The sequence below is a fragment of the Stegostoma tigrinum genome, chromosome 31 (genome assembly GCF_030684315.1).
Source record: "Stegostoma tigrinum isolate sSteTig4 chromosome 31, sSteTig4.hap1, whole genome shotgun sequence".
Taxonomy (NCBI): domain Eukaryota; kingdom Metazoa; phylum Chordata; class Chondrichthyes; order Orectolobiformes; family Stegostomatidae; genus Stegostoma; species Stegostoma tigrinum.
Genome location: NC_081384.1, coordinates 124958 through 409470, shown reverse-complemented (window position 1 = coordinate 409470; position 284513 = coordinate 124958). Strand labels below are relative to the sequence as shown.

The 284513-nt window shown below is 44.0% G+C and overlaps 4 protein-coding genes across 5 annotated transcripts; 3 read left to right on the top strand and 1 right to left on the bottom strand.

Annotated features, from left to right (window-relative positions):
- The first annotated feature begins 44957 nt into the window (after positions 1–44957).
- Positions 44958–46022, top strand: LOC125466139 (C-C chemokine receptor type 7-like). The gene has a single exon (XM_048560322.1). It carries the CDS (start codon positions 44958–44960, stop codon positions 46020–46022), a length of 1065 nt encoding a protein of 354 aa, XP_048416279.1.
- Positions 46023–61473: 15451 nt separating this feature from the next.
- Positions 61474–114122, top strand: plekhh3 (pleckstrin homology, MyTH4 and FERM domain containing H3). 2 transcript variants are annotated; one of them, XM_048560643.1, is made up of 13 exons: positions 61474–61650; positions 64887–64939; positions 71430–71524; positions 81545–81739; positions 85336–85493; positions 85804–85927; positions 87989–88286; positions 90848–91055; positions 92961–93097; positions 95010–95130; positions 103853–104308; positions 110249–110440; positions 112678–114122. In XM_048560643.1, exons 1-13 carry the CDS (start codon positions 61531–61533, stop codon positions 112831–112833), a joined length of 2313 nt encoding a protein of 770 aa, XP_048416600.1. In that variant the 5' UTR covers positions 61474–61530; the 3' UTR covers positions 112834–114122. The 2 variants fall into 2 exon arrangements, with proteins under 2 accessions (XP_048416600.1, XP_048416599.1); XM_048560642.1 differs by having other exon boundaries at positions 71418–71524.
- A 3148-nt stretch (positions 114123–117270) lies between these two features.
- tubg1 (tubulin, gamma 1) lies at positions 117271–206711 on the bottom strand. Its single transcript, XM_048560374.2, has 11 exons — positions 206113–206711; positions 194553–194665; positions 173349–173516; positions 161807–161875; positions 144450–144529; positions 141520–141646; positions 141287–141373; positions 132224–132373; positions 126317–126469; positions 118490–118651; positions 117271–117956 (listed from the first exon to the last, which is right to left on the bottom strand). Exons 1-11 carry the CDS (start codon positions 206186–206188, stop codon positions 117759–117761), a joined length of 1383 nt encoding a protein of 460 aa, XP_048416331.1. The 5' UTR covers positions 206189–206711; the 3' UTR covers positions 117271–117758.
- retreg3 (reticulophagy regulator family member 3) lies at positions 206197–264524 on the top strand. The gene is made up of 10 exons (XM_048560372.2): positions 206197–206322; positions 206473–206703; positions 210085–210191; positions 225283–225313; positions 236027–236153; positions 237565–237649; positions 240086–240223; positions 243543–243622; positions 257962–258094; positions 261142–264524. The coding sequence occupies exons 2-10, from the start codon at positions 206489–206491 to the stop codon at positions 261663–261665; spliced, it is 1440 nt and encodes a 479-aa protein (XP_048416329.2). The 5' UTR covers positions 206197–206322; positions 206473–206488; the 3' UTR covers positions 261666–264524.
- Positions 264525–284513: the final 19989 nt, after the last annotated feature.

Below are 284513 nucleotides of genomic sequence, written 5' to 3'. Positions count from 1 at the left end.
CCCCCTCCCTCCCTCCTCACTCTCCCCCTCCCTCCCTCCCTCCTCACTCCCACCCTCCTCACTCTCCCCCTCCCACCCTCCTCACTCTCACCCTCCCCCCCCACTCCCACCCTCCCCCCCTCCCCCCCCTCCCTCACCCCCTCCCCCCCTCCCTCACCCCCCCTCCCACACCCCCCCCTCCCTCCCTCCCTCCACCCCCTCCCTCCACACCCCCCCTCCCTCCACACCCCCCACCCCTCCCTCCCCCCCCACCCCCCTCCCTCCCTCCCCCCCACTCCCCCCTCCCTCCCTCCCCCCCCACTCCCCCCTCCCTCCCTCCCCTCACACCCCCCCTCCCTCCCCCCCTCACACCCCCCCACCCCACCCTCCCCCCCACCCACCCCCCCCTCCCCCCCCTCCCCCCCTCCCCTCCCTCCCCTCACCACCCTCCCCCCCTCCCACCCCCACCCCCCCCTCCCCACCTCCCACCCCCCCTCCCACCCCTCACTCTCCCTCCTCACTCCCCCCACCCACCCCCCCACCCACCCACCCCCCCACCCACCCCCCCTCCCTCCCCCCACCCTCCCCCCCACCCCCCCCCCCACCCACCCCCCCACCCCCCCCCCCACCCCCCCACCCCCCCCCACCCACCCCACCCACCCCCCCCCACCCACCCACACCCCCCACCCACCCCCCCCCCCCACCCTCACCCACCCCCCCACCCACCCACACCCCCACCCACCCACACCCCCCCCCACCCACCCCCCCCCCACCCACACCCCCCCACCCACCCACCCCCCCCCCACCCCCCCCCACCCACCCCCCCCCCACCCCCCCACCCACCCCCCCCCACCCCTCCCCACCCCCCCACCCACCCCCCCACCCACCCTCCCCACCCACCCCTCCCACCCCACCCACCCCACCCACCCCACCCTCCCCACCCCACCCCTCCCACCACCCCTCCCCACCCACCACCCCTCCCCCTCCCACCACCCCTCCCCCCCCACCCACCTCCCCCCACCCCCCCTCCCCCCCTCCCACCCCCCCCCCCCCACCCACCCACCCCACCCCCCCACCCACCCACCCCCCACCCCCCCTCCCCCCACCCACACCCTCCACCTCCCCTCCACCCACCCTCACCCTCCTCCCACCCTCCTCACCCCCCCCTCCCTCCCCACTCCCCCCTCCCACCCTCCTCACACCCCCCCTCCCTCCCTCCTCACTCCCCCCCTCCCTCCCTCCACACACCCCCCCTCCCTCCCTCCTCACTCCCCCCCCCTCCCACCTCCACCCCCCTCCCACCTCACTCCCCCCCCTCCCTCCTCACACCCCCCCTCCCTCCTCACACTCCCCCCCTCCCTCCCTCCTCCCTCCCCCCTCCCTCCCTCCTCCCTCCCCCCTCCCTCCCTCCTCCCTCCCCCCTCCCTCTCTCCTCCCTCCCCCCTCCCTCTCTCCTCCCTCCCCCCTCCCTCGTCCCTCCCCCCTCCCTCTCTCCTCCCTCCCCCCTCCCTCCCCCCTCCCTCCCTCCTCCCTCCCTCCTCCCTCTCCCCTCCCTCCCTCCTCCCTCTCCCCTCCCTCCCCCCTCCCTCCCTCCTCCCTCTCCCCCTCCCTCCGTCCTCCCCTCCCTCCCTCCTCACTCTCCCCCTCCCTCCCTCCTCACTCTCCCCCTCCCTCCCTCCTCACTCTCCCCCCTCAGTCCCCCCTCCCTCCGCCCCCCCACTCCCCCCCACTTCCCCCGTCCCTCCTCACTCCCGCCCACTCCACCCTCCCTCCTCACTGCCCCCCCACTCCCCCCTCCCTCCTCACTCCCCCCCCACTCCCCCCTCCCCCCCCCCACTCCCCCCTCCCCCCCCCACTCCCCCCTCCCTCCTCACTCCCCCCCACTCACCCCCCCTCCTCACTCCCCCCCCACTTCCCCCCCTCCTCATTCCCCCCACTCCCCTCTCCCTCCTCACTCCCCCCTACTTCCCCCCCTCCCCCCACCCTCACTCCCCCCTCCCTCCCCCCCTCCCCCCACCCTCACTCCCCCCTCCCTCACTCCCCCCTCCCTCCTCACTCCCCCTCCCTCCTCACTCCCCCCCTCCTCACTCCCCCCCTCCACACTCCCCCCTCCCTCCCTCCTCACTCCTCCCGCCTCACTCCCCCTTCCTCCCTCCCCCCTCCACTCCCCTCCTCCCTCCCTCCTCACTCCCCCCCACTCCCCCCCTCCCTCCTCACTCCCCCCCACTCCCCCCTCCCTCCTCACTCCCCCCTCCCTCCTCACTCCCCCCTCCCTCCTCAGTCCCCCCCACTCACCCCCCACTTCCCCCCCTCCTCATTCCCCCCACTCCCCCCCCTCCCTCCTCACTCCCCCCTACTTCCCCCACTCCCCCCACGCTCACTCCCCCCTCCCTCCTCACTCCCCCCTCCCTCCTCACTCCCCCCTCCCTCCTCACTCCCCCCCCTCCCTCCTCACTCCCCCCCTCCCTCCCTCCGCACTTCTCCCGCCTCACTCCCCCTTCCTCCTCCCCCCTGCACTCCCCTCCTCCCTCCCTCCTCCCTCCCTCCTCACTCCCTCCTCACTCTCCCTCTCCCACCCACCACCCACACCCCCACCCTCCCTCCTCACACACCCCCACCCTCCCTCCACCCACACCCCACCCACCCTCCACACTCACCCCCACCCACCCACCTCACTCCCCAACCCACCCTCCTCACACCCCCACCCCCACACCCCCCCCCCCCTCCCCCCCCCCCCCCTCACCCCCCCACCCCCCCCCCACACCCCACCCACCCCCCCCCCTCACACACCCCCCACCACCCCCCCCCCTCCCACCCCCCCTCCCACTACACTCCCCCCCCCCCACCCACCACCCACCCCCCCCCCACCTCACACCCTCCTCACACCCCCCCTCCCTCCACACTCCCCCCCCACCACCTCACTCCCACCTCACTCCCCCCCCCACCCTCCACCCCACCCCCCCACCCACCCACCCCCACCCCCACCCACACTCCCCCCACCACCCCCCCCACCCCCCCCTCCCACCACACCCCCCCCCCCCCCCCCACCCACCCCACCCACCCCCCCACACCCCCCCACCCCCCCTCCCCCCCCCCCCCACACCCCCACTCCCCCCTCCCCCCCCTCCCCCCTCCCCCCCTCCCACCCCTCCCCCCTCCCCCCCCCCACCCCCCCCACCCTCCCCCCCTCCCTCCCCCCCACCCCCCCCTCACTCCCCCCCCACCCTCCCCCCTCACTCCTCCCCCCTCACTCCTCCCCCCTCACTCCTCCCCCCCTCACTCCTCCCCCCTCACTCTCCTCCCCCCTCACTCTCCTCCCCCCTCACTCTCCCCCCTCCTCCCCCTCACTCTCCCCCCTCCTCACTCCCCCCTCCCTACCTCCTCACTCCCCCCTCCCTACCTCCACACTCTCCCTCCTCACTCCCTCCCTCCCTCCCTCACTCCCCCCCTCCCTCCCTCCTCACTCCCCCCTCACTCCCCCCCCTCCATCCCTCCCTCCCTCCCTCACTCCCCCCCTCCCTCCTCACTCCCCCCCTCAGTCTCCTCACTCTCCCCCTCAGTCTTCTCCCTCCTCACTCTCCCCCCCTCCCTCCCCCTCACTCTCCCCCCCTCCCTCCCCCTCACTCTCCCCCCCCTCCCTCCCCCCCTCCCTCCCCCTCACTCTCCCCCCCTCACTCTCCCCCCTCCCTCCCCCTCACTCTCCTCCCTCCCTCCTCCCTCCCCCTCCCTCTCCTCCCTCCCTCCTCCCTCCTCCCACCCTCCTCACTCCCCCTCCCTCCTCACTCCCCCTCCCTCCTCACTCCCCCCCCTCCCCTCCTCACTCCCCCCTCCCTCCCCTCCTCACTCTCCTCCCTCCCTCACTCCCTCCCTCCCTCACTCTCCCCCTACCTCCCTCCTCACTCCCCCCTCCCTCCCCTCCTCACTCCCCCTCACTCCCCCTCCCTCTCCCCCCTCCCTCCCCCCTCCCTCTCCCCTCCCTCCCCCTCCCCCCCTCACTCCCCCTCCCCTCCCCCCCCTCCCCCCTCCCCCTCCCCCTCCCCCTCCCCCTCCCTCCCCCCTCCCTCCCTCCTCACTCCCCCCTCAGTCCCCCCTCCCTCCGCCCCCCCACTTCCCCCCACTTCCCCCCTCCCTCCTCACTCCCCCCCACTCCCCCCTCCCTCCTCACTCCCCCCCTCCCTCCCCCCCACTCCCCCCCTCCCTCCCCCCCACTCCCCCCTCCCTCCCCCCCACTCACCCCCACTTCCCCCCCCTCCTCACTCCCCCCCACTCCCCCCTCCCTCCTCACTCCCCCCTACTTCCCCCCTCCCCCCTCCCTCCCTCCTCACTCCCCCCTCCCCCCTCCCTCCCTCCTCACTCCCCCCTCCCTCCCTCCTCACTCCTCCCGCCTCACTCCCCCTTCCTCCCTCCCTCCCTCCCTCCTCACTCCCCTCCTCCCTCCCTCCTCCCTCCCTCCTCCCTCCCTCCTCACTCCCTCCTCACTCCCTCCTCACTCCCTCCTCACTCCCTCCTCACTCCCTCCTCACTCCCCCCTCCCTCCTCACTCCCCCCTCTCTCCCTCCTCACTCCCCCCCTCCCTCCCTCCTCACTCCCCCCTCCCTCCCTCCTCACTCCCCCCCCTCCCTCCCTCCTCACTCCCCTCCTCCCTCCCTCCTCACTCCCCCCCTCCCTTCCTCCTCACTCCCCCCCTCCCTCCCTCCTCACTCCCCCCCCTCCCTCCCTCCTCACTCCCCCCCTCCCTCCCTCCTCACTCCCCCCTCCCTCCTCACTCCCCCCCTCCCTCCCTCCTCACTCCCCCCTCCCTCCCTCCTCACTCCCCCCTCCCTCCCTCCTCACTCCCCCCTCCCTCCCTCCTCACTCCCCCCTCCCTCCCTCCTCACCTCCCTCCCTCCCTCCTCACCTCCCTCCCTCCCTCCTCACTCTCCCCCTCCCCCCCTCCTCCCCTCCCTCCCTCCTCACTCTCCCCCTCCCCCCTCCTCCCCTCCCTCCCTCCTCACTCTCCCTCCCTCCTCACTCTCCCCCTCCCTCCCTCCTCACTCCCCCCCTCCCTCCGCCCCCCCACTCCCCCCCCCACTCCCCCCTCCCTCCTCACTCCTCCCCCACTCCCCCCTCCCTCCTCACTCCTCCCCCACTTCCCCCTCTCCTCACTCCCCCCTCCCTCCTCACTCCCCCCTACTTCCCCCCTCCCCCCACCCTCACTCCCCCCTACTTCCCCCCCTCCCCCCACCCTCACTCCCCCCTCCCTCACTCCCCCCTCCCTCCACCCTCACTCCCCCCTCCCTCCACCCTCACTCCCCCCTCCCTCCTCACTCCCCCCCTCCCTCCTCACTCCCCCCCTCCCTCCTCACTCCCCCCCCTCCCTCCTCACTCCCCCCCTCCCTCCTCACTCCCCCCCTCCCTCCTCACTCCCCCCCCTCCCTCCTCACTCCCCCCCCTCCCTCCTCACTCCCCCCTACTTCCCCCCTCCCCCCACCCTCACTCCCCCCTACTTCCCCCCTCCCCCCACCCTCACTCCCCCCTCCCTCCACCCTCCCTCCCCCCTCCCCTCCTCCCTCCCCCTCCCCTCCTCCCTCCTCCTCCCCTCCTCCCTCCTCACTCCTCCCTCCCCTCCTCCCTCCCCCCTCCCTCCTCCCTCCTCACTCCCCCCTTCCTCCCCCCTCCCTCCTCCCTCCCTCCTCCCTCCCCCTCCCTCCCCCTCCCTCCCCCCTCCCTCCACATTTCCCCCCCTCCCTCCACATTTCCCCCCCTCCCCCTCACTCCCCCCCTCCCCTCCCCCTCACTCCCCCCTCCCCTCCCCCTCACTCCCTCCTTTCCCTCAGTCCCTCTCTCTCCCCCCTTCCCTCCCCTCCCTGCCTTCCTTTCTCCGTGCCCCTTCCCTACCTCCCCATTCCTCTCATTCTTCCCCTTTGCCTCTCCCTCTCCCCCCCTCCTCTCCCTTACTTTGCCCCTCTACATTCCTCTCATCTTCCCTGCCAGCAGACTGCAGTTTCCTGTCTTCCTTCAGACACGCTCTGGATTCTCCCAGAACCATCAATAACAGGTTGTAATCGTGACCAGTATTCAGTAACTTGTAAAAGTGATCTGACATTTGTAAGTATGCTCAAACATCTTTGACAGTGATCAAGAATCTCTATTTGTGATGTTCTAGAACATAGAACAGTACAGCACGGTACAGGCCTTTCAGCCCACAATGTTGTGCCGCCCTATTATCCTACTAAGATCAACATACCCTGCATACCCCACATTTTACTATCCTACATGTGCCTTTCCAAGAGTCGTTTAAAAGTCTCTAAAGTATCTGAGTCTGCTACCACTTCCAGCTGCGCATTCCACACACCTACCATTCTCTGCGTGAAGAGCCTACCTCTGACATCTCCCCAATGCCTTTCTCCAATCACATTAAAATTATGCCCCTTCGTAATAGTCATTTCCGCCCTGGGAAAAAGTCTCTGGCCATCCACTCTTTCAAGTCACCTTTCATCCTTCTTCACTCCAATGTAAAAGTCCTATCTCCCTCAACCTTTCCTCATAAGACCTGCCCTCCAGTTCAGACAGCATCCTGGTAAATCTCCTCTGCACCCTCTTTAAAGCTTCCACATCCTTCCTGTAATGAGGTGAACTGAACTCAATATTCCAAATGTGGTCTAACAAGGGTTTTATAGAGCTGCAGCATAAACTTGCAGCTCTTAAACTCATTTCCCCTTCCAAAGAAAGCCAATACAATGTACGCCTTCTTTAATACCTTATCAACTTGGGCAGCAATTTTGAGGGATCTATGGATGTGGGCCCCAAGATCTCTCTGTTCCTCCACACTGCCAAGAATCCTGCCATTAACCCTGTATTCTGGATTCAAATTCAACCTTTCAAAATGAATCAAAATGTTATCTGTAACGGTCACCAGCAAATTTTACTGGTGATCAGATCAGTAATCTGCAAAGTGAATAGCAATCTGTAATAGGGATCAGAAATCAATAGGGTGATAACAATGACTTGTGGTGTGTAATTCCCAAGGATCTGTAATTGTGTGCAGGCACTGTAATGGTGATCTGTAATTTGTAAGTAATCAGTAATCTCTAGAATTTGGCAAATTGCAATAATGATATTTAGATTAATCAGCATGGGGTTGTTGAGGGAAAATCCTACTGGATAAACTTTATTGTATATTTTGAGGAAGCAGTAAGAAGGATTTATAGAGTGGTGTAATGTATGTGGGCTTCAGCAAGTCTTATGACAAGATCCCATATGATGGACTGGCTACAAAAGCCCATGGGATCCAGCAAAGTGGCAACCTGAACTTTGCTTTCCACCTGGAAGGCTATTTAGAGAGGTGTTCCCTAGGACTTGCTCTTACCACCACACTCCCATTTTGTGTGGTAAATATTAACAATTTGGACATAATGTAAAGGGGCTTGATCAAGAAAGTTTCAGATGACACAAAAACTGGGCAGATGGTTGATAGGAGTGAGGCTATAGACTGCAGGAAGCTGACAATGAACTGGTTAAATGACAGACAGTCACAAATGGAATTCAACTCTGAGAAGTTTGAGATGAGGCATGTGGGGAGAGAAACTCGGCAAAGGAATCTACAATAAATATGCAAACACTGAGATGTAATGATTTCCACATCCCTGAGGGAGCAGACAGGTCGCTAAGGTGGTTAAGGAGGCAAATGAAAGCCTGTCCTTTATTTACCAAAATATAGGAAGTCAGCGTGGAGAGGTTATGTTGAAATTTTATAAATAATTAGCAAGGCCGCAACTTGAGCACAGTGTGCAGTATTGGTTATCTCATTACAGGAAGGACATAATGTTGCCAAGGCTGGAGCAATCCAGCTATGCTGGAAAATTCAATTGGCAGGAGCTGTTAGGGGACATTTGATTGAGTTGTACAACATTGTGAGGAGATCAAACCTGTAACTACTTCCATCCAGAAGGACAAGATATAAATATGGGAATACTGTGCCCAGCAAGTTCCCCTCCATGCCACTCTCCATCCTGGCTTAGAAATATATTGGCATTCCTTCACTGTTGCTGGGTTAAAATCCTGGAATTCCCTCTCTGAGGGCACTGTGGGTCCATGTGGACATGGACTGCATCAGTTCAAGCAAGCAGCTTTTTAAAGGCAAATAGGGATAGGCAATAAATGCTCCAGCTAGTGACCACATCCTGTGACTGAATAAAAGAAACTCATAATCATCTGTCACGAAAGGTGCCTTTTCCAATATAGATTGTTTCCTTTGATATAGGACCATTTTCTTAGAAAAGTTCTCAGTGGTTTCCTGGTTCTAGATTCATCATCTTGTGATAAGATCATATTCTCTAGCACCAAAAATGACAAGAATGGCTGATACCAGATCATTTGTTAGAATTGACAATCTCTCAATCTAATTACCTTTCTCTTTATACACAATAAGTCTGGTGGGTAACTCGGTTAAACTAAATTATTTCCATTAATATTTTTTGGGATGTGGGATGGATAGCAGATTGCCCTATGTAGGTTGAGCAATGGTAGATTTTTGTTTAAAATCACTTTGAACAGAGATATTGTGACACATCTAGAGCAGATAGGCTTTTAACCTGGGTTCAAAATCCTAACTCTATCACAAGACCATTACCGTCAAGCTACAAGAGTCTCTTGCTTGAGTAATTATCTGTTTTCTATTTTATATATCTGGAAGTGTTATCTCACACAACTGACCACCTTTTTACCCACTACTAAATCACCCAAATCAGTGATTTTCTAGCGTGGACAGAAAGTCACTTCCACCTGAGTTTATTTTTTGAGTTTAAACAATAAGCGGTTCCCCTGCATCCACATAACACGACTAAGGCCCTACACCCAAGTGTATCTCTGCTGATTTCCTCAATTTCCTAAGTAACCATGTCAGTTCCTCCCATTAGCCTTCCTCTGCATACAGGAATACAATGTTTAACTCTCTCAGCATTTCACTATTGGCTAATCAGACTTGAGGATGTTTGTTTTGTGAACTGCCTACTTCCTTTTACCTCACTGTTACTGTCTTTGTCACCCTTCATTACATAGAACATTACAGCACAGTACAGGCCCTTCGGCCCTCGATGTTGTGCCGACCTGTCATACCGATCTCAAGCCCATCTAACCTACACTATTCCAGGTTCGTCCATATGCTTATCCAATGATGACTTAACTGTACCTAAAGTTGGCGAATCTACTACCGTTGTAGGCAAAGCGTTCCATTCCCTTACTACTCTCTGAGTAAAGAAACCACCTCTGACATCTGTCCTATATCTTTCACCCCTCAATTTAAAGCTGTGCCCCCTCGTGCTCGCCGTCACCATCTGAGGAAAAAGGCTCTCCCTATCCACCCTATCTAACCCTCTGATTATTTTAAATGTCTCAATTAAGTCACCTCTCAACCTTCTTCTCTCGAATGAAAACAGCCTCAAGTCCCTCAGCCTTTCCTCGTAAGACCTTCCCTCCATACCAGGCAACATCCTAGTAAATCTCCTCTGCACCCTTTCCAAAACTTCCACATCCTTCTTATAATGCGGTGACCAGAACCGTATGCAATACTCCAAGTGCAGCCACACCAGAGTTTTGTACAACTTCAGCATAACCTCTTGGTTCTGGAACTCGATCCCTCTATTAATAAAAGCTAAAACACTGTATGCCTTCTTCACAGCCCTGTCATGTTCATATCAGCACCTGATATGTTCATATCTTCTTTATGATTAATTTACATCTAAGGTTTTGGAGTAGATTTGGAGCTCGGGTTGTGGGTGTTGATGTGAGTGAGGCAATCCATTGGACTCCAGAGTTTAAAACAGGAACTAAAACAAAGTTGCTGGAAAAGCTCATCGGGTCTGGCATCATCTGTGAAGGAGAAAACAGAGTTAACGTTTCGGGTCCAGTGACCCTTCCTCAAAAGGGATCGGAAACATTAACTCTGTTTTCTCTTTCACAGATCTGCTGAGCTTTTCCAGCAACTTTGTTTTTGTTCCTGATTTACAGCATCGCAGTTCTTTTGGCTTTTATTCCAGAGTTTAAAAACCAGGCGGGATGACTCACCAACGCTTCATCAGAGGCTGCACTGGGGATGTTATCCAGCATGGTAACAAAACGTCTGCAGAACAAACCAGCTCGGCAAGCAAACCAACCTCAGCAGACTAAATGACACATTTATGTAACATAATTAATTCTTCTTCCTGCAGGATCTATCTGATAAGTCACTTTATTAACCCTCTTAATTAAACAGGTAGAGGTAGAACAAGTAGGAACTGCTGATGCTGGAGAATCTGAGATAATCACGGTGTGAAGCTGGATGAACACAACAGGCCAAGCAGCATCAGAGTATCACTTAACTATTCAACCCTGATGTTGCTTGGCCTGCTGTGTTCATCCAGCTTCGCACAATGTTATCTCAAATTCTCCAGTATTGGCAGTTCCTAACATCACTGTGACAATTTTAACCCCACTACGAAACCTCTTCTACGGATGCCTTCCTTAAAGAAGCTACCCTCCTCCTTCCGAAATCTCTGATGCTGCTTGTTCCGGGTACAGTGGATGCAGTATACCACATTGGCAGATGTGCAGGTGAACCCACTTCCTACAGACTAAGGGGGTGGCCATGGGCACCCGCATGGGCCCCAGCTATGCCTGCCTCTTTGTAGGTTACGTGGAACAGTCCCTCTTCCGCACCTACACAGTCCCCAAACCCCACCCCTTCCTCCGGTACATTGATGACTGTATCGGCGCCGCCTCTTGCTCCCCAGAGGAGCTTGAACAGTTCATCCACTTCACCAACACCTTCCACCCCAACCTTCAGTTCACCTGGGCCATCTCCAGCACATCCCTCACCTTCCTGGACCTCTCAGTCTCCATCTCAGGCAACCAGCTTGTAACTGATGTCTATTTCAGGCCCACCGACTCCCACAGCTACCTAGAATACACCTCCTCCCACCCACCCTCCTGCAAAAATTCCATCCCCTATTCCCAATTCCTCCTCCTCCGCCTCCGCCGCATCTGCTCCCACGATAAGACATTCCACTCCCGCACATCCCAGATGTCCAAGTTCTTCAAGGACCGCAACTTTCCCCCCACAGTGATCGAGAACGCCTTTGACCGCGTCTCCCGTATTTCCCGCAACACATCCCTCACACCCCACCCCCGCCACAACCGCCCAAAGAGGATCCCCCTCATTCTCACACACCACCCCACCAACCTCCGGATACAACGCATCATCCTCCAACACTTCCGCCATTTACAATCCGACCCCACCACCCAAGACATTTTTCCATCCCCACCCCTGTCTGCTTTCCGGATAGACCACTCTCTCCGTGACTCCCTTGTTCGCTCCACACTGCCCTCCAACCCCACCACACCCGGCACCTTCTCCTGCAACCCCAGGAAATGCTACACTTGCTCCCACACCTCCTCTGTCACCCCTATCCCAGGACCCAAGATGACATTCCACATTAAGCAGAGGTTCACCTGCACATCTGTCAATGTGATATACTGCATCCACTGTACCCGGTGTGGCTTCCTCTACATTGGGGAAACCAAGCGGAGGCTTGGAGACCGCTTTGCAGAACACCTCCGCTCAGTTCGCAACAAACAACTGCACCTCCCATTCGCAAACCATTTCCACTCCCCTTCCCATCCTCTAGATGACATGTCCATCATGGGCCTCCTGCAGTGCCACAATGATGCCACCCGAAGGTTGCAGGAACAGCAGCTCATATTCCGCCTGGGAACCCTACAGCCTCATGGTATCAATGTGGACTTCATCAGTTTCAAAATCTCCCCTTCCCCTACAGCATCCCTAAACCAGCCCAGTTCGTCCCCTCCCCCCACTGCACCACACAACCAGCCCAGCTCTTCCCCCCCCATCCACTGCATCCCAAAACCAGTCCAACCTGTCTCTGCCTCCCTAACCGGTTCTTCCTCTCACCCATCCCTTCCTCCCACCTCAAGCCGCACCCCCATCTACCTACTAACCTCATCCCACCTCCTTGACCTGTCCGTCTTCCCTGTACTGACCTATCCCCTCCCTACCTATACTCTCTCCACCTATCTTCTTTTCTCTCCATCTTCGGTCCGCCTCCCCCTCTCTCCCTATTTATTCCAGTTCCCTCTCCCCATCCCCCTCTCTGATGAAGGGTCTAGGCCCGAAACATCAGCTTTTGTGCTCCTGAGATGCTGCTTGGCCTGCTGTGTTCATCCAGCCTCACATTTTATTATTTACTCAGCTGATACCTGGATTGGGGCTATTATCTTATGAAACCCTGGTTAAACTGAGCTCTGTCTGTTGGAGTTCAGAAGAAAGAGAGGTGATCTTATTGAGACATGTAGGGCCATGAGGGACTTGACACGGTTGACTGAGAAGATGTTTCCTGTGGTGGGAGAGGCTAGAACTGGGAGACACAGTTTAAGAACAACGGGTGCTCGTAAAGATTGAGATGAGAAATTTTTTTTTCTCATAACGTCACATGTCTGTGGAACTCTCTTCCCTAGATAGCAGTAGAAGTGGGGTCATTGAACATTTTTAAGGCAGAGAAATATAGATTCTTGACTAACAAGGAGTCAGAGTTATTGGAAGGAAATGGGAAAGTGGAGTTGAGGCCATATTGAATGCCAGTTCAGGCATGGGTCATGACCTTGAACTCAGGGTCATGAGTTCAAAGTGAGAGGAGGAAAGTTTAAGGGAGATATGCGTGGAAAGTTCTTTACACAGAGGGTGGTGGGCGCCTGGAATGCGTTGCCAGCGGAGGTGGTAGACGCAGACACGTTAGCGTCTTTTAAGATATATTTGGACAGGTACATGGATGGGCAGGGAGCAAATGGACATAGACCGTTAGAAAATAGATGACAGGTTAGACAGAGGATCTTGATTGGCGCAGGCTTGGAGGGCCGAAGGGCCTGTTCCTGTGCTGTAGGTTTCTTTGTTTGTTTGCTTGAGGGGCTGAATGGTCTACTTCTGGCCCTAATTCATAAGTCATTATGTTTCTGTTGAATGATTAATAGCTTTGATAAAGTGATGTAACAAAAGAGGATATTTCTGTTAAATTGGTGATCTCTGTGTGGAGTCAGGCCTTTTCACCCAGCAGAGGGTGCATTGCCAGACAATCAATGACTTTAAAATCCAAATTACACCATAGGTAATCATAGAAACATAGAGAATAGGTGCAGGAGTAGACCATTCGGCCCTTTGAGCCTGTACCACTACTCAATATGATCATGGCTGATCATGCAATCTCAGTATCCCATTCCCATCATCTCTCCATACCCATGAATCCCTTTAGCCACAAGGGCCATGCCCAGCCCCTTCCTGAATGTATCTAACGAAGTCGCCCCAACAGCTTTCTGTGGGAGAGAATTCCACAAGTTCACAATTCTGAGTGAAGAAATTCTTCCTCATCTCAGTCCAGAATGGCTTACCCCTTATTCTTAGACTGTGACCCTTAGATTTGAAATTCCCCAACATCAGGAATATTCTTCCCACATCTTTGCCTGTACAGTCCAAGCAGGATTTTATATGTTTCCATGAGATCCCTTCTTCGTCTTCTAAATTCCAGCGAGTACAAGCCCATTTAATCTAATCTTTCCTTGTATGTCAATCCTGCCTTCATGGGATCAATCTGGTGAACCTTCACTGGACTCCCTCAATAGCAAGAATGTCCTTCCTCAGACTAGGAGACCAAAACTGCCCACAATACTCAAGGTGTGGCCTCACCAAGACGCTCTGTAACTGCAGCAAGACATCCTTACTCATAAACTCAAATCCTCTTGTTATGAAGGCCAGCATGCCATTAGCCTTTCTTACTGCCTTCTGCACCTGCATGCCAACCTTCAGTGCATTACAGAGGAGGAGGTGCTGGACATCTTAAAATGCATAACGGTTGATAAATCCCCAGGATCTGATAAGGTATACCCTAGAACTTTATGGGAAGCTGGGGAAGTGATTGCTGGGCCCCCTGCTGAGATATTTGTATTATCGATAGCAACAGGTGACATGCTGAAAGACTGAAGGTTGGCTAATGTGGTGCCATTATTTAAGAAAGCTGGTAAGGAAAAGCCAGAGAATTATAGACTGGAGAGCCTGACATCAGTGGTGTGTAAATTGTTGGAGGGAATCCTGAGGGATAGGATTTACATGTATTTTGAAAGACAAGGACTGATTAGGGATAGTCAGCATGGCTTTCTGTGTGGGAAATTGGCTTTCGCCAACTTGATTGAATTTTTTGAAAAAGATAAGGAAGAGGAGCGATGAGAGCAGAGCAGTCGACATGATGTATATGGCATTCAGTAAGGCATTCGACAAGATTTGTCATGGTAGACTGGCTGGCAAGGTGAGATCACATGAATAACAGGGAGGACTAGCCATTAGGATACAGAACTGGCTCAAAGGTAGAAGACAGAGCGTGGTGATGGAGGGTTGCTTTTCAGACTGGAGGCCTGTGACCAGCAAGCATTGGTGCTGAGTCCACTTGTTTTTGTCATTTATATATATGATTTGGATGTGAACGTGGGAGGTATGGTTAGTAAGTTTGCAGAGGACACCAAAATTGGAGGTGTAGGGGACAGCGAAGAAGGTTACAATGGGATCTTGAATAGTTGGTACAATGAGCTGAGGCATGGCAGATGGAGTTTAATTTGGATAAATGCGAGGCGCTGCATTTTGAAAAGGCAAATCAAGGCAGGACCTATACACTTAATGGTAATATCCTAGGGAGTGTTGCTGAACAAAGAGATTTTGGAGTTCAGGCTCATTGTTCCTTGAGAGTGAAGTCCAGGGTAGACAGGGCAGTGAAGAAAGTGTTTGGTACACTTGCCTTTATTGGTTAATGCATTGACTTTAGGAGTTAGGAGGGTCGTGTTGCAGCTGTACAGGGCATGGATTAGGCCACTTTTGGAATACTGTATACAGCCCTGGTCTCCTTGCTATAAGAAGGATGTTGTGAAACTAGAAAGTGTTCAGGAAAGAGATCCAAGGGTGTTGCCAGGGTTGGAGGGTTTGAGCTGTAAGGAGAGGTTGAATAGACTGGGGCTATTGTTGGAGGCTGGGGTGTGTGACCTCACAGAGGTTTATAAAATCATGAGGACTATGGATAGGATAAATAGTCAGGGTCTTTTCCCCAGGGTCGGGTGTCCAGAACTAAAGGGCATAGGTTTAAGGTGAGGGAGAAAGATTTAAAAGGGACCTAAGGGGCAACTTTTGCACACAGAGGGTGGTGCATGAATAGAATGAGATGCCAGAGGAAGTGGTGGAGGCTGGTACAGTTACAATATTTAAAAGGCATCTGGATGAGGATATGAATAGGAAGGATTTAGAGGGATATGGGTCAAAACCTGGTAAATGGGACTCAGTTAATTTAGGAATATCTGGTTGGTATGGACAAGTTGGACCGAAGGGTCTGTTTCTGTGCTAGACATCTCTATGACTTTTCCACATTCACAACCAGGTCTTGTTGCACTTTGCTTTTTCCTAAACAGCTACCTTTCAGATAATAATTTGCCTTCCTGTTTTTGCAACCAAAGTAAATAACCTCACATTTAACCACATTATATTGGATTTGCCAAGTATTTACCCACTCAGCCAGTGTGCCCGATTCTCCTTGCAGCCTCTTAGCATCCTCCTCACAGCACACACTGCCGCTCAGCTTTGTATCGTCTGCAAATTTTACATGGATTTCGACCTGATCTTTAATGGCCCGCAGTTAACTGTAAATGTGGTAAGGCAGTAATTGGTTCAATCTTTGCAAGCTTATGGTATTTGTTAGTGTTTGGTACTTTAAAAATGTCTTTTTTCATAAGATATGATTGTCATCAGCACATGTTGCCCATCTTCTATTTCTGTGGAGAATGTGGTTGTGTGGCACTTTCGTCAATAGCTATAGGTGTTGTGATGTAGGGACATGACAGAGGGATTAACAAAACATCAAAAAAAAATTGAAATGAGGCAAGGTGTGGAGCTGGATGAATGCAGCTGGCCAGACAGCATCAGAGGAGCAGGAAAACTGACATTTTGGGTCTGGACCCTTCTTCAGTTCCTTTTATCTCTGATTGAAATGAGGCAAAGCTGTCATCTTATACATTTTATGAGTTCCAATACAACCAGAAGGTCCATTTTAAAAAATTAATTAATGGGACATAGGCATTGTTCGCTAGGCCAGCATTTATTGCCCATCCCTAGTTGCCCTTGCAAAGGGGGTGGGCAAGCTGCTTTCTTGAACTGACACAGTTCATATGCTTTGGGTTGATCCACAAAACCCTTAAGGAGGGAATTCCAGGATTTTGACCCAGTGACATTGGAGGAACAGCGATACATTTCCAAGTCAGACGGTGAGTGAAAGGAACTTCCAGGGGGTAGTGTTCCCATGTATCTGCTGTCCCTTGTACTTCTCAATGGAAGTTCATTGAAACATAAACGGCCCATTGATGGAGTAAGTAAAGAGTTAATGATGAAGTTTGCCGATGCCTTGGACAGCAGGTCAGTGGCAGGAGAACTGTGTAAGTGACTGACAGCATGAAGACAAGCTGCAAGCAAGACTACGACCATTTGGAGACTAGACAAAACAAACCGCAGGTGTCCGAAGCCCTGTGCACGTGACAGCAGGTGTATGTAAGTCTCGAAACTGTTTGTAGCGGTCGAGAAGTTAGGTGAGGCCCCTTTGAGGTCCCTGTTTCTCCTAAAAGCTTTTGTTAAATCAAACTGTGCTTGACTCACTACTAAATTTTATTTGGTATTATTTTTACCAACAACAAATTGGCGTAGTTGGCAGGATCCAGGCAGCGTGGCCACGGCCCGGACACCGGGACAGGATACCGAACACAAAGTTCAGTGAGTCAAACTACAGTTTACAATAATCTGAATGTGGACTGGCTGCCATTTGATTTGAGCAAATCGGGTGGGAAATTCTCATCTCTAACACGCTTCCTGAACCGGTTCAGGACCTTTCCAAGTGTGTGGGGACTCGGGAAGACATACCTGGAGTGTCATGCTCAAATGGGAGAAGAGGATGTGATGTGTGGAACCACCACGGGCCAGCGAAATAAGTGGGATATGGGACTTGATCACTCCCACAGTAGGTATCACCGGACTCAAGTAGAATCGATCCTGAATGCAACGCTACTGGCACAAGATAAATAGGTGACCAGACGAGTAAGAGCAGTACCGATAGATCGATACACCCCGGGTGTGGCGCAGCCAGTAGGTTACGCGGTCTTTCAAGAGAGCGGAGGAAGATCGTGAGGATAAATCGATTATTTATTATGGTAGGAAAAGAAGGCCAGAGGGGTCCCCCTCGGTCTCTCATCGATCAATATATAACAGATAGACATTCACTGATTAAGCAGATGAGAAAAGGGGGATGGGATCCATCCCAGGCCCTGAAACACAGCGAAATTGGCTCTTAGGGCCGAAGAAAGATAGGACTAAGAAAACTGCAGTTCTTTTAATACATCAATTGGCCGGCCTTATAACAGAAACATTAGAGTCCACCAAAAGGTGGACAGAGGAAAAGAGGATCCTAGAATCACGAATCAGAGAGAGCTAGAGAAAAGGAGGGTCTAGGCCCGAAACGTCAGCTTTTGTGCTCCTAAGGTGCTGCTTGGCCTGCTGTGTTCATCCAGCCTCACATTTTGTTATCTTAGCTAGAGAAAAGAAGCCAGGTTTTAGCAGAAGGCCTGTGGAGGGCCTCTGCCCCCATACTATCCCAGAGAATGGCCTAATGCTCCAGAAAGGAGTCTAAGTGAGGAAGCAAACCTCACCCCAATAATCCGGGGCGGGACCCTGGCAAAACCTACCGGGAGATATCACCCCTTACACCCAGAGAAAGGCACCAGATATTGGCATCCCTGGGAAGATTACAACCCAGAAGTGGAAATGCTAATTTCTGGGTGGAATTAAACACCATCGGTTTGGGAGGCCGACTACACTTACAAGACACACATCAGCTTGTTCGGGCGGCATGTCCACAAGGTAAGTGGCGATTGGTCAGGCTAACGCTGAAGACCGGGCCAGGCATGATTACTGAGGCGGACAGTGGACCAATGCCATACAGGTAACAGCAGAGAGAGAGAGAGAGATAGAGAGACAGCAGGAACCCTTCAATTGCTTCAAAGCTGAAGTCCAAAGTTCTTGGGGAATGCCCCTACTAATTGGTCTAAGATCACAAACACAAAACAACAGAAGGGAGAAGGAGTTTCTGAGCACGGAGAATGATTGTTTAAGGTATACCCAGAATGTTCGGGGTGCCAGAGACAAGTCGTACTGATAGGGTTTTTATACAGGTTTTCAAAGATGGGTTATCACCCGCCCACCAGGCAATTCTGAAAATGGGTGTCATTGCCACAAGAGATTATGATGAATTGGTAGAATGGGCATCTGGGATCACGGAGGGGATGGGAGGAAAACCCCACTGTCCGTATCAGACAGGAAAATGTGGGTGCTGCAACAAAGATAAAACCACAAGTCACTTGCCATTACTGTGGTCAGAAAGGGCACTATGCTAGAGAATGTAGAACCCCCAGGCAGAACAAAGGGAGACCTGGGGGCATCTGCCAATGTTGTGGCAAACAGGGCCACTTCGAGAGCAGCTTTTGGGAAAAACATGGCAAGCCAACAACTACCATTTCTATCAAGGAAATGGGCTGGTATCCAGCAGTCCCTATGGGCACAGGTAATAGGGAAGGGAGGATTGACTTGTCTGCACTAGTAGGGGGCAGACAATGTGAGAAGCTGGTGGACACGGGAGCCTCCATACCCATCACTGACCTGCCCCTGCCCACAGCCAACAAAATGATTGATGTGAAAGGCAAAAGACCCCTGCGCACTTGAGCGAAACCACTTTGGTAGAAATTAATAACTTGTACATAACGACACGATTTTACGTGTACAAGAGTAATGAAGGAACTATCATGGGAAATGATTTGATGAAAGAGTACAAAATACTAATCGATTGCGGGAAAGGCAAATTAACTTGGCCCCATCCTGTTGGGAGGAAGGAGAAAATGGGAGCCTATGCAAGCCATTTGGAAATTGTCCAAGTCACATCTGCCACTGGATGTGATTGGCAATTGGAGGGCAATGGGTTTGGCCCCACCGTCAGTATCCCATCAAACCGGAGGCTAAGCAGGCAGTTGTGGAAATCGTTGAAGGGCTAGTGGAAAGTGGAATTCTCTGACAAACTACAAGTACCACCAACTCCCCTACCTGGCCAGTGAGCAAACCAGATGGTAGTTATCGGCTCGCAATTGACTACACAGCCCTAAATAAAGTCACACCGAAATTGCACCCCATTGTGGCCAACCCGTCCACAATTTTGAGTAGGATCTCCCCGACCCACAAAACCTTTATTGTACTGGACATTGCCAATGGATTCTGGTCCATCCCACTCCATCGTGACTCCCAGGCTAAATTGGCATTTACTGTCGGGGACAAACCGTACACGTCTTCCCCAAGGATTCCATAACAGCCGGCTATCTTCCATCGGGTAATGAGCAATAATATACTCAGGGAAATGGAACTGCGCCACGGCAGCACGATACTCCAATATATTGATGACATCTTATTGGCCTCAGAATCCAAACCTGGCCACCAAGAGGCACTATACTTAGTTCCGAAACAATGGCCTTAAAGCGAGTCCAAAAAAGGCCCAAGTAGGGAAAACTAAGGTCCAGTACCTGGGACATTTGATCTCCTAAGGCACAAAAGAAATGCCTGTGGGTAGGAAAACCGCGAGAACAAACGCCATGACCCATGACAGTCCGTATGTGAGGAAAATTTTAGGCTTGTTTAATTATTGCAGGAATTTTATCCCTGAGTTTGCCAAATTGGTAGAACCAATACAACAACTGGTAAAAAGGGGGGGGGGGGGGGGGGGGTGAACCAGCCACGGACCCTGTGGACTGGGGGCCTGAACAAGCTGAAGCTTACACAAAACTAAAAGCAAAATTAATACCAGCCCCAGGACGGGGGCTACCTGACACTGGTAAAGACTTCCACATTTATGGTAATAATGAGGGAGGATTTTACTCAGAAGTGGTGACCCACACCCATGGAGATAAACAGCGGCCAATAGGCTACTATTCTACTGCAGAAGGCCCGGCGGTGAACTGTTTACCCCGATGTATAGCAGCAATAGACCGTGCTGCGTGGGCTGTCAGGGTCAGTGAACCCACAGTATTGACAGGAAATATTGTTTTACATACCAAACATACACTGGTGGAGATGTTAAACACGGGAAAACTACACTCCATCTCCGACATGAGAAGAGCAAAGTGGGAAGCTGTCCTCTTGCCACCTACCAAATCTATAACCATTTTGTGGGACACCCGTAATTACCCCGCAGAAGGTATGTTAGGGGAGGGTGAGCCACACAACTGTGGGAAGTCGACACTGAGGTAGATGTAGGTAGAATAAAAGATGTGCCCCTAGAGGCACCAGACAAGATCCTGTTTGTGGATGGTTCCCGGAAATATGTCCATGGGTCACCAGAAACAGGATGGACAGTAGTTAACTCTGACTTACGAGTAATCCAGGCAGCGAGGATTGAAGGACGTTTATCGGCCCAGGTGGCAGAGCTAGTTACCCTGACCCAGGCCTTCATGGAGGCAAAAGGGAAAAAGGTCAATATTTACACTGACAGTAGATAAGTGTTTAGAATTGTGCATGATTATCTGACTGTTTGGGGAAGACAGGGTTTTGTTACCACAGGAGGCACCTCAATCAAACATGGACAAATAATAGAAACATTACTGGAAGCCAGCGAGCTCCTGTCAGAAGCTGCAGTGCTGAAGGTCAAGGCCCACCAACAGGAACCTGACAACCAAAATCCCGAGTGGCACATTTTTAAAGGGAACCAGGCTGCTGATGATAAAGCAGCCCATTTAGCCTTGGAAATGGAGGATTTCCAGCCCTTATCAGCCATATTTGCCGAGGACAGCCCTACCATTGGTGTTACCCAACTACACACAGATACCCCTGAAGAAGAATGCGCTGTATGGAAGTCACTGGGGGCCATGCCCGATGAGAAGGGCATTGAGAAGGAGATTGAATGGCAAGGTTTTGGGCCTGGAATGCATCCAGCGTACCCTCATGCAGTTGCACCACAGCATATCCCATGTGGAACAAGACACCATGATGACCAGTATTAGAAAAGAATGGTGGTGGAAAGGGCAGGGGTATAGCTCGATACTGTCACCGTTGTGTTCTGTGTGCCCAGCACAACCTGGGCAGGCCTGTCGAGATCAGGATGGGACAGCAGCTGCGCCCAAAGGGGCCCTGGGAACATATACAGATAGATTTTACTGGCCCACTTCCCCAATCCCACGGAAAAATGTTTTGCCTGGTAATCATTGACCAGTTTCCCAGATGGGTAGAGGCGTATCTGACCTGCTATTGTTCAGCTGACACAGTCGCTCGAATTTTGGCTGAAGAAGTAATCCCCAGATGGGGAGTACCGCTGCAAATTGACTCTGATCAGGGAACCCATTTCACTGGAAGGGTGATAAAAACCATATGCCAACTGATGGGCATTAAACAGAAATTCCACATGCCCTACCACCCCCAAAATTCGGGCATAGTAGAACGCATGAATAGAACCCTTAAAACTTGCCTGGCGAAAGCTTTGCAAGACTCTGGTAAAAGATGGACAGAAGCCCTGCCTGTGATACTAATGAAACTCAGGGCTACTACAAGTGGACTAACCCTATACGAATTGATGACTGGCAGAACAATGCAACTGCCCATGTCTATCATAACTGGGGGTTCCGATGTCGGCCCATTCCGGGATAGAATACGACGCCATGTGCTGGAGCTGAGTGCCCAGTTGAAATCCTTGTGCCAAGCCGTGTGGGGCAGACAGGAAATCTACTTGATGAACAAAGGGACTTGGAGGTTTGTCCCGAGGTCCCACCAGCAGGTCGCAAGGTTATGGTAAAGACCTTACCCAGTATTTGGTGCTGGCTCGATGGGCCAAATGGCCTACTCCTGCACCTATTGTCTAAACCTGAGTTTGCCCCTAAATGGAGTAGCTCCCTATGAAGTTATCATCAATAGAGACACTTGTGCCTGCATAGGTATGCGGGGAAGCGTTTTTGGAAACATTAGTCCCAACTTTAAAAATGTGTGAACGTCATTTAAGATCTTACATAATATATTTGCTTCTCAGAGTGACCCTTTAGTAGACCTTCAAGCAAATCAATTGGGACTGCAGAATCTGCATGCAGGTGGTATAACTTTTGGAACCTTGTTAATTTATTAAGAGTTATAAGACTTTGTGTCGTTTGACAATGATTAATCTGCCATCCTCTGTCACGCACTTTGCCACAGTGCCGTGTCTCATTGCGTTTACACCAGTTTTGGGTCTGGAGGGTAAATGTTTTTACAAGACCCACATTTGACTACACGGTAATCGGACTGTGTCCTACCCACTTGCCCAGGCAGTTGCGGCATTGCTCGTAGCCTCCCCTGGGTGGACACCCTTTAACCTTTATACAGCAGACACCTGAGATGCACCCTGTGTGGGCCAAACCGGCTCATACTGAGGGGTTATACGAGGGAGATGTGTTGAAATGATAAACTTAAATAGGGTACACTCCCCCCAATTGTACAGGAACTCGGAGAAAGAACGGCACAACATGCTCAAACCCACTCAGTTACCGGCTTTGCTTCCCAGGACATGGTAGGTGTGCACCCTACAACTCTAATCCCTAAGGACACCTCCTGGATACAGACGCAGTGCTCCCGCCAGCATTGCCAGTGAACAATGGCCTGTTTACGTGCACTTGTGATGAGCGAAAATGTTTAAATATAACTGCAGGTAGACAGTCTATTTGTGGACAGTGAAATGGGACACATGTTAGTTCAGCCACCAGCACATATCCATTTGACACCTACCAGCTGGTGGGGTCAGGCAAAAACTCTAGCCAGCCAAAGAGCTGGCGGTACGAACAGTTCAGGCAGAAAAATAATCAGGAGGTCAAATGCTATCGAGCCAAGAGTGGCTTAGTATTCCTCCTGAATGGGACCTTCACAACCTCCACACCAATGCTCCCAGCCCTCTTTGCAGTAGGGACTATAGGACCACTTACCGTTCCGTGCCCCCAGAGAGGACACCCCTATAGGAAGATAGTGACCTGAGCCATTAGCGAAGAATTCTGTGAGACTGGATGGACCCGGTAACACTGGGGTCCTTGCTTGGCTATGGGTTCCTCGGGGCCCTGTCTGTGGAGGGGGGGGGGAGCAGCTGGGTCATTACTGCCAAAAATAGGAACTATCTTGTGGATTGACCATCCTGGTAAACAGCTTGGCAAAACAGTTAGATGCTATAAATCAGGAGCTTGCCCAGTTAAGACTCTACGCACAGCAGACCCGGTATGCCATCGATTACCAGTTAGCCCAGTAGGGCAGAGTATGCACAATTGTGGGTGACAAATGCATCACGCACATCACGGTTGAATCCTATAACATCTCCCAAGTCATTAGCGATATACGAAAGCAGCTTGATAACTTTAGGCAAGGCCCCAAGAATGGGGACGGTTAGCTCAGCTGGTTCCTGGGTGGCTCGTGGCAGTCATGCTTGCTTCATGCTTTCATTATGCTTATTGTAATTGTAATTTTGTGTTGTGTTGTTATGGCCATTTTTAATTCATGCTGTAAATTTTTGAGAGAATTATGTCAAGTGCAAGTGTGCACACGGACAAGACAGCTGAGCGCCCCTTGATGGGTGACACAAAGTCACTAAAAGTACGGCTTTAAGTGGTCTACAGACCATGAGTCCTCATGACTCTGACCACAAGGCGGGACTGAAGGAGTAAGTAAAGAGTTAACAATGAAGTTTGCTGATGCCTCGGACAACTCGGACGGCAGCTTGGCGGCAGGAGAACTGCTTATTTTTCTGACAGCATGAAGACAAGCGGTGAGCAAGACCACAACCGCTTGGACTAGACAGAACAAACCGCAGCGGACATGACAGCAGGTGTATGTAAGTCTTGAAAGTGTTTGTAGCGCTCAAGAAGTTAGGTAAGGTCCCTTTGAGGTCCCTGTTTCTCCTAAAAGCTTTTGTTAAACAAAACTGTGTTTGACTCACTACTAAATTTTATTTGGTATTATTTTTATCTACAACACCGTCAAGTATGCACTGATAAAATCAACTTTAAATCACCAGTCCAATTTCCCCCACTGGCCCTATAGCTTAGAATGCTATGACACTTCAAGTGCTCATCCAAGTATTTTTAAAGTTTTCCATCTCAACTCCCTTCCCAGGCAGTGCATTCCAGAATCCCACTGCCCTCTGGATGAAAAGTCTTTTCCTCAAATCCCCTCAAAACTTCCTGCCGTTCACTTTGAAATTCTGTCCCCTTGTACTGACCCATCAACTAAGGGGAACAGCTACTTTCTAACTACACTTTCCATGCCCTTCATAATCTTACGCACCTCTATCAGGTCCCCTTCTCAACCTCATTTACTCTGAAGAAAACAGCCCAAGCGTATCCAACCTCTCTTCATGGCTAAAGTACTCCATTCGAGGAACATCCTGGTGAACGTCCCCCAATGCAATCTCCAGTTACACAAACAGCCTTCTACCACCACTCTCTGTCTCCTATCACTAAGTTAATTTGGGATTCAACTTGCCAATTTACTCTGGATCCTGTTTGCTTTTACCTTCTTTATCAATCTCCCACATGGGACATTGTCAAAGGCTTTGCTGAAATTCATTTAAATTACATGCACTGCGCTGACTTCACATTAATCTACATAACCAAGCAAATTTATTAGGCATGACCACCTTCTGACAAAGCCATGCTGACAATCCCTGATCAAACCTTACCTCTCTAAATGGAGATTAGGCCACTCCTTCAGAATTCTCTCAAGTAGCTCCCTGACCACTCATAGGTATGATGATACAATGGCTTTGAGAGGTATATTTGTCCTTAAATGATGAAGAGAGGTTTTGAATCGTAGGTGCAGAGGACTCTGTCCAAACCAATAAAGTAAACAGCTTGTGAAGCCTTGGTTTTTTTTTAAACATTGGAAAAATAGAAGCGGCATGAATGGGTGGAGTCAGACTCCCTCAGAACCAGAGTTTTAGTTTAGCTTTTAGTTGTTACTGGGTTTTTGAAGCTGTTTATTGAAGCTGCTACATCTTTCTCCTGTTACAGATAAAAACTTGGGTTGTCTCCTTGCTGCCAGAATTGCATGTGAAACAGTATGCTTTACTGAATTTGCCTTTGCCAAAGGTGTGTTTATGGGATGTTACTATATTACAACAGTTGCTGCTTAGTAATTACATAATCTATTATTCTGTTAAGTTTTCCAGTAGAGTTGAATTTAGACCAACTTTTCTTTCTTTTGTTCATATCTTACATGTAGAGGTAAGATTAAGTGTGTTTTGTTTAAAGTCAATTCGTGTGACCAATCAAACTTTATCTGGAACATAGCACCTTACACTTGCCTTAAAATAAGATATAAATTAGGGTCTAGGCTATTTCCTTAATATACTTGTAGAGGGTTTGGTCTAGTCCATAATATGGGAGACACATTGGTCTATAATTCCCTGGTATATCTCTACCATGGAATCATATTAACTGATCTCCAGTCCTCTGTCACCTCCCCTGTGCCAGAGATAAATAAAACATCTGAGTCAGATTCTCTGTGATTTCATCTATCTCGTAGCAACCTGGAATACAACTCTTCGAGACCTGGGGAGTTGCTCCTTTTTAAGCCCTCACTTTCTAGAAGGCAGTTGGCAGAGTTTTTCCAGATAATGGAAAGATTTGATAGAATTAACAAAGAAAACTGTTCCCTCCGGTGAACGGATCAAAAACCACAGATTCCAAATCTAAAATTAACAGCAAAAGATCCGGAGGGGAGATGAGAAATGTTTTTACTCTGAGAGTTGTCGGAAAAAAAGACACTCGTCCTGAAATATGGTGATAATTTGGATGAATTTGGACAGAAATGTGAATGTGAGGAATTTTCAGGTTATGGTCAAAAATGTGGAGCTAAGCACAACTTCTCTTTCAAAGGACCAGTACTTGTATGATGGGCAATGTGGCCTCCTTTCTGTGCTATAAATACCTATGATTTATGCCAGACTTCTTATATCTTTGGTTCTGTTGTTCGTGCAGTGTGTCTCACTGTGCAGACAATTCCATTCCATGGCATTTTACTGCAAAATGATTGGGCTTGGTGCACTGGCTCTGAGCATCCTAAATGATTTCACAGGAGCATTATAAAGCAAAGTGTTACATCAAGCCATTTGGTCAGAGCTTGATCAGAGAAATAGGTTTAAGGATTGCCTTAAAGGAGGAAAGTAAGGTATTGCAACTGAGCGGTGAAAAAGGGAATTCCCTTGAGGGAAAAGCTTGGAGTCTGGCACTGGTTTCCAATTGTAACCAGCTACTTACCATGCTGGAGCAATCAATACAGGGAATTCATCACAGGGACACCAAAACTGGGAAAGGCAGGCTTCCTGGAGGGTCTGAAGGGATTATGGACATCCGGAACTATTAACCCAGGGAATAATTTGTGAACAAGGATGAGAATTTTAAAGTGAAACATGGCTTGACTAGGTGCCAATGTAAGTTAGTGAACAGAGGGTGATGAAGAACAGGACTTGCATAAGTTAAGACCTGGGTGTCAGAGTTTTCTATGTCCTCAAGTTTATAAGGGCTAGAATATAAGAGACCAGCTAGGTGTGTGTAGGAATAGTTGAGTCTTGAGTTGACAAAGGCATATATCACGGTTTTGACAGCAGATGAGCTGAAACCAGGGTAAACTTGGAAGATTTATAATGAATTGTTCCTGCAGTTTGAGCACTTAAATATTTTGGGGGATTTTTGGCATTGACTTGAAATTTGCTTCATTCATGCAGTGTGGCCTCCTTAGCATTTTGTACTTTAATCGATGCTGACCTTGAATAGCATCATCATGTTTGCAGATGTGTGACAAATGTCATCATTCTACATCAGGCTCACACTCCAATTTTTCCCACACCTTCAAGTTGACAATCACAGAATTGTTACAATGCAGAAGAAGGACTTCCGGCCCATCGTGTCGACAATCTCAAACAGCAGTCAATGGCAGTTATGAAGTGCAATTGTATTCTTCAGCAAATGCTCTCAGAGTTTGTCAATTTCACCAGGTCTTTCTTGCGTTGAACTTGCATCTCAGAGAGTGCATTCTAATCTGGTTGGTGGTCCTAGGGCCATCTTGTCTCTCTACCTCCACCATTATCCTCAGCTGCCCATATGGAATACACTTTGCATCTTAGTGCCCCAAGCACTGTATCAACAGTTGTTCCTTCTTCTAATCATTCTCCATTTCAAGGGATATGTTTTCCAACCATGCTCAGAACTTTTCTTCTTTGTAACACATGTTTTAAATATCGAGAACTAGATGATAAGATCAAGCAAACCTTGTTTCCACTGTACCAGACACTTCAATGTGAACTGACGTTTTTAGAGTGTGCCAATCATATGCCAACAAAAAGTGAATTGTTTTCCTGGCTTTACTAGACTGCCAGGTGTAGATACATCTTTAGACAATAGTCATGTCTTGAGCACATTGTCAGTGATTGCTGTACTGGGTGAGGAAATTGGATCTCAATTCCAGACTGCATTGGAATCAGGCTGTAAACAGTTATCAAGAGAATGAGTAATGAATGGCCGGATTGCATGTCTGCCCTTCCAAAAGGGCTTCAGGGTCGGTGACGGTGGCCAGTGCAGTCTCTGCTGAAGGTCAATCCTGCAACAGAGAGTGTAATTCTCTCTAAGATATTGTAGGTGCTTCAGATGAAGTTTGTAATTGCAGTAAAGACTTCTCTCTGTGACTGATCTTTATCAATGTTGTTTGTGCAGCTCAGTAAAGGTTATCATCTCCATCTGTTAATGATTGGGTCTCGATGTATAGGCTGGGTGTTCACTTTTGTTAAACTACCTGTTCTCCAGGCAGACAGAGATTCAGCTTCTGATTAAACAAACCACACACACTGGTGACAGAAATCAGCAACAGCAGTTTGGACTGATAAAGAACAGCAAATTAAACAGGTTAAAGTTTCCTAGGTTTCAGGAACAGGTAGTTGTTCAAAAAAATGATTGCAAGTGTTCTTGATTCATTTGCTGAATGTTGATATCACAGGAAAAAAACAGGATTTATTGGCAAACACAAAGATTTCTCTAGTTGTCAATCTCCAGTGTGTTTTCATTTATTTTTCTATATGACAATAATTACTTAAATTTCACAAAATGGTGGCTGATTACAGTCAAAATGCAGTTTCGCTCATAAACTAAGGAGAAAAGGTTGGTTGTTGTCTGAGTGAAGAGGTTCTGCTTTGCCCCCAGTTGTCAATCAAATGTAAATTTGGATCGGCATTGTGCTAATTTTCAGTGTATTTTTGCTTGGGTTTCTGCTCAAGTTCATCTGAAAATTAAAGTGTCATACAGTACTAAAGAGGCCTTTCAGCCCATCAAGTCTGTCAAAGCAATTCCACATCTACAATGGCTCCACTTCCAACACTTGGCCCATAGGCATTAATGCTGTAACATTTTAAATATCCATCCAAGTACTCTTTAAAGGATTTCCTGCCCCATCTACCTTCCCAGGCACTTCACTACGGATACCCACCACCCCTGGGTGAAAAACCTTTACCTCAAATTCCCTCTAAATACCCTGCCTTTCACCTTAAAATAATGACCCCTTGTTATTGACCTCTTGAGTAAGGGAAACAGTTGCTTTCTGTTCAGCCTATTCATGGCCCTCAATCTTATACACCTTTACCAGGTCACCCCCTCAATCTTCTCTGCTCTTAAGACAATAACCTGAGTTTATCCAGCTTCTCTTCATTGCTAAACTGCTCCGTGAGGCAACATCTTGGTGATTCTCCTCTGCAGCCTCTTCAGTGCAATCCCATCCTTTGTATTGTGTGGTGACCAGACCTGTACACAGTACTCCAGCTGTGGCCTCATCAAAGTCCTGTACCACTCCAACAGAACCTTTTGTGTCCCATTTGTCTTCTTAACTGTCCTATTAATCTGTCCAGCCAACTTCAGGGATTTGTGGACAAGCACCCCAAGATCCCCCATTCCTCTGAGCTTCCTAGTATCCTAATTCTATTAACTGAGTACTCTCCTGTCTGGTTAATTCTTCCAAAGTGCATCACCTCACAGCCACCTGCCACTGATCTGACCAATTCACTAATATTCTCATATGACTTGAGATTATTCCTCACTTTCAACCAACTCAGCCAATCTTGGTGTCACCCGCAAATTTGCTCATCATTCCCCCAACGTGTTCCTCTATATCATTTGTATGTATCCCTAACAATAAGGGACTTGGCACTGATCTCAATGGTACCCCACTGCACACAGGTCTCCAGTCATACAAATAGCCTTCTGCCACTACCCTCAGTCTCCTACCATCTAAGCCAATTTTGGATCCAATTTGACAAGTTGCCTAGGATCCCATGTTATTTACCTTCTTTATTAGTCTCCCATATGGGACCTTGTCGAAGGCTTTGCTGAAATCTATACAGGTGACATCAACGACACTACCCTCATCTACACACCTAGTCACTTGCTTCATAAGTTCAAAATTTTTAGGCATGACCTCACTTGGACAAAGCCAGGCTGATTATACCGATCAAACCTTGCTTCAAGTGGAAATTAATTCTCTCCTTCAGCATTTTCTCCAGCAATATCCCAAACATGATGTTAGACTCACTTGTTTGTACTGGTCTATCTCTTACCACCCTTCTCTTCCCGCCCTCTGGCACCTCCACTATGTGGAGTTATACAGTAGGCCTCCCAATAGCCAGCAGGAGATAGAGGAACAAACGTGTAAGCAGATCATGGAAAATGGAAGAACAGTAGGGTTGTTTTAAGTGGATGATTTTACATTTTTAAAGTGGGAGGAGAGGGATTTAAAAAAGACATGGGGGCAATTTTTTTACACAGAGAGTGGTTCATGTACAGAATGGACTTCCTGAGGAAGCGGTGGATGTGGGTACAACTACAAATGTTTAAAAAGGCATTTGGATGGATATATGAATAAGAAAGGTTTGGAGGGATATGGGCCAGGAGCAGTCAGGTGGGACTATGTTCAGCATGGACTGGTTGGACCGAAAGGTCTGTTTCCGTGCTGTATGTCTCTGTGACTCTGTACTGACTGGAACTCCCTTAATGCTAGGGGCTTAGATGGGGCAGAATTTGTTAGGTACATCCAGGAAGGTCTTTTGAAATGATATATAGATAGTCCAGCAAGGGAAGGGGCCACATTAGAGCTTGGATGGGATTAGTTTTAGAATGGCATCATAGTTGGCACAGACATGATGGGCTGAAGGGCCTGTCCTGTGCTGTATTGTTCTATGTTCAAATAACATCTCCACTTTTACACTCTCCTCTGTCCCAGCTGAAGATCCTATACCTCAGAATATTGAGTTGTGAACTCAAAATGTTGGATTGCATGCCCCGCTACTCCCTCATCCAAATCTTTGTGAAGGTAACAACATTGCAACTCCAAATATCAAACGACGCCTTTAACTCATCTGCCTCACCTCTAGTATTCCTGGCATTAAAGTAGATGCCATCCAGCCTCACTTTACTCCCTTGAGCCTCAAAATACCTGAACTCCCTCTGTCTTGTTTCCATTCTAAGTTACGTTGTGTCACTATTGAACTAATACACTGTGTCCTCTGCTCCTGCTGAACTAAGGTAAACAGCCTGAGCAAGCCCTCTCACAACAATGCTAGTCTCATTCTGGTTCAGGTGCAGGCCATCCTACCCGCCGCAAAAATGCTCCTAGTGATCCAGGAATCGAAAACCCTCCCCCCTATACAAACTCTGTCCTATTTTCCTACTTGTCTATTGAAGGATGTGTTGATTTGGGAGTAATCCAGAGATTACAGTCTTCAAGGTCCTGCTCTTTAGTTCACTGACCAGCTTCTGAACTGTGAATGCAAGACCTCATCCCTTGTTCTACAGTGATACCAATATCGTGTCACTCTCGTTCTTCATGATGCCCTGTAGCTACTCAGTCATATCCCTGCCCTAGCACCAAGGAGAGAACACACCATCCTGGAGTCACATCTACTCAGTCATATCCCTGCCCTAGCACCAAGGAGAGAACACACCATCCTGGAGTCACATCTACTCAGTCATATCCCTGCCCTAGCACCAAGGAGAGAACACACCATCCTGGAGTCACATCTGCTCAGTCATATCCCTGCCCTAGCACCAAGGAGAGAACACACCATCCTGGAGTCACATCTACTCAGTCATATCCCTGCCCTAGCACCAAGGAGAGAACACACCATCCTGGAGTCACATCTACTCAGTCATATCCCTGCCCTAGCACCAAGGAGAGAACACACCATCCTGGAGTCACATCTACTCAGTCATATCCCTGCCCTAGCACCAAGGAGAGAACACACCATCCTGGAGTCACATCTACTCAGTCATATCCCTGCCCTAGCACCAAGGAGAGAACACACCATCCTGGAGTCACATCTACTCAGTCATATCCCTGCCCTAGCACCAAGGAGAGAACACACCATCCTGGAGTCACATCTACTCAGTCATATCCCTGCCCTAGCACCAAGGAGAGAACACACCATCCTGGAGTCACATCTACTCAGTCATATCCCTGCCCTAGCACCAAGGAGAGAACACACCATCCTGGAGTCACATCTACTCAGTCATATCCCTGCCCTAGCACCAAGGAGAGAACACACCATCCTGGAGTCACATCTACTCAGTCATATCCCTGCCCTAGCACCAAGGAGAGAACACACCATCCTGGAGTCACATCTGCAGCTGTAGATACACCTGTCTGTTCCTCTAACTAGTGAATTCCCTACCATTATTACTTCTGTTTTCTTTTTCCTCTCCTCTGGCACAGGCAGGCTGCTTGTGATGCCAGATTCTTAGCTCTGTGTGCACTCACCTGAGAAACCAGGGCCCTCATCAGTTTCCAAGATGGAAAACTGATTGTGAGGAACCTCAGAGAATCCTAACTGCCTGGTTGTCTTTGACTGCCTGGTGGTTGCACATTCCCTTCCTTCATCCAGAGCTGTGGTACGACCACCTGTCCACGTGTTGTCCATGTAACTCTAAGGCTGATGTCTCCAGCTGCTGCTTGATCTCTGAAACCCTGAGCTAAGGCTGTTGCAGGTGGGAACACATCCTGTACACATGGTCATTCTGGACATGAGTAGGATCCATGACTCCTCACGTAAGACAGTTTACACAAACTACTGGGCTGCCCTCTCCTGCCATGATTTTAAATTTGTAATTAATTAGCCCTACTAGCTAACTTTTTCAATTACATAATCTAAAAAAAACTCCCATTTTCTTATATTGTGACTGTTACTTTTCCCTGATGTGTTTCTATTAATTTTCAATAGACATTCAAATTGGCAGCTATTGCTAACAAAGAACATATACTCCTCCTGTGATGTCACTTTATTTAGTGCTGGGCCCTCCATCCTGGGCCTCAGTTTATCCTCTTGAAAATATCTTACAAACAATGAACCAAACCAGAAAAGAATGTTCTCATTTGCACCAAATTTCTACACGACTCCAAAATCCCAGAGACTCAGGCTGTGCTTCACACCAGATGCATACTCTCCGAGAATGACTGATTGAATCAACACAAGCAATCAGTGTATTTATTCACCTTTCTCTCTCAAAAAAAAATCTGTGATTTATTTCAGGGTGGTGATCAGGTTTAACAAAAATAGCCTTTATTTACAAAACACCTTTAACATAATCAAATGTCGAAGGAGCTGCACTGGAGTGTTATAAAACAGTATGTGACATTAAGCTGTACAGGTAGACATTAGGTCAGATAATCAGATATTCAAAGAGGTGGGTTTAATGAAATGTCTTAAAGAAGGGAAGTAGGCACTGTACTTTGGGAGATAAAATGTTAAGGAAAAGTACTCAGTTAATGGCAGGACCCTGAACAGCATTGGTGTACAGCAGGATCTTGGGGTTCAAATCCATAGCTCCTTGAAAGTAACTGGCCAAGTCGATAGGGTGGTAAAGAAGGCATATGGAGTGCTTGCATTTATTGGTGGGTGAATTGATGTCATGTTGCAGCTTTATAAGACTTTGTTGAGGTTGGTTGGCTCATCGAGCTGGTTTCTTGTATTGGAGACGTTTTGTTACTGTGCTGGGTAACATCCTCAGTGCAGCCTCCAATGACGCTTCTGTGTGTATTCTCGCCTGGTTTTTAAACTCTGGGGTCCACTGCGATGGATTGCCTCACTTCCAGGTTTCCTCCATAGTGGAATGTGCTTGAGGTCGAGCTCAATGTGTTTATTAATAGCCTGCTTCATGGAGTGCCAGCCTTCTAGGAATTCTCATGCCAGTCTCTGCCGAGCCTGACCCAGGATCTTGGTGTTGTCCCAGTTGATGTCATGGTTTTCCTTGTCTGTGTAGATTGAGATGAGTGAGTACTGGACGTGTCTTTTTGTAGCCAGTTGGTGTTCATGTCCTCTTGTTGTTAGTTTCCTTCCTGTGTGTCCGATGTAGTGTTTCTCATAGTCTCTGCAGGGGATCCTGTAGATGACATTGGTCCTGTCCATGGCGGGGAGCGGGTCTTTAGTTCGGGTGAGCAGTTGTCATAGGGTTGATGTTGGTTTGCATGCCACTCTGATGCCCAGCAGTCGTAGGAGTCTTGTGGTTAGTTCCCATGTGTTCCTGATCCAGGGTAGTGTGATAGGTGTGTCAGAGCATGTAGTATTTTTTTGAGATAATGAAATGTGAGGCTGGATGAACACAACAGGCCCAGCAGCATCTCAGGAGCACAAAAGCTGACGTTTCGGGCCTAGACCTAGACCGTCAGCTTTTGTGCTCCTGAGATGCTGCTGGGCCTGCTGTGTTCATCCAGCCTCACATTTCATTATCTTGGATTCTCCAGCATCTGCAGTTCCCATTATCACTAGTATTTTTCTGATGTGGTGCGTGTAGGCATCTTCTGACCCAGTTTTTTGGATATCCATTATCCCTGAAAACCAGGAAGAGGTATTCGTCCTCCTCTTGGTGTAGTTCCGTGTTGCTGCAGTGTGTTGTCACTCTCTTAAATAGTGTTTGCACGCAGCTTCGTTTGTGTGTGCTGGGATGATTACTGTTGACACTAAATAAAAAGGACTACTGTGTGTGGCTTTCTGCATACTTTCGTTTGCAGTTCCCCACTTATCTTGCGCTCTACTATGATGTCCAGGAATGGGAGCTGTTTGTTCTTCACCTCCTCTCTGGTGAATTTTATTCCAGTGAGGGTGTTGTTTATGAGTTTATGTCTCCCCTCTAAGTTGGTCTGTTTAATCTTGACAAAGGTATTGTTCACGTAGCATATCCATAGTTTTGGTTGGATTAATGGAAGGGCAGTCCTTTCTAGTCTTTGCATTACTGCCTCTGCTATGAGTCCGGAGATAGGTGATCCTATGGGTGTCCTGTTGATTTGCTTGTATGTTTGGCCATTAAGAGTGAAGTAGGTGGTCAGGCATAGATCCAGTAGTTTGAGCATTTGTCCTTGGAGGTAGTTTCACTGGGGCCGTGTTTTTGTTCCAGTAGGGTTGTCATTGTTTCCCTTGCTAGTGGTATGTCTATTGATGTAATAGGGCGGTGATATCAAACGATATCATGGTCTCTTCATCGTCCATCCTTACGTCTTTGATGGAGCTGAGGAATTCTTGGGCTGAGTGGATGGAGTGGGGTGATTTGTTGGCTAGGTGCCTGAGTCTCCTTTGTAGTTCCTTCACTAATCTGTGTGACGGAGTGCCTGGTAGGGAGACTATGGGTCTGAGGGGTACTTCTGGCTTGTGCACATTAGGGACACCGTAGAATCGGAGTGTGTCGGTTCCTTTGGGCTTCATTCTTAAGAAGTCTGCTTTGTTAATCTGTCCAGTCTGTTTAAGTCTTTTCAGCACGTGGAGGATTTTGTTGCCTAGTTGTGGTGTACTGGTTGATATGGGTTCTCATCGGCGAGCAGTGCTTGTGCCTTGGAGATGTAGTCCTTTTTATTTAGTGTCACTGTCATGCACCCTTTGTCTGCGGGTGGTATTGTGATGCTGTTGTCTTTCTTTAATCCATCCAGCACCTGTGTTTCCCATGTGTTGAGAGTGTTGAGTTTGCCCCTTCTGGGTAGTATAGGAATTACTGTCTGTCTTATCGTTTGTTGTGTTTCTTCATTGGTGTTGTTGGTCTTCAGCGTGGCTTCCAGTGTGGCCAGGAATTCTGTTTTGCTGGCGTCCCTGCAGTTGTAATTCAGTCCGCAGGTGAGAACGGCTTTTTCTGTGTCTGTCAGTTTCCTGTTCGAGAGATTTCTTATCCATGTGTCAGTTCTGTTGTTGTTGTTTTTGTGGGTAGGTGTGGCTACCTTGTCTTGCAGGGCCTGTCTTTTCCTGGCTCTTGTGGTCTGTTCGCTGATGTTGCTGGCTAGTTCCATGTCAATTGTCCAGTCTTGATTGGTAGCTTCCGGGAATAATGTTTTTTGGCGCATAATTTCTGTTGTATTTGTGGAGCTGGTTGTGTGCCTCATTTATCACGACCCTTACCATCTTGCGGCCAATTTGTTCTGCTGTTTTTCAGGCTGGTGAGTTGTTGCTGGGAGGTTTGTACTTCACATTGCATGGTAATGCCTGGTTCGTGACGCATCCATGTAGGAATTAGAGTTGTTTGTGGGTTTTTATAAGGCTTTGTTTAGACCACACTTAGAGTATTGTGTTCAATTCTGGTCACCGCATTACAGGAAGGATGTGAAGGCTTTGGACAGAGTGCAGAAGAGGTTTACCAGGATGATGCCTGGATTAGAGGGTATGAGCTATTAGGAGAGGCTAGAAAAGCTCAGGTTGTTTTCTCTGGAGCAGCAGAGGCTGAGGGGAGACTTAAAACAAGTTATAAAATTCTAAGATGCATAGATAGGATTGACAGTCAGAATTTTGTTCCCCAGAGTTGAAATGTCTAATACTAGGGGTCATGTATTTATGATGAGAGGGGGAAGTTCAAAGGAGATGTGAGGGATAAGTTATTCACAGAGAGTGTTAGGAGTATGGAACACACTGTGAGGGGTAGTGGTGGAGGCAGATACGAAAGGGGCAATTAATGGGCTTTTAGATAAACAAATGAATATACAAGGAATGGGGGAATATGGACCAAGGGCAGACAGAAGGGATTAGTTTAATTTGACATCATATTCAGCACAACATCATGGGCCAAAGGGCCTGTTCCTGTGCTGTACTGATCTAGGTTCTGTGTTCTAGGTGGAGAGTTGGACAGGGGTGTGGAGGAATTGGGGCCCATGTAGTTGAAGGCATAGCCACCAATGGTAGAAAAAGTGAAATCAGGGATGTTAAAGAGGTCAAAAATAGGAAAGCAAAGAGATCTTGGAGGGGTCACCTCCAGAACACTGATAAGTGGATAGTTGAAAATAGGTAAAAATGTAAAAATGATCCCAAGCTTCCAGTTGCCTGCCACTGCAATGCACCACCCATGTTCGCTGGCCAATATCTTTGTCTCAGACTTACTGTAATGCTCCAGTGAAGCTCAATACAAGCTGGAGGAACACCAACTCATCTTCTGCCTAAATACCTTACAGCCTTCCCTGTTGAGCTTAACAATTTCAGAATGTGAACAACTTCCTCCATGGTTATTACCTTTACTCTCACCACCAGGCCCTACCTGTGTCAGTTGTTCCCAGCACAGCCAACCCATTTTCAACTTGTATCAGAGATAACAGGAACTGCGGATGCTGGAGAATCCAAGACAACAAAGTGTGGAGCTGGATGAACACAGCAGGCCAAGCAACATCTCAGGAGCAGGAAAGCTGACGTTTCGGGCCTAGACCCTTCATCAGAAATGGGGTAGGGAGAGAGTGTTCTGAAATAAATAGGGAGAGAGGGGGAGGCAGATTGAAGATAGATGGAGGAGAAGATAGGTGGAGAGGAGACAGAGAAGTTAAAGAGGTGGGGATGGAGCCAGTAGAGGTGAGTGTAGGTGGGGAGGTAGGGAGGGTATAGGTCAGTCCGGGGAGGACGGACAGGGCAAGGGGGTGGGATGAGGTTAGTAGGTAGGAAATGGGGGTACGGCTTGAGGTGGGAGGAGGGGATAGGTGGGAGGAACGACAGGTTAGGGAGGCGGGGACAAGCTGGGCTGGTTTTGGGATGCAGTGGGGGGTGGGGAGATTTTGAAACTTGTGAAGTCCACATTGATACCATTGGGCTGCAGGGTTCCCAAGCGGAATATGAGTTGCTGTTCCTGTAACCTTCAGGTGGCATCATTGTGGCACTGGAGGAGGCCCGTGATGGACATGTCGTCTAAGGAATGGGAGGGGGAGTTAAAATGGTTCACGACTGGGAGGTGCAGTTGTTTATTGCGAACCGAGCGGAGGTGTTCTGCAAAGCGGTCCCCAAGCCTCTGCTTGGTTTCCTCAATGTAGAGGAAGCCACACCAGGTACAGCGGATGCAGTATATAACATTGGCAGATGTGCAGGTGAACATCTGCTTAATGTGGAAAATATTCTTGGGGCCTGGGATGGGTGTGAGGGATGAGGTGTGGGGGCAAGTGTAGCACTTCCTGCGGTTGCAGGGGAAGGTGCCAGGTGTGGTGGGGTTGGAGGGGAGTGTGGAGTGGGCTGTCCACTTTTCTTGGTTATCATCCATTCAGCACTTATATCTTCCCAGCTTATCATCAGCAAACACTTTGTCTGCTTCTCCTTTTCTAGTCTCCCTTTATTTGACTCAGTTCTGGACCATGTAGGAGCTAGGTACTAACAGGGTGTGCCCTCATGCACTGCTTTAATGGCAACTGCTTGGGCACTTTTTCCATGGCTTGCCACATTATGGCCATATGAAAACTACCAGCCATGGGGCCTGCTTTCCCCATCTCCATTAGGCTGAAGCAATTGACATCCCTGGAATTAATAACAGAGTTTTGCCGGTCACTGTAGTAAATGATGAACCCAAGAAAGTTGCTCCAGATCCACCTTGACATTACTGGGTCTCACAGAGGGGAGATGACCTCTGTCCAAAACAATGGCAGTGGGAGGCCAATAGTCTGCACTGGAGGTGGTCACTAAGTAACATCTATTGATTGTGACTCTTCCACCACCATTGTTCCTGTTCCCCATCCAGGCCTGACACACAACAAGCCTCAGAGTAATATGAACCAACCAGTCGATGATCCACAGGTATCCTGCAATTCTCAAGCCCATGAACAGCCAGAGACTGCACTCCTTGTATTGGCACTGTCACTGCGAGACATGGCAGTTACCTGCATTGCAACCACCAGAGTCCCAGAAGCTCTAAAGGGGCGAAGGTCGATGATGACAGGATGGTGATGGTTGGGTAGGGTTCACAGGAAAGGGTTTTTAGTTGCAGCCCCTCCAACTTTGATTCTCTGCTTGGGAAAACTCTCCCTGATAATGAGGAACATTCCCTGGGAAGCTGCTGGCAAAACCATCAGAAGCAGTTTTACAAAGGCCTAGGAAAGCCCAGGCCGTCAATTAATCCCTGAGCCAGCGCTAACTAAAGCGGCCTCGGGGATATTGGGTTTCAACTGGTCATTTATGAGAATAGTTGATATCCTGCTGCTTCCACTGGAGGAGGTTTGACTTATATTAGGAGACAGATATAGAGGCTCTCTGTGATTATCTGAGTGTCCTTCCCAATGGGTTCCATGTAATCCAGCCCATGGTGTGAATCCTGGTGATGGTGCTTCGCTCACAATGTCCTGTACAAAAAAAATGTTCAGTGTTCAAACAGAATAAGTGACTTCTGGAGACTCCTGAAATTCAATTGTATAAAACAAAACCAAGCGGAATATGAGTTGCTGTTCCTGTAACCTTCAGGTGGCATCATTGTGGCACTGGAGGAGGCCCATGATGGACATGTCATCTAAGGAATGGGAGGGGGAGTGGAAATGGTTCACGACTGGGAGGTGCAGTTGCCCCCACACCTCATCCCTCACTCCCATCCCAGGCCCCAAGAATATTTTCCACATTAAGCAGATGTTCACCTGCACATCTGCCAATGTTATATACTGCATCCGCTGTACCTGGTGTGGCTTCCTCTACATTGAGGAAACCAAGCAGAGGCTTGGGGACCACTTTGCAGAACACCTCCGCTCGGTTCGCAATAAACAATAAAATAAAACAGTTGGAAATTCAGCCTTTGAGAAATAGCCATTTAAGGAGTGCTTTTGGGTAAAATTTTCACTCTTCTGTCATTATTGCTGATTAAAGATAAACAGGAAATAGTCTGATAATTGTGATTGAATCATATTTTGGGGGTTTACCTGCAGTATTCAAGATAAAGCAGCTATCAGATTGAAACAAGACATTTTCTTACAGAAAACATTGAAGTTAGATCCTATCTCTGCTTTCAGTATTTCTGATTCCACTCCAGTTTTAACAAACTCTGCTTTCTTAGCAGAAATGGTCACAACCTGCAGAATGTTCAGCTTAGCAACCCACTTTCGCTCAGGAATACAAATATATTCCAGAGGCCAGAGCTTTGGACCATTCACATGGTTACCTTGCATGGTAGTGTTATGTATAACTGGTTACCGTAACTATTCATTAGCTGATGCCTCTGAACTGGCACTGATTCACTGGTATTGATATCTCAGCTTGAGTGACATACCCAAATCTCAGCTACCCCTAGAATTCCTTTACCAGTTCTGACCGTTCCACACATTACTACAATCCCAATTCTGATGTAAAAACATTAATGTAAATGTCTAATGTAAATGTGGATATAGGAAATCAGAAATAAAAACAGAAATTGCTGGAAAAACTTAGCAGGTATAGCAGCATCTGTGGAGAGAAAGCAGAGTTTAAAAACCAGGCGGGAAAACAACCGATGCTTCTCCAGAGGCTGCACTGAGGATGTTGCCCAGAACGGTAACAAATGCCAACCAACCTCAGCATCCACAACCTGAGCTACTGATCTACTCCAAAACCTGACAGAGTCAATGTTTTGGATGATTTGAAGAAGGGTCACTGGACCATAAACATTAATTCTGCTTTCTCCCCTCAGATGCTGCAAGACCTGCTGAGTTTCTCCAGTTTTCCCTAACTGTTTAAACTGGATAAAACATTAAGTTGAAGCCACTTTCTTACGAAAGGCAAAAAAATCCCATGACATGATTTTAAAAAGAACTAGGGAGATTTCCCTGGTATGGTGGGCAGCATTGCGGTTTCAATTAGCTCCATGAAAGTCAATGATTTAGTCATCATCTCATTACTGTTTGCCATATCATTCCTAGGGGCCAGTAGGTTGTTACATTATTAACAAGTTAATAGTGACTTCACTTCAAAAGAAGTACTTCACTAGCTGTGAAGAGTTTTTGGACACTCTGAGATAGTGTGAAGAATTATAAAAATGCAGATTATCCCTTCCCAAATGCATGCCCATCATTCCTCAAATGCTGGGTTTGAATACTTCCGATCAGAATTTAAACCCCTGGCACAATATGTAACAGTCTCTTATTCAAATTATGAAGCAGATCCTCTACCATTACCACAACAAATAGAGATAATCAGTCATCATCCCTCCTGTCCTAACCTCCAAATTCTTGATAGCACATTCTCTTACAACACCTCTCCACCATTCTGCAACTGAGGTTTCTTTTTTTTATTAATTCATGCAATGTGGGCATCTCTGGCTGGGCCAACATTTATTGCCCATCCCTAGTTGCCCCCTTGAGAAAATGGTGGTGGGCTGCCGTCTTGAACCACTGCAGCCTGTGCGCTCTATATAGATCCACAATGCAATTATGGAGGGAATTCCAGGATTTTGACTCAGTGACACTGAAGGAAGAGTGATATATTTCCAAGACAGGAGAGGTCACAGGTTTGGAAAGTGCTGTCAAAGGAGCCTTGGTGAGTTGCTGTTACTGTGCACGGGTGATGAAGGGAGTGAATGTGGATGGATTGCTTTGTCCTGGATGGTGTCAAACTTGAGTGTTGTTGGGGCTGCGCCCAGCCTGGCAAGTGGGGAGTATTCCACCACACTCTGACTTGTGCCTTGCCAATGGAGAACAGGCTTTGGGGAGTCAGGAGATGAGTTATGCTTTGCAGGATTCCTAGTGTCTGGCCTACTCTTGTAGCCAAAATGTTTATGTGGCGAGCCCAGTTGAGTTTCCGGTTAATGGTAACCCTAAGGATGCTGATTGTGGGGATTCAGCAATGGTATTGCCATTGAATGTCATGGGGGAATGGTTAGATTCCATCATGTTCGAGTTTATCATTTCTTGGCGCTTGTTGCATTTGAACATGAATTGCTTCAGTCTCTGAGGAGTCACAAATGGTGCTGAACATTGTGTAATCATCAGCAAACATCCCCACTTCTGACCTTACGATGGAGAGAAGGACATTGATGAAGCAGCTGAAGATATTTGGGCCTAGGACACTATGCTGAGGAACTCCTGCAGAAATGTCCTGGAGCTGAGATGACCAACCTCGCAACTCCAACCATTTTCTTTTGTGCCAGATATGACCCCAACCAGCAGGAAATTTTCCCCAACACCCACTGGGACTCTTTGATGCCACACTCAGTCAAATGTGGAGTGATGCTAAGGGCTGTCACTCTCACCTCACCTCTGGAATTCAGCTCTTTTGTCCATGTTTGAACCAAGGCTGTAATGAGGTCGGGAGCTGAGTGGCCCTGGTGGAACCCAAACTGGGTGTCACTGAGCAGGTGATTTCAGAGCAGGTGCTGCTTGATAGCGCTGTTACTGACACCTCTAACACTTTTTTTTGATCAAGATTGAACTGCTGGGGCAATAACTGGATGATTTGGATTTGCCCTGCTTTGTGTGCATAGGACATACCCGGGTAATTTTCTACTTTTTTGGATAGATGCCTGTACTGAAACTGTAACTGTACTGGAACAGATTAACTAGGCAAGTGACAAGTTCTGGAGCACAAGTCTTCAGTACTAATGTTGGAATGTTGTCAGGCCCCATAGCCTTTGCAGTATCCAGTGTCTCCAACTATTCCTGGATATCACATGGAATTGGCTACAGACTGGTACCTGTAACGCTGGGGACCACTGGAGGAGGCCGAGATGGATCATCCACTAGGCACTTCTGACAGAAAATTGCTGTTAAAGCTTCAGCCTTGTCTTTTCCGCTGATGTGCTGGGCCCTAAAGGACATTGCTTCTAGACTGAGGTGATGAGGGAACCAACAAGAGGGAAAAAAGTACGTGACTTCATCTTTACCAATCTACCAGCTGTAGATGCATCTGTTCATGGTTGTATTGGTAAAAGTGACCATCACACAGTCCTTGTGGAGACAAAGTCCTACTTTTACATTGAGAACAATCTCCATTGTGTTATGTAGCACTATCACCATGCTAAATAGGACAGACTTTGAACAGATCTAGCAACTCAAGGCTGGTCCCCAGGAGGCAACTCAAGGCTGATATCCAGGGCCATCAACAGCAGCAGAATCATACTCCAGCACAACCTGTAACCTCATGGCATGGCATATCCCCCACACAACTATTACCATCAAGCCAGGGGATCAACCTGGTTCAATGGAGAGAGCAGGAGGGCATACCACGAGCAGCGCCAGGCATACCTAAAAGTGAAGTATCAACCTGATGAAGCTATCAGATAGGACCATGTACACATCAAACAACAAAAGCTGCAAGCAATGGAGCTAAGTGATCCCACAAACAATGGATCAGATCTAAGCTCTGCAGTCTTGCCACATCCAGTTGTGAATGGTGGTGGACAATTAAACAACTCATTGGAGGAGGAGCCCCCACAAATATCCCCATCCTCAATCCCTTATTGTCATTAGTGCTGCTGCTGAGCCATTCTCGGAGGTGGACATTAAAAACTCCCATCCAGAGTACACTTTGGGCCTTGACGCTGCTCCCACTTGGTTCTTAATAGAATTCTAGAATCAAAGAAGGAGGTTATTTGCTGTTTTGGTTTATGTCGGTTTCCCAAGAACAGTTCAACCTTCCTCCCACCTCTTCCCTCCTCCCACCATACCCTACAATTGTTTATTTCACTCCACAGCCATCTCGGGCAGTGCTTCCAGATCCTAAACCACTCATCATATGAGGAAGTTTCTTACTGTATCTTCTGTGTTCTTCTCCCAATCAACTTAAGTCTATATTGTCTATGCTAGTCCCTTCCACTAATGGGAATAGCTTCTCCTTATCACCAATGACTTGATCCCTCATGGTTTTGAACATTTCAATTCAATCACCCTTTGACCTACTTGTGGAGAAGGAAATGGTCAAATCTCCTCCAGTGCCTGATTCCCCTCATCGCTGAAACCATTCACGCAAATGTTTTCTGTACTCCCTCTCCGGTTGTGATCAAACAGTTAAGTCAAACAGGTTTTCTTGTGCTCTATGTCCCTGTACACAATGCTCATGATCATGTAATCTTTCTGTACCTAATCAGCCAACTTTAACAGTTTGTGCATACGCTCCTCCAAGTCCTTCAGTTCCTGTAGATTCTAAAGAATATTCTACATCTCAGTTATTGCAACTCCATCACCGACATTTCTCAGTATTAAATTTCAATTTCAAGGTGAGTGAGAGGGTGGGTGAGTGTGAGTGAGTGTGTGAGAGAGTATGTGGATAGGAGTAAGGGTGAGTGTGTGAGGGTGAATTTGAGTGAGTGTGTGAGAGTGTGTGGATAGGAGTAAGGGTGAGTGTGTGAGGGTGAATTTGAGTGAATGTGTGAGAGAGTATGTGGATAGGAGTAAGGGTGAGTGTGTGAGGCTGAATTTGAGTGTGTGAGAGAGTATGTGGATAGGAGTAAGGGTGAGTGTGTGAGGCTGAATTTGAGTGTGTGAGAGAGTATGTGGATAGGAGTAAGGGTGAGTGTGTGAGGGTGAATTTGAGTGAGTGTGTGAGAGAGTGTGTGGATAGGAGTAAGGGTGAGTGTGTGAGGGTGAGTGTGAGTGAGTGTGTGAGAGTAAGTGGATAGGAGTAAGGGTGAGTGTGTGAGGGTGAGTGTGAGTGAGTGTGTGGATAGGAGTAAGGGTGAGTATGTGAGGGTGAGTGTGAGTGAGTGTGTGCGAGTGTGGATAGGAGTTAGGGTGAGTGTGTGAGGGTGAGTGTATGAGGGGGATTGTGTAAGGGTGAGTGTGTGTGGATGGTTGTTTGAGGATGTGTGGGTATGTGTGTGTGAATGTGAGTGTGCAGAAGAGTATGTGTTTCATTCTGACTTGAGATCTGCCCATTTCTTTGTGGGTGTGTTTGTGAAGACCCAGCTTCAGTGACGGCTGGGACAGGAGGAGACGGCTGTTTACTTTGAGCATTTGGGTTTGTGGACTGAGAGCTTCAAAGCATTTGGGTACTTGGCCACCTGCCACGCTGTGGGAGCTGCTCTGCGTCTGGGCATTGTTTAAAGGTAGGGAATTACACACAGCAGGAACTGGGAGGGAAACAGCATTGGGTAGAATGTCACAGGAGGCTTTCACTGTAGGTTTACGAGGAGAAAGCTGAGGAATCACACAAAGTGAATTGCTGCTTTGGAGAGTTAAGGAGACCGTGGTCTGAATGTAACAATTTTAATTCTGTGATTGAATGGTGGACCACCGTGGTTTTTATTTGGATGTCTATAGGGCGTGTGTACTCCAAGGCAACAGAATACAGACTCAGAGGCTGCGGAGTTGCGGGGGTGGGGGGTATGGTCAGTCTGGCGGCGGGGGGGTATAGTTAGTTGGTGGGTGTGGAGGCAGGTAAGGACAAGGAGAAACATTAATTGGTTTGGATGGTGGTGGTTGAGACCCAACAGTTGTAGGTGGGTGTCTTGGCAAAAACAAAGGAATAATACAAGCTAATGTGGCTCATACAGAGGGTCAGTTTCAAAGTACTCAGTGATCTACTGGTCAGTATGGTCAGTGCTAGTCTGTACTGGTCAGTGTGGAGTTTTCTGTGAGAGTTTAGAGTGTCTGCTTAATTGGTCACTCAATTTATTTTGATTGCTTCCTCATCTATAATTTTTTTTAGACTTCTGGGACAATGGCAGATTCAGACTCTGGAGCCACCAACTATCCTGACACTGTTTTCACCGGAACCTTTGATTATTCAGACTTCCCTTCTCTGTGTGATAAGAGCGAAGTGCAGAGTATTGTCAGCACTTTGCAGCCGTGCATCTACTCCCTGGTGTTTATTGTGGGCCTGGTGGGGAATAGCCTGGTGCTTGGGACCTACATCTATCACAACAGAATGAGGGCAATGACTGATATGTACTTATTGAATCTAGCCATTGCTGATCTCCTGTTTCTCTTCACTTTGCCTTTTCTGGCTGCCAGTTCCCAAATTGGCTGGATCTTTGGAACATTCATGTGTGCGTTTGTGCAGATCTTATACAAAATGAACGTGTACAGTGGCTTTCTCTTCCTGATGTGTGTCAGTGTTGACCGTTACTTTGTCATTGTCCGAGCCACTGTTGCTCACAGATTCCGGTACAGGCGACTGCGATACAATCGCGTCATCAGTTTCAGTGTTTGGCTCCTTTCCTTGTTCCTCAGTCTTCAGCAGATGATTTATGTCAAAGTGGAACTAGGTCCTGAAGTTGGCTGCTCAGTCAGTTACTCTGAGAACATGAACACTTGGATCAGAGTGGCTACACCAATCCTGCAGAGTGTGCTGGGATTCTTTCTCCCATTGTTTGTCATGATTTTTTGTTATTCTGTTATAATTAAGACCTTACTGCAGGCTCGAAACTTTGAAAAGCACAGAGCAATCAAGGTGATTCTTCTGGTGGTGCTGATATTTATTGTTTTCCAAGCACCATACAACATCCTCAGTATTATCAACATTATGGACACACTGAGGGAAAACGGTCTTCCTTGTGCTGAGAGTAAACAGAGGGATGTTGCCGAGCAGGTGACCAGCTGCCTGGCCTATACCCGCTGCTGTCTCAACCCGATCCTGTATGTGTTTGTTGGAGCGAAATTCAGGAGTAATGTGTTGAAGCTGCTGAGACACCTGGGGTGTATGGAGCAGAGGCACAACGCCTCTTCAACCAACAGATCAACATCAGGCGTGAACATAGACAGCAGCAGCACCTTCACTTGGTAACCTGCCGTGGGGCCCCCACAGCACCTGACGCCTTTGGTACAACCTACAAGTGGAATCAAAGCCGGAATAAAGTTCCTTCTGGACAGTGAAAACATTCTGGTTGTAGACGAGGGATGAGGGGCAGTGGTTTGGGAAGTGGGGATGCTGTGGAGGTGTCCTAGGATATTGGGAGATGGGGCTGAAGGTGTCTAGGTGGGAACACAAATTGAGAACATGGTTGGGGTCAGAGGAAGGGTTTGTATGTTGGAAGTCAAAGTTACATTAAACTCACAAAGAGAGAAAAAGAAGGTTCTCAGGTAGACTGAGAAAAAAAAGGCATTTTGGTGAAAGAGAAAGAGAGAGAGATATCTAGGGAGGGAGGGAGGGAAGGAAATGGCACAGGAAATGAAACAGAGAGAGAGAGAAAGAGAGAGGTGGCATGGTCGTTCAGTGATTAGCACTACAGCCTCACAGTGCCAGGGATCTGGGTTCAGCTCCACCCTCGGGCATCTGTCTGTGTGGAGTTTGCACATTCTCCCCGCGTCTGTGTGGATTTCCTCCGGGTGCTCCGGTTTCCTCCCACAGTCCAAAGATGTGCAGGCTAGGTGGATTGGACATGCTAAGTTGCGTTCGGGAATTAACCTATAGGATTACAGGGATGGGGTAGGGGTGTGAATCTGGGTGGGATGGTCTTCACAGGGTCAGTGTAGACTTGTTGGGCTGAGTGGCCTTGTTTTCACAATGTGGTGATTCTAGGAGATACCAGGGATAAGTGAAATAGGCAAGAGGAGAGAGATGGACAGTAAGGGAAAGAGAAGTCAACAGGGAAGAGAGATACATAGGAAAGGGGGGGGGTGTATACAAAGATAAGGAGATAGAGGAGTATGGGTTGGGAGGGATGGCACACAGTGGGAAAGAGTGAGAAAGGCGTATGTGAGGGGCTGGGAGAATGGGGAAAGAGTAAGTAACATTTGCACCATACAAATGCCAGGTACTGGCCATTTCCAATCAAAGACAATCTAACCCTTTGACATTCAATGGTGTTACCATCACTGAATCCCCCACCATCAATATCCCAGGGGATTACCATTGATCAGGAACTGAACTGAACTTGCCCTGTAAATACAATGGCTACAACAGCAGGTCAGAAGAATAAATACAAGTAGGAGTCAGCCATCTGGTCTGCCAAGACTGCTCCTTCATTCAATAAGATCATGGCTGATCTTTTCATGGACTCAGCTCCACTTACCTATCCTACCCCTTAATTCTTTCACTGTTCAAAAATCTTTCTTTGATTTACTTTGATTGAAAAGAAAACATTCAATGAGGTAGCTTCAACTGCTTCACTGGGCAGGGAATTCCACAGATTCATCATACTTTGGGTGAGAAGTTCCTCCACAACTGAATCCTAACTCTATTCCCTCTTATTTTAAGGCTGTGTCCCCTAGTTCTAGTGCTGTAGTGAGTAACTCACCTTCTGACTCCTGAAACCCTGTTCATTATCGACAAGGCACAAGGCATGAGCACAATAGAATACTCCCCACTTGCCTGAATTGGGACAGCCCCCTCAAGAAGCTGGACAACATCCAGGACAAAGCAGCCCCCTCCCTCTCGATTGGTATTACATCCACAAAGATCCACTCCCTCCATCACCTACGCACAGTCGCAGCAGTGTGTACTATCTACAAGATGCGCTGTAGAAATTCACCAAAGATCCTCAAACAGCACCTTCCAAACCCACAACCGACTTCCATCTAGAATGACAAGGGCAGCAGATACATGGGAACACCACCCCCTGCAAGTTCCCCTCTGAGCCACTCACTATCCTGATTTGGAAATGTATCACCGTTCCTTCACTGTCGCTGGATCAATCCTGGACTTCCCACCCCAGTGACATTGTGGGTAAACACACAGCAGGAGGACTGCAGCAGGTCATGTCGGCAGCTCAGCCCCACCTTCCCAAGAGGGCAATAAGGTACAGGCAGCCAGCCAGTGACACCCACATCCAACAACAGAATAAAAAAGGGGGAGAGAGATGTACAATGGGAGAGAGCAAGAGAGAGACAGAGGTGTATAGGCAAGAGAGAGAGATGTACAAGGGGTATAGAGAGAGAGAGGGTTGTACCAGGGGAGAAGGATGGAAAAGGGGCTTGTTCTCAGAAAGGTGATCTGTTGGTGGTTCAGCTGTCAAGCTAGCTGGCCTCAGTGCAGGCTGAGAGGTTGTTGTTTGTAGCTGGGTCCGCAGGCCTGGCTGTGTTGAGGAGTCTGCCTCATTCTCTGTTAGATTGCCTCAATCACATTTTCTGTGAATGTAGCCAACTCAGACTTGATGAGTGATTCAACAGCAACACTTGGGGTGGCACAGTGGCTCAGTGGTTAGCACTGCAGCCTCACAGCACCAGGGACCCGGGTTCGATTCCAGCCTCAGGCGACTGTCTGTGTGGAATTTGGACATTCTCCCCGTGCCTGTGGTTTCCTCCAGGTGCTCCGGTTTCCTCCCACAGTCCAAAGATGTTAGGTGGATTGGCCATACTAAGTTGCCCGTCGTGTTTGGGGGGGATGGATCTGGGTGGGATGCTCCAAGGGGCGGTGTGGACTTGTTGGGCTGAAGAGCCTGTTTCCACACTGTAGGGAATCTAAGCTAACTTCAGTGTCAAACAAGACAAGAGTCCATTTGTTACAAAAACATTGCTGTAAATGACTGAAGTAAGAGTAAAAATATTAATAACTAAATATAAAGATGAAATATAGAAACGATAAAACTTTAAAGCTGAAATTCATTCAGTTCATCCAAAATGCAAACAGGAAATGCTGGAAGTCCAATATGACTGCTTCAGAATAGCCTGCAGCTGGCAGTGAACCATTGGTCTGAAGTGAAGGGCTGAAATTGAAAATCATGTTTTGTAGTTGAATACTTGAAGTTTGCCTTAGTAAGTGACTCAAAAGTAAAGCAGGGAAATGGTCCTGTTTCTTGTTCCACAGTAAACTACCTGGATTCCACTTCAGATGGGGCAGATAAATAAAAACAACCTATTGCAGATTTTGGAAATCTGCACAAGCACATGGAATGTTAGAGGAGCTCAGCAGATTTGCATGCATCTGCAGAGAAAGAAACAGAATTAATGTTTTGAGCCCGAAATGACACCTCTATAAAACTGAGAGGCGTTTGAAATTTTTTTCAAAATACTACTGACAGAGGCAGAAGAGAAAGAAGGGGCCAGATACTATAGGTGGGGACAGGGTTGTTCAGGGCAGTGGAAAGTTGTATATAATATTACGTGTATACATAATGTTTCAATCGTGTAAAAGTCTGGTCTGAAGTAATGAGTTCTGGGTAGGATGTGCTGCTGTTGGGCTGGGTGGAGAGCAGATTCATTACGATGATACCATGTTCAAAACAGTTAAATTATGAAGATGTCTCCTGAGACTAAGGGAGTATCTGATTGAGGGGTTTAGGAGTTATTGATTAAAAGAATTGAAGGGGTTAAGGGGGAAATAGTTTCCTTGGTGGTTGTGGGGTGGGGAGGGCGGGGTCAGGGGTGGGTGGGGAACACGTCTGAACAAAAAGGCAGAAACTGAAATATGAAGCCCGGCTGTTCAGGAAACACAGCCTCACATGAACGGGGTGAAATCTGGAACTCTCCTCTAAACACTGCTGTGATTGGGAGTTATGGAAATGTCAAATCTGAGAGTGCTTCACTCAAGTTTCTAAAACTGAGGTGATCGTAAATGTGGTTACAAAACAAAACAGTCACAATTTAATTGAATAGCAGAGCGAATCTTAGACTGTAGGGAAATAGAACAGAATGAAATAAGTCCCTCATTTGGACCAGTGAATGCTGTGGTTCACAGTGTAATCCTTTTTATTCATAACAATAGTTGCTAAAGTGAGTTGACAGATTCTCAAGATCAAAGTTGTCACAACATAGAGTTTGCTCTTGTGATCGTGACACTCCTGAATATGAATTATGAAATCTAAGAATTGCAGAGGCTCAGTCACCCTAAACCTAGCTCTAAATATCCAACATAAAATATTCTTTAACTTTAGAAATAGAGCATAGAACATAGAACAGTACAGACTGTACCCATTACATAAAAATAAAACTGCAAATTATCTGGAAAAATGCTTAAGCTTGTAAGAAATTGAATCATTAATAAATGATATTAATCATCTCTACAATACTGAGGTTGGTTGACTAGCGAGCTGGTTTGTTGTTCTGTAGACGTTTCGTTACCATGCTGGGTAACATCCTCAGTGCAGCCTCCAATGAAGGGGGTGTGTTTTCCTGCCTGGTTTTTAAACCCTGGGGTCTGTTCAGATGGATTGCCTCACTTCCTGGTTTCCTCCGTAGTGGAATGTATATGTGGTCGAGTTCAATATATTGATTGATAGCACGCTTCGTGGAGTGCAAGGCTTCTAGGAATTCCCATGCCTGTCTCTGCTTAGCTTGTCCCAGGCTCTTGGTGTTGTCCCAGTCAATTTGCTGGTCCTCCTTATCCATGTGGATTGAGATGAGTGAGTACTGGACGTGTCTTTTTGTAGCCAGTTGGTGTTCATGTCCTCTTGTTGTTAGTTTCCTTCCTGTGTGTCCGATGTAGTGTTTCTCACAGTCTCTGCAGGGGGTCTTGTAGATGACATTGGTCCTGTCCATGGCGGGGAGCAGGTCTTTAGTTCAGGTTGTCAGTTGTTGTAGGGTTGATGTGGGTTTGTGTGCCACTCTGATGCCCAGTGGTCGTAGAAATCTTGCGGTGAGTTCCGATGTGTTCCTGATCTAGGATAGTGTGATGAATATGTTGGGGCATGTAGTATCTTCTTGATGTTGTTCATGTAGGCATCAATTAGGCATCAGGATGGCTACACGGACAACATCAGGAAGATAATACAAAAGACGCGACCAATACTCACTCATCTCAATCCACATGGATAAGGAGAACCACCAATTCGACTGGGACAACACCAAGATCCTGGGAAACAGAAACAGAAATTACTTGACAAAACTCATCACAGTTCTTACAAAAATACAGCCATGTTCACCAGGAGCTGCTCTTCACTTCGTCTTTTTGAGCACAAAAGCTATTTCTTCTTTCTCTATTTCTCTCTGTACTCAGATGACTCTCTATCAGGTAGTTGGTCCAATTCACGATTTGGTGACCGGAGTCTAACATTCACTCGTCACCTCAGATTCGACTGACCTTCCCTCAGCGCTGACCCTCCCGACAGTGCGGCGCTCCCTCAGCACTGACCCTCCGACAGTGCCGACTCCCTCAGCACTGACCCTCCGACAGTGCCCCACTCCCTCAGCACTGACCCTCCGACAGTGCCGACTCCCTCAGCACTGACCCTCCAACAGTGCCCACTCCCTCAGCACTGACACTCCGACAGTGCCCACTCCCTCAGCACTGACCCTCCGACAGTGCCGACTCCCTCAGCACTGACCCTCCGACAGTGCTCACTCCCTCAGCACTGACACTCCGACAGTGCCCACTCCCTCAGCACTGACCCTCCGACAGTGCCGACTCCCTCAGCACTGACCCTCCGACAGTGCCCCACTCCCTCAGCACTGACTCTCGACAGTGCCCACTCCCTCAGCGCTGACCCTCCGACAGTGCCATCTCCCTCAGCACTGACTCTCGACAGTGCCCACTCCCTCAGCGCTGACCCTCCAACAGTGCCCACTCCCTCAGCACTGACCCTCCGACAGTGCCCACTCCCTCAGTACTGACCCTCCGACAGTGTGGCGCTCCCTCAGCACTGACCCTCCAACAGTGCCCACTCCCTCAGCCTGACCCTCTGACAGTGCCCACTCCCTCAGCGCTGACCCTCCAACAGTGCCCACTCCCTCAGCACTGACCCTCCAACAGTGCCCACTCCCTCAGTACTGACCCTCCGACAGTGTGGTGCTCCCTCAGCACTGACCCTCCGACAGCGCCCACTCCCTCAGCGCTGACCCTCAGACAGTGCCCACTCCCTCAGCCTGACCCTCTGACAGTGTGGCGCTCCCTCAGCACTGACCGTCCGACAGTGCCCACTCCCTCAGCACTGACCCTCAGTGCCCCACTCCCTCAGCACTGACCCTCCGACAGTGCCCACTCCCTCAGCACTGACCCTCAGTGCCCCACTCCCTCAGCACTGACCCTCCGACAGTGCCCACTCCCTCAGCACTGACCCTCAGTGCCCCACTCCCTCAGCACTGACCCTCCGACAGTGCCCCACTCCCTCAGCACTGACCCTCCGACAGTGCCCCACTCCCTCAGCACTGACCCTCAGTGCCCCACTCCCTCAGCACTGACCCTCCGACAGTGCCCACTCCCTCAGCACTGACCCTCAGTGCCCCACTCCCTCAGCACTGACCCTCCGACAGTGCCCCACTCCCTCAGCACTGACCCTCCGACAGTGCCCCACTCCCTCAGCACTGACCCTCCGACAGTGCCCACTCCCTCAGCACTGACCCTCCGACAGTGCCCACTCCCTCAGCACTGACCCTCAGTGCCCCACTCCCTCAGCACTGACCCTCAGACAGTGCCCGCTCCCTCAGCCTGACCCTCTGACAGTGTGGCGCTCCCTCAGCCTGACCCTCCGACAGTGTGGCACTCCCTCAGCACTGACCCTCTGACAGTGCCCACTCCCTCAGCGCTGACCCTCCGACAATTGGAGAATCCCCTGGAATCCCACAAAGGGCATTATGGGTCCATCTATAGCACATGGACTGCAGCGGTTCAGAAGACAGCTCACCACCACCTTCTCAAGGGGCAGGTAGAGATACGCAATAAATGCTGGCCCAGCCAGGAATGGCCATTCCTTGGGTGAATAAAAAAAGTACATGGAAGCATTTAAATTTATAAAGAACTGCAGGCCATTCAGCCTCTGTTTCTGTGTTCTCCCATAATCCTTGATTCCTTCAGCCGTAAATATGTCTCACTCCTTCCTGAAAACATCGCACGCTTTGGCCTCAACCACTTCTGTGGCATATAATTCCACAGTCTCACCACTCTCTGGGTGAAGACATTTCTCCTCATCTCAGTCATATGCATATGACCCCATATCCTTAGACTGTGACCCTTAATTGTAAAGTCCCCAAGTGTCAGGAACATCCTTCTTGTGTTTGCCTTGTCTAGACCTGTTAACATTGTGTAGGCCTCTATGAGCTTCCTCCCTACTTTCCTAACTGGTCCAATCTCTCTTCATATGTCACTCCTGCTTTGCCAAGAATCAACCTTTGGAAACCTTTGTAGCTCCCTCCATCGTCAAAATATCTTTACTCAGATAAGGAGACCAAAGCTGCACGAAGAACTCCACGTGTGGTCTCGCAAAGGCCCTGTACAATTGCAGCACAACTTTCCTACTCCTGTACTCAAATCCTCTCACTATGAATGCCAACGTACCATTTGCTTTCTTCATTGCCATCTGCATATGATGTCTGTGACTATGACTTTAGGATTACTAGTATGTTATTTTTGGAAGGAAATAAGAAATCAGCACGTTTTGGCAGAGGACAGTGATCAGAAGCAGAAACACTAGCCACAACATCCACAGCACTTGTCGAGGGCACTGGTGCACAATCTTGGAGTCAGGCCCTATGCAGTGCAGCACTCAGCCACTCGATGGCGATTTCTGCCTTGGATCTGAATCAGAGTCGGTTTTTGTGGCTAATAAACCAAAAGATTGGTGAGTAACTGATTTGTCACATAGTGACATAATAATTACAGACATACTCCAATGCAGGTACTCAAACCCACACAGCCTGTGTATAGAGATAGGAACAAACATGCATAACACATCCACCCAGTCTCTAGCCACACCTTTCAGACAAACTGGAAAAGGAGGGGGAGAAAGAGGGAAGTGAATCAGAGATAGGGAGGACCAGCAGTGGTTGGTCAGGAAGGCGGTATCCATGATTGTGAGAGATTGCTGTGAACTGACAGCAGAGTCCCTGTGGCATGTACATAGCCTCATGGTCCCAGCTTGACACATGGTGTGTGTTTCTGCTGAATAATTTTAAACAATATTCAATTATTCGTGAACCATCCGTGAGGACATGACACAGTGCAAGTTCCTGCAATGGGTGTGCCAAATGAGTCACTTGATTCTAATGGACCCCGCTGCATTTCAGACTGAGACAGCGTTCAGGGAACCATCCAAATTAATTCAGTTAATTATGCCCAGAACAGGGCCAACTCTAAGTTTCTGCCACTACCCACTCAACCTTGGAGCACCTGATCAGAAAAGGATCAGAACCTTTGATCCAACCAGTTCATGCTGGCCATAATCCCAAAATAAACTCATCTAACCTTCGTGCCTTGGCCTATATCCTGCAAAATATTTCTTATTCATGTACTTCTTTAATGCCTTTTCAATGTTGTAACTGAACCCACTTCCACCATTTCCACGCACGAACAGTTGCTGTGTGAAAAAAAAGCCTTTGTGTCTTTTTAAAATCTTTCTCTTCTCACCTTAAAAATATGTTCCCTTGTCTTGAAAAGCTCCACCCTTGGGAAAAGACACCTTATCTATATCCATCATGGGTCTGAGGAAGGGTCACTGGACCTGAGATGTTAACTCTGTATTTTTCATTCACAGATGCTGCCAGACAGGCTGAGATTTTCCAGCAACTTCGTTTTTGTTATCTATACCCCTCATGGTTTTAGCTTAGAGCAAGTTGTTCAAAATGTTATGTAGAAATCTGAATTATTAATCATGTTCATACTATTTTATAAAATTCATATAATTGTTGAATTAACCCCACATGGCTATGTATAATGATGTGCATCTGTTTGGGTTTTCCTTTCTCTGTGAAATGGAGGATGTTGTGTTCTGTCTCAATGCAGATACACAATATACCATTAAAGGGCATGCACGGAATGTCACCGTATATCATATGTGACGTAAAGATATAAAGCTCAAAGTCTCTGAATCTTAGTAAGTCGTAGTGGCGTCTTACTGAGTTTTATGCTCTTGCAACATTTCACTGAGAGAACCTTGCCACAACACATTTGAATTGGTTCACTTGTGAACAGAGACACATGTGCTTGAAACAGGTCTAACCTATTCAACTATTCTTCATAAGATCAGCAGCCTTTTATCCTAGTCAGCTCACTATTGCCCTCAAGAGGGTAATAAATAATTTCTACATAAAAAAAATCCCAGCTGATGTTATTCCTGGACAAATCAGATCCCAGTCAGACAGGTGAAGTTAAGGATGTATAGAAATTGAAACTGGAGAATTAATGATTTAAAATAAGGAAATGGTAGACAAATGAACAGGTATTTGTATCAGTCTTCACTGTGGAGGATACACACGTCCCAGAAGCAGTGATAAATCAGGAAATTGAATGGAGGGAGGAGCTCAGGAAAAATACTCAATCACTAGAAAAATGGCACTGAATAAACTGTTGGAGATCTAGCTAACAAGTGCCCAGGTCCTAATGGACTTCGTCCTAGACCCTTTAAAAAAGTGGCTATTGAGAAAGTTGATACATTTAATTTTCTAAAACTCCCTTGATTTGCGGACAGTCCCATTTAATTGGAAGCTAGCATATCATTAAGGACATCATCGGAGGGCACTTAGATACATTCAACGTAATCAGGCAAGGCAACATGATTTGCTGAAAGGGAAATCATGGTTAACCAATCTACTTGTATGCTTTGAAGAGATAACGTACTGTCGTTAAAAGCGAACCAGTAGATATACTGTGATCAGAGGTAATGGGAACTGCAGATGCTGGAGAATCCGAGCTAACAAAGTGTGGAGCTGGATGAACACAGCAGGCCAAGCAGCATCTTAGGAGCACAAAAGCTAACGTTTCCGGCCAAGACCCTTCATCAGAAAAAGCCACTTTTTCTCAATAGCCAAAGGGCCTAGGAAGAAGTCCGTTAGGGCCTGGGCACTTGTTAGCTGGACAACAGTTTATTCAGTGCCATTTTTCTGATGAAGGGTCTAGGCCCGAAACGTCAGCTTTTGTGCTCCTGAGATGCTGCTTGGCCTGCTGTGTTCATCCAGCTCCACACTTTGTTACCAGTAGAAAAACTGTACTTAGTTTTCAGAAAGTATTTGATAAAGTGCCCCTCCCAAAATTATTGTGAAAAATAAAAAAAGCATGGTGTAGGGGTAACATATTGACATGGATAGAAGATTGGTTGGCTAAGAGGAAGCAGGCATAAATGGGCATTTTTCAGGTTTATAAGATGTAATGATTGGTGTGCTACAGAGATCTGTGCTGGCATAGCAACTGTTTATAATTTATATAAATGGTTTGGACGAAGGGATGGAAGGAGTGGTTTCTAAATTTCCTGATGACATAAAAGTATGTAGGAGTAAGTTGTGAAGAGGATATAAGGAAGCAACTAAATAATGTAGATAGATTAAATGATTGGGCAAAGATGTGGCAAATGGAGTACAATGTGGAAAAATGTAAAACTGTTCATTTTGGCAGAAACTATATAAAAGCATATCATCAAAACGGTGGTAGGTTACAGAACTCTGAGGTGCAGAGAGATCTGGGAGTCCTCGTGCATAAGTCACAGAAGCAGAGTACACAGGTACAGCAGGTAATCAGGAAAGCTAATAGAATGTTATAATGTATGTGAGGGGAACTGAATAGAAAAATAGGGAGTTTTACATGGTGCTGATGAAACAGCATCTGAAGAACAGTGTACAATATTGGCCACATTGTTTAAGGGAAGACAGTGGCCAAGGGGCATTACTGCTGTACTGTTAATCCACAGAGATCCAGGTAATATTCTGGGGACCCAGGTTCGAATCCCACTACAGCATATGATGGAATTTGAATTCAATACTAAAATCTGGAATTAAGAGTTTAATGGTGACCATAAATCCATTGCCGATTGTTGGAAAAAGTCATCTGGTTCACCAATGTCCGTTAGGGAAGGAAACTGCCATCCTTACCTGATCTGGCCTACATGTGACTCCAGACCATACTAATGTAGGTGACTGTTAACTGGCATCTGGGCATCTGTGCAATAAATTCTGGCTGGCAACACACAAATACCATGAGTGAATAGAAAAAAAAAATGCAAATACATTGGATGCAGTTGAGAGAACATATACAAGACTAATCTTTGGGATGAGTGGGTTATTTTATGAGGAAAGGTTTGACAGACTGAGCTTGTATACATTGGGGTTCAGGAGAGTCTGTGGTGACTTAATTGAAACATAACATCCTGAGAGGTCTTTACAGGGTAGATGTGGAGAGAATATTTCCCTTGTGGGAGAATCCAGAACTGGGAGGTCAGTATTTAAAAATTAGGTGTTCCCTATTCAAAACAGAGATTGGACAATTTTTTCTCTCACATGGTCAAGGGTTTTTGGGACTCTCTTCATCAAAAGATGGCAAAAGCTGAGTCTTTGAATATTTTTAAGGCAGAGCTAGTGAGCTCATAGTCAGAATCCTGTTCAGCAGGAGATAGGTGGTTATCAGGAGATAGGTGCGAATGTGAATTGAAGGTTACAATCAATTCACATCAGATCTTAATAAATGGAACAGGCTTGAGGAGTTAAATAGTTTACTAATGTTCCATAATGTGTTTAGAGTTGGGCCCCTCCATTCCTCATAGCAGTAGCCAATGAAGGATTAAAACATGAAATTGCATCCTAGCCGTGCAGTTCGTTCTGTGCGTATTGCAATGGCTCCTTTCAATAACTGGTATGAGGCCTTGTGCCTGTAGTGATGATAATCTGGTTGTTAAGCTTTGTGGGCATGCTGCTAACAGCAATTGGAGGGACAAAAACAACTGTATTTCTCAACCAAATGCGACTGAATATTCAAAACACCCAACGTAACACTTTATCATGGCTTAAAGAGGGACAAGATACCAGATCCTGAATCATTCCTGTTCCTGATGTCTGATCCTAAAGTAAATGAGGAAATCCAGAACCCCAATGCAAAGCTATGAAGGCCAAAGGAGAAACTGAAGAATGTGTTAGCTCTTACTGTGTCCAGAGTTTACCTCAGCATAGAATTACTGCAATGAGTGAGAGGGATGGGAGCTCTTGTGGTACAGTGGTACTGTCCCTACCTCACAACCAGGAGGCCAGTCTTGGATGTTATAACAGTATGAAATAACATCTCAGAGCAGGTTGATTCGAAAATACCTAGAATTACCTCATTACAGAGCAATGTTGTAACATCAAAGTTTGAAGACTGAATGTAACAAAGTGTGGAGCTGGATGAACACAGCAGGCCAAGCAGCATCTTAGGAGCACAAAAGCTGATGTTTCAGGCCTAGACCCTTCATCAAAAAAGGGGGAGGGGAAGAGAGTTCTGAAATAAACAGGGAATGCGGGGAAGGTGGATCGAAGATGGATAGAGGAGAAGATGGGTGGAGAAGAGACAGACAAGTTAAAGAGGCGGGGATGGAGCCAGTAAAGGTGAGTGTAGGTGGGGAGGCAGGGAGGAGATAGGTCAGTCCAGGGAGGACGGACAGGTCAAGGAGGTGGGATGAGGTTAGTAGGTAGGAAATGGAGGTAATAAACAGGTGCACCTCCCAGTTGGGAACCATTTCAATTCCCCCTCCCATTCCTCAGATGTCATGTCTATCATGGGACTCCTGCAGTGCCATAATGATGACACCTGAAGGTTGCAGGAACAGCAACTCATATTTCGCTTGGGAACCCTGCAGCCCAATGGAAGCAATGTGGACTTCACAAGCTTCAAAATCCCCCCTCACCCTACCGGATCCCAAAACCAGTCCAGCTCGTGCCCACCTCCCTAACCTGTCCTTCCTCCCACCTATCCCCTCCTCTCACCTCAAGTCCCACACCCATCTCCTAACCACTAGCCTCATCCTGCCCCCTTCACCTGTCCGTCCTCCCTGGACTAACCTATCCCCTCCCTACCTCGCCACCTACACTCATCTTTACTGGCTCTACCCCCACCTCTTTGACCTGTCTGTCTCCTCTCCACCTATCTTCTCCTCTATCCATCTTCTATCCACCTCCCCCTCTCTCCCTATTTATTTCAGAACCTCCTTCCCCTCCCCCATTTCTGATGAAGGGTCTAGGCCCAAAATGTCAGCTTTCCTGCTCCTAAGATGCTGCTTGGCCTGCTGTGTTCATCCAGCTCTACACCTTGTTATTTCAGTTTCTCCAGCATCTGCAGTTCCTACTATCTCTTTTTCTATGGGCTGTCTGCAGTACCCATTGCTCCTAGTGGTGCTGATGGATGTCTGGTAGCTCTTGGGTTGAGGAACCAGAAACCTTTTACAGAGTTTGGTTAATTCCACAAGTTAATTATGGCTGATTCCCAGTTGGGTCCAAATGGGGTCCAATGAAACCATAGCCTCCGTGTAATATTGCTGTTATCAAGCCAGGAGGTTTTATCGAGGGACTGGGGTTGTTCTTCTGAGAGCAGAGATGGGTCAGGAGAAAGGGACAGAAGGGTCATGACCAGAGTGTCGGATTTAAAGGAAAAGAGCTAGAGACAGCATAAGTAAAGGTTTATTTAATGCAATGGGCACTTAGTGTTTGGTTTGAGTGCCTGACAAGGCAGTGGACACAGATTCCATTAATGTGGAAGAGGAAAATAGTCAGGGCTGTGGGGAAGGAGCAGAGGAGTGATAGTTAACAAGGTTAGAGCTGGATGAACACAGCAGGCCAAGCAGCATCAGGGGAGCAGAAAAGTTGACGTTTCAGATCTGGATCCTTCTTGAACATGTAGACCCAAATCATCAGTCTTCCTGTTCCTCTGATGGTGCCTGGCCTAGTGTGTTCATCCAGATCTGCACCTTGTTATCTCAGACTCCAGCATCGGCAGTTCCTACTATCTTGGAGGAGTAAGAGTAACTGGAAGGGCACTTGATTATTGCTATTCTTTTCCCAATTTACTCAGTCCAGTCAGGTCATGATTGAAAAAAACCCTTACCAAATCTCCTCTCAGCCTTTTCCCTCCGAGGAATATAAGACCAACTTCCTCAATCGATCATGAGAGCTGAAGTTTCCTCATCTGTGAAACCATTCTTGTAAATTACTTCTGCACTCCCTCCAAATCATTCACATCTTTCTTACAATATGGTGCTCACAACTATACACAATACTCCATCTAAGGTCCAACTAGTGCCTTGTGCAAGCCATGTTAAAGGCAAGGTACAGTGATTGGGCAGGATGTTCAGTGTAGACTTGATGGGCAGATTGGCCTCTATAACTCTTAAGTCCTCCTTGCTTTTTCATTACATGCCCCCAATTATAAAGCCAAGGTCACTGTGCGCTATTAAGCACTCCCTCTGTCTGCCTGCCTTGACTGATCTGTGCCCATATAACTCCTCAGTTCTTCCAGCCCCTTTAGAATTGTACCAGCGATTTTATATTGTCTTTCAATATTCTTCCCACTGAGCATTAACCTCACCTGCCACCTATCTGCCCACTCACCAACTTGTCAATGTCCTTATAGAGTTCCACACTTCTCACGGTTTATAATTCTTCCAAGTTCTGTGTCAAGTGAAAACTTTGAAATTGTCCCTTTCACCCAAGATGTTGGTCATTAATTTATAATCAGGAAAAGCAAGGGTTCCTATAGTGATGCCTGGGAACTCCTCTACAAGGGAATCCCTTCCCATTTGGAGCACCCTCCCCGTCTCCCCCACCCCCAGCACAATCTCGGAAACCCCCGGATCGCCACACCGCCGTGCCTTAGCGCCCCGGGAGAGGAGCTCCGCTCCCGCCTAGTCCGTGGTTCACCCTCCAGCCCCCGGCCCCGCCCCCAGACCGTCCCCTCGCTCTCTGCCCCCACAGCCACGCCCCGTTGCTCCACCTTCGATCCCGCCCCTCCCCGGCCCCGCCCCCTGAACCGTCCCCTCACTCACCTTCCCACAGCCCCGCCCCGTTGCTCCACCTTCGATCCCGCCCCCGCCCCGCCCCCTGAACCGTCCCTTCACTCACCTTCCCACAGCCCCGCCCCGTTGCTCCACCTTCGATCCCGCCCCCGCCCCGCCCCCTGAACCGTTCCCTCACTCACCTTCCCACAGCCCCGCCCCGTTGCTCCACCTTCGATCCCGCCCCCCCGGCCCCGCCCTCTTCCCACCCTCTCCCCTGCCCCACACCCGGCCCCGCCCCCTGAACAGTCCCCTCACTCACCTTCCCACAGCCCCGCCCCGTTGCTCCACCTTCGATCCCGCCCCCCCGGCCCCGCCCTCTTCCCACCCTCTCCCCTGCCCCAGACCCGGCCCCGCCCCCTGAACAGTCCCCTCACTCACCTTCCCACAGCCCCGCCCCGTTGCTCCACCTTCGATCCCGCCCCCCCCGGCCCCGCCCTCTTCCCACCCTCTCCCCTGCCCCGGCCCCGCGCCCTGAATCGTCCCCTAACTCACCTTCCCACAGCCCCGCCCCGTTGCTCCACCTTCGATCCCGCCCCCGCCGCGCCCCTGAACCGTCCCCTCACTCACCTTCCGACAGCCCCGCCCCGTTGCTCCACCTTCGATCCCTCCCTCCCGGCCCCGCCCTCTTCCCTGCCCCTGCCCCTCCCCCGCGTACCGGGCTACTCTCGCTCCGAGTCCCGAGTCTGACAGGCCTCGAGGCCGATGCCGCTGCGGGCTCTGTGTTTGTGGCCGTGCTGCCGGAGAGGCTTCACTTTGTTATCCCGCCGCGAATATGGAGAAACCGAAAAAGCAGAGGAGCTCCAGGAGCTGCAGAAGGAGCGGGTGAGTGGGCCCCGGGGATCGGCACTGCATCACGGGCAAGCCCTAGGCTCAGGCCTGGATCTGGGGAAGGAGCGGGATTGAGCAGCTTGGAGGGGGGTGGTCTGGTTATGGTGGAGTCTGAGGGGGAGACGGTGCCGGGGGAGTGCGGTCTGGGGGGCGCGGCGGAATGGGAGAATGGGTGGTCGGTCAGATGGGGGGAGGGTGCCAGGGCAGTGGGTCTGGGGGAGGGTTGGTGCTGGGGGAGTGGGGCCTGGGGGTGGGGAGATGGGAGAATGGGTGGTCGGTCAGATGGGGGGAGGGTGCCAGGGCAGTGGGTCTGAGGGAGGGTTAGTCGTGGGGGAGTGGGGTCTGAGGGGGGGGGGTTGGTGCTGGGGGAGTAGGGTCTGAAGGGGGCTTGATCTGAGGGGTGGGGAGTGGAATTGTAGGGGGTTCAGGGGACAGTGGAGCAAAGTTGGGGTTTGGGGTGGAGCACTGCGGGAGTGTGGGTATGGGGAAGTGTGATTAGGAACTTAGGAAGAATTGTGTCTTGGGATCTCTGGGGATAATTGGTCGATAGGGTTGACTGGGGAATATTAAATTTTGTCTTTTCGAGATCTGAATGTTGATGTGTTGAAGTTGCTGGGGTATGGGGCTTGATTGGATATGGATAATCCCAGATAGCTCCTGAGTCCATTTTCCATTTGTTCTTTCTCAATTGTGTCAATGTATTTTAGTTGAAGAATAAATGTTGGAGTTACTGCTGTTAGCCTCAGTATCTGTGGCCAGTCCACATTGTATTGATGTATTTACTGCCACCCAGTTTTCTCAATGAATGAAATTCATTTTAAAAATAAAGCATCAAAGACTGAGTGGAATTTGACTCTAATGTTTCAGTCTCCTGTGCTGTCTGATCCCAGAATCATAGATGTTTGCAGCACACAAGACACTCATTTGGTTCATCCTGTTTGGGCCAGAAAAGCGTAATCCAACTTTGTACCTCTCGATTTGTAATCCTGGAGGTTAAAACAGTTTAAATACATATCCTTTTTTTTAAATTAAAAACTGTGATGATGGTTTCTGCTTCTTGAAAAAAAACCCTTTTGGGCAGTGGGTCTGGAAAAGAATCAGCAGGCATTTGAGGAGGTTTGAGCAATTAGGGCAAGGGAGGTACTTGACTAATCATTGAATTTTTTGAAACAAAAAGGGTTGATGAAGAGGATGCAGTGCATGTTGCAAATATAGTTTTCAAGAAGCTGTCTGGTGAAGTACTACATAAAAGGCTGGTGAACAAAATTAGAATATAGAAAGGTATGGACTACTAGAACATGGAGGTTATATAAACTCATACAAAATGATTTGGCCTCATCCCATTATAGAAGCTTTGCTTTAGGAGTAAACACAGAATGCGAGAGAAAGTCAATAAGTCTGGCAACATCTGGAGAGAGAAAAACAGAGTTAATCTTTTGAGTCTGTCATGACTTTCTTCACACTTTAGGAAGGATGTGATGGCCTTAGAGAGCATTTTTGTATAAATAACATAACTGAACAATATTCCACATTGTTGGATAGATGCCAGTGTTTTAACTACTAGAACAGTTTGGCTGTGCTGCTGCATGGTCTGGAGCTCAAGGTCTTCAGTAGAGACAGTGCAGTAAAGATGAATAAAAATGGTTCCAAGTTTAAGGGACTTTAGTGGGTAGATGGATGGAGGGGTTGGGATTGTTCACTTGATGAAGAAGCTTAAAAAGATTCAAATCCTAAATAACACTCTTTGCTCACCAACTCTTAGAGATGCACCATTGAAGGCATTCTATCAGCATCATGGCTTGGTACGGTAGCTGCTTTATCCAAGTCTCTAAGTACAGAAAATTGCAGAAATTATAGCCCAGACCATCACACAAGCCAACCTTCCATTTATTTACTCCATCTACACTGCTTTTTCCACAGAAAGGCAGCTATCATTGTCAAAGACCTCTCCCACCCCAGTTGTAATCTCTTCCATAAGGCAAAAGATGCAAAAGCTTAAAACACGCGTCCCCACAGTTTCAAGAGCAGCTTCTTCCCCACTGTTGTTAGACTTCTGAATGGACCTGTCAAATTTCAAATTTAATGTTGATCTTGCTTTTTGTGTGCCTTCTTTACAGTCATAACGTTGTTTCTCGCTGTACCACCCTATGATCTTTGTATGGTATGATCTGCTTGAACTGCATGCAAAGCAATGCTTTTCACTGTACTTAGGTGCATGTGACAATGATAAATCAACTCACATTTTCCACCAATTTTGGTGTTGTCCTCAAAATTACTAACCACACCCTCTATATTCTCATTTGAATAACTCATATAAATGACAAACAAAAGTGGACCCTGTGGAATACCACAGGTAACAGGCCTTCGATTTGAAAAACAACCTGCTACTATCATTCTGTCTCCAGCTATTATGCCAATTTTGTATCCAATTGGCTAGCTTGCTCTGAATCCCATGTGTTCTACCTTTACAAATTAGTTAGCATGCAAACCTTGTCAAAAGTTTTACTAAGGTCCAAGGAAACAATGTCTACCACTATGCCCTCATCAATCTTTTGGTTGCTTACTCAAAAAACTGAAACAGATTTGTGAGACATGATTACCCTTGTACAAAACATTGATTAACCCTAATAATTCCTTTCCTCTCCAAATGCACATAAAGCATATCTTTCAGAATTACCTCCACCAAAATACCCATGAAGTCAGTCTCACAGGTTATAGTCCCCAAGCTTCTCCTTACAACATTTCTTAACCAAAGGTGCAACAATAGCCACTGTCCAGTCATCCTTGCTGCTTGTTGTGAAATGGAGTATAGTCAAGTTTATCAAGATGGAATTTAGAAGAAGGGTTATTTTGGACTAGAAGCAGTAATTCTGTTTCTCTCTCCACAGATCCTGCCAGACCAGCTGAGTTTCTCCAGCATAACAAGGTGTCGAGCTGGCTGAACACAGTAGGCCAAGCAGCATCTTAGGAGCAGGAAAGCTGATGTTTTGGGCCTAGACTTAAACATCAGCTTTCCTGCTCCTAAGATGCCGCTTGGCCTGCTGAGTTCATCCAGCTCCACACCTTAATATCTCTGATTCTCCAGCATCTGCAGTTCCTATTATCTCTGCGTTTCTCCAGCACACCGTTTTCATTTCAGATTTTTCACATCTGCGATATTTTGTTAATATTACAATTAAATGTTGCTGTGTCTCTTTTATGATGCTAAATATTTTCTGTTTCTAATTCAGGCATCTTCAGATCTGAACCTAACTGAGTCATTGGCTGTTGATACCGCAGACAGGTAACAAATTTCTGAATCATGGTATACCCCATATTGTGAACTAAAGTCACTGCATTTTGTGTTGTTGGAGTCATTTTCACTTGAGGCTGAGGCTCTCAGTTCTTCACCCTCTGATATAGTAACAGTTTAACTTGTCAGTATTCTAGTGGAAGTTAAATTGAATGTAGTGTTAGTTTAGATTTGCAGCTACTCTTATCAGATGTTTACGAAGCAATGTGTTTGTCTTTTTCCTCTTGATGACTGCACCACAAAAGAGTCCAGATTTCAGAAAAGCAAAAGCTCTGGGACCTTAAAATATTCTATAAGATGTGGGAACGTAAGGCTGTTCGGCCCATTGAATCTACTCTGCCATTCAATGAGATCATGACTGATCTGATAATCCTGAGTTCCATTTTCCTGTTTTTCATAATAACCCTGGATTCCCTTTCTGATTTAAAAAAAACTGTCTGTCTGTCTCAGCTAGGTATACTTAATGTTCCAGCCTTAACTCTCTGTGGCAAAGAATTCCACAGATTAACTACCTCCAAGAGAAGAAAGTCCTCCTCGTCTCTGTCCAAACTGGGAAATTTCTTATCAAGATACGATATGATACCATCCGGCCCTAGACTCTTCCCCCAAGTTAAACAACCTCTCTGAATCAACCAAGTGAAACATTGTTTCTTTGAACCTTAGTAAAGCCTTAAAAATCTCATGCTTTAATGAGGTCTTTTCTCATACTTATAAACTCTAACAAAATCAAGTGCAATCTGCTCAAACTTTCCTGGTTAAGAAAATCTTTGCATACCTGGAATCAAAGCAGTGAACTTTCTTTGGACTGCCGCCAGTGGGACTATCTTTCGTTAGATAAAGGGACCAAAATTGTTTATTCTAGATGTGGTCTAACTACTTCCTTGCATATTTTTGCATGATATCCCTATTTTTGTATGCTATTCTCTTTGAAACAAATGACAACATTCCATTTACCTTCTGTATTACCTGTTGAACTTTTTGTGCTTCTCAGATCTTTCTGTGCTGCAGCATTTTGCAGTCTTTCCCTACTTAAATAATTTTCAGCTCTTTTGTATTTCCCACCAGGGAGTTGGAAGTATTCCTACATTATCTTTCATCTGCCAAGATTTTGTCCACTCACTATATCCCTCTGTAAACTCTGCCATCCTCACTCCTTGCCTTCCTACCTTTTAAGCATGGCTAAAGTATGTTCACTTTCATCGTTAATGTCATGAATATATTTTTTAAATAATTGTGATCCTAACATTGATCTCTGTGCTACTCCATTCATTACAGGTTGCTATGCTGAAAATGCCATCTGGCTCCAATACACTCCTGTTCTAGTTAGCTAATCCTCTATCCATGCTAATGTGCTATCTCCAACACCTGTGACTTTTATGAAGTACCCTTTTGTATGGTACCATATTGTGTGCATTGAAATATATTACATCTACTGGTTCCCCTTTATCTAGCCTGCTTCTTATTTCATCAAAGAATTCTAATAAATTTGTCAGGAATGTTTTTCCCTCATGAAGCCAGGTTAGACCATAAGACATAGGAGTGGAAGTAAGGCCATTTGGCCCATCAAGTCCACTCCGCCATTTAAATCATGGCTGATGGGCATTTCAACTCCACTTCCCTGCACTCTCCCCGTAGCCCTTGATTCCTTTTGAGATCAAGAATTTGTCGATCTCTGCCTGGAAGGCATCCAACGTCCTGGCCTCCACTGCAATCTGTGGCAATGAATTCACAAGCCCACCACTCTCTGGCTGAAGACATGTCGTCTCATTTTAGTTTTAAATTTATCCCCTCTAATTTTAAGGCTGTGCCCATGGGTCCTATTCTCCCTGCCCAACCGAAACTAAGCAGGGTCAACCTGTTGTTATGTTATGTACTTCTAAATGCTCTGCCATTACATCCTTTCAAATAGACTTATTTTCGCAATGATAGCCATTTAGCTAACTGGCCTATAGTTAGCTGATTTTTGTCTTACTCCATTTTTGAACAAGGGTGTTACGTAGGTGATTTTTCAATCCTGTGGGACACTTCCAGAATCTGAGGATTCTACGAGATTACTATCAGTGCATCCGCCATCTTTTAACTACTTCCTGGAATATATTAGGATGCATCCCATCAGGTATAGGGTTATCTGTCTTTAACCCTATTACATTACCTAGTTCTTTTCTCTGGTTGTTATTGTATTTATCTTCCTTCCCTCTTGGCTATTTAGTAGTTTTAGAATGCTGTTGATGTATTCTACTAAGAAGACTGGTGCAAAGCATTCATTCAACTTCTCTCAACTCATTCATTCAACTCATTCAACCAGTTCAACCTGTCTCTGCCTCCCTAACCGGTTCTTCCTCTCACCCATCCCTTCCTCCCACCCCAAGCCGCACCCCCATCTACCTACTAACCTCATCCCACCTCCTTGACCTGTCCGTCTTCCCTGGACTGACCTATCCCCTCCCTACCTCCCCACCTATACTCTCTCCACCTATCTTCTTTACTCTCCATCTTCGGTCCGCCTCCCCCTCTCTCCCTATTTATTCCAGAACCCTCACCCCATCCCCCTCTCTGATGAAGGGTCTAGGCCCGAAACGTCAGCTTTTGTGCTCCTGAGATGCTGCTGGGCCTGCTGTGTTCATCCAGCCTCACATTTTATTATCTTGGAATTCTCCAGCATCTGCAGTTCCCGTTATCTCTCATTCAACTTCTCTGCCCTTTCCTAGTTCCCCATTATTCTTTCCCTAGCTCCATTCTCTCAGGGGTCTATGTTCACTTTCAATTCTGTCGTCTTATGTACATTTTCAAAGAAGTTCACTGCTCGTTTTTATATTACTCGCTAGTATACCTTCAACCTATACTTACGCCCTCTTTTTATTTGGTCACCTTCCGTTCTTTTTTAAATTTTCCATATTCTCTTGTGTACCACTAATCTTTGCTACCTTGTGTATCCCTTCTTTAAATTCCATACCACCCTTAACGTCCTTGGTTAACTATGGTCAGCTTATCCACTCTAGAATTCTCCTTTTCCAGTGGAATATATCTTTATGTAAGCTTTTTTCTTAAATGCCTCCCATTTTTCTTGATCTAAACTCCTTTTCTGTTCACTCCAGCCAGCTCTGCGCTCATCGCTTGTAAATACTCTTATTTAAATTTTGCACAGTTGTGTCAAACCTGAGTTTCTCACACTCAATCTGAATATTATATTGCACCATTCTGTGTTTCCTAGAGAATCTTTTACTCTGAGATCATTTACTGAACTTGTCTCATTCCACATTACCAGACACAAATAGCCAAAATGGCTGTTAGTAAAAAAGCAGTATGTTATTTAAATAGAGAGAAATTGCGCAATTCTGCAGCATAGAGGGATGTGTCTGTCCTTGTAGTATGCAGATGCAGCAAGTGGTAAGGAAGGCAAATGGAATGTTGTAATTTATTGGAAGGGCATTGCTATTTTCATATTCCAATGTCCTGCTGTGCTTGATTAAAGAATTGGTGAGACCACGTCCAGAGTACCATGTATGACTTGTCTCCTTACATAAAGGAAATAAATGCTTTGGAGTTTTTTAAAGAAATGTCACTCATGTGGTACTTCAAATGGGAATGGTTATCCTTTGTGGAAAGATTGGACAGATTGAGCTATTGGCATTTTAGACTGTACCTATTGGAGCTTAAAAGAATGAGGTGATCTTATAGACACATACAATATCCTGCAAGCACTTAGGGTAAATCCAGACAATTCCAGTTTGGCTAATGTGACAAGAAAGATGGGAGGCAGAAGACAGGAAACTATAGGCCAGTTAGCTTGACGTCAGTCGTTGGTAGGAATTTTAAGTCTGATATTAAAGATGAGATTGCTAAGTATTTGGAAATGCTTGGTAAAATAAGGCAGTGTCAACATGGCTTTGTCAAAGGGATTTCATGCCTCTCAAATATATAAGAATTCCAGAAGGTTTTTGACAAGATGCTGCCTAGGAAACTGCTAAATAAGATGAGCCCATGGTGTTAAGGACGATATACTGGCACGGAGAGAGGATTGGCTGACTGGCAGGAGGCAGAGAGTAGAGATAGAGGGTCTTTATCCGGATGGCATTTGGTGATTAGTGGAGTTCTGCAGGGCTCAGTTTTGGGACCACAGCATACATTAAAGAAGGAACTGAAGGCTTTGTTGTTAAGTTTGCAGATGGCACAAAGATAGGTGGAGGGACAGCTAGTGTCGAGAAACTGGTGTGGCCACTGACACATTAGCAGAGTGGGAAAGAAGTGGCAAATGGAATACAATGTGAGAAAGTGTAACGTTCTGCACTTTGGTAGGAAGAATAGAGATATGGACTATTTTCAAAATGGGAAAAGGGACTTGGGCGTTCTAGTTCAGGATTCTCTTAAGGCTAACATTCAGGTTCAGTTGGCAGTAGGGAGGCAAATGCAATATTGACATTCATTTCAAGATGGCTAGAATATATGAACCGAAATGGTCTGCTGAAGCTGTATAAGGCTGTGGTCAAATTGCATTTAGAATAGTGAGAGCAGTTTTGGGCCATGTCTCTAAAGGAAAGATGTACTGGCTTTGGAGAAAGTCCAGAGGAAGGGCTTATCTTAAGAGGAGCAGTTGAGAACTTGGTCTGTGCTCACTGGCGTTTAGAATGATGAGGGGGCGATTATGATTGAAATGTACAGAATATTGAGAGACCTGGACAGAGTGAATGTGGAGCTGATGTTTCCACTAGTAGGTGAAACAAGGATCTGAGGAGACAGCATCAAAGTGAAGAGGTGACCCTTTAAAACTGAGATAGAATCCCTACAGTGTGGAAACAGGCCCTTTGGCCCAACATGTCCACACCGAACCTCAGAGCATCCCACCCAGACCCATCCCCCTGTAGTCCACCTAATCTACACCTCCCTGAACTCTATGGACAATTTAGCATGGCCAATCCACCTAACCTGCACAACTTTGGACTGTGATAGTAAACCAGAGCACCCGGAGAAAACCCACACAGATACAAGGAGAATGTGCAAACTCCACACAGACAGTCGCCCGAGCCAGGAATCGAACCCGGGTCCCTGGTGCTGAGGCAGCAGTGCTAACCACTGAGCCACCATGCCACCCAATAAGGAAGAATTGGGAAGGAGATAAGGAAGAATTTAATCAGCCAGAGGCTGGTTAATTTGTGGAATTCATTGTCACAGAGGGCTGTGGAGGCCAAGTCATTGAGTGTATTTAAGACAGAGATTGGTTCTTGATTAATAAGGGGATCAAAGATTATGGGGTGAAGGCAGGAGAATGGGGTCAAAAACATATCAGCCATGATTGAGTGGTGAAGCAGATTCTATGAATGAATGGTCTAATTCTGCTCATTCCTTATTGTCTTATGGATGCAGAAAAGATGTTTGCCCTTGTGGGAGAGTCTAGACTAAGGAACATTGCATATACATCTTCTTTCTAAGCTGAGAAATTTCTTTGAGAGTGGAACTGTATATGCATATAAATTGGGTACAAAAATAGCCCACTTAGCCTCTTGAGCTTATTCTCTCTTTAAAAATGAATGTGGTTGATTTGCTGGAAATCTCAAATGCACATCTATGCCCTGTTTGCTTTGACTCCCCTCACAATATTCCATTTCGATTGGACCTTTCCAAATTGAGGGAATTTTGGAAAATTAAAACCAATGTATCTACTATTTCAATAGCCCCTTCTTGGAAGCCCTTAGGATGAGATCCCTCAGAACCTGGGGAATTGTCAGATTGTATTCTCCTAATTTTCTCAGTTCTTTTTCCTGATGATTGTGATTGTCTTAAGTTCCTCTGTCCTTTTCACCACCTGATTAACAATTGTTTCTAAGATGTTCCTTGTATGCTCATTGGTAAAAGGCAGACACAATAAGTCTGTTCAATTAATTTGCCATTTCCCAAGATACTGGTGGAGCCATTGAATATTTTAAAGATATTTCAAAACTTTTCTAGCTGTGTATCACAGGAATCAAAGGTTATCAGGGATAGATGGGAAACTGTTGTTGAAGCTAAAGCCAAATTGGCATTAATGTTTTGAATGATGGAACAGACTTGAGGGGCTGAATGGCCTACTCCTAATTTCTATGTATAGAACATAGAACGTAGAAAAGTACAGCACAGTACAGGCCCTTCGACCCACGATGTTGTGCTGTGGAATAATCCTAATAAGAAATAAAAATCAAAATGTATGTGGACCAGGTAATCAAATTTCCTTCTCTGAAGGACCCAAGGGAATCTGATGGGTTTGGATGAAATTTTATGATCACTGTTAGTAGGTTTTTATTCCATTCTCGTAACCAATGGAATTTCAATTCAAAATTATGTTGTGGAATGCAGACTTGTGTCTTCAAGGCATAGGCTAACCTCTGGACTTGTAATATACTAACATTGCCAAAATGCTACCATTTCAGTTCTGATTAGTGATTTACTATAGGCTAAGTTGACAGTCTTGCTAGTTGATTCATTCTGAGGATTGAAGGTGTTGTTTCAGACCAGAAGAGATTCTCGGGGAAAGGAGGAGCCTGACCAAAGAAAAAATGAAGAGAGAAATGGTGACTGGTATAGACCAGGGCATCATCATGCAAGGTTTGTGGCCTGGATCGAGTTGATACAATAATTATTTTGTAACTACTCCCTAGATCTCGGAAGATGTGACAGCAATGTTCAATTTTGAGCTGCCAAAAAATAAATAATTTTGGCTGTTTTGTGTTGGAGAACTGAATGTTTTCAGCTTCAAGCTGATGTAGTTGAGAGAAGAGAATAGGCAATAATGGGAAAATTTCTATTTTACTGTGGTTTCTTTGGACATGTGATTCAAGAACCACACACTCAATTGTGTGAAGCAGACTCACAGAGAGGCGCTCAAAGGCAGCGAATGATCACCCAGAGAAAAATCTGGATAAAGGCCTTTGCCCCATCTGAGCTGTTCTGTATTTAAGGGTCTGAAGTACAAGCCTGACCTCTGGATGTCTTATTAATAAACACTTATCAGGGTCATATGTCCCTAGTAAACATTAACGGTGACTTTTTGGTGAGAAATGGAGGTCTTTGTGAATAAGTCCAAATCTTCTCTGTGGCCAGCAAAAGTGTTTGGACTTCAATTGCACTAAATTTCCCCCAACCCCGTCCCCGTGCATGAAGCTCCCTATCTCCCATCCCAGAGGTTGACCCCAGTTTTTAAAATAGGGGCTTAATCCTGATTCTCATAAGACTGCATTTTCTAGTGTCATTGAAAATGTCATTGGGCAATGTAATTGACATATGGGCAGTCTATGTCCTAGTCGCTTTCCTGACACGTTTAAATCACAGTCTATTGAATGACTATTTATTATTTAAAATTACCCTTTCTATATTAAAATGTTGAGTTCATATGGTCACTAAGTATACCTCTGTGATCTGCGCACCCTAACATTAGAAAGAATAGGCACTGGTACCTCTCTTTACAGAGACAGACACACTCCCCTTGCAGGCTCCCTGCATGCTGCCACACATGCTATGCTATGCCACACCCCACACACCACCATGCTGGTTGCTAAGTCCCAGTAATTGAGAAATACAAAACCTGTCATTTTACTTCAAACAACTACAGCGATGTGAGAATCTATTTAAGTCTCTGAGCCTGAATCTAGGTTCCTAATGTATTGAAGGCAAATTTTGGTTCAGTTGAACTGAGTGAATCAGAAGGAAAATGGCTCAAATGAATTCATGTTATATTCATTGAACTGTAAGATATGTATATATGTTTATATAGACTAGAATAATGCAGAGTCACGAATCTCCCAGTTATGACAATCTCCAACAAAAGAGAATCTTGACACCAGACACTACCATCACTGAATTCTCTGTTATCAACATCCTGGGGGTGACCAGAAACTGACCTGGACTGGTCATATTAATACTGTGGCTATAACAGCAGATCAGAGGCTAGGAATCCTATGGTGAGTAACTCACTTCCTGACTCCCCCAAAGCCTGTCCTCCATTTACAATGCACAAGTCAAGAGTGTGATGGAATGCTCCCCACTTGCCTAGACGAGTGCAGCCCTGACAACATCAAGAAGTTCAACACCATCCAGAACAAAACTGCGCGCTTGATTGGTGCCACATCCACAAACATTCATTCCCACCTCCACCAACGTATGTTGTAATGTAAACTAGTTTGATGGGGGTTGGAAAAGGAAGAGAGGAGGTGGTGGTGGGGTGGGGGAAGGGGAGAGAGGAGGTGGTGGTGGTAGAGAGGAGATGGGATGGCGGTGGTGGGGTGGGGTGTGTGGCAGGGAGTGGGAGAGAGAGACAGGCCATTGAGAAGCCAGGACAAAATACATTAGCCGTCAAGAGCAAGTTTACTGTTGTTAGCCAAGGACACAGTAAAGGAATGGAAAAGATTCCTGGTTTAAACTGCATTTATTCCAACACACGAGGGATATTGAGGCTCTGGTCAGCTGAAAGAAGAAAGCATACATTGGGGTTAAGCTATCAGTTTCAAGTGAATCCCTAGATGACTATAAAAAGTGTAAGAGCACACTTAAGAAAGAAGTCAGAAGAGCAAAAAGAGGGTGTGAGCTGGATCTGGCAGATAAGGTTAAAGATAATCCCAAGAGATATAGCTATATTAAGAGTTAGAGGGTGGCCGGGGAAAGAATAGGTCCCCTGAAAGATCAGCATGGCTGTTTGTGTGCAGACACAGGAGATGGGAGAGATTTTTAATGAATATTTCCCCTCAGTGTTTATAGAGGAGAGAATCATGGATGCTAAGGAAATAAGGGAAGCAAGTGGGGATATTTTGGAATGCATACATATTGCCAGAACGGAGGTGTTTGTAGCCTTAAAGCACATTAGGGTGGAAAAGTTTCCTGGGCCTGATCATGTCCATTCTTGAATGTTATGGGAGGCTAGGGAAGAAATTGCAGAGGCCCTTGCAGAGATCTTTGCTTCATCTTTAGCCAGTGGTGAAGTTCCAGAAGACTGGAGGGTGGCTAATGTTGTTCCATTGTTTAAGAAAGGTAGCAAAGACAAGCCAGGGAACTACAGGCCAGTGAGCCTGATATCAATGGTAGGCAAGTTATTGGAGATGATACTGAGGGACAGGAACAACCAACATTTGGATAGTCAAGGTCTGATTAGGGATAGTCAGCATGGATTGTGCCCAGGAAGTCATGTCTGACAAATCTTTTAAGACTTTCTCGAAGAGCTAACCAACAGGATAGATGTTGGTCAGGCACTGGATGTTGTCTATATGGACTTTAGTAAGGTCTTTGACAATTACCCGCACGGCAGCCTAGTCATGCAGGTTAAATTGCATGGGATCCAGGGAGAGCTAGCTAATTGAATTAAAAATTAGCTCAATGGTAGGAAGCAGAGAGTGATGGTTGAAGGTTGTTTCTTGCACTGGAGGCCTGTGTCAAGTGGTATGCCACAGGGTCAGTGCCGGCGTCTTTGTTATTTGCTATTGACACAGATAATCTGGATGTGAATGTACCAGGCATAATTAGTAAGTTTGCCGATGATACAAAATTAGGAGGTATCATCGATACTGAGAAAGGTTATCAAAAATTACAGTGGGATCTTGATCAGATAGGGAAGTGGGCTGAGGATTGGCAAGTGTAATTCAATGCAGAAAAGTGAGAGGTGTTGCACTTTGGAAAGTCAAACCAAGGTAGTAGTTGTACAGTAAATGGAAAGGTCCTGAGGAGTGTGTGGAGCAGAGAGTCCTAGGAGTACAAGTACATAGTTCGTTGAAAGTGGCATCACAGGTGGACAGCGTGGTGAAGATGGCATTTAGCATGCTGACCTTCATTGGTTGTGGCGTTGAATATAGATGTTGGAACATTGTTACAGTTGTATAAGTCATTGGTGATGCTGTACTTGGAGCATTGTGTACAGTTTTGGTCACCCTGTTTTAGGAAAGACATAACTAAACTGGAAAGTATGCAAAGATGATTTACCATTATGTTGCCAGGACTAGTAGGATTGAGTGAGAGGGACAGTTTGGCCAGGATAGGACTTTATTCCTTGGAATGTAGGAAAATAAGGAGTGACCTTATTCAGGTGTATAAAATCATGAGGGGCGTAGATACAATGAATGCCTGTATAGTCTTATACCCAGGAATGAGGCATTCAAAATTGATGGGGCATTGGTTTAAGGTGAGAGCGGAATGATTTAAGAAGGACCTGAGGGGCCACTTCCTCCTGAGGAGAGTGGTGCATATATGGAATGGGCCGCCAGAGAAAGTGGTTGAGGCACATGCAATAGCAACGTTTTAAAAAACATTTTGGTAGGTACATGATCGGAAGGTTGAGAAGGAAATAGACAAAATGTGGGCAGTTGGAACCATCTGGGTGGGCACCATAGTCAGCATTAACCAGCTTGGGCCGAAGGAGCTGTTTCCATGCTGTATTACTCTGAGACTCTGTCTACCACCTACAAGAAACTCACCAAGGTTCCTTCAACAGCACCTTCTAAACCTATGAATACTACCATATATGATGGCAATGATAGCAGATACACAGGAATGTCACCACCTGCAAATTCCCCTTCACCCCCATGCCATCATTACATGGAAGTGTATCTCCAATCCTTCGCTGTCTGTGGGCCAAGGCCCTTGATTTTCCTTCTGGCCAGGACTCAGGTTGTACAATGTGATATGGATGTAAGTTTGCTCACTGAGCTGGAAGGTTCGTTTACAGACGTTTCATCACCATTCTGGGTAACATCATCAGTGGGCCTCGGGTGAGGCGCTGGTGTTATGTCCCGCTTTCTATTTATGTGTTTAGGTTTCCTTGGGTTGGTGATGTCATTTCCTGAGAAAAAGAACAGGAGGCTCACTGATGATGTTACCGAGAATGGTGACAAACGTCTGAAAACGAACCTTCCAGCTCAGCGAGCAAACTTACATCCAAAACCTCAACGTGAGCTACAAATCTTCTCAAAACTCGCTAACAATGTGATATGGATAGATTAAATCAGTGAGCAAAGATTTGGCAAATGGAATATAATTTTGGAGAGTGCAAAAGTTTTCACATCGGCAGATTGAATGAAAATGAAGAGCATATAAATCATTCCTTTATAATTACCCTTATTCAAGTTTGGCAGATTATTTTCCAACCCATATTCTGCCCTTCGAACTAAAAGCTAAGTTGTACTACGTTACGGACTCATTTCCCAGGGGGTCTTTTAGAACATATAGAACATAGAACATTATAGCACAGTACATGCCCTTCGGCCCTCGATGTTGTGCCAACCTGCCATACCAAGATAATTGACTAATCTATCCCATTACACATCACCAGATCCAAAATAGGCTAATCCCTGGTTGGATCTACAACATGCTGTTCTTGGAAATTGTCCTGAAAATATTTTATTTTTCAATGTTTGTCGCCTCTATTGAAACGTCTTTTCAGCATCTACCCTGTGAAGCCTCCTTAGAATCTTGTATGTTTCAATAAGATCACCTTTCATTATTTTAAACCTTTGATTCTTCCTACCCAAAGTGCATGACCTCACAATTTGCTACATTAAATTCCATCTGCCAAGATTTTGTCCACTCACTCAACCTTTGTATATCCCCTTGGAGATTCCTTATGTCCTCATCACAATGTGCTCTCCCACCTATTTTTGTATCATCAGTGAAATTGGATACATCACACTCTGTACCCTCCTCTGATTCAACAATGTAGATAGTAAATAATTGAGATTGTAGAACTGATACTTGTGCCATTCTATTAGTTACATATTTCCCACCTCCAAAAGGCCCTAATCCCAACTGTATGTTAACTGATTCTCAATGGATGCCAGTACATTACCCTCAATACCACAAACTTCTGTCATGAGAAATATACTTTTATGTGCCACCTTGTCAAATGTCTTCTGGAAATACAAATACGCTGCATCTAACAGTTCCACTTCTTTGACTGTGCTTGTCATGTCCTCAAAGAACTCTAGCAAAGTTGTTGAATATGATTTGCCTTTCACAAAACCACATTACTTTTGATTGTGTTAAGCTTTTCTAAATAGACTTTGAATTGACTGGAAGGGGAACCTGTTGGTACAATTTTAGAGAATGAGATTGCTAAGTACTTGAAAGTGCATGGCAAAATAGGGCTGAGTTAGCATGACTTTTTCAAGGGGTGTTTGTGGCTGACAAATCTGTTGAAATTCTTTGAGGAGTTACCAAGCAAGCTAGGCAAAGGAGAGTCAATGGATGTGATCTATTTGGATTTCCAAAAGACCTTTGGCAAGGTGCTGCACAGGAGGCCGATAAGCAAGAGCTTATGGTGTCAGGAGCGAGTTACTGGAGTGGATGCAGGATTGATTGACTAGCAGAAACGGGATGAAGGGGTCTTTTCAGAGATGTCAGCCGGTGACCATTGAAGTTCCGTGGGTGTCAGTGTTGAGGCCACAGCTATACACGTTATACGTCAATGATTTGGATGAAGGAATTGATGGTGTTGTTACTATGTTTGCAGATGACATAAAGACAGGTGGTCAGCGAATGTTGAGGAAGCAGGGAGGTTGCAGAAAGATTTGGATGTGCTAGGCAAGTCAGCAAAGAAGTGGCAGGTAGAATAAAATGTGGGAAAATGTGAGGTTATGCACTTGGGGAGGAAGAATAAAGATGTAGACTATTTTACAAATGGGGGAAGGTTTTAAAAATCTGAATCACCAAAAGAACCTGGGAGTCCTAGTTCAAGATTCTGTCAAGGTTAACATGCAGATTCATTTGGCAGTTAGGAAGGTAACTGCAATGGTGGTACTTATCTCAAGAGGGCTAGAATACAGGAGCAGAGATGTACTGCTGAGGCTTTATAAGGCTCTGGTCAGACGGCATTTAGAATATTGAGTAGTTTTGGGCCTTGTATCTGAGGAGTGATGCCCTGGCCTTGGAGGGAGTCCAAAGGAAGTTCACAAGAATGATAGATAATAAAATGTGAGGCTGGATGAACACAACAGGCCCAGCAGCATCTCAGGAGCACAAAAGCTGACGTTTCGGGCCTAGACCCTTCACAAGAATGATCTTGCGTTTGTTATATGAAAAGCATTTGAGGACTCTGGGTCTGTACCCGTTGGGGTTTTAGGAGGATGGGGGGATTCCAGTTGAAACTTAGAATATGGAGAGGCCTGAGTAGAGTGTATGTGGAGATGTTGTTTCCACTAGTAAGAGGGACTAGGACCTGAGGGCACAGCCGCCGAATGAATGGACAGCCCTTTAAAATGGAACTGAGGAGTTTCTTCACTCAGACGGTGGTAAATCTGTTGAACACATTGGCATAGAAGGCTGCGGAGGCCAAGTTATTAAATGTGTGAAGATTGAGATAAATAGGCAAGAGGATCAAGGGTTGCAGCAAGAAGGCAGGAGAATGGGGATGAGAAACATATCAGCCACGATCAAATGGTGGAGCAGACGCAATGGGGTGAATGACTAATCTGCTACTATATCATATAGTCTATTTCTTCATTAATAATGGACTCGAGCATTTTTCCAGTAACGGATGTTAATCCTTTGGATGTTATGGCCTACAGTTTCTTAGTTTCTGTCTCGCTTCCTCTTGATCAGGGACATAATGTTAGTGGCTTTCCTGTCCATTAGAAGTCTCCCGGAATCCAATGAGTTCTTGACTATTTCAACCAATGCCTTTGCTATCTCTGCAGCCATTTCCCTTAAAACCTTCGGAGGCAGGCAATCAAGTACTGGCGACCAGTTTACTTTGAATCCCATTACAAAGTATTTAGTCATACACAGTAGAGTGTTACAAGATCTTTCCTCTGTTAGCGCTTTACTTAGCTTTAAACTTTGGGATGCTTGAGTCCTCCACGAGAAGACTGCTTTAAAGTATCTGCCATTTCCTTGGTCCCCATTTTTAACTCCCCAGTTGCACTCTCCAAGCGTCCGACACTTACATTTGCTATTCTTTCTTTTTACGTACCCCTTGAAGATCACTGTTTGTTTTTATATTACTTTTGTGATCAGTTTTCACCTTTTTTCTTAGCTTCTTAGTGATCTGGTGCTGGTTCTTAAAAAAGAAGTCCCAAGTTTCAGGCCTGCCACTAATTTGCACTGATTTTAAGTCTTTTGCTTGGGTGCTGTCCCTGACCATCTTTGTTAACAACCTCATTATTGAGTTCCTTTTGGCCAGAATAAATTTTTACTGAGTGTTCTGAAAAGCTGAATGCTTAATGTCTCAGTGATAATGGGAACTGCAGATGCTGGAGAATCCAAGATAATAAAATGTGAGGCTGGATGAACACAGCAGGCCAAGCAGCATCTCAGGAGCACAAAAGCTGACGTTTCGGGCCTAGACCCTTCATCAGAGAGGGGGTTGGGGGTGAGGGTTCTGGAATAAATAGGGAGAGAGGGGGAGGTGGACTGAAGATGGAGAGAAAAGAAGATAGGTGGAGAGGAGAGTATAGGCGGTGAGGTAGGGAGGGGATAGGTCAGTCCAGGGAAGACGGACAGGTCAAGGTTTTTCAGTCCAGGGTTCAAGGACTGCAACTTCCCCCCCACAGTGGTCGAGAATGCCCTTGACCGCATTTCCCGCAACACATCCCTCACACCCCGCCCCCGCCACAACCGCCCAAAGAGGATCCCCCTCATTCTCTCACACCACCCCACCAACCTCCAGATACAACGTATCATCCTCCGACACTTCCGCCATCTACAATCCGACCCCACCACCCAAGACATTTTTCCATCCCCACCCCTGTCTGCTTTCCGGAGAGACCACTCTCTCCGTGACTCCCTTGTTCGCTCCAAACTGCCCTCCGACCCCAGCACACCCGGCACCTTCCCCTGCAACCACAGGAAATGCAACACTTGCCCCCACACCTCCTCCCTCACCCCTATCCCAGGCCCCAAGATGACTTTCCACATTAAGCAGAGGTTCACCTGCACATCTGCCAATGTGGTATACTGCATCCACTGTACCCGGTGTGGCCTCCTCTACATTGGGGAAACCATGCGGAGGCTTGGGGACCGCTTTGAAGAACACCTCCGCTCGGTTTGCAACAAACAACTACACCTCCCAGTCGCAAACCATTTCCACTCCCCCTCCCATTCTTCAGATGACATGTCCATCATGGGCCTCCTGCAGTGCCACAATGATGCCACCCGAAGGTTGCAGGAACAGCAACTCATATTCCGCTTGGGAACCCTGCAGCCCAATGGTATCAATGTGGACTTCACCAGCTTCAAAATCTCCCCTTCCCCCACCGCATCCCAAAACCAGCCCAGTTCGTCCCCTCCACGCACTGCACCACACAACCAGCCCAGCTCTTGCCCTCCACCCACTGCATCCCAAAACCAGTCCAGCCTGTCTCTGCCTCCCTAACCTGTTCTTCCTCTCACCCATCCCTTCCTCCCACCCCAAGCCGCACCTCCATCTCCTACTAACCTCATCCCACCTCCTTGACCTGTCCGTCTTCCCTGGACTGACCTATCCCCTCCCTACCTCCCCACCTATACTCTCCTCACCACCTATCTTCTTTTCTCTCCATCTTCGGTCCGCCTCCCCCCCTCTCCCTATTTATTCCAGAACCCTCACCCCATCCCCCTCTCTGATGAAGGGTCTAGGCCCGAAACGTCAGCTTTTGTGCTCCTGAGATGCTGCTGGGCCTGCCGTGTTCATCCAGCCTCACATTTTATTATTTGCTTAATGTCTCACTAGTGTTTACTGATCTTCCCCTTAACCTATTTTCCCAGCCAGGTTAGACAGTTCCTTCTGTATGCCTCTGTAAGCGCCTTTATTTAAGTTGAGGGTACTGGTGTGAGACCTGAGTTACTGCTCCACAAACTAAGTTGAGATTTCCACCAATTAGAGGATCCTTGGCTACAAAATCTCTTTTTAATTCCACCTCCTTAGACGTTGCTAGTTCTAAAATAGCCCGTTCCAGGGTAGTGTTTGTGATTTTACTGCTCTAAAAAAGCAATTTCGGTTGCTCTCCACAAATTCATCTCCCATGTTGCTCATGTCCAACTGATTTGCCCACTCAATGTGCAGATTAAAATCACCCGTGATAATCGTAGTCCGTTTCTTACGTACCTCCGTGATTTCCTGATTAGTACTTTGTCCCACAGCGAGAAGGTGACATCCAGCTGTGACTTTTTCCATCTGTTTCATTAGTTTAGATGTTAAATATTTTAAAAGTGAATCTCTGAACTATGTCCTCCAGCTGTAATGACATCTCATGATTTAAATTACTTGGCCAATAAAAAGAGACACAAAAGCAATACCTATCAGTCACCTACATTGTTTTTCTGTGATGCTCCACCTCAGCTCAGTCAGGTAAAGACAGGTTGAAGGGCCTCTCTGCTGCTGGTTATTATCTCCCATTGCCTTACTCTCACAGTTTCACTCTCCCAGTTTGCTTCACACATGACATTGACCTGCTCCACACGCTTCCCAGTCTGCTTCAATTTGAATATTTTTGAGGCAGAGGTAGATAGATTCTTGATAAGCAAGAACATGAAAGCTAAGTGGGGATGTGTTGTAATCAGATCAGCCATAACCTTATTGAATGATGGAGAAGTACAGAGTGGCCTACTCTGCACCTAAATCTTAAATTTCAGGTATGACTGTACCCATTTCTTAACTGTTCCCTCATTCATTGCTAGGTTGGCTGTTTAAAGAAGTACAGCACAATGTGAAGACACCTTGGCTAAGGATTCGAAAGCATTGGTTTGTGCTGACACAGGATTCACTGGATTATTACACCAACCATGAACTGAATTCAAAGCGACTTGGCACGTTGGTCCTGACCAGTCTATGTTCTGTACTCTGGCCTGAAAAGGGCACATACAAGGGAACAGGTAAAGATTCTGAATGGATATTCAATCCTGTGAGAAATGGCAGCAGGTAGCAATGTGAAGTGTGCGTGGCTCCTTTGTGTGAATAAAACCATCGTTCACCAAATCAAACCCCCTTTCTGGAAATTGATAACAGTGACAGTAAAGTTCTTGTGTGCATAGTATATCAGAGAAATGAGAATCAAGGAGTCGAGGGGAATGGGAAGAATTTGAAAGTGAATTGAGCACACGATCGATGACAGGAGATGTGGGAATGGCCCACTGTCTTAAAGGATAGAATACCTGAACAGCAAAGGCACTGACAGATGCAAGAAGCTTAGGAATCATCTCTGGACTTGCCTGTTAGTGCTGGACATGCGAGCCATACGAAAATGCATCACAGAAAGAACCCATTCAGCCCATTGCATCTGCATCAGCTCACCAAACTAGACATCTTTCTAATCCCACTTTCCTGGCACTTGGCCTGTAGCCTTGCAGGTTGCAGTCCTTTAAGTGCAGATCCAGGTTCCTGTCAAATAAGTTGAGGGTTTTCACCTCACCCACACAACTGGGCAGAAAATTCCAAATTCCCAACAATGTGTACTCACTTCCCACACTGGAAGTTAGCGTGTCAGTATGCTGATCAGCATGTGCAGAATGTGGAATGTTCCACCGTCAGGGTGTAAAAGGGCTTCCTTATGTCTCCTCTGATCTTTCTACCAATCACTTTCAGTCTGTTCCCTTGTAAATGACCACCTCAAACTGCCACTAGGAGGAAAGAGATCTTCCCTGTGCACTCTGTTCAAGCCCCTCATTATTTTGTACACCTCAATTAACTTAGCCCTCTGCCTGTTCTAAGGGAATAATCCAAAAAGCCCTTCCACCATCAATCCCAACTGTTGTATTCAAAATCTCATCCAGTAAAGGAAACAATGCTCTGGCATCGTCCCTCCTTTTGGAGGGTGGGCGAGGCCTAGGAATACCTAAAAGTATTCTTGCATGTTAGATATGAGTCTCTTGGTTTAGTGAGAAAGGGCCAAAATGGTAGACTATTTTAAACCTCTTTGGTGGGTCCAGAGGTGTACCTGTTAATAGGTTCATGTTTCCTGTTGAGGAAGGTTTCATGTGTGATTGAGTGGGGTGTTAGTGACAGGATGCTCTTCTTTCCCAAATTGTCAGCTGATCGTTTGTTGTACTTTCATTTGTCTGATGGACTTTCATTTGTTCATGCTTGATGAATGGTTGAAGTAAATGTTATAGGTGCATTTCCAGGAAAGCTAGATGGGTATCTGAGGGGGAGGGGAATAGAGGTAATATTGAGAGAGTTAAAGTAGGAAAAGCAGAAATGACTTGAATGGACCGTAAACTCTAGCAGAGACTAGTTGAGCAGAATGGGCTGCTTATGTTGTACAGTTAATATTTGAGATTATTCTCCTGTCTCTGAGTGACCTCTTGCTTCACATATAAGACCATAAGACATAGGAGTGGAAGTAAGGCCATTTGGCCCATCAAGTCCACTCTGCCATTTAAATCATGGCTGATGGGCATTTCAACACCACTTCCCTGCACTCTCCCCATAGTCCTTGATTCTGTTTGAGATCAAGAATTTGTCGATCCTCTGCTTCGAACTGCCTGCTTTCATTTACTGATATTTAACTACTTCCAAAGCTTTTTAGTTGATGTGGCGTTCAATTCAAATCTCTGTTAATGTTATTTACTCAATGACCTTGCATATTTCTGTCGTTTTCTTATTTATATTCAGCTATTGCATAGGTTCTCCTCTCTTTCCCATTTCGCTATTAATTCCTTATGACTAAAAGTTTCACTGAACAGCAACATAATGCTAATGTGCGGCTAAACACTGGACAGTTAACGCAGTGAGTGCCCCTTACCCTGCTGAATAAACACTGTGAACAGTTATGATGCGCAGGTGCCGGTGTTGGACTGGGGTGGACAAGGTCAGAAATCTCAACACCAGGTTATAGTCCAACAGTTTATTTGAAAACAAGCTTTTGGAGCATCGCTGCTTGTTGAGGTCTTAGTGACAGAGCAAGTATCAGACACAGAATTTATAAATAAAAGATCAAGGGTACACATGCTGATGAGGATACATTAAACAGACTTGAGATGCTGTTAAATCTTTAATCAGTTACAAGGTTTTAGTTGATTAATGTGTGTATGTAAATCCCCAAATTCCTTTCAAGTCCCTGTCCTGAGAGAACTGAAGGTTTTATCAGTGTAAACAAGAGGTAACATTTTAGGTCAGACAATATATGTTAGTTTTAGATCTTGTTTAGAATATACTTCTGTTTTGGTTTGGAGTCAGACTGGTTTTATTTCTAAAAATAGGAATTTATAAAAGGCCACATTGTCTATAAATTGTATGCTTTTTGAACAAAATAGAATGTATCTGCAAATACAAATTCACCCAATAGATTTATATACGCATTTGTTGGGAAGCAGAGTGTGTGCATGTGCCTATGTGTGGGGGAGGCAGGTTGTGTTCGTGTGTGTGTGTGTGTGTGTGGGTGTGGCAGAGTGTGCGTGCATGTGGGTGGAGGCAGAGTGTGCACGTGTGTGCTTGTTGTGGTGTCACCTGTAGGACGACATGAAGCTATGTTGATTCCTCGCTATGAGTCCAAAGGAAGAAAATGTCATCAACATATCTGGTGTATAGCGTTGGCCGGAGGTTTTGATCAGCAGAGAAGTCTTGTTTGAACCTGTACATGCAAATTTTAGCATATTCAGGAGTAAATCTGGTTCCCCAGGCTGTTCTTTGTCTGGCTGAAGAATTGGTTGTCGAAGGTGAAGACGTTGTGTCTGGAAATTGGCTATTGGTGGTATCGGGTACTGAGGCTGTTGTGGGGATGCTGGTGTAGAATGCTGAAACGTCTATTGTTCGACTGGTCTGTGGGTGCTGAGCCGCTGTAAGAAAAAGTCTGAGGAGTCGCAACAGAAGCTGGGGGTTCCCTATACAATGAATTTTTATTTGCAAATACATTTTATTTTTGTTCAAAAAGTGCACAACTTATAGACAGTCAGTCAATGTGGCATTTTATAAATGCCTGCGTTGGTAATAAAATGAGTCTGACTTCAAACCAAAATACAAACAGACTGTAAACAAGGGCTCACACCTAACATGCATTGTCTGACCTAAAATATCACCTCTTCTTTACACTGATAAAACTTCTGGTTCTTTCAGGACAGTGACTTGAAAGGAATTCGGGGATTTACGTATACATATTAATCAATTAAACCCTTCTAACTGATTAAAGATTTAACAGCATCTTAGGTTTGTTTAGTACATCCCAGCAGTGGTGTGACTCTTTGATCTTTTACTTATCAATTCTGTGTCTGATGCTACTTCTCTCACACTAACACCTGAAGAAGGAACAAGGCTCCGAAAGCTTGTGTTTTCAAATAAACCTGTTGGACTATAACCTGGTGTTGAAATTTCTGACCTTATGCTGAATAAACCCTGACGCTGTGCAGTTACACAATGAGTAGTCCTTATCCTGAGTAAACACTAGCTTTGTACAGTTACCCAGTAAGTGACCTTTACCTTATTGAATACACATGGGAAGCCATTTCACTTCTGGTAATTTTGTGGTTATTTTCAGGCTACTGGAACATCACAGTTTATGGACGGAAACATCACTACCAACTTTACACAAAGCACCTGAACCAGTGCGTTCAGTGGGCCTGTGCTATCCAGAATGTCATCAATTGTAAAGCTCCTGTGGAGACACCAACACTGCTCCTAATTCAGGACATTGAGGTATTCTCCGAATGATCCGTAATTACTCATTGATACAGTGACCTAGTGATTGGCAGGCATTTGACATTAAATTACCTGGGATTTAGTGTAAGGATGAATTCGTTTTGAAGATGTTTAGAATCTGAGTTTCCTTTTTAGCTGTTGCTTTTTCAGTTTAGATTCTGACTAACTTAGTATATTTTTCCAGCATATGCAGTCTTTAGCTTCGATTTTCCTATCAGCTATTTATGAAATTGCCTCCTGTCTTGTCTGATTGAGGTGAACCCCTGAGCTTCGTTTCTGAATCTAAATACTTACTTATTTATTCCAGGAAAACTGCACAAATTCTGAAGTCCTGGAAAATATTTACAAATGGAATCCCATTCTCCAGCACACTCAGAACCCACTTTATTCTCCTTTACTCCCATTCCCCTATGGAATAGGGGCTCACCACCGTAAGTGCAAGCCCCTGTTTGGTTGTTGAATGTAAACTTCTGCAAATGAATAGAGCAGTAGACATTGTTTACTTGGACTTCAGTAAACCCATTGACTGGTTTACATGGTAGACTAAGTAATTGAGTTAGGTCACCATGGGATTCAGGGTGAGCCTACAAATTGGAATCCAAATTGACTCAACAACAGGAGGCAGTACTGGTGGAGAGTTGTTTTTCAGACTGGAGGCCTGTTACCACTGGTGTTCCATAGGGATCGGTGCTGGATCCACTTCTGTTTACTACTTATATAAATAATGAGAACATAGAAGGCATAGTTAGTAAGTTTGCAGATGACGCCAATGTTGGCAGCATGGTGGACAGTGAAGAAGGTTTTCTAAGGTTACAAAGATGTCTTGATCAGTCGGATCATTTGGCTGAAGAGTGGCAGATGGAAGTAATTTGAATAAATGCAAGGAATTGCATTTTGATAAAACAAATAAGAACAGTACTTGCACAACTATAAGTACGGTCTTGGGTAGTGTTGTAGGTCAGAGAAACCTGCGGGTTCAGGTACATAATTCTTTGAAGTTTGCATTATATGTAGACAGGGTGATGCCGAGGTGTTTACCCCGCTTGCTTTTATTGCTCAGACCTTTAAACATAGGAACTGGGACATGATGTTAAAGTTGTACAGGACATTGGTGAGGCCTCTTCTGGAATACTGTGTCCAGTTCTTATCTCCCTGTTCTAAAAAGGATATTATTAAGCTGGAGAGGGTTCAGAAAAAAAGTGCCAGGATGTTGCTGGGAATGGAGGCTTTGATTTATAAGGATGGGCAATATAGGCTGGGACTTTTTCACTGGAGTGTAGGAGGTTGAGGGTTGATGTTATTTGTAAAATCATGGGGGTATTGATAAGATGAATGGCAGGTGTCTTTTCTGTCAGGTGGGGAATTTCAAGACAAGGTGGCATATTTGTAAGGTGGGAGGAGAAAGATTTAAAGAAGTTATGAGAGGCAACTATTTTTTGCACAAGTGGTTCCTCTGTGGAATGAACTTCCAGAGGAAGAAATGTTTGGAGGGATATGTACCCTGCAGAGATAAGTGGGACTAGTTTAATTTGGGTTATGGTTGGCATGAATTTGGACTGTAGGGTCCATTTCTGTGCTGGATGACTCTGTGACTCTGACTATGATTCATGTTATAACCCTGAAATAATAGATTAACACCAAAGAGAGAACATTTATTGTTGATTCATAGATTTGGAATAATTGGAAGAGTTTGAGAAAGAGATTGGGTAGATTTGGAGATTAAGGAGAAGGGTGATAAGGTGAGGATTATTGAGTATTTTGGGCTTGATATATGAAATATAAAAAAAAAGCATTTGACAAAGCATCATGTAATTGAAACAGAAATTAGTGGAGAAAGGCAGCATGTCTCTCAATATCTGTAAATAGAGAAACGGAGTGAATGTTTCCAAACAGTGAATTTTTATCAGAATACAAATTCATTTGCCAAACCCATTGATATTTCTTGTTGCGGACATGGTCAGTGTGGATTGCATTGGCATCCATAGCCTGGTTTTTATCCGCAGGGTCAAGGTGCTCTCTGACACTAGTTTTCATCTTCTGAATATACCATATATTCAGTTTTTGTGTGATTGGGATGTTTGGAATGTCTCGAGGCTAGGTCATTTAAGAATACTCATGGCTGAGATAGACAGATTTCAATCAGTAAGGGATTCAAAGCTACTGGTAATAAGCCAGGAAAGTGGAGATGAGGATTATCAGATTAGCCATGATTTTATTGATTGGTGAAGCTGTTTTGATGGGCTGAATGACATCCTCCTGCTCCTACATATTGTAGCCTTATGGGATATGAACAAGAAACAATCAGTTATGGACCACACCTGATCAATAACCTTGTGATGCCTGAAGGAACATTTTGTGGGCTAGTTCTACGTATTTAGTGACACTGGATTGTTTGGAGCATGTACAAAATGCTACATGGTGGGATTGAAAATGAATGGTAGAGTGCTATCATGACAGCCTGGTCATTTTGTATCATTGCTGTTCTTTTCTAGTCAAGAATACTAAAGGCTATACAACACTCCACGATGAAGCTGTCAAAGTCTTCAATTCACTGCAGCATCTAGAGACTGAACAAGATCCTATCCCCCTCATTCAGGGTATACTGCAAACCTGCCTTGATCTGGAGCCTCTCCGTGATGAAATCTACTGTCAGCTGATCAAACAGACAAGCAACCCTCCGCATGTGGGAAGTATCAGCGACCTGCGAAATTGGCAGCTGCTGACATGCATGAGTGTCACCTTCCTCCCCAGTACCACTGTTCTCAAATACCTTCGGTTCCACATTAAACGGTGAGAACATAAGAACTAGGAGCAGGAGTAGGCCATCTGGCCCCTTGAGCCTGATCTTTGAAACTCAGTTCCACTTACCTGCCTACTCACCATAACCCTTAATTCCTTTACTGTTCAAAAATTTACGTAGCCTTGCCTTAAATACATTGTGAGGTAGCTTCAACCACTTCACTGGCAGGGAATTCCGCAACCTTTGGGTGAAGAAGTTCCTCCTGAGAATCCACAAAGCAGAACCCCTGTACTGCAGGAATAACTGCTCCACGTTCCCAGTACCAGATTACACAAGTGAAATGTTTGAATATCCAGGCACACATGTTCACAGAATGGAGAAAACATTGTCCAGAGGAAAATTTAAACTTCTAATTAAATGTGATGAGTTTTACTTCTGTCAATTGTCTATGGAAAAGCATCCCACATCCGTAGTTATGGAGAAATTACAGCTAAAGCAGGCCATTTGACTTATCGAGTCCATGTTGGTTCGCTATAATTTTATTTTGAAATAATTCTACATATCTACTCCTGCTATTCTTGCACGCAGTGATTTTCATGTCATTGTGATTCACTGTAAAAAAAAAAAGCCTTCCTCACTGCCCTGTCTTTTCTCTTAATTCTGAAGTTCCAGATCCCATAGCCTTTACTTAACTGCTCTTGACCTGTAATGCACATGCATCTTTAGAAAGGGGTGATTGGCAGAAGGGACAGGAAGTGGCAATAGAGATTCAAAGTGCACCACCTCTCACTTCTAGATGTTAAGTTCCATTTATCCCTTTTCTGCCTGTTCTGCCAGTCCATCTGTGTCCTGTTGCAATTGATCGATGTCATGCTTATTGTCAGCTACACCTCCAAGTTTGATGAACCTACAAATTTTACTCTGTATTTCAGTATCAAATGCATTCGTATTAGAAAAAAGCAGTAGTTCTAGTACTCACTGGTAACACCTTGATGATTCACCCTCCACTGTAAAAGTAAATTATCACAATTAGGATTTTCTGCCCTTAAGATGTAGATTTATGGATTAATACAGCATGGAAACAGGCCTTTCAACCCAAATTGGTCCCTGCTGACCATGATGCTGAAGACTTCATTCAAGCTGACACCTGACACTCTTGTTCTATGGGCCCGAATTTGGTTAGCCAGCCTTTTCTGTTACTTTGTTTAAAAAAAAAGCTCCAGTTAAACTCCAATTAAAAACTCCAGTTAGATTAATTGAACACAACTTGCCCCTTACAGATTTGTACTGACTCTCCTTAATAACTCAGGCCTCTCCAAGTGTCTGTTGCTTTTTTTTGATTGTTGTTTTTAAATTCTTACCTACTGTTGATTTTAAACTGAGCATCCCATACTCATCAATAATCCCTTACACGCGTAAAAAAAAATGTAATACTTGTCTCTCTCCAATCCTCTGGCATCTCTCCCATTTCAAGTGAAAATTGAAATATTATGGCAAGTCCTCACACTATTTCCAATGGCCCTTTCTTTGGCATCCAGATCTGGCTATTTATCCACTACAACTGGTTTTCAGTCATTTCTGCAGTTTTCACCCTATTCGTTACTTTGCTCATCTCTACATCAGCCAGTATTTTATTAGTTTTGTCTTCCTTGGTAAGCATGTAATGCAAATTACTCAACAAATATTTTTGTTCTGCTGTGTAGCTTTAAGTATTTTAAACATATTGAATTCCAGTGACTACAGCAAGTGATTAGGGTCGGGCAAACATTGTCTGAGAGTGTGGTAGAAGCAGATAATCTTCTGCAGATTGTCTGGGGCGGCTTGATGGCTCAGTGGTGAGCACTGCTGCCTCACAGTGCCAGGAGGATGTGCAGGTTAGGTGAATTGGCCATTCTAAAATTGCTCCGTAGTGTTCAGGGATGTGCAATCTAGGAAGGTTAGCCATGGGAAATGCAGGGTTGCATCAAAAGGGGAGGGGGTTGGTCTGGTTAGGCGCTGTGGAGGATCAGTGTGGACTTGATGGGCTGAAAGGCCTGCTTGCATGCTGTAGGGATTCTGGGAAAAGAAAGCATTTCAATGTTAAAAGGAAAGAGAATTGGGACTGAATTGTTCTTGCAGAGAGCCAGTATGGGTGTGAATGGTCAAACGGCTTCCTTTTGTGCTGTAAATATTCTGTGAAACTATGATTTGTAAAAAGTCTAAGAATTTCATAGCTTCCATTCCTACCACTGAAGCCTTTTAACAATTAAAATAGTATTAAAAACATGTTTTTAAACAAAAGCTGTTTGCTCCTGATGTACACTGTCAGTGGGGCATCCAGAAACGGGGCCTTTGTGGAATTTATTCCCCCTCTACTTGTATGCTGCTTAGCTACAGTGCTTAGTGATATTGTATAGAACTGTCGATCAAAAATATGCTTATCTGAGTCAGTGACAGCATGTGTCACTCTTGTTCTCCCAGAAGCTGAGCACTAGTCCTTCAACTGAAGGTGGTAATCATTTCACCAATGATTGGAAGCTCTTCTGAATCAGATGTGGGGTGTAGTCACCTTTCTGATTGTACGATTAACAACTTTTTGCATGTTTGTTGTTCATATTTTCCATCGTCACAGGTCACAGGACCAGTTTCCAAAGACTGAAGTATATAAATATGCAGAATTCATTGCAAATTCATTAGTCAGGACCAAATGCAGGAAATGTGTACCATCTTGTGAAGAAATTTTGGTCTTGATGCAGCGAGAGGAAATGAGTTGCATCATTCACTACGCTGGCTCCAAATTTTGCAAGGTCACCATTAATTCGCATTCAACAGCTGGAGAGGTAAGAGGAAAGCTAACAAAGTGAGGCACAGATTGTGGACAGAAAGTGTTAAACTCTGTGTTTGAGTCCAGAAGGCTGGACAATATTTAGTTGAAACGCAAGCTGCTGTTCCTCAAATTTGTGTTGAACTTCATTGGGAAACATAAGGAGTCCAAGGACCAGGTGGTCAGCCTGAGAGTGAAGTGAAGAATTCAACTGGCAGGTGATCAGAAGTTCAAAATCATGTCTCGGAATGAATGGAGATGTTCTGTAATGTGGTTTTCACATTGTCAGGCAGACTGCATTATGAGCAATGACCTCAGTATACAAAATTGAAGGATGTATATGTTAATTGCTCTTTAACCTAGAAGGTGTGTTTGGGATCTCAGATGATGGCGAGAAGTGCAACAGTGTGTATTGCACTTCCTGTACTTGAATGGTAAGGGGCGTGGAAAGATGAAAAGGTGTTTGAGGAGTGGATCAGGGTATCACAAAGTCATTGGTCCCTATGGATTACTGAGATGGGAAGGCAGGAAATATGTGTTTGGTAGATACGTCATAGCTGAGATGATGGAAATGGTGGAGCATGATCCAATAAAATGGACACTGGTCTGGTGGAATACAAGGTCAAGGAGGACACCATCATAGTTCTGGGAAGGAGGTGAAGTGGTGAGAGCAGAAGTGAATGAAACGAAACAAAATAAAAAAAGTCAAAGGCCCTGACAAGGACATGATGACCATTCACAGAGGGTACAGTTATTGATTGAGGTAAAAGGAAGACATCAGAAAGTTACAACATTCCAAATCAATGGGACAGAGCTGGAGAAACTAAAAGAATGGACGCTGCTGTAACAGGAAATGAAATGTAAGAAAATGGAGCCAAGTTAGGTGTGAAACGGGGTTGAAGACTTGTAATGAAATTTCTCTGATCCTCTTAAAATACAAGCAGAAAAGTTGATGAAAGAGAGAGCTGAGATTTACCAAGAAGAGAAAAGTGGAACTTGGAGGCCAAAATCATGAGGTTTTCCAGATGAGACATAACTGTTTCGGTGCCTTTACCTTTTCAATGTACCAGTAAAGGGGCGCAAGTATGTCTGGGACAAGGAATATTTCTTAGCTTGCTATCCTGTAAGATAACAGCTATCTAAGCAACAGGGTGCTCTGGTCTGAATGGGGTTTGGCAGCTTCTCCCCTGCCCCACTTCTGGTTGCTGACCACAGTGAATCCAGCAGCTGCCTTGGGTAAAAGGGTTGCTGAGTAAAGCTGAGGGTCTTGGATAGAGTGAGTTTGAAAGACTTATTTCTTTAACAGAGATCAATAAACAGAGGATATATTTTTAAAGTAATTAGTGGGAGGATTAGAAGTGGGTTGTGGGGAAATGTTTTCACCCTTGGTTGTTGATGAGTAGCTGGAACTCACTGTCGTAAAGTGAGGTAACAACCCTCCTCAAAGTTCGATATTATAGTTGAGGTTCTCTAACCTATAGGTTGCAGACCAAAAGCATAACATTGAGACCGGACAGGATACTTTCTTTACAACCAGCAGAGACATGATGGGCCAAATAGCCAGCTTCTCTTAGTTTTGTTAATTAGTTTTGTTTCTATCTTTGCCCTGTTTTAGAGTAGAACTCATGGCTCATTTTCCCCTCTATCATCCAAAGGCAGTGAGGTCTGACCAAGAGTAGTTAAATTTTTTGCACTGGATTCAAATGTGGGTCCCCATGCTTGGTCTGATTCTGTGTCACAACAGAATGTGTGGCCAGGCTCAATGGAACGTAGCATCCTTTTCATTTTCTCATTGCCTCCTAACTGCAGCACTGGGTTTCCTGTTGGTGTGAAGTGGCACACACACTAAAACATCTCACATTGGCATGTAGATGGCAATGTGACCAATCCAAACTCACTTCTTTCCTTTACTCCGTTGCAGGTTGTGAACAGTTTGCTGATGACACTTGGTTTGGGACATAGTCAAAATCGGTTTGCTCTTTTTGAACAGAATTTAACTGATCGGTGGCTCGTGGCAGATGACACTGTTGTAGCAGATATTATAACCAGGTTTGAAAAGTAAATATCCAGATTTTATTTTGTTTAGTAATGTGTAAACAATTATACTAACACCAATTTTGGTTAGTTAGGCGGGCTTGTAGTGTGGTATACCTGTGTTTACTGGAAGTTTTGCTGACAAAACACGGACTCATCATTGCCTGTTTGAAAGCCACAAAATAAATGACAGCCAATCGCTAGCCCATTTCTCAGGGCAATGCATTGAATAAGCATCAACCTGCTAGTTTAAAAAGTTAAAAAAAAAAGCCTGCAGTTAGTCATTGTTATCTGGTACATTTTTTACAGCCATATGTTGACCAGTCAGAGTCCAGTTGCCAATAAATCAACATTGTCCTGTCATACAGTATAAATATTGTTTCCCTTTAAGATGGTAACTTTTTTGAATTGTCCTGATGCGTGCAAAATAAAAAATCTTCAATAAAATTTTTAAAGCAATACTCTGTGGATAGAATGAAGAAAAGGATTTAAGACTGTTGAAGAAGTTGTTTATAAATCTAGGGACTTGAAATTTGAGAATTTCTAATCGACCTGTTCAGAGATATCATTTACCTCTGGAGCAGGTGTGACTTAAACCTAGGCCTCCTGACTCAGACATGGGTACACTACCACTACACCTCAAGTGCCCTCTACTTTAAATTCTATATAGTTTAAGATGAGCAGACTACCATTTTAAAAGGCAGTTCATTTTCTGAGAGTATCCCAGATTGTTTCCTGCAACAGTACATCCTTGGCTCAAAAAGTGACTGTGACCTATTAGATTTGGTAAAGAACCAAGTGTGGTTAATGGTTAGTGAGCATTTATTTAATAATGGCCATGCAATGTAGTGATTGATGAACAGAAACCTGAAACAATTAAGGTTTTAGATTGAAGTGAGTGTGACTTTGACATAGTTTGAGATTATCCACTGTAAACTTAGTAAATCTGTTAATGAGTGCAAATTCAGAAGATCACGAGGTGGTGTTCAAAAATAATTTTGTGATCCAGACTTAATAGAGTCAAAAGAAAATGCACCTATCAGTGCAAAAGGCAGTCCAGATCCTTGGGACAGAGAAATAAAAACAAGAAAAAGGTGACAGTTATCAAAATGGAGTACAAAAGAAATTAGTTAGCAATGTGAAAGTCATCTTTGAAAACGTAGTGGTGATATTTTCAATGATAATGACTGTTGGTATTTACATTTAGAGATAGAATAACATATCACACATCCCAAAAATATATTAAAATTAGGTGGAATTTAATGTCATCCTGTGTGGTGAGTTGGGAGGTGAGGGGACCTTTAATGGGGAAATAGAGTGGGTACCAGGTGACAATGCTGCTGCCTTCCTACCTCTGCCCTGATTAAGTCTGGGGTAGGATTGCTCATATACGACCCTTCACCCTGTCACTACGATGTTTTAACATAACCAGGAATGTGGCAAAACCACAGTCATCAAGCAAAAAGTTAGAGTTAGGATAAAATGGCTTCCACTCTAGGATTTTGAGGGAAGTGGATGCATATATTACAGATTCATTTACTATTATCTTTTGGCTTGAATCTATTCCTGAAGTTAGAAAATTATGTACAGTCTGTTGTTGAACAATGTGAGGGACGAAATGGGGAATTATTAAACAGGTTAGTTCAATATCTGTTGTCACGAAATTATTGTCTGTAAATTAAGGGAAAAGTGACTAATTACCTTGAAAATCCTCTGATTAGGGAGAGACATTAAATTGTTGATTTCCTTCAAGATTGAGCATTCTTAACATCAGTCCTGAAGAATGCAAGGAGAACATTTTGAAAGCTTTTGTTTTTCTGCAAGACTTGAGTTCCTTATGATCAAGCAACCATTTGTTTGTATATGCTTTTGTGCCAAGGAGAGTGTTAGCGTAGTCCATTTATTTGAACTTAGAACTTTTGCTTTTTTCTTCCAGTCTTGCTATAAGTATGGAGCAGCCAGAAAACCAGTGGAAGCTTTATTTTAAACTGTATTGTTTCCTGGATTCGAGCAATATTCCAAAGAATAACTTGGAATTCACTCTTCTGTTTGAACAGGTAAAAGTATAGTGCTGGGATAGTTGTTGGGTAAACCGACTGTTTGGTCAGCTGTGACAATCAGTCAACAATCTTAATTACCAGTTTGTTCTCCTCATCAATTTCTTTCAATATCTGTCTTATTGAGTCATGATTATCTCTGATCCTAGGGGCAACCAAGGTTTTCTATAGGTCAATGTCTATAGCAACAATGATTAACTATACAGCTTTGCACCACATTAAAGGGACTTTTTCCAAGTGCTAAATTGTACTATTTAGATATTTGGGATGATGCAGAAAGTATGAACATGAAACACTGTAAATTGCTGGTATAAAGATCTTAACATCGTAGCAAATATAAGGAAATTACAAATACAAAGGAAGCAGGAAAAAAATGTAAACAAAAGAATTATGAAGGCTAAGACGTGTTATGAATTGACCTTGGCAAATAGGATTAAGGAGAATCCCAAGGCATGTTATACGTATATTAGGAGCAAAGGATGAATAAGGGGAAGGGTAGGTTCACTCAAGGACAAAGGGAATTTATGCATGGAACCAGAGGAAGTGTGTGAGGTTCTTAACGAATACTTTGCATCGGTATTCACCAAGGAGAAGGGCGTGCATGATGGTAAGATTGGGGGGGTGGGGGGAGTAGGTAAGTCCCCATGGATTAATGGGATCTATCCCAGGATACTGAGGAAGGCAAGGGAGGAGATTGCTGGCGCTTTGACAGAGACCTTTATATCATCTTTAGCCAGATGTCCCAGAAACCTGAAGAATAGCCAGTGTTTTTCCTTTTGTTTAAGTAGGAAAACAGATACTCCAGGAAATTATAAGCCAGTGAATCTTGCATCATGGTAGGGGAAATTTTTGGACAAGATTCTTAGGGACAGGATTTACTCATATTTGGAAAGGAATGGACTTTGGGGATAGTCAGTGTGGCTTTATAAAGGGGGCGATCTTATCTCATAAAATTGATTGAGTTGTTTTGAGGAAGAGATGAAGATTATTGATGAGGATGGGGCAGTGGATATTGTTTACATGGATTTGACTAAAGCATTTGACAAGGTCCGTCATTGGTAGGCTGGACCATAAGATTACATCACATGGGATCCATGTTAGTAAATCGGATACAAATTGAATTGGTCATAGAAGATAGAGGGTATTTATTGAGGGATGTTTTCTGACAGGAGATCTGTAACCAGTAGTGTTTTACCAGCATAAGTGCTGTAACCTCTGTTGTTTGTAATTTATTTAATTGATTTAGATGAAAATGTATGTGGTCTGATTAGTCAGTTTGCAGATTACACAAAAATTAGTGGAGTTGTGCACTGTGATATAGTTATAGATCAGTTGGAAAGTTGGGCAGAGAAATGGCGGATGGAGTTTCATCTGGACAAGTGTGAGGTGATGCATTTTGGGAGGTCAAATGCAAGAGGAAAACATACAGTAAATGGCAGGACCCTTAGGAGCATTGATATACAGAGGGATCTTGGGGTGCAAAACCATAGCTCCCTAACAGTACAAATGGATAAGGTGGTAAAGAAGATTTATGACATGCTTGCCTTTGTTGTTCAGGGCATTGAGTATAAAACTTGGCATGTCATGTTGCATCTGTATAAAACCATAGTTAGGCCAGATTTGGAATATTGTGAATGGTTCTGGTCGCCGTACTACGGGTAGGATGTGGAGGCTTTGGACAGGGTGCAAAAGAGGTTTACCAGGATGTTATTTGGTTTGGAGTGTATTAGCTATAAGGAGAGGTTGGACAAACTTTATAAGAACCAAAAGAACTGTGGATGATGTAAACTTCAGGAACAAAAACAAAGTTGCTGGAAAAGCTCAGCAGGTCTGGCAGCATCTGTGGAGGAGAAAACAGAGTTAAAGTTTCGGGTCCAGTGACATTCTGAGGAAGGGTCACCGGACCTGAAATGTTAATTGTTTTCTCCTTCACAGATGCTGCCAGACCTGCTGAACTTTTTCAACAACTTTAAAGGTTGTCCAAGGACAAACCTTAATTGTTTTTGCTGGAACATCAGAGGCTGGGGAGTGGCCTTATTGATGTATGTAAAATTATGAGAGGCATAGATAGGGTAAATAATCGGACACTTTTTTCTTCCCAAAAAATACCAGGGGTACAGGTTTAAGGTGAATGGGGGAATGTGAGATGTGTAAGCTTATTACACGGAGGCTGGTAGGTACCTAAAACATGCTGCCAGGGGAGGTGGTAGAAGCAGATTAGATAGCAACATTTTAGGGACATTTAGACAAACACATGAACAGGCATGGAGTGGATGGGTAGAGACCATGTGCAGGCAGATAGGATTAGTTTAGAATGGCATCATGATCAGCACAGACATCGTGGATTGATGGGCCTGTTCCTATGCTGTACTATTCTATTTTCTGGTACCAATTTTATACATGATTGATTTTGAGAATGAATATGGTGGGTCCCAAGGGGAAAAGGAGCAGTTGAGTATTTTAGAGGCAGGCCTCTCTTGCAAGAGTTAACAAGTAGGCTGTATTGTTCTATGTTCTCTGCCTGCCAGAATCCTAGCATACCTGTCACTTAATCACCCAGTGTGACCATCCACAATGAATGATCATCACTATGTGGGTCCAGCATTTTCCAAGACTGTTTTTGTTCCTTTGATTTAAAGACAAGTGCATTGTATAAGCTTCCTTTTAGACTTCCTATTTGAAATATCAAATGTTTAGTTTTTATTTTGGGCAAAAATGTATTTATTTTATTTCTACATTTATATAGATCATCTGTTGCATTGTCACTGCTGAAATACATGTATACTAATTGTGAAGCTAAATGTAAAATATCAACATTGTTTCCAATTGTTGACAATTGCTGTAAATGAAAATTGTTTATTATTTCATAGGATTATAAAATAGTTACTGCTCAGGAGGCAACCATTTAGCCAGTTATGACTTCGCAAGCACAATTCACCTAGTCCAAAATAAGAGGTAAAATACTGCAGGATCTACAAATCTGAAGTAAACAAGTTTCATTGGAGCCTATAGTTCGGTTGTCTATATGCCCCAACAGAAGCCATAGCTAGTTAATTGGTGGCTGGTTTAATGAGTGTTTTTGTTTTAAAGGTTTGAGTCATTTGTTTTTATGAAGTATAAATAGGTCACACTGAGTGCAGCTTTGGTTCAAGTTGCGAAGGGGAGAAGGAGGTGCCCCTTTGTTTTTCTACCATTTTCAGCTGACTGTTAATTGGCTGTTACTTTAGTGCAGGGCAAGAAGTGAGTAGTGTTTTCTATTTCATTTGTAGTAAACAGTTTTTAAAGTTATGGGTTGGCAGGTCAATTGGACCAAGTAGAAAGCAAATCATGAACTATGTGTAAAGTCATAGATGCACCGTGCATCCCAGACAAACACATTTGCAGGAAGTGTCACCAGCTGCATAAGCTTGAGTTCCAGGTTTTGGAACTTGAACAGTGACTGGAGTCACCGTTAGCATCCGTGAGGAAGAGGACTACATGGATAGCGTGTTAGAGAGCTGGTCACTCCGCAGATTAGAAGTGTACAGACAGCAAAGAATTGGGTGATGATTAGGCAGTCTAAGAGAAGAAGGCAGAATTGTACTTGCTAATCACCATTCTGTTTTGGATAATGGTGAGGCTGATGGTTCCTTAGAAGAGTGCAGGCAGAGTTATCAGTGGCTGCACATTGATGTGTTATGGCTGACCATCCAACTGAGCCCCCTGTTCCCACTCTTGCCCCATACCCTTTGATCCCTTTAACCCTAAGAACTATATCTTTCTCCTTAAAACATTTAATGTTTTTGCCTCAAACACTTTCTGTGGCAGAGAATTCTATAGGCTCCCCATTCTCCAGGTGGATAACATGGTTAAGGCATATAGGACACTTGCCTTTATTTGCTGAGGCTTTGGGTTTGAAAGCATGAAAGTTATGCTGGAACTGTACAAAACATCGGTTGGCCACAGTCGGAGTATTGTGTACAGTTCTAGAGTTAACTTTATAGGAGAGGGTGCAGCGGAGGTTTATCAGGACGTTACCTGAGCTGGAGAGTTTCAGTTATGAAGAGAGATTGGACAGACTGAGATTGTTTTCCTTGGAGCAGAGAAGACTGAGGGGGGATATGATTTAAATCTCAAAAACTATGATGGGCATAGACAAGGTAGACAGGAAGAGGCCTTTCCTCTTGATAGAGGGATCAAGGATCAGGGAACACAGATTTAAGTTAATGGACAGAGGTTTAGAGGAGATGAAAAAGAAAACTTACTACCCGGAGGATGGTGGGAATGTGAAAGTCACTGTCTGTATGGGTTGTTGAGGTAGAAACTTGCATAACATTTAAGGAAGGTGAGGCCACTTTTACAATATGGTGTACGATTCTGGTTGTCCTGCTATGGGAAAGATGACGTTAAGGTTGACAGGGTGCAGAAGAGATTTACAAGGATACTGCCAGGATTGGAGGGTTGGAGCGATAGGGAGAGGCTAAATTGACTGCAGTTATTTTCCCTGGAACTTTGGAGGCTGAGGGGTTACAGAGGTTTATAAACCATGAGGACCATGAATAGGGTGAATAACCAAGTTTTTTTTTCCTTGGGTGGGGGATTCCAAAACTAGAGGACATAGCTATAAGGTGAGAGGGAGAAAATTTGGAAAGGACCTGAGGTGCAACTTTTTAATGCAGAGGGTGGTGTGTGTATGGAATGAGCTGCCAGAGGAAGTGGTGGAGGCTGGTACAATTACAGCATTTAAAAGGCATCTGGATGGGTGCATGAATAAGAAGGGTTTCGAGGGATAGGGCCAAATGGGACTAGGTCAGATTGGGATTTCTCATTTGCACAATGGATTGGTCAGAAGGAATTGTTTTTATGCTCTGTAAATATTTAAATAGTGCACTTGCAATGATAAGACAAACAAAATTATGGGCTGAGTGCTGGAAAATGGGATTAGAATAGTTTGGTGCTTGATTTTGACTAGTATGTACACAGCGGACTGAAGGGTCTTTTTCTGTGCTGTATATCAGTATGACTTGGGTGAAGAAATTTCTACTCTACAGCCTTAATTCTCTAGCCATGGGGAATGCAAGGATAGAGTGGAGGGTAGGTCTGGGTAGAATGATCTTTGGTTGGTATGGACTTGTTAGGCTGAATGTCCTGTTTCCACATTGTAGGGATTCTATCGTGACCCCTGGCTCTGGTCTCCCTGGTCATTGGGAATATCTTTCTTGTATCTACCCTGTTAGAATTTTATGCAGTTTCTATGAGATGCCCCTCATTCTTATAAACTCCAGTGAATATAGTCTCAATTAATCTAGTCTCCCTTATTGTGTTAGTCCTGCCATCCCAGGATTTGGTCTCATAAAATTGGTTAGAGAATCAATCACGTCTATGAGGAAAAACGAAGCATCAAATGAGGCAGAATGAGTTAAGCTCAGAACCAGAAAAGGGGTAGCCACACTACTAGCATCTACTATAGCTCCCAAACAGTGAGAGGGAGTTAAGGGGGCAAATTTGTAGACGTAAGGACAATAGGGCAATAATAGTTGTGAACCTAAACGCCCAAATGTCAGCTGGGATACAAACAGTGAATTCTTGAACCAAATTCAAGGTAATCTTTTTAGTCACATGTGACAGGCCCAGTTGGAGAGAATGAAAACCAAGATTTAGTTCCATGAAATGAGGCTGGGCAGGTAGATGACTATTTTGGAGATTGTGATCATAACTGTTTGATTTAACATCATTATGGAAATGAACAAAGATAGAGCAGGAGTAAACGTCCTGAACTAGGGAGGGCAGTCTTTACAAGATCATCTGGAAAAGGTGGACTGGTTACAGCTACTTGAAAGAAACAACGAGAAATGAGGTATACAAGATAATGAGAGGCATAGATAGAGTTGATAGCCAGAGACTATTTCCCAGAGCAGAAATGGCTAGCACGAGGGGTCATAGTTCTAAGCTGGTTGGAGGAAAGTATAGAGGGGATGTCAGAGGCGGGTTCTTTACACAGAGAGTTGTGAGAGCATGGAATGCGTTGCCAGCAGCAGTTGTGGAAGCAAGGTCATTGGGGTCATTTAAGAGACTGCTGGACATGCATATGGTCACAGAAATTTGAGGGTGCATACATGAGGATCAATGGTAGGCACAACATTGTGGGCTGAAGGCCCTGTTCTGTGCTGTACTGTTCTATGTTCTAAATCAGTGGAAAGCATTTTAAAAAGTGAGATTTGGTCAGTGTAGACGTGTCCCCCCCAAAAAAGGGGTGGTACAGTCAAATCTAGAGTCCTCTGATCATTCAGAAGCATACAGAATAAGATAAAGCAGAAAAATAGAGCTTATGACAATTTAGTAAACTTAGGGAAGTATAGGAAGTGCTGCGGTGAAATGAAAAGTGAAATTAGGAACTCAGAGGATATGAAAAAAAAATTAAGGTAAAATCCAAAGTTGTTTTTATCTGCACTAAGAGGAAGAGGATGACTAAAGAAAGGATTGGGCCGAACAGAGATGGTCACGGTAACTTGTTCGTGGATGCAGAAGATGTGGGCAGAGTTTGAAATGAGTATTTTGTATCTGACTTTATAGATAAGAGTGATGCAGACGTTCTAGATAAAGAGGAGGTCATAGTCATACAGCACAGAAACAGGCTCTTTGGCCCAACTTGTCCATGCCGATCACATTTCCTGAACTGAACTAGTCCCATTAGCCTGTGTTTGGCCCGTGTTAAATGGGGTTTGTCAAGATGTAAAAGAATAATTGTTATAGGGGGTTCTCCTGATAGGGCTTCAGACAGGCGATTCAGCAACTGCGAGTGTGAATGTAGGATAGTATGTTGCTTTCCTGGTCAGGGTTAATGACTTCTCAAAACTTTTGAAACATATTGTTAAAGGGGAAAAAACAAGTAAAAAGTTGTTGTACGCGGTAGGAATGACATAATTAGGGAAAGAGTTAAGTTTTTGCAAAGTGAATATAAAGAGGTTAAATACATTAAAAAACAGCATACCAGAAGTAGTAATTTTCTGGTTAACTTCCATTGCCAAGGTCTGATGAGGTAAAACATAAAAGGATATGGGAGATAAATCAGTGGCCAAAGAAGTGGTGCAATGTGCAGGCATTCAGGTTCTTGGATCAATTAGATCTCTTCTGGGACAGAGAAGAATTGTTCAAAAAGGATGAGTTTGACCTGAACTAGAAAGGGGCCAATATCCTGGCAGAAATAGAGACTTTGCATTTAAGCAGGGCAAACAAACCAAGGGAATATGCAATAAAAGGGAGGATGTTGAGAGAGTAGAGGAAGTGAGAGACCTTGGTGTGGATGTGCACAGATATTTGAAGGTGGCAGGATGGTTAAAGAAGGTGGCAAAGAATAAGGATGCTTTCCTTACTTGAAAACAAGAACAGGGGCGTAATGTGGGAACTGTTCCAGACACTGGTTAGACCACAGCTGGATTTTTATGAACAGTTGGTCACCACCTTACAGGAAGGATATAATAAAGGGAGTCCACAGGTGATTTACAGGAATATTTTGCTTTTCGATCCAGGAATATTGCCAGGTCTTGAAAATTGCAGCTATGAGGAAAATCTTGGAGCGGCTAGAATGATTATCCTTAGAAGGCTGAGGAGTGACTGAGTCGAGGTGAACAAAATAATGTGGGGCTTGAATATTTGTAGACAGAGAAGACCAGTTTGCTTTTGTGAAGAGGTCACTCACCGAAAGGGCACAGATTTAAGGTGTCTTGTAGAAAGATTAAAGAGGACTGGTGTTTTTAACTTGCTGCCTCGTTTGTTGGTTGATATAAAAATCCTTAAGTCATTTCACAGGAGCTGTGTCTGCATCTAAATTACTGGAAAATACAAGGTTAGGACTTGGGGCTGGTAAGTGAGATTAGAATGAAGGGCTAGTTTTTTTTCAGCTGGCACAGACATGATGGCTGAATGGCCTCTTTGCTACTGTGTTGTAAATATTTTATGGCTCCACAAACAGAAAATTGTGGAAATACCCAGCAGATCAGGCTTTTGATCCTGACCTCTGATGCTGATCAACCATAAACTAGTGCTGGAAAGTGGGATTAGAGTCTTTGGCAGTACAGACTCAATGGGCCAAAAGGGCCTGTTCTCATTGTATGATTCAACGATTTCTATTCCCCTACCACCTTCGTAACTCTTAATATAATTGTCAAATTCCCTCTTGAAATCCAAGATTCACTCTGCCTTCATTAGACTCTCAGGCAATGCATTTCAAATCTTACCCATTTGCTGGAGAAAATAAAACATTTCTTTATGTTACCCATACTTCTTTAACCAGTCACTTTATATTGTTATTCTCTGGTTCTGAGGAAAAGTTCCTCCTTGCCTGCTCTGTAAATCTCTGGAACTGTACAAAAATCCTCAATATTGAACTCTTTCTTCCACATTAATAACCCATCCAAAGGTATTGGGACACTTTCCAATTCATTTTTGAATAATACATCACAAAATACTTTTTCATCCTATTTGTCTGAAATGTGCAGCTCATTTGCTGAAAATGTTATAAAATAGCTCCAATGGCTTTAATTGTACATTAGCTCTCATTGTCTGAGAACTTTGCATTACTGTTATGACATTATTAATGAGTCTAGACTAATGAGTCTGAGTAATGCCACGGAACTCTCAAGGTGCTTGTGTACTCTCCAGGAATAAAGCCCCACTTTTGAATCCTCTGGTTATCAAGCAGTTGCACATTGTATTCTAAGAAAAGTGGTTTGTTTGTGACTAGGCCCATGAGATGGTAACCAAAAGCTATTTTCCTGCATCCGAAGAAACTCTTCTGGCCTTAGCTGCCTTGAGACTGCAGTTTACAGTCCGTGATTTCACCACACATGTGCCACTGCCTAAGCTTCAGGAGTTATTTCCTGTGCATGTTCTCAAGGCACGGGTCCAGCAATCTGTGAAAGCTTTACTTTCCACAAATAATAAGGGTCTGAGTCACTTACTGCCAGGAACTCTGGCGAGCAGCCTGTGGGGCAGCACAACCCAGAAACAGAAACTCGAGGAAGAACAACTATTGAAAGTACGGATGAAAGAGGAGGCAGCAGCATTAATGGCCACAATCGTTGAACAATGGAAGCAGCTTCCAGGAATGACCCAACTGGAAGCTATGACAGCATACCTCAGCATAGTGAGGGAATGGTCTGGATATGGAGCTACCCTGTTCGAAGTAGGGGCATTTATGGTAAGTGCATTGGATAATTTATTTTACTTTTTGCATCTGAATTCTTGTGCAGTTTGTGTGGAGAAAAAATATTCCTTGCTAATAATACAATGTAGAGCATCTATCAGCTCCTGTACCATCTAGCCGGTCTGTGATCTGTTTTTGAAGCAGATCTCACTTTTTCTGGTAATTCTGTCCCTTATTCTTTGTGACCTGTTGTAGATAGCCGGAAACAAAACCTCAAATTTAGAATTTTTGACATATCACAATTCTGATATCAGCCAGTATTTTCTCTCCCAGTGAAGAGAGGAACTGAAAAAATGAATATCAGATTTTCAATCAGGAGCAGGAGATGAGTGCTTGCAGAAGGTTGGCTCTATTACTATCAACTCCTGATCTCTCTCAAACCTTCCTCAATCCTTAAGTATTGATCTTTTCAGCCCAATTAGATTATATGAGAACAAGTTCTGATGTTATTGTTTGACTTGGCTGAACTAGTCTGATCGGATGATCCAGTTTAAAGCCCCCATTGTTAATCCGAACCTCTCATCACAACTGGCTCCAAGTAACTCCAGCTTTAAACTTATCCTCTCAGATTTGAAGGCAGTTTAACATTTCAGTCATCCATTGTAACAGTTCTCAGATTCAGTTGTATATGCAAACAGATGTGGTTACTGGTTCAGAGCTATATAGATATAAATAATTTATGTTTACATTCTATATTATCCCCAAGCCATCTTTGAGACAAAACTTCTATTTCAAACTTAATTTTAATTACAGAGAATAGAAAGCTGCTGTGAGCTAAGTGGTGCCGTCATCCGGTGAATGAATAGAGACAAAAAAACTCTTAACAATTCATCAAAACACTTCTTTATTCATTAATGGGATTATTAATGACTTGGACGAGGGAATTGAAGGATGGGTCAGCAAGTTTGCAGACGACACAAAGGTCGGAGGTGTCGTTGACAGTGTAGAGGGCTGTTGTAGGCTGCAGCGGGACATTGACAGGATGCAGAGATGGGCTGAGAGGTGGCAGATGGAGTTCAACCTGGATAAATGCGAGGTGATGCATTTTGGAAGGTCGAATTTGAAAGCTGAGTACAGGATTAAGGATAGGATTCTTGGCAGCGTGGAGGAACAGAGGGATCTTGGTGTGCAGATACATAGATCCCTTAAAATGGCCACCCAAGTGGACAGGGTTGTTAAGAAAGCATATGGTGTTTTGGCTTTCATTAACAGGGGGATTGAGTTTAAGAGTCGTGAGATCTTGTTGCAGCTCTATAAAACTTTGGTTAGACCGCACTTGGAATACTGCATCCAGTTCTGGGCGCCCTATTATAGGAAAGATGTGGATGCTTTGGAGAGGGTTCAGAGGAGGTTTACCAGGATGCTGCCTGGACTGGAGGGCTTATCTTATGAAGAGAGGTTGACTGAGCTCGGTCTCTTTTCATTGGAGAAAAGGAGGAGGAGAGGGGACCTAATTGAGGTATACAAGATAATGAGAGGCATAGATAGAGTTGATAGCCAGAGACTATTTCCCAGGGCAGAAATGGCTAGCACGAGGGGTCATAGTTTTAAGCTGGTTGGTGGAAAGTATAGAGGGGATGTCAGAGGCAGGTTCTTTACGCAGAGAGTTGTGAGAGCATGGAATGCGTTGCCAGCAGCAGTTGTGGAAGCAAGGTCATTGGGGTCATTTAAGAGACTGCTGGACATGTATATGGTCACAGAAATTTGAGGGTGCATACATGAGGATCAATGGTCGGCACAACATTGTGGGCTGAAGGGCCTGTTCTGTGCTGTACTGTTCTATGTTCTATGAGGGCATCACTGGCTAGGCAGCACTTATTGCCCAGATAATAAAATGTGAGGCTGGATGAACACAGCAGGCCAAGCAGCATCTCAGGAGCACAAAAGCTGACGTTTCGGGCCTAGACCCTTCATCAGAGAGGGGGATGGGGAGAGGGAACTGGAATAAATAGGGAGAGGCGGACCGAAGATGGAGAGTAAAGAAGATAGGTGGAGAGAGTATAGGTGGGGAGGTAGGGAGGGGATAGGTCAAGGAGGTGGGATGAGGTTAGTAGGTAGATGGGGGTGCGGCTTGGGGTGGGAGGAAGGGATGGGTGAGAGGAAGAACCGGTTAGGGAGGCAGAGACAGGTTGGACTGGTTTTGGGATGCAGTGGGTGGGGCGGGAAGAGCTGGGCTGGTTGTGTGGTGCAGTGGGGGGAGGGGACGAACTGGGCTGGTTTAGGGATGCAGTAGGGGAAGGAGAGATTTTGAAACCATTTCCAGTCGCAAACCATTTCCACTCCCCCTCCCATTCTCTAGATGACATGCCCATCATGGGCCTCCTGCACTGCCACAATGATGCCACCCGAAGGCTGCAGGAACAGCAACTCATATTCCGCCTGGGAACCCTGCAGCCTAATGGTATCAATGTGGACTTCACCGGTTTCAAAATCTCCCCTTCCCCTACTGCATCCCTAAACCAGCCCAGTTCGTCCCCTCCCCCCACTGCACCACACAACCAGCCCAGCTCTTCCCCCCCCCCCACCCACTGCATCCCAAAACCAGTCCAACCTGTCTCTGCCTCCCTAAACGGTTCTTCCTCTCACCCATCCCTTCCTCCCACCCCAAGCCGCACCCCCATCCACCTACGAACCTCATCCCACCTCCTTGACCTGTCCGTCTTCCCTGGACTGACCTATCCCCTCCCCACCTATCTTCTTTACTCTCCATCTTTGGTCCGCCTCCCCTTCTCTCCCTATTTATTCCAGTTCCCTCTCCCCATCCCCCTCTCTGATGAAGGGTCTAGGCCCGAAACGTCAGCTTTTGTGCTCCTGAGATGCTGCTTGGCCTGCTGTGTTCATCCAGCCTCACATTTTATTATCTTGGAATTCTCCAGCATCTGCAGTTCCCATTATCTCTCAGCACTTATTGCCCATCCGTAATTGCCCAGAGGGCAGTTCAGAGTCAACCACATTGCTGTAGGTCTGGAGTCACATGTTGGCCAGACCAGTGAAGATGGCAGTTTCCTTCTCTAAAGAACATTAGTGAAGCAGAGATAGCAGTAACTGCAGATGCTGGAGAATCTGATAACAAGATATAGAGCTGGATGAACACAGCAGGCCGAGCAGGAAAGCTGACATTTTGGGCCTAGACCCTTCTTCAGAAAAATGAACCAGATGGGTTTTTCCAGTAGTTGACAATAAATTTATGATGTCTTTAGATTCTTAATTCCAGATATTTTTATTGACTTCAAATTCCACCATCTGCTGTAGTGGTATTCGAATCAGAGTCCTCAGAACAGTTATCTGGGTGTCTAGATTAACAGTCCAGTAATAATACCACTAGGTCATCACCTTGCCATCCATATTTATATTTAATATTTTTACACACTCAGGCTGAGGATGTTATTAGTATACAACCTATGGAAAAAAAGTTAATGGCCATAGTTGTAATTCACATCCCTGGAAGGATATTCTTAGTGTCCATCCTCCTCTCAAAATATCAAAAATTAAGTTTCTTATTAATAACCATCTTTCCCATTCTATTGATTTCAATATATTTGCTCAAATTGGTGAAAGTTTGGTGATATCAGTGCAGGAACTACACTTATTTTATACTTGTGCACTGTAATTATAAGGTCATTTTGCCTTGAGGTCTGTGTAGGTTTCTTTGTATGTGTCTCATGTGGTGGTCCTCTTCACTCCCTGTACCCCCATACACTCTCCTACCCAATCCGTTCTCCTGCATATTTCCCATACCCCCTCACGTCCCACCAAATCTAATCCTACTGTCTCCTTTCTCAATGTATAATGCCCATTCAGTCACTTCCTATACATTTCAATACTGTACAGTATCATAGTGATTATGTTACTGAATTAGTAATCTAGAGGGCAGGATTAATTCTGCCGTTAAATCTGGGAATTTAAATTTACTTAATTAAATTGTGATCTTTATACAACACATTCTGGTCTCTGTTACGGGGATCACTGAACGATTAGACTGTCATCTGCGAACCAGATGAGTTTACAACAATGGGGAAAGAAATCTGCCGTCCTAATTGGTATGCTACACGTCAATGTGATAAACCCCTAACTGCCGTTTACAAAGCTGACTGCACTCAAGATGTGGCTTGCCATGTCCCAACCAATATACTTGGCCAATAAATGCTATTTGCTCACTGCCTTGAAATGAATAAAACCAAGTCAGTTGTTTACTCCATTCCGCTGTCATTTTCTACCTTGTCTAATTCAATTCCCATACTTCTATTTTGTATCCTTTAATAGAATGCTCAGTCTAATTCCTCTCCAACTCATACTCCACACCCTTTAAAGATACCAACTTATTATAATTGCATTCCTCAATTCCCAAGTCTAAACCATTCTTATAAAAATAAGACCTGATTCAACTGAAGGCACAGTGAAACACCAGTCACCACACCCTTTCTGTCCAGTAATGGTCCTTTTTTTATCTCAACATTTTGACTTCTGCCCTTTTCACTCTCCATGTGACAACCATATGAAATACATTAAATGAATTACGTAAAACATGTTCTTTATCTACATTCTTTGATGTTAGATTTTTGGTCAAGGGAAACTGCCTTTTAGACATCTATGCTAACTAGCCCAGATTAATTTATTTCTCCAATTGCTAAGTAATTTTATTCTGTTTTATTGACCATAATTGGTATACAGGAATGAAGTCCAACTAGTAAATAATTGCATGGGGATGCTGAATTATGTATTGCTGTTCGGGTCTGTATAAAAGTCAGTAATGCTGATGGGCTTAGTAACTGTTCCTAGTCATGACTGTACCTGGTATATTAATTCTACCAGTAACTCAGACCAGTGATATGGTCAGTCTGTTAAAATTTAAACACTATAGAAAGAGCTAAACAAAAAAATCTACTTAGTGAGACATGTTGACTTTCATAATGATAATGAAAATCACCTTAAGACATACTAGCTTCTATTTTATAACCTCTTTCCAATGCAGCTAACTTAAGTCTTCATTTGTATACAATCGAATGTTTCCTCACCTCTGAATCTCTCAGAACGTTCAAGCTTCTCTGGGATGCACTGGCCTATGTCCCTGGACTGGAGAAGTAACAGCAGCCAGTTTTTGCTGTTGAATGCTGTCAGACTTATCTGATACCCTCTTACAGTTGAATAGCCTACGTCCTACCGTCTCAACCTCCTTAGCTATCACTGCTGAAACTCTTATTCATGTTTCAGTTATCTCCCATTTAAACGATTCCAGTGTTTTTTCTGGCCAACTCTCAATATGCAGTCACTCTAAACTTGAGCTCATCCAAATTTCTGCTGGCCATGTCATAACTCGGACAAACTCCAATTCATCTGCCACACCTGTGTTCACTGTTGGTTACTGGTTGAACAATATCCTCATTTAAAATTTGTTTGAAATTCTCAGTGGTCTTCCCATTTGCTTCACGTTTCTAAGAACCAAGATCTTGTAATTCTAGATTGCTGAACACTCATATTTCCTTCACCCTACCATTGGTAACCTTGCCTTAGGTTGTCTAGATGTTGCATTCCCAGAATTTCCATCATAATTCTCTCCATCTCCTTCAGGACCTTCCTGAAAATCTGCCTTTTAAGTTTGATCATCTACCTTCATGTATTCTTCTTTGGAGATATGAAATATTATCTGATTACTCTACTTTGAAGTGTGCTAGAATGGTTAAAGTTGCTATATCACTGTAAAATGTTGTTAATAATGAATCATTGCATCATTTATAAAATCCAGTCATAAAAATATGCACAGAAAATGGAGGTGAAGGCAACTGAGAGTTCATTAAGTATGAGTGAAATTTTTGCCTTGTGTGATATATTTAGTCTTAAGTGAATATTCATTCATACAAGCATTTGAACTCAAGTAGAACCAGGCCAAATGACTGTTTTAAGAGTAGATAAAGTCTGCATTTGAATGCCTTACAGAATTCGGCAGTGAGTGTGGCTCAGACGCTGTGGCTGGCAGTAGGAGCAAAAGGTCTTGCTCTCTACAAACAAGGAGATGTGGAGTCTATGGACAGTTTTGATTATCAGCAGATTTCATCATTTGAAGTGACAGACAGGAACACCTTCAAAATTTCTCTGAGGAGAAAGGACTTGTTATTTGAGTCCTGCAAGGTATGGAATAGTATACTGTATTCTTGATCTTGCTGATCCACTCAATCACAAGCTCCCAGTCCCTGTTAAAACTCTTGCTGTCACTCTGGTAATTCCTCCACTTCAACCCTCATCTTCATTCCTGTGAGCCATTTATAGTCAGGGGGAAAAGCAGCTAGAGTTTCTCACCTGAAAGTCATGAGGGTCAGACTTGACTGATAGCCTGTCTCCACATCTGCCTTCGCCCATTTGCTGCTAAAACCCTCATTCGTGTTTTTGTTACTTCTAGACTAGCTGACTCTTACCTTGCAGTTTCTGCAGACTTGAGTTCATCCATATTTCTGGGTAGATTGTATAATCACCTTTAGGTCCTGCTCTCATCTCTTTCAGCATCAAATCCAGCCCCCAGCTTTCTTTGTGTACAGCAGCTTGATAACAAACTATGACAACTACATGAACGAACACACACCTTGTCTCCTCCATCTTTCTACTGCATGTGATGTTCTATAAGCATGTGGGCCTCATGCATTTCTTCATTGAGATGTCAGAACAATAATGGGATAGGAGGTGGCCGTTTGGCCCATTGACTCCATGCCTGCTGACTGCAGAGCAATCTGGTCAGTCCCATTCCTCTAGTCTCCCTGTAATCCTCAGTTTATTTCCTTCAGGTATTGATTATGTTTGAAATAGTTATTCTCATTTTCACCACCATTGTGGACAGCGAATTCCAAGTTATTACCACTCACTTCCCTGCATTTCTCACTCAAAAGCTGAAATTACTGCCTCCTCATCCATTTGCTATATCAGTGGTAACACTTGTCCCGCATCCATCTGTCATCATCATGTACACCTCGATCAAATCTCCTTTGCTCCAAGGTAAGCAGCTGCAATTTCTCCAACCTAACCTTCCACCTAAATCCATCATCCCTGGAATCATTCCGGTTAGTCTCCTCCGCAATCTCTTGAGAACCTTTACCTTTTTACAGAAGTGTTGTGAGCAGAATTGGACACAATGCTCTAGTTGTGGCATAGCCAGAGCTTTACAAAAGGTACAGTATTTCCTCCTTGCTTTGGTACTCAAATCTCTACTTATGAAGCCCAAGATCTGTCATAACCATGCGACTCAGGCCTCTCTAATCTTGCATTATAGTTAAAATTGTGCCATTGAGTGTTTTGACTCCCTATTGCTCCTGTCAAAATGTACCACCACAGATGTCTCAGAATTTAGTTCTATCTGCCACATGCCTATCCGTTTTGCTGACCTGCATAGTGACACTGGTGTAGATTTAGAACAATTTCTGTCACTGCAGACTCAATGGGTTGAAGGGGCTTTTCTGTACTTAATATTTTGTATCATAAATTAGTTTACCGTCTTAGTTCCCCATTTATAATGGATCTACACTTGTTTTCATTAATCCTTTCTCTTCTTTTCACCTGTAGAAGCTTTTATAACATGTTTATATGTTCCACACAAGCTTATTCTCATAATCTACCTTCCTCTCCCATTGAAATCTAAACTGTTCCTAATCCTCCGGTCTGCAGGTCTTTTTGGCAACTTGTATGCACTTGTATGCTCCTTCCTTCGATCGAGATGGTGGTGGTCAAGCCACCTTTACCGTTTGTTCTGAATTTTCCACAATCAATGCTCCTGTGTCATAGCAACACCACTTAACTCCTGAATACTTCCATTCAGTATAACCTGCCTCAGCATTTCCTATGGACCCTTCATGTTGAGACATGGTGCTAAAAGTGACATATAAAAACATTTTTAAAACATGATTTAGTTAGAATAAAACTCTCTAAAACATGTAAGCTAATACTCGAACAAGTACAGGAATGCAGAGGCGATTCTCGGTTGCATCTCACATTCAAAAAACCAAACTGTGTATCAGACTCTTGAGCACATTTTGTGTTACCAGGAAACTCCACCTTGAATTTACTGACACTTTCTACTCCTGTCTCCCTGCTTAGATTAATCGAGATAATTAATGTACACAGGAAGATGATTAAATCTGAATTCCCCATTCACCTATCCTCTTCTAAATTTGATTAGTGTCTCTCTCGCTTGCGCGCGCGCGCGCACACACACACACACACACACACAGTCCCCCCCGCCACTGTACTATGTATCATTAAACAATCTCCCTTACTGAGTTACATTATGCATTTTGATACACAACATATTTCCCTGAAACTTGGCTGGCTGATGTGAAGAAATGGTTTCTGATTGCTTTTCTGATTTTTTTTTTAATTCTTAGGTCCAAGAGATTGTTCAGTTGATTAAAATTTACAGCGCTAATCACTTCAAAACACAGGCTCGATCTGATCATCGAAGTAGAGCAATCATAACAGGTAGCCTGACCAACAGTCACCATTGTAACCTGTACAGCGATTCCAGCACAGAAGAAACATAGCAGAGCACCGAGGGAGAGATACTGGTGAAACATTTCACTTTCCTTATTACTACAGCATTATTAGGCCTTAGCACACCATACATGGATAGCAAGCCTCATCTTAACTTAGTCTTTCATTCTTGCCAATGATCTTTGTACAAGTTCTTGCAGCAAGAAGTTGGGCCCTCTTTGGGCTTTTTACACTGGTTGGTATAGCTTCACTTAAAAAAAACTTGACAGTATAAACCACATGAGTAACAGGAGTTTCTCAGTCAGAAGGTTGAGGTATCAGAAACTCGGCCTGTTGAATTATCCTGACAGCAGTAAGTGGAGTGAAGGAATTCTGTGCACTTCTCAGACAAAGGCCTTAAAAGCCTTGGGCTGCGATAGAACAAAATGCATATGCTTTTGTATTAATTTATATAAAATTGTGAAGGATTCCAGTGAAATGTTCCCCTTGTACTTATCCCATGTAGTTTGTTAATTTCAGGATTATCAACAAGAGTTGTATTTGCTGCAAGGACCCCCAATTCCAAATCCTCCTCGTGATTACAGTGGATGAAAATTTAATTGCTTTGGCACTGATTATGTACCAGGTGATAGATAGCTAGAGAAAACCAAGCAGGGATTAGAATGCTTAAAATTCAGACAGTGTATGGATACCACATTGCGGTGAAATTGTAACTGTCAGATTTTAATATTCCACCTAGAAATCATGAAACATTGAAAATTAATTGTCTTTCTGCTTTTAAAACACTACCCATCCCAACTTAAGAATCATAACTCCATGAACTTGCTGCTTTCCTTTCAAACAGGTTGCAACTCTATTAATGTAAACCCAAAGAGCTCAAGGACTGCTGATAACAGAAGAAAACAAATGATCTACTGAGCATTTGTTGTTTTTATGTCAAATTTCCAGCATTCATAGTATTCTGGTCTTCTGTCGATAGCATATGAAGTACCCTGTCTGGAAACATTTGGTTACCGTGCAGTTCTACTGCTCAACACAGACAGAGTTTAAGCGATGTACAGGAAATAGTGTGTACCAAATCCTCAAGAATCAGGAGGAAATTTATTGTATCAACTTGTATAATTCTGAAGCTGCAATGAAACAGCATCAACTAAAATTTATCGAACTCATTGTTTAAAGCTGCTGGCAGCTTTGGTTTTACACAGGAACTTCCAAATTGAATCTTAAACTCACTATGCAATGAAAATGATTTTTTTATTTAACTGTATATTGCATGTTCCCTCTTTACTGAAATGTACTGCACTATATTGTATAGATGACTTTGTGCAATATGTAAAAAAAACTATCAGAATTAAAACAACTTATTTTAGTACTAGAAAATGGGCTGTATTAGATTTACTAATTTAACTGTATGCAGTTAAATTAAGTCTCTAAGTTATACTCCAAAGCAGAAAACAATAGATGTGTTAGTTTAATATGTGCCACAGGAAAATTGCAAAAATATAAGTTATAGCCTGATTGCATTAAGATTTTCTAACCGGAGATAAAAGGCTGACTGGTACGGGTGGGAATGAAGAATGGAGACTACATTACATGTGTAATCTAAAGATGGACAAAAAATACTGAACTTGAGGGCAAGTGAGAATTATTGCCTTTGCCATCAAGGAGCCAGAGTAATAGGAGGGGGGCTCACAGGTTGGCTGGAGTCATACCTGAGAGAATGGTTGTAATTTGCTGGAGGTCAATCATCACAAGCACACAAAGTTGTTCCTCAGTAAAGTTGCAAGACCAACTACCTTTAGCCACTTTATCAGTGATCTTACCTCCATTATAATGTTGGAAGTGGGGCTGTTCATGGATTGCACAATATTCAGAACCCTTCTTGCATTCTTCAATATCAGAAGAATCAGCATGTCCTGGACAACATTCAAGCTTGAGACATATTTCAAATAATATTCATGCCACATAAATGCCAGGCAGGCAATGACCATCTGCAGGAAGTGAGATTCCAACGATCATCCTGTTAATTCAGTGGCAATACCTTCACTGGTAGCCCTCCAATAGCAACAGAATGAGGGTTACCATTAACCAGAAATTAGCCATGTAAATACTGTGGGTACAAGACGAGGTTGGAAGATGGGAATTGTGTGGCAAATTCCTGATCTCCAAAGCATGTGCACAATCTACAAGGCACAAGTTAGGACAGTCATAAAATACTCCCCACTTTCTTAAAGGAGTGTAGCTACAGCAAATATTAAGCTTTACATGAAGCAAGTAACTTGGTTGACTGAAATTCCAACCATCATCTAAATTCATACCCTGCAATATGGATGCAGTGACAGTAGTATTGTTGGTTTGGGGGAGGGGGGTGTTGGCTTATTAAGAATGGTTAACACTGGGGAGCTTCTGTTTCATATGTACAAACAGCAATCCACCAAGGTTCACACGCAATACCTACCAAATCTGTTTAAAAGGGCAGTAAATAAACGGGTATATTGCCACCTGCAAGTTCACCTCCAAACCATAAATATCTTTCACTGATCCTGAATATAGTTGTCAAAATCCTAGAATTCCTTCCCTAACAGCAGCACAAATATATTTGCATAACATGGACTGCAGTGACTCAAGAAGCTCATACTGAAACAGGAGTAGGCCATTCAATATGGTATTAGTTCATCATCCAACTCCGTACTCTTCCTATTTTCTCCCTGTAACTTTTGGTCCCTTTGGCCCTAAGAACTACATCTAACTCGTTCTTGAAAACAAATATTTTGGTTTCAACTGCTTTGTGTGGTGAAGAATTCCACATACATACCACCCTGGTGAAGAAATTTCTCGCTGTCCCCTTTGTAAGGGCAGTTAGGCATAGGCAATAAATGCTGATGTTAGCCAGCAGTGCCCACGACACACGTGATTAGGGATGCTGGTCAAATGAACTGCTTTCTTCTGGATGGTGTCGAGCTTCTTGAATATTGTTAGAGATGCATTCATGCAGGCAAATGGAGATATTCCATTACAGTCCTGATTAATGCATTGTAGATTGTGGACAGGCTGTGGGGAGCTAGGTGGTGAGTTACCTGGTGTTGAATTCACAGCTTTCAACTTGTCCTTGTAGCCACAGCATTAATATACCAGGTCTATTTCAACTTCTGGTCAAGCATGTTGGGCTCAGCCAGTATTTACTATCCATCCCTCAACCCTTGGGATGCTGCAGTCCATGATAATAAGTTCACACACAAATTGATCCCTCATATTTGACTGCAAGAGGCTGTCAGAATTATGTAGTGGACAATTACAAACTTAAAAAAATCCATATTTGCTTTATCCTGGATTTTAGTATTTGAAGGGCTGCTGAACCACACTGCTTAAATTGCTGTAGTTCATAAAAGATTAAAGCTGAAAAGGTGTTTTATCTCCTACATCCCAAGAACAAATAGAAGGTATCAGATTGTTTACTGTTATGTAACAAACATCAAACACTTAGCTAAATAAATCAATGAAGCATTCAGGGATATTTCTGACATAGAAATCACTCAAACTAATAAATTTTATATGATCAAAAAGAGAAGCTGCTGGAAAAGCTCAGCAGGTCTGGCATCATCTGTGAAGAAACAATCTTAGTTAATGTATCGTGTTCGGTGACCCTGCCTCAGAACTGCTTGAAAGCTGTGAATTTCACACCAGATAACTCACCACCTAGCTCCTCATAGCCCGTCCACAATTTTCAATGCCTTTATCACGATAATGTAATGGAACATCTCCATTCGCCTGCATGAATGTATCTCGAACAATATTAAACGATATTGTTTCGGTTCCTGATTTACAGCATCTGTAGTTTTCAATTTTTAGAAAATCCATATGATTGTGGATATATAGAAAATGTTTATTAGAATGCATCACATTGAGTTGCTAAATAATACACTACTCCATTATGTACAGACTTCTCCTAAGATTCCCACACAAAGTACAAGCTTAGCATTACTGAAACAGAGATTCGAACATTTTTAAGATCATCTTTGTTGAAGGGATCACTCATACAGATAAGATTTTGTGACTTCGTGGACAAAGAAACCACAAGTAAAATCAAAACGCATGCCAATTAACACTCAACTCATACCACTGAGTTTAAGATCTAGGTTTCTGTAGCCTTTTGATAAACCAATGGTTGCTTCAATAAATGAGTAGCATGCTTTACTGATGTCTCACTGCTGAAGTGTATCAACAACCCTGGTAACCCCCAGGGCAAGTGTTCAAACATTTGGGCCAAGCTGACTGTACCTGCAATTCTCCATTGATGAGAAGCAAATATGACCAGTTCATCTTGTCTCATATGTTCTGAAGGCAGCTGAGACCAGGTACATAATGCACTTGGCAAACAAACCTTATACTTCACAATTTAAGTAAGTAAATAATATTCAGTAGTATGAACTGTATATCCAGTAAATCAGTGGGAAAGTGAGATCAATAATAGCCTCAATTGACACTGCTTGAAATACAGTCTCGCCAAAATTTATTAAAAGAAAGTTGCAAACTTTTGTTTTTTTTAAAAAAGGCTTATGAAGAAATAGGGCAGATTTTCTTAACTGTAGCATCTAGGCAGGTCTTTTCAGAGTGATGTATACACAAAGCTGACTCCACATTTATGCAATATGTTGCTCACACTGCTGCAATCAAACCTGCAGAGAAGTGTGCAACAGTGAATTACTAAATTAACTGAGATTCAGTTACACAGGTACAGCTATCCAAATAATGTCAGAATTACTACATTTCACACAATTTTTCTTTCAACATGTCTGGTGTTGGTATGGGACAGTGTTATACACATGAGACCAATGCTGGCCTGATTGAGGGCTTGTTGTACATTTGCCTTGCTTGGTGATATTCAATTCTTCACACAAAGAGCAGACAGAGATACGTATAGAAGTTATTTATCAAATCAGAATAACTCTGTAATGTTGCCTATTAAAGTTATATTTTACTGCTCCTGGGTGCCCCAGGAGATATAGTCTGGACGGGTAGCAGCATGATACTCATCAATCAATTGTTGCACAATCTCTCGAGAAGTGTCCAGCTCATCGAAGTTTTCCTTAAACATGTCCTCTTTGCGAAACTGTTCCAAGAAAGCTTCTCGCTTTCTAAGCTTGTCATACTGTCTGCTGGTTCTCTCAAACAGCTGTGGAATGTAATGGATGAAAGTTATACATTTAAAGAGTTTTACATTTAAAACTGTTAGCACTACAACATTCAATATGGACTACTACCTTAATTCTATTATTTCATGAGACCTCTCAGTTCTAATGCTGAAAGGCCTTTTCCAAATTTCCCAAGTTTACATCTGTATGAATAATTGGAGCTGAATGACAGAATACTGTTCTTCTAAGTTCTTAAAAGAATTCTGACAAGAATTAACAAAACGTTATTTGGTTGGAAGCACACTTTCCAACCATTTACTGTGTCTCTTCTAAAGCAGGCACTTGCAGATTGAAAAAGAACAATATAACATTTATTGCCCCATCCTTGGTTGCATAGTGCATGCTTGTACATTAGACTTTACTCTAGGTCATTTATTTTTCCCTCCATTCTTTGCACATTGTCAGCACAAGCACAACAACAAGGAATCAAGCCCAATGAATACTATTGTGCCTATGCTCATTTGTCTTAAATTGTGACAATAATGAAAACAGTTGGTACAGTACTGGTACTTACTGAGGAGATGCTGGTGTGGTTAGCCATCATGAGGCCACTTACACGATGGGCTGAAGGCAAGTAAGGGGATTTGCGTGATAGCGCCACCTGTATACTTGCTGGGCCCCATGGAATGAAGGTGGCCAACTTCCGCTCCCTTATTCTTTGTAGACTCTTGTGTACCTATTTAAAGAACACAACATAAAATAGGAACCTTACATGTACATTGTACCTTTCACAGTCTGTAACATAAAGTGGATATGCTGCAATCAAATGTGTCAGAATTTAACACCTCTTTGCAAAGTGAATGATCATTCCAGTGGTAAATATTTTATTGGTATTAGTTAAGTGGATTGTTTACGTAAATTTGAAATAGAAATCCGACAAATTGGTGCTGTCTCTCTTCTAGGATAGTACACTCCTTGGTATTGCCCACGTCCCCTAGGGTGGAACGGCCCCTGCGAAACCCAAGTACGGCAGTTTTGTTAAATCACAGCATACGCTCAAGTTCTACAGTCACATAACTTTACGAGTGAGAAAAGAGTTGCTGCCTTGACAAACCATGTTAACAGTGTCTTCCCCATAGAAACCAGCAGGTTGACCAGAAAACAGGATTAAATTGCAAGCATTTCTATTTTATGGCTAGTATAGGTGGAAAGATTACTGTGGAGTTATTACACAGGTGAACATATTGTTCCATGTACCCTAGAATGGGATATTTATCAAACCTGATGTAAAAAAAAACCTAGGTAACCACATATAACAGGTATAGAACATAGAAAAGTACAGCACAGTACAGGCCCTTTGGCCCACAATGGTGTGCCTTGGAATAATCCTAATCCAAAAATAATACCCTAAACTACATTCCCCTCAATTCACTGCTGTCCATGTGTATGCCCAGCAGTCACTTAAATGTCACTAATGACTCCGCTTCCACGACTACCACTGGCAAACTATTCCATGCGCTCCCAACTCTCTGGGTGAAGAACCTCCCTCTGACGTCTCCTCTATACCTTCCTCCTAACACCTTGAAACTATGATCCCTCGTGGCAGTCAATTCTGCCCTGGGGAAAAGTCTCTGGCTATCGACTCTATCCATGCCTCTCATTACCTTGTACACCTCGATCAGGTCACCTCTCTTCCTCTCCTGCCCCTCACAAAGCCATGCTGACTCCCTTTAATCATGCTATGCTTTTCCAAATTGTCATAAATTCAAGTCTACATTTCAAGTCTGATACACATCTATGTAAAGAATACTGGATGACAACTTTTGCCTGGCAATTTGAATTTCTTCCATTTCACAGAGCGGTTAATCTTACTCCAGCAGACATTGGCCATTAAAAACCGAACGAACTGCAGATATTGTAAACCAGGAACAAAAACAGAAGTTGCTGCAAAAGCTCAGCAGGTCTGGCAGAATCTGTGAAGAAAAGAATCAAGAGTTAACATTTCGGGTCTGGTGACCCTTCCTGCAGAACTCACATTCATGTTCTGAGGAAAGGTCCCCAGACCCCAAACGTTAACTCTGATTTCTTTCTTTACAGGTGCTGTCAGACCTGCTGAGCTTTTACAGCAACTACTGTTTTTGTGGCACTGGCCAATGGTGGCTGAGCCTGCAACTTCTCTGCCAAGATGTGGATTTTCTTCCCTCTGATACTCAAGGTTGTGAGTCTTGCTGGTGCTTGAGTCAATGGATACAAATTAAGTTCAAGTGTCTTAATCAAATGGCTGTTCTCCACTAAAACTTTAAATGCAAGTTATTCAACCGTGCAAAAGATTAAGCAGCAAGTATGATTCTGACCTTGCCTAGTATTTATATGTACAAATGTATAGAGTGTGGAAAATAACCTGGACCATAACTGATTTTCCATTCTCTAGCTCAGTGTGTCCAAATTGCCCCTAGGAACAGTGCAGTACTGAGGGAAAGCAATAAATTCCAGATGTTGTCTATTAGATCTGATATTAAATTGAACACCCATTGCCTGTGCAAACAAAGGTAAGACATTCTGCAGCATTTCTTGAGAAGCAGGGAAATTTCCCAAAGTCCACACTGACACTCCACACTCAACTATTGTTCGCAAAAACTAATTACCTGACCACTCACTGATGGTCACCATTTGGGACATTATGTGCAAGCAAGTGCTGCAGTAGGAGGTGTTTTCAAGAAGTTACTCATTGATTGTAAAGCTAGATGGGCCAATATGATAGCCACATGTAGCCATTTGGGAACACATATAATTTTTTTTTAATTAGTAAATTTTTAATTAGTAAATAAAAGAGTAATAGATACTATCTATGGGCATTAACCTCAATGTTAATTTGTTATAATGTGGGCTTTTACTCGTATGAACGCTACATGACCCTTCGAGTTTGCTGCATTATTCAATAAGATTTTAACCTCAGCTCTACATTCCTACATATTCCCTATAATCTTTCATCCCCTTGGGAATCAAGAATCTATCTACCTCTGCCTTAAAAATACTGAAATATTCTTAAATAGTGTCTTTTAAAGAAGAGCTAGATTAAAAGTAGCAATTTCATTAACTACAGCGTGGAAACAAACCATTCAATCCTACCAGTCCATGCTGACCATAATCCCAAACTAAACTAATCTTATCTATCTCTGCTTGGCCCTTATCCCTCCAAGTATTCCTTATTAATTAATGTCAATTTGCAGACGACACTAAAGGTTGGTGGAATTGTGGATAGTGACGACGGATGCCGTAGGTTACAGAGAGACATAGATAAGCTGCAGAGCTGGGCTGCGAGGTGGCAAATGGAGTTTAATGCAGACAAGTGTGAGGTGATGCACTTTGGTAGGAGTAACCGGAAGGCAAAGTACTGGGCTAATGGTAAGATTCGTAGTAGTGTAGATGAGCAGAGAGATCTCGGTGTCCATGTACACAGATCATTGACAGTTGCCACCCAGGTTGACAGGGCTGTTAAGAAGGCATACAGCGTTTTAGCTTTTATTAATATCGGGATCGAGTTCCGGAACCAAGAGATTATGCTGCAGCTGTACAAAACTGTGGTGCGGCCGCACTTGGAGCATTGCGTACAGTTCTGGTCACTGCATTATCAGAAAGATATGGAAGTTTTGGAAAGGGTGCAGAGGAGATTTACTAGGATGTTGCTGGGTATGGAGGGAAGGTCTTACAAGGAAAGGCTGAGGGACTGGAGGCTGTTTTCGTTAGAGAGAAGGTGGTTGAGAGGTGACTTAATTGAGGCATATAAAATAATCAGAGGGTTAGATAGGGTGGATAGGGAAAGCCTTTTTCCTAGGATGGTGACGGCGAGCACAAGGGGGCATAGCTTTAAATTGAGGGGTGAAAGACATAGGACAGATGTCAGAGGTAGTTTCTTTACTCAGAGTAGTAAGGGAATGGAACGCTTTGCCTGCAACGGTAGTAGATTCGCCAACTTTAAGTACATTTAAGTCATCATTGGACAAGCATATGGATGTACATGGAATAGTGTAGGTTAGATGGGCTTCAGCTTGGTATGACAGGTTGGCACAACATCGAGGGCCGAAGGGCCTGTACTGTGCTGTAATGTTCTATGTTATTCATGTACTTATCTAAATGTCTTTTAAACATTGTAACTGTATCTGTATCCATCACTTCCTCTAAAAGTTTCTTCCGCACATGTAACTTTAAACAAAAAAAACTGGCTCTCGTATCTTTTTTAAATCTCTCTCCTCTCACTTTAAAAGCACGCCCCCTAGTCTTGAAATCCTTCACCCTAGGGAAAAGATACCTACCATTCGCCCTTTCAATACCTCTCATGATTTTATAAGCCCTATAAGGTCACCCCTCAACCTCCTACATTGCAGTGAAAGAAGTCCAATGCCTATCCAGCATCTTTTTATAACTCAAACCTCTATTCCTGACAACATCCTGGTAAATCCCTTCTGTACCCTCTCCAGCTTAATAATATCCTTCCTATAGCAGGGTGACCAGAGCTGGACACAGCAATCCAGAAGAGGCCTCACTAACATCTTGTACAACCACAACAAAACATCCTAACTCCTATACTTAAAAGATCTGAGAAATGAAGGCAAGCGTGCTGAATGTTTTCTATCTATATATGATGAAAACTTCAAAGAATTATCTACCTGAACCCCTAGGTCTCTCTGTTCTAGAACACTACTCAAGGCCCGACTTGTCATTGTGCACATCCTGCCCTTCTTTGTTTTACCAAAATGCAATACCTCGTATTTATCCAAATTAAACTCCTTCTGCTGATCTTCAGCCTACTGACTCAATCAAGATCTCTTTGTAATCTTAGATAACCTTCTCTACTGTCCACTGTAACATCGATTTTGATGTCATCACAAACTCACTAATCATGCCTTCTGTATGCTTATTTAAATAATTTCTGTAAGTGACCCCATGGAACATTGTTGGTCACAGGGCTCCATTCCGAAAAACAACTCTTCACCATTGCTCTGTCTCCTGCCTTTAGCTAATTTTGAATCCAGTTGGCAAACTGACCCTGAATCCCAATAAGATCTAACTTTACTAAACAGATGACCATGTGCATGTGGGGAGGCAATGGCCTAGTGGTATTATCGCTGGACTCTTAATCTAGAGACTCAGGTAATGGGTTCAAATCCCACCATGTGGCAGGTGGTGAAATCTGAATTCAATAAATACCCGAATTAAGGGTCTAATGATGAACATGAATCCATTGCCACTTGTTGGGGAAAAACCTATCTGGTTCACTAATGTCCTTACCTGGTCTGGCCTATATGTGATTCCAGATACACAACAATGTAGTTGATTCATAAGAATAGAGGAAATAAAAAAAGTTCAAGTAAACAACGTCTAGTGCTCTGTACTTGTCAATTGTTTTGCTTACTTAATTAAAAAACTCAATCAGATTTGAGAGACATGATATATCTTGCACAAAACCATGTGGACTATCTGTAATCATTCCTTGCCTCCCCAAATGCACATAAGTCCTATCTTTCAGAATCATTTCCAGCACTGAAGTCAGACTCACAGGTCTATAGTTCACAGGCTTCTCTTTACATCCCTTCTCAAACAAAGGCACAACATTAACCACTCTTCAGTCATCTTGTATCTCACCCATGTGTTATAGATGGCAGAAATATTTCTGAAAGAGGCCCTGTAATTTCTTCCCTAACTTCCTACATGTCCTAGGATACACTAGATCAGGTTCTGGAGATTTATCCACCATTATATTTTCTGAGAAATTATGTTTTCTGACCTCTAGCACTTCTTCTGTAATGTAAACTGTTTCCAAAACAACAAGTTATTTCTCTGAGATTTCTAACTGCCATTTCTTTCTCCACAGTGAAAACTCTCTCAAAATATTCATTTACTATCTCTCTCGTCTCATGGGGTTCAACACAACGACAACCTCTTTGATCTAAGGGGCCCTACTCGCGCTCTAGTTGCTCTCTTGCTCTTAATGTACTTAGAACATAGAAAAGTACAGCACAGTCCAGGCCCTTTGGCCCACGATGTTGTGCCATGGAATAATCCTAATCCAAAAATAAAATAACCTAACCTACATTCCCCTCAGTTCACTGCTGTCCATGTGCATGTCCAGCAGTTGCTTAAATGTCACTAATGACTCCGCTTCCACGACTACCACTGGCAAACTATTCCATGCGCTTACAAGTCTCTGGGTGAAGAACCTCCCTCTGACATCTCCTCTATAACTTCCTCCTCACACGTTAAAACTATGACCCCTCGTGGCAGTCAATCCTGCCCTGGGGAAAAGTCTCTGGCTATCAACTCTATCCATCTATCTGGTAGATTATCTTTGGATTACACTTAACCTAAGTTGCCAATGCTATCTCATATCCTCTCTTTGCCTTCTGATCTCCCACTTAAGAATGTCCCTACACTCTTTGAGAGATAGTAGGAACTGCCGATGCTGAAGTCTGGGATAACAAGGTGTGGAACTCGATGAAGACAGCAGGCCAGGCAGCTGGACCCTTCAGAAGGGTCCAGACCCGAAACATCAGCTTTCCTGCTCCTCTGATGCTGCCTGGCCTACTGTGTTCATCCAGCTCCACACCTTGTTACCCCTACACTCTTTACTCTCTTCAAGAGATTCATTTGAACCCTGTTTTCTATAGCCAATAATATTTTTTTTTTATAATTATTTTTTATTCTTAACTACAACCTCAATATTTTTATTCATCTATTGTTCTCTAATCCTACCAGCCTTGCTTTCCACTCTAATACAATCATAACGTCTCTGAACTCTCGTTATGTCCCTTCTGAAAGCCTCCCATTTATTAGACTTCCCATTGTCTGCAAACCGTCTACTCCAATCAATTTTTGAAAGTTCTTGTCTGATACCATTAAAATTTGCCTTACTCCAATTATAAAATTTAATTTTTATGGAAGGCTTATCCCTTTCCATAACTATTTTAAAACAGAATTATGATCATTAGACCCAAAGTGTTCCCCTATCACTTCAGTTGCTTGCCCCTGTCTTATTACTCAAGAGAAGGTCAAGTTTTGCTCATTCTCTAGTAGGAATATTTACATATTGATAAAGAAATTTTTCTTAACTAATTTTTAACAAATTCTTCATCATCTAAACCTTTAGCACTATCGTAGTCCCAGGGAATGTTTGGAAAATTATAGTCACCTATTACAAGCAGATTATTCTTACACATCGTTGGGGATTTCTCTACATAACTGTTCCTCAATTTTCCTTTGACAATTGGTGGGTCTATAGTACAATCCCATCAAGATGATTTTTTATTTCTAATATCAACCAATGTATTTTCACTGGATAATTTTTCAGAAATATCTTGTTTCACTTAATCAAAAAATTGTTGTATACTTGATTGCTTACTGGTCATTGATTGTTAAAATTGTTCAGAATGTAACTAACTACCAGATTTCAGCACTGTGAAACACTAGCTACATGGTAGTTAGATATGAGCAGTCACTGTGCAACCTCCACGAGTCAGAACAATTTAGGCAGCAGAAAAATGCAAGTCATTAAATTGGTCAATACTAGATCAAAATCCTAGAACAATCCAAAGAGCACTTTGGGTGCACCTACACCAAATGGACTGCAGCAGTTCAAAGTGGCAGCTTATTACTATTTTCTCAAGAGCAACAGGGATGAGCAATAAGCGCTGATCCAGCCAGAGTCACTCACATCCCATGAATGAGTTTTAAAAGAAAAACACCAATTAGCTCCAACAGGACAAGGTCATTGGCAAAAAGCGCAGGGCAAGCAACATCTAACTGCATTCTGTATTTTGATGGGGGAGGTGCTGGCAGATGAAAAGCTTAAGGGGATGAGAACATTGAAAGTGGAGTATGGGTCAGGTGACAGAAGAGTGGGAAGTGGGTGTGTTGTGTTCCTGTAGTTTACATTCAAAACAATTACTGAGCAAGTTAAAGCCCCTTTTGGAAGAAGTGCTAAAAAAAACTGGAAGCTGCATTATGATGCTGGGAACCTAATAATGTGGAGGAGATTTCCAAACGTTTGTAAAAACAAATGACAATAGGTGCTTGATAAATAAAGTGCTTTTAAGTGCATAAAAACAAAGTGCATTTACCTTTCTTCTTCCCTGTGGAATCTGCATTCAATGCTGGACTCATTTGTATATGGACGTACATGGAATAGTGTAGGTTAGATGGGCTTGAGATCGGTATGACAGGTCAGCACAACATCGAGGGCCGAAGGGCCTGTACTGTGCTGTAATGTTCTATGTTCTATGTATCTAGCCAACTATTTCCATTGGTCAACTCTTATGAAGCATTGTGGGACTTTCTCAAGTTGAGGTAAAGTGCTATATGTGCAATTTTAAAAATATAAACTTTCAGCAAAATGCTATAGTCGTACCTGAGTAGGGTCCACCTCTCCTTGGATAATATTTAGAATTGCAATATAACAATGGTTAGTTTGTCTGTCCCTGCCAGTGGACACCATCACATTTTTTGGCTGCAACAACCTTCGCATGACATCCAGAACTGTTGTTTTCCGCACACTCGGGACCTAAGAACAAAACACACATCAAGCTTTAAACATGGAGTTGCCCATTTCTATTTCTTACAGTTGAACAGAACGATTTCAAATGGATTTTAGCAGAATGATGTGCCCTTCCTGTGAATATAAGAGATTAAGGAGAATTTCAATGTAAATGGATATTATGTCTACAGGAACTGTATCTATCAGATAGCATGGATTAGTTGGAGTGGCAGTTAATGGCAATGCAGAAATTACAAGAGCAAGGAGGTGTGATGGATGGCAGTTTCAGGAAGGTACAAAAATCACAGATAAGTCAGGCAGAGATAGTAGGAACTGCAGATGCTGGAGAATCTGAGATAACAAGGTGTAGAGCTGGATGAACACAGCAGGCCAAGCAGCATCAGAGGAGCAGGAAAGCTGACGTTTTGGGTTCGACCCTTCTTCAGAAAAAAAAACAAAGAAGGGTCCAACCCGAAATGTCAGCATTCCTGCTCTTCTAATGCTGCTTGGCCTGCTGCGTTCATCCAGCTCTACACATTGTTATCTCAGAAAAGTCAGACAGATGGGTTACATAGAACATAGAATAATACAGTGCAGAACAGGCCCTTTGGCTCTCGATGTTGCACCAACCTGTGAACTAATCTAAGCCCATCCTCCTACACTATGCCATCATCCATATGCTTATCCAAGAACTGTTTAAATGCTCCTAATGTGGCTGAGTTAACTACATTGGCAAGCAGGGCATTCCACGCCATTACCACTCTCTGAGTAAAGAACCTGGCTTTGACCTCTGTCTTAAATCTATCACTCCTCAATTTGCAGCTATGCCTCCTCGTAAAAGCTGATGTCATCCTCCTAGGAAGAAGACTCTCACTGTCCACCCTATCTAATCTTCTGATCATCTTGTATGTCTCTATTAAATCCCTTCTTAGCTTTCTTCTCTCCAATGAGAACAGACCCAAGTCCCTCAGAGTTTCCTCATAAGACCTTCGCTCCAGACCAGGCAACATCCTGGTAAATCTCCTTTGGACCTTTTCCAATGCTTCCACATCCTTCCTGTAATGGGGCAACCAGAACTGTACGCAATATTCCAAGTGAGGCCGCACTACCTTTTTGTACAGTTGCAACATGGCATCACGGCTCCGGAACGCAATCCCTCTACCAATAAAACCTAACACACCATATGCCTTCTTAACAGCACTATCAATCTGGGTGGCAACTTTCAGAGATCTATGCACATAGACACCAAGATTACTCCGCACATCCACACTACCAAGAATCTTTCCATTGACCCAGTATTCTGCCTCCCTATTATTCTTCCCAAAGTGAATCACCTCACATTTATCTGCATTGAAATCCATTTGCCACCTTTCAGCCCAATTCTGCAATTTCCTGCCTTTTCCCCCCAATTCTACCTTACCGCAAGGAAAGGTAGGAGAGGTAGGCAGGTTGTGCAGTAATCTCCTGAGGCTATCCCTATCTCAAACAAGTATGTAGATTTGGATTCTGTCAGGGGTCATGGTCTCTCAGGGGAATATAGCACTGATGACCAGGTTTCTGGTACTGAGACTAGCTCTACTGTAACGAGGGGTATGTCAGCTTCCAAACAATCGAATGTGATAGCAGTCTCTCTAGTCAGGGACACATGATTCTACCACCAACAGTGAGACATCAGAATGGTGTGTTGCGTCCTTGGCACCAGAGTCATTGATGCCTTGGAGAAGGTGCAGAATACTACCAAGAAGGGACAGTGACCAGCAGAAAGTTGTTGCACACGTTGGTAATAATAACATAGGAAGAGAGGCTCTGCAGAGAGAATATAAGAAATTAGGCTGGACTTTAAAAAGTAGGTCCTCAAGGTTAGTAATATTTGGATTACTCCTGGTGCCTTGTGCTGCTGATAGTAGGAATAAGAGGATAGGGCAGATGAATGCATGGCTGAGGAGCTGGTGCAGGAGACAAGGGGGATTCACATTTTTGGACCACTGGAATCTCTTGTAGGATCGAAGTGATCTGTACAAGGACGGGTTGCGCCTGTATTGGAAGGTGACCAATATCCTGGCGAGGATTACCCAACCTTTGACTCTGTCCAATTCTGCCATGTGGTGATATGGTACAAGAACCAGAAGACGTTGGAGCAGAAGTCCATTAAGTTTGCTCTACCATTCAGTGCATTCATGGGTGATAATGATAATGCTCAATGCCAATTTCCTGCCTTTTTCCCCAAAACTCTCGATTGCCTGACTGATTTAAAATCTGTCTCTTAGCCTTGAATATACTTAATGCCCTAGCCTTGATAGCCCTTTATGATAAAGAATTCCACACTAGCCCCAGAGAAGAAATTCCTCCACATCTTCTTAAATATGCAACCTCTACTGTTTCAATAAGATTACCTCCCATTCTTCTAAACACTAACAACTACGGGCCTAACCTCTTCAAACTCTCCTTATGGAACCAACCAACCAAACAACCAATCACTCCCACCCTCAAAACATCATCTCATGAACCTTCTCTGGACTGTCTCCAATGCCAAAAGATCCTACCTTCAATAAAGGAGCCCAAAACTTCACGATATTCCAGATAACTTGTGCCTTTATGAGGTTTAGCAATGCTTCCCCTTCTTTATACATACCACTCTCTCACATACTGACATTTAACAAGTCTACAATCCTACCATCCAAATTATCTTTGTTGGCTGGTCTGACCCTATCTTCCTGCTGTTTTTATTCGCCACCAAAACCATCCCTCCCCTTTCCATCATGGCCACCAAATGTCAGCAGCTGCATTTTGTTTTTACAAAAGACACAACCAATACTCACTCATCTCAATCCACATGGATAAGGTCAACCACCAATTCGACTGGGACAACACCAAAATCCTGGGACAAGCTAAGCAGAGACAGGCACAGGAATTCCTAGAAGCCTGGTACTCCACGAAGAAAGCCATTGATACACACACAGAACTCAACCGCATATATACTCCACTACGAATGAAAACTGGAAGTGAGGCAATCCAGCTCAAAGAACTCCAGGGTTTAAAAACCAGGCAGGAAAACACACCGACGCTTCACTGGAGGCTGCACTGATGATGTTACCAAGCATGGTAATGAAACCTCTGCAGAACAACAAACCAGCTCAGCGAGCCAACCAACGTCAAAATCCAGTTCCCCACAAACCTATGTGTCTCAGAATTCTTCAAGAATTGTGCAACACAAATCTTCCAGTTTTACTAAGAAAAATTTATCAAGTGGAGCTTGTCACAAAAAAAAATCTTTTACCCCTTCCACATAAATCATTTTGCAACACCTAACGCAAGAGATGACAACGCTGCCAAAAAAGCCAAGCTGACACTCTCACTTTACACTGTGGCATTTCAGTACATTGATCAGTTTGTTTTTCATCAACAGGACTACATATACTACTAGTATGCATCCATCCTTTCAGGTGACCGAAGTCAGACAATTAGCTTCCCAAATCTCTCAGTACGTTTATTTTTCCATTCAATGGGCAACAAATCTTTGAGAAAATTTAGAAATGATCTTACAGACAACTAATATACCTGCCAAAGTCTGAACATACATCTGGAAATCTGCTTTCAAAACATACTTTTGCCTGTTACATTTATACAAAACACCCCCAGGAAGTTGGATTAAAGTTTTAAAATCCTCCAGCAGCGCCTTCAACAGTTGCATAAGCATGATAACTGTGACGTAGATAACACATAAATGTACATCTTGAGTCAGTTTTTTTTAAATGCTCCTAGATTTACAAGACTTCTTCAAGCATTCATGTGTGAGCACAAATTATTTACTGCCTCTAGCTGATCTCCCACCTGAGAGTTTCAAAAATTTACATACATATATACACAAAGAACGCTGCAGATTTCAGGCATATTCCAGATCTTAACATCTGCTGTGACTAAATTTTATTTTTAAAGCATGCTAAACTGCAGATCCTTTTAAGGGGACTGTGGTTTGCTAACTTAACCATCCATGCCACCACACAGCACTCTGATCCTCTGCCATTCTGCAGTCAGTCTTTGAAAGAAGTTTAAACAAAAACCAGACCATCCCAAACTCCAAATAAAAGCAACATCAAAAAACACAATACAGAAGACGACTCTATTTCACATACTTGGAAAACAGATTTTTAACATATTTTTGTTTTTCTGCAACATTGTAGAATAATACAACTATATATTAGCTACTTATCAATAATATCCTGTAATGGAATTCAAGGTGCAGTACATTTTAAAACAAAAATTACAGCAGAAACTTCCATACAGCCTTGGTGCATTTCACTTTTAATCACACTATGTAATATGAAGGTTGAAGAGGACAAATGAGAATTAGGAATTTCATCACATAGCTGGCATTAATATTAATTTTAGTGATGCATACAGATTCACCACTTTACGATACAGAAGGTGGCCAGTCAGTCCATCTCGTCTGCACCGGCCGTCTGAGCATTTTAATCTCCAGTCAGTTTCCTGGAAGCCTCCACATTTCTATTTAAATGGCCATCTAATGCCCTCTTGAATGCCTCAATTCAACCTGCCTCCACCACACTTCCAGTCAGTCCATTCCATATTCTAGCTATTTGCTGCATAAAAGAAAAACTTTCTCACTTTGCAACTGCTTTTTTTGCAACACTCTTTTAAAGTAAGCCCTATGGTTCTTGATTTGTTTGTGTGAGAGCACAAACCACTCTCTCCAGATCCTTCATAATTTTAAAATCTTCTATCAAGTAGTCTCAACTTCTCCAATCTTTCTCATAACTAAAATGCCTCACCCCGAACTACCTGAATGAACTGTTTCTGCATTCTCTTCAATGCCTTCACAACCTCCCTATACGTGAGGCACCAGAACATTTGTTTTGTCCACAGTATTCCAACGTAGCAAAAGGTGATTACTTCAGCAGAAAGGTATTCTGTATCAGTGTCCACTTAAGTACAGCTACTGACACAGGATCACAGAAATATTTCCAAATGGGTTCATGCACAAAAAAATAGTTGAGCTAATGTGGAACTGGCCCTTTTAGAAAGGAACCAATATCAAATGTGATCACATGTGAAGCAACCTTAGCACTTGGTGAACACCACTCTCGAGATGTGTCAAAACTGAATGAGGTATTTGTGACTGGACGGTAGAATTTTGTTAATGCTGCAATATAAGTTAAAATTCAATAATGCTTATTTAAAAGACAATCATCACAGCAGGGAAAGTAGCAACACTACAGGCACAGCAAAGGTGTTGCAGTAGCAACATACCTCCCAAAGTGTTACATTTCACTGGTCCCAGCCAAATCTTATTTTGTACATAGTCCCTTGTGTCAGTTTGTCTGCGACTAAATGCCCCCTATTGGCTGAACTAGCGAGAGTGTTACCATAAGTCCTGGTAGCTTTCTTTTAAAAAGTGAAGCAATCTGTTCCACAACCTTGCTTTCTAAAACAGTCCTTTACCCAATCCAGTCTACAATTAACAGTACAGAAAAATAAAAGCCAACAGTTGCTACAGCTTGTAAAAACCACAATAGTTCATTTTTTAAAAAACATTAGTACTATTGAAGAGAAATGTGCATATCATAAAGTGCACTGTACATCTAAAATCTATTATAAAATGTTGAGTATCCTGACCCTTTAACTATAATTCATTGTCAAATGCAGATAATTACTAATTAAATATTCGTGATGTTTATGTCCAGGAATGAACAAAAATGAATAATTATTTAAATGCAAGTCTACTGATTTCAACAAATAATGTATTAATCAATGAGCACATACCGACTGATCAGTGGTAAGCGGAGTGTAGCCTGTCATAAGAAAGTGCAGTCTTGGAGTGGGAATGAGAGAGGCAATCAGCCCAATCAGATCATTGTTCATGTATCCAGGGTACCTCAGTGTGGTGGTACTTGCAGACATGATGGTGGAGACCTTTTTAAGAAATCAAACAGCAATGCTATAAAAGGTCACACTGCAGCTATGTAATGATTTTTGAAACGAAACAGGGCTTCACAGTACATCATTTTAATCTAACAAACATACTGCCCTCATGTACCTTAAATAGACAGCAGAATTAATAGCTAAGATTGTGTTAGCAAACAGGAATTGGCAGCTCCCATTCCTCATTATAAAGGACCAGAGATTATTATGACTATTCCAAAAACATTTACACAATACTCTTCCTCTAGTTATTCTCTGCTTTGTCTATTCTGTTTATTGCACTACGCGATCTTTTCATGATTAATACTTCACCGCCTACAATCATAGCACATGCCTTCAAATGCTTGCCATGATAAAACATTTTCCATGAGGAAGCAGTTAAGTTTGATATGGTATTGCTTATCAATAAAAGCACAGTACTGTTAGAAGGGGGGGGACTGTTTTTGAGGAGGGGCAAGAACAGAGTTCATTTGGTTAGAGGTGAAATGTTAAAACTTTGATCACATTTCTGAGGGAGATTCTAAAGGTCTCCAAACAGAAAGAGAAAAACAAATCTGCAAAGGGATCATAGTGATGTGCAAGAACTATATATTGATGATATGGGGGACTTTAGTTATCCATATATTGATTGAGATACTACTACAGTCCGGGGGATAGAGGACGAGGAATGTCTGAACTATCTTCTGAACAGCTTCCCTGTTCATTATGTTTCTTGGTCAACTAGAAAGGTGGTTTTGCTAGATCTGTTGCTGGGGAACAGCTGGGGCATGTGGGTTAAGTGCCTTTTGGGAAAACTCAGATAAGAGTGATCATCATGTCGTAAGGTTTGGTCTTATAATGCAGAAGAGCAAAGAACAACTTAAAAGCAGAATATCTAAACGAAAAAGGCGGCTAACTTCAATGCAAGAAAAATTCTAGTCAGGACAAAATGGAAGCAAAGTTCGACACGACAAACTGAAATGGAGTAGTAAGGGATCTTTAAGGATGACATGCTTCAGGTGCAGGCTAGTATATACCAAAAAGGGTAAAAAGGTTGGAAAACAAACAACAAGTCTCTTTAGATGATGCAGGAGATAGAGTTTATAATGAAATAGATAAAGGAGGGCGTATTGTGCATGTCAGCTGAATTCTTCAAGTTGAGAATGAGGTCAAATACAATAGGTCATCAAGGGGAGGTGAAGAGGAAAACGGGATTGACAAAGTGTGAATGAGAACAGAATGCAAGTCTACTTAAATAAAGGTCTTGTACATGCATCAAAAAAGTGAGTTTTAAGAGATGGTAGGGGTCCTGTTAAGGCCAAAGTGGGTGATTTATGCTTCGCGATGCAGGGGAAGGCCAGAATACATAGGTATCTTTTGTGCGTTCAAGAGTGAAGAGAAATCTGACAATGTATTGGTAAAAAGGATAGGGTGAAATTGAGATAGAAGATAATGGAAAAGCTGGTTATGCACTGCAGTAATCAAATCACTTAATCTGAATGGCTAATGTCCTAGGTTGCTAAGGGAATGTGTAGCAGAAGGGATTTGCCATAATCTTCTGACCATTCTTAGATATAGGAGCATATCCAGAGGGCAGCAAAGTGTTAAACGTGACACCCTTATTTAAGATGGGGTTAAAGGACAGTATAAGAGAAAGTGATAATGGGAACTGCAGATGCTGGAGAATCCAAGATAACAAAGTGTGGAGCTGGATGAACACAGCAGGCCAAGCAGCATCACAGGAGCAGGAAAGCTGATGTTTCAGGCCTAGACCCTTCTTCAGAAATGGGGAAGGGGAAGGAGGTTCTGAAATAAATAGGGAGAGAGGGGAGGCGTTGGAAGATGGATAAAGGAGAAGATAGGTGGAGAGGAGACGGGCAGATCAAACAGGTGGGGATGGAGCCAGTAAAAGGGAGTGTAGGTGGGGAGTTTAGTGGGGGGATAGGTCAGTCCAAGGAGGACAAGCAGATAAAGAGGGCAGGATGAGACTAGTAGATAGGAGATGGGTTTGGGGCTTGAGGTGGGAGGAGGAGATAGGTGGGAGAAAGGACAGGTTCGGGAGGTGCAGACAAGCTGGGCTGGTTTTGGGATGCGCTTGGGGGAAGAGGAGATTTTGAAGCTTGTGAAGTCCACACTAATACCACTGGGCTGCAGGATTCCCAAGCGAATTATGAGGTGCTGTTTCTGCAAGCTTCGGGTGGCATCGTTGTGGCACTGCAGGAGGCCCAGGATGGACATGTCGTCTGAGGAATGGAAGGGGGAATTGAAATGGTTTGCGACTGGGAGGTGCACTTGTTTAGTGCAAACCGAGCATAGGTGTTCCGCAAAGCAGTCCCCAAGACTCTGCTTGGTTTCCCCGATGTAGAGGAAGCCACAACGGGAACAGTGGATACAGCATACCACATTAGCAGATGTGCAGGCGAATATGTGCTTGATGTGAAAGTCTTCTTGGGGTCTGGGATGGGGGTGAAGGTGTGGGGGCAGGTGTAGCACTTCCTGCGGTTCCAGGGAAAAGTGCTGGGTGTGTTGGGGCTGGAGGGGATTGTGGAGTGGGCAAGGGAGTCATGGAGAGAGTGGTCCCTCCAGAAAGCAGATAAGGGTGAGGGGGAAAAGTGTCCTTAGTGGTGGGATCGTATTGCAGATGGCGGAAGTGTCAGAGGATGATGCGTTGAATCTGGAGGTTGGTAGGGTGGTACATGAGGATGACCGGAATTCTATTTTGGCTGTTATTGCGGGGAGGGGGTGGGATGAGTTGCTGGAAATGCGGGAGACACAGTCGAGGATGTTCTCGAGAATTGAGGGGGGCAGTTGCGGTCCTTGAAAAACGATGATGTCTGAAATGTTTGGGTGTGGAATACCTCATCCTGGGAGCAGATGCAGCGGGAGGTGAAGGAATTGGGAATAGGGAATGGCATTTTTGCAGCAAGGTGGGTGGGAAGTGCTATATTCTAGGTAGCTGTGGGAGTTGGTGGGCTTAAAATGGATATCGGTTTCCAGGTGGTTGCCGGATATAGAAACAGAGGGATCCAGGAAGGAGGGAGGTATTAGAGATGGTTCAGGTGAACTTAAGGTTGAGGTGGAAGGTGTTGGTCAAGTGGATGATTTGTTTGAGCTCATGGGAGCACGAGGCAGCACCGATAAGTCATCAATGCAATGGAACAAGAGGTGGAGCTTGGGGCCAGTGTATACAGAAGAGGGATTGTTCCACGTGTCCTACAAAGAAGCAGGCATAGCTTGGGACCATGCGGGTACCCATGGCCACCCCCTTTGCCTGTAGGAAGTGGGAGGAATTAAAAGAGAAGCTATTGAGAATGAGGACGAGTTAAGTAGATTAGGGTGTCAGTGGAGGGGGAACTGGTCGAGCCTGCAGGACAGGAAGATGAGGAGGACCTTTAGACCATCTACGTGGGGAATGCAGGTGTATACGGACTGGATGTCCATGGTATAGATGAGGTGTTGGGGACCAGGGAATTTGAAGTTTTAGAGGAGGTGGAGGGCGTGGGTGGTGTCAAGGATGTAGGTAGGGAGTTCCTGGACCAAGTGGGAGAAAATGGAGTCCAGATAGGTGGAGATAGGTTCGGTGGGGCAGGAGCAGGCAGAGACAATGGGTCAACCAGGGCAGTCAGGTTTGTGGATTTTGGGAAGGAAATAGCAGCAGGCAGTACGGGGTTAGGGAACTATGAGGTTGGAGGCTGTGGGTGGGAGATCTCCTGAGGTGATGAGGTAGTGGATGGTTTGGGAGATGATGTTTTCATGGTCGGGCGTGGGGTCACAATCAAGGACGCGGTAGGTGGTGGTGTTGGAGAGTTGGCGCCTGGCATCGGCGATGTAGAGGTCAGTGCGCCATACTACAACTGTGCCTCCCTTGTCCGCGGGCGTTATGGTGAGGTGGGGATTGGAGCTGGAGTGGAGGGCAGCACGTTCAGTAGGGGAGAGGTTAGAGTGGGTCAGGGGGGATGAGATGTTGAGGCAATTGATGTCTCGACGGTGGCAGCTGGAGATGAAGAGGTGAAGGGAGGGTAGGAGGCCTTGGGGTGGTGTCCAGGAGAAGGGGTACGTTGGAGCTGGTAGAAGGAGTGAGTAGGGGGAGGGTTAGGTTCACGGTTAAAGACGTAAGTACGGAGGCAGAGGCGATGGAAGAACTGTTCAACATCCAAGTGTGAGTGGTATTCATTGATGTGTGGGTGGAGGGGGTAAAAGGTGAGCCCTTTACTGAGGAGTGACTGTTCATCCTCAGTAAGGCAGAGGCCTTGCGGGGATGGTGAAGACTCAGCAGGGCTGTGTGCTACAGTATCCTCTAGAGCTGCAGGCTGTGGAGGCAGCGGGCGGAACGACGTCGGTGTCAGTGGTGGATGGAATGACGATGGCATCAGTGGTGGACAGAGTGATGTCGGCAACAGTGGTGGGCGGAGCTGCATCAGCATCGGAGGTGGGCGGATCAATTACTTAAGCTGTGCATTATGATTTTCTGGAACACACTTCTAAAATGGCAACGGAAGTAGATTCAATAGTAACTTCCAAAGGGAAATGGATAAATTCTTGAAGAAAAAAGATTACCGAGAAAGAGGAGTGGAATTAAATTAATTAGATAGACTCTGTTGAAGAGTCTGCATATGTGATAAGCCAAATAGTTTCATAATAAATGCAAACTGGCAGTGAATCACATTAGAACACACAGACAGTGAAGAATACTGGATCAATAGAAGTTATTTATTTCCACCACCACCATCATTTTACTATTTTTCTGACTCTACTTGTGAGCAATTTCATTGATTTCCCAGTGGTAACAGTATCTTTTACAAGTTAGTCCGTGCTCTTTCTCTTTTCGATGTCAATGTTAGTCTCTTAATTACTTATTCACATTCAAAAATTCAGCCTATTTCCTTTTCATTAAAATTTCCAATCTCCGTTTTAAATACAAGTCAACATTTTAGTTACAGAACTAACCAACTGGTTCTCATGGACTTACTCTAACCGGTCAAGTTATCTGATATGATTTGGGTTTGTGCAACAGCTCACAAAGACCAGAAGTCTCAAATGCAAGATTAAAAATAGCACTCTCATTTTGAAGCTTGACTTTGCTCAATTGGTAATACTTCACAATGGTGGAAATTATTATTAACAGCGTTGATAAACAGACTACAATGTTCTTTGAAACACATTATTTTTGAAGCTCTGTTTTTACTGCAGCATAATGGTGCTTTTCCAGCTGAAGACATCAATGCACATTAGTGTCTCTACACTACCAAATAATTTATTCAAATTTAGCTACAAAACTACTCAACACTACTGATATATCCTTTTTAACCCATTCATTTAGGTTATAACAATTTACTAGAAAGGTTTCACGGATAAGAGATTACAGGAATAGACTAGGAAAACTGGGATTATTACACTTAGAGAAGGCTCAGTAAATATTTAGCAGTGTTTAAAGTAAGAGTTTTGATAGTATGAGTAAAGAGAATAACAAGGTGTAGAGCTGGATGAACACAGCAGGCCAGGCAGCATCAGAGGAGCAGGAAAGCTGACGTTTCGGGTCTGGAATCTTGTAATCTCAGACTCCAGCATCGGCAGTTCATACTAACATGTGAGTAAGGAGAAACTGTTTACAATGTCTAAGGGCTAATACCAGAAGGATTAGACGACTAACTGAAGTATCAGAGAAGATGAGCAAAAAAGTTGTGCAACAAGTATTTAGGATTTGATTGTCTGATAGGATGGTGGATATAGATTTACTTGTAACCCTCAATAAAGAATTGGATAAATACTTGAAGAAAAGCATTGCAGGGGGTTTAGGAAACACAGGAAAGTGACACTAACTGGATTATTCCTCAAAACCGCTCCCTCAGATTCAATGGGCGAGATGTCCTTGACTGAAAACAAGAAGTGCTGAAGATCACAGCAGGTCAGGCAGCAATCATGGACAGAAAGCAAGCTAACTGTTTGCAGCATTTACGCAATAGTTTGGGAGGGGCGGTGTTGGAACGCTGGGGGTAAAGGATATTGATATTTCAGATTAAGGTGATCGGAATGTGAGAAAGACAGGAAAATGGTGTGTCCAACTGCCGGACTGGAAAGAACAGACAGTCCCACTGGGGTGGGGGAAGAGGAGTCAGGGTGACAGAGAATGTAACAAGCAAAGCTGAAAGGAAGGGAAGGAATGGGTTCACAATTTGAAGGTGCTGAACTCAATATTGAGCCCAGAAGTTTGGAAACTGCCTAGCCTGAGGATGAGATGTTGCTCCTTCAGTTTACGCTGTGATTTGCTACAGCTGTGAGCATGCCAAGGGCAGACAAGTGGACATGTGTGCAAGATGTTGTGTTGAAATGACTGGCTATGGGAAGTTTGAATTCTTGCTTCAGCACAGACTAGAGGTGGTCTGCAAAGCAGTCACCCAGTCTGCGCTTAGATTCTCCAATGTAGAATATGTCACACTGGGTGCAGTGAATACAATGTACAAGACTGCAGGAGGTACAGGTGAAATGCTGCTTCACCTGGAAAGACTGCTTAGGCTCTTGGATAGTGAGCAGGGAGGAGGTGAAGGGCCAGGCGCTGCACCTTCTGTGGTTACATGGAAAAGTGCCATTGGAAGTGGGGGTGGAGGTGGGGCGGTGGAGGGTGGTGGGGTGTTGGGGTGGAGGCGGCGTGGAGCTGGTGGCCAAGAACACAGAACAGAGAACATAGAAAAGTACAGCACAGTACAGGCCCTTCGGTCCATGATGTTGCACCGTGGAATAATCCTAATCCAAAAATAAAATAACATAACCTACATTCCCCTCAAATCACTGCTGTCCATGTGCATGTCCAGCAGTCGCTTAAATGTCACTAATGACTCCACTTCCACGACTACCACGGGCAAACTATTCCAATGCGCTCACAACTCTCTGGGTGAAGAACCTCCCTCTGATGTCTCCTCTATACCTTCCTCCTAACACCTTAAAACTATGACCCTTTGCGGCAGTCAATCCTGCCCTGGGGAAAGGTCTCTGGCTATCGAATCTATCCATGCCTCTCATTACCTTGTACACCTCGATCAGGTCACCTCTCTTCCTCCTTCTCTCCAGAGAGAAAAGTCTGAGCTCAGTCAACCTCCCCTCGTAAGACAAGCCCTCCAGTCCAGGCAGCATCCTGGTAAACCTCCTTTGCACCCTCTCCAAAACCTCCACATCTTTCCTATAATAGGGCAACCAGAACTGGACACAATATTCCAAGTGTGGTCTCACCAGGGTTTTGTAGAGCTGCAGCATAACCTCGCGGCTCTTAAACTCGACCCCCACTGTTAATGAAAGCCAAAACACCGTATGCTTTCTTAACAACCTTATCCAGTTGGGTGGCAACTTTGAGGGAGCTATGCACTTGAACACCAAGATCCCGCTGTTCCTCCACACTGCTGAGAATCTTGCCTTTAATCCTATATTCAGCATTTAAGTTCAACCTTCCAAAATGCATCACTTTGCATTTATCCAGGTTGAACTCCAGCTGCCATTTCTCAGCCCAGCTCTGCGTTCTGTCAATGTCTCGCTGAAGCCTGCAATAGCCCTCGATACTATCAATGGCACCTCCAACATTTGTGTCATCAGCAAACATACTAACCCACCCCTCAACCGAGTCATCCAAGTCATTTATAAAAACTACAAAGAGCAGAGCCCTGCGGGACACCACTCAGCACTGACCTCCAGGCAGAATACTTACCATCTACAACCACTCTCTGCCTCCTGTCAGCCAACCAATTCTGAATCCAGACAGCCAAATCACCCTGTATCCCACACCTCCTGATTTTATGAATGAGCCTGCCGTGGGGAACCTTATCAAATGCCTTGCTGAAGTCCATGTACACCACATCCACTGCGCGACCCTCGTCAACCTGTCTTGTGACTTCCTCAAAGAACTCAATAAGATTTGTAAGGCATGACCTGCCCCTCACAAAGCCATGCTGACTCCCTTTAATCACGCTATGCTTTTCCAAATAGTCATAAATCCTATCCCTCAGAATTCTTTCCAAAATCTTGCTGACCACAGACATAAGACTGACTGGTCTGTAATTTCCAGAGATTTTCCTATTCCCTTTCTTGAAAAGAGGAACATTTGCCTCCCTCCAATCTTCCGGTACGAATCCTGTGGAGAGTGAGGAAGCAAAGATTTTTGCCAGCGGCTTAGCAACCTCCTTTCTCGCTTCCCGGAGCAACCTAGGATAAATCTGGTCTGGCCCTAGGGACTTATCAATCTTGATGTTTGCCAAAATTTTCAGCACATCAACTTCCTCAATCTCGATCTGTTCAAGCCTGTTTTCCTGCTCCTCAAAGTTCTCATTCACAACAAGGTCCCTTTCCTTAGTGAAAACCAAAGCAAAAAACTCATTTACGGCTTCCCCTATCTGCTCAGACTCCACGCACAAGTTCCCTACGCTATCCCTGATCAGCCCTATCTTCTCCCTGATCATTCTCTTATTCCTCACGTATGAGTAAGATGCCTTCGGGTTCTCCCTAATCCTTCCTGCCAAGCCTTTTTCGTGCCCCCTCCTGGCCCTCCTCAGTCCACTTTTGAGCTCCTTCCGAGCAAGCCTGTAATCCTCTAAAGCTGTGCTAGACCCTTGCTTCCTCCACCTCACGTAAGCTGCCTTTTTCTTTTTGACGAGAAGCACCTGGGGAAGTTTGAACTAGGGTAAATAGTAACAGAATAAAAGGAGATACTCATTTAAAGCTTGAATTCAGAGACAGGACAGAAATTTCAGAGCTGTGGAGGTTAGATCACAAAGTATTTAATGAGGGCATATATAGATTTTTGAAGTATTAATGACTTGAGGGCTATGAGGAGCTAGGACGAAAGAAGAGTTGAGGTCTGTGGCAAAGCAGCCAAAATCTTATAGAATGGTGGGTGAGGCTTGACGGGTCCACCCAAACAAATCAGCATTAGTCTTTACCTACCAGCTGGTTGATCTGAGAGAAAGAGGGGTTCTGAATATGAAGCCTGTCTGTTGCAATCCGATTCAACGCCGTGTTATCAAGAACAACCTTTAAAAACCAAAACAGCAGCGCTTTAATGGCCTAGTCAATTTGACATACCATTCTACTAGCTCATTCCCATACTTAACTGCAAGACATTAAACCCTCCAGAAAGTACTGCACCAAATTCAACCATCCCATCTGCAGCTACTTACCACACAATCCGCATTCTGAGTCAGTCTCTTTAGCGTCAGTAGTGAATTATAAGGCTGCACTACTACATCACTCATCTCATCCTGATTAGGGAACACAGAGTAAGTCTGCACCAGTTTTTTTGGGTACCTGTAGAGATTTAACGTAAATATGTTATGTTAGAATATGTATTTTTTTTTGTCAGTTTACTAAAAAGAAAACAACATGATCCTGATACAGGTTTTGCTAGTTAATCACCAAGCCAATCACTTAGGTAAAGGGATCAAGGGTATCACACCCAAGTTTGTTGGTAATACATAGGTAGGTGTGCAATTAAGCAATAAGGACACTATTAAGCTCCAAAGGGATATAGAGCTATTGAGCGAATGATCAAGGAGATGGTAGATGGAGTATAATATTGAGAAATATGAAACAATTCACATTGACAGGGAAAACCAAAAAACAATCTTTTTTAAAAAAATCTGCAAAATAGTATTCAGTGATCTGAGTGTCCTAGTAAATAGAGCCATATATCACGGAAACAGATCCTTCGGTCCAAATCATCCTTGCTGACTAAGTTTCTCAACCTAAACTAGTCCACTTGCCTGCGTTTGGCCCACGTCTCTCTAAACCTTTATTATTCAATTACCTGTCCAAATGTCTTTTAAATTTATTTGTACCTACTTCCTCTGGCAGTTTATACCACATAAAAACCACCCTCTTTGTGAATAAGTTACCCTCGGGTCTCTTTTAAATCTCTCTCCTCTAATCTTAAAAATATGTCCCCAGTTTTAAACTCCTCTACCCTACATGCTTTGCTATTCATGTCCTCTATGCCTCTCATGAGTCATTTAAAGTACAGGAATTCCTAAATTCAATTAGGAAAGAAATGTTAGCTTTTCTTGCTAGCAGGTTGGAATACAAGGAGGTTTTGTTGCAATTAGCACAAATCTTTGTTGAGAATATGCCTGAAATGTTGTGTACGGCTTTTACTTCCATACCTAAAGGAAGGATATACTTGTTTGCAGGGAGTGTTCCAAAGGTTTATTAGATTGATTCCTGGATGAAACAACTCTCCTTTGAGGAGAGACTGAGCAGATGGACATAAACTCTCTCGTAAGATAGTTCCATTGAAACAAAATTCTGAGAATGTTTAACTATAAATAATAATAAGAAATAGGATCAAAAGTGGGCAGTTTGGTCCCTCAAATCAGTTCTGCCATTTAACAGGATCATGGCTGATCTGACATTCTTTACATCCACTTTCCTGCCTCTTTACATCCACTTTCCTGCCTTTTCCCCATAACCCTTGATTCCCTTACTTATCAAGAATCTATCTATCTCAGTCTTAAATATGCACAAAGAGTCTGTCCCACAGCTCTCTGTGGCAAGGAACTCAATAGACACTCAACCCTTAGAAGAGATTCTCCTTCTCCCTCATGTCATTCTTAAATTGGCACTCCTTCATATTGAGATTATGGCCTCTGTCCGAGGCTCTCCCATGGCGGACAACACCCTCTCAACATTAACCATGTCAAATTCCTTAAGAATCCTATACACTCCAATGACATCAGCTCTTGCTCTTTAGAATTCCAGTGAGTACAGTCCCAGACTGTTTAGCCTTTGATCACAAGACAATCCCATACAACGGATCATCCAAATGAACCTTCTCTGAATTGCCTCCTATGAAATGATATCCTTCCTCAACTAAGGATACCAAAATTGCTCACAGCACTCCAGATGTGGTTTCAACGACATTGTGTACAGTTTCAGTAAGACTTCCCTACTCTTATACTCCAAACCCCTTAAAATAAGGGCCAACATTCCAGCAAGCCTTCTGATTACCTGCTGCACCTGCCTGCTAGCTTTCTGGGTTTCATGCACAAGTACCTGTAAGTCCCCCTGTGTTACAGCTTTCTGCAGTTTTTCCTCCATTTAAGTAATATTCTGTTCTCCCTTCCAAAATAAACAATTTGCATTTTGCCAATTATTCTCCATTTGCCAACTTTTTGCCCACTTACTTAACATATTAATAGCTTTCTATAAACTGTTTGTATCCCTTCACAACCTGCATTTCGACCCATTTTTGTGTTGTCTACAAATTTGACTACAAAACATTGACTTTCTTCCTCCAAGTTATTAATACATATTGTAAACAGGTGCAGTCTCAGCACTAATCCCGGTGGAACTATCCTGGTCGCCAACTTGGATAAGAACCCCTTATTCCCACTCATTGCTTCCTGCCCGTTAACCAATTTTCTCTCCATGCCAATATACTACATCCAACACTCTGGGCTCCTATATTACGACATTACCTTTTGAGAAGTACCTTATTGAATGTCTTTTGTAAGTCCTGAAACCACACATCTACTGGTTCCTCTCCTTCCACTCTGGTTGAGACTTCCTTGAAAAACTGTAAGAAATTAGTCAGACACTGTTTCCCTTTCATGAAGCCATGCTGACTCGGCTTGATCAGATTATGATTTTCCAAATGTTCTGCAATAACTTCCTTAATAGTTGATTCTAATACTTCTGACATTGACCAGCAGATTTCACTGGTTGGACAGTCTAGAAATTGGATCCATAGTCTTAGAATAAGGCATTAGTCATTTAGGACCGAGTTGGGAAATTTCTTCATTCAAAGGGTTAGAAATACGTAAATTCGCTGCAGAGGGCTTTGGATGCTGATATTGAGTTATAAAAATAACTGAAATAAATAGGTTTTTGAAAACTAAAGGAATCGAGGGATATAGGAATACGGAGAGTAAATGGCATCTATTTTATTAAATGGCACATCAAACGTGAATGTCTGTACGGTACATTCCTACTATTCATGTTCTTCTATGTTATGTGCAAAGTATATCTCATTCTCCCGTTACAGCGTGCAGCCAAATAAGCAATCACTCACGTGGCAGTCAGTGCTTCATATTCACAGCAAGTGCTTCTCACTCACCTGTCATTTAACTTCTCGAGGAGGTAGGACCCCAGCCCAGAACCTGTCCCACCAGCAATGGAATGACACAGCACAAAGCCCTATAGCCAAAAACAAAACAAAACAATAGAAAATGTTACTGTGCAAACTGGCTGCACAAGAATAACACAAAATAAAATACAAGCTGAAACAATTTAAACTCACAGCAAAGTCCAAACTTAAAATCAACACTGTCTTTAAAGAAAATTTTAATCAGCATTATGTTACACACAGAGATAATTGCATTTAAACATAATTCAAGTGCACATTTTCAGTAACACCTTTACTTCAGTTAGCCACACTCCACAAAATGTGCATCCCAATGAAGATGGGATCCCTGTATTTAAACAACCAATTTACTATTAATTAATATATCCATTATCTATTCCTTCATTCCATTAGCTCTTAGGTATTCCTTCAGAACATATTAGATTACAACAGTTACAGTGCGTAAGTACAATGTCAAAAAACTTCTACTTTGTTAATACATATAAAGTGTGAACTTTTTCAGAAGGCCTACTAGGCATGAAATTGTCTAATGTGGTACTCTTCCTTACCTCAACTTCGATTTATTTACATGTCATATGTACTAAGTGTAGGAATACATAGGTACAGAAAAAAGTGTACCAAGTCACCATTTACAGGCACCCACTTGATTACATAAAACAGAATTAAAATATTTATGACAACCAAAAGGTGAAACAAAAAAAATCTAAACAACAACAAATAAATAAATCTAATCAGCTTCCATCCCAGATAACAAGGTGTAGAGCTGGATGAACACAGTAGGCCAAGCAGCATCATAGGAGCACAAAAGCTGACGTTCCGGGCCGAGACCCTTCTTCAGAATTGGGAGGGGAGGAAGGTTCTGAAATAAATAGGGAGAGAGAGAGGAAGGTGGATGGAAGATGGATAGAGAAGATAGGTGGAGAGGAGATAGACTGGTTAAAGAGGCAGGGATGGAGCCAGTAAAGGTGAGTGTAGGTGGGGAGGTAGGGAGGAGATAGGTCAGCCCAGGGAGTACGGACAAGACAAGGGGGTGGGATGAGGTTAGTAGGTCGGAGGTGGGGGTGGGGCTTGAGGTGAGAGAAGCAGATAGGTGGGAGGAAGGACAGGTTAGGGAGGTGGGGACATGCTGGGCTGGATTTGGGATGCGGTAGGGGGTAGGGAGATTTTGAAGATTGTGAAGATTGTGAAGTCCACATTGATACCATTGGGGGGGCAGGGTTCCCAAGTGGAATATGAGTTGCTGTTCCTGCAACCTTCGGGTAGTATGTTGTGGCACTGCAGGAGGCCCAGGATGGACATGTTGTCAGAGGAATGGGAGGGGGAGTTGAAGTGGTTCGCGACTGGGAGGTGCAGTTGTTTAGTGCGAACCGAGCGTAGGTATTCCGCAAAGCAGTCCCCAAGCCTCCGCTTGGTTTCCCCAATGTAGAGGAGGCCACAACAGGAATAGTGGATACAGCATACCACATCAGCAGATGTGCAGGTGAACGTCTGCTCATCTGGAAAGTTTTCTTGGGGCCTGCGATTGGGGTAGGTAGGGGCAGGTGTAGCACTTCTAGTTGCAGGGAAAAGTGCCAGGTGTGACAGGGCCAGCGGGAAGTGTGGAGCGGATAAGGGAGTCACGGAGAGAGTGATCCCACCGTAAGGCAGATAAGGGTCAGGAGGGAAAAATGTCTTTGGTGGTGGGGTCGGATTGCAGATGGTGCAAGTGTCGGAGGATGATGCTTTGGATCTAGAGGTTGATGGGGTGGTATGTGAAGACGAGAGGGATTCTGTTTTGGTTTTTATTGTGGGGACGGGGCGTGAGGGATGAGTTGCAGGAAATGCAGGAGACACGGTCGAGGGGGTTCTTGACCACTGAGTGGGGGGAGTTGCGGTCCTTGAAAAATGACGACATCTGAGATGTACGGGAGTGGAATGCCTCATCCTGGGAGCAGATGCAGTGGAGGCGAAGGAACTGGGAATAGGGGATGGCATTTTTGCAGGAAGGTGGGTGGGAGGAGGTGTATTCTAGGTAGCTGTGGGAATCAGTGATCTTGAAATGGATATTAGTTTCCAGGTGGTTGCTGGAGATGGAGACAGAGAGGTCCAGGAAGGTGAGAGAAGTATTAGCGATGGTCCAGGTGAACTCAAAGTTGGGGTGGAAGGTGTTGGTGAAGTGGATGAACTGTTCGAGCGCCTCGTCCATCCCAGCTTATGCTGAGTTTCCTTTCATTAAGGAGGGTTATGGGACAGATGTAGCAATTTGCCCAAGACCGTGAGAAAACTGATCAAAAGAAAGCCATTTGGCCTACTGAGCCTTCTTAGTCATTCAATATGATGGTGGCTTTATCTGATTGAGGTTTGAACTCATTCACCTGACCGGCCCATATGACCTTTAATTTGAGCAGAGAATAGTATTTGAAAATAGTAAAGACTGAGTGAGAGTAAAGAAGAAAGTAATACTGACTAAAGGAGTGTTACTGTACAGGTATGTGAACAGGCTAAATAAGACTGGTGAATTACAGGCACATATTACTACGCGAAAATAAGACATTGTGGCTAAACCAAAGGCATAGAACATTGAACATTAAACATACAGCACAATACAGGCCCTACGGCCCACGGTGTTGTGCCAAACATTTACCCTAAACCTAAGGTCTATCTAAGCTCCACCCCTACCTTATACTATCATCCATATGTCTATCTCACAGACGCTTAAATGCCTCTAATGAGGCTGATTCCACTACCCTCTCCGGCAATGCATTCCACACCCCGCCAGTCTCTGAGTAAAGAACCTGCCTCTGACATGTTCCCTATTTCTACCTCCACTTACTTTAAAACTATGTCGCCTCGTAACAGCTACCTCCACGAGAAGAAAAAGTCTCTGGCTGTCCACTCTATCTATTCCTCTGATCATTTGGTACACCTCTACCAAGTCACCTCTCATCCTTCATCGTTCTAAAGAGAAAAGCCCTGTCTCTCGCAATCATTTCTCCTAAGACCTTCCTTCCATTCCAGGCAACATCCTGGTAAATCTCCTCTAAACCTTTTCCAATGCTTCCACAACTTTCCTGTAATGAGGCGACAAGAACTGGACACAATATTCCAGTTGTGGCCGAACCTGGCTTTTGTCCAGCTGGAGCGTAACTTCACGGCTCTTGAACTCAATCCCTCTATTAATGAAAGCTAAGACCTGAAAAGCAGGACTGGGTCTTAAATATCCCTGGAACCAATGTGCGAGGGCGGCGGCCGTAATAATGAAGGAGAGCATTGCAGTGCTGGAGGAAGAAGAAAACCCAGAAAAGTTGAATCAGATGTAGTAGTATTACAATCGAGTAAAGGTAACCCAACAGATATTTGGGAGAAGCTGTCCAGATTAAATTAGAAAAAGAGAACCTATCAGGCAAGACGGTATAGCAGCAATGGCAGAGGTTTCTGAGGGTAATTCGGGAGGCACAGTAGAAACTTATATAAGAAAGAAGAAAAACTTTGAAGGGGAGGAAGAGTCAACCATTGTTAACAAGGGAATTCGGGAATGGCATAAAAGGAGAACAAAAGTATACAATGTGATGAAGGTCAGTGATAAGCCAGAAAATTGGGAAGTGTTTAAAAACCAAGAAGCAATAAGGGAGTAGGAGTATGAAATATGAGGGTAAATTAGCTGATAAAACAGAAGAATATTGCACGTGTTTTGTTTACATACATAGTCAGGTGGTGTGTCACTCACTGCAGTATTACGAGCCTCTGACTTGCTCTTGTAGCAAACGTCTTTACGAGATGAATTCAGTTGTTGATAACATGACTGAATGTCAAGGAGCGGTGGTCAGATTGTCTCTTATTGGTGATGGTCATAGTCTGGCATTTGCATGGCACGAATGTTGCTTGTCAATTGTCAGCCCAAGCTTGGATATTGTCCAGATCATGTTGCATTTGGCCACAGACTGCTTCAGTATCTCAGCAGTCACAAACGGTGATGAGCATTGTTCGCCAGTGATTGCATTGACACTTCTGATGGAGGGAAGGTCATTGATGAAGTAGCTGAAGGCAGTTGGTCATAGGACACTATCCTAAGGGACTCACGCAGAGACGTCCTAGAGTTGATGACTGACCCCAACAACCACAACCATTTTCCTAAGTGTCAGGTATGATTCTAACCACTGGAGAATTTATCCCCCAAAATACTCAGCGATTCCAATTTTGCCACACTTGGTCGAATGCAGCCTTGATGTCAGGAGCTGTCACTCTGACCTCACCTCTGGAACCTAGGCTGTAATGAGGTCAAGAGCTGAGTGACCCTGGCAGAAAGCAAACTGGCGCCACTGGGTAGGTTATTGTTGAGCAGGTGCTGTTTTACAGCATTGTTGATAATTGAAAGTAGATTGATGGGGTGGTAATTGGGCAGATAGAACTAGTTCTGCTTTTCAGATATAGAACATGCTTGGGCAATTTTCTACATCACTGGGTAGATGCCAGTGGTATAACAGTGTTGGCTAGGGGGCCAACAAGTTCTGGAGCACATGTCTTCAGTACTAATGCTGGAGTGTTGTCAGGGCCCTTAGCCTTTGCAGTGCCCAGTGTCTCTAACCAATTCTAGAAATCATGTGGAGTGAGCTGACTTGGCTAAAGACTGGTATCGGTAATGCTGGGGACCACTAGAGGAGTCAGGGATGGACCATCCACTCGGCACTTCTGGCTGAAGATTGCAGTGGAAGCCTTATCTTTTGCACTGATGTGCTGTGCCCTTCTATCATTAAGCATCGGGAAAGTTGTACAGCATTGTCCTCCAGCAAGTTATTAAATCGCCCATCACCATTCATGACTGGATGTGGCGGGACTGCAAAGCTTAGATATGACCTGTTGGTCATGGGATCACTTAGCTCTATCACTATGCGGATGCATCTGGAGCTGGCAGGTTGCTACGAATGAAGTCACGTATGTTTCTGCTTCTTGTTGGTTTGCTTATCACCTGCCGCAAACCTATTACAGCAGCTATGTTCTTTACAACATGATCGGTTTGATTAATAGTATAGCTGCCAAGCAACTCTTGGTGGTGGGCACTGAAATTTCCCACCCAGAGTAGATTTTTTGCCCTTGCCATCCTCGGTGCTTCCTCTAAGTGTTGTTGGAGGATTATTAGTTCATCAGCTGAGGGAGGATGGTATATGGTGATCAGCAGAAGGTTTCCTTGCCCATGTTTAATCTTAAGCTTCATGGGGTCCGGCATAATGAAGTGGGCTCCAAGAGCAACTTCCTGCTGACTGTATGCCAGTGTGTCGCCACTTCTGCTAGTTATGTCCTGCCAATGGGTCAGGACATATCCAGGAATGGTGACAGTGATGTGTAGGACATTGTCTGTAAGATATGGTTCCGTGAGTATGACTGTGTCAGGCTGCTGTTTGATTAGTCTATGAGACAGGTTTTCCAATTTTGGCACTTACCTCCAGATGTTAGTGAGGAGGACTTTGCAGGGTCGACAGGGCTTTTTCCGCCACTGTCTTTTCCAGTGCATAGGTCAATGTCAGCGTTCCGTCCAGTTTCATTTCTTTGAGACTTTGTAGCGATTTCTACAACTGAATGGCTTGCTAGGCCATTTCAGAGGGCAATTGAGAGTCAACCATATTGCTGTGGGTCTTGAGTCTTATGGTGGCCAAACCAGATAAGAATGGCAGATTTCGTTCCCTTAAGGACATTAGTGAATCAGATGGTTTTTTTTGACAATCAACAATATTCATTGTTATCAGTAGATTCCTGCATTTTTAAATATTGAATTCAAATTCCACCATCTGCCATGGTGGGACTCAAACCCAGGTCCCCAGAACGTTACCTGGGTCTCTGGATTAATGGGCTAGCAATAATACCACTAGGCCATTGCCTTTCCAATGCTCAACAAAGGAGAGTTAGTGGACATGATCTACAACAAGCCTTGTTTTAAATGCCATCTTACAAACTGGTTCCCTCCATAAGCCAGCAAAAGTTATATACCTGAAACACCAAACGTTTACTGCATTATTACGAACTCTGCAACGCCTGAGTAGTCAGTTGAGGATATGAACAAGAAGGTTCTCTGCTGGAAATTTTCATTTCAGGCAAAGTTGCATTATTATTTAAGTGATTTATGCTGTAATAAAGTATAACAGTGACATATATATTGCCTGCAATAACAAGGTGTAGAGCTGGATGAACACAGCTGGCCAAGCAAAATCAGAGGAGCAGGAAAGCCGACGTTTCAGGTCTGGACCCTTCTTCAGAAAATGAAGTGTTTTCTGAAGAAGGGTCTAGGCCCGAAATGTCAGCCTTCCTGCTCCGCTGATGCTGCTTGGCCTGCTGTGTTCATCTAGCTCTACACCCTGTTATCTCAGGTTCTCCACTATCTCTGTATATCCCCTGCATTACTTTTCTGTTACTTAGTGTGTGTTTTTACACCGATTGTGTGGACCTCTTGATCAACTGGAATATTTGATCAACCAGCACACTCCGGGTACCACAGTGGCCGAATAATAAAATGATTCCTGCATTTGAATTTCCAGAAGGTTTCTCACAAGGTGTCACTCAGGAGGCCACGGAATAAGGTAGGGACTCATGGTGTTGGGATCAAGGTACTGACATGGATAGAGGATTGGGCGACCGGTAGAAGGCTGAGAGTGGTGATAAAGTGGTCTTTTCGGTGACTAGTGGAGCTCCACAGGGGTCAGGTTTGGGACTACAATTATTCACATGGTACATGAACGACATGGGCCGAGGGCATCATTGCTAAGTTTGCAGGTAGCTCAAAGATACGTAGAGGGACAGGTGCTGTTCAGGAGGTAGGGAAGTGCGGAAGGACTTGGATAGGTTAGGAGAGGTGGGCAAAGAAGTGGCAGTTAGAATACAATGTGGTGAAGTGTGAAGTTATGCACTTTGGTAGGAAGAATAGAGCACAGACAATTTTCTAAATAGGGAAAATGCAAAGGGATTTAGGAGTCCTACTTCAAGATTCTCTTAAAGCTTAACATTCAGATTCAGTTAACAGTTAGGAAGGTAACTACAATGTCTGTATTCATTTCAAGAGGGCCGGAATACAAGAGCAGAGATGTCCTGCTGAGGCTGGAGAAGGCTCTGGTCCGACCACATTTGGAGTGTTGCAAGTAGTTCTGGGCTCCTCACCTAAGGAATGATGTGCTGACCTTGTAGGGGGTTCAGAGAAGGGTTACAGGAATGATCCTGGGAATAAAGAGCTTCTCAAATTACGAGCGGTTGAGGACTCTGGGTCTGTACTCAATGGAGTTTAGAAGGATGAGGAGGGATCTCACTGAAATCTAGTGAATACTTAGAGGCCTGGATAGCATGGATATGGAAACTGGGAGGCAACAGTAAGACCTGAGGCACAACCTCTAAGTGGAAGGGATGATCCTTTAGAACTAAAACGAGGAGAAATTTCTTCAGCCAGAAGGTGGTTAATCCATGGAACTCATTGCTTCAGAGGGCTATGGAGGGCAAGTCACTGAGTGTATTTAAGACAAATATAGATAGGTTCTAGATTAGTAACAGGATCTAAGATTACTGGGAGAAGGCAGGAGAATCGGGATGAGAAACGTGGCACCATGATCAAATGGCAGAGTGGATGTGATGGGCCAAACAGCCTAATTCCACTCCTGGATCTTATGCTCTAAGTTAAGGACAGAATCAATTTGGCTAGAGCTAAGGAACAAAATGAGGTGAAAGTTGATTATAGTCTATAGGCCACTTTGGCGTTACAGTTAAATAAAGGTAATTACAGGGGCATGAGAGAGGAACTGACGAAAAATCGACTGGGAGCAGAGCCTAGCGGGGAAGACAGTAGAACATAGAACAGTACAGCACAGAACAGGCCCTTCAGCCCACAATGTTGTGCCGACCATTGATCCTCATGTATGCACCCTCAAATTTCTGTGACCATATACATGTCCAGCAGTCTCTTAAATGACCCCAATGACCTTGCTTCCACAACTGCTGCTGGCAACGCATTCCATGCTCTCACAACTCTCTGCGTAAAGAACCTGCCTCTGACATCCCCTCTATACTTTCCACCAACCAGCTTAAAACTATGACCCCTCGTGCTAGCCATTTCTGCCCTGGGAAATAGTCTCTGGCTATCAACTCTATCTATGCCTCTCATTATCTTGTATACCTCAATTAGGTCCCCTCTCCTCCTCCTTTTCTCCAATGAAAAGAGACCGAGCTCAGTCAACCTCTCTTCATAAGATAAGCCCTCCAGTCCAGGCAGCATCCTGGTAAACCTCCTCTGAACCCTCTCCAAAGCATCCACATCTTTCCTATAATAGGGCGCCCAGAACTGGACGCAGTATTCCAAGTGCGGTCTAACCAAAGTTTTATAGAGCTGCAACAAGATCTCACGACTCTTAAAACTCAATCCCCCTGTTAATGAAAGCCAAAACACCATATGCTTTCTTAACAACCCTGTCCACTTGGGTGGCCATTTTAAGGGATCTATGTATCTGCACACCAAGATCCCTCTGTTCCTCCACGCTGCCAAGAATCCTATCCTTAATCCTGTACTCAGCTTTCAAATTAGACCTTCCAAAATGCATCACCTCGCATTTATCCAGGTTGAACTCCATCTGCCACCTCTCAGCCCATCTCTGCATCCTGTCAATGTCCCGCTGCAGCCTACAACAGCCCTCTACACTGTCAACGACACCTCCGACCTTTGTGTCCCACTCACCACTGACTTCCAGGCAGAATATTTTCCTTCTACTATCACTCGCTGTCTTCTGTTGGCCAGCCAATTCTGTATCCAAGCAGCTAAGTTCCCCTGTATCCCATTCCTCCTGAACCGCTGGAGTTCATTTTGGTATAGATGCACCCATAGTGCCATTAGGGAGGCAGTTCTAGAATTTTGAGACAGTGAAGTGAAGGAATGGTTATATAATTTCAATACAGGAAAATATATGGCTTGGAGAGGAACTTGCAGGCAATGACGGTGTTCCCATGTATCTATTTTTCCTTTTAGATGGTAGTAGTTGTAGGTTTGAAGGTGGTGTGTAAGGATTGTTGGTGTTTGTGTAATGTTTATTACAATTGGATGTGTGTGTATGTGTGTGAGAGAGTATTGGGCTGGATCCGAGCCACAGTTCATTAGCCTCCCAACAGTCTCCATGTACCCTGGCAAATGAAGACTGTCCTCTTAATTGTAATAGGTAGCTTGTTGGCTGCACCCATGAAAGAGGCACTGTCTTTTAGCTGCAGGTGAAGAGGTTGGAAGGTGAAGGACAGTGCCTGTAAACTAGTGGAGTGAATACACCAATGGGAATACGGGACAATTTGTGTCATGACATGGGGATGAGTTGTCCTCGACTTATTGATGCATGTTTAAGCTACCTGAGTAAGTCTGTATGTCCTTCTATGTCGTTTATCAAGCCTCCATTTTTGTGGGTACGTGCAGTTGGAATTGCTGTTGCTCATTGGTTCTGGTTTAGGGAAGAGAGATAAAGTAGTCCTTATTGTTGTAGACTGACGAGGCCTTTATTTACTGCCCATCCTTCTTGTACTGAGAAAGCTGCTGTCTAGCTTGGATGAATGCAGCGTGGGAAATCCAGCATATTTCTTGCTTTGTATATATGCATGAATGCTATGAATCCTTCCAGTAGAGTTGTCCCACCTGCTTTGGACAGTGCCCACCAAGGGATTTGAACTTCTGGCATGAACAGAAGATATTGGTGGACCATCTTCTTAAGCTGCTGCTGCAGGAAATTTGATACATGTGAATGACTGACTTGCTCAGCCTCTTTCAGTAGCAAGTGAACAGCCAACTACATGACTGTGGTCCTATACATACCAGGTTACCATGAAGGACTCTGCTCAATCTCTCCCCTCACCTGAGGCGTGGTGACTCTCAGGTTCAACCATGACTAGTCATTTCTCTCTAACGAGAGAGCAGCCTTATAGTCTAGTGAGGATATTAGCAACTTTACCTTTACATACTGTACTGGGTAAGGAGGGCAGATTTCTTTCGTAAAGTCACATGAATTCACCAGGTGGGTTTTTATGACGATCTAAAAGCTTCATAGCCAACTTTCCTGAAACAAGCATTTTTTAAATGTCCAAGTACACTAGTGAAATTTACTAACTGAAATCTTATATTGATGTTGTGTGAATTGAATATCTGTTTTCTAGACCACATGTCCGATACCATTCTCTTTATTCTAAGTGTACTCTGTCTACAAACTTTAAGTAATATTTCTGAAGTTTGAAACTTTTACCCGTGTCCCCAGTATCACCAATCCTGAGGCCTACATAAATCAGCCTTCCCTTCATGGATTATTGAGGTAGTACTGGGACATTGGCCAACCCCTTGAAAGGTGTGCGGGCGTGCTGCATGATTTTGCATTGCAGTTCAGTGTGACATGCTCCTTCTCTCCCTGCATGCCGATATAACACCCATTCACAACAATGGCAGGAGTTTTTGGGTGTATTTGAGGACACAGTACAGAGGTTCATCCCAAAGAAAAGAAAGATTATCCGGGAGGGGGATTAGACAGCCATGGCTGACAAAGGAAGTCAGGAAATGTATCAAAGAAAAAGAGACAGCCTATAAAGTGGCCAAGAGAACTGGGAAATCAGAAGATTGGGAAGACTACAAAAACAAACAGAGGTTAACAATGAGAGAAAAAAGGAAGGAGAGGATTAAATATGAAGGTAGGCTAGCCAGTAGTATTAGAAATGATAGTAAAAGTTTCATTCAATACATAAGAAACAAACGAGAGGCAAAAGTAGACATTGGGCCACTTCAAATTGATGCTGGAAGGCTAGTGATGGGAGATAAAGAAATAGCTGAAAACCTTAGTAAGTACTTTGTGTCAATCTTCACAGTGGAAGACATGAGTAATATCCCAATAATTAAGGAGAGTCAGGGGGTAGAGTTGAGTATGGTGGGCATTACAAAACAGAAAGTGCTAGAAAAGCTAAAAGGTCTAAAAATTGATAAATCTCCTGGCCCCAATAGGCTACATCCTAGTGTTCTGAGGGAGGTAGCTGAAGAAATAGTGGAGGCGTTGGTTGTTATCTTTCAAAAGTCACTGGAGTCAGGCAAAGTCCCAGATGATTGGAAAATTGCTGTTGTAATACCCCTTTTTAAGAAAGGATCAAGACAAAAAATGGAAAATTATAGGCCGATTAGCCTAACCTTGGTTGTTGGTAAAATTCTAGGATCCATCGTGAAAGATGAGATTTCTAAATTCTTGGAAGTGCAGCGTCGGATGAGAACAAGTCAGCATGGATTTAGTAAAGGGAGGTCGTGCCTGACGAACCTGTTAGAATTCTTTGAACAGGTAACAAGTAGGTTAGACCAGGGAAACCCAGTGGATGTTATCTATCTAGACTTCCAAAAGGCCTTTGATAAGGTGCCTCACGGGAGGCTGCTGAGTAAGGTGATGACCCATGGTGTTTGAGGTGAGCTACTTGCATGGATTGAGGATCGGCTGTCAGACAGAAGGCAGAGAGTTGGGATAAAGGCTCTTTTTCAGAATGGCAACCGATTACAAGCGAGTGTCCCGCGGGGTTCAGTGTTGGGGCCTCAGCTGTTCAATTTATATATTAAATGATCTGGATGATGGGACGAGGGGCATTCTGGCTAAGTTTGCCGATGATACGAAGTTAGGTGGACAGGCAGATAGAACTGAGGAGGTGGGGAGGCTTCAGAAAGATTTAGACAGTTTAGGAGAGTAGTCCAGGAAATGGCTGATGAAATTCAATGTGAGCAAATGCGAGGTCTTGCACTTTGGAAAAAAGAATACAGACATGGACTATTTTATGAACGATGAGAAAATTCTTAAAGCCGAATGGATCTGGGAGTGCAAGTCCAGGATTCTCTAAAGGTTAACTTGTAGGTTGAGTCTGTGACTAAGAAAGCAACTGAAACGTTGTCATTTATCTCAACAGGGTTGGAATATAAAAGCAGTGATGTGCTTCTGAGACTTTATAAAGCTCTAGTTAGGCCCCATTTAGAATACTGTGTTCAATTTTGGACTCCACACCTCAAACATACTGACACTGGAGCATGTCCAGCGGAGGTTCACATGGATGATCCCTGGAATGTTAGGCCTAACACACAATGTATGGCTGAGGATCCTGGGATTGTATTCATTAGAGTTTAGAAGGTTGAGGGGAGATCTAATAGAAACTTACAAGATAATGTATGGCTTAGAAAGGGTGGATGCTGGGAAGTTGTTTCCATTAGGTGGAGAAACTAGGATCCATGAGAAGGATCTTCAGCCAGAGAGTGGTGGGCCTGTGGAATTCGTTGCCACGAAGCGCAGTGGAGGCCAGGAAGTTAAATGTCTTCAAGGCAGAGATTGATAAATTCTTGATCTTGCAAGGAATTAGGGGCTATGGGGAGAGTACAGGTAAGTGGAGTTGAAATGCCCATCAGCCATGATTAAATGGCGGAGTGGGCTCAATGGGCTGAACGGCCTAACTTCCACTCCTATGTCTTATGGTCTTATGGACACAGAGGAACAAATGTGCAAGGCAACAACGGAGACAGGCAAAAATTGTAGAGTGGCTACAAAGAGGACATTGAATTACCTGAATTTAAACTGGGATTGTAATCATCTAAAGTGCAGAGAAGGGCAAGAGTTCCTAGAGTGTGTTCAGGAGAATTTTCTACTGGGGTATGTTTCTGGTCCAGTGAAAAAGAAAGCATCGCTGAATATGGTCCTTGGGAACAAGGTGAGCCAAAACGATCAAGTGTCAGTGATAGAATGCTTAAGGGTAACTTTAGAACAGGGCAATAAACAATCCAGAGTAAAAATGATTAATTGAGGGAACGCCAACTTCAAATGAGGTAAGAATGGATCAGTGTATAATAAATTGCAATCCAACAGTCCCAATCAAAAAGACGAGAGAGATAATTTTGTCATTATCATATTGTAGCTTGTAGAAGCTGTCTGTGCACAAATTGCCAATTAGGTTGATGCAATAGAAAAACTATTCTTTAAGAAAATTTCACTGATGGTAAAATGTTTCAGGACATCCTAAGGATGTGAAAAGACCATAAGACATAGGAGTGGAAGTAAGGCCATTCGGCCCATTGAGTCCACTCCGCTATTTAAAGCATGGCTGATGGGCATTTCAACTCCACTTCCCTGCACTCTCCCCGTAGTCAAAAAGCATCACAGTATATCAGTGCAAGTCCTTTCTTTGTCCCTTACAGTAAATGGCCAGCAATTCAAGTTTCTTCCCTGTTCCTTCAGTCGAATAGAATAGATTCACTGCGGCTGGGTTAAAATCCTGGAACACCCTTCCCAAGAGCACTGTGGGTGCTCCTACACCAGATGAGCTTCAGTGGTTTTAAAAGTAGGCTAAACACCTCCTTCTCAAATGCTGACTTAAGTCAAAAAAATTCTGTCCACGTTTAAGGTGGGTTTCTGTTACAATCACCAGTTCACAATCCACTTAACAACTTATCACACTGATACATAAAGTTACTTTGAATTAACATACATTCTAACATGGGTGTGGTAGAACATTCTTAATGAGAGAGAGAGATTCTGGGGTGAAATGGGATGCAGAATACAGTCAGACCTGAAATAGACCTGAAATACGTACTGTGTAGGAGTTAGAATTAGAGCCTTCTACCAAAATATACGGAAGGTTTAGAATTACACAAAATCAATGATACATAAACAGTCCATTCAGCGCAAACATTCTCCATTGACATTTAATGTTCCACTTGCGCCTCTTTCTATCTTTCTTCATCTAAAACCGTCAATCACTACCCTTGAATTCCATCTCCTTCATGTAGCTGTTGAGCTTTCCCATAAATGTTTCCATGCCATTCACCTCAATCACCCCCGACGGGAATGATTTTTAACAACCTTACCATGCCCTGCATAGATTTGTTTCTGAATTCCCTGCTGAATTTCTTGGTTAAGTTTTATATTGACAACCTCCAGAGGAAACATTTTAATATACCCGTTACAGAGAAAATCTTTCATAATTTTTAAATGCTTCTATTAATTCAGTCACCCCCTCAGCCATCTTTACCCAACAGAAGTGACACAAACCGTCAATGTTTTCATCATATGCATTTGTAATATCTAATTTAACTAAAAGCATCTCTGACAATGCTACACTCCTATGAGTCTGACTTCAGTTGTGGCTAAATTCTTGGAGGCGATTATAAAAGATAGAATTCACAGACACTTAGAGATGCAAAAATTGATTATGGACAGTCAGCATGGTTTTGTGCGAGGAAAATTGTGTTTCGCCAACTTGACTGAGTTTACTTCAGGAAGTTACCAAAAACAGAGGACAGAGCAGCAGATGTTGTTTACTTGGATTTTAGTAAAGCCTTCAACAAGGTTCCCCATGGTAGTCTAATTAGTAAAGTTAGGTCACGTGGGATTCAGGGTGGGCTTGCCAATTGGATACATGATTGCCTTAACGGCAAGAGGCAGAGTGTGATGGTGGAGGGTTGCTTTCCAGACCAGAGGCTTGACACCAGCAATGTCCCACCAATCGGTTCTGGATCCACTTTTGTTTATCATTTATATAACCAAAATTGGTAGCATAATAAACAGTGAAGAACGTTTTCCAAGATTATAAAGGAATTGTGATAGAATGGGTCAATGGACTGAAAAATGGCATATAAGGTATTGTATTTTGCTATGTTACAAAGTTCCATAGAGTAATAATGAATTGGAAGGCAGGAAGCTAGAATTTATAAAAAGATAAGGGAGAACAGTGCATGGTTCCTTTAAGAAATGAACTGTTTTTCGAAGCTTAGAGATTAATACAGAAAAAAAAGAGTCTATATGTAGCTGAAGATTTACAGCCAGTTCTAAAATGGAAACATCTATCAATTGTCTGTGTGATTGGAAACGTTAGGCTTGTTTTGATACTTTGGCAATGAGCTGGAATTAGGCGATTAATTTAAACAAAGCATTTAGCAATTGAAAGCCAATTGAATTAAATCTGATGGTTTTGACAACTGGGCCAATGCTATTGTAAGAAAACTAAAATGTCATCCAAGGTACGTAAGGAGAGGGTTTTTGAAAATTGGAGTGAGAGTGAACCACCATCTCAGAAATAAGCATCTAGCTATCACAAGAAATCGCTAAGCTCTCTAAGAAAGCACATCTATCCATAAAAGTATGACGGCACTTCTAGCTAAGAGTATTGACAGGGGAAACATCCGTGACAGCAGGATCAGCAGAAGAAAGGCATTTATAACTGGAGAAACAGTGGAGAAGGCAGCGCATTTCAGAACACACATTCTATGTGGACTTTGAAAGATTAAGTTTTAATTCTTTTTTTTCTTACTACTTGGGTCATATAAGTGGGACTTGTGTTTAATGGAATAGCATAACAATAAAATTTTGTTCAGTTAGGGAATAGTTAGGAATTAGGGAGAATTGTTAATTTTGTTAGTTCTGTAAATTTGTTCACCGTTAGAGGTGAAATAAATAAATTGTTACTAGTTACTTATAAAGTGAATATCAGGGATTTTCTTTCATTAACCTCTCCTTCTCTATAACAGTTTGAGTTCAATGTGGACAAATGTGTAGTACTGCAGTTTGGTACAACAAGGGTAGGGTTTACACAATTAACAACATTAAGGCCTAATTTCTAAGGATTTTGGTTAAACTAAAAATCATTTTTTACTGTTGATATTGCACATATTCTAAATCAATGAACTGAGAATAGTGTAGATTTTGAAAACGCTCGAGATTATTTCTAGACATCTTACAGTTAATACATTTCAGGAATAGCAGATATTTACTTTGACAATTTTATAACAAAAATGCAAAAACAAATGCATGCCATTTTCTTTTCAAATGGAGTTGAGTTAATGGAATTTTTTCGAAAGGCCTTCTAGAGTTCTTACAATTATTACATTTTAGTAGTATGAAATTTGATTTTGATTCACTGGAGCATAGAAGGTTGTGTGGTGACCTTATAGAGGTTTACAAAATCATGAGAGGCATTGGTAAGGTGTCTTTTGCCTAGGGTGGGGGATTTCAAGACTAGGGGGCATATTTTTAAGGTGAAAGGGGAAGATTTAAAAAGGAGACGAGGAACAATTTTTGTTTATACATGGAGTGGTTTGTGTGTGGAATAAAATTCCAGAAGAAGTGGTGGATGCAGATACAATTACAACATATAAAAGACATTTAGCTAAGTACATAAAGAGGAAATTTTTAGAGGGATGTAAGCTCTATATATCCCTCAAGCCCACATTGTGTTACCAATCCTGGATTTGTCTGCTGGGTCTGTAGCTCAGTGACAAAAATCTATAGCAAAGATAAATGCCCTTTGGCCCATCACATCTGCATTAGTCAAAAACAACCCAATCCCACATTACATCATTCCACAACGTATTTGCTTTCTTCAAACCCAAGTGAACCTCACCGTTTCAGTTCTTGTTGACATACGGAAAATGGGTCAGATGCCAGGTTAGCACCCTGACTCATGAGTAGTATACCTTTTATCTCTCAGACCCAGATTTTGACAGAGCTCATATTGAAGAGACTAGGTGAAAAACATGAACAATCACAAAGGTTCAGTAGGGTGAGTTTTCTCAAAATGATTTTAAATAGGGTAGGAATTTAGCATCTAGCCATACTTGATCTGATGCTGATTCTGGGTAATAATACGGCAATGTTTATCGTTTTGCACTGACATCCTTCAGCTTGATTCAAGTGAAAATTACATTCACTATCTATGGCATTCCACTACACTTTGAGCAGATACATATCGTTTGATACAAAGTACAAACCATCTTACCAGACTCAATTCTGTTTTGCCAAAAAACTCAATTCCTACATTACAGCACCTCTGATGGAATCAAAGCGCTGTTATAAATGGTTCATATCAAAAACTGAAAATCACTGTAAATTTAAGTCAGGATGTTTGTTGTTATTATGGTTCAGGGTCTGTTACAAAACAGGTGACAAACCTAGGGATTGCCTACAATTTTTCCTATGGTTGGTGACCCAGCCCATTACTGGTTTGCCTGGCATCATCTCAGAAATGAATCACTGAACTCTTAATTTGTGCTTTTTTTAAAATCTACTGTGTCATAGGTTTAATTGTTTGAAGTGCAAACTTTAGATAACCCAGGCAGAGATGCTATAAATGCCAATTATAAGGTAACCCAACATTTAAATAAAAACAGCCATCCCGTAACACTCACTGCTTAGCATCTTGGTCTCATAATTAAAGGATTCAAGGGTTCAGGAATTAATCTGCTTGATTGAAATGTTACAACAGTATACTGGTGAGGTGGCTGCTGGTCAATCACATAGCTTACTATGAATGATTGTAATAAGTTCAACAGAGTATCCAAAAGCCAACTAAAAGCTTGGACTCACCTCCAAACTGTCACTGCCATCAGCTTCTCGGTCAATAATATCAAAAATATCTTCATGGATTTTCTCACCCTATTCAAAGGAAAAAGAAAAGGACTTAACCACAATTTTTAAAATAAAGGACTTCTTACAAAGTGGCTACCAAAGAATACATCAAGAAAACAAAGAACAGCGGATTCTGGAGATCGGAAACAAAAACAGAAATTGCTGGCGGAACTCAGATCTGGTTCGAGAGTAGTGACCCTTCATCAAATTCTACTTTCTTCCATCAGTTGCTGTCAGACCTGCTGGGTTTCACCAGCAATTGCTGCTTTTGTAACAATAAATTAATAATAAATAAAAGTCAGATAAGTTGACCGAGAGGAGTCAGAGACTAAAGCATGTAAGACTAAGAGGAAGAACAGACACTCAGGAGGTTGTTGAACACAGCAGGACTGGCTGAATGAGATATAGTGGTTTTAATACAGAGGAGTATGATTGGTACAGCAGATGAAGCTAAAGCCTGGATTAAACCACAAGGCCATTTAGCCCATCAAGTCTGCTCAGCCATTCGATCATGGCTGATGTGTTTCTCAATCTCATTTGCCTGTCTTCTCCACGTAATCCTTGATCTCCTTAATATTCAAAACCTATCTCTGGCTTAAATACACTCAATGACTTGGCCTCCACAGTCTTCTGCAGCAATAAATTCCACAGATTAACCACCCTCCAGCTGACAAAATTCCTCCTCAGCTCAGTTCTAAATGGTCGCCCCTTAATTCTGAAGCTGTGCCTTTGAGTGCTAGTCTCTCCTACTAGTGGAAATATCAACTCCATGTCCGCTCTATCCAGGCCTCTCAGAATTCTGTAAGTTTCAATCAGAAGCCTCTCAGCCTTTTAAACTCCATCAAGTACGGACCCAGAGTCCTCAACCGCCTTAATATCACAAGCCCTTCATCCCCAGGATCATTCACATAAACCTTCTCTGGAACCACCCACCACCCACCCCACTCTAAAGGCAGCACATCCATCCTTAAATACAGGGTCTGAAACTACTCACAATATTCCAAATTCAGTCTAACCACAGCCTTATACAGCCTCTGCAGTATATCTCCGCTCTTGTATTCTAGCCCTCAATGTTGTCTTCCTAACTGTTAACCGAGTCTGTATGTTAACCCAAGAATGGGGTTCCACAGGGCTCTGTCCTTGGGCCTCTACTGTTTGTAATTTTTATTAATGACTTGGACGAGGGAATTGAAGGATGGGTCAGCAAGTTTGCAGACGACACAAAGGTCGGAGGTGTCGTTGACAGTGTAGAGGGCTGTTGTAGGCTGCAGCGGGACATTGACAGGATGCAGAGATGGGCTGAGAGGTGGCAGATGGAGTTCAACCTGGATAAATGCGAGGTGGTGCATTTTGGAAGGTCGAATTTGAAAGCTGAGTACAGGATTAAGGATAGGATTCTTGGCAGCGTGGAGGAACAGAGGGATCTTGGTGTGCAGATACATAGATCCCTTAAAATGGCCACCCAAGTGGACAGGGTTGTTAAGAAAGCATATGGTGTTTTGGCTTTCATTAACAGGGGGATTGAGTTTAAGAGTCGTGAGATCTTGTTGCAGCTCTATAAAACTTTGGTTAGACCGCACTTGGAATACTGCGTCCAGTTCTGGGCGCCCTATTATAGGAAAGATGTGGATGCTTTGGAGAGGGTTCAGAGGAGGTTTACCAGGATGCTGCCTGGACTGGAGGGCTTATCTTATGAAGAGAGGTTGACTGAGCTCGGTCTCTTTTCATTGGAGAAAAGGAGGAGGAGAGGGGACCTAATTGAGGTATACAAGATAATGAGAGGCATAGATAGAGTCGATAGCCAGAGACTATTTCCCAGGGCAGAAATGGCTAGCACGAGGGGTCATAGTTTTAAGCTGGTTGGTGGAAAGTATAGAGGGGATGTCAGAGGCAGGTTCTTTACGCAGAGAGTTGTGAGAGCATGGAATGCGTTGCCAGCAGCAGTTGTGGAAGCAAGGTCATTGGGGTCATTTAAGAGACTGCTGGACATGCATATGGTCACAGAAATTTGAGGGTGCATCCATGAGGATCAATGGTCGGCACAACATTGTGGGCTGAAGGGCCTGTTCTGTGCTGTACTGTTCTATGTTCTATGTTCTAATCCTGAACTAGGGCTTCCAAATCCTTTGTGCTTCAGATTTCTGAAGCTTTTCCCCTTCTAGAAAATACTTTATGCTTCTATTCTTCCTACAAAAGTGCATAACCTCACACTTTTACACATTGTATTCCATCTGCCACCTCTTTAATATATACAAAACTATGGTGTTGCAGCAATTACAGAAACTTGGTTGAGACAAAGACAAGACTGGCAGCTTAATGTTCTGGGGACCCACTTTATTGGGTGTGTCCAAAACAGCTTTTTGAAACAACATGCAGATAGTCTAACTGGGGGAAGGGACCATACTATGCCTGGTATTGGGGAATGAACTCGTAGGTGTTTGAAGTTTCAGCAGGGTTGCATTTTGGGAACAGTGACCATAATTTTGTAAGTTTTAAGTTATTATGGATAACAAGAGTCGTCCTCAAGTAAATGTTCTAAATTGGAAAAGGTTAACTATCACAGTCTTAGGCAGAAACTGGGGAAAGTAAATTGGGGGTGGATGTTGGAGGGTAAATTTACATCTGGCATGTGGGAATCTTTTACAGGCCAGCTGAGTAGAGTTCAGGACCGGTATGTTCATGTGAAAATGAAAGATAAGGAATGACATGATTCTCTTGGATGACAAGAGAAATTGAGAGTTTAGTCAAAAAGAAAAAGGTGTGCATAAGACAGACAGCTTTTGATAAATACAAAGCTAGTAGGATAGAACTTAAACAGGAATTAGGAGGTTTAAAAGGGGCCATGAAATGTCTTTGACAAACAGGATTAAGGAAAAATCCCAAGGCATTTTACGTATGCATAAGGAGTAGGACAGTAGCTAGGAAAAGGACAGGTCCACTCAAGGACTAAGGAGGGAATTTGTGTGTGGAAACAGAGAGCGTGGGCAAGATTATTAATAAGTACTTTGATTCGGTATTGACAGAAGACAATGACATGATGGATGGTGAGTCTCAGAGGGGAATGCTGATATTGTAGGGCATGGCAATATTAAAAAAGTTGGTGATGTTGTGTGTTTTGAAAAGCATTAAGGTTGGCAGGTTCCCAGGACTTGATAGGATCGATCCCAGAATGCTGAGGGAGGCAGGTTAAAGACATTACTTGCATGAAATCTTTCTTTTGTTTAAGAACTGCAACAAGGGATAATTTGAGAAATTACAGATCATGAGCCTAATGTCAATGGTGGGGAAATTATGTGAGAAGATTCTGATGGGTAGGATTCACTCAGATTTGGAAAAATATGGACTTATCAGTGATAGCATAGCTTTGTGCAGGCAAGATCATGTCCCACAAACTTGATAGAGTTTCTTTTGAGGAAGTGACATTATTGAGGTGAGAGGGCAGTAGATGCTGTCTGTATGGACTTTAGCAAGTCTTTAAACAAGATCCTTCCTGGCAGGGTGACACAAAAGATGAAGTCACACAGGATCCGCGGTTTGTTGGTAAGATGGATACAGAACTGGCTTTAATCACAGAAGACAGAGTAGAGGTGGAAGGATGTTGTTATGACTGGAGGTCTGTGACCAATGGTGTTCTGCAAGGGTCAATGCTAGGAGTCGTGTTGTTTGTAATATACATAAATAATTTAGAGGAGAACGTAGGTGGCTGATTAGTAAGTCTGCAGATGATACAAACACTGAGGCATCTGTGGATGGTGAGGAGGATTGCCAGAGGATACACAGGATAGAGATTAGCTGGCGACTTGGGCAGAAAAATGGCAGATGAAATTTCACCTGGGCAAACTCGAGATGATCTATTTTGGGAGAGCTCATGCAAGAGGGCAGTACACTGTAAATGGCAGAAACCTAGTAGCACCAAATTGTACAGGAAGCTAGGCATACAGATCCACAGTTCCTGGAAGTGGTAACGCAAGTGGATAAGGTGGTCAAGAAGATATATGGTACGCTTGCCCTCGTTGGTCGAGGGTTAGAATATAAAAATTTGCAAGCCATGTTGCAGTTGCATAAGAACTTTAGTTATAGTGTTTTAGCGTCATTGAGCTGTACAACATGGCAACAGATCCTTCGGTCCAACTCGTCCATGACAACCAGATATCCTAAATAAATCGAGTCCTATTTGCCAGCATTTGGGCCATATGCCTAAAAACCATTCCTATTCATGTACCCATCTTGACGATTTTTAAACATTGTATTTGTACCAGCATCCACCACTTCTGGCAGCTCATTCTGTACAGGCAGCACCCTCTGCATGCAAAAGTTACCCCTTAGGTCCCTTTTAAATCTTTCCCCTCTCACCTTAAACCTAAGTCCTCCAGTTTTGGACTCCCTCACCTCGAGGTAAAGGTCTTGCCTATTTACCCTACCTATGCCCCTCATGATTTTATAAACCTCTATAAGGTCACCCCTCAGCCTCTGATGCTCCAGGGAAAATAAACCCAGTCTATTCAGCCTGTCCCTACAGCTCTCACCCTCCAACTCTGGAAATATCCTTATAAATCTTTTCTGAACCTTTCTAGTTTCACAGTATCCTTCCAAAAGCAGGAAGACTGGAATTAAATGCAGCATTCCAATACTGGCCTCACCAATGTCATGTACAGCCACAACATGTCCTCCCAACTCCAAAAGTCAATGCACTGACCAATAAAGACAAGCATACCAAATGCATTCTCCACTGTTCTATATACCTGTGATTCCACTTTCAAGGAACTATGAAACTACACTTCGAGGTTTCCTCGTTCAGCAACACCCCCCAGGACCTTACCATTATGTGTATGAGTCCTGCCTGTATTTGCCTATCCAAAATGCAGCACCTGACATTTATCCAAATTAAACTCCATCTGCCACTCCTTGGCCCATCTGATAAAGATCCCGTCGTACTCTGTGGTAACATTCTTCACTGTACACTACACCTCCAATTTTGGTGCTGTATGCAAATTTACTAACCTCCTAAGCTCAAATCCAAATCATTTATATAAATGATGAAAAGCAGTCCTCACATTTATGTACAGTTCTGGTAACCATGTTACCACAGAATGTGGAGGCTTTGAAGAAGGTACAGAAATGATTTACCAGAAATGTTGCCTGGTTTGGAGGTTATTAACTTTGAGGAGAGATTGATCAAACTTCATTTGTTTTCACTTGAAAGGTGAAGGATGAGGGGTGACTTGATATAAGTTTACAAAATTATCACAGGACGGATAATCAGAGTCTTCTTCCCAGGTTAGAAAAGTCAACTACTAAGGGACACTGGTTTAACGTTAAAGGGGATAAGTTTAAAGGAGATGTGAGAGGCAAGATTTTTTTTAAAAACACAGAGTGTGGTAAGTGCTTGGAATGCACGATCAGAGGTGACAGTGGAGGCAAATACAACAGCAATGTTTAAGAGGCATTTTGACAGACGTATGATTAGGCAGGGAATACAGAAACACTGACCACATAGAGGTAAAAGGTTTTTAGATTAGAAAGGGATTATGTGTCGATGCAGTCTTGGTGGGCTGATGGGCCTTTACTGTTCAGTACTGTTTTTTGATAAACCCGTTTACTGAGCACAAGGATGAATGCCAACCAGTGGGCATAGTGGTAATGTAATTATGCATTATGGAAAAATACACTCACAATATACAGGCCCAGGCTAATGTTCTGGGAACATGAGTTCAAATCCCACCAAAATACATGGTAAAATTCAATTCAAAAAGCTGGAATTAAAACCCAGTCCAACAGCAACCATGCATTTTGCGTTGTTGGTCATTGTAAAAACACCTGCAAGCTTCTTTAGGGAAAATAATCCAACAACGAAACTTGTTGGCCTTATCCAATCTAACTTTCATGCGAAATCCAGATTTGCAGCAATACAACAGACCGTGAAGTAGCCAAATAAGTTACTAACACAGTTATATCAAAAACCACTATAAGGTCTAAAGAAAGGAACAAAACTGACAGGCCACCCAGTATCAACCTAAGTACTGGAAGGAACAACGGCAAGCACATCAACGCCAACCCCTACAAGATCTTGCTTACTAACATCTTGGACTTGCGCTAGCATTGGGAAAGCTGTCCCACAGAACACTCATGCGGTGAGAGTGGTCACTGCACATACCTTGTGAGACAAAGTCGAATTGTTTGGCACTACCTCTGTGCTAAATGGGACAAATTTTGAACAGATCTATTAACTCAAGCCTGGGCATCCTTATGGTACTAAGGGCCATAAGCAAAAGCAGAAGTGTATTCAACCACAATCTCAAGGCTTGTCATTTCCCCCACTCTACCGTTACTACCAAACCAGAAGATCAAACCTGGTTCAATGAAGAGTACAGGAGAGCATTCCAGCAGCAGCACCAAGCATATCTAAAAATGAGGTTACAACCTAGTGAACCTATGACATAAAACTACTCATGTGCTAAACAGTAGCAGAAGAATGGAACAAATGTGTCTAAGCAATCCCACAACCAATGGAGCACACCTAAACTGGCAGTTCTACAACATCCAGTCATGAATGGTAGTGAGCAAAAAAACTGAAAAAATAAGGCTGTTCTACAACTATTCTCAGTTACATCAGAGCCCAGCATAGGTGCAAAAGATAAGTCTTAAGTATATGCGTCCATTTTCAAATAGAAGTAGTGAATGAATGGTCCACCTCAGCTTCCTCTTGCAGTTCCAAACATAGAACATGATGATCACTTGGAAAGGCATAGTTTGATTCATGATAGTCAGCATGGATTTGTGAGTGGTAGATCATGCCTCACAAAGCTTACTTGAACAGGTGGCCAAACACATGGATGAAGGTAGAGCAGCGGATGTGGTATACATGGATTTAAGTAAGGGGTTTGATAAGGTTCCCCATGGTAGGCTCATGCAGAAAGTAAGGAGGCATGGGTTACAGTGAACTGTAGCAGATTGGGTTCAGAATTGGCTGAACCTTAGAAGCCAAAGTGATGTAGTGGACTGAATATATTCAACATTGTGCTCAGTTACGAGTAGAGTACCACAAGGATTTGTTCTGGGTCCTCTTCTATTTGTGATTTTTGTAAATGATTTGGATGTAGAAATGGAAGGGTTGATTAGTAAGTTCGTGGGTGACTTAAGGTGGGTTGAGTTGTGGATAGTGCAGAGGGCTGTTCTAGGCTATAAAGGGGCATTGATAGGATGCAGAGCTGGGCTGAGAAGTGGCAGATGGAGTTTAACCCTGAAAAGTGTGAGGTATTCATTTTGGAAGGACAAACTTGAAAGCAGAATGCAGGGTTAACAGAAAGATTCTTGGCAGTGTGGAGGTGCAGAAGGATCTTGGGGTTCATGTCCACAGTTCCCTGAAAACTGCCACCCAGGTGGATAGAGTTGTTGAGAAGGCGTATGGTGTGTTAGCTTTCATTAATAGAGGGACTGAATTCAAGAGCTGTAAAGTTATGCTCCAGCAATATAAAAGCCCGGTTCGGCCACGTCTGGAGTATTGTGTCCGGTTCTGGTCGCCTCATTACAGGAAAGATGTGGAAATATTGGATAAGATGCAGAGGAGATTTACCAGGATGTTGCCTGGAATGGAGGGAAAGTCTTATGAGGAAAGGTTGAGAGCGCTAGGGCTTTTCTCTTTAGAACAGTGGAAGGAAAATAGGTGACTTAATAGAGATGTACAAAATGATCAGAGGTATAGATAAAGCGGACAGTCAGAGACTTTTTCCTAGGTGGAGGTAGCTATTAAGGGGAGGCATAGTTTTAAAGTGAGTGGAGGTAGATGTAGGGGAGATGTCAGAGGTAGGGTTCTTTACTCAGAGGGTGGTTGGGGTGTGGAATGCATTGCCGGAGAGGGGAGTGGAGTCGGCCTCATTAGGAGCATTTAAATGGCTATGAGATAGGCATATGGATGACAGTATAAAGGTAGGGGTGGAGGTTAGATAGACCTTAGATGTAGGGTAAAAGTTTGGCACAGTAAAATGTAGGGTAGATTGATCTTAATCTTAGATCGGCACAACATCGTGGGCTGAAGGGCCTGCAGTATGCCGTATTGATCTAACGTGGAACAGTACAGCACAGTACAAGCCCTTCAGCCCACAATGTTGTGACGACCTAAAATTAAGATCAATCTACCCTGCATACCCTACATTTTACTATCCTCCACGTGTCTATCCAAGAGTCACTTAAAAGTCTCTAAAGTATCTGACTCCACTACCACTGCCGGTAGCGTATTCCACACACCCACCACTCTTTGAGAAGAGCCTACCTCTGACATCTCTCCTGTGCCTTTCTCCAATCACCTTAAAATTATGGCCCCTCGTGATAGTCATTTCTGCCCTGGGAAAAAGTCTCTGACTATCCACTCTACCTATGCCTCTCATCATCTTGCAAACCTCTTATCAAGTTACATCTCATCCGTCTTCGTTCCAATGAAAAAAGCCCTAGCTCCCCCAACCTTTCCTCATAAGACCTGCCCTCTAGTCCAGATAGCATCCTGGTAAATCTCCTCTGCACCCTGTCCAAACCTTCCATATCCTTCCTATAATGAGGTGACCAGAACTGAACACAATATTCTAAGTGTGGTCTAACCAGAGTTTTATAGAGCTGCAGCATAACCTCACGGCTCTTAAACTCAATTCCCCTGCCACTGAAAGCCAACACACCATACGCTTTCTTTACAACCCTATCAACTTGGGTAGCAAGTTTGAGGGATCTATGGATGTGGACCCAAAGATCCCTCTGTTCCTCCATACTGCCGAGAATTCTGCTATTAACCCTGTATTCTACATTCAAATTCAACCTTCCAAAATGAATCACTTCACAGTTTTCTAGGTTGAATTCCACCTGCCACTTCTTTGCCCAGTTCTGCATCCTGTCAATGCTCCGTTGCAACCTACAACAACCCTCCACGCTATCCACAACTCCACCAACGTTCGTGTCATCAACAAACTTACTAAACCATCCTTAGACTTCCTCATCCAAGTCATTTATCAAGATCACAAACAGCAGAGGTCCCAGAACAGATCCCTGCGGAACACCACTGGTCATCGTGCTCCAGGTTGAATACTTTCCCTCTACTACCACCCTCTGTCTTCTACTGGACAGCCAGTTTTGTATCCAGACAGCCAAATATCCCTGAATCCCATGCCTCCTTACTTTCTGAATGAGCCTACTGTGTGGAACCTGATCAAATGCGATGCTAAAATCCTTACACGCCACGTCCACTACTCCACCTTCATCGAAGTGTTTTGTCACATCCTCAAAGACTTTATAAGGCTTTGTGAGGCATGAACCTGCCCCTCTCAAAGCCATGCTGACTATTTCTAATCAAATTGTGTTTTTCCAAATAATCGTAAATACTATCTTGCAGAATCCCCTCCAATAATTTGCCCACCACAGAAGACTGACTGACTGGTCTGTAATTTCCGGGATTATCCTGATTCCCTTTCTTGAACAAGGGAATGACATCTGTCACCTTCCAATCTGCTGGTACTACTCCAGTGGACAGTGAGGACACAAAGATCATTGCCAAAGGGGCTGCATTTTCTTCCTTTACTTCCTGTAGTAACCTTGGGTATATCCTGTCTAGCCCTGAGGACTTATCTATCCTCAGGTTTTTCAAGATTTCTAGCACATTGTCCTTCCTAACATCAACCTGTTCAAGCATATCTGCCTGTTTCATGGTGTCCTCACAAACGTAAAGGTCTCTCTCACCCGTGAATGCTGAAGCAAAGTATTTATTAAGGATCTCCTCTGACTCCGTGCACAAGTTCTATCGACTATCCCCGATTGGCCCTACCCTCACAGGCCATCCTCTTGTTCCTCACATAAGCACAGAATGCCTTGGGGTTTTCCTTCATCCTACCAGCCAAGGTTTTCTCATACCCACTTCTTGCTCTCCTAAGTCCATTCTTCAGTTCCTTCTGGCTACCTTGTAGACCTGTAAAGCCCTGTCCGATCCTTGCTTCCACAACCTTAAGTAAGCTTCCTTCTTCCTCTTGACTAAGTGTTCCTAATGTCTTGTCATCCAAGGTCCCTTCACCTTCCCATTCCTTCCTTGCCTCAGTGGGACAAACATATCCAGTACTTGTAGCAACTGCTCCCTCAACAACCTCCACATTTCTATTGTGCATTTACCTGGGAACATTTGATCCCAATTGGTGCTCCACAGTTCTTGCCTAATAGCATCGCAATTCCCTCTCCCCCAATTAAATACTTTGCCAAACTGTCTGCTCCTATCCCTCTCCATGACTACAGTAAAGACCGGGGGGGGGGGGAGGAGGAGGAGGAGGAGGATCACTATCACCAAAACATCATGGATGCCAGTCCTCAATCAATTCAAATCATTCCATACGAAATCAAGAAATGGTTTGAGACACTGTATACTACAAAGACTATAGGCGCTGGCAACATTCAACAACAGTTCTGGAGGCCTGTGGTGCAGAACTAGCTGTGGCCTTCACCAAGCTATTCTAGTATAGCTACAACATTGGCATCTAGTATTCCCCACAAAAGAAAACATCATTTCAGCAAGCACCCTGTCAAGACCCCTCCAGTTTGTCCATGTTTCAATAGTATCATCTCTTGTTCTCCTAAACCCCAGTGCATACAGGCCCAGTCTGTCAAATCTTCCCTCATAAGATAATATTCCCACCCCAGTTATAAGTCAAGTGAACTTTCTCTAACTGCTCTACAATATTTCTATCCTTTCTTAAATAAAGAGACCAAAACTATGTAGTACGGTAGATGTGATCCCATAAATGTGCTGCAGAAATGGTAACAAAACATCTCTACTTACATATTCCTTGCCTCATGCAAAAAATGCTGACATTTCATCTAATCACCTGCTGTACCTACATACAAACCTTTTGTACTAGCACACCCATATAACTCTGTACCTCGCAATTCTGCAATCTCTGTTCATTTAAATAACACACTGTTTTTCTATCTCCCTGCCAAAGTGAACAAGTTCACATTTTACATTATCTGCCATATTTCTATCCCCCAACTCATTTAAACTATGTCCCTTTGCAGGCTCTTTATATTCTCTTCACAAAAGTATCTCCCGGTCGGTCTTTGTCTCATGCAGCTACTACACATTTGGAGCCCTCAACCAAATCATTCAGGAGAAACTGTAAATAGTTGAGGCACCAGCCACTGAACCCTTTGGCACTCTGCTGTGGAAACTCCAAAATTTCCTATTAGCCAACCAATCTTCTATCCATGCTAATATGTTACCACCCACAACATGAGCTTTAATTTTGTGCAGTAACCTTTGATTTGGCAACTTGTCAAATGCTTACTGGAAATCTAACTATGACAAATGTTTACTTTTCCCTTTATTCATATTCCTTGTTACTTTCTTAAAGAACAGTAAGAAATTAGTCAAATAAGATATGCCTTTCACAAATTTGATTCCACTCGATTTCATTTACATTTTCTTAAATGATTGATTGCCCTGGATTGTAGTCTTGTTAGCAATTTAAGCAATACCCACCTGGGAATAGCCACTGGCCCAATTGTTGCCTGCACCTCCTCCATGCTCTGACAGGTAGATATTCTCTGGGTTGTACAGGTTTGCGTAAGGTGAATTTAGGATTGAATGAATCACACGAGGTTCCAAGTCCAGTAGAACAGCCCTTGGGATATAGTGCTCATCATCTGCCTAAACAACAAACAAACCTCAAAGTTACCACTCGCTGAAACATAAAAGAACATCAAATGCAATGAGTGGTTTTGTAAATAAACAACTAAACAGAGCAATAGCTGTTGTCTATAATATGACTATTATATCTTTAACATCAGTTTAAGAAGTTGGCAAAATGGGAGCGAGCAGTTTGCTGTAGAGGATTGAGGCAAATGCGTGGCGTTGATCAGAAATCACTCATGAACAGGTGAGTTTTTTTTCCACAAGTGGTCGTTCTTTGTGATGCTTTATAAAAGTTACCAGATTTATTGAACGACATTTCATAATTTGCTATGATAGGATTTAATTCAAAACATCTATGCCACTTGTCTAGACCCATAACTATTACACAAGCATATACAATGTGTAATTGTGCATTTTTTGTTAAGGGAACTCCAATTCGGGAAAATATGACAACCAAGAACTCTTCACCATAAGCTCATCATGTACATTCACTTGGTTGGAGGGGGCCTCTTGCAACAGACAAATAAATGTATCATCTCAATGGCAGTCCTGGCTGATTTAATATGTGTGTGCCAAAGACTGACTTCACTGTTCCTGTGGTCAGATAGTTTTTTTTTAATACTTTGGTATCAGACTTTCTACAAAACCCACCGAAGAAGCTAATTTTAAAGATCTACTCATCTCCAAAACAGATTGGGAGAGGAGGAAGAAACAAAGTAAGCAAAGGATTTTAAAAGGAAAATTGCTGAATTGGACAAATTAGGTTATGAGGAGAATTTTTTGTATTCACTTGTGGGGCACGGGCATCACTGGCGGGGCCAGAATTTATTGCCTGTCCTTAGTTGCTGAGAAGGTGGTGGTGAGCTGCCTTGTTAAACCACTGAGTCGAAGTCCTGTTGGTTGCCCCACAATGCCTGTAGGGAGGGTGTTCCATGATTTTGATCCAATGACCGCGAAGGTACAATGACATATTTCCAAGACAGGATGGTGAGTGGCTTTGAGGGCAACTTGCAGATGGTGGTGTTTCCAAGTATTTTCTGCCCTTGTCCTTTCTGATGGAAGTGGTTGTGGGTTTGGAAGGTGCTGTCAAAGGATCCTGGGTGAATTTCTGCACTGCATCTTGTATATAGGACACACTGCTGCTACTGAGCATCGGTAGTGGAGGGTGGATGTAAGTGGATGTTGTACCAGTCAAGCAAGCTGCTTTGTCCTGGATGATGTCAAGTATCTTCCGTGTTACTGGCGCCGCACACATCCAAGCAAGTGGGCAGTATGCCATCACATACTTGAATTGTGCCTTGTAGTTGATGGACACAATTTGGGAATCAGGAGTGAGTTACTTACCACAGTATTCCTTGCCTCTTTAGGCCACTACAACGATGGCAATACCACTGAATGTCAAGGGACAGTGGTTAGAGTGTCACTTACTGGAGATGGTCATTGCCTGGCATTTGTGTGGTATGAATGTTACTTGCCACTTGTCAGCTCAAGCCTGGATGCTGTCCAGATCTAGCGGCATTTAGACATGAATTGCTTCAACGTCCGAGGAGTCACAAATGGTGCTGAACATGTGCAATCATCGGTGAACATCCCCACCTTTGGGCTTGTGATGCAAGGTCAATGGTGGAGCAGCTGAAGATGGTTGGGCCTAGAATACTACATTGAGAAACACATCCAGAGATGTCCTGGAGCTAAGATGACTGTCCTCCAACAGCCATAGCCATCTTCTTTTGTGCCAGGTATGACTCCAACCAGTGGAGAGTCTGCCCCCGATACCAATTGATTCCAGTATTGCTAGGGCTCTTTGATTTATAGTTGGTTAATTGCAGCCTTGAGGTGAAGGCTATCACTCTCTGGTTAATTCTGGAATTCAAATCTCTGTCCATGTTTAAACTAAGGCTGTAATGAGGTCAGGAGCCCACTGACCTGGGCAGGACCCAAAATATGCATCAGTGAGTAGGTAGCTTGATAGCACTGTTGATGGCACCTTCCATCACTTTACTGATGATTGAGAGTAGACCAAAGGGGTGGTAACTGGCTCGGTTAAATTTGTCCTGCTTTGTTCTAACTTTGGCTAGGGGAGCAGCAAGGTCTGGAGCAAAAGTCTTTAGTACTATTGCCAGAATGTTGTCAGGGCCCACAGCCTTGGCAGTATCCAGTTTCTTGATATCAAGTGGAGTGAATTGGCTCAAGGCTGGTACCTGTGATGCTAGGGACCACAGTGGCAGGGTGGGTGGAGTGGGGGAAGGAAGAGTGGTTAGGGCAAGATGGATCATTCACTCAGCATTTCTGGGTGAAGGTTGCTGTAAATGCTTCAGCTTTATCTTTTGCAGCGATATGTCCAGCGCTTCCTTCATTGAGGATGGAGGATACTTGTGGAGCTCCCTCCTCCTCCACTGAGCTGTTTCATTGTCCACACCATTCATGACTGAATATGGCAATACTGCAGAGTTTAGATCTGACCCATTCTTTATGGGATGGTTTAGCTCTGTTTATCACTTGTTCCTTTACAGTTTGGCACACAAGTAGTCCTGTTGGTAGTTTCAATACGGTGTCACCTTATTTTTAGGTACGCTTCGTGCTGCTCCTGGCATGCCCTCCTGCACTCCCCATTGAAAAAGGGCTGATCCCCAGACTTGATGGTAATCATTGAGTGGGGGGATATGCCAGGACGTTAGGTTGCAGATTGTGTTGGAGTGCAATTCTGCCACTGTTGGTCCACAGCACTTCCATTGGTGCCCTGTCTTGAGTTGCTAGATGGTGGAATTTTCTAGGTAATCCAAGATGGAGGACGGGAAAAAATTGTGGCTGTAAGAGCTGTAACATTTTTGAGGTATTTTCAGTGTTGGAGCTGATTTCCTTGAATTCTAGGAGCAGGAATTACTGTTTCATAAGCCATTGCATTGTTTTAGAACTTTGGGATAAAAACATATCAAAACAACAGCAAATTAAAAAGGAAGATGGCAAAGTACAGTGACCACTTGGGCAGTGATTCAAATGGACAAAGAAACATACACTGCTGTCTGACCTAGCAGTAATCTGCATAGCAACTGCTTTTGCTGTCTGTTTTCAAGTACCTTTGGACATCGGAGATCGTTCTAAGAAAAATAAACAAATAGCAAAATTCATGGCTGACCTTGGAAAAACCTGTGAGGGAGCTTACAGCAGGGGAGCAGTTAAGTGGCCTTTGAAGAGTATAACCTTACTGGTTTTCTCTTGTAAATCTACAATAGTGAGTAGAGTGGGTTTTTTTATTATATGTTGTTATGGAGACCTGTCTCTTGATTAAATTTTAAAAAAATATAAAAACATAGATACTGGGCTAGCCTGGAGCAGTGATTTTCAAGCATTAAGACTGCTATTTTCTGGGTCTGTAAATTGTTAAGGTGCAAGGATAGCCTTCAGTAAAGTAATGTGTTCTACCGGCTGGATGAGAGATATTAGGGAGAGTTTTCCTGTTAGCACAGTGATTACACGACACAACATTTTATATATATATATATATACACACACAGTGTATTTTCAATGCGAAAGCAGGACTCCATTTCCACAAAGTGGTCACTCTTAGCAATATGGTCATGGACAGATGCAGCTGTAGCCAGCAAATTGGCAGGGATGATGTCAAGTATACATTTCTCTCCTGTTCCTTCACCACCTGCTGCAGAACCAGTCTAACAATTGTATCCCTTAGAACCTAAGCAACTTGATTAATACTGCTGCTGCCACCGATACAGTGTGGAGCTGGAGGAACACAGTAGGTCAGGCAGCATCACAGGAGCAGGAAAGTCTATATTTCGGGTCGGGACCCTTCATCAGGACTGAGCCTACTCTAAGTCACTCTTGTTGATGGACACTGAAACCCACCCTCACCCAGAGTACATTCTGTGCCCCTGCCACCGTCAGTACAACCAAGTGGTGTTCAACACGGAGCATTACTGGTTCATTAGCTGAGGGAGAACAGTACATGCTAATAAACAGGAGGTTTCCTTGCCCATGTTTAAACTGAAGTCATGAACCTTCATGTGATCTGGAATCACTGTGGAGGATTCCAGTGCAACTCCTACCCAAATCTATACCATTGTGTCACCACCTGTGCTGGGTCTGTCCCACCTGCAGGGCAGGACATAGCCAGGGATGATGACGATGGGGCATTGTTTGTAAGTACGACTCCGAGCAAGACTGTCAGGCTGTTGCCTGACTAGTCTGAGAGACTTGGCCCTAGCCCCCAGGTGTCAGTAAGGAGGACTCTGCAGCAGTGAGAGCCGTTTCTGTCACTGTCTTTTCCCATGCCTATGTCAATGCCGGCAATTCCTAAAATTGGAGCTGTTAGCCAGGAACTGCAGTCAAAGAGACAGCGCGTGAGATGCAAGCTGCTGATATGCTGCAAGAAAAAAAACCTGAAATCACTGACATGTAAGAAGAAGCAGTTTGTGAACTAAAAATGACCTGAGTCCAAGTACTGGTCCGAGCCTACTGAAATTGCTTTGTACTAACAACATTATGCAGAAAATAACATACTAGGTTATGCGGAAAGCAAGGAAGATGAAACAATGCAAAAACCTTATTTGGACAAGTAATGAGGTATCCAGATCCTAGGATCTGGGCCAATAAAGGTAAAGGCAATGAATGAACAAGCCTGAGCCAACAGGAAAGAGACAGCAACAGTAGGAACTACAGATACTGGAGAATCTGAGATAACAAGGTGTAAAGCTCGATGAACACAACAGGCCAGGCAGTATCAGAGGAGCAGGAAGGCTGACGTTTCAGGCCTAGACCCCTCTTCTGAAAAATTATGCCCCTTTTCTGAAGGGTCCAGACCCGAAATGTCAGCCTTCCTGCTCCTCTGATGAGGCTTGGCCGGCTGAGTTCATCTAGCTCTACACTTTGTTATCTAGGAAAGAGACAGTGCAGCAGCTCAAAAGAGATAAGGAAGGGACTAAGAGGTTGATTCTCCAGCATGGAGCTAGTTAAAATGCTGGAGACTAACTTTCACAGAAGTGAACCCTACGTCAAAAACGTGGTGATGACATTGAGAGAGAAAGCACGAGAAGAAATGGAATGCCTGGGCAGTGTCAGTCCTTGTCAGCATCAGCAGCTATCCTGCTCTGGTATTAGCTTTCATATTCTGTGGCCATTCAGGGAGTGTCAGAAGACCCTAATGAGTGGCTCTCTGATGAAGGGTCTAGGCCCGAAACATCAGCTTTTGTGCTCCTGAGATGCTGTTTGGCCTGCTGTGTTCATCCAGCTTCACACTTTATTATCCCAATGAGTGTACAAATAGGTTCCAGCAGTTGATTTACAACAAAAACAGAAGTATGAGCTACATGTATTGTTTAACAATATTAATAAGTTTACTTATGAGTTATGAGAGGATTGACTCTGCTCCTCTCTGTACAAGCCCATAATCATAGCCGGTGATTGCCAGGCTCCAACATATTTTGGCATTCCCAGATGGTCCAAAGGTAGAGTCTCCCGCTGACTCAGCGGAGAGATTGAGTTGGATTGAACAGGAGTTTGGGGTTAATTTGTAGCTACTAATATTTGATGGCAAATCAAGACAGTGGGCTTCCCTGATTGGATGCGACTCCTGCAGAAATAAAATAGGTAAGTGGCCTCAACATGGAGAAATGTGCAGGTCATACCAGGGAAAAGGGAAAATCCACTGGGGAAGCCCTTTGGAAAGTTGCCCAAAAAAAATGTCATGCAAGAAATTTAAAACGGTACAGAAGGCAGTAGCAATCGGCTGTTTAACGGAGGAATGAATAGAATGCCATCAGCAGGCCAAGTTAGAAAGGAACAGACTAGAGGAAGAGAGTAAGAGATTTCATGAGGAGGAAGCCTGCGTTAGTGGGAAGACAGCAGATCTGCAAAGGACACAGAAGTGGGGACTAGGTACATATGAACCAGTATCAAATGGAATGTGAGAAACTGGTTAGGGAAAAGAGTAGACAGGAGGGAGAAGCCCAAACAGTTGAAGCTGAAGTGAGGGATGGAAGCAACAATGTAGTGATTTGAAAGTTGTGATAAACATGATTCAGAGAGAGAAACTCAGGAACAATATCACTGATCACACAAAAGTGTCAGAAACAGACAGAAAAGCTGAAAAGGTCAGCTAGCCGCGCTGAGGGGCATAATAGGCACAATTACACTGGAAAGAAATGAGAAAGGCAGCGAATAGACACAGATTGGGATAATCTAACAGATGAAGCAGCTAGGCACAGCCATGTTGACAGGGAGCCTATTCTAGAGGATCCACCGCCATCCTACAACCCAGGGTCGGAGATCCCATCAGCCACAATAGCCCCCCTTGTAACCACTGGTGTCGGGGAAGGGGCAGACGGCCAAGATGCAGTTGGCGCAAGAGCGACATATTACACTCCATTAGAGGTACAGCAATTGAGGGATATTGCAAAAGATATTAGGATATGGGAGCCTGGAGATGATCCCAGGGAGCTATTCCAAGCAGTCAGTCATAGAATCATTGCATCTTCAGAGTGTGGTAACAGGCTATTCAGCCCAACAAGTCCACACCACCTCTCTGAAGAGCATCCCACCTGGGCTCACCTCCCTACCTTATCCCTGTAATCCTGAATTTCCCAGGGTTAGGTTAATCCACCTAATTTACACATCCTTGGACATTGTGGGCAATTTAGCATGGGCAATCCACCCAACCTGCACATCTTTGGACGGTGGGAGGAACCCGGAGCACTGGGAGGAAACTCATGCAGACGTGGAGAGAATGTGCAAACTCTACATAGGCAGTCGTCTGAGGCTAGAATTGAATCCAGGTCCCTGGCACTGTGAAGCAGCAGTGCTAACCACTGAGCCTCTGTGCCTCTCCGAACAGTCAACAGACGTACGTGCTTAGACGATGCTGAGGGAAGAAAATTAATTATAATGTGCCTAAACCCACATTCTCCACCTTACCAAAGAAGCACAAAGTTGGTAGACACATAAATGCAGGCTTAAAATACCAAGTTTTAACCATCTTCAGTGGTAACAGAAGGGATCTAGTAGAAGCTCCTACAAAATACTATCAAAGGAAAGGTGAACACCACTACCCCTCTGTGTTTGCTGCACACATTTGGGTGGTGTTTCGGGGGCATATGGCATGACCTTGAACAGGAATCATCTGGAACCAGAGGTTAGGAGCTGATGGCTGTGAATACTGGTGTTGCATGTCACTGAGGAGTCAAGGGCGGGTCTAGATCAGTTTGATCCTGCTGATGAGTCGCACACAGAGACCTCAGTGATTAGGAGGATGTTTAGAGCATGGAAAAAGATAACAACAAAATTACTGTCAAAGATCAAATAACAACCTGGAGAAATGAAAGGGGTGGGGGGGCCTTCTCAGAGGGCACCCCCTCCAGCCTATTAGACAGTGGGAAGAGGTACAGGTAGAGGAACCATCTCAGGAATGGGGAAAACTCAAAGCAGGGTGTCCAAGTGCTACAATTGTGGCCAAGAGGAATATGACAGATATACTGTTTCAGGGATGTACTCCAAACTTCAAAGACGGACACATGCCACTCCATCATGGGTACATGATCTGCGGTGGGATAAAACAGGGAGAACCATAGTGAATGGTAGGGGTCAGAGGCCACCCTGTTACATTCCTTCAGGACACTGGGGGAATCCCATTATTACTACCCATTAACCATTAATACTACCCATATCAATGATGCGGATTGGAACATTCAAAGTAAAATCGTTCTAAGCAGATTCACAGGACATTCACAAGTGGGACACTGGAGTGTACTGTTGGAGGTTAGTGTGGGAAGAGTAGTATTAGAGCATTCAGTAGTCCTTACTAAATTACCTAGACAACAAGAACATGTCTTAGGTAGAGACTATATGGCCAGAGCAGGACTCTATTTTGAGACCAAAAGGGCTGCAGATGTTGTAAATCAGGAACAAAAAACTAAGTTGCTGGAAAAGCTCAGCAGGTCTGGCAGCATCTGAGGAGGAGAAAACAGAGTTAATGTTTCAGGTCCGGTGACCCTTTCTCAGAACTCTATTTTGATCCCATTAATTGCATGATTTGGCAAATGCATACATAGTGTAAACTGCACACTAGTCCTGGTGGAAGAGTATCAGGATAGGATATGCATGGTCAGGGCAACATATATAAAACCAGGGGAGATGAGTGCAACAATTAAGTGCAACAAATCGTTGTAAAGCAGTCAACAGTATTTATTCGACATAAACAAGACAGCGGCAAAACAGCCAGGAATGTATCTACAGAGTCCAGACCCCAAACTGCAGAAGCAGTATGATTTTCCAAACCAGACAGAAGAGGCAGGGAAGGTGATATTGAGTTTGCTGCAACAAGAGACAGTGAGACCAGAAACTTCCACTAATAACTCAACTATGTGGCCGGTGACAGAGCCGGATGATAGCTGGGAACTAACGATAGACTATAGAGCACTGAACAAAGCCACCCAGTTAACAGCCCCAACCTAACAATTAGCCCAGTGACGGTACTTAAGCAAAATGAGGATGTGCTGTGGTTCACGGTTTTGGAGACAAGTAACAGATTTTGGTCAATCCCACTGTAGAAAAAGAATGCCAATATAAATTCATGGAGAAAAGGAGAAGGAGAGGGGACCTAATTGAGGTATACAAGATAATGAGAGGCATAGATAGAGTTGATAGCCAGAGACTATTTCCCAGGGCAGAAATGGCTAGCACGAGGGGTCATAGTTTTAAGCTGGCTGGAGGAAAGTATAGAGGGGATGTCAGAGGCGGGTTCTTTACACAAAGAGTTGTGAGAGCATGGAATGCGTTGCCAGCAGCAGTTGTGGAAGCAAGGTCATTGGGGTCATTTAAGAGACTGCTGGACATGCACATGGTCACAGAAATTTGAGGGTGCATACATGAGGATCAATGGTCAGCACAACATTGTGGGCTGAAGGGCCTGTTCTGTGCTGTACTGTTCTATGTTCTATGTTCACTTTCCAAGATCAGCAATATACGTGGACCGCACTGCCAAAGGGATTTCATAATTCCCCGTCCATATTTCACTAATGCCTAAGGGAAGGGTTAAAACAGTTCTAGAAACCTGAATGTCTGGTGCTGTAAGTAGATGACTTGCTTCTACAAACTGCAACTAAACAGGAACATTTTCAGCTGTTAACTAAATTCCTGCAATTGTTGTATGAGTTGGGTCTGAAAGTAATCCCTAATTGGAATACTTGGGGAGAACTTACAGAAACATATAAGATTATGAAGGGAATAGATAAGGTGGAGGCAGGGAGGTTGTGTCCACTAGCAGGTGAAACTAGGACTAGGGGGCATAGCCTCAAAATAAAGGGAAGAAGATGTAGCACTGAGGTCAGGAGGAACTTCTTCACCTAAAGGGTTGTGAATCTGTGGAACTGCCTGGCCAGTGAAGCAGTTGAAGCTACCTTGCTGAATGTTTTTAAGGTGAGGCTAGATCAATTTTGGAACAGTAAAGAAATTAAGGGTTATGGTGTGCAGGCGGTTAGGTGGAGATTTTGAGGCTCAAAAAGATCAGTCATGATCTTATTGAATGGCAAGGCAGGCTCGAGGGGCCGGATGGCCTATTCCTGCTCCTAGTTCTTGTGTTCTGAGAAAGTGCAGATAAAGCAGAAAGTTTCTTACTAGGGAATGATTCTGTCACTGGGGAAAAGAGAAATTGACGAACAAAGCGTAGAGGTGGATTGGCAGACTCCATGTTCTACAGGATGAGATCTTTCCAGGGCTTAGTGGGATTTTGCAGGGACCACATCGATGGATTCACTACAAAAAAGTGCCCACACTAATAGAATTATTGAAAAAACGTGTGGCCTGGATGAAGAAGTTGGAACACTCATTCGCCATTACAGTTCTGAAGTAAGCACTAGCTGCCACACCCCCTCTGAAAACCCCAAATCCAACTGAACCGTTTTCATTGAAAGCAGCCACCACAGACACCACCCTCTTGGCAGTTCAGCTACAAGAGACCCACGGCAAATTAAGACCATTAGAATGTGCCTCACACATGCTCTCACAGGTACAGCAGGGGTACACTCTATACAAAAACCATTTGCTAGCTGTTTTCTGGGTAGTGCAGCATTTTGTCTACATAGTGGGGCTGAACCCACTCACAATACTAACAGGACCTGCCCCCATACAGCTATTATTAGATGGAAGGATTTAAAGAAGATTCACTTAGCCAAAACAGAATCACTAGATGGACACTATTGCTACAATGAAAGGAATATCACTATGAAAGGGGTAAAAGGAGCCACCATGTTGGCAGACAACTTAGTAAATCAGGGAGGAAAACACAAGTGTCAGTTGACGATAGCGAATGATCCAAAGGGCCCATCTGTACCAAAACAAATGGGAGGGGGTAAGAAAGGGACTGAAAGCAGAGTGGCAAAAAGAAAAAGGAACGGAAGAACCCCATTTCAAAATTTTTGTGGATGGTTCTTAATTAGCAGAGGAGGGAGAAAGAACTGTGTGCGGGATATACGTGGATGAAGAAAACGTACAGGATTGATATAGCATGGCTCTAAAATGTGTGGTGCAGTGGGGGGAGGGGACGACTGGGCTGGTTTTGGGATGCGCTGGGGGAAGGGGAGATTTTGAAGCTCGTGAAGTCCACATTAATACCATTGGGCTGCAGAGTTCCCAAGCGGAATGAGTTGCTGTTCCTGCAACCTTCAGGTGGACCACAATGATGCCACCCGAAGGTTGCAGGACCAGCAACTCATAATCCGCTTGGGAACCCTGCAGCCCAATGGTATCAATGTGGACTTCACCAGCTTCAAAATCTCCCCTTCCCCCAGCGCATCCCAAAACCAGCACAGTTCGTCCCCTCCACCCACTGCACCACACAGCCAGCCCAGCTCTTCCCCTCCACCCACTGCATCCCAAAACCAGTCCAACCTGTCTCTGCCTCCCAAGCCTGTTCTTCCTCTCACCCATCCCTTCCTCCCACCCCAAGCCGCACCTCCATCTCCTACCGACTAACCTCATCCCACCTCCTTGACCTGTCAGTCTTCCCTGGACTGACCTATCCCCTCCCTACCTATACTCTCCTCTCCACCTATCTTCTTTTCTCTCCATCTTCGGTCCGCCTCCCCCTATTTATTCCAGAATCCTCACCCCACACCCCTCTCTGATGAAGGGTCTAGGCCCGAAACGTCAGCTTTTGTGCTCCTAGATGCTGCTTGGCCCGCTGTGTTCATCCAGCCTCACATTTTATTATCTTGGATTCTCCTGCATCTGCAGTTCCCATTATCTCTAAGTGATGACTAAAATGGTTTATCACTGCTTTATAAGCCGAGAAACTAAATGCCACAAATCAGATTTCTCAACCACAGGCATGGAGATTTACCTATTAAAATTTCAATTGTCAAAGATTAAACATATTTATGGGCTAGCACCTTTGTGTGAATGGTAAAAAGCCACCAGAGAACCTGACAGACTGAAAAAGAAAGCATATTCTACAGCACCCTCTCCTGACAAATTCTCCACACTTCATCAACATTTAACAATTTTACCCAAATGAAAGGAAAACACTGTAGATGCTAGAGACCCAAGATAATATGTTGAGAAAGAAATAAGAGTTAATGCTTTGAGTCCAATATGACTCTTCAATGAAGGAGATATATTTGGACTTGAAATACCATTTTTCTCTCTCTATTGATGCTGCCAGTCATTTTGAATTTCTCCAGCACTGTTTTCATGATAATTTCTCACTTCCTCGCAGAAGGAGGATTGATTACTGCATAATGTATCTCAGAGCACTTTAAATGCAAGCTGTTAAATTAAGTATTGATTACACTTTTGCATTCTTCATCTTTAAAAGCATTCTATCCCATTTATAAGATTGAGCTGGGTATTAGAAACCATTGCTCTTACAGTTTAACTGTCCAATTTTTACTGAATGCTACTCCACAACTACAAAAAACCTAACTAAAAAACAGTCTGGCTAAGTATATCCAACTGGCTAAATGATGTTCTGATTAAAAGTTAACTCTCTCTTCCTCCACTGATATTATCTGACCCACCATCGATCAATTCAAATCTTCTATTTGAATTCTACTTTGTTCAGAAGTAGAAAAGTGGATGAAGATTGTTTTGTAGAATCAAAATCATAATCACTAAATAAAATCTCATTAACTGGTAAACTAAATCCACAAACAGTTGTTATTTTGCGGGAAGGTAACCTGAACAAATCGGCCCCAACCATTATACAAGCATAAGGCTCAGTGTCATTACAGGACACACAGACACTCAGTAAATTACTCAGACTGTGGTGTTGCTCCAGTTGTTCAATTAGATTATGGCTGATTGGCATCTTATTGCCATCTATCTATCCTGTGGTCATTAAGACTTAAGAGAGTGGTCTGAATAACATTTTCAAAGGCCAGGATTTATTGTTCATTTCTAATAGCCCTCAAGTCAGTCCAGCAACTTGCAACCTATCTGATGCAAGTTCACCAACATTGCTGTTATAGAATTAAAAATTCTCCTCCTCATTTTCAAGTCTTTTCATTGATCTTATCCTTTTCATCAAGGGTCCTTTAGACAGCCCCTTTGAAACCGATAACTAATGTCATCTAGGAGGACAAGGGGAGCAGACACATTGAATACCACAGATAATGGGAACTGCAGATGCTGGAGAATTCCAAGATAATAAAATGTGAGGCTGGATGAACACAGCAGGCCAAGCAGCATCTCAGGAGCACAAAAGCTGACGTTTCGGGCCTAGTCCCGTCATCAGAGAGGGGGATCGGGAGAGGGAACTGGAATAAATAGGGATAGAGGGGGAGGCGGACCGAAGATGGAGAGTAAAGAAGATAGGTGGAGAGAGTGTAGGCGGGGAGGTAGGGAGGGGATAGGTCAGTCCAGGGAAGACGGACAGGTCAAGGAGGTGGGATGAGGTTAGTAGGTAGCTGGGGGTGTGGCTTGGGGTGGGAGGAAGGGATGGGTGAGAGGAGGAACCGGTTAGGGAGGCAGAGACAGGTTGGACTGGTTTTGGGATGCAGTGGGTGGGGGGGAAGAGCTGGGCTGGTTGTGTGGTGCATTGGGGGGAGGGGACGAACTGGGCTGGTTTAGGGATGCAGTAGGGGAAGGGGAGATTTTGAAACTGGTGAAGTCCACATTGATACCATATGGCTGCAGGGTTCCCAGGCAGAATATGAGTTGCTGTTCCTGCAACCTTCGGGTGGCATCATTGTGGCACTGCAGGAGGCCCATGATGGACATGTCATCTAGAGAATGGGAGGGGGAGTGGAAATGGTTTGCGACTGGGAGGTGCAGTTGTTTGTTGCGAACTGAGCGGAGGTGTACTGCAAAGCAGTCCCCAAGCCTCCGCTTGGTTTCCCCAATGTAGAGGAAGCCGCACCGGGTACAGTGGATGCAGTATACCACATTGGCAGATGTGCAGGTTAACCTCTGCTTAATGTGGAATGTCATCTTGGGGCCTGGGATGGGGGTGAGGGAGGAGGTGTGGGGACAAGTGTAGCATTTCCTGCGGTTGCAGGGGAAGGTGCCGGGTGTAGTGGGGTTGGAGGGCAGTGTGCAGCGAACAAGGGAGTCACGGAGAGAGTGGTCTCTCCGGAAAGCTGACCGGGGAGGGGATGGAAAAATGTCTTGGGTGGTGGGGTCGGATTGTAAATGGCGGAAGTGTCGGAGGATAATGCGTTGTATCCGGAGGTTGGTAGGGTGGTGTGTGAGAACGAGGGGGATCCTCTTGGGGCGGTTGTGGCGGGGGCGGGGTGTGAGGGATGTGTTGCGGGAAATACGGGAGACGCGGTCAAGGGCGTTCTCGATCACTGTGGGGGGAAAGTTGCGGTCCTTAAAGAACTTGGACATCTGGGATGTGCGGGAGTGGAATGTCTTATCGTGGGAGCAGATGCGGTGGAGGCGGAGGAATTGGGAATAGGGGATGGAATTTTTGCAGGAGGGTGGGTGGGAGGAGGTGTATTCCAGGTAGCTGTGGGAGTCGGTGGGCTTGAAATGGACATCAGTTACAAGCTGGTTGCCTGAGATGGAGACTGAGAGGTCCAGGAAGGTGAGGGATGTGCTGGAGATGGCCCAGGTGAACTGAAGGTTGGGGTGGAAGGTGTTGGTGAAGTGGATGAACTGTTCGAGCTCCTCTGGGGAGCAAGAGGCGGCGCCGATACAGTCATCAATGTACCGGTGGAAGAGGTTGGGTTTGGGGCCTGTGTAGGTGCAGAAGAGAGACTGTTCAACGTAACCTACAAAGAGACAGGCATAGCTGGGGCCCATGTGGGTGCCCATGGCCACCCGCTTAGTCTGTAGGAAGTGGGAGGAGTCCTAGACTGCATCCCTAAACCAGCCCAGTTCGTCCCCTCCCCCCACTGCACCACACAACCAGCCCAGCTCTTCCCCCCCACCCACTGCATCCCAAAACCAGTCCAACCTGTCTCTGCCTCCCTAACCGGTTCTTCCTCTCACCCATCCCTTCCTCCCACCCCAAGCCGCACCCCCAGCTACCTACTAACCTCATCCCACCTCCTTGACCTGTCAGTCTTCCCTGGACTGACCTATCCCCTCCCTACCTCCCCACCTACACTCTCTCCACCTATCTTCTTTACTCTCCATCTTCAGTCCGCCTCCCCCTCTCTCCCTATTTATTCCAGTTCCCTCTCCCGATCCCCCTCTCTGATGAAGGGTCTAGGCCCGAAACGTCAGCTTTTGTGCTCCTGAGATGCTGCTTGGCCTGCTGTGTTCATCCAGCCTCACATTTTATTATCTTGGAATTCTCCAGCATCTGCAGTTCCCATTATCTCTGATACTATTTTAACCTCACTGCGAAGCCTCTTCCAGGGATGCCTAACCTGAAGAAGTTACCCTCCTCCCTCCGGACCAACCTCAGGGAATCTCTCTCCCATTGCAACTCTCTTGTAATCTCTTCGGCCTTGAAACTGCTCGACCATGTCCTGAAGCAAACCAGGTACCACAGCCACATCACCTTCCTCAGCACCTGCCTACGGAACCAGATCATCCCCAAGGGACTACAGTCCACATTTCAGCCTTCCCAATTTGGCCCCAACCGTGACCACCTCTACACCCAGAGTATTCAGACCCTTCAGAAGCGTTTCTCCCTGCGAGTCCTGAAACAGACACTTGCAGCCATGCGCCGGCACCTCCACACACTGCAATCCAGCCTGCCCCAGCTCAGAGCCTCCCTCTCCCAGACCTGCAAAGGTCCTCAGCTGTTTTTCATCCTCCGCAGGATCCACAGACTGAACACCCAGTTCCACTCAGCTTTACTGGACACCAAAAATCGTAAGTACAACCAACTCACTGGCCCCTGCCACCCACAAGAGGATTCCTGCGCCTCCCAAATCCCGACTCTGTCCCTGCCCCTCCCCCACCATGCACCCGCCGCCATTGACCATGAGGACACGGCCGGAGACCCCACCGATGACGTCACATCCGCCTCCGCCGGCCACAGAACTTCCGGAACCGCTGCTGCAGTCACCACCTCCACGTCCAGGTACAACACCCCACACACCACCCTCACCGCAGCTGCTGCCGCCCACCCCCATCCTCCAACCGCCGACGGAACCCCGTCCACGGTCGACGCCGACGGAACTCCGCCCACAGCCGACGGAACCCCGCCCACAGCCGACGGCAGCGAAACCCCGCCCACGGCCGACGCCCTCATCGCTCCGCCCACAACCTCCACAGCCAGCAACCCCAGAGAAGACAGCCACACTGAGCCCTGCCACATCTTCACCATCCCCTCAGACCTCCCACTGACTGAGGACGAACGGTCAGTCCTTAGCAAGGGGCTCACCTTTGTCCCCCTACAACCACACATCAACGAATACCAGTCACGGTTGGACATAGAGCAGTTTTTCCGCCGTCTTCGCCTCCATGCCTACTTCTTCAACCGGGAACCCAACCCTCCTTCCACTGACCCCTTCACCCGCTTCCAACACAAGTCCTCCTCCTGGACACCACCCCCAGGCCTCCTACCCTCCCTCGACCTCTTCATCTCCAACTGCCGTCGAGACATTAACCGCCTCAACCTCTCCACCCCTCTCACCCACTCCAACCTCTCCCCCGCAGAACGGGCAGCCCTCCGCTCCAACCCCAACCTCACCATCAAACCCGCAGACAAGGGTGGTGCAGGGGTAGTATGGCGCACTGACCTCTACATCGCCGAGGCCAGACGCCAACTCTCCGACACCACCTCCTACCGCCTCCTCGATCGTGACCCCACACCCGAGCACCAAACCATCATCTCCAACACCATTCACGACCTCATCACCACAGGGGACCTCCCACCCACAGCCTCCAACCTCATTGTTCCCCAACCCCGCACGGCCCGTTTCTATCTCCTTCCCAAAATCCACAAACCTGCCTGCCCTGGTCGACCCATCGTCTCAGCCTGCTCCTGCCCCACCGAACTCATCTCCACCTATCTGGACTCCATTTTCTCCCCTTTGGTCCAGGAACTCCCCACCTACGTCCGTGACACCACCCACGCCCTCCACCTCCTCCAGGACTTCCAATTCCCTGGCCCCCAACACCTCATATTCACCATGGACGTCCAGTCCCTGTACACCTGCATTCCGCATGGAGATGGCCTCAAGGCCCTCCGCTTCTTCCTGTCCCGCAGGCCCGACCAGTCCCCCTCCACCGACACTCTCATCCGCCTAGCTGAACTCGTCCTCACACTCAACAACTTCTCTTTTGACTCCTCCCACTTCTTACAGACTAAGGGGGTGGCCATGGGCACCCGCATGGGCCCCAGCTATGCCTGCCTCTTTGTAGGTTACGTGGAACAGTCCCTCTTCCGCACCTACACAGGCCCCAAACCCCACCTCTTCCTCCGGTACATTGATGACTGTATCGGCGCCGCCTCTTGCTCCCCAGAGGAGCTCGAACAGTTCATCCACTTCACCAACACCTTCCACCCCAACCTGCAGTTCACCTGGGCCATCTCCAGCACATCCCTCACCTTCCTGGACCTCTCAGTCTCCATCTCAGGCAACCAGCTTGTAACTGATGTCTATTTCAGGCCCACCGACTCCCACAGCTACCTGGAATACACCTCCTCCCACCCACCCTCCTGCAAAAATTCCATCCCCTATTCCCAATTCCTCCGCCGCATCTGCTCCCACGATAAGACATTCCACTCCCGCACATCCCAGATGTCCAAGTTCTTTAAGGACCGCAACTTTCCCCCCACAGTGATCGAGAACGCCCTTGACCGCATCTCCCGCAACACATCCCTCACACCCCGCCCCCGCCACAACCGCCCCAAGAGGATCCCCCTCGTTCTCACACACCACCCTACCAACCTCCGGATACAACGCATTATCCTCCGACACTTCCGCCATTTACAATCCGACCCCACCACCCAAGACATTTTTCCATCCCCTCCCCGGTCAGCTTTCCGGAGAGACCACTCTCTCCGTGACTCCCTTGTTCACTCCACACTGCCCTCCAACCCCACCACACCCGGCACCTTCCCCTGCAACCGCAGGAAATGCTACACTTGTCCCCACACCTCCTCCCTCACCCCCATCCCAGGCCCCAAGATGACATTCCACATTAAGCAGAGGTTAACCTGCACATCTGCCAATGTGGTATACTGCATCCACTGTACCCGGTGCGGCTTCCTCTACATTGGGGAAACCAAGCGGAGGCTTGGGGACCGCTTTGCAGTACACCTCCGCTCAGTTCGCAACAAACAACTGCACCTCCCAGTCGCAAACCATTTCCACTCCCCCTCCCATTCTCTAGATGTCCATCATGGGCCTCCTGCAGTGCCACAATGATGCCACCCGAAGGTTGCAGGAACAGCAACTCATATTCCGCCTGGGAACCCTGCAGCCATATGGTATCAATGTGGACTTCACCAGTTTCAAAATCTCCCCTTCCCCTACTGCATCCCTAAACCAGCCCAGTTCGTCCCCTCCCCCCACTGCACCACACAACCAGCCCAGCTCTTCCCCCCCACCCACTGCATCCCAAAACCAGTCCAACCTGTCTCTGCCTCCCTAACCGGTTCTTCCTCTCACCCATCCCTTCCTCCCACCCGAAGCCGCACCCCCAGCTACCTACTAACCTCATCCCACCTCCTTGACCTGTCCGTCTTCCCTGGACTGACCTATCCCCTCCCTACCTATCTTCTTTACTCTCCATCTTCGGTCTGCCTCCCCCTCTCTCCGTATTTATTCCAGTTCCCTCTCCCCATCCGCCTCTCTGATGAAGGGTCTAGGCCCGAAACGTCAGCTTTTGTGCTCCCGAGATGCTGCTTGGCCTGCTGTGTTCATCCAGCCTCACATTTTATTACATTGAATACCACCGTCTGCAAGATCTCTTCTATTGCACTCACCATCCTGACCTGGAAATAAATCACCCTTCCTACAATGTCACTGTGTCTCGATGCTGGAATTACCTAACAAATACTATTATGGGTCTACCTACAGTGAATAAATCACAACATTTCAAGAAGGCAGCTCCCCACGGGCAATAAATGTTGTGATAAGAAATACAGCTTTGCAATCCTCAAACATCCCTGTTACTCCAACTCTAGTCTCTTATGCACCTAATTTTCATTATTCCATCACGAGCATCTCAGTTCCCTCAAGATGGTATTAAAAACTGACTTCTTTCAGCAAGTGTTTGGTCAATGCTCTAATATCTACCTATGTTGTTTACATAACGCTGCAGTCAAGTACCTCATGTTTACTGTGGAAGAGGCCCTACACAAATTTGCTGAAGAAGGGTCCCGACCCAAACCATCAACTTTTTTGCTCCTCTGATGCTGCCTGCTTGCTGTGTTCCTCCAGCTCCACATTGTTAGAGTCAGAGACAACACATCTTCAGTTCTTGCTGTCTCTACATAAATAGATGCACTGGTTGTTGCTGCATCAGGAAACACACTCTAAAAATATACCCTTATTAATAAACACAGTACTTAGCTGTGATGGATCTTAAGCCCAAACATTTTTAGCAGTTCTATTAATTGCAAATCCTCCACCATAAGATCAGAAGTGGGGAGGTTTGTTGAAGGCTTCACAAGTGTACAGTCCCATCTGCAACTTCTCAGACATTAATAGAGTCCATACTTATTCTTGTCACACAAGCATCAGGCAACAGCCATCTTCAACAACATGGACACAAACACCCCTTGATATTCAACAATTACTGATTCATTCACCTTGATTGGTCCAGAAATAAGGAGGGGCAAGTACGCCCACGGTGGGGCTTATACACAAATACTAATGATTTTTAAATCAAGATGTTGTTTAACCAAGAAGGAGCAATTTAGATCAGTAACCATAGAGGTGGTGGGCAAATAGAATTTGGTCTGATTGAAGACACAGGCGGAGTACTGGACATCTGTAAGTTTATGGAGAATAGAATTGCACTTTGGAAAAAAGAATACAGGCATGGACTATCTTCTAAACGGTGAGAAAATTCGTAAAGCAGAAGTACAAAGGGATCTGGAAGTGTTGGTGCAGGATTCTCTAAAGGTTAAATTGCAGGTAGAGCCCGTGATTAAGAAAGCAAATGTAATGTTGTCGTTTATCTCAAGAGGGTTGGAATATAAAAGCAGTGATGTGCTTCTGAGACTTTATAAAGCTCTAGTTAGTCCCCATTTAGAATACTATGTCCAATTTTGGGCCCCACACCTCAGGGAGGACATACCGGCGCTGGAGCGCGTCCAGCGGAGATTCACACGGATGATCCCTGGAATGGTAGGTTTAACGTAGGATGAACGGCTAACGATCCTGGGACTGTATTCATTAGAGTTTAGAAGTTTGAGGGGAGATCTAATAGAAACTTACAACATAATGTATGGCTTAGAAAGGGTGGACGCTGGGAAGTTGTTTCCGTTAGGCGGGAAGACCAGGACCTTTGGGCACAGCCTTAGAATTAGAGGGGGTAAGTTTAAAACAGAAATGAGAAGACATTTCTTCAGCCAGAGAGTGGTGGGCTAGTGGAATTCATTGCCACGGAGTGCAGTGGAGGCAAGCACGTTAAATGCCTTCAAGGCAGAGATCGATAAATTCTTGATCTCAAGGAATCAAGGCCTACGGGGAGAATGCAAGGAAGTGGATTTGAAATGCCCATCAGCCATGATTAAATGGCGGAGTGGACTCGATGGGCCGAATGGCCTTATTTCCACTCCTATGTCTTATGGTCTCATAGAATATGGAAAGCCAGCTATCATTGTTTTGGAATAGTCTAGTCTGGAGATTTTCACAAAAGAAGTGAAGCAAGGTAGAATCAAATGATGCAGTGAATATGAGAATAGTTGACCTCAGCAAGAGCGCAGATACATGGTTGAAACAATTCTGGTACAACTTCAAATCATCTTTGTTTATTCTTTCATGGGACATGGGCGTTACTGACATTTGTTGCCCTAGAATTAAGTGGCTTGCTAGGTCATTTCACATGACAGTTAAGAGTCCAGAACATTGTTGTGGTTCCACAGTTCTATTTAGGCCAGACCAGGAAAGGGCATTAGTAAACTAGACGAGATTTTACAACAAATTATGATGGTTTCAGAAACTCTTATATACTGTTGACTTCATTAATTAAATTTAAACACCATTAGCTGCCACAATAGGAATAGAACCCATGATCCGAAAGAATAAGCATGGGTCTCTGGATTTTGGGTTCTGTAACATTAATACTATGTCACCATCTTCCCTGCTGCTAGGAATGGAGTCAGAGGTGAGGGAACAGCAAGGGCAACAACTTCAGTTTTCCCCCAACATTTCTAATGGGGGAAATTTCTGCTGGCTCAGCACTGGATGTTATGTAGGTCTTCTGACGATTTAAAGGCACTGGTGGACAAGAGGAAGTAGTGAAGTTGCGTTTGGAGTTGTCAACACACATGAACAACCTGATACAAAGTTGCCAAGGGATACCATGTGTGTGAGAAATAGGAGAAGCCAAGAATAACATTTTCAGGGGATCAGAGTTGACCGTGCATTAACAAGAAGAGAACGATGCGGATACAGCAAAAGATCACGAAAAACGAATCCTTTGGTTTTTACATTGCATATAGTTAGAAGGTGATGCGTAGTCTACCTGGTAGAAGAAGACATCCTTCCTGTCAGTACCCTCTGTAGCAAATTCTTCAACAATTCCTTCAGGACTGATACCATGTTCTGCACAAAGCTGCTTCCAAAATTCAAAGCCAACTGTGAAAACAAATGAAGATCACAATGAAAGTAGTCCCCAAAATATGTTGACATTTAGATGAAATGTCTTTTGTTTTGTTCGAATAAGTAAGTCTCCTTCCAGAGTGACATTTTCAGCAAGAATATACAAAACCAAAAAAAAACTTCAATCTAAAGAGTTGAGAAAAAATATTTTTCCCTCTATACAAGTGTCACATTGCTCTTTCAGATAACACCATTCTATCCAAACTTGTCAAACAAACAGTCTTAGAAGTAGGAAGAAAGGGTGGTAGTGATGATTAAAACCTACCCCTTTCTTCCCTTAGCAGCACAGCTTTCAATTTCAGCACATCCCTCAAACAGGTTAGATGTTGGGATATGTCAAACAATTGGGGAAAAAGATAAACTATAAAGTTTCCTGCCACAGGCAGTCCCCAGGCTGTGAATAGGTTCCATTTGCAAGTCAATTTGTATACAAGTCAGACACAACACAGAACAAAAACAAAAGCAGCTATTCATAAGTACAAAAAAATGTTTGTATCAGAGATACTAGGAACGGCAGATGCTGGAGAATCTGAGATAACAAGGTGTCGAGCTGGATGAACAGAGCAAACCAAGCAGCATCACAGGAACAGGAAAGCTGACATTTCAGGCCTAAAGAGTCTAGGCCCGAAATTAGAGCTTTCCTGCTCCTCTGGTGCTGTTCATCCTGCTGTGTTCTTCCAGCTCTACACCTTGTTTTCTTAGAAAATGTTTGTATGTCAGGTCTTCAAAATTACCCACCATTATACGGGATCACGTTCGTAAGTATGAGCGCTCGTAAGTCAGTCTTCCTAAATCAGGGAACCCCTCTACAGTTTATAGTAATTTGGCCTCAAGGGACACTTGTCACATGCTAAGAGATGACAAACTTGGGAAAGATTCTGTTATTAAAATTAATTTGCAAAACAGAATGCAAGATTATATCAATATTAAAATTTTCATTCACGTCCAACCTTCTCCAACTCTGCAACCTATTGCCAAACTCTCCATTTCTAAACCTGCTCAAGTAATGGATGAAATGGCTTCTGCTGTCAAGCTTCTGTGATTATGGCAAGCCACAATATTGAATCGTACTGCTCCAAAACATCTTTTTCATAATAAGTAAAATCTTGCATGTAGTATAATTTGAAGTTACGAGTCAATCATATCTATGGTCTATAATATAAAACATTATACTTCATCAGAATGTGTTTTTTTTCCCCTTTGTATTCTGTCCACATAATGTTTAAAGTACTTACATCATCTAATGGTGCGTGTGTAGATTGCTATTGGCAGTTGGTCTGATGTCCATTTGCTCCTGGTGGTGTAGCGGTTTGCCTCTCAATTAAATGTTGTGGTCATGATCCATGTTGCTGCTGATCCTTTGCTTTTAGTAGGGAATAGCTGACCTCTGGAACTAATATCATTCAGGTCCTTGGGTAGTTTGTGAAAGCACATCTTCCTCATTAGCTGTGTATGAAGGAGCTTCTCCAGTTGCAGTTGTGCCTCCAATGACAACTCTCTCTCAGTTTATACAACAGGTAATAACTTTAATACACAGGTCCCAGGTGGGCTGTTATTGACAGCACTGAATGTCTAGACTTTGACTGGTTCTCAAACTTTCAACTCCAAAAATGTAACAGGTTTATGAAAATGAAACTTGAATGTCATTTCATTTTGATTTTGTCACTTGATCCTTTTAATACTTCTGTCTTCAACAGTTTTTATAAGAAGTTATTTATTGTAGGTGTACAAGTGGACTCCAATTTATGAATGAGTTCCGCTCCCGAGAACATTTGCAAGTCAAACATGTGCGCAAGCCAAAACTTAGTATCTGGTCATACATGTATGTGTACATCTCTAGATACTATGTATACAGTAGCACATAAAACCTAAAGTCAAAACAAAGTTTAAAGATATTTATTGCATGAAATAGGTTGTGTTGATACTTATTGATTCTGGCTTGCATATCGGAATCGGTACTTCTAGGAGCATTATAAAACAGGCTCCTCTCCTCACTCAAGACTAAAGGCAAACATTTCTGTGCTATAAAGCAACCATACATTGAAAGTGAATAAATAAAAACTGTAGGCTTGCCGGATGGATAAAGCTAACTGCTATGAGCATCAGATATTGCTGAGGTTGATGGGACCAACCTGGTTATCTTTCAATCTTCCTGAAAACAATTAAGATTGAACTACGGAATTTTTTTTTTCTTATTTGTATATTTCCTTATGGCACTGCAGACATTTACTGACAGCTCCAGGGACCTTGGGGGTTATCTTGATAGTCTGAATAACAAAGCCCAAACTTTTCTTATTCCTTCTTTTACAAGCCTGGAAGCATCAGCCAGTTGTTTGATTGTGAATCGTTTGGGGTCCAGAGTCTCAACACTCCTTCCTCTTCAGCTAAAATCATGTGGTGTTCGAGTCCCATGAGGTCCTCATTACTCAGCGCTAGTGAATGGGATTCAAGTAGCTCCAATAGACCGCAAGGTCCAATCATTTTCTCCATCAGTGTCTCAATATTTTCTTCAAAATCATGGCGGCCTTAATAAACTGAAGGAAAAGATTTTTTCCAGACACCATTACAGGTTTGATTCAACTCTTGCCATGCCTGTGCAATGTTTGGTGTCCATTATAGGAACTTCAAAATTCCATTTCTACCCTTTTCTGTCAGGTGTCTTAATAGCCTACAAAAATGGGTATTATGCCTTTAAAAGGCACAATGACACCATGATCCAATGGTTGAAGTTTTCTAATTTATTCATTAGGGCGTCATTGGTTAGGCCAGCATTAATTGCCCATTCCACATGGCAGTTAAGAATGAAATGATGGCTTCATGGTTATCGTTAGACTCAACTCCAGATTTTTTATTTTTATCAAATTCAGATTCCACCATACACTGTGATAGAATTTGAAGCTGGATCCCCAGAATATTACCAATGTCCCCAAATTAACAGTCCAAAAATAATACCACTCGGCCACTGCCTTCCAAACGTATGGAAGTTGTGTTGGGTGGCAGGTAAACAATCTTACGTTGCGGTGAAATTCATCCAGGGGTGACAAATGTCTAGGCGCCTTGAAGGACAGATTCTTGGAGGCATAGCATCTTTCTACTTCACGCACAAATTGATGCCAGAACCAATCCTCAAAATGGCTCAATGTCACCCAAGATTTTTTAAATTGGGCTTCCATACAACTGGAAACAATGGATTTCCAGATTACCTTGAAGGCCCTTACAGTTTTTGGCTTGATACACAAGCTGAAGCTTAAGCTTGCAATCACCAGCAGCACTACCAAACAAGGTCAACCAAGCTTTTGCAGACTTATGCAGAGACAGCCTTCACGTCATTCACAATGTACATTCTTTGGGCATCTTCTTCCAGAACATCAAAGTGGAATGCATGCTCAGCACTGCACCACCCCTCCTTAATTATTTTAGCTTTTTGCATCAAGGTCAGTACAAACAGCTTCCCCTTGCATTTTAAATGTTGTGCCAATTTACCTTTCTTTTAAATCTATTAAGCCAACCGTAACTAACATCTAAATCTTCACTATCACTTTCAACACCATGCTTAAGGTTTTTAAGGCTGCTTATGACTTTTCTTTAATAAGCTTCAGGCTAATCAGCATGTGACATTAACTCTGATCCACAAGCCAAATAATTAACAGTTTTTCAATTTCTATTATCAATCCACTTCTTTGCCGAGTAATTCCTGCAGCCTTCACTGAAGCCGAGCCTTTCACACATTCCAAAATGCGGTCTTGTTTTCAAAAAAAGTTCTAACTGGAGAATGGCTAAAACCTAATTCTCTCCCAATGTTTGTCAACATTTCTTCTTTTTCAGATCACTTAACTATGTCAACTTTCACCTCCATTGTGATGACAGTGCATTTCTACAATGCACTAATCAAATGTGCATTTGTGCGGCATGATAACTACCTTGCTGAAATCCAAGTGGGGAGGTGGACAGAAGGAGTCTCTGCAAAGATGCAGAGCGGGATTTTTCTTAAAACTTTTGAACAGTAAAGTTATGTTGCGTCCCCGAGTGTCTCATGCTTTTGGTTTGATTTATTATTGTCACATACGCCAAGATACAATGAAAAATATTGTTTTGCGTGCTAACTGGGCAAATCATACCAACACAAATACATCAGGCTAATAGAACAAAATGCAGAATATAGAGTTACACCTACAGAGAAGGTGCAGAGTAAGAGCAACTCTAGTGTACGAGAGGTTCGTTCAGCTGCCAAGAAACAGCTATTCTTAAATCTGCTTTTGTGTTTTAAAACTTTTGTATCTTCTACCTGATGGAAGATTTGATCGCGTTGGCTGCTCTCCCAAGGCAGCGTGAAGCATGCGTGGAGTCAACAGAAGAAAGACTGGTTTTCGTGATGGACTGGGCTGCATTCACAACTTGTAATTTCTTGCAATCTTGGGCAGTGTAGATGCTGTACCAAGCTGTGATGCATGCTTTCTATGGTGCATCTATTAAGGTTGGTCAGTTACTTGTGGGCATGCCCAATTTTCTCCTCCTAAGGAAGTACAGGTGACGGTGTGTTTTCTTGACTATCGCACGGACATGAATGGATCAGGATAGATTGTTGGTGATATTTAATCCTAGAAACTTGGAAGTTCTTGACCGCCTCCACCTCAGCACCACTGATAGCGACAAAGGAATGTCCTCCACTCTGCTGGCATTGAGGGAAAGAGTGTTGCCGTTACATAATCCCAGATAAGCTCTCTCTTTCCTGTACTCTATCTTGTCGTTGTTTAAGGTTTGATCCACTTTGGTTGTGTCATCACTAAATTTGTAATGGAGTTACAGTTGAATTTGGCCACACAGTCAGGAGTGCATAAGGAGTAAGGGGCTGAGTATGCAGCCTTGTGGGGCACCGGTATTCAGGATTATCATGCAGGAGGCGTTGTTGCCTATCCTTACTGCTTTCGGGCTGTGGGTCAGGAAGTCAAGGCTATAGTTGCAGAGGGGGAAGCAAGAGTCCTAGGTCTGAGTTTGAACGAAACTCTGCTTACCCAGCAACTAAGACCAGGCTCCATTGATCAAAATTTTGCAATGCACATTAGAGCTTATTTTATCCGTGCCTTTTGCAAGCTTGGGGGAAGAGACCAAAGAAAGATTAGGAAGCCGGAGCCACTGGCAAAGGTCTATGCTGGACGCACAGTGCTGTCAGGCTACAATCAGCTAAGCATATACATGTGCGTGCACTCATGTACACACGTGCAAAAATGTGCTCAAAAAAGGGGTCAGGGTATATGAAAAGACGCTATATGGTTCATTACAGTTGTGTTGTTTCTCTGTTCCTCTGTCTGCAAGTATGAGCAAATGTGCACATGCCAGATCCTGTGTCTTCTGTGATCTCACTTTTATGTAAGAATGCTTGGAAGTCAGATGTCCATAAACGGGGACCACCTGCAGTTTAAATATGGCACATTATTAATTGATGAATAGTTTTTCTATGCCCACAGCAGATATGTTTCTCCATGTTAAGCTTACCTTAAAAATTTCTGCGCCGGAACCATTGCTATTTTAATGATCACTTGGCAATTTTCACTGTGACTTCTGCCTTTCCTTTTGACCAGAGACAGACTGCTCAGGATCTGTGATACTGAAATTCCCAATCATTTATGAAACAATTAAAATCTTCAGAGAGCCATTATTGTTTACAGATTAATATCTATATGTTGAAATAGGCAGCAATAGACATGTAGAGTTTTGCAAGAGTCTTATTTGAAATTTACAGTTCAGTACTAACCCCAGTTTCACTTTTTCCTTCCTGTACCTTCCCCTGTCCAGATGCTAAGCCCCTACTGGGAATGAACCCAGCTTTTTTTTTTAAATGAAGCTCTTTCTTTTTGGATACCACCATCAAAATCACTAATTTCACCAATTAAAATAATTAATAAAGCATTACCCACCAGGGACAGGGCAACAACAACAACAAAAGTAAGGGAGGGCAGGAATAGAAGGAAGGAGTAAATTAAAATGGAATTAGAAGGGGAGAGAATGCATTCCTATCCTGTATTGTCCACCTCACTCTAAAGCATTGAGGTGTCAGTACTTACGACGTGTTCCCTCTCTAAAGGGCATCCAGACAAAAATGTAGCCAAAGTAGAGAGGAGTAAGAACCCAGCTGTTAGGTATTTTCTAACTAATCTGCTCTTAATCAACTCTTGAGCTGCACAAATAGCTTGATCCCCGATGAGGGCACGAATTCCTAACACTGAATTGCTTTGGCAGCAATATCTGCAATGCTAGAATAAGTGGTATGCTTTCATACATTCTACAATCTCATAGGCAGTTGCTCACATCTGCTAGTGTCTAATTTATGGTAGTCTGAATTAACAGACAATTCTAGTGAGTTTTGAGAAGATTTGTAGCTCAGGTTGAGGTTCTGGATGTAAGTTTGCTCGCTGAGCTGGAAGGTTCATTTTCAGACGTTTCGTCACCAGTCTAGGTAACATCAGTGAGCCTCCGGTGAATCGCTGGTTTTATGTCCCGCTTTCTATTTATCTGTTTAGGTTTCCTTGGGTTGGTGATGTCACTTCCTGTGATGATGTAATTTCCTGCTCTTTTTCCTCAGAGGTTGGTAGATGGGCTCCAAATCAATGTGTTTGTTGATGGAGTTCCGGTTGGAATGCCATGCTTCTAGGAATTCTCGTGCGTGTCTCGGTTTGGCTTGTCCTAGGATGGATGTGTTGTTCCAATTAAAGCGGCGTCCTTCCTCATCTGTATGTAAGGATACTAGTGATAGTGGATCATGTCTTTTTGTGGCTAGTTGATGTTCGTGTATCCTGGTGGCTAGCTTTCTGCCCGTTTGTCCAATGTAGTGTTTGTCACAGTTCTTGCAAGGTATTTTGTAGATGATGTTCGTTTTGCTTGTTGTCTGTATAGGGTCTTTTAAATTCATTAGCTGCTGTTTTAGTGAGATTATTAGTTCCAGAGAGAATGAAGAGGTCACTTCAAGCTTCAACCATGGTCTGTCCAGCATGTCATGAGTGGGTTTTCAGTTTGCTCAGTCTGTATTGATTAAAAATGCTGCATTAAGTAATGTGGCCCTTGATCTCATTTTCATGTTTGGCGGTAGAATATGCCTCGTTTTCTTCATTTCTTTGATGGCTTGCATGGATGCGCCTCAACATCACTTTTCTCATTTCCTTCATGATAACGGTTAAGATTTTTTGTGCAAGAAAATAACTTGGGCAATCACTGTATCTGTGTACCAACGAGCCAAAGTATAGAAATAGAGAAGATAGGAGCAGGAGGAGACCATTTGGCCCTTTGAGCCTGTTCCGTCATTCTTCATGATCATGGCTGATCATCCAACTCAATAGCCTAATCTTGCTTTCTCCCTATAACATTTGATCCCATTCACCAAAAGTGCTATATCTAGTCACCCTCTTGAATACATACACAGTGTTTTGATATCTACTCCTTCCTGTGGTAATGAATTCCAAAGGCTCACCACTCCTTGGGTGAAAAAGCGTCTCCTCATCTCCATCCCAAATCATCTACCCTAAATCCTCATATTGTGACCCCTCATTCTGGACACACCCACCATTCGGAACATCATCCCTGCATCTACTCTGTCCAGTCCTGTTGGAATTGAGTCTCTGAGAGTCCCCCCTCATTTATCTGAATTCCAGTGAAAACAATCCAAACATAATCTATGGGCTTTAGATTGGTATGACAGGTCAGCACAACATCGAGGGCCGAAGGGCCTCTACTGTGCTGTAATGTTCCATGTTCTACATAATCAATCCGATCTCATATGTCAGACACATCATCCCCAGAATCAGCCTGGTAAACCTTTGCTGCACTCCCTGGAGAGCAAGAGCATTCTTCCTCAGAAAAGGAGACCAAAACTACGCACAATATTCCAGGTGTGGCCTCACCAAGGCCCTGTATAACTGCAACACCACATCACTGCTCCTGTACTTGAAACCTCTCTCAACGAAGGCCAACATACCATTTGCCTTCTTTACTGCCTGCTGCACTTCCATGCTTAGCTTCAGCAACTGGTGCACAAGGATGCTCAGGTGCTGCTGCACACTCCCCTCTCCCAATTTACAGCCAGTCAGGTAATAATCTGTCTTCTTGTTTTTGCTTCCAAAGTGAATAACCTCACATTTATCTGAATTGTACTGCATCTGCCATTGATTTGCCCACTCACCCAACTGGCCAAGATCATGTTGAAGGATCTCTGCAACCTCATCACAGTTCACCCTCCCACCCAACCTGGTGTCATCTGCCAACTTTGAGATGTTACATTTTATTCCCTCTCGAAATCATTAATATATATTGTCAATAGCTACAGTCCTATCATAGATCCCTATGGCACCTCACCAGTTCCTGCCTGCCAATTTGAAAAGGACCCATTAATTCCTACTCTTTGTTTCCTCTCTGCCAACCAGTTTCCTATCCATCTCAGTACACTTCCCATAATCCCATGCTCTTTAATCTTGCACATTAATCTCTTAAATGGGGCTTTGTCAAAACCTTTCTGAAAGTCTAAATATACTACATCAACTGACTCCCTCTTGTCAACACTACTGGTTACATCTTCTTGGAATTCCAACAGATTTGTCAAGCATTATTTCTCCTTCATAAATCCATGCTGACTCTGTCTGATCCTGCCACTGCCTTATAAATGCTCTGCTGTAAAACCCTTAAAAGAATTTGAGAATTTTAACCACTAACAATATTAGGCTCCCCAGTCTATAATTCCCTGTTTTCTATCTTCCATTTTGAATGTTAGAGTTTACAGGGGCTGTTCTATAGAATCCTGGAGGATGACCACCAATGCATCCACTATTTCTAGAGCTACTTCTTTAAATACTCTAGAATGTAGATTATCAGGCACTGGGGATTTATCAACTTTCATTCCCAACAGTTTTCCCAGCACCATTCCTCTACTAATATTGATATCCCTCAGTCTGAGGTCTCAGAGTTTGTACAAAACTCCATTCATCCAGTAACCAAGACCAGAATCCAGATCAGATCAAAATTTAGCAATGCACCTTAGAGCTTACTTTAGCTATGCCTTTCTGGCAGCCTGGGGGAAGAGACCAAAGAAGGATTAGGAGCCTGGAAAGACTGACAAAATCCGACATCATTTTCACAGTACTGCCAGGTAGGCTCAGCAACGGACACCCACATCTCATTAAACTTCTAAATGTAGAGAGCAGTAGGAATGTGAAACTATCACAGGAAGTGGTTAGAATGAACAGAGCAGGAGAGTCATTATAATTCTGTAGCTGGCCACTTAGACCACCAAGTCTATTCCAGTTCTCTATGGAAGAATGCGATCAGTTTCTGCATCCTGCATTCCTACAGTTCTAAGTTTTTTTTCCACTTATATATCCAATTTATTTTTGAAATCATCCAGCATCTCCACTCCCTCCAATCTTGTGCACGGTTGTTGATGACTTGCTTCATTAAAAAAAAGTTCTCCCTCGCAACAGCCCTGCTTCTCTTGCATTAAATCTGTGTCCATAAGTTTCTCTACCATCAGTTAATGTTTTCCTTTGTCTACCTTATCAAAATTTGTCATATTTTTATATACCTCTTCTTATCAAATTCCCCTTTAATCTTTCCTGCTCCAAGTAGATCCCTAGCTTATCCGTATCACCAAAATCCCTAATCCCTCTAATTTTCTGGTAAAATGCCTTTACCCACTCAATAATCTTCACTTTCTTCTCAAAAGTATGATGACCAGAATTGAATACAATATTGTTGCTCTAGCCTCACTCAAACTTTATGCATATTTCAGAGTACTTTGATCGATTTGGCACTCATTACGTCACATTAATAACCTTTGCTAACTGTTCTCTTGTTACGTCCTGCCACTTTCAAAAGAACTATGGCTTCAAATCCCAGGTTCCTCATGCCTTCAGAGATAATGGGAACTGCAGATGCTGGAGAATCCGAGATAACAAAGTGTGAAGCTGGATGAACACAGCAGGCCAAGCAGCATCTTAGCAGCACAAAAGCTGACGTTTCGGGCTTCATCTCTGATGAAGGGTCTAGGCCCGAAACATCAGCTTTTGTGCTCCTAAGATGCTGCTTGGCCTGCTGTGTTCATCCAGCTTCACACTTTGTTATCTTGTTTCCTCATGCTTTTATGTTTTTTAGAACTGTGCAATTTAGACTATATTGTCTCACCTTATCTCTTTTCAAAGTGTGTCACCTTATATTTCCTTGGTATTAAATTTCATTAGACTACTCAGCCCACTGTCCTAGCCTACATCCTTTTCCAGTTAACTGGTACCATCCTCACTGTCAATCACACCTCCAAGTTGGTATCATCAGCAAATATCAAAATGTTACTCTGTATTCCAATGTAGAAGACATTTAATGTAAATCGTGGCATGCAGATTAACCCAACATGTACGACTATTTTTTTGTCACCAAAATGCATGTTCAGGACTATATTTAACACATAAATCAACATCTATTTTGAGCTCATACACATTAAAGGCTATTCTCCATGCATGGAACCAGGCAAGTAATATGCGTCATGTTGCCAAGATGGTGCATGGAAACTTAAATTATGCCCAAACGATGCATACCACACATGGTGATCAAATTAATGGAAAAGGTTCCCACTTGCAAAAGAACAAAGCAGTTTTAAAGGTGAATGTAGATGTTGCAGCATTGCAACTACCCAAACTTGTGGAAATTTGATATGTCCTGGCCAGAAAACCCAGGAAACACTCCAACCTGGTCAAGTAGTCTCCATCATCAGCAAAGTGATGGAAGGGGTCACAAACTATTGACTTAACTCGAATGTATCAGTTACAAAAGCTACTTCATCTCTAGAAGAAATTATCTGCTCTGTCAACCAGCTTCAAATATTTGTCATTTCTAGACTCATTTATTTCAATGTCCCACATTTCCCTTCATTCGAAATAGCAATATCTTGTCCGTTTTCCCGTTGTTCTGGCTGTCCCTTGATCTAGCTGAATCCGACCGCCTTTCCATTTGGTTCACTACATTTCAATTTGTTATCCAAACCCAATCACTTGCACCAACCTTTTCTAACTGCTTGAAACCTCTGAAAGACAGACACAGTGCTCTTGTCCTAAATCCGTCTCACACATAAAGGCTGCTGTTGAGTTTTAGAATAGATACTCCGAGTAGAAAGGGTTTGTATCGAGTCCGGGGGGATGGTATACCACAGATATTGACAACGTCGGTGGGCAGTTGTTGGATTCTGCCAGGCTCCGCTTCACGACGAACCCTGACTGACAACAACTCGACGGCGGGTAGTGGGTGACCACCAGGGCCTTATCCCAGGCCCGAACCGGACTCACACTATTCTCCTGCACACCAGGACTAAAGGCGACACAAAACACCCAGTAACTAAGTGGCTCGCCCACCACGTTACCATTCACGGTCCCAATCCCCGCCGGCCCCTGCCTTACTTTGGTTGCCACACTGGCCGAGCTGCAAAGTGATAATTTCCCGAGGCATCGCCGCCGCTCGTCCCGCCAACTGCATAGAGCATGCGCAGAGTAACACCCGCGGTCCGTTTATAGCGTATTGTCAAACCGATCCCATTCTCGTTTATCCGAATGTCAGCTCAGATTCATCTCGATTTTATACAGCTTACTCAGCAAAGTAAACCGGGACGTGTGTGTATTTACAACTTTCTGAACCAGTGTTTTCGGGCTTCACGAGCCGATTCGATGCTTATTTAATTTTTTTCAATGATATAACCATGGATAATTAATATTCATATGTTTCTGTCAATATTCATGAAGACTATTAATATTCACATTCAGACAGAGCGTCACCAAGATGGCGGCTGAGCGAGCGAGTGCGGGGCCTGAGGGCAGCGATCGGGAATCAGCCCCGGCCCCACAACCCGAGTCTGAGCACCGGCTCCGGCAGCAGCAGCTTCTCCGCATTCTGGGTCATTACGAGCCCGTGTTGACTTATTGGCAGAGTGTGTTGGTGTGGGAGAGGCCGCTGCACAGCCTGTTTCTATACCTGAGCGTCAACGCCAGTTTCTGGTAAGGGCGGGGGGAGGTGGGTAGGCCTGTGTTGTTGATTGGAAAAGGGATTCTATCGGCCATCGGCCCCTCTCTCTGCCGCCGAAAAACACAGGGACCAACACCTTAGTGTCAAAGGCAGAAGTTTTCACAGCGCAGAAAGAGCACCCCCCCCCCCCCCCCCCGTGGCCTTGCCGATCATCCAACGCTCATCAATTCTAATCCGACTTGCCAGCATTTAGCCGGTAACCTTGAATTTTATGGCGTTTCAAGGGTTCATGTAAATTGTTATTAAAAAATCTTGGAGGTTCCTGCTTATACCATTCTTTTAGCAGTGAGTTCCACATACCACACTCAAGGTGAAAAAAAAATCAGAAGTCCCCTCGAAAATGCCTTAAAAATTGTTGAGTTGTTGTTGTTAAAAAGTGTTTCCTGGCTATTGGACACTGCCACGGTGAAAGACTTCTCCCTGTCTTGTTAGTCTTCCCAAAATGCATCACCTCCCTTTTCCAGATTAACTTCCCTTTGCCAATTTCAATCCATTTGACCAGCCCATCTATATTGAGTTATATTCTAAGGCTTCTCGCCTTGCTATTTAGTGCTAGCCTAAGAGTAAAACCAGAAAATGGTGAAAATAGTCAGCAAATCAGGCAGTGTTTGTAATTAAGAAATTGGCATTAAATGTGTTGGGTCACCACTGTTTGAAAAAACATTGTATTTGCAGCGATTTACTCTGACATAATTTGTGTTTTGCATTGTTTCCACATAACCATCCTGCTCTGGATTCTGAGTACCCACAAGAAAGCGTACTTGGGACACCTGCTTCACAAGTTTATCTACCTGTCACATTACCTTATGCACGCCAAGCTCTCTCCGTTCCTCTACATTGCTTAGAATAATTTCTTTTGTTGTGTTTTTCCTTGGTTTTCTTCCTTCCTAAATGCATAATCTCATCTACATTCTATTTGCCACTTTTCTGTAATATCTCTTACCTATTTCTTCACTGTCAACAATTTGTACAATCTATAAACTACTCCACTTAGGCCTTTAAATCATTAATATGTATCGCAAAAGTATTCTGAACTGTGAGGGGAAATAATGATGGACTTCAATAAAATTTAGGGGCAGATATGCAACAGATTAAATTTGATGTAGTGAAAGATGCAGTGATATGTTTTGATAGCGATAATGAGGATAGGTAATATTATTTTAAATAATGTAGTTCTAAAGGAGGAAGATGACTAACCAAGGAAATTAAGGAGAGTATTAAGTTAAAAGAAAAAGCATGCAAGGTGGTAAAAGTCAATGATCATTCCAAAGCCTAGGATAAACTCAGAATCCAACAAAAAAGGACTTAAAAAAAATAGAGAGGAAATAAACTATGAGGGCAAAGTAGCGAGGAATAAGAGCAGAGATCTAGGGTTGATTATTTCAATAACATCAATGAACAACTTTAATGCTCAGCTGATTAAAGGGGCACTAACAAAAATCATAATTTGAAAGGAAACTTGTTATGATACAGTAACATGTTGGAGGTTGGTGACGTACACCAGCTGCTCCAGCACACACCTGTAAGAACTGGGGTACATGTGTGCACATCATTAAATGTACATTGCAGTTTGAGAAAGTTGTTACAAAGACATAAGGATCCTGGTACTATAAATATTGGGGTCAACCTGAAATCCTTAATCTGTTTCTCTAAGTGGATGTTTATAGTGTTCTTAGAAAATAATTAATCTGCTTTATCTTTACAAGCCAGTAGCTAGCAGAAAACATCAGTCTCTTGTTTTAATTTTTGAAACAAGCTGCTGTTCAAAGTTAAATTCTCAACGGCAACTTTCAGATCCAATCCAGAAATGAGAAAAATATGATTGTTTCAAGAGTCTGTTATCTTAAGACGATTAATAACACCTCTATGCTCTTTTTTTTCTGCTGAGAAACTCGTTCTCTGAAAAACTTAAGGACCTTTGGCCCCATGGATTCTGAACTGGCTTGCCCGTAGAAGGCAGAGGGTAGTGGTGAAAGGGTGCTTTTCAGCCTGGAGGTCCATGACCAGTGGTGTTCCGCAGGGATCTGTGCTGGGACTTCTGTTTGTGATATATATAAATGACTTGGATGAAAATGTAGATGGTTGGGTTTGTAAGTTGCACATGATACAAAGATCAGTGGAGTTGTGGATAATGTAGGAGATTGTCAAAGTATACAGCGGGATGTAGGTCAGTTGCAGGTATGGGTGGAGAAATGGTGGATGAAGTTTAATCCAGGTAAGTGTGCAGTGCTGTACTTTGGGAGATGAAATATTAAGGAAAAGTATACAGTTAATGACAGGACTCTGAACAACACTGATATACAGGAGGATCTTGGAGTTCAAGTCCATAACTCCCTGAAAGTGGCCATGCAAGTAGATATGGTGGTAAAAAAGGCACATGGCATAGGTGCCTTTATTGGTCAGGGAATTGAGTACAAGAGTCAGGATGCTGTGTTTTAGCTTTTTAAGACTTTGGATAGGCCACTCGTTGAGTGTTGTGTTCAGTTTCGGTCACCACATTACAAGAAGGATGTGGCTGCTTTGGAGATGGTGCAGAAGAGGTTTACTAGGATGCTGCCTGGATTAGAGGGTATGAATTATCAGGAGAGGCTCGAAAAACTGGGAAATAATACAGTATGGAGCTTGAGGAACACAGCAGGCCAAGCAGCATCAGAGGAGCAGAAAAGCTGACTTCAGATCTGGACACTTCTTCAGAAATGGGGTGGCTTCGCAGCGGGGTTATAACTCACCCAGATATGGTAAGAACTGCTGATGCTTGAGTCGGAGATAACACAGTATGGAGCTGGAGGAACACAACAGGCCAGGCAGCATCACACAAGCAGGAAGGCTGACGTTTCGGAACTGGGGTTATTTTCTCTGGAGCAACGGAGGCTAAGGTGAGACTTGATGGGAGTCTATAAAATTATGAGATACATAGATGGGTTGATGCCCAGAATCTTTTTTTTTTCCAGAGGTGAAATGTCTGAAACTGAAGGGCATGCATTTAAGTTGAGAGGGGGAAGTTTTTTTACACAGTGTGACTGGAGTAAGGAACGTGCTGCCGGGGTGGTAGTGGAGGCAAATACCAGAGTCGCGTTTAAGAGACTTTTAGATAAGCGCATGCCTATGCAAAGAATGGAGGATTACGCACCAAGAGCAGTTAGAAAGGATTAGTTTAATTTGGTGTCATGTTCAGCACAACATCGTGGGCTGAAGGTTCTTTCTGTATCATCACCTTTCTGCTCTGTTTTTAGTTCAGACCCACAAGTTAAGACATGGGGAGTCCTCCAGAATGCAAGTGGTGACCTGACATTTAGGAACTGATTTCAGTTCAGCAATCTTCTAACATTTTCACCTTCTTTCCTCTTTTGCAGGTGTCTGGCACTAACCTCTCTGAGGCTTGTATTCCTCATTGCGTTTGGTCTGATGATTATTGTATGTGCTGACACCTGGAAGACTAAAATCTGGCCTGAACTCCGAGGTAGGCACTTTGGATTCTCTTTTTAACAGAAGTTTCATTTCATATGAAAAATACTGGAAACATGCAGGGGGTCAAGCAACATTCTACAGATTGGTAAATCACCTAGTCCAGGCGTAATACATCCTTAGCTTTTGATAGTGAAAGCAGAAACATCGGTCACTATCTTTCAGTCCTCATAGAACATCATAGTTGTGCCAGAGAGTTGCTAATGTTATACCACTGAACATGAGAACTGACCAGGAAAGGATAGGTAAGTCAGTCTTATAACAATTCTTTGGAGCTTGTTGGAAACTGAGGTCATGAGTATTGTAGTATGTATAGAGTTCAAAAAACTGTTTCTGAAGTGCTATCTGATTGGCGTGCTCGTAAAGTTGGAGCAGTTGATATAAAGAGAAAGTGACAGGAAACCGTTGTGGAGAAAAATCATTTTTGTTAACTGGAGGAGGCAGGGGAGTAAAATGATTTTCCTATGGAGCTAGTACCTGGGCCACTTCTCTTCATTGTATTGTAATAGAACATAGAACATTACAGCGCAGTACAGGCCCTTCGGCCCTCAATGTTGCACTGACCTGTTAAAACAATCTGAAGCCCATCTAACCTACACCATTCCATTATCATCCATATGTTTATCCAGTGACCATTTAAATGCCCTTAAAGTTGTCAAGTCTACTACTGTTGCAGACAGGCCTTCCACACCCTTACTACTCTGAGTAAAGAACCTACCTCTGACATCTGTCCTATATTTATCACCCCTCAGTTTAAAGCTATGTCCCCTCGTGCTAGCCATCACCATCCGAGGGGAAAAAAGCTCTCACTGTCCACCCGAAATAATCCTCTGATCGTCTTGTATGTCTCTATTAAGTCACCTCTTAACCTTCTTCTCGCTAACAAAAACAGTCCCAAGTCCCTCAGCCTTTCCTCATAAGACCTTCCCTCCATACCAGGCAACATCCTGGTAAATCTCCTCTGCACCTTTTCCAATGCTCCCACATCCTTCCTATAATGCAGTGACCAGAACTGTACGCAATACTCCAAGTGCGGCCGCACCAGAGTTTTGTACAGCTGCCACATGACCTCATGGATCCAAAACTGAATCCCTCTACCAATAAAACCTAACACACCGTACGCCTTCTTAACTGCCACCCAGGTTGATAGGGTTGTTTTCAGGGATCGATGTACGTGGTCACCAACATCTCTCTGCTCATCCGCACTACCAAGAATCTTACCATTAGCCCAGTATTCTGTATTCCTGTTACTCCTTCCAAAGTGAATCACCTCAGACTTTTCTGCATTAAACTCTATTTGCCACCTGTCAGCCCAGCTCTGCAGCTTATCTATGTCCCGCTGTAACCTGCAACATCCTTCCGCACTACCAGCAACTCCACCAACTATAGTGACATCCGCAAGTTTACTCACCCATCCTTCTATGCCCTCATCCAGGTCATTTATAAAAATGACAAACAACAGTGGCCCCAAAACAGATCCTTGCAGTCCACCCATAGTAACTGAACTTCAGGATGAACATTTCCCATCAACCACCACCCTCTGTCTTCTTACAGCTAGCCAATTTCTGATCCAAACCGCGAAATCACCCTCAATCCCATTCCTCCATATTTTCTGCAATAACCTAGCATAGGGAACCTTATCAACCACTTTACTGAAATCCATATACACCACATCAACCGCTTTAACCCCATCCACCTGTTTAGTCACCTTCTCAAAGAACTCCGGTTTGGTCAACTTAGGTAACAACTTCATAATTTGCAGATGTCACAAAACGTTGAACTGAGATAGATAGCAGTAGGCTAGTAAAATGATTATCAGTATCAAATCGGTAACAATATTGTAGAGGAGGAATTTCTGGAATGTGTGGGGAAAAAAAACTGATTTCCAATACATAGATGAAACCAACAAGAGAACAGATCATCTGAGATTGGATGTTGAAAAAGGAATAATCGCCAGTCAAGCAGTGTGAGACCCTTTGTGGGGTGGGGTAGGGGGGTGGTAAAGTGGTCATTGTAGAATAGAATTTTTCATTAAGATGGAAAGCATGGTAGTTGATTCTGAGACTAAGGTCAAAGGAAACAAGATTGATGGTATGTTATGATGTGCAAGCTGGTCACGATAACTTAGGGATAATTATGATTAAAGGAATGATGGTGATCAAGCAAATGCAAACATTGAAAGATTGCATAGAGGAACTGCAATAATTGTTCATCCCTGTCTGGCACAAAAAAATGAGAAAGGTGATTCAGCCACAGCTAAAAGGTGAAATTAAGGACAGCAATAGCTCAGAGGAGAAGTTATAAAAATTGCCCTAAAAAAAGCATACCTGTGGATTGCCAGCAGTTTAAATTTCAGCAAAGGATGACAAAGGGATTGATTTGAGAAGGAGCAATAGAATACAATAGTAAGCTGTGGGAAATGTAAAAACTTCCATATGTGAAAAGAAAAAGCTTAGTGAACTCAAATGTAAGTCCCTTATATTTAGAAATAGTGAAAGTAATAATTGGTAACATAGAGATATCAGACCAACTAAAATACATATTTTGGTCTGTCTTCAAAAGGGATGGCGCAAATGCTGGGGCATGCAGAGACTAGTGAGAGGGTGGAATTGGAGGAAATCGGTATTAGTAGGGAAATCGGGATTAAGGATTGATAAATCTGAGTCCTGGTAGTGTGTATCCCAGATTATTTAGGAAGTTGCCCTTCAAATATTGGATACACTGGTGATCATCCTTCAAGATTCGATAGACTCTGGAACAGCTCCAAGCTAGATAATGTAATCCCACTGCTTAAAACGGAGGTAGAGAGAAAACGAGGAACTGTAGTCTGGTTGCCCTGACGTTGGTAGTTTCAATAATGCTAGAGTCTATTACAAAAGATTTAGTAAAGCAGAGCACCTTGGGGCAAAAGTGATAGGGTTAGACCATAAGACCATAAGACATAGGAGTGGAAGTAAGGCCATTCGGCCCATCAAGTCACTCTGTCATTTAAATCATGGCTGATGGGCATTTCAACTCCACTTCCCTGCACTCTCCCCGTAGCTCTTGATTCCTTCTGAGATCAAGAATTTGTCAATCTCTGCCTTGAAGGCATCCAATGTTCCAACCTCCACTGCGCTCCGTGGCAATGAATTCCACAAGCCCACCACCCTCTGGCTGAAGAAATGAAGAAAAGATTGGACAGTGTCAACATGGATTTACAAAAAGGAAATCATGCTTGACAAATATATTGAAATTTTCCAGGGATCAGACTAAGTACATTTGCTAAGAAGGAGCCAGTGGATGTGACTTAATTGGACTTTGAGAAGACTTTTGATAAAGCCCCACTGAAGAGATTAACATGTAAAATTAAAGCGCATGAGATTGGGTGTAGTCTATGAACATGAATAGAAAACTGGTTGGAAGCCAGGAAAGAAAGAGTAGGAATAAATGGATCTTTCTCCACATGGCAGCCAGTGACTGATACTGCAGCGATCAGTGCATGGACTGCAGCTATTTTAACAAACTATTGATTCAGCTCTGGGAAGTGAAAGTAATATCTCCAAATTACCAGATAATAACACAAAGTTAAGTGAGAGGAAGAACTGTGAGGAGAATGCAGAGATGCTTCAGCGATTTGGACAAGTTGAATCAGTGGGCAAATGCATGGCAGATGAAATACAATGTGGACAATTGTGAGGTTACCACTTTGGTAGCAAAATCAGATGAGTATCTGGAAGGTAATAGATTGGGACAGGGAGGTGCATTGAAACTTGGTGTCCTTATTGATCAGTTACGCAAAGTAAACTCCGGCGCAGCAGGCAAAGAAGACAAATGGTACTTTTCTCGTCATACTATTAAGTTTTGAGTACAGGAGCAGAGATATGCAGAAGGTAAGGAGGCGTGGGATGGGGGAAATGTGGCAGATTGGACTCAGAATTGGCTGACCCTTAGAAGACAAAAGTTGTAGTGGACAGAAAATATTCAACATGGTGCTCCGTTACAAGTGGATCCCACGCTGTCCACCTCCTCCAGAACTTCCAATTTCATGGTCCCCAACACCTCATTTTCACCATGGACCTCCAGTTCCTATACACCAGCATTCCCCATGCATATGGCCTAAAGGCCCTCTGCATCTTCCTGTCCTGCAGGCCCGACCACTGACACCCTCATCCGCCTAGCCAAACTCGTCCTCACCCTCAACAACTTTTCTTTCGATTCCTCCCACGTCCTACAGACAAAAGGGGGTGGCCATGGGTACCCGCATGGGCCCAAGCTATGCCTGCCTCTTTGTAGGCTACGTGGAGCAATCCCTCTTCTGAACCTACACTGGTCCTAAACACCACCTCTTCCTCCATTACATTGATGACTGTATCGGCGGCGCCTCTTGCTCCCAAGAGGAGCTCAAACAGTTCATCCACTTCACCAACACCTTCCACCCCAACCTCAAGTTCACCTTGACCGTCTCCAACACATCCCTCACCTTCCTGGACTTCTCTGTCTCCATCTCAGGTAAACACCTAGAAACCGATATCCATTTCAAGCCCACCGACTACCTAGAATACACCTCCTCCCACCCACTTTCCTGCAAAAATTCCATCCCCTATTCCCAATTCCTTCACCTCCGCCGCATCTGCTCCCAGGATGAGGCATTCCACTCCCATACATCTCAGATGTCCCCGTTCTTCAAGGACAGCAAGATTCCCCCCCCCCCCCCCCCCCCCCCCCCCGCCGTTGTCGAAAACACCCTCGACCATGGCTCACGCATTTCACGCAGCTCATCCCTCACACCCCGTCCCCGCAACAGCCGCCAGAAGAGAATCCCCCCTCGTCCTCACATACCACCCCACCAACCTTCGGATCCAACGCATCATCCTCCGACACTTCCGCCATCTACAATCGAACCCACTATCACAGACATTTTTCCATCCCCACCCTTGTCTGCTTTCCGGGGAGACCACTCTCTCTCTGACTCCCTTGTCCTTTCCACACTCCCCTCCAACCCCACCACACTCGGCACTTACCCCTGCAACCGCAGTAAGTACTACACTTGCCCCAACACCACCTCCCTCACTCCCATTCCAGGCCCCAAGAAGACTGTCCACATCCGCCAATGTGGTATACTGCGTCCGCTGTACCCGTTGTGGCCTCCTCTACGTCGGGGAAACCAAGCGGAGGCTTGGGGACTGCTTTGCAGAGCACCTACACTTGGTTCGCAATAAACAACTGCACCTCCCTGCCCTGAACCATTTCAACTCTCCTTCCCATTCTTTAGACGACATGTCCATCCTGGGCCTTCTCCAGTGCCACAACAATGCCACCCAAAGTTTGCAAGAACAGAAACTCATATTCCGCTTGGGAACCCTGCAGCCTAATGGTATCAATGTGGATTTCACCAGCTTCAAAATCCCCCCTCCCCCTACTGCGTCCGAAAACCAGCCCAGCTCACCCCCTCCTCCCTAACCTGTTCTTCCTCTCACCTATCCCCTCCTCCCACCTCAAGCCGCACCTCCATTTCCTACCTACTAACCTCATCCTGCCCCCTTGACCTGTTCGTCCTCCCCAGACTGACCTATCCCCTCTCTACCTCCCTACCTACACTCACCTCTACAGGCTCCATCCCCACCCCTTTAACTTGTCTGTCTCCTCTCCCCCATCTTCTCCTCTGATCATCTTTGATCCGTCTCCTCCCTATTTATTTCAGAACCCTCTTACCCCTTTTGTGATGAAGCGTTCGGCCCGAAACGTCAGCTTTTGTGCTCCTGAGATGCTGCTTGGCCTGCTGTGTTCATCCAGCTCCTCACTTTGTTATCTTGGATTCTCCAGCATCTGCAGTTCCCACTATCTCTCTCTACCACAAGGATCTGTTCTGGGTCCTCTTCTATTTGTGATTTTTGTAAATGATTTGGATGTAGGAGTGGAAAGGCTAGTAAATTCACAGATGATATGAAGGTGGGTCACGTTGTGGACAGTGTGGAGGGCTGTTCTAGGTTTCAAAGGGACATTGATAGGATGCAGAGCTGGGCTGAGAAGTGGCAGATGGAGCTTAATCCTGAAAAGTGTGAGGTGATTCATTTTGGAAGGACAAACTTGAAAGCAGAATACAGGGTTAACAGAAAGATTATTTGTAGTGTGGAGGAGTGGAGGGATCTTGGTGTTCATGTCCACAGTTCCCTGAAAACTGCCACCCAGGTGGATAGAGTTGTTGAGAATGCTTATGGTGTGTTAGCTTTCATTATAGAGGGATTGAATTCAAGAGCCGTGAAGTTGTACTCCAGCTATTCAAAAGCCTGGTTCTGCCACATCTGGAGTATTGTGTCCAGTTCTAGTCACCTCATTATAGGATAGATGTGGAAGCATATGAAAAGGTGCAGAGGAGATTTACCAGAATGTTGCCTGGAATAGAGGGAAGGTCTTATGAGGAAGGGTTGAGAGCTGGGGCTTTTCTCTTTAAAATGACGAAGAATAAATTTTTAGATTAGATTAGATTTCCTACAGTGTGGAAACAGGCCCTTCGGCCCAATAAGTCCACACCGCTCCTTGAAGCATCCCACCCAGACCCATCCCCCTGTAACGCACACACCCCTGAACACTACAGGCAATTTAGCATGGCCAAGCCACCTAACCTGCACATGTTGGACTGTGGGAGGAGACCGGAGCACCCGGAGGAAACCCACGCAGTCATTGGGAGAATGTACAAACTCCACACAGACAGTCGCCCGAGGTGGGAATCGAACCCGGGTCCCAGGCGCTGTGAGGCTGCAGTGCTAACCACTGAGCCACCGTGCCACCCCAATAAGAGGTGACTTGATGGAGGTGTACAAAATGATCAGAGGTATAGATATAGTAGACAGTCAGAGACCTTTTTCTAGGGTAGAGGTAGCTATTATGAGGGGGTACAGTTTTACAGTGAGTGGAGGTAGATGTAGGGGAGACATCAGAGGTAGGTTCTTTACTCAGAGTGGTTGGGGCATGGAATGCATTGCTGGAGAGGGTTGTGGAGTCGGCCTCATTAGGGGTATTTAAGCGGCCAAGAGATAGGCATATGGATGATAGTATATGGTAGGAGTGGACGTTAGATAGACCTTAGGATTAGGGTAAAAGTTCAGCACAGCATCATGGGCCAAAGGGCCTGAACTGTGCTGTACTGTCCTACGTTCTGTATCTCGGTGCAATTGTCTAGTGCCTTGGTCCGACCACACCAGGAGCATAATGTACAGTTATGGCCTCCTTCTCTGAAGAAGAATGTTTGGGCTATGTCGGGAATGCAACCAAGGTTTACCAGACCAATTCCTAGAGTGGTAGGACTTTCAAATGGAGAGACTGGATTGGTTAGGACTGTGTTCACTGGAATTTTGAAAAATGAAGCAGGATCTCAGAGAAATCTATACAATTCTATCAAAACTAGACTGGGTAAACACAAGAAGAATATTCCTTATGACTGACTGAGTAGTCCAAAACCAGGGGTCACAGTTTCAAGGTACAGAGTAGGTCATTTAGAACTGAGGTGAGAAATTTCTTCACTCAATAAAAATGGTGAGCCCTGTGGAATTCTCTGCCACATGAAAGTGTTGAGGAGATAAGGAGGAGTTAGGTATAGTTCTTAGGGCAGAAGGAATCAAAAGATATTGGAGAGAACACGAGAACAGGTTACTGAGTTGGACAGTCAGCCATGATCATAATAAATGGCACAGCAGTCTTGAAGATCTGAATGGCCTACTTCTCTCCGTATTTTCTATGTTTTTATGAGTAAACAAATGCAGAAGAGGTTTAATACAAAGAAGAGCAAAGTCGTACATTTTGATAAGGAGTGGCAGTTTTTCAAAAAACACAATTCTAAAGGGGCTACAGAAGCACTGGGGTTATATGTGTATAAATAGTTGTAGGTGAAAGGATATATTAAGAAAGCAGTGGTGCTGGATTTGGGATCCTGGGTTTTATAAATTGCAGCATTGATATAAAAGAAAGGAGAGTTCTGTTGTCCATATAAACCAATGACATTGGTGCCAAAACAAGATTCTGCCTAAGGAGTATTGGTAATTATGGGCTAAATTTAGAAAACAGAATCACAAAATATGAGCTAATTGCTATATGGTAATTGTAATTCAGAAACTGAATGTGCCTTGAAGATTGATGTGGTGATGTGGTTTTCAGTTCTTGAAAGGATGCGCCTTCTATGGTTAATTACATAGAACTCCAGGTGCGGACTTACCAATTCTCTGAAACATAACCTCCCTATTCCTGCATTTGATTCTTATCACAATAAAGCATAATATTCTGTTAGTTTTCTTGCGCTGAGTAGTGAAAGATGATAGAGATAATGAGAGACAGGTAGGAAGAGGCTTGACAGTTCTCAAAGTATACCTCCTATAGTTCAACTAACACAAGTATTGAGACAATTAGACACACTTCATTTTTAGAAGAAGGGCAATGGAAGTATCTTGTTGGATAACTGAGGAAGTATGAGGTTATCGGTAGAGATAAACGTGCATGTCGTACATTAGCTAGACATGAGATGGAAGTGGGATGGTCAGGATCGATTTTTTTTTTTTTCAAAATATGTTCAGAAAAGTAAGGTCAAGTAGAAACAGATTTGGTACGTATTGGAAAATGACTTCATTGAACCTAGTCAAAACAGGTGGAGTTCACCCATTATGTTAGTTCCTAAACCAGGCACATCAGCTAGTCATTGTATAGAATATATAAAGGTGAATGTGACATAAGGGAGGGATTTGTACTTATTTCCACAGTTGGAAGACTTTATTGATGGGTTAGCAGTGCCTCATTCCTTTCTTAGATTGATCTGTTGAAAAGGTACTGATAAGTGCCATTGACATTGAGGGTCAAAGAAATATCAACTTTTATCCCAGATAATAAAATGTGAGGCTGGATGAACACAGCAGGCCAAGCAGCATCTCAGGAGCACAAAAGCTGACGTTTCGGGCCTAGACCCTTCATCAGAGAGGGGGATGGGGGGAGGGAACTGGAATAAATAGGGAGAGAGGGGGAGGCGGACCGAAGATGGAGAGTAAAGAAGATACAAGAGAGTTGCAATGGGAGAGAGATTCCCTGAGGTTGGTCCGGAGGGAGGAGGGTAACTTCTTCAGGTTAGGCATCCCTGGAAGAGGCTTCGCAGTGAGGTTAAAATAGTATCAGAGATAATGGGAACAGCAGATGCTGGAGATTCCAAGATAATAAAATGTGAGGCTGGATGAACACAGCAGGCCAAGCAGCATCTCAGGAGCACAAAAGCTGACGTTTCGGGCCTAGACCCTTCATCAGAGAGGGGGATGGGGGGAGGGAACTGGAATAAATAGGGAGAGAGGGGGAGGCGGACCGAAGATGGAGAGTAAAGAAGATACAAGAGAGTTGCAATGGGAGAGAGATTCCCTGAGGTTGGTCCGGAGGGAGGAGGGTAACTTCTTCAGGTTAGGCATCCCTGGAAGAGGCTTCGCAGTGAGGTTAAAATAGTATCAGAGATAATGGGAACTGCAGATGCTGGAGATTGCTGGCCTGCTGTGTTCATCCAGCCTCACATTTTATTATCTTGGAATCTCCAGCATCTGCAGTTCCCATTATCTCTGATACTATTTTAACCTCACTGCGAAGCCTCTTCCAGGGATGCCTAACCTGAAGAAGTTACCCTCCTCCCTCCGGACCAACCTCAGGGAATCTCTCTCCCATTGCAACTCTCTTGTATCTTCTTTACTCTCCATCTTCGGTCCGCCTCCCCCTCTCTCCCTATTTATTCCAGTTCCCTCCCCCCATCCCCCTCTCTGATGAAGGGTCTAGGCCCGAAACGTCAGCTTTTGTGCTCCTGAGATGCTGCTTGGCCTGCTGTGTTCATCTAGCCTCACATTTTATTATCTTGGAATCTCCAGCATCTGCTGTTCCCATTACCTCTCAACTTTTATCCCAAATGGTTTACATCAAAACTAAGTGGGTTTAAGCATTTGCGTTTAAGAATGCCCCAGTTAGATTACAGAGGCCTATGAGTCAGAGAATCATACAGCATGGCAACAGATTCTTTGATCCAACTTGTTCATGCTGACCAAGTTTCCCAAACTAAACTAGTCCCACTTCCCTGTGTTCAGCCCATGTCTGCCAGAGGGAGTGGTGGAGGCTGGTACAATTACAACATTTAAAAGGCATCTGGATGGGTATGTGAATAGGAAGGGTTGAGAGGGTGAGGAGCCAAATGCTAGCAAATGGGACTTGATTTATTTAGGATATCTAGTTGGCATGGACGAGTTGGACTGAAGTGTCTGTTTCTGTACTGTACATCTCTATGATTCTCTGAACCCTTCATATACTATCCTAATGTCATTAAATGTTGTAACTGTACCCTGTATCTACCACTTCCTCTAGCAGTTCAATCTACTTATAAGCCACATTCTGTGTAGAAAATGTTGCCCCTCGGGTCCTTTTTAAAACTTCCTCTTGTCACCTTAAAAATATGCCCCTAGTTTTGAGCTTCCCCACACTACACCCTAAGGAAAAGCCCTTTGCTATTCACTCATGATTTTATAAACCTCCTGAGGTCACCCTCCATCTCCTATCCACCTGTGAAAAAAATCTCAGCCTATCCAGCCTCTCTTATAATGCCATCTCTCCAGTCCTGGCAACATCCTGGTAAATCTGTTCTGAAAGCACTCCAATTCACTCCTTCTTACAGTAGGACAACCAGAACTGTAGATAGAACTCCAATAGTGGCCTCACCAACATCCTTTACAACCTCAACAAGACATCCAAATTCCGAAACTCAATGGTCTGAGCAACATAAGCTGCGGTTTGTAATTCAGTTTATTTCGATAATGTAGTATATAGTAGCATATGGAGCGCTCATGTGAGACAATTGCAAGACTGGTTTAAGTGATTACCGTTGGTTGGCTTAAGAAATGTGGCTGCGTGTGAATTCAGAAAAGCAGGAGTAACTTGCTTAAGATGTATTGTTGGACAAGGACAAGTATTACCAAGGACAGTGAAAGTGAAGGCTGTAATAGAATTCTCTGTATCAAAACTGAATAAGAAATTCTGATACGTCAGGTTTCCTGCTCCTCATGCTGCTTGGCCTGTTGTGTTCATCCAGCTCTGCACCTTGTTATCTAAGAAATTATGAGCTTTTTGCTTGGATCAGTTTTCTCAGAAACTTGTGCATAATTTTTAGTATAATAGTTGTACCTTTAACAAATTTGTGAAAGAAACCAGCAAAGGTGGCTTGGTCAGCTGAATGCCAAACAACCTTGGGAAATTGAAGGCAATCTTAAAAAAAAAGCCATTTTGACCACCCTAATTTTTCAAGACTGTTCAAAATGGCAATCGATACTAGTGACGAGTACAGGTGCTGTTTTCTTGCAGGATGATGAGTTGTGTGGAGAAGCCAGTGGGGTACTTCTCTAAGAAAGTAAACCAATACCAGACGACATATTCTCCTGATGGGAAATAGACTTGTTATTGGTTCTGCAATACTTTGAATTCTCTATCTGATCGATAACAAGGAGATGCTAATTTGATGGTTCATAGTCCACAGGCCTTCATTGAAAACTTTAAAACTTGGAATGCAAGACTATTCAAATGAAATCCTCTATTGCAGCCGTTTAATGTAAAGGTTATTCACCTTGCTGGAAATTATAAGGTAATGGCAGATGAATTGTTATGAGTGTAGAATTTTAGAATTTCTCCAACTTTAACTTATTCCAAGTTTGTGTAACATTGAATAAGTTCGGGGAAGAAGCAAGGAAGAATGAATGGATGTAAATTTCAAGTTTTGTTACGTGTCACACATTTGTAATGAAATAGTGAAGCATTTTTAAAATGGCATTTCATTCTTCAATGGTGAAGGCATGAATAAAACTTTTTTTTGTATTTTTAAATGTGGACTGAATTGAGAAAAGAACTGTTTAAAACCAAGGTTTGATGGAAAATTGCACATTTTGAAAGCAAGTAACCTGATTCTTATTATAAACAGAGCTGCTGGCTACAGTTGTAGTTGACTTGGGTTTGCAGGTGAGCTGGAGCCGAAGGGTTATGAACAGACAGCTACTTGTTGCTGAACAAAGCTCTAATTGATGTGTGGATTATCGATGACAACGGCTTTCAGCCTGCAGCAACTACTGGGGTAACTGAAAAACTTAGGGCTGTGAACAAAAGTTTTCATATCGCCACCATCTCAGGAGCTGTCTTTGTTCTCTACAGTAAAAGCTATTTCAAATCTGAGAAAAACCGGATTATTTTTCCCCTCAGCAGTTAGTGTAAATTGTGACTCTTAATTAATTAACTGAAAGTTTTAGAAGTTTGAATATGCCTCCCTGCACCTGCAACAAACAAGGGCATCTGGAAAAATAAGGCTAAGAAACAGCATTTTGATCAGTAGCCCTGAGCCACCTTCCCAGTCTCTCCATCTGTTCATCCCCTGTGTGTGTGTGTGTGTGTGTGTGTGTGGTGGTGGGGGGGGGGGGGGGAGTTTTACAAAGTTGTTACAGTTTTAACTAGTAGAAGTACGTGCTGATGGTTGGTAATTATGGTGGTTCATATTTGCTTACTTATAGCTAGAGACTATTTAGACAAGTAATTAGAAATTCTTCTTAAGTACATGAGTCTCATTTATGCTTTGTCAACCTGGAACTGAAGATAAATCGGGGAGTTTTGCATGCTTCTCTAGAATATTTAATTTTTGTGACTATTCCAGACATAAGGCTTAATTTTCAACTCCTTACCCCAGTGAGACATGGAGAGTGTCTCTGACTTTGGTCTGCTGCAGTCTTCCAATGAAACTCTCTGTAAACTGGAGAGGCAGTACCTCATTTGTTAATTAGGTACTTTACAGACTTGACATTGAGGTTGACAATCTCAAATGGTATTCTCTGTACAAATTGTTTATTTTTCTCTGCATATTTCCATGTTATCCTTGCTTGTCCCCTGGTTTTATTTAGGAGCAGTTATTCATTCTGCTATTCACACCTTTGCTTAACACATCTTCAGTATTGTTATTTCATGATTAAATCCTCTCTCATATAATTTCTCCTATATTCCACCCTATCACAGACATTCTCTTTATATTCTTTGCCTGACACCACCCAAATTCACCACCTTAAGATCAACTACATTTCTAATTTCGTTCTGATGGAAGGTTATCAATCTGAAATAATAACTTCTGTTTGTGAATGCTATCTTGCTCAGTGTTTCAGCATCTTCTATGTTTGTCTTAAATACAGCAAATGCTGGAAATCTTGCTTTTGTAAAACCAAATCTACTTGGCATTTATATTAGCTATGAGCCATGTGGCTGATTTTGAGTCCAGGTGCAGCTATAAATATATTTCATGAAATAAAAAATGAGAGGTCACAGCTAATTGAGTTTGATTTCAACATATTAGTTTTGTCTGTTAGCAAGATGATAAAAGAAAACAGAATGCAAATGCTTATTCATTAAGAGCTTTGCTAGGTTGTTGAATGATGATTTATCTGTAATTGAACGTGCATGAAGTACTGCTACCAAAATTGGTTGTAAAGCTGATTTTGGTTAAAACATCTGCATGCTTATGTATCCTTGGTGCTGTTGTGATCTCTGTTGGACAGTACAGAACTAGGTTCCTAGTCAAGCAGCATCTTGAGTTTAAAATTCTCATCGTTTTCAAAGTCTGACATGACCTCCTCTCCCTATTTGTGTAAAAGATAGATCTACAACCCTGAGAACATCGAACATCGAACAGCACAGCACAGTACAGGCCATTTGGCCCACTCTGTTGTGCTGAACTCTTACCCTAATCCTAAATTCTATCTAACCTCCACCCCTACCTTATACTATAATCCATCTGCCTATCTAATGGCTGCTTAAATGCCCCTAATGAGGCTGACTCCACTACCCACTCCGCCAATGCATTCCATGCCCCAACCACTCTGAGTAAAGAACTTACCTCTGATGTCTCCCCTATGTCTACCTCCACTCGCTTTAAAACTATGCCCCCTCATATCTATACTTCTGATCATTTTGTACACCTCTAATAAGTCACCTCACATCCTTCGTCGTTCTAAAAAGAAAAGTCCTAGCTCTCTCAACCTTTCCTCGTAAGAACTTGCCTCCATTCCAGGCAATATCCTGGTAAAGGGGTAATAGGAACTGCAGATGCTGGAGAATCTGAGATAACAAGGTGTAGAGCTGGATGAACGCAGCAGGCCAAGCAGCATCTTAGGAGCAGGAAAGCTGACGTTTCGGGCCTAGACCCTTCATCAGAAAATGAACGGTCTAGGCCCGACATGTCGTTTGCCTCTCTCGAATCTTCTAGCTCTGTACCCTTGGATAGTGAGGATCAAAAGATCATCGCCAAAGGCCCTGCCCTCGCTTCGCATAGAATTCTTAGATAAATCCCATCAGGCCCGGGGTCTTATCTGCCTTCAGCTTCCTCAAAACTCCTAGCACATCTTCCTTCCTAACATCGACCTCCTCTAGCTTACAAGCCTGTGACACACTGTCCTCCTGCACAACTAGGTTCCTCTTGGTTGTGAATACCGAAGAAAAATATTCATTAAGGACCTCTTCTATCTCTTTAGGTTCTCTTTAAATTCCCTTTACAATCCCTGATTGGCCCTACCCTTTCTGTAGTGGACGTCAGTACTCCTGTAAATCTAGCCTCTTTGTGCATTCCAAATTATTATTATTTCACGATTTGTGACTTGTATTTGCCTAGATCCTGAACACTGAGATTCCATCATCACACCTCCCTGCCACATTGCTTTGCTTCTTGTCCTTTTGACATATCTTAAAACTACACATTTGGTTAAGTTTTTGATCATCTGACTTAATATCTCCTTATGTAGCTTGGTGTCATGTTTTTGTTTTCTAATGCTCCTTTGAAACACCTTGAGACTTTAATTAAGTTAAAAATGGTTGCTCTTGGAAGAAGCCTCCCCCTTCAGTTATTTCAATAAAGGCTGTTTTTGAAACCTGGGGGAAAACTTGCTTTAGTTGCTGTCCATATCCACAAATAAGGAGCCTGAGATACTCTGTCTCTGATGTGCTTGGTGAATGGCAACGTAGCATGCTTCCGTTTGTGATTTAGTTGATCGAATGATCTATTATGAGTTAACCAATGATTTATTCTTTTTTAGTGATGCACATGGAAGACAGTGATGCTGAGAGGTATAGAATTGCATTTTACTTATTATGCATTTTTGAACTTTCTAACAATGTGTGCTTCATATTTAATGCAGCCTTTATTATGCTTTTAAGAGCAAAGGTTTGAGTTAAAATTGAGACAGGTTTGTATTTTCTTATGTGTTCAAATAGGTCACAATACTACATACTTAAAAAATACAACTGGATGATACAACCTGTCCGCATAATTGAACCCTTTGGTCAGTGTCTTTCTGATGAATCTGTGCTTACCACCTCCCACCTTATGGAACGTTATTTTATATTGTACTGTATTGTTCCTGGACTTGCAAACAAAGCGAGACATGAATGAAACAATTTGTGAGCTGGGACCTGCCTGTGATTATTGCGAAAATGTTGGACCCCATTACCAAGGAGGTCTAACCAATACAATTATAAAACCATAACATGAGCAGTCAGTATGGCTTTACGAGAAAGAAATTTGTGTTTGAACTCATTAGTTTTTTTTTCAAGGATGTAGACTGGATAAAGGGGAACTGGGGAATGTACTACTTGCAGCGCTCCAGAGAAGTTTAACAAAAGCATAGATGATTAACACTTCATTATTCACTTGGGTACCCTGCAGCCTTGAGGACTCAACACAAGAGTTTAACAATTTTAGAGCATGAACACCATACCCAAGTCCTGCCATGAAATAGATTGCTTTAAGCACAACCAACCCATTTTCAACTGTTCGTGGCCACCAAGATCACCTACCTAGCACACTCTCTTTTTCACTCTGACCTTTCTTCATCCATCTGCTCAATCCTTTTTTTCTCTCTACTCCCCATCATCAGCATTAGTACCAACTTATCCTAACTGGGAAAGAAGGGTTACTGTACTCAACGTTATCTCTGTTTTCTCTTTACAGATGCTGCCGGATTTGCTGTGTTTTCCAGTCATTTTTGTTGTATTGTTGTTTGAAGAAATGTTGTCTATTTAGATTTCCAAATTGCATTTGATCAGATGTCATATAAGATGGAGTTTAGGATATTATATTAGCATGGATAGAAAGTTAATTAATGAACAGGAATTAGCGAGTAAGAATAAACATGGCACTTTCAAGTTGGCAGGCTGTCAATATTGGAAACCTACTGAAATTAGTGCTGGAGCCTCAGTTATTTACAAAGACAAAGAAACCTACAGCACAGGAACAGGCCCTTCAGCCCTCCAAGCCTGCGCCGATCAAGATCCTCTGTCTAACCTGTCATCTATTTTCTAACAGTCTGTGTCCATTTGCTCCCTGCCCATCCATGTACCTGTCCAAATATATCTTAAAAGACGCTAACGTGTCTGCGTCTACCACCTCCGCTGGCAACGCGTTCCAGGTGCCCACCACCCTCTGTGTAAAGAACTTTCCACGCATATCTCCCTTAAACTTTCCTCCTCTCACTTTGAACTCATGACCCCTAATAATTGAGTCCCCCACTCTGGGAGAAAGCTTTTTGCTGTCCACCCTGTCTCTACCCCTCATAATTTTGTCGACGTCAATCAGGTCCCCCCCTCAATCTCTGTCTTTCTAATGAAAATAATCCTAATCTATTCAACCTCTCTTCATAGCTAGCACCCTCCATACCAGGCAACATCCTGGTGAACCTCCTCTGCACCCTCTCCAAAGCATCCACATCCTTTTGGTAATGTGGCGACCAGAACTGTACACAGTACTCTAAATGTGGCTGAACCAAAGTCCTATCCAACTGCAACATGACCTGCCAACTCTTGTACTCAATACCCCGCCCAATGAAGGAAAGCATGCCTATGCCTTCTTGACCACCCTATTGACCTGCGTTGTCACCTTCAGGGAACAATGGACCTGAACACCCAGATCTCTCTGTTCAACAATTTTCCCTGGGACTTTTCCATTTACTGTATAGTTTGCCCTTGAATTTGATCTTCCAAAATGCATCACCTCGCATTTGCCCGGATTGAACTCCACCTGTCATTTATCTGCCCAACTCTCCAGTCTTTCTATATTCTGCTGTAATCTCTGACAGTCCCCTTCACTGTCAGCTACTCCACCAATCTTAGTGTCGTCAGCAAACTTGCTGATCAGACCACCTACACCTTCCTCCAGATCATTTGCATATATCACAAACAACAGTGGTCCCAGCACAGATCCCTGTGGAACACCACTGGTTACAGGTCTCCAATTTGAGAAACTCCCTTCTACTACTACCCTCTGTCTCCTGTTGCCCAGCCAGTTTTTTATCCATCTAGCTAGCTATCTAATGAGTCAGATTTTCTCATCTGTAGAGTGGAGTGCACTGAATTTACATACTGTGGCATGTTGGCACCCTAATGAAATCCTGGCACATTGCCTGGGAAGTTTAAACTGTTGATGTGCTGATTTGCACTATCCCAGACACTACACAAACATCTCTTACACTGATCATGGATCAGAGATTTGGACACTTACCCTAGGAAAGTTACACTATTTATTTAATCTTTAGTATAACTCCATGATGAACAGCATGACTGAAGTCTCCCCCACAGCTCAATATAAGAACTCATCCCACAATCCACCAAACAACTCACCCTGTCCCACTACTTGTTTGACCTATCCCCTTACTTGTTCAGCCACTTCCTTGAGGTCTTTGTTTTTTAGATGCACAATACAGCGGCTGATGTTGTTAAAAAAAGGGAGTTTGTCCTCTGCATTATTACCCCTTCTCTTTCACCAGTTTGTTCCAGGATTGCACGCCCAAGGCTTTGTTTATGCAGCCAAGATTAGAATATCTGGTTGAAAGTATGGAGGGGAAGAAAAGCTTGCAATGATCTCTGGAAAAGCTCAGCAAGTCTGGCAGCATCTGTGAAGAAAAAAATCAGTTAATGTTTCAGTTCTGAGGAAGGATCACCGGACCTAAAACATTAACTCTGATTTTTTTCTTCACAGATGCTGCCAAATCTGCTGAGCTTTTCCAGCAACTTTGTTTTCTTTCCTGATTTACAGCATCTGCAGTTCTTTAGGTTTTTATGCGTTGATCCCTTTAGGCTGCAGGAATGCATGCAGCATTACTGGCTATCTGAAAACTTGAATGAAATGATCAAGAGGCATGTATCTATGCTTGTTGGCACAAAGATAGTTGGGAATGTAGGCTGTGACACAGGCTTCAATGTGTAATGAAGATATTATATAGTTATATATCAATTAAAGGAATGGATACTGTTCTGTACAATTAAGTGCAAATCCTAAAGGCTGTGCTGCAAGTTTGATGCTATGGTTAAGGACAATATCTCAGGGCTGGAGAGGAACTTGGAGAGAAAAGAGAGGGGTCCATCATCCACATTGGTACCAGTGACGTTGATAGGACTGGAAAGGAGGTTCTCCTGAAAGAATTTGATCAGTTAGGAGCTAAATTAAAAGGCAGATATCCAAGACAATCTTGGAATTACTTCCTGACCCAAGGGCAAACTGGCGGAGGGTAAAATAAAGTCAAGAAGTTAAATGCGTGCCTCAATGATTGATGTAGGAGGAATAGGTTTCAATTCCTGGACACTTGCACAGTACTGAGGTAGAAGGGAGCTGTTCTGGTAGGATGGGTTTGACTTGAATCATGGTAGGGCCAGAATACTGCCATATCAAATAACAACTAGGGCTGTGGAGAAACTTTAAAATAAATAGAGGATTAGGTTCAGGAGAGCAGTTGCGAAGGCCTTAGATTATTTATTCACCTAATTAATTTTTTTAAGAGTTCAGAAGAATAAGGCTTGACCTTATTGAAATGTATGTCATTCTAGGGGACCTGACAAAATACATGTTGAGAAGATGTTTCCATTATTGGGATAATCTCAAACTAGGCGACATAGTTATAGGATCAGGGCATCTCTCTGCAGTCTCTGTATCAGAGCTTACATTTAAAAGTAAGGTGCAAAGGAATTTCTTTTACTGGAGGAAGGTGAATGTCTTGAATTATACTTGCTTACATCATAATGGAGACTAAATCACTGAAAGTATTTAAAAAGGAGTTAGTAAATTCTTGAAATATCAGTGAGTTGAGGGCTATGATGAGCTGCATGAAAGAGGAGTTCAGGCCTAGAGCTCTCCAAGCCTGCGCCGATCAAGATCCTCTGTCTAACCTGTCATCTATTTTCAAACAGTCTGTGTCCATTTGCTCCCTGCCCATCCATGTACCTGTCCAAATATATCTTAAAAGATGCTAACGTGTCTGCGTCTACCACCTCCGCTGGCAACGCGTTCCAGGCACCCACCACCCTGTGTAAAAAAAAAAAAACTTTCCACACATATCTCCCTTAAACTTTCCTCCTCTCACTTTGAACTCATGACCCCTAGTAATTGAGTCCCCCACTCTGGGGGGAAAAAGCTTTTTGCTATCCACCCTGTCCCTACCCCTCATAATTTTGTAGACCTCAATCAGGTCCCTCCTCAATCTCCGTCTTTCTAATGAAAATAATCCTAATCTACTCAACCTCTCTTCATAGCTAGCACCCTCCATACCAGGCAACATCCTGGTGAACCTCCTCTGCACCCTCTCCAAAGCATCCACGTGCTTTTGGCAATGTGGCGAGCAGAACTGCACACAGTACTCCAAATGTGGCCGAACCAAAGTCCTATCCAACTGCAACATGACCTGCCAACTCTTGTACTCAGTACCCCGCCCAATGAAGGAAAGCATGCCATATGCCTTCTTGACCACCCTATTGACCTGCGTTGTCACCTTCAGGGAACAATGGACCTGAACACCCAGATCTCTCTGTTCATCAATTTTTCCCTGGGACTTTTCCATTTACTGTATAGTTTGCCCTTGAATTTGATCTTCCAAAATGCATCACCTCGCATTTGCCCGGATTGAACTCCATCTGCCATTTATCTGCCCAACTCTCCAGTCTATCTTTAGTGTGCTGTAATCTCTGACAGTCCCCTTCACTATCAGCTACTCCACCAATCTTAGTGTCATCAGCAAACTTGCTGATCAGACCACCAAATCAGGCACTATTTTGCTCAATGGTGAGGCATGCTTGAGCAGCCAAATAACCTGCTCCTATATCTTATTTTCTTATGCTTTTATAAGAACAGAAGAACTTATGGTGACATTGCAGGCCCCCAAATAAGTAATAATACCCAGAGTGGGATGGGAAAGGACAGGATGCACAAACTCAAGAATAAGCAGCAAATAGGATCAAAAGTGAGGTGAAGCGAGAATGGTGAAAAGGGCAAAATGAATGGTTCTCTACTTAAATATATGCAGTATCCAGAATAAAATAAATGAATTAATGGAACAAATAAAGTTTAATATATATGTTGTTAAGCCATTGTGGTGGCATAGTTACAAGAAAGTCAAAATCAGGAACTAAATATTTGGGGGCATGCGACTTTTGAAAAGGAGAGGCAGAAAGTAAAGGGTGGTGGGGTGGTTTTGATAGTATGAGATGGGTAAACACGATGCCAAAAATTGATCTTGGATTGGAAGATGTCGAATTCACATGGGTGGGGATAAGATCGAACAAGAGAAAGAAGATGCTGTTGGGACTAGCCACAAACATTTATTGCTTCCTCACTCTCCACAGGAGTCGTATCAGAAGATTGGAGGGAGGCAAATGTTGTTCCTCTTTACAAGAAAGGGAATAGGGAAATCCCTGGAAATTACAGACCAGTCAGTCTTATGTCTGTGGTCAGCAAGATTTTGGAAAGAATTCTGAGGGATAGGATTTATGACCATTTGGAAAAGCATAGCGTGATTAAAGGGAGTCAGCATGGCTTTGTGAGGGGCAGGCCATGCCTTACAAATCTTATTGAGTTCTTTGAGGAAGTCACGAGACAGGTTGACGAAGGTCAAGCAGTGGATGTGGTGTACATGGACTTCAGCAAGGCATTTGATAAGGTTCCCCACGGCAGGCTCATTCATTAAGTCAGGAGGTATGGGATACAGGGTGATTTGGCTGTCTGGATTCAGAATTGGTTGGCTGACAGGAGGTAGAGAGTGGTTGTAGATGGTAAGTATTCTGCCTGGAGGTCAGTGCTGAGTGGTGTCCCGCAGGGCTCTGTTCTTGGGCCTCTGCTCTTTGTAGTTTTTATAAATGACTCAGTTGAGGGGTGGGTTAGTATGTTTGCTGATGACACAAAGGTTGGAGGTGCCGTTGATAGTATTGAGGGCTATTGCAGGCTTCAGCGAGACATTGACAGAACGCAGAGCTGGAATGAGAAATGGCAGATGGAGTTCAACCTGGATAAGTGCGAAGTGATGCATTTTGGAAGGTCGAACTTAAATGCTGAATATAGGATTAAAGGCAGGATTCTCGGCAGTGTGGAGGAACAGCGGGATCTTGGTGTTCAAGTGCATAGCTCCCTCAAAGTTGCCACTGAAGTGGATAGGGTTGTTAAGAAAGCATATGGTGTTTTGGCTTTCATTAACAGGGGGATTGAGTTTAAGAGCCGCGAGGTTTTGCTGCAGCTCTACAAAACCCTGGTGAGACCACACTTGGAATATTATGAGTGATAATGGTAACTGCAGATGCTGGAGAATCCAAGATAATAAAATGTGAGGCTGGATGAACACAGCAGGCCCAGCAGCATCTCAGGAGCACAAAAGCTGACGTTTCGGGCCTAGACCCTTCATCAGAGATGAAGCCTGATGAAGGGTCTAGGCCCGAAACATTAGCTTTTGTGCTCCTGAGATGTTGCTGGGCCTGCTGTATTCATCCAGCCTCACATTTTATTAGCTTGGAATATTATGTCCTGTTCTGGTTGTCCTATTATAGGAAAGATGTGGAGAGGGTGCAAAGGAGGTTTACCAGGATGCTGCCTGGACTGCAGGGCTTGTCTTATGAGGGGAGGTTGACTGAGCTCAGACTTTTGTCTCTGGACAGAAGGAGGAAGAGAGGTGACCTGATCAAGGTGTACAAGGTAATGAGAGGCATGGATAGAGTTGATAGCCAGAGACTTTTCCCCAGGGCAGGATTGACTGCCATGAGGGCTCATAGCTTTAAGGTGTTAGGAGGAAGGTATAGCGGAGATGTCAGAGGGAGTTTCTTCACCCAGAGAGTTGTGAGCACATGGAATGCTTCGTCAGCGGTAGTCGTGGAAGCGGAGTCATTAGTGACATATAAGCGGCTGCTGGACATGCACATGGACAGCAGTGAATTGAGGGGAATGTAGGTTAGGTTATTTTATTTTTGGATGAGGATTATTCCACGGCACAACATCGTGGGCCGAAGGGCCTGTACTGTGCTGTACTTTTCTATGTTCTATAACTTACTCAGGGCAGTTTCCTAGGACAATGTGTTGTCAAGCCAACCAGCGATCAGGCTATTTTTAGATCTGGTAATGTGTAATGAGGCAGATTTAATAAATGATACATTTTAAAAATGTGGATGCAACAAGCAATTAGGAAGCCACATTATAGCAAAGAAATTGGCGTACAAGGAAGTCTTGTTACAATCGTATAGGGCTATAATTTTGCCAACTGGCTTAATCTGTCAATGTCCCCTTGCACCTTTGACTTCTGTTTGCAGTATTTACTCTGCCTAACGTAGCAGAACTGGTTTTATGACCCCCTTTCCTGCATTAAGCCATTTGTAAAAGTAGTCATGAGCTGAGGCTCCAGTCTGTATTTCCATACATTGGCCAAACCCTTCCAGTTGAAATGCATAACTGAAATAACTCCACATGGGTTGGTATTCCGTCACCAAGTCACCCTTTATGTGATACACATTATGTGACACTGATCCAGCCAGCTCAGAGCTGGCTTCTAGACCGAACAGAACCCTAACGCTCCTGTTTATGGTTCTTGTGAAGATTTGTAGCTTGGATTGTGGATAAGATTGTTAGCTCGCTCACTGAGCTGGCTTGTTATTGTATAGATGTTTCGCCTCCATGCTCGGTAACTTCTTCAGTGTGGCCTCCGATGAAGCGATGATTTTCTACTCTGCTAGAAATTTATGAGATTTATATTATCTGTTAAGTTGGATTGTGTCATTTCCGGTTCTGTTCTGCATGGGTTTGTATGTGGGGTCCAACTCCACATGTTTGATTTCATTACGGTTTGAAAACCAGGCCTTTAGGAATTCCTGTGCGTGTCAGTGGTTGGCTTGAGCTAGGATGGTCACGTTGTCTGACCTTGTCTGAGTGCATTGAGATGAGGGAAAGTTCATCATGTCATTTTGCTGCCAGCCGGCGTTCGTGTTTCCTGATGGCTAATTTCCTTCCAGTCTGGCCGATGCAATTGTTGTTGCACTCATAGCAAGGTATTTTGTAAACTACATTCGTCCTACATGTCATGGGTATGGGGTCTTTAGTCCTTGTGATTGTGAGAAACAAAGACTCTATAATCATGACTGCATTGATCCTACATCTCATGGGTATAGGGTCTTTTGCAAGAACACTAACTGGCAGCAAAATGACATGACTACCTTTCCTTCATCTCAGTTCATTTGGACAGTGAAGGCCATCAATTTAACTGGGACAATGCGACCATCCTAGCTCAAGCCAATCAGAGACACGCACTGAAATTCCTCGAGGCCTGGTTTCAACCTGTAATGCAATCAACAAACATTTGGAATTAGACTCCATATACAAACCCGTGCAGAACAGAACCTGAAGTGACACAACCCAGCTTAACAGACCGGATCATGTCTATTCCTAGCAGAGTAGAACAACAGTGCTTCATCGGAGGCTGCACTGATCGTGTTACCTAGCATTGAGTTGAAACACCTGTACGATAACCAGCCAGCTCAGTGAGCAAGCCAACAACCTTACTCCTGTTTATACCTGTCAGCCAGGACTCCCTGATTAGGACTGCTAACCTGGTCTAAACAGGGAACTCTTGTTCCATGAGATCCACTTGGCTAACCTTATTCCAATCAGTAACCATATCCCAGTGTTCTGATCAATTTCATACTCACCTTGGTAGGCTGCAGTTTCATATTTGCCAACACTCAGAGGATGAATCTGTTGCACTTCCTGTGCATTTAGATTTGTATCAGAGATAATAGGAACTGCAGATGCTGGAGAGTCCAAGATGACAAGGTGTAGAGCCGGATGAACACAACAGGCCAAGCAGCATCTTAGGAGCAGGAAAGTTGACATTTTGGGCCTAGATCCTTCATCAAAAATGCCATTTCTGATGAAGGGCATAGGCCGGAAATGTCAGCTTTCCTGCTCCTAAGATGCTGCTTGGCCTGTTGTGTTCATCCAGCTCTACAACTTGTTATCTTGCTTAGACTCGTACCTTTGTTAGTTCCAAAACAGTTATAACTGATCAAGTCTTTTCTCCACCTTTTTAGTCAATGCGATTTAGAATAATTTGAAGTTTTTTTTGTGCATTTGTTTTTGAGTCCCCTTCTTTTGAAGAAACTTAGTCACAACAAAATTTATATTCAAGTTATTATACCATAGTATTTGGGATTGGGATTGTGAAAGGGAACATTGGCTTGGGCAGTGGTCAGTCCTGTGGGACATGGTAGGGGGCAGAAATGTTTTGGATGAAATGTGTTTGGCGATTGCCTTGTTTACAATAATCCATTTTGTGTAAATTGTGAAATTTCATGATTTGCCAAAAAGCTGATTGTAATTACTGCTCTGCACAAATTCAGAGAACATTGCTTTTGTCATATCTTATTCTGCATGTTTCCTCTAGCTCGCATTCAAGCAAATTTGCTGCTAACATCTTTGAAGCTTATATGTTTCTGTTGAATAGTTAATTTTTGCTTCCATGTAAAGAAAAATGTTCTAAACAATTTGCTAAGTGTGTGGTTACTCATCAATGAGCAACATGTACCCTGAAATATTGCCAATTTTCCCATCCTATTATGTAGCAAGCTGATGTTCTCAAAGCTTGATATGTTTTCTAATTCTAGTTTTCATTTTATATCAAAATATTTTGTGTAAATCTTCACAATCATTGATTAGTTATCAGATGCATTTTATTATGTATGAGACCCTGGGACAATATGAGTTGTGGTGACACCCTCAATTTTACTTGTAACAAGTAGAAGGGAATTTTAATGTATTTGGTCTACCATTGAGCAGGTGTAATAAAGTTGTAGAGGGTTGGATGGTAAGGAGGTAATTACTGGAAATCTTCATTTCATATTGCAGCCTTGAAAATTCTAATGACTGAGAAATGTGGGTAACTAATTCTAAAACCCCAGTCTGGCAGCATCTTTGGAGAGAGAAAAACAGGGTGAGTATCAGAGAGGTAATGAACTGTTCCAGTGAAGAGACATTTTTGATCATTTTGAAAAGATGGGGTTTACGTTGTGAGTAGAAAATGACTCCTGTTGGAATGGTTCATTATCTTTGCAACATTAACTTTGTTTTTCTCTCTGTAAATACTACCAGACCTACTGAGCTTTCCCAGCAGATTCTGTTTTTATTTCAGATCTTCAGCATCTGTAACAGATTGATTTTACTCAAATATTTGGTATCGTAGCAATGCTTACTAATTGATTCTTGCCCAGAAGTCGTCATTGCGGAAAGAAATTAGTCCCAAGTCATAAATGGCTTGTAAGTAACTCCCAAGACAGTCTCCACATCTCAGTCCGGGCCCAGATTGGAAACTGTTCCCATTTACCAGGATAGTGATGATATGTGGGGTACAAAGTATTAGATGGAGTCCTTGATCTTTGCTCTGCCGAGTTACTATAGTTTGCTTTACTCGCCTTTCCTGTATTTCAAATATGTTTGTAAGTGATCTTTAGTTTTGATGACATTCTAACACATTATGGTCGTTTCTTCCCGTGCAGCTGGGGCCTTGTTCACCCAAAACTACTCAGTGTTCCTGAACTTTGTCACAGAATGGCAGACCTCTCTATCAGTACAGAGAGGTTTTTGAAGAATTTGTACCATTTTAAAAAACAAAATCCTGGTAAGGTAAGAACTTTGAACAGAGTAATCAGGTTACTGTAACTTCTGAGTTAAATATACATGTATTTATTTTAGGAGAGGCAATTGTCTAGCGTCATTATTACTAGACTACTAATCCAGAAGCTCAGCTGATGTCCTGGGGACCCAGGTTCAAATCCCGCCACATCAGATGGTGGAATTTGAATTCAATGAGAATCAGGAAGTAAAAGTGTAATGATGACTGTGAAACTATACTGTCAGTTGTCAGAAAAAACCTGTCTAGTTCACTAATGAAGAAAACTGCTATCCTGGTCTGGCTGAGATGTAACTCTAGATTCACAGCAGTATGGTTGACCCCCAGCTGCCCTCTGAAATGGCCTAGCAAGCCAATCAGCTCAACAGCAATTAGGGACAAGCAATAAATGCTGGCTAGCCAGCAACGCCCACTTTCCACTAGTGAATAAAAAAAATCCAAGGCCAGGCAATGGCCTACTAATGTTATCGTTAGACTATTAATTTAGAGTGCCAGGTAATGTTCTTGGGATTTGGGTTTGAATCCCACCACGGCAAATGGTGGAATTTGAATTAATAAAAATCCTGAAATTAAGAGTCTATAGATGACAATGAAGCTGTTGTTGATTATTGGAAAAACCCATCTAGTTCACTAATGAAGGAAACTGCTATCCTCACCTGGTCTTGCTTGGATTTAACTCTACACCCACAGCAAAGTGGTTGACTTTCAATTGTCTTCTGCACTTAGGAATGAGCAATAAATTCTGGCCTGACCAATGACATTCACATCCTGTGAATGCATGAAAAGACATGCATAAGTTAGTACATGTTTGTTAAAATAATGCATTCTTGGAATCTATTGTGTTGGCCCCATTTCCTCCCATAAATTTGAAATATTATTTTAGCAAATTATTTTGCTGTTTCATTCCAGTGTTTTAAAGAGTTTTTAAATTCCTCAGTCAGCTGTATTACAATCTCTAAAGTTATTCTTGGGTAACATTCCTTTTTAACTATTTGGTCATTGATTCCAATACAATTAATTGTGGTTGTGCATCAAGTCACCAGGATTTGTGGTGGTTGAGGGAAGAAACGAAAGGCATTAGGAGTGAAGGTAGGAAGGTGAGAAATTGTTGAAGGAGGTGGGTGAAAACGGTTGGAGAGTTTGGCATGGAAGAGACTTGCAGTGGTTCAGGATAAGAGTGTGTTAAAGTGACAGCAGTTCTGATTGGCAGATTCCAGCTCTTCAGGATGTTATATTTAATACAGACTCAAACCTGTAGTGTCTGAACTGTTAATATGCATCACTGGGAATCTCATAATGCTAGTTATGTAGGAATCATTCTAAAAGTCTCCGGAAACTCTACCTTTTAGGAAAGTAGCTTTTATATTCAAGGTTTGAATTAATTGTCTGAATTGTTTTCTTCAGTTTTGTCTTTTAGTGTGTGGTATGTTCACATTCCTGGCTGTAATTGGACGCTACATACCTGGTCTCTTCCTGTCCTACATCAGCTGTAAGTGCTGTTTTAAAACATCTGACTTGTAGATAAGTTGATCCTGTATAAAGTGAAATATTATCTCAAATAGCTTTCGAATAACTTCTGCAGCTCTGTATTTTGATCTGTGGTGAGCGTAGGAACTAATTTTTTGACTGAAATACTTTCATAAGATCATCGTTGGTTTTGTTGTGTTCAGCCTCATGATTGATTATTTTTGTATCTACAAGTAGCCTTTTCACCCTGCATCAACAACCATCAAAGGTAAGTTTGTGAAAGAAACAGTTGACTGGATCTGTTATGACTTCTTTGAGAAGGTAACTATTCAACAGCTAGTGCATACACTTTCAGCGTCATGAATGGGTCAATGACCCATAAACGAGCAATCACAAATTATTTTTCACAGCTACAGTTAGACCTGGGTATTGAGCATTCTTATTGCTCCCGTTTGATGTCATAGACCACATCGATGGGTGACAGCTGTGTGGCAGTGAGGGGAGTGGGTAGTGTGACTGGCCATAGGTTCAGGAGCAGGATGGGAAATTAAGTTGATTGAAAAGACAGTTATACATGGGCTTTGTCTTTTCATGACCATCTCAAAGTACTTTACAGTGAATTAAATATATTTGTAGTCACTGCAAGGCATTCAATAAGGTTCCACATGGTAGGCTCATTCCGAAAGTAAGGAGGCATGGAATGCAGGGAAATGTGGCTGTCTGGATACAAAACTGGCTGTTGTAAGTTGCAACAGGACATTGACAGGCTACAGAACTGGGCAAAGAAGTGGCCAATGGAATTCAACCTAGAAAAGTATGAAGCAATTCATTTTGGAAGTCGAATTTGAATGCAGGATACAGGGTTAATGGCAGGATTCTTGGCAGTGTGGAGGAACAGAGGGATCTTTGGGCCCACGTCCATAGATCCCTCAAAGTTGCTACCCAAGTTGACAGGGTTGTAAAGAAAGCATATGGTGTGTTGGCTTTCAGTGGCAGGGGAATTGAGTTTAAGAGCCATGATGTTATGCTGCAGCTCTATAAAACTCTGGTTAGACCACACTTGGAATATTGTGTTCAGTTCTGGTCACCTCATTACAGGAAGGATGTGGAAGCTTATAGTGACAGAGGAGATTTACTGGGATGCTGCCTGGACTGAAGAGCATGCCTTATGATGAAAGATTGAGGGAACTAAGGCTTTTTCCATTGGAGTGAAGAAGGATGAAAGGTGACTTGATAGAGGTTTACAAAATGATGAGAGGCATAGATAGAGTGGATAGTCAGAGACTTTTTCCCAAGACGGAAGTGAGTATTACGAGGGGTCATAATTTTAGGGTGATTGGAGGAAGGTATAGGGGAGATGTCAGAGGTCGGCTCTTCACACACAGTGGTGGGTATGTGGAATGTGCTGCCGCCAGTGGTAGTGGAGTCAGATACTTTAGAGACTTTTCAGTGACTCTTGGATAGGCACATGGAGGATGGTAAAATGTAGGGTATGCAGGGTAGGTTGATCTTAGCAGGATAATAAGCTGGCACAATATTGTGGGCTGACGGGCCTGTACTGTGCTGTACTGTTCTATGTTCCATGTAGGAAATGTAGCAGACAGTTTATATTCGGCAAGCTCCCTTTAACAAAAATGTGTAATGAACTGAAAATTGGGTATTGATTCATTGTCAGATAAATATTAGTCAAGATTTCAGGGATAACTCCCCTGCTTATCTTCAGTATTATCCCACAGGACCTTTTAAACCTTCTTGAAAGGGCTGACCAGGCCTCTATTTAATGTCTTATCTGAAAGTCATTACCTTTGACAGGGCTGCATATCTACAGTACTGCATTGGATTGTCAATCTTCATTTTTAAATTCAATTCCTGGAGTGCGGCATCAAGCCAGAACCTCATCCACAGACAAGATTGCTACCAACTGAACTACAGCTGTCAGGCCATTTGAGTTTGACCTTAATTTTCAATAGTTTAAGACCTATCTGACCTCAGCAGACCAAACAGCTGATCAAAATTGATCAGTGAAGGACTGAAGAAACTAAACTTTATCTGAGGGTGTAACAAAGTGAAATATTCAGGTGTTTCATTGTTGCTGTTCTGAACCTTTGCTTAATATACGGTTTTCAGTACTGTGAATTATAGTGGGACAACATGCACCAGTTACAAAGTTTGTTTATTTTTGTAAAGATGTATTCGTTGCTTTTGTTGCAATACGTTACACATGTTTCATGTCGAGATAATTATCTTGAACATTTGTCGTATTACTAAAGCACAGAGAGTTTCTAAGGTAATGGATATCTTTATTCATCTCAATTGAATCTGAAGACAGTTGACATTAAGAACACTTGTTTCCCCACATTTCCCTGCTGCTGAATCCAGAAAGAATACCTGGTAACTTGCTTTGAATTTCTGGGCCTCCCTGCTCTGGTTTGTCACTTATTTTGTTTTCCTTTCTCAGTGATCGGCATGCTGTTCTGGCCCCTGGCTAGTTATCACCAACTGGGGCAAAAGATTAGTGCCAGAATTGAACCTGTGCTCAAGCGGCTGGATTTCAGCATGAAGGGATACATGTTGGCAAAACAGCAGGAGAGACAGTGTGAGTAATGGGGAGAACTTTACAACTACAGTGAAGTTAACTCTTAGTGTGGCATTCCTTTAATTCCTATCTGACTGAACCTCTGGTACATTTTATAAGAACTAATATAGATTAGGACTAAACATGGCATTTCAGAGCTGTGGTTTAATTGCTTTTATTTTAGCACAGGATACAAGGAGTTAAAATATGATTTATTCACAAGTTACGTTCCAGCTGAAAATACAAATGAAATAGTTTGACTGAGCCTGGCCTAAGGGAGAGACCATGTCTTTGAATTAGAGCTTGTGGTCTGTCATCACTAATGAATTTTGATTGTCAGCATATTTGAATTAATGGCCACAAGATATTGGAGCAGAACAGGCCATTCAGCCCATCAGGTTTGCCCAGCCATTCAGTTATGACTGATATGTTTCTCAACCCTGTTCTCCTGCCTTCTCCCTGTAAACCTTGATCCCCTTCTAATCAAGAAAATATCTATCTCTCATGTAAAGACACTCAATAACTTGGCTTCTGCAGTTTTTCTGGTCATACGTTTCACAGATTCACCACCCTCTGGCTGAAGAGATTCCTTTTTATTTCAATTCTAAAGGGTTGTCTGTTCACTCTGAGGCTTTATTGTCGGGTCCTAGTCTCTCTCACTAATGGAAACATCTTTTCCATATCCACTTTATCTAGGCCTCCTGGTATTACGAAACTTACATAATCAGATCCCCCTTATCCTTCTAAATTCCATTGAGTAGAGACCCAGAGTCTTTGACTGCTCCTCACATGACAAACCCTTCATTCCTGACCTCATTCTTGTAAACCTCCTTTGGACCCTGTCCAAGGCCAGAGCATCCTTGCATAAATGGCCCAAAACTATTCACAATCTTCCAAATGTGATCCTAACTGCGAACTGAATCTGCATGTTAACTGTAACAGTATCCTGAAAGAGGACTCCTAAATCTGTGCGTCAGATTTCTGAAGTGTATTCCCCATTTGGAAAACTGTCTTTGTCTCTCTTCTTCCAACCAAAGTACATAACCTTATACTTTTCAACATTGTATTCCATCTGGAACTTCTTTACCCATTCTTCTAGCCTGTCCAAATCCTTCGTAGCCCGCTTGCTTCTTCAGTGCCACCTGTCCCTCCACCTATTTTTTGTGTCATCCACAAGCTTAGCAACACTGCCCTCAGTTTCTTTGTCCAGTTTGTTAATGTATTATATGTTGTCGTCCCAGCAGAACTCCACTAGTCAATGGCTGCTGTCCTGAAAAAGACCCCTTTATTCCCATTCTCTGTCTTCTGCCAGCCAACCAATCCTCTATCCATGTAAATACTTTGCCCCTAACACTACAGGCTCTTGCCTTATTTAGCAGCATTCTGTGCAGCACCTTGTCAAAGGCCTTCTGAAAATCCAAATAGATCATGTGCGTTGACTCCCCTTTGTCTAACTTGTTCATAATCTGAAAGAATTCTAACAGTTTTGACAGGCAAGGCCTCCCCTTGATGAAGCCATGATGTCTAAACTGTAATTTTGCTATGCGTGTCCAAGTATTCTGTAAAATTGTTTTTAATAATGAACTCTCAAATGTTATCAATAAGCAAAATCTGGCTAACCGATCTATAATTTATCTTCTCCTGCATCCTTGCCTTCTTAAACAGGGGCATTATGTCAACCAATTTCCAGCTGTCTGGCACCCTTCCCTAACTCTAATGAGAGATCACCAGTGTGTCCACAATTTCCTCAGCTATTTCCTTCAGAACACTGGGGTGCCACCCATCTGCTCCAGGTGACTTAATCACTTTCAGACTTTCCAGCTTTCCCAAAACCTTCTCCTTAGAGATGGTTACTATACTCACTTCTGCCCTGGCACACTCTTGAAGCTCTGGTTTGCTATTGGTGTCTTCCACTGTGAAGACTGACATAAAGCATCTATTCAGTTTCTCTGACATTGCTATGTTCATAGAAAATGGGAACAGTTCAGTAGAGGAACAGGTCCTTCAAAACACATCTTGTAGACAAGCCCACAGCCACTCTACGACACACACGCATAAGGATTAAAGACCCCATTCCCACAACATTCAGCATGAATGTGGCTTACAAAATACCAGGTAACAACTGTCACAGATTGACATTGGACAGACAGGAAAGAAACTAATCATCAGAATACACAAACATCAGCTAGAGGCAAAACAGCATGGTGAACTCTCCTTAATTTCGGTACACTCAGGCTTAACTGGGTCAAGGTAACCATACTAGCCCAAGCCAAACATAGACACACACGGGAATTTGTAGAGGCATGGTTCTCCGCTCATAATGCAATTGACAAATAGATAGAATTGGATTTCATATACAAACCCATACAGATCAAAACCAGAAATAACAAGACTCACCATAATGGACCGGACAGTATAAATTGCAAGAGGAGTAGAATAACATCGCCTCATCGGAGGCTCCACTGATGATGTCACCTAGCAGGGTGATGAAATGTCTGAACAAGAACAAGACAGCTCAGCGATCAAGTCAACAACTTCACCCACAACCCAAGCTATAGATGTTTGCCAAAACTTCAGACAGTTCATGAATTCCTGCATATTGATTATTGTAAAAGTGTCTTTCCTACATAGCTTTTCTACCTCTTGATTTATTTTCTGCCCCACATTCCAAATACTGCTCAGAGGTCTGTACATAAATCCCATCCAGGTCTTTTTTACTTTGCGGGTCCTCAACTCTTACAACACATTCTCACCTTCCCTCTGTATCATATCCTGCTATTGAGATCATTCGACGTTGCAGGACCAGAAAGGAAACCCTGGAGTCTCACTCCTGCAGGAAATAAATTTTTTGAAGAGTTTTTTTTATTCTTGTCTTTTCTTTCAACACTTGCTTCTCCATCTCTTTGTTTCTTTATCTGTACCTAATTTGATAATGGAATAGTGTAGGCTAGATGGGCTTCAGATTGGTTTCACAGGTCAGTGCAACATTGAGGGCCGAGGGGCCTGTACTGCGCTGTAATGTTCTATGTTCTAATTTAAGTTCACTGTTCCAAGTACTATTTGTTGCTGTTCCTGATCCCTGAAGCTCTGTTAATTCAGGAAGTAGATGTTAATATTTTTAACTAAGATCCTAGATGCCGTATGATAAGTTTGTTTTTGCGCAGAATCACAAAATCTTTTTGAGCTCAAGACTGGATGTAGGTCGGGGGTATAACAAATGACACCAGCTGTGGGATGCTACAGTAGAATCACAACAGCAAATTCTGAGTGCATTAGAGCTGGAGGAGCAGCTCCATTTGGCCGTTATCAACCCGAGAATTTTTTCCTTGGCTTGTTTCAGTACGTCACCGAGCACCAGCTGTCAGAACTGCAGATGATGGAAGTGATAGTGAAGCTGAATTGGCTGCCTTCTGCCCTAAGGTACTGATCATACTTTTTCCCTAGTGGCGTTGTTGAGTGTTTCCGAGTGACTCATACTCACCTCTTGTGCTAATCTTAATTCTCTGATGCCTCCCCACCCTCTCCATAGCTGCTCACTCTCCTTCCACACTGTGTGCTGTTGTCGTCTTACTAATTTATTTTAAAGAAGAATTAAACTGTCTACAACTTTCTGTAAAGTTTATATATCAGGGTAACATTTGAAATAGATAACAAAGTGTGAAGCTGGATGAACACAGCAGGCCAAGCAGCATCTCAGGAGCACAAAAGCTGACGTTTCGGGCCTAGACCCTTCATCAGAAACGAAACATCAGCTTTCCTGCTCCTAAGGTGCTGCTTGGCCTGCTGTGTTCATCCAGCCCCACACTGTTATCTTGGATTCTCCAGCATCTGCAGTTCCCATTATCTCTGATAACATTTGAAATAGATTGATTGAAGTTTTAAGTTGTTAATAATTCTCCAGTGTCTGAACTCTTTGAGGATTTTTGTGGTTTTTTTCTTGTTCATTCAGATTCAGTTGCACTTTATTGTGAAATCTGTATTGGTCATCTGGAAGTTTTCCCTTGTGTGATTCTTGTGCAAAGTTGTCTGAAATCAACAAATCATAGTTCCCTTTGTTAACATTTAGAATCTAAACAATGAGGTATAAGGTGTAAATTGGCAAAGGGGTTGAAAACGGATAGGCAATAATCCATATTTAAAGAATTCTCTTCATTCCTGTTTGGTGCAAAACCCATCATGTGCAAAAGAAATTAAGGATAGTATTAGATCCAAAGAGCAGAGACACAAAATTGTTGGGGGGGAGAAAAGCAAGCCTGAGGATTGGGAGCATTTTAGAATTCAGTGAAAAGGGTATAAAGCTTAATCAAGCGGGAGAAATTACAGTACGGAAGTAAAGCCAGGAACATGAAAACTGACTTTAAAAACTTTGTAAACACACGAAGAAAAAAAGACTAGTAAAAATGTTAAGTCCCTTTATGGTCAGAATCTAGAGAAGGTATAATTGGGAATTTTAAAAAAGCAGAAGAATTGAACATATACTTTGGTTCTGTACTCAGCAAAGAGACCCCTAATAATCTGCCAGAAATGAGGGATGATTTGGAGGTGGTAGTGTTCTACTGGGGTGGACAAGGTCAAAAATCACACAACAGCGGGTCATCGTCCATCATGTTTATTTGGAGATACAAGTTTACAGTCTCGCTCCTTCTTCAGGTGTCAGTGAGAGAGGTGGTATCAGACACAGAATTTACAAGCAAAATGTCAAAGGATCACAGAACTGATGCAAATGTATTGAACAAACCTAAGATGGCTGTTAGAAAGGATTAATATTTAAATTCCAGAATTTCTTTCGAGTCCCAGCCCCGAGATAACTAAAGGTTTTAGCAGTATACCAGAGGTGACATCTCGGGTCAGACACTGCATTTTAGGTGTGAGGCTTGTTTAGAATCTAGCTGTGTATTAACTTGGAGGCAAGGATGTCTTGAGGCATGGTATATTGGCAAAACCGTGTAGATGCTATGACAACGACTCAATGGACACCATGCAACAATCGCCAGACAGGACTGTTCCCTCCCAATGGGGGAACACTTAAGCGGTCAAGGATATTCCGCCTCGGATCTTCAGGTAAATGTCCTCCAAGATGGACTTTAGGATACACAACAACCCAAAGTCACCAAGCAGGGGCTATGGTAATCTATGGGGTGAATTTGTAATTGCAGACATGTTCTATTTTGACTGTCTACAAAATGTGTGCTTTTTAAACTATATGGCATTTTATATATTCCTACTTTGGAAATAAAACTAGTCTGACTCCAAGTTTAATACACAGCCAGATTCTAAACAAGACCTCATACCCAATTTGTATTGTCTGACGTCTGGGGTTTCTGATAAAACCTTTAGTTATCTTGGGCTAGTGATTTGAAAGAAATTCTGGGATTTGCATATTAATCCTTTCTAACCGATTAAAGATTTAACAGCCATCTTAGGTTTGTTGAAAACATTTCTCATCAGTTCTATGACCCTTTGATCTTTTGATTATAAATGCTTTGCCACCTCTCTCATTTAACATGTGAAGAAGGGGAGAGACTCCAAAAGCTTGTGTCTTCAAATAGACCTGTTGGACCATAACCTGGTGTGGTGAGAAATGAGGGAACCAAGGGTTTAGTGAGAGGGTGGAATTTTTTAAAGTGAATACTACTAACAAAATGCTGCTGGGGATGTTTTAACGGGGTAAAAGCTGACCATCCACAGAACCTGATTACATATATCCCAGAATACTAAAGGAAGTGGCCCTGTAAATATTTAATGTATAAGTGGTCATCTTCCAAAATTCTCGAGACTCCAGAGCAGTTCCTAGAGTTTGAAGGGTGACAAATATAGCCCCATGATTTAAAACGAGGGATAGACTTAAAATACAAATTCTAGACCAAAAACTGAAATTGCTATGAAGTCTCAACAGGTATGGCAGCTTCTGTGGAGGGAAAGCAGCGTTAACGTTTTCTGCTTGGCGACGCTGCAGCCTTCTGGACTCTGTATCAAGTTCAATAATTTTACAACCACCCATGTCCTTACCCCAACCCCACATGCTGGGCCTTGTCACCACATGGGCTGCTACTATGAATGTCCGCAATAAACAAATGCACCTCCCCAGTCGCGAACCATTTTAACTCCCCCTCCCAATCCTTAGATGACATGTCCATCCGGGGCCTCCTGCAGTGCCATAATGATGCCACCTGTAGGTTGCAGAAACAGCAACTCATATTCAGCTTGGGAACCCTGCAGCCCAATGGCATCAATGTGGACTTCACAAGCTTCAAAATCTCCCCTCCTCTCACTGATTCCCAAAATCAGCCCAGCTCGTCCCTGCCTCCCTTACCTGTTCTTCCTCTCACCTATCCCCTCCTCCCACCTCAAGCTGCACCTCCAACATTTCCTACCTACTAACCTCATCCCTCCCCCTTGACCTGTCCGTTCTCCCCGCACTGACCTATGCCCTCCCTACCTCCCCACCTATCTTCTCCTCTATCCATCTTCAATCCACCTCCTCCTCTCTCCCTATTTATTTCTGAACCCACTCCCCAGCCCCCTTTCTGATGAAGGGTCTAGGCCCGAAACGTCAGCTTTTGTGCTCCTAAGCTGCTGCTTGGCCTGCTGTGTTCATCCACCTCCAGACTTTGTTACCTCTTACCAAGAATGTCCCATTGACAGCTGCTAATGGCCCCATTTAGCAGCTGTTGATTTCCCCCTAGGTGACCTCAACTGTTTCTCTCTCTCTGGACTTCATGTCCACCTATCATTTCTTCCTCATTACTCCTCCTATCCCACCTCCAATGTATAAACTAACCTTTTCCCAAGTACAAGATAACAAAATGTGAAGCTGGATGAACACAGCAGGCCAAGCAGCATCTCAGGAGCACAAAAGCTGACGTTTCAGGCCTAGACCCTTCATCAGAGAGGGGAATGGGGAGAGGGTTCTGGAATAAATAGGGAGAGAAGGGAGGCGGACTGAAGATGGAGAGAAGATAGGTGGAGAGGAGAGTATGGATGGGGAGGTAAGGAGGGGATAGGTCAGTCCAGGGAAGATGGACAGGTCAAGGAGGCGGGATGAGGTTAGTAGGTAGGAAATGGAGGTGCGGCTTGAGGTGGGAGGAAGGGATAGGCGAGAGGAAGAACAGGTTTGGGAGGCGGGGACAGGCTGGGCTGATTTTGGGATGCAGTGGGGGGAGGGGATGAGCTGGGCTGGTTTTGGGATACAGTGGGGGAAGGGGAGATTTTGAAGCTGGTGAGGTCCACATTGATACCATTGGGCTGCAGGGTTCCCAGGTGGAATATGAGTTGCTGTTCCTGCAACCTTCGGGTGGCATTTTTGTGGCACTGCAGGAGGCCCATGATGGACATTTCATCTGAGGAATGGGAGGGGGAGTTGAAATGGTTCGCAACTGGGAGGTGCAGTTGTTTATCACGAACCGAGCAGAGATGTTCTGCGAAGCGGTCCGCAAGCCTCCGCTTGGTTTCCCCAGTGTAGAGGAATATGCACATCTGCCAATATGATACACTGTATCCACTGCACCTATATTGGGGAAACCAAGCGGAGGCTTGGGGACCGCTTTGCAGAACATCTCCACTCAGTTCGCGATAAACAACTTCACCTCCCAGTTGCGAACCATTTTAACTCCTCCTCCTCCTCCTCCTCTCCCCCCCCCCCCCCCCCATTCCTCAGATGACATGCCCATCATGGGCCTCCTGCAGTGCCATAACGATGCCACCCGAAGGTTGCAGGAACAGCAACTCGTATTCTGCTTGGGAACCCTGCAGCCCAATGGTATCAATGTGGACTTCTCCAGCTTCAAAATCTCCCCTTTCCCCACTGCATCCCAAAATCAGCCCAGCCTGTCCCCACCTCCCAAACCTGTTCTTCCTCTCGCCTATCCCTTCCTCCCACCTCAAGCCGCACCTCCATTTCCTACCTACTAATCTCATCCCGCCTCCTTGACCTGTCCATCTTCCCTGGACTGACCTATCCCCTCCTTACCTCCCCACCTATACTCTCCTCTCCACCTATCTTCTCTCCATCTTCGGTCCGCCTCCCCCTCTCTCCATATTTATTCCAGTTCCCTCTCCCCATCCCCCTCTCTGATGAAGGATCTAGGCCCGAAACGTCAGCTTTTGTGCTCCTGAGATGCTGCTTGGCCTGCTGTATTCATCCAGCCTCACACTTTGTTATCTTTGGATTCTCCAGCATCTGCAGTTCCTATTATTTCTGTTACAATTTTTCCCAAGTACAGTCAATTTTGAAGAAGTGTCACTGGATTCAAAATGTTAACTCTACTTTGTCTCCAGACGTGCTCCCCAGACCTGAGTTCTCCCAGAAATTTCTGTTTTTCTTTCTGATTTCTAGCATCCGCAATTTTTTTTTTTGTCTATAATTACAGACCAATTAGCCGAACATCAATAGTGGGGGAAATGCTAGAGTTCATTATAAAAGATGCAATAACAGAATGTTTGGAAAACTTGAATAGGAGTGGACAAAGCAACATGGGTTTATGAAAGACAGATTGTGCTTAACAAGTCTACTGGTGATTTTTTGAGTATCTAACGAGTAGAATAGATAAGGGAAAACTATTGAATATGGTGTATTTGGATTTTCAAAAGATTGTTTTGATAAGAACTTGGTGAGCAAACTTAACACACATAGGATAGGTGGTGATATAGTGGCATGGATTGACCATTGGTTGATAGATAATGGACTGAGAATAAATAGGCTGTTTTCAAGTGACAGACGGTGACTAGTGGAGTAACTTGAGAATCAGTGCTTGGGTCCCAGCTATTCATGAAATATACAACTGACCTGGATGAGGCAACCAAATCTAACATTTCCTGATTACACAAAAAGCTGGGTTGAACTGTGAAGAGGATGCAGAGAGACTTGAGATGAGTGAATAAACACATGGCAGATATAGTACAATGTGGCTAAATCTGAACTTTATACATTTCAGCATGGAAATGAGAAAGATAAAAGTATTATTCAAATGATGATACACTGGGACATGAGGATGTACAAAGGAATTGGAGCCCAAAAGGTCAAAGCCCAGTCAAAAAAGTAGACAAGGGGTGCACCAGCAATGAGGAGCACAAATTGTATTTGCTTTCATTGCAAGAGAATATGAGTTCTGAGGTGATGTGGTTTGTTGCCATTAAACAGGACCTTGGTAGGGTTATCTCTGGGAGTGTTGCGTGTACTTTTGGTTGCCATGCCTAGAGGATATACTTACCATAGAGGGAGTGAAGCAGAGGTTCACTAGTCTGATACTAGGAATGACTGTACTGTCCTGTGAAGAAAGATTAATTCTATTAGGCCTGTACTCTCTAGATTTTAGAAGGATGAGAGGGGATCTGATTGAAACATGTGAAATTTTAACAGTACTGGACAGACTAAGTCCAAGGAGGATGTTTTCCCTGTCTAGGAATCTAGAACCAGGGAACACAATCTCTGGATAGGCCATTTAGGCTGAAATGAAGAAACCTTCTTCACTTGAAGGATGGTAAACCCATTGAATTCTCTGTTGTAGAAGGGTGTAGAACCAAGTCACTGGATATATTGAACAAAGAAATATTTGAGTTTTAAAGGCATCAAGGAGTATAGGTAGAAAGCTGGAATATGGCATCAAGATGGAGCATCAGCCATGATCACGGTGAATTGTGGAGCAGACTGAAGGTCAAGTGGTTCCCTGCTCCTATTTTCTATGTTTCTAAAGATATCTCTTTCAGTGCTCAATAAGTGGTTAAACTAATGGGGCAAGAATGGTTTAATCATTTTGTCAGTTGGTTAGAAATCCAGAAACCCAGATGACATTCCTGCTTCCACGACAGATGGCGGAAGCGAGTTTTGAGAAGACTTGTAGCTCAGGTTGAGGTCATGGATGTGAGTTTGCTCGCTGAGCTGTAAGGTTAGTTTTCAGACGTTTTGTCACCATTCTAGGTAACATCATCCTAGGACAAGCCAAACAGAGACACCCACGAGAATTCCTAGAAGCATGGCATTCCAATCGGAACTCCATCAACAAACACATTGATTTGGAGCCAATCTACCATCCTCTGAGAAAAAGAACAGGAAATGACATCACCAACACAGGAAATGACATCACAAACCCAAGGAAACCTAACCAGATAAATAGAAAGCGGGACATAACACCAGCGCTTCACCGGAGGCTCACTGATGATGTTACCTAGAATGGTGACGAAACGTCTGAAAACTAACCTTCCAGCTCAGCGAGCAAACTCACATCCGGAACAGATGGTGGAATTTGAAATTTTTAAAAAATCTTATGATGACCATCGTCAGTTGTTGTAAAAATCCATCTGATTCAGTAATGATCTCTGTGGCGAAGGAAAACTGCTGTCCTTGTCTGCTCTGGCCTACATGTGACCAACAGCTATGTGGCTGAATCTGGTCACCTAGTAAGCCACTTTGTCGTGTCAAGTCACTGAAGAGTCTCAAAGGACAGAAACAGAGTGGTCAACTGACTTTGCACTAGGCACTGGAAAATAACAATGGCAAATTCAGCCCTGCTGATCCGATAAATTCAACTTTAACTAACATGTGGGATGCGTGCCAAAATTTTGAGCTGTCTCATAAACTAGCCAAGCAACAGTCAGGCGTAATCTTACTCATGGATTGGGATCTTACAAACAATGGCCCAAACATTACTTGATCGTTCAAGCAGAGATGGCAGTACTGTACAGTGGGAAGGAGCTAGTCTGGGAATTCTTGACATTGAATTTAGAGATCAAGAAGTCTTCTGGAATCTGAAGTCTGAGGTGTCAGGCAAACAATCTGTCGTGGCCTCCTCAGGAAGTCACCAGAATTGTAGGTGCCATTCTCCAGTCAATTAAATGCACTTCATGTTATATCAAGAAATGGCTGTAGCCATAAGATGCTGCAAAGGTAAGGGCCCTGAAACTAATCAACAAATAAATAAAGTGTCTTTTCACATCCTATGCCAATCTATTCTATGACAGCTACAACACTGGCATCTACCTAGCAATGTGAAAAATCACCTAAGTATATTCTGTACACCAAAAAGCAGGATACAGTCCAATTCAGGCAGTTACTGTGCTGTCATCTAGTATTGATTATCAGTCAAGTAAAGAAAAGGGTCATCGACAGTGCTAAGCAGCACTTGCTTTGTAATAACCTCACTGATGCTCAGTTTGGCCCCTGCTTAGACTACTCAGCTCCTGACTTCATTGGAATTTAGAAGAATGGTGGGGCTGGGGAGGTGGATCCTTTAGAAACATATAAAAGTATGAAGGGAATATATAAGATAGAAGCAGGGAGGTTGTTTCCACTGGCAGGTGAAACTAGAACTATGAGGCAAAGCTTCCAAATACGGAGAAGCAGATTTCCGACTGAGTTGAGGAGAATGTTTTTTTCAAAGGGTTTTGAATCTGGAATTCCCTGCCCGGGGAAGCAGTTGATGCTATCTTATTGACTATCTTTGCCTTAAACTTTATGTTCAAAAATCTATTTTTTTTTTTAACGGAATTGAAGCTGATGGTGAATGGCTGGGTAAGTGGAGCTAAGTCCACAAGAAGACCAGCCATGCTTTTATTGCAATGTGGAGCAAGCTCTATGGGCCAGGTGGCCTACTCTCACTCCTGTTTCATATGGCCTTATGTTCATTGCAGCCTTGGCTCAAACATGTACAAAAGAACTGAACCTGAGGTGAGAGTGACTGCCCTTGACATTAAGGTCAGAGGGGAAGAGGCTAAACAGGGAAGAGAATAGGGCCCTTTAGGGACCAAGGGAGCAATCTATTCATAGAGCTGGAATACATTGGTAGGGTTTTAAAACGTACATCTATAATAAATAACGGATAACAAAGTATGGCCTTGGAAGAACACAGCAGGCCAGGCAGCATCAGAGTTTGTCCTAACCGGAAATGTCAGCTTTCCTGTTCCCCTGATGCTGCCTGGCCTGCTGTGTTCCTCTAGCTCTACACATTGTTACCTCTGACTCAGCATCTGCAGTTCTTGCTACATTGATAGATATAACATAGAAAAGTACAGCACAGTACAGGTCCTTCGGCCCACGATGTTGTGCCGTGGAATAATTCTAATCCAAAAATAAAATAACCTAACCTACATTCCCCTCAGTTCACTGCTGTCCATGTGCATGTCCAGCAGTCGCTTAAATGTCACTAATGACTCTGCTTCCACAACTTGCACTGGCAAAGTATTCCATGTGCTCACAACTCTCTGGGTGAAGAATCTCCCTCTGACGTCTCCTCTATACCTTCCTCCTAACACCTTAAAACTATGACCCCTCGTGGCAGTCAATCCTGCCCTGGGGAAAAGTCTCTGGCTATCAACTCTATCCATGCCTCTCATTACCTTGTACACCTCGTTCAGGTCACCTCTCTTCCTTCTTCTGTCCAGAGAGAAAAGTCTGAGCTCAGTCAACCTCTCCTCGTAAGACAAGCCCTCCAGTCCAGGCAGCATCCTGGTAAACCTCGTTTGCACCCTCTCCAAAGCCTCCACATCTTTCCTATAATAGGGCGACCAGAGCTGGACACAATATTCCAAGCTACTTCACATCTGTCATCGTTTTTGGAGAAGGACAATGTAGGTACAGAATTCAAGAAGAGGGCCTGACAGTTCTTGAGTAGTTTGACACAGGGAGTGAGGACATGTTGGAGGATTTGATGGGTTTAAAAGTGGACAGCTCCCCAGACCCAGGTGAGTTTTACCCCACGCCGCTGTGGGACAGGTCTGATGAAATTACAGAGGCTGTGACCCAAATTTTTAATTCCCCTTTCTCTGCAGGGGAGCTGCCAAAGGACAGGAGGACAGCTAATGTAGTTCCATTTTTTAAAAAGGGTGGGAGAGAGAAATCAGGCAGCACAGGGAAGTGAATCTCAAGTCAGTGGTAAGGGAATTTCTGGAGAAAATTCTGAAGGAAAGAATTAATCTACACTTGATACGCAAGCTTTCATCAGGGATGCTCAGGATGGCTTTGTCAGAAGGAGGATGTGCCGAACAAGTTTTGATTGAATTTTTTGAGGACGTGACCAGTTGTGCAGATGATGCAGTTTATATGGATTTCTGCAAAGCCTTTGCTCAGGACCATGGGAGGCTCAGAAAGAAGGTAAAAGCTTCTATGGGATCTAGGACAACTTGTCAAGGTGGGTCCAAAATTGGCTTAGGTGGTAGAAGGCTGGTCTCCAGTTACACAAACGATGCCCAGTGCCATACCATGGGGATCAGTACTCAGCCCTTTTATTGTTTGTGATCTATGTGATATAGAAGAAAATGTTGTGGGGGGGGGGAAACGTTACAAAGACTTGTTGGATGGTTGATAGTGAGGAAGCTGGTCTTGGGTGACGAGAGGACATGGGCAGATGAGTGACAGTTGGAATTTAACCCTGATAAATGTGAGATGATGCATTTTGGAAGAAGTAAGACAACAAGGGAGTACTCAATAAATGGTAGGACACTAGGAATCCGAGAAATGGGGGGATCTTGGAGTGCTAATCCACACATCCCTTAAGACAGCAGAACCTTGGTGAGGGCAAAACTGAACTACTGTAATACGAAGGATTTGAATGCACTGGAGTGAGTGTAGAGGAGATTGACCAGTGTGTTGCCTGGGATGGAGCAGCTCAGCTATGAAGAGAAGTTGGATAAGCTCAGGTTGCTTTCTTTTGGAGTAGAGACACTGAGAGGGGACCTGGTAAAGGATTATAAAATTGAGGGGCATGGACAGGGTGTTTAGGAAGCAGCTGATAATTTTAATTGAAGGGTCAGTAACAAGGTGCATAATTTTAAGAGGTAAAGCAGGAGGTTTGGGGTGGATTTGAGGCAAGCTTTTTCTTGCACCCAGAGGGTAGTGGGAATCTGAAATGCACTGTCTTGGAGGGTAGTTGAGGCAGGAAACACAAACCTTTAAAAGTACTCAGCTGAACAAAGAAAATTTACAGCACAGGAACAAGCCCTTCAGTCCTCTCAGCCTGTGCTGATCCAGATCCTCTTTCTAAACCTGTCGCCCATTTTCCAAGGATCTTTATCCCTCTGCTCCCTGCCCATTCATTTATCTGTCTAAATACATCTTAAATGACGCTATTGTGCCCACCTCTACCACCTCCACTGGCAACACGTTCCAGGCACCCACCACACCTCTGCGTAAAGCACTTGCCACACATATCTCCCTTAAGCTTTACCCCTCTCACCTTGAAATCGTTACCCCCTAGTAATTGAGTTCGCCGCTCTGGAGGGGGAAAATCTTCTTGCTATCCACCCTGTCTATCCCTGTCATGATTTTGTAGGCCTCAATCAGGTCCCCCCTCAACCTCCGTCTTTCTAATGTAAATAATCCTAATCTACCCAACCCCTCTTCACAGCTAGCGCCCTCAATACCAGGCAACATCCTGGTGAACCCCCTCTGCACCCTCCCCAAGGCTTCCACATGCTTTTGGTAATGTGGCGACAACTGTACACAGTATTCCAAATGTGGTTGAACCAAAGTCCTATACAACACTTGAATAACATTCACAACTATGGGCCAACTGCCAGAAGTTAGGACTAGTGTAGATTATTGTAGTTTCTTTTTTGGTGCAGACTCAATGGGCTGAAGTGCCTTTTGTGTACTGTATAATTCTATGATTCTAAGGTCTGATTTGATTAAGTGTAGCAGTAGGTGCCTGAGCAAAATTGGAGATGATAGGAATCAGGGAAGTGGTTGTGGGGGAGACCTCCACTGGTTGACATCTTTCTTGTTAGGAAGATGGTGGTTGTTGGAGGTCAGTCACCTCAGCTTCATGGTACCTCTGCAGGAGTTCCTCAGGTTAGTGTTCCATTCCAGCTGTTTCATCAATGACCTGCTGTCCATCATAAGGTCAGAAGCAGGAATGTTTGCTGATGACTGCGTACAATGTTCAGCGACATTCAAAACTATTTGGTTCCTGAAGTAGCAAAACCTAGAGAATATCCAGATTTGGGCCAGCAGGTGCCAAATAACACTCATGCCACAAAAGTGCAAGATAATGGCTAGCTACAACAAGAGGCCATCCAGAAGAATCTACCCATTTGCTCTTTGAGAGTCAATGTCGTAACCTTCCCTGAATCTCCCACTGTCATCCTCCTGGGGGTTGCCATTTGATCAGAAACACAGCAGGATGAGCCATGTGAATACTGACTTGGACTATAAATCCTGCAGTGAGTAACTCATTACTTGAGTCATGAAAGCCTGTCCACCATCTACAAGGCACAAGTAATGAATGTGATGAAATGCTGTTTTCTGGATGAAGATTGCTCAAACACTCGAAGCACCCAGGACAAAGCAGCCCACTTGATTGACACCACATCCACAAACATTCACTCCCTCCAACACGAATGCTCATTAGCAGTAGTGTGTACCATCTATTAGATGTGCTGAGGAAATTCACCAAGGCTTCTTCAACAACCTTCCAAACCCACAGCAGGATACATAGTTATACCATCACCTCCAAGTTTCCTTCCAAGACACTCACCATCCTAAATTGGAAACACTTTCACTTTCAGTGGATCAAAATTCCTTCCCCAGTAACACTTTGTGCGCACTTGCAACAAATGGACAGCAGCAGTTCAAGAAGGCAACTCAGCATGACTTTCTCAAGGGAAAATAGGAATGGGCCCAGCCAATCAAAGTGCCTACTGCCTGAATGAATTAAAACAAAACTAGTGTACTTTCTACTTTGTAAATACAAATGGCCAAACAGCATAAGAAGCAAGTGATATAGAGCTAAGTGATCCTACAACCAATGGATCAGATCTGAGCTCTGCAGTCTGTCATGAATGGTGGTGCACAATTAAACAATTCATGGGGGAAAGAGGCTCCACAAATATCCCCATCCTCAATGGACGACAGCGCAAAAGATAAAGTGAAAGCAGTCTTCAGCCAGAAGTGCTAAGTGGATGATCCGTCTCTGTCTCCTCCAGTGGTCCCAAACATCACAGATACCAATCTTCAGCCAATTTGATTCACTCCACGTGATGTCAAGAATCGGTTGGAGATGCTGGATACTGCAAAGGCCATGGGCCTGATAACATTCCGCCTATAGCACTGAAGACTTGTCTTCCAGGGTTTGCCATTCCCCTAGCCAAGCTGTGCCAGCACACTTATAACACTGGCATCTACGTGGCAAAGTGGAAAATTGCCCAGGTATGCCCTGTATGTGAAAGGCAGGACAAATCGAATCCGGCCAATTACCCCCATCAGTCTACTCTTAATCACCGGTAAAGTGATGGAAAGTGTCATCAACAGTGCTATAAAGCAGCACCTGCTCAGTGATGCCCAGTTTGGGTTCTGCCAGGTCCATTCAGCTCCTGATCTCTTTACCTGGCTCAAACATGGACAAAAGAGCTTAATTCCAGAGGTGGGATGAGAGTGACAGCCCTTTACCTCAGTGTTGCATTTGACTAAGTGTGGTGTCAAGGACCCCTAGCAAAACTGGAATTGCTGGGTATTGGGGGGGATAAATTCTCCAGTGGATGGAGTCATACCTGACACATAGTAGCTTTTTGAGGTCAATCATCTGAGCTCCAGGACATCTCTTCTGAAGTTCATCAGGGTGGTATTCTAGGCCGAATCATCTTCAGTTGCTTCATCAATGACCTTCCTTTCATCATGAGGTCAGAAGTGGCAATATGCAGTCACTGGCGACCAATGTTCAGGACCATTTTTGAGTCCTCAGATACTGAAGCAGTCCATGTTCAAATGCACAAGATCAGGATAACATCCAGACTTGGGTTGACAAATGGCAAGTAAAATTCATACAACACCGATGCCAGGCAATGACTGTCACCAATAAGAGACCATCAAACCACTGTCCTTGACATTCAGTGATGTAACCATCACTGAATCCCCCACTGTCAACCCCCAGCTTGTTATCATTGACCAGAAACTCATCTGGATTCACCACATAAACATAGTGGCTACAAGAGCAAGTTAGAGGCAGGAATACTGCAACAGATAACTCACCACCTGACTCCCCAGAATCTGTCCACCATCTGTCTACAAGGCTTATGTCAGGAGTATAATGGAATACTCCCCATTTGCCTGGATGAGTGCAGCTCCGACAACACTGGAGATGCTTGACTCCATCCAGGACAAAGCAGCCTGCTTAATTGGCACCACATCCACAGACACCCACACCCTCCACTACTGACATTCAATAGCACAGTGTAAACTATCTGCAAGATGTACTGCAGAAATTAACAGGAGACCCTCCGATAGCACCTTCCAAACCCATGACTGCTTCCATCTAGAGGGACAAGGTCAGCAGATGCATAAGAACACCATCACCTTCATGTTGCCCTCCAAACCACTCACCATCCTGACTTGGAAATACATAGCCCATTCCTTCACTATTGTTGGTTCAGAATCCTGGAGTTCCCTCCTTAATGGTATTGTGGGTCAACTCACAGCAGGTGGACTGCAGCAGTTCAAGAAAGCAGATCATCACCACCTTATCAAGGGCAACAAGGGATGGGCAATAAATGCTGGTCAGCCAGTGCCGCCCACATCCCACAATTGAATATTTAACAAAACGTTTAATGTTGAAACTTTTCTGTTGGTCCTTGAATAGAGCTTTTCATGATTTCTGGGAGCATGCTGTACACAAATTAGTTCCCTTTAGTTTCTACATCACAGCTATGACCCCACTTCTTAAAATAAAAATTTACTTGTAAAGTGTTCGGATGCTCATTTGTCGTGAAAAGCACTATATAAATACCAGATGTTTTCCGAATTGTGAATTTTTTTTCCTTTTTTTTTGCATGGAAAGCTTGATGACTCCATAATTGCTAAGGAACTGGAAGTTTCGGAATCTGAGCATTCTGACACTGAGGTATCATATGCTGACAATGGAACTTTCAACTTATCCCGAGGACAGACACCGATAACAGATGGCTCTGAAGGTCAGTTCTTCAGTTTCAATGGATGTTTGTTTGAAAGTGTTATTTTATTGTTCAACATGTAGAAAATTGCATTCTATGCAAACACTTTTGATTAGGTGAATTTTGATAGATTATGTGAAACATGTCAAGTATATTCTGGTGCCCTGATGATGTTCCACACTACAGAAGATAGTAATTAATTCACTTAATTTTTATTTTTCCCAAGCTGAGTCATCGCTTTTACTATGGTATACCATGATGATTGATTCAGGGTCTTTTTGAATTGATATTAAGTACTTGTTCAGGGAATATAGCACTTCTTAATGATCTATCATGACATGTAAATTCTTCTAGACTGCTTCAAATTGGTGAAACTATTGGACTTCAGTTGAGTCGAAACATTAGTCTTCCCTTTGTTTACCTCCTGTTACTATCAAGACTCAAGCTCAGCAAATCGATTTCAGCATTCACTGCAGTTAATACAAGTAATACAGGACTTTATTTGTTCATGCGATGTGGATGCCATTGGCTAGGCCAATGTTGGATGCAGTTTTTGATTTCTAGTCCAGTGATATTACCATGTTATTGCCTCCTCATTGTTTAAATTCTGTCTAGTGAAAGGAACGACTTTGGAGAACAAAAGTGGGGTGCAGTTTCTTTTTTTCCTCTATTCGTTCATGAGATGAGGACATAGCTGGCTAGGCAGCATTTATTTCCCAGAGGGGAGTTAAGGGCCAACCACATTGCTGTGGTTCTGGAGTCACATGTAGGCCAGACCAGGTAAGGACAGCAGATTCCTTTCCTAAAGAACATTAGTGAACCAAATAAGTTTTTTCCCAACAATCAGCAATGGATTTATGGTCACTATCAGACTGTTAATTCTAGATATTTATTGAATTCAAATTACATAATGTGCCGTGGAGGGATTCGAGTCTGGATCTGCAGAACATTATCTGGGTCTCTGGATTAACAGTTCAGCGATAATACCACTAGGCATCGCCTCCCCTCATTGTACATTACATGAGTTAAAGAAAAGCTCCCAAATGAATGTGATCCTAAACGAAATGAAACTCATAATAAAGCAGCATAGTAAAATTTGGTAAATAATTATTAGACATTTTATTATCACATTTTGTAGATCACAACATCCTGTGACTCCCTCCGTACAGGTAGGGTCTACCCACAGCGCATGAACTGTAGTGGTTCGAGAAGGCAGCCCACAACTATCTTCTCAAGGACAGCTATTGATGTGCAATAAACGTTATCCCAGCCACCAATGTCCACATCTCTCAAATTAATACAAATCATTTAAATATGAAAAATATTTATTTTTAACATACTTTATCAAAATTTGATTTACTCATGTAAGTTTCAACCAAACCCTCTTCCAAGTGGGCACAGGACTCCATGAAGGCCTTCTGCCCCCAACCATGCCACCCCAAATATTATAATTAGCTCATTTTTGCCCCCACCAAACATCCACATCCCTTTTCCCAACAAACTGAGCACTCTCACACTCTCATGTGCTCCCTCCTAGATTGCTAGATTCAAGAACAGCATCTTCCCTGCTGTTATCAGACTTTTGAATGGACCTCTGCAATGTTAATGTTGATCTCTCCCTCTGCACGATTTTGTGGTAATAAGACTGTGTATTCTGCACTCTCTTCTGCTACCTGATGCACTTTGTATGGCACAGTCTGCCTGTAGAACATGCAAAACAACACTTTTTACACTGTATCTTGGTACATGTGACAGCAACAAATCAAACCAAATTCTCTCCCATATAGCTTGCCCTTCGGAACAACTCATGCACTCTTTCCATTTAGTGCCTCCTTTTCCTCCTTGTAGACCACTTTATTTCTCCCTCCAAGATTTGGATAGAGGAAATATGAGTGACTGACCCACTGTACCTTTTTAATTGTTTTGTTGAACCAAGTTTATGTCCATCTGGTCCTGAGTTTGGATTGAATGTCAATGATTCTGTGAAACTTCAGTCCCTCTTGAGCCGCCTTCAGCTGTTCCGTCTTTAACCCACTCTGTTCCCATTCTCACCCCAATGGCAGCATTGACTTCAGCAGAGATAGCATTAAATTGAGGAAGACGCTTTGGAGACCGCTGGGATAAACAACTGTACTGAAAGTGTTTCAGATAGTAGGAACTGCAGATGCTGGAGAATCTGAGATAACAAGGTGTAGAGTTGGATGAACACAGCAGGCCAAGCAGCTTTAGAGGAGCAGGAAGGCTGATGTTTCGGGCCTAGACCCTTCTTCAGAAAGGGTCATTTCTGAAGAAGGGTCTAGGCCCGAAATGTCAGCCTCCTTGCTCCTCTAATGCTGCTTGGCCTGCTGTGTTCATCCAGCTCTGCACCTTGTTATCTTAGTAGTGAAAGTGTGGACTTTTCAGCTTCAGAAATTCAGTCAGATTAATGGCAGATTCAACATTACATGTTGAATGAGACAGCTCCTCCAGACCAGGCAGAGGGTGGGATAAGGCATAATTCTGTTTTGTCAAAGTCAGAAATCTGCTGTGCGTGGAAACTTCTTATCTCAGCACTCATCATCAAAAAAATAATTTGCATTGGTTGGGAGTACAGTGAAGATTCGTTGCCAGGATAAAAGGGTTATCCTATGAAAGGCTGAGTAAACTGAGTCTGTATTCTCTGACATTTAGTAGAATGAGAGGTGACCTCTTTGAGAGGTTCAAGATTTTGAAGGGAATTGAAACTGAACACTGAGAGGCTGTTTACCCTGACTGGGAATCTAGTAGATAGGTCATATCTCAAAGTGAGAAGTTGATCATTTCTTCATTCAAAGGATTATAAATCCATGGAAACGTCTGCAAAGGACAGATTTTTGGTCGCTCTGAATTGAGGGAAGTGGACAATGACTGGGAAAATGGAAGGCTGAGGATCAATTGTGTGCTTGTTGAATGGTGGCTTGACAGTGTGGTGTACTTCTCCTGTTTCTTATTTTCTTAGAGTGTAAGTTCACTGCAATCCTTATAATAACCACATATCAGAAATATGTGAAGTGAATACTTCATTAAACGAGATTTCCTTTTGTACTTAGATCTTGATCGTCATAGTGACCCAGAGGAGTCATTTGCAAGAGATCTACCAGAATTCCCATCAATAAACCCAAATGTGGCTGGGTTGGATGATGATGATGATGATACGAGTCTGGGTATTCCAACAGCTCCCTACCAAGCTTTGGCACAGGAAGACGTGAGCTTGTTTTCTGATCAGGAGGATATTGATGTAGATATATCTCTCAGTGGGCTGCCATTACCCCTGAATTTCACAGGCAGCCAAGGTTTAACTCTGGCAGGGGCACTAGCCAGTAATATGATGGCAGCTGCATTATCAGGAGCAGATCAAGAGGTCCAAGTGGTGAGGGACAATCCTCCAAAATTTGCTTCACAGACCTGTCATGAACACTCAGGTACAGAAATGGACACTGATGCAGAGGGGGATGATTTTGAACTGTTGGATCAGTCAGAGCTGAATCAATATGAGAATATCACTTCACAGGATCGAGCCTCAAGGCAACAATCAAAGGCAGGTTTCTTTTCAAACTTCCTCCGAAAACAGTAGGTTTGTGGGTGTTGGTGTTGCCAAATTACATCATACTGGACCCAGTAGACATTCGTTGGAAGGCAAGGTTTCCATAATCGTCTTGTTGCAATCACACTGTCTGTTGTTCTTGCTGCTGTTGTGCGTAGTTTAAAATAGTGATTGCCTCAGTGGTTACTACTTGTTCCTCATGGCGGACAGAAATTCGCAGCTAAGAGAGATGTAGAATTTATTGCTGTAAGCCATTGCAAGTTTGTTTGGTGCCCCTTCTAGTTCATTTGGTTTGAAATTGTTTCATCCCAGAAAAGTTATTGTAAGGGATGAAGAAGCCATCCTGCACATCTGCACTTCCAAAATTGTGTTAATCATCATTTAAGCGTTGTTGATTTTTGACTTGGCGCAGTTACCCGTTTTAGGGGATAGAAGTTCTTCCTTCATGAGGTATTTTTGGTGGATATTACTTGTAGACTGCACCATTTTATTCATATAAGTGTCTTCTGTGTTTCTGTTTCGAAAAGTAGAAACTAACCATCAAATTTTGCCAGCAAGCAAGGTGTGGAGTTGGTGCAGGGTAATCCAGTCATCGTTTGATTAGTTGAATTCTAGAAAATACCAATTAGCACGTAGTGACAATGATTAGAGTTGTCCCGTAAAAAGACTTAATCCACTCTCCAGCATGTGTAATGTAACGAGCAATGAAATTCATCATCGGCGGAGATTAATGTTGCTATTGTTCATTTGGGATAGCAAGGCTGGAAAACTTCCAGGATTAAAGCTTTGAGCATTATCCTGCCAGAGACAATAACTAAATTGTTCAGAAGAAGAGGACGCTGATGTTTTTGGGAATGTATACATAGTAAGCTTTGCAGTTCTATTTATCCATCTCTATGCAGAAAAGTTCATAATATAGCAAAACTGAACAGATAAGGAATAGACTATTTATGTAATTGAGGCTTGGTTTCTAAAAGCCTAGTGAGGTTTGAGTGAGGAGATCCGTGGGATTTTGTGTGTTCATCTTTAACGTTGTAAATGCATTAATTCTAGGCAATGCAATACTTTTTGAGTTTAACTTGATTTCTAAATACACTTTAGATGTTGCAAACTTCTCCATTTCATTTTGCTTCTGATTTCTGTGACCATGCAGCTGTTTGCTGCAGTTACACTATTTTTAAATTCATTTCAGTTTAATGTTTTTTCAAGCTGTTTCTTTTAAGATCAGTACATTCTACAGTTCTCATTGGTGACCAGCTTTCCACTTCCAACTGTTATGCCTAAAATGTACATGACCAGAATCAAGGGTTCAAAAACAGCTGAGATGAGTGTGGGTTGTATGGCATGAGCTAACACTGGATACTGATAGTAGATTGAAACACTTTTTTTGTGTGTTATGTCCAAAGACTCAAGCTGTGAACAAGAAAGGAAGCTGTGTCTTTTGCCTGTTTTTTAAGGCATCAGCGATGTAGCTGTAGTAATGGATTAGATGGTGGAAGGAGCTGGGCTGGTTTACTGGACCTCTCTGACTCTGCATTGATGTAGTAGCATGGATCAATTTTTCCAATAGCTGAAATCCAAAACTCAAAACTTGATAATATGTAATTCAGTGCTATACCTGTGTTAGTTATCAGTGGATAATGCAGACAGTATTCTGCTCCCATTTAGAATATTTACCTTCCTTGTAAGCAAAAGCAGTCTGACTGCAGCAATTAAAATGCAATGTTACATTTGCTCAATTAGAGAAAGAAAAAGTAAATAAAATATTTTATGAAATAGAAATTTAACATTGCACTGAGTGACATCACAATTTAATGGATTGGAATGTGGTGTAACTCAAAACCATGCACAAATTGTTTTAAAGCTTAAATTTTTTGAATACATGTTCAGTATCCTTTGAAACTTATTAAAAAATGAAATATTTGATATCGTAAGGCATTACTTTGTTCTGTTGTAGCTTTTTAGTGCAAAATCAAAATACTACGCATCTTGAAGCCTAAAGTAAAAACAAATTGCTGGCAGCAGCATGTCAGGCACCACTGGAGTGGTCGGAGAACAGAATAAACATTTCAGGTTCATGAGCTCCTTTTATTACACTTCTTAATATTCTGCTGTACTTATGCACTTATTGAGAGACTGAGTGATATTCTTAATGTCATACTGGATTAGCAACTTGGCGAACAGGTAGCACAGGAAACACTCACTTACTACAACAGAAATTAAATCACGTCCATCGTTCTAATTTACAGGTTATTAAGTGCAGACACTATTTTGAAGGTAATCTGCTTTTCATCAGTGATCTAGCCCTGTGTGGAGTTAATGCAAATTTTAGGACAATGCAGCTGCTACATGCACCATACCTGTTGCAAGTGTTTTGGGCAATGATCCTTGGTTCATTTTTCCCTGCAAAGTAATTATAGTCATCACTATTTAGACTGAGCCAGCTTTTTCCATTGTAAAGGGGAAGTGTATTTCACAGAAGATTCCATTTGCATCTGAAATTGAAAATGGCAAACAACTGATCCCTCAAATCTTTGAAAATTGTATGAAATTATGTACATATTGATCTGTTTAAAAACTTCTAAAACATTTAGTGATGAGCTTAAGCTTTGAGTTTTTTTTGAGATGACATCTCTCTGAGGACTTGTGGTGTGTTTAAAACCTATTGCAGCCTGAATATATTCATTAGAAGCCCAGACAGTTAGAACTGATAGTTAAATAATGCAAAATGCATTTAACTGTTGTGAGATATGTAAACGTGTATTTTTGATGTTGTATGATCCTCAACGTCACCTGTGTATTTAAATATTTCAAAATGTTAATTTTCAGAGTTTATAACTGACCTGATTCATTTGAAAGTTTTGTAGAAAAGTCATTGTTTATTTTTGAACCATTCATTAAAACAAATTTCTAAAAATAAGAATGGAATTGTGTAGTTTTTAGTTGTATGTCTGTCTGTTATTTATTTCTAAACTGAGTTTTGACCTGTCCATATGCCTGTAACTGTTTTATTTCAGGTATTGCTTTCTGTTTTTATGGTTTCTCCATAATCCTGCTTCTGCCATTCCTGCTGTGCAACCTGCTACGGATGAGATTTAATGTTTGTCACTGTCTTCCTACACACAGGTGCATGAGCCACCTGAACTGCATTGAATTAATTATGTGAAAAACAACTATATATTTTCACTCATGTCCTTCAGCCAACATCCTAAACACCTACTCCATGCCTTTGTTACTCTTGAAGTGTTGTATATAATGATGCTAAATGTGATATAGTGATAGTCAGGAGTGTTGTACTTGACTTTTCTGAGTCATGGCTTCATGTAAGATCAAAGTAGTATGAAATTGCTTTTGGTGCTGCAGAATATGAGGGTATTGCTGGCTGGTCTAGCATTTGCTGTCCATCCATATTTGACCAGAGACAAGTCAATCACACTGTTGTGGATGTGGAGTCACAGAGTAGGTAAGGTTGGCAGTTTCTTTCCCTAAAAGACATCAGTGACCCAGGTGGGTTTTTCTGGCAATCGACAATAGTTTAATGGTTGGCATTCGACTCTCAATTCCGTATTTTTATTGAATTCAGATTCCACCATCTCCCATTGTGGGATTTGAACCTGGGTGTCCAGAGCATTGCCTGGATCTCAGGACTATTGGTGGAGCAATAATATCACTGGGCCAATACCTCCCCAAAATAATAACCAGAAGTTGTTTGAAATGTTTTGTAGATCAACAACATCTGTTGGAAGAAAATGGGGCTAAATTTAATTATCCATCCTTGATATCTGGCCTGCTGGATGTTTTTAGTAATTTCAGATTTCACTTTAAGTTTCTAGCATCTGCAATATTTCTCTTTTGAAGGTGAAGTAAACCTGTATTACTAACTATCTCTATCATCTGTATGAGTTTAAGTGTGTGATCTATGTATGTTTTAATATAATTTATTTTAGAGTTTAGACATTGAACTAGTGGCACTTGATTTTGGTCTTTATATAAGGGAGTATAATGATTATCTTGTAGGTATTTCTGGAGCCATGAACTTTTTTCAAAACCAGAGAGGGGTCTCTGGGGTGATGTTGGGGATTGGCTTGCATTGGGGGAGTTTTATAAGTAGACAGAGTAAACGTCGAGGAGCTTGCTTTCTGTTTTGGAATGATTAGGAATTTTTTATTTTGCGTAGGGGAAATATTCATTGCTTGGAAAGCTTTTCTTTGTAAGTTCTCAGAAGTCATAGCTGAAGTTAGACGTATGAAACCATTTCTCCTAAAGAATCCGTTTAAAACCATTAGGGAACATGTCACTTCAGTGTAAGGAGTTTAGCTTGAAAGTTCCAGATGGTGTTCGGTTAGAACCCCAAAGGGGTCACTTGAAATTGAGAGTCTAAGCTCGGTTGTTTGACTAATTAAAGAGCCCACCAAACTCTCAAGACCAGAAATTGAAAGAAACAATTTAAGTTAAATCGATAGATGTGAGCAAGAAGTGAATGCTGTCTATTTGAGAACTGTAAAGTGATACTGTTAGGATAGATGGGATTGTACTGTTCTGTGTTTTGAACTATTTAAAATTGTGATTAGCTTGGGAGTTTTGTGATTAGCTTGATTTGTACTTTTCATATTCTCTTTTGCATTATAAACTTCTGTTTTATTGTTACAACCAAATCTTACACCATTTCAATAAAAGGTCACCTTGTCGAGGACTTTTTAAAAAGAGCAGTCAAGTGGCTCAGTGCTTAGCACTGCTGCCTCACAGCAGAGTTTGATTCTGCCCTCGGTGACTCTGTTTGGAGTTTGCACATTCTCCCCGTGTCAGTGTGGGTTTCCTCCAGGTGTTCTGGTTTCTTCCCAAAGTCCAAAAATATGCAGCTCAGTCTATTAGCCATGAAAAATGCAGGGTTACAGGGATAGGATAAGGTAAGGGGTGGTTTGCTCTTCAGAGGGTCGGTGTGGACGTGATAGGCTGAATGGCCTGCTTTCCCCATTGTAGGGAGTCTATGTATCAACTACAACACCTGGACGATGCAAAGAACAAGCTCTTGGGGCAGCATAATGACTCAATGATTTGCACTGCTGCCTCACAGTGCCAGGAACCCGGGTTCGATTCCACCCTCCGGCGACTGACTGTGTGGAGTTTGCATGTTCTCCCCTTGTCTCTGTGGGTTTCCTCCTAGTGCTCCAGTTCCTTTCCACAGTCCAAAGATGTGCAGGCTAGGTGGATTGGCCATGCTAAATTGCCCATAGTATTCATGGCTGTGTAGGTTAGGTGGGTTATAGGGGGATGGGCCTAAATAGGATATTCTGAGGGTCATGTGGACTTGATGGGCCGAAGGGCCTGTTTCCACACTGTAGGGATTCCAAGATCTATGAAAAATAGTCTATCAAGCTAGGATCTGAATTATTCAGTAGTAATTTTAGCTGGGATCATAACTGGACATTTCAGTGCTACATAGAACATTGCAATTGAATAAGGCTTTTTTTTTCATTGATCCCCTACAGTGTGGAAACAGGCCCTTTGGCCCAAAAAGTCCACACTGACCCTCGGAGTATCCCACCCAGATCCATGGAATCAAACCCAGGTACCAGGCTCTGTGAGGCAGCAGTGCTACCCACCGTGCCGCCGTGGGTTCTTGTGCCTGTTCTTCCATCACCTTGATGGCTAATTTCTATGTTAACTCTATCTACCTATTTTCATTACAGAATGCTGGGGAGATGGTGATGTAGTGGAAGTGTCACTGGGCTAGTAATCCAGACAACCAAGCCAATACCCCAGGGGCATGGATTCAATTCTAACTATAGAATTTAAATGTCACGAATAAATGCTGGAATTTCTAAAAGTTAATCTTGTTTAATGGTGACTGGGAAACAATCATTAGTTGTCGCTGAGTGCCCATCTATTTCACTGGTGTCCTTTAGGGAAGGAAATCTACTAATCAGTATTTCATTTTGGAAACTGGCAAGGACAGTTGATCCTTCAATCCAAGCACATGCACATGGTGACAGCTGTAGTGGGGTTGGAGGAAGAATGCAAGGGCAGTAATTATAGGGAACTCTTCAGTTGATCAGACAGGTGTGGCAGTAAACGTGACTGGAGATGGCATTGCTTCCCTGGTGCCGGAATCAAAAATGCTACAGAGCAGCTGCAGGACAAGCTTCTGGGGTGGGAGTTCAGCCGGAAGCTGTGGTCCACGGTACCAATAATATACTTAGGAAGGGGAATAAATATTTGGCTGGAGAACTAGTATAAAAGGGAAGGCATCACATTTCTGAGGAATTGGAACTGGGACTGGTTCTGAGGCAGGTATGGTAGAAGCTTGACAGGTTACACCTCGAGATTGGGAATTATATCCTAGCAGGGAGATTTACTAGTGCTTTCAGGGTTAGAAACCTGAAGGGTAACCCAAATTGAAAGGAGGTGAAATTGATAATCTGGTTTGAAAAACACGTTAGGCAGACTAGGAGACAGGAGAAACGAGTCATGGGAATTATGTCAAAATTACTAAGTAAAGGGCACTCCACCTGAATGCACAGAGCTTTCAAAGAAAGGTTTAGAAACACTTAGAGAAAGTCAGTTATGATCGAAATGCCATTGCACAATATGGCTACATGGTTGCCAGGACTAGATACTGGAGAGCAGATTGTCGATGTATACTTGCGTTTGCAGAAGGTTTTTGATAAAAGTTCCCCTTTGGAGGCTGGTTGGAAACATTAAAGCACATGGGATAGGAGGTAATATGCTGTCCTAGATTAATGATTAGCTAACAGATAATTGGTCATTCTCACATTGGCAGGCAGTGACCAGTAAGGATCAGGATTTGGACCCCTCTGTTCACAATACATATATCAACAGTTTGGTTGTGAGGTCTAAAAGTCATCACAAATTTGCAGATGATATAAAGCTAAGTGTGTGATGAGGAAGATGTAAAGTGGCTAGGAGAATTTGGACAGACTTAGTGAATGAGCTGGAACAAGGCAGATAGAGTATAATGTTGAAAAATAAGTGATTATCTACATAAGTTGGAAAAACAAATGTGCAGGATATTTCTTTAAATGCTGAAAGGATGGTAAGTGCAGAAGTTCAAGGGTATCTTTGTCAATAAGTCACTGAAGGCTAACATGCAGGTGCAGTAAGCTATTAAGAAGGTTAATGGAATGATAGCCTTTATTGTAAGAAAACTTGAGGATAGGACTAGTAAAGTCTTACTTCAATTGCACAGCATCTTGGTTAGACTGTGCCTGGAGTAATGTGGTTTTGGTCACCTTATGAGGAAAAAGAGGTGTTGTTGCGCCTTTATTACTGTTGCATTCACATGGGGAGTCCAGGATGTGTTGTCTGTTATCGTCACTCCTAGAAACTTAATGTTTTTGACTCTTCCTACCTCAGTTCTGTTGATGTGAATGGGGACAAGTTGTCTTCCTTTCTTCCTCTAAGTTGATGATCAGTTCTTTTGTTTTGCCAACATTGAGAGGTTGTTATTGTTGCACCATGTCACCAAGCCAGGTACCTTCTTTTCTGTATTCTGACTCATTGTTTGCTATCTGTTCTACCATGTTGATATTGTCTGCAAATTTGTAGATGGCATTCATTCAGAATTTGGCTACAGAGTCTTGGGTATACAGGGAATACAGTGGGGGCTGAGAATGCATCCTTTTTTGGTGGTGATGGTGGGGTGCTCCAGAGTTGAGGGTAATTGTGGGTGCTGCCAGAGGCTTGGAATACTACTAATGTGATTCCACCTTTAAGAAGTGTGGTATAGACAGACCAGGGAACTACAGACAGGTGAGTCTAGCATCAATCGTGATTAAACTGTTGGAGAAAATTCTGAAGGAAAGAACTCCTCTCCAATTGGAGAAGCAAGGTTTGATTAGGGATTGTCGGCATAGCTTTGTCAGAGGGAGATCATGATGCATTTGGATAGGCAAGGACTGATTAGAGATGGCTTAAACATGGCTTTGTACATGGAAAATTATTTCTCAATAACAAATTTTTGTTGAAGAGGTGACAAAATTGATGAATGCTGAGTATTAGATATTGTCTATATGGACTTCAGCAAAATATTTGACAAGATTCCAAATGGTAGACTGGTTAGTAAGATTAGATCACATAGGATCCAAGGGGAAGCCAGCCAATTTGATACAAAATTTGCTGAAGAGACAAAGGGTGGTGGTAAAGGGTTGCTTTTCAGACTGGAGGCCTTTGACCAGCAGTGTGCCACAAGGATTGGTTCTATGTCTAATGCTTTTCATAATTTGTGTAAAAGAGTTGGATGTGAATATGGGGGGCATGGTTAATAAGTTTGCAAATGACACCAAAATAGGTGGTGTAGTGGACAGTGTAGGTGATTCTTGGAGCACAGTGAGACCTTGATAAGATGGCCCTATGGCCTGAGGAGTGGCAGATAGTTTAATTTAGATAAATGTGATATGTTCCATTTTGGTAAGGCAAACCAGAGCAGAACTTATACAGTTAATAGTATGGCCTTGGGGAGCGTATGTCAGAGACCATGGGTTGCAGGTGTGTATTTCCATGAAAAATGAAGTCTCAAATGGACAGAGTGGTGAAGAAAGTATTTGGCATGCTTGCCTTTGTTGGTCAGAGCATTGAGTATAGCAGTTGGAATGTCACATTGCAGCTGTACAGGACATTGGTGAGGCTACTTTTTAGAATACTGAGTACAATTGTAGTTGTCCTGATACAAGAATGATACCAAGACTGAAGGGTTTGAGTTATAGGGAGGGGCTGAATGGGCTGGGGCATCTGCAGTATTTTGCTTTTTTTTTTAAGTAACAGGGTGTGGAGTACCACAGCCTTACTTTTGTATTGGTTAGAGAGACATGATGGGGTTAGGGTTGGAGTGAGGATTAGAGTTAAAATGAGGATTAAATCTAGAGTTAGGTTTATCCCTATTCCTGTGATAAGAGTTAAGAATACTGTTGTTAAATTGATAGAGGTACGGTGAGAGTAAGTTTATACTAAGGGATAGAGTTGGAGTGAGAGTTGAGGTTAAGAATAGGGTGAGGGTTAAAGTTAGGTTTGCAGTACGCAAAAGGTTTAGAATGAGGGTTGGGGTTAGGTTCTGGATTTAGGGTTGGAGCAAGAGTTAAGATTAGAGTGAGGATTAGACTTGTGTTTTGGAGTTGGAGTTAGAGTGAGAGTTAAGATAAGCGAGTTTTGAGAAGATTTGTAGCTCAGGTTGAGGTTCTGGATGTGAGTTTGCTCGCTGAGCTGGAAGGTTCGCCAATGCAGGAAATGACATCACCAACACAAGGAATCCTAACCAGATAAATAGAAAGCAGGACATAAGACCAGCGCTTCGTCGGAGGCTCACTGATGATGTTACCTAGTATGGTGATGAAACGTCTGAAAACGAACCTTCCAGCTCAGCGAGCAAACTCACATCCAGTTAAGATGAGTTTTAAAAAAAACATTAGTAGATGTCATGTATAGCCCCACAAACTGCAGTGGTGATGTTGAGAATGGCATTAAACAGGAATTAGAGATGCATGTAATAAGGGGATATCAGTGATAATGGTTTCAATCTGCACATACACTGGGCAAATCAAATTATCCACAATACTGTAGGGGAGGAATTCCTGGGGTGTATGCAGGATGGTGTTCTTGACCAAAATGTGGAGGAATCAACTAAAGAGCAGGCCATCTTAGACTGGATACTGTGTAATGAGAAGGGAATCATTACCAATCCCGCTGTGTGAGACTCCTCAGGGAACAGCGACCATAACATGACAGAATGGAGAGTGAGGTTGTTGATTTGGAGACACGGGTGCTGAACCTTAATAAAGGAGATTAGTAGGATATGAGGCATGAACTGGCCTTGATAGATTGGGGAGAGTTCCTTAAAGGGATGACTGTGGATTGCCAATGGCAAACATTCAAAGAACGTATGGAGAAACTGCAACAACTGCTTACTCTTATCCATTTTGCTGTTGCAACAGGCAAGAGGGGTAAGCCATGGCTTACAAAGGAAATAAGATATAGTATCTGATCCAAGGAAGAAGAATACAGATTGGCCAAGAAAAATGTTAAATCTAAGGATTGGGAGCAGTTTACAATTTAGCAAAGAAGCACCAAGGGATTGATTAAGAATGACAAAATAAGAGTATGAAAGTAACCTTGCAGAGAATATAAAGACTGATGCTAAGAGTTTCTATAGGTATGTGAAGAGCAAGAGATCAGTAAAGATAGATGTAGGTCCCCGACAGACAGAAACGGGGAATGTATAATATGGGACTAAGAAGTGGCTGAGGAGCTGAATACATACTTTGGTTCTGTCTTCACAAAAGAAGACACTAATCAGACACCAGAATTGTTGGAGAAGGCAAGATTTAGTGAGAGGGAAGAGCTCAGGGAGATCAATGTTAGCCAAGAAATGGTGCTGGGAAAATTGTTGGGATTGAAGGTGGATAAATCCCCAAGGCCTGATCGGCTACATTCCAGAGTACTTAAGGAAGTAGCTCTCGAAATAGTGGATGCTTTGGTAAGCATGCTGGTGCAGCAGGTGGTAAAGCAGGTAAGTGGTATGTTGGCCTTATTGCAAGAGGTTTCAAGTAGAAGAGCAGGGATCTGTTGCTGCAGTCATACACGGTCTTGGTAAGACCACATCTGGAATATTATGTATAGTTCAGGTCTCCTTTTCTGAGGAAGCATGCTTTTGCTCTTGAGGGGGTGTAACAAAGGTTTACCAGGCTGATTTTGGCGGTAATGTGTCTGACGCATGGTTGACTAGGTTAGGATTGTTTTTGCTGGAATTCAGATGAATGGGGGGGAATCTCAGAATTGTAAAATTCTAACAGGACTGGACAGGGTATGTAGGGAGGATGTTCCCAATGATGGTTGTGTCCAAAACCAGGGATCACAGTATGAGGATTTAGGGAGGAGATGAGGAGGCATTTCTTCACTCGAGGAGTGGTGAGCCTGTGGAATTCATTACCAAGGAAATAGTTGATTACAAAACATTAAATGTATTCAAGAGGTGACTAGATATAGCACTTGGGGTGATTGGGATCAAATGTTATAGGGAGAAAGCAGGATTAGGCTATTGAGTTGGATCATCAGCCATGATAATGAATGACGGAACAGGCTCAAAGGATCAAATGGTCTCCTGCTCCCATCTTCTATGTTTCTATGAGTTAGAATGAAGGTTAGGGTGATAGTTGGTGTTAGAGTGAGAATTTGGGTTAGTGTAAGGGTGAGGGTTGAGTTTAGGGTCGATTTTTAGAGTTATTCTGGTCCCTGCGTGAAAGATAGTATTAGGTTCAGGTGAAGGTGAGTATTAGATTTATGGTTGGTGTTCTCCCTTTTCCTGCAAAAGTGCCATCTCTGTCCCTGCAAAAGAAAGCTTGTGGTAGTCACAAAAAACTCAACACTGCAGATAGCCTAGAAGAGTATAGACAGTACAGGGACAAGGATTCTTGGCAGTATGGAGGAACAGAGGGATCTTGGGATCCATATCCATAGATCCCTCAAAGTTGCTACCCAAGTTGATAGGGTTGTAAAGAAGGTATATGCTGTGTTTGCTTTCGTTGTCAGGGGAACTGAGTCTAAGAGCCGTGAAGTTATGCTGCAGCTTTATAAAACTCTGGTTATTCCACATGTGGAATATTGTGTTCAGCTCTGGTCACCTCATAAGAGGAAAGATGTAGAAGCTTTAGAGAGGATGCAGAGGAGATTTACCAGGATGCTGCCTGGACTGGAGGGCAGTCTTATGAGGAAAGGTTGAGAGAACTAAGGCTTTTTTCATTGGAGTGAAGAAGGGTGAGCGGTGACTTGATAGAGGTTTACAAGATGATGAGAGGCATAGATAGAGTGGATAGTCAGAGACTTTTTCCCAAGACGGAAATGACTGTTATGAGGGGTCATAATTTTCAGGTGATTGGAGGAAAGTGTAGGAGAGATGTCAGATGTAGGCTCTTCACACAGAGAGTGGTGGGTGTGTGGAATGCACTGCTGGCAGATACTTCAGAGACTTTTAAGCAATTCTTGGAAAGGCACTTGAAGGATAATAAAATTTAGGGTATGCAGGGTAGATTGATCTTAGTAGGATAATAGGTTGGCACAACATTGTGGGCCGACGGGCCTGTACTGTGCTGTACTGCTCTATGTTCTAAGTAAAAGAATAAATCAGAAAATCAAAGACATGAAAACAATTAGCAAGTCAGATAAAGGAAAACCCAAAAATGTTTTACCAGTGTATAAAGGTAATGGCCTAGGGGTATTATCGCTGGACTGTTAAGAACATAGAACAGTACAGCGCAATACAGGGCTTTCAGCCCATGATGCTGTGCTGACCTATTATCCTCTGAAGATCAAGCTATCTCTTGTACATTGATTTTAATACTCAGCTTCAAGCAAAACACACTTTATTCTTATTCTATAGTTAATAGATAAACAAATGAAAAAATTGGTCTAATTTTCAACTCTACTGGAAAATTTGACAGAATAATAGATTATTTAACTACTAAACAGCAACTGTTGCAATATAGTGGCATCCTAGAAACACATTTTTGGCAAAGGCAAATTCAGTAAAGCAAATTGTTTCACATGCGATTCTGGCAGCAAGGAGACAACCCAAGTTTTTATCTGTAACAGAAAGAAAGATGTACTAACTTCAACCAGCTTCAAAAACCCAGTAACAACTGAAAGCTAACCTAAAACCTTGGTCCTGCGGGAGCCTGACTCTACACATTCGTGCTGCTTCTATTGTTCTGACTTGTTTAAAAAAAAAACACAAAAGGCTTCATAAGCTGTTTACTTTATTGGTTTGGAGATACTACTTTTTACGTGTGGTTCAAAATCTCTCTTTTTTTAAATAAAAACAGGACAGGGTACACATCTAAAAGCCTCAATTGTCAAACGTCTTGCCCCCCCCCACCCAAAAAAAGAACCAGCAAAATATAAAGAGAGCTTCATTTTTAAAACCCTTTAGCCTTACACTCTCTGAATACATTATATATACGTTACATTGACTACTAGCACACAAACATTCAACACTACAGAGTATTTCAATCCATTTCTTCTGCCACCTTCATCTTCTTTCTTCGAAGCCATGACAATGTGTCAGCAATTATACTCTCTCTAGCTCTGCCACATTTACAATTTACAAATTAAATGGCTGCAATAATAAACTCCATCTAAACAGTCTAGTATTTTTAATCTTTAAATTTTTCCAAAAAATGTTAAGGGGCTGTGATTGGTATATACAACTATCTCAGACACATTACTGGCAATACCAACTCAAGGTCTCTTTCTCAATTGTGGAATATTTCTGTTGATGAATATTCATCTTTCTGGAAAAAGTACTGAATAGGTTTTAGTGTCTTCTCATAGAACATTACATGGATAGAGCAGGTTCCAGGGTTTAGATCTTTCATTAAGGTCAGGGAAGGTGGTAAAAGAGGGGGAGGTGTGGCTTTGTTGGTCAAGGACAGTATAACGGTGGCTGAAAGAACTTTTGATGAGGACTTGTCTACTGATGTGGTATGGGCTAAGGTTGTCGAGGAAGGTTTATCGACTGAGTCAGTATGGTTGGAAGTTAGGAACAGCAAGGGAGCAGTCACTTCATTGGGGGTTTTCTACAGACCCCCAAATAGCAGTAGGGAGATCGAAGAGCTCGTAGGCCGGCAGATTGTTGAAAAGTGCAAACGTATCAGGGTTGTTGTTATGGGTGACTTCAACTTTCCCAATATAGATTGGAACCTCCTTAGTGCAGATGGTTTAGATGGAGCCGTTTTTGTCAGGTGTCTTCAAGAGGGTTTCCTGACTCAGTATGTGGACAGGCCGACGAGCGGGGAGGCCATTTTGGATTTGGTGCTCGGCAATGAGCCAGGACAGGTGTCAGATCTTGTGGTGGGAGAACACTTTTTGGTGACAGTGACCACAACAGCCTCACATTTACCATAGCCATGGAAAGGGAAAGGAGCAGTTACCAGGAGAAGATATTTAACTGGGGAAAAGGAAACTATGATGCTATCAGACAGGAGTTGGGAAGTACAGATTGGGAGCAATTGTTCCACAGAAAGGGCGTAGCAGACATGTGGAGGCTGTTTAAGGAGCAGTTGTTGTGAGTGATGCATAAATTTGTTCCTCTGAGACAGGTTAGAAGGGGTAAGATTAAGGAGCCTTGGATGACGGGTACAGAGGTGCTTGTTGTCAAAAAGAAAAAGGCAGCGTACGTAAGGTGGAGGAAGCAAGGGTCTAGCACAGCTTTAGAGGATTACAGGCTTGCTCAGAAGGAACTCAAAAGTGGACTGAGGAGGGCCAGGAGGGGGCACAAAAAAGGCTTGGCAGGAAGGATTAGGGAGAACCCGAAGGCATTTTACTCATACGTGAGGAGTAAGAGAATGATCAGGGAGAAGGTAGGGCCGATCAGGGATAGCATAGGGAACTTGTGCGTGGAGTCTGAGCAGATAGGGGAAGCCATAAATGAGTTTTTTGCTTCGGTTTTCACTAAGGAAAGGGACCTTGTTGTGAATGAGAACTTTGAGGAGCAGGAAAACAGGCTTGAACAGATCGAGATTGAGGAAGTTGATGTGCTGGAAATTTTGGCAAACATCAAGATTGATAAGTCCCTAGGGCCAGACCAGATTTATCCTAGGTTGCTCCGGGAAGCGAGAACGCAGGTTGCTATGCTGCTGGTGAAGATCTTTGCTTCCTCACTCTCCACAGGAGTCATACCAGAAGATTGGAGGGAGGCAAATGTTGTTCCTCTTTTCAAGAAAGGGAATAGGGAAATCCCTGGAAATTACAGACCAGTCAGTCTTATGTCTGTGGTCAGCAAGATTTTGGAAAGAATTCTGAGGGATAGGATTTATGACTATTTGGAAAAGCATAGCGTGATTAAAGGGAGTCAGCATGGCTTTGTGAGGGGCAGGTCATGCCTTACAAATCTTATTGAGTTCTTTGAGGAAGTCACGAGACAGGTTGATGAGGGTCAAGCAGTGGATGTGGTGTACGTGGACTTCAGCAAGGCACTTGATAAGGCAGGTTCATTCATAAAGTCAGGAGGTATGGGATACAGGGTGATTTGGCTGTCTGGATTCAGAATTGGTTAGCGGACAGGAGGCAGAGAGTGGTTGTAGATGGTAAGTATTCTGCCTGGAGGTCAGTGCTGAGTGGTGTCCCGCAGGGCTCTGTTCTTGGGCCTCTGCTCTTTGTAGTTTTTATAAATGACTTGGATGACTCGGTTGAGGGGTGGGTTAGTATGTTTGCTGATGACACAAATGTTGGAGGTGCCATTGATAGTATCAAGGGCTATTGCAGGCTTCAGCGAGACATTGACAGAACGCAGAGCTGGGCTGAGAAATGGCAGCTGGAGTTCAACCTGAATAAATGCAAAGTGATGCATTTTGGAAGGTCGAACTTAACTGCTGAATATAGGATAAAAGGCAGGATTCTCAGCAGTGTGGAGGAACAGCGGGATCTTGGTGTTCAAGTGCATAGCTCCCTCAAAGTTGCCACCCAAGTGGATAGGGTTGTTAAGAAAGCATATGGTGGTTTGGCTTTCATTAACAGGGGGATTGAGTTTAAGAGCCGCGAGGTTTTGCTGCAGCTCTACAAAACCCTGGTGAGACCACACTTGGAATATTGTGTCCAGTTCTGGTTGCCCTATTATAGGAAAGATGTGGAGGTTTTGGAGAGGGTGCAAAGGAGGTTTACCAGGATGCTGCCTGGACTGGAGGGCTTGTCTTACGAGGAGAGGTTGACTGAGCTCGGACTTTTCTCTCTGGAGAGAAGGAGGAAGAGAGGTGACCTGATCGAGGTGTACAAGGTAATGAGAGGCATGGATAGAGTCGATAGCCAGAGACTTTTCCCCAGGGCAGGATTGACTGCCACGAGGGGTCATAGTTTTAAGGTGTTAGGAGGAAGGTATAGAGGAGACATCAGAGTGAGGTTCTTCACCCAGAGAGTTTTAAACGCATGGAATACTTTGCCAGTGGTAGTCGTGGAAACTGAGTCATTAGTGACATATAAGCGACTGCTGGACATGCACATGGACAGCAGTGAATTGAGGGGAATGTAGGTTAGGTTATTTTATTTTTGGATGAGGATTATTCCATGGCACAACATCATGGGCCAAAGGGCCTGTACTGTGCTGTACTTTTCTATGTTCTATTACAGCGCAGAACAGGCCCTTCGGCCCTCGATGTTGCACCGACGTTCGATAAGGTTCCCCACAATAGGCTATTGTACGAAATGCAGAGGAATGGAATTGTGGGAGATATAGCAGTTTGGATCGGAAATTGGCTTGCTGAAAGAAGACAGAGGGTGGTAGTTGATGGGAAATGTTCATCCTGGAGAGCTGTTACTAGTGGTGTACCGCAAGGGTCGGTGTTGGGTCCACTGCTGTTTGGCATTTTTATAAATGACCTGGATGAGGGCGTAGAAGGATGGGTTAGTAAATTTGCAGATGACACTAAGGTCGGTGGAGTTGTGGCTAGTGACGAAGGATGCTGTAGGTTGCAGAGAGACATAGATAAGCTGCAGAGCTGGGCTGAGAGGTGGCAAATGGAGTTTAATGCAGACAAGTGTGAGGTGATCCACTTTGGTAGGAGTAACCAGAAGGCAAAGTACAGGGCTAATGGTAAGATTTTTGGTAGTGTAGATGAGCAGAGAGATCTCGGTGTCCATGTACACAGATCCTTGAAAGTTGTCAACCAGGTTGACAGGGCTGTTAAGAAGGCATACAGTGTTTTAGCTTTTATTAATAGAGGGATCGAGTTCCGGAACCAAGAGGTTATGGTGAAGCTGAACAAAACTGTGGTGCGGCCGCTCTTGGAGTATTGTGTACAGTTCTGGTAACCGCATTATAAGAAGGATAGAACATAGAACATAGAACAGTACAGCACAGAGCAGGCCCTTCAGCCCACAATGTTGTGCCGACCATTGATCCTCATGTATGCACCCTCAAATTTCTGTGACCACATGCATGTCCAGCAGTCTCTTAGATGACCCCAATGACCTTGCATCCACAACTGCTGCTGGCAACGCATTCCATGCTCTCACAACTCTCTGTGTAAAGAACCGGCCTCTGACATCCTCTCTCCTTTCCACCAACCAGCTTAAAACTATGACCCCTCGTGCTAGCCATTTCTGCCCTGGGAAATAGTCTCTGGCTATCAACTTTATCTATGCCTCTCATTATCTTGTATACCTCAATGAGGTCCCCTCTCCTCGTCCTTTTCTCCAATGAAAAGATACCGAGCTCAGTCAACCTCTCTTCATAAGATAAGCCCTCCAGTCCAGGCAGCATCCTAGTAAACCTCCTCTGAACCATCTCTAAAGCATCCACATCTTTCCTATAATACGGCGACCAGAACTGGACGCTGTATTCCAAGTGCGGTCTAACCAAAGTTTTATAGAGCTGCAACAAGATCTCACGACTCTTAAACTCAATCCCCCTGTTAATGAAAGCCAAAACACCATATGCTTTCTTAACAACCCTGTCCACTTGGGTGGCCATTTTAAGGGATCTATGTATCTGCACACCAAGATCCCTCTGTTCCTCCACACTGCCAAGAATCCTATCCTTAATCCTGTACTCAGCTTTCAAATTCGACTTTCCAAAATGCATCACCTCGCATTTACCCAGGTTGAACTCCATCTGCCACCTCTCAGCCCATCTCTGCATCCTGTCAATGTCCCGCTGCAGCCTACAACAGCCCTCTATACTGTCAACGACACCTCCGACCAGAGGCCCAAGGACAGAGCCCTGTGGAACCCCACTCACCACTGACTTCCAGGCAGAATATTTTCCTTCTACTACCACTCGCTGTCTTCTGTTGGCCAGCCCATTCTGTATCCAAGCAGCTAAGTTCCCCTGTATCCCATTCCTCCTGACCTTCTGAATGAGCCTACCATGGGGAACCTTATCAAATGCCTTACTAAAGTCCATATACTCCACATCCACAGCTCGACCCTCATCAACTTTCTAGTCACATCCTCAAAAAACTCGATAAGGTTTGTGAGGCATGACCTGCCCCTCACAAAGCCGTGTTGACTGTATTCAATCAAGCCATGCTCTTCCAGATGGTCATAAATCCTATCCCTCAGAATCCTTTCTAACACCTTGCAGACGACAGACGTGAGTCTTACTGGTCTGTAATTGCCGGGGATTTCCCTATTTCCTTTCTTGAAGAGAGGAATTACATTTGCCTCTCTCCAGTCCTCAGGTAGGACTCCAGTGGAGAGCGAGGATGCAAAGATCTCGCAAGTGGCGAAGCAATTTCATTTCTCGCTTCCCAAAGCAGCCGAGGACAAATCTGGTCCGGGCCTGGCAACTTGTCAATCTTAATGTTTGACAAAATTTTCAGCACATCAGCTTCCTCTATCTCTATCCATTCCAGCATGCACACCTGCTCTTCAAAGGTTTCATTCACTACAAAGTGATGTGGAAGTTTTGGAAAGGGTGCAGAGGAGATTTACTAGGATGTTGCCTGGTATGGAGGGAAGGTCTTACGAGGAAAGGCTGAGGGACTTGAGGCTGTTTTCATTAGAGAGAAGAAGGTTGAGAGGTGACTTAATTGAAACATATAAAATAATCAGAGGGTTAGATAGGGTGGATAGGGAGAGCCTTTTTCCTAGGATGGTGACGGCGAGCACGAGGGGGCATAGCTTTAAGTTGAGGGGTGAAAGATATAGGGCAGATGTCAGAGGTAGTTTCTTTACTCAGAGAGTACTAAGGGAATGGAACGCTTTGCCTGCAATGGTAGTAGATTTGCCAACTTTAAGTACATTTAAGTCGTCATTGGACAAGCATATGGACATACATGGAATAGTGTAGGTTAGATGGGCTTGAGATCAGAATGACAGGTCAGCACAACACCGAGGGCTGAAGGGTCTGCACTGTGCTGTAATGTTCTATATTCTATGACCTGTGAACTAATCTAAGCCCATCCCCCTACACTATCCCATCATCAATCATATGCTTATCCAAGGACTGTTTAAATGCCCATAATGTGGCTGAGTTAACTACATTGGCAGGCAGGACGTTCCACGCCCTTACCACTCTCTGAGTAAAGATCCAGCCTCTGACATCTGTCTAAAATCTATCACACCTCAATTTGTCGCTATGCCCCCTTGTTCAAGCTGAAATCATCATCCTCAGAAAAAGACTTACTGTCCAACCTATCTAATTCTCTGATCTCGTTGAATTCTTGCAAGACTGCAGCACTGACGCCCACATCATTTGCATCAGTAGCTACCTTGAATGGCTTTGCGTAATCAGGTATGGCTAACACTGGGGTGGTGGTTAACATAGCTTTCAAGCTGTCAAATGCCTTTAGAAGTTGGTCCATCCACTGAAATTTTCTGCACTTTTTTCAACAAATCAGGTGGAACAACCGTGCTGTTAAAATTTGGTAGGAATTTTCAATAAAAACCATTCAGTCCCAGGAATACTAGCACTTCCCTTTTTATTGATGGTATGGGAAACTCGCCAATAACCTTTTTATCCACATCCCTTAGAGTCTAATGATATGGCCTATGAATGTGACTTGGGCTTTTGTGAGCTCACTCTTAGCCAGGTTTATCACCAAGCCTGTCTCCTGAAGTTGTTGGAATAATTCTGCTTTATGCTTCAAATGTTCCTTTCATGTGTGACCAAAAATTACAAGATTGTCTACATACACAACACAATTGGGTAATCCTGAAATTACTTTATTGGTTAGTCTTTGAAACGTGGCTGGTGTATTCTTCATACCAAATGGCATGACTTCAAGCTGGTCAAGTCTAATTGGTGTCATGAAACCTGAAATTTCTTTTGATCTTTTGCATAAAGGTACCTGCCAGTATCCCCTGAGTAAGTTGAACTTAGAAATATAAGTTGCTTGTCCTACCTTTTCAATACATTCTTCCAGCAGTGGAACTGGATTTAAATCAAATATTGTAATGCATTGACTTTGCGATACTTCCCAACAATTATGTGGGGACTATCTGGTTTTGGCACCATTATTATGGGTGAGCTCCAGTCGTTGCAACCCGCTTTAATTGTGTCATCTCTAAGCACATTTCAATTCTTTTCGAACCGGTGCCAATTTTGGAGGGTTAAGTCAACAAAGATGTGGCTTAATTGGAACGGAATTTCCTATATCTACATCATGCATAATCATGTCAGTATTTCTCAGTTTATTCCCACATATCTGTGATAGGACTAGTGACAGGTTAAGTTTAATGTTAGTGTTGGGTCAATGTTAGAATCATAAGAGTCATACAGCACAGAAAGAGACCCTTTGGTCCAAATTGTCCATGCCATCCAGACATCCCATTTTGGGCCCATTTGCCAGCTTTTGGCCCATATTCATATACCCATCTATGTCCTCTAGTTTTGGACTCCCCTACACTAGGATAAAGACCTTGGCCATTCATCCTATCCTTGCCCGTCATTTTTTTAGGATTAAGTGTTGGGTTTAGGGTTTGTGTTATCCCTGTCCCTGTGATAGGGTGCAATCTCAGAGAACATACTCCAGATCATTGTCAGCGTCTTTACAGAGGCATACGAGAGCATGGTTCTCACTCTCAACACCTGTAAGATGAAAGTCCGGCATTGTGGAGCAAACCCTGTGTCATCAAGACCCACAGAAGATACCTTAGATATTATTAACCACTTCCAAAATCTCTGGATGTCTTGTCAGCCAAAGAAACTGTTCAAGAAGAGGTCCAGCACTGTTTCTATTGTGGTAATGCAGCCTTCAACCACTTTAGGATAAGGGTGTTCAAGAATAACAGCAGTAGATTTAATGCTAAGCTCATGGTTTGCAGAAAAAAAACTATGGGTGCTGTAAATTAGAAACAAAATCAGAAGTTGCTGAAAAAGCTCAGCAGGTCTGGTAGCATCTGTGAAGAGAAATCAGAGTTACAGTATTGGTTCCAATTCTGAAGAAGATCACCAGATCCTAAACATTAACTCTGATTTCTCCACACAGATGCTTCCAGACCTGAGATCAGAGATAATGGGACTTCCAGACCTGCTGAGTTTTTCCAGAAACTTCTGTTTTTGTTCATGGTATACAGAGCTGTGCTAGATCCCACCCTCCTACATGATATACAGATCTGTGGTGGATTCTGCCCTTCTACATGGCTCTGAGACATGGACTGTCTATAGCAGACACCTCAAGGCACTGGCACAATACCATCTACACTACCAGTGCAAGATGTTGTGAATCTGCTGGGAAGAAAGATGCAGCAACCCAGCATCATTGACCAGGCCAACATCACCAGCCTCGAACCACAGACCACCCTTGATCAGCTCCATTGGTCTGGGCATGTTGTCTGCATGATCGACATGCAACTCCCCAAACAGGTGCTCTACTCCCAGTTTCAAAACAGTGAGTGAGTCCCAGGTGGACAGAGGAAGTGCTTCGGTGACAGTCTCAAGGCCTCACTGGCAAAGTGTGGCGTTCCTGCAGATGCCTGGGAATCACTGGTCCAAGATGGCCTAAAGTGGAGGAGGACCATCTGGGAAGGCATTGAGCACCTTGGGAGTTGATGTTAGGAAAAAGCAGAAACAGTGTAAGGAGCACGCCAATGTCCCGCGACCACCTTCTGCCCCAAGTGTAACGGAGCCTGCGGTAGCCACATTGGCCTGTACAGCAACATTTGGACTCACCCTGAGAGTGGGACAGAGCCATCCTCGTCAGCGAGAGACCATGGTGATGGTGATGGTGGTGAGGATAGGGTTAAGGTCAGTGTGCAGGTTAGACTCAGTTTATCCCTGTCCCTGCGATAGGGTTAACGTTAGGCTTAGTGTTGGGTTTAGGGTTAATATTATCCCTGTTGCTACCGTAGAGTTAGCATTCGAGTTGGGTTTTGGGTCAGTATTTCAGTTGAGGGTTTAATTTAAACTTTATGGTTAGTGCCGGTTTTAGGGTCACGCGTTATGGATTCAGTTTATTGTGGTGTTTTAAGGTTTTGGCTTAACGTGTAATTCCCGCTCCCGCAGCCTACCGCCCAGGCCTCACCTACAGCGCATGCGCCGCATAGTGGCGCCGATTTCGTGGCAAAGACGCAGCCCCCCCCTCAATAACCGGGAACCGGCCTCTCTCCGCCCGACCCCCCCCCCTCAATAACCGGGAACCGGCCTCTCTCCGCCCGACCCCCCCCCTCAATAACCGGGAACCGGCCTCTCTCCGCCCGACCCCCCCCCCCCTCAATAACCGGGAACCGGCCTCTCTCCGCCCGACCCCCCCCCTCAATAACCGGGAACCGGCCTCTCTCCGCCCGACCCCCCCCCCCCCCCCTCAATAACCGGGAACCGGCCTCCCTCCGCCCGACCCCCCCCCTCAATAACCGGGAACCGGCCTCTCTCCGCCCGACCCCCCCCCTCAATAACCGGGAACCGGCCTCTCTCCGCCCGACCCCCCCCCCCTCAATAACCGGGAACCGGCCTCCCTCCGCCCGACCCCCCCTCCTCTCTCCGCCCGACCCCCCCCCCCTCAATAACCGGGAACCGGCCTCTCTCCGCCCGACCCCCCCCCCCCCCCCTCAATAACCGGGAACCGGCCTCCCTCCGCCCGACCCCCCCCTCAATAACCGGGAACCGGCCTCTCTCCGCCCGACCCCCCCCCCCTCAATAACCGGGAACCGGCCTCCCTCCGCCCGACCCCCCCTCCTCTCTCCGCCCGACCCCCCCCCCTCAATAACCGGGAACCGGCCTCTCTCCGCCCGACCCGACCCCCCCCCTCAATAACCGGGAACCGGCCTCTCTCCGCCCGACGCCCCCCCCCCCTCAATAACCGGGAACCGGCCTCTCTCCGCCCGACCCCCCCCCCTCAATAACCGGGAACCGGCCTCTCTCCGCCCGACCCGACCCCCCCCCCTCAATAACCGGGAACCGGCCTCTCTCCGCCCGACGCCCCCCCCCCCTCAATAACCGGG

Excerpts from the sequence above, each read along its gene's own strand:
- LOC125466139 (XM_048560322.1), top strand. The coding sequence starts at position 44,958 with ATGGCAGATTCAGACTCTGGAGCCACCAACTATCCTGACACTGTTTTC.
- plekhh3 (XM_048560642.1), top strand. The coding sequence starts at position 61,531 with ATGCCGCTGCGGGCTCTGTGTTTGTGGCCGTGCTGCCGGAGAGGCTTC. Across the intron at positions 71,525-81,544 it reads CCAGGGCATCATCATGCAAG|GTTGGCTGTTTAAAGAAGTA; the intron begins GTTTGTGGCCTG and ends ATTCATTGCTAG. Across the intron at positions 85,928-87,988 it reads TGGAATAGGGGCTCACCACC|TCAAGAATACTAAAGGCTAT; the intron begins GTAAGTGCAAGC and ends GTTCTTTTCTAG.
- tubg1 (XM_048560374.2), bottom strand. The coding sequence starts at position 206,188 with ATGCAGTTGGCGGGACGAGCGGCGGCGATGCCTCGGGAAATTATCACT. Across the intron at positions 173,517-194,552 it reads AGGATGTCTTCTTCTACCAG|GCAGATGATGAGCACTATAT; the intron begins GTAGACTACGCA and ends TTTGTTGTTTAG. Across the intron at positions 144,530-161,806 it reads ATGGCAGTGACAGTTTGGAG|GGCTTTGTGCTGTGTCATTC; the intron begins GTGAGTCCAAGC and ends TTTTGGCTATAG.
- retreg3 (XM_048560372.2), top strand. The coding sequence starts at position 206,489 with ATGGCGGCTGAGCGAGCGAGTGCGGGGCCTGAGGGCAGCGATCGGGAA. Across the intron at positions 243,623-257,961 it reads TGGCTGCCTTCTGCCCTAAG|CTTGATGACTCCATAATTGC; the intron begins GTACTGATCATA and ends TTGCATGGAAAG. Across the intron at positions 258,095-261,141 it reads GATAACAGATGGCTCTGAAG|ATCTTGATCGTCATAGTGAC; the intron begins GTCAGTTCTTCA and ends TTTTGTACTTAG.